The sequence below is a fragment of the Schistocerca cancellata genome, chromosome 2 (genome assembly GCF_023864275.1).
Source record: "Schistocerca cancellata isolate TAMUIC-IGC-003103 chromosome 2, iqSchCanc2.1, whole genome shotgun sequence".
In the NCBI taxonomy this organism is placed as follows: Eukaryota; Metazoa; Arthropoda; class Insecta; order Orthoptera; family Acrididae; genus Schistocerca; species Schistocerca cancellata.
Genome location: NC_064627.1, coordinates 46,399,615 through 46,664,314, shown reverse-complemented (window position 1 = coordinate 46,664,314; position 264,700 = coordinate 46,399,615). Strand labels below are relative to the sequence as shown.

Below are 264,700 nucleotides of genomic sequence, written 5' to 3'. Positions count from 1 at the left end.
TAGTTTCAAAAGTTTCTACTCTTTCTTGTACTGCTCCCACAAGAGTATTGTGTTCACTCTGTCCTGTCTTGCCAGTAATTTTTACCGCTGCCAGTCCCTCTTGAACTTCTCTGATTTGCTCAGTATTTTTGGTAACTGTTGCTCTCAATTCTGAAATTTGCTGAGTAATATAATTTTTCACCTGAGTTAATTGCTGACTCGGCTGACCAATATAATTTTTCACCCCAGTTAACTGCTGACTTTGCCGACCAATATCCTTCCTTATTTGTCCCACCTGCACTTTTGCTTAATTTCCTATGCTGAACCAATAAAATTAACAAGTTATCTCCACTTTTCCCTGTGCAACTGGGGTAATAGTAATAACAGTTTCACTGCAAGCCCTCTAACTGAAACCTTGACCTACTTCTGGATTACTGGTAGTGCTTACCTTTGAAGATTGTTCATTGATACTATAGCCTAGGTTTGCAGTACTTTCTATTTGTTCACTCCCTAAAAGTTTTTGCTCACTCGTTTTTACATTCTCATTATCAACCATGGTAAATTGATAATAGAAAAACTTCCACACAGATGTTTTGTCACTGTCACAAAACACTAAACAAATAAACTGGTACTCATCTGATTGTCAACAGTGCTGTCTGAGAATTTGGTCCTTTTTATCCACACCAGATTATAGTCTATGGTTTATCAACTCCATGTGGCAACATCCATTTGTTCTGTGTGTCCATAGTACAAATTTTCCAAACAAATTATGTTTGGCAGTCATATTACATTCACCTGAAAGTCACTTGTCAACTCTTAAACATAGTTCCACACACACACAAATCTATCCCTACTGTCCTCCACCACATGTAACTCTACCACCTTCTCTACAATAATAAATATCCAAACGTCAAAATGATACAGGAGATGAGTGGAAGCAGCACTAAATTAATACATAACCTGTAGTTTTTGTTGCTGCTTCCACCTTGTCGAATTCTTCTTTTGAAATATGCCTGGATCTGGATTTGCATGTGGAAAGTATGTAAATGAAAGATTCAGGAGTATTTTCAATTTTGTTGTAGTTTAGACTTTAGGACACGTAGAACTATGATACCCACTTAACTATACAGACAGTATCATAATGCTGATGTCAGTACTGCTTCCCAAAATTTATTACAACCATAAAAGCCCAAAGAAGTCAGAGGCAAAACGTCTTTTTCCTTTTCCAGATTGAATAACCTCTTAGAGTGTGTCACTATGTGATACCGTGGCCTGGGTGATCTCCCTGCCACCAGAGTGCAACACCAATGGCTTCCCCACCCTCGCCTCCACAGGCTGACAACAGGAAACTGCCGACACATCTGTAGATCTCAGGGAGGAGGATCCTCCTGCCTCTGTGCCTTGCAGCTGCAAGTCATCAAAGTCGGGCACTTCGCACCCGACAAGGTGACGCCCTTGACTTTTCCTTGTCCTGACTCTCCTCCAACAGAACGCTCGAAGGCTTCAATTTCTCTAAGATTTATGGCTGCTCCTAGAATCAGTGTCCACTTTTTCTCCGCCTTCAGGAAACAAAATTGCATCCTCACGACTGCTTTGAGCTCTTGCATTGCTCCCCAGTCTGTTTCGACCCCCCTCCTGACGTCGACATTCATCCCATGGGGGGTCTTGCTGCTCATATAGGATGATGTTCCTAGGCAATCTACCTCCCTGGTTACCCACCTTCAAGCTGTTGCATTTCTCCTTTTCCTTCCTCACTTGACCTTCTGCCTTTATACCGTTTACATCCCTCTGTCATAAAATATCAGGGCAGACTTACTCCAGCTTATTGAGCAGCTAACTCATCCGTTTTTGCTGGTTAGTGCCTTTAATACACACCATCCTCTATGCGGATCTCCCAGAACCTGTCAAAGACGAGCCCTCTTGGCTGACCTCCTCAATCAATATAACCTCCTCTGACTTAACACAGGATCAGCCACATGCTTTTCAGATTCATCACACACCAATTCGCATTTGGACCTATCATTCTGCACTGCCCAGCTTACCAGTCATCTGAAGTGGTCTGCTCTCTCTGGTACATACTCGAGTGACTGTTTCATGTGTGCTAACCACTTCCTGACTTACCGCATGCGCGTGCACACCCAAATGGCAATGTACTAAGGTCACCTGGAGGCTTTACTCCCCCCTGGCGACCTTATTGAACAACATGTCCCCAGCTTTTTTTATGTGGTTTTAGGGCGCACAACTACAATGCTTATAAATGCCCAGACTAAGTTAGGAATGCACTGTGAGGCACAAGGTTAAAACAGCAACTAAAAGGGACAACACTATAAAAGACATTAACTGGCGTAGGATTAAAAAGACAGCATAATTAAACGTCCTTAGACAGGTTTGTCAAGTGGATAAAATGAAGAACGCGAGCAACTGCTCCTGGGTCATCCGCTAAAGTGGCACCCAGAGTACATGGCAGGCCAAGATCAATGCGCAGTGTATTAAAATTCGTAAAGGACGTTAAAATGTGGCGTAACGTCAGCAATTGCCCAGATGGGCAGAACAGCGTCGTCGCAGCCGTCAGCAGATGGCGATGACTGAACCAGCAGCGTCAAATTCGTAACCGTGCCAAAACGACCTCCTCCCGCCGAGAAGGGCGTGAAGAGGTCGTCCAAGCCGTGGGAAGAGGTTTCAAGGACCGAAGCTTGTTGTCCGTAAGTGTAGCCAATCGGCATGCCACAGCGATAAAATGCGCTGACAAATGACCCTGCTAGAATTAGATGAAGGGACACAACAAGAAGCTGTCCGAGGCCGGAGGACCGCAGCCTTGGCTGCAGCATCTGCAGGTTCGTTCCCAGGGATACCGACATGATCAGGAACCCACATAAAGGTAATCATAGAACCGTCGTCCGCTAGCTGCTGAAGAGAGCGTTGGATCACCGAGGCTCTGGATGGCGCTCAGGGAATCGGAGCAGATGACATAAGCAGAATGTCGGTGGCGGCAGATGTAAAGAACAGCCTGGTAGAGGGCAAAGAGCTCAGCTGTGAGGACCAAACAATGGCCATGGAGCCGGTATTTGAAACTTTGTGCCCCGACAATAAAAGAACACCTGACCCCATCATTGGTCTTAGAGCCATCTGTATAAATGAAGGTCATATTAATGAACTTCGATCGAAGTTCGACAAAACGGGAGTGGTATACCGAAGCTGGGGTAACCTCCTTTGGGATCAAGCTGAGGTCAAGGTGAACGCGAACCTGAGCCTGGAGCCACGGTGGCGTTTGGCTCTCGCCCACTCTAAAGGTTGCAGGGAGTGAAAAATCAAGGTGCTGAAGGAGGCGACGAAAGCGAACTCCAGGGGGTAGCAGGGAAGATACATACAAGCCCTATTGACGATCGAGAGAGTCGTCAAAAAAGGAACGATAAGATGGGTGGTCGGGCATTGATAATAGCTGACAGGCATACCGACAAAGCAATATATCACGCTGGTAGGTTAGTGGCAATTCAGCGGCTTCAGTATGAAGACCCCCGACGGGACTAGTATAGAACGCTCCGATCGCAAGACGTAAACCCCGATGCTGTATAGAGTTGAGGCGGCGTAAGATGGACGGCCGTGCAAAGGAGTATACAAAGCTCCCATAATCCAGCTTTGAGCGGACGATCGACCAATATAGGCGAAGTAGGACAGTGTGATCTGCTCCCCACGACATACCACTGAGAACACGGAGGACATTTAGAGAACGGGTACAACGGGCAAACAAATATGACACATGTGGAGACCAGCTAAGTTTCCTGTCAAATGTAAGACCTAAAAATTTAGTTGTCTCCACGAATGGAAGAGCAACGGGACCGAGTCGTAAGGACGGTGGGAGAAACTCGTTGTAGCGCCAAAAGTTAATAGAGACCGTCTTCTCGGCATAAAAACGGAAGCCATTGGCGACACTCCAGGAGTAAAGATGGTCAAGACAACGCTGAAGACAGTGCTTCAGGAAACATGTACGCTGCGCGCTGCAATAGATGGTAAAATCGTCCACGAAAAGGGAGCCTGATACATTAGATGAGAGGCAATCCATTATTGGACTGATCGCTATGTCGAAGAGAGCGACGCTCAAAACTGAGCCCTGTGGCACCCCATACTCCTGGCGAAAGGCGTTGGACAAGACAGAACCCACACGTACCCTGAACTGTCGATCCATTAAAAAGGGACGAATAAAAAGAGGGAGGCGACCGCGAAGGCCCCATATATGCATGTGTCGTAAGCCTTCTCCAAATCAAAGAAGGCAGCCGCAGTCGGGCGCTTCCGTTAGAAGTTATTCATAATGAAGGTCGACAAGGTAACCAGATGGTCAACAGCAGAGCGGCGCCTACGAAATCCACATTGTACATTCGTAAGTAGGCGTCGAGATTCGAGCAGCCAAACCAAACGAGAGTTAACCATTCGCTCCATCACCTTACAAACACAGCTGGTAAGGGAGATGGGTTGATGACTGGAAGGCAATTGCTTGTCCTTCCCCAGCTTAGGAATCGAGACAACAATAGACTCGCGCCAGCATGTGGGAACATGAACCTCAATCCTGATGCGATTATAAGTACGAATAAGAAAACCATTACCCGCAGGAGAAAGGTTCTTCAGCATCTGAGTATAAATAGAATCAGGCCCTAGAGCGGAGGACCGTGACCGGGCAAGTGCATTTTCGAGTTCCCGCATGGTGAATGGGGCATCATAACTTTCACGATTCGAGGAGCGGAAGTTAGGCGGAAGTCAGGTGGCCTAGCCTCCTCTGCCTGTTTTCGGTGGAGGAAGGCTGGGTGGTAATGAGCAGAGCTCGAAACCTCTGCGAAAAAGCGGCTGAAGGCATTGGAGACATCGTCAGGGGCCACAAGGACGTCATTCGCGACCGTCAAGCCAGAAACTGGTGAGTGGACCTTAGTGCCATGTAGTCGGAGCAGGCTACGTCAGACAACAGAAGGAGTAAAACTGTTGAAGGTGCTTGTGAAAGCAGCCCAGCTTACGTTCTTCCTTTCTTTAATAACACAACGACACTGCGCACGCAATCGTTTATAATTGATACAATTCGCCATCGTAGGGTGGCGGTTAAGGATGCGTAAAGCACGTCGACGAGCATGTAAAGCATCTCTACTTGCTGCGGTCCACCAGGGGACCGGTACGCGACATGGAGAAGAGTTAGTGTGAGGGATGGAATATTCAGCAGCAGTGAGAATGGCTTCCATGAGGTGTGCGACCTGACTATCGCAGCTTGCAAAGGTTCGATCCTGAAAGGTCGCCCTGAAAAAGAAGAGCCCCAGTCTGCTTTGGAGACGTTCCAAGTAGTTGATCACGGAGAGGGGGTATGATGCAGGAGATGGATAACACACGGAAAGTGGTCGCTCCAGTACGTATCAGAAAGTGGGTACCACTCAAACCGGCAAGCAAGCTGGGTAGTACATATAGAGAGGTCTAACTGGGAATAGGTGTGAGTTGTGCCCGAAAGACAAGTAGGGGGTGCCAGTATTGAGGCAGACAAGATTGAGGTGGTTGAAAAGGTCTGCTAACAGGGAGACTCTCGGAAATGGAAAAGAGGGGAGAGTAATTGGGACGGCAAATGCCTCCAGGTCGGTGTGCAATGTGATGGGATCGTAGTAAATGTATCCCGGACCATCAACATAACCCCTCCATGAGCCGGAATACCAGCCACAGGGGGTAGGTCCAAACACACAGAGACAGTGTACCAAGGAAATTTGATCGCATGTGCATAGCTTAGTTTCCTGGAGAGCTACGACGAGCGGACAGTGCAAGCGTAGCAGGAACGTTAAGTCCTCTCGGTTGGAGTGAATGCCGCGAATATTCCAATGAAGAAGTGCCATCGTGAGAAGAAAAAGAAAAAAAGAGGCAAGAAGGGGTCACCTCGAAGGCCGCTGAGGGCCAGGCTTCGAGCGAGCACTGCCGCCGCTATCAAAAGGCGGAGTCTTCGTCCATTGGTTCAATAGGCTCGTCGGCCATCTTGTTAAGATGGCCGGGAGGGGGAGCTTCCTCCGCCGGTGAATCGCCAGATGTTCGGCTATCAGCGCTGCAGCCTGGCGAAACGGATGACGGCCTGGGGCGGCAACCGCTGGGTGGCGCATGAGAAGAAACGTGCCGTGGCGGAGAAGGAGATCTTAGCACTGGCTGTACGGACGACAGTAGTGCTAAAGGTCAGATCGCATGTCTGTGTCGACACCTCCCTGGTAGTCCGAGGAGAGGCGAGGACAGTATTGTATTACCCGCTGGGAGCAGCGTGGGCTTCCTACTAGCAAAGAGCTTGCGAGCAGCCGAGGTGGACCCTTTCTCTTTGACCCGAATTTCCTGTATAGCGTTCATCATTTTAGATGGGACAGTCGCGGGAAGACGCTGCATGGTAACCCTGACAGTTCACGCAACGAGGAGACGGAGGTGGACCGTCACCCTCATGCGTGTCCCTGCCACAAGTGACGCATTTAAGCGCATTAGAACAAGACTGGCGAGTGTGATTAAAACGCTGACACTGGTAGCAGCGCTTGGGTGTCGGGACATAGGGGCAAACAGAAATAGCCTCATAGCCCGCTTTGATGCGAGACGGCAGCTGAACACTATAAAAGGTCAAGAAAAGTGTCTGGGTCGGTACTAGGTCCTTGTTGACCTTTTTCATGACCCTATCGACAGCCGTCACGCCCTGCTCAGCGAGGAAAGACTGAATCTCCTCGTCATTCAATCCGTCGTGTGACCTAGTCTATACCACACCACGCGACGATTTCAAAGTGCGGTGAGCCTCCACCTGGGCAGGGAACGTGTACAGGAGTGTGGCCCGAAGCAATTTTTGTGCCTGAAATTCGCTCTCAGTTTCTAACAACAAGGTACCATTATGCATCCTGGTACATGACAGATCCGGCTATGGCAATTACGCCCTTCTGAATAACGAAAGGGTTGACAGATGAAAAATCCTTTCCGTCCTCAGATCGATAAACTACGAGGAACTTTGGGGCAGGCGGTAGTACTTTTGTCACTGGTGGTTGGTCAAGTTTCCGTTTTTGGGCAAAAGTCTAGAGAGAAGAAGAGAAATACATTGCGGAGGAATTCCTCATGATTGCCAGCGTCTCTGATGGCGCGCTCCTTCCTTGTGGGGACCCTCTCAGAGGGCACTCCCGCCTTAGGTGAATGTTCACATCTCAGGTCACACCTCCCAAGAAACGGATGGAAGGACCAATCGCCATGATCGTAAGGTGTCAGCTCAAGCCATCACCCCTCCCCGGGCCTGGCCTTTACCAGGGGGTACGTGTGTGCCTTGCTTGTCTACCCAGGGCGGGGAATTACGCATTACCCTGTCACCGGCTACGTGTGCGAACGCGTGGGTCGGCCTTGAGGCATGCACAAGAAGGAAAGAAGAAGAGGAGGCAAGAGACAGGAACTGCCGATGGCATGCCTCGCTCACGCACCCCAAGAGCTATTACTGCAGTGAATGACCGCTACCTACGAAGGAACCGTGACAGCAACGCCACTACGTTGAATAATGCTTTTCGTGCAGCCACAGGAATTCGCAGCGCGATGCAGATGGGCCCAACATGATGATGCCGAATGGACCGCTCAGGATTGGCATCACGTTCTCTTCACCAATGAGTGTCGTAATTGCCATTAACCAGACAATCGTTGGAGACATGTTTGGAGGCAACCCGCTCAGGATGAACGCCTTAGACACACTGTCCAGGGAGTGCAGCAAGGTGGAGGTTCCCTGCTGTTTTGAGGTGGCATTATGTGGGGCAGAAGTACGCCGCTGGTGGTAAAGGAATTCGCCGTAACGGCTGTACGATAAGTGATCGCCATCCTCCGACCGATAGTGCAACCACATCGGCAGCATGGAAGACTTTTCGCGCCCCCATCGTTCCCATCTTGTGAATGGCTTCCTTTAGGATAACATCTGGAGTAGCCACCATGTTCTCCAGACACGAACCCTATCGAACATGCCAGGGATACATTGAAAAGGGCTTTTTATGGACCACGTGACCCACTGAGGGATCTACGCCGAATCACCGTTGAGAACCATCTGGACCAACAGTGCCTTTGTGAACTAGTGGCTAGTAGGCCACGATGAATACAAGCATCCATCAATGCAAGAGGTCGTGCAACTGGGTGTTAGAGGTACCGGTGTGTACAGCAATCTGGACGACCATATCTGAAGGTCTCGCTGTATGGTGGTACGACATGCAGTGCGTGGTTTTCATGAGCAATATAAAGGGCGGAAAAGATGTTTAGGTTGATCTGTTCCAATTTCTGTACAGGTTCCGGAACTATCGGAACCGACGTGATGAACTTTCTCTAATGCGTGTATTTCTCTTGTGCGCATAAAACACTTTCGTAGCGTCGTTGTTCATTTTATACTTGCCGTTGAATCCCACTTACATCGAGTTTCTTGTAACATTTGCCGATTTCTGCGAATGAGCACGAAGTTGCGGACGTGTGACTGTCGTGCTGTCGTGATACGTTTTATCAGGATGATCCCTGGGCAGCGTGTGGTATTCAAAGGACGTTTACATGGGCCATGTTTCACGGCAGTATGTCAGAAATCGAGTTTCCTTTAAGAATAAAGCAGTGTGGATGCAACGGGCGGCTGTTTTGCGCTATGGCTCCGCAACATTGCTGCCTGAGAGCGATGATGCAGGCCGTTTCCAAGGTATTACCACTGTCACCCAACAACGGTGGAGAATACGTGCTGCGGCCGGACACGCGGAGACAGCCGTGCTATGCCAAACCAGGTAATTGGAGCGCTGACACTGGTATTATTTCGCGTCAGTTACAAAAAATGGCTCTTGTTCTAGAGGGCAAACTCTCCGATGAATTTAATAAATGTGATAAGTATATTTTTGGGGCGTTTAGGGCGCAAAACACAAAGTCATAAGCGCCCAGTAGAGGACCATAGAATGCTGGGTCCGAGAGTGTGAAAAAGCGGTGCAATGTCCAATACAGGAAGGAAGAAAAAATCTAAAACTTGAAGACGTTACAGAAGAGTATCTGAAAGACATCGACAGGACACCGGAGTCACCAGGTGAAAACCAGATCTCTTTCGTCATATTACTGCTTTTTAAAAATCTTAAAACGAGAGCCACAGCTCGAGTGTCATGCGCTAAAATGCACGGGCAAAGTGGGCCGCAGCCCGACCCTGAGATGTAAGTGGTCAAAATAGGGGCAGAGGATCAGGAACCGTCTGGCTGTTAATGGCTGGCTACAGAAATGACAGCCGGGTGCAGGGTTGCCACTCACTAAGCGGCGGTGAGTGAAGCGGCAGTGCCCTATTCGCAACCGAGCTAACATTACTTCTTCACGGCGAGACGGCCAGGAAGAGAAAAGCCAATGCAGGAAAGTACGAATATCTTGCGAGGGAACAGAGTAAGAGGCGGGCCGAGCGAGATGGACTGTGGCCTTGGCTGCAGCATCGGCAGCGTCATTCCCTAGCACACCAACATGGCACACCAACATGGCCAGGAATCCACACAAACATCACTTGGGCTCTCCCATCCGGGAACAAATGGATGCAGTCCTGTATCCGTCGAACGATGTGGTGGACTGGATCTGGATCATCCAGACTCGGAAGGTCCTACAGATGTAGTGAACAACCTGATAGAGGGCAAAAATCTCTGCTGTTAAAATTGTGCACTGGTCGAGAAGCCAGTAGTGAAACTGAACAGCCCTGACGACGAAAGCACAGGCAACACCGTGGGCGGACTTTGAACCGTAAGTGTACAAAAATAAGCTATCGAAAGTTGTGAGCGAAGTTTGAGAATTTTGCAGCGACAGGTACATCTGCAGCCAGATACATAAAGTATTATACCTGAAGACTTCAATCTGAGAAAGGACAGTCCCACTTATACAACTGCTGCTGATTTGCAGCAGTGAGTCATAAATGTATTTTCAATAGGTTTAGATTTCTCAAATGTCCTGAAGCTTCTTCACATGTTTCCTTCTTCATATGCACCAGCTTGCCAATTGTTCTTTTATTCCAGGGTTTTGATAAATTACATTCCATGTCCCACAAATCTTGTAGACGAATTGCATTTATGAAGTTGTCGTTCGCTCACTCTACTTGTGAACCGCAATTGAGTATTTACATGAAGATTTAATTGGTATTTCAAATTATATTAATGAATTGCACGAGCCCTTGCACATGCGTTTCAAACGTTTCGTACCTAGAGGTATAATTTATCGTTGACTGGAGGTGTGTCAAACTTGTTTACGAATCGTCTGCAGCAAAGACTCGGTGGATGATCAGTAACCCAGTTGTAAGCTGGTACAGTCATGTCTTAGTACTGGTATCGCCAGTCCTTGTACCAGCTGCTTTTACGATATATTCAAGTGTCTTAATTTGAAACTGCTTTTCTGTTCCTGAAGTAAAATATTCGTGTTCCACAGTCTTTAATATAAAAGGCGTCCTCAGTGAATGTTTTCTGGAAGATACAGTCTTCATTTAAAGGAATGTGTATCGGCTTGTAGTAGGTGCGTCTGACGCAACTGGATAGATAAGTGGGACTCAGCTGGTCGCTCTTTGGTTTCCAGACACACTGGTCAGGCTACTCTCGCATTGTATGACAACCTTATATCTGCATTACACCATAAATTTGCCCAAGATCTTTTGTAAAGTTCATGTTGTACGAAGCTGACTGAAATGATATCCTTAGGAGTCCAATAGAATTCCTAAACGTTGGATTTGGCATGAGCTGCCCTTCGTTTAGGAATGACCAGCAGAGTAGTGGAAGTGTTAGGCGTGTGAAAGTGCATTGCCAAATGATTGCACATTGCCTGATCCATGCATGTCGATGCAGCAAGTGTGTGAATAGAGCAGGAAGTATAAGAGGCGTAACTTCATTTCTTTTTTTAATTTGTTGGCTCTTGGAACGTGCACATACAGCCAACCAAACACAGAAAATGATATTACAGTACATGTAAGACATTATTTGATTCCGTGTCCTGGTACGATGTATCACAAGATTAACAAAGATCAGATTAGACATAAAACAAGATTTACTATCAGAGTACACGAAAACGAGTGAACAGGACGAAAATCGAACGAAAGATTCTCAGTGCTAGTATGCTATAAAAATTCTACTGGTAACAGAACAAGAAATAACTCTCCGTTGGTACACATTTGGGGTATTGCCAGGTCAGTCCACATTAATGATTATATCTAAATTAACATTGAAATGTTCTTTGTATTTTCTCTGACAATTGTTTCGAAAGCTTCGGATAGTGAATTTAATGTTTGTACCGGTCTGTAAGTGCCATCTACACATAACAGAAAAGCAGAACAGTTCACAAGAACTAAAGTGTTGTATTACAGCCACACAAAGATACGCCAGTACACAGACAAATACGCACAGAAAGTACACAGCGACATACATTTGGAGACTGAGCATTCCATATCCCGCAGAATAGTAGTCAATTGACCTTTGGTCTTCCTCTGGAATTGTAAGTACATTAAGCATTAATTAGCAACTGGGAGCTATATCCAGATGTTGGCACTTTTGTCGAATTTGTACGGAACGTTATATGTTGCTACAGCGTTCGATGTTAAACTTCGGAGGCTGCTTGGGGACACATGGCAAAGAGTCCGAAGATTACCTGTAGGGACGTTGAGGTGATACGTGCCCCGAGGACATCGTAGAAGTGAGTGGTTGGAGGACACTTTTCTCGAGTCGACACAAGTGTTTGTTGAACTTTCAATGGTTAATTTTCAGCCGTACTGTAATTGTTGTGAAGCTCACTGATGTTTGTTTCTTATGATACCCTGGAGCTTTCCGAACTGTTGGATGAACTAACGTGTAGTGATCGCCTTTGATTTTGGATGTCTGCGACCATTCCTCTTACCAGTCCAAAAACAACCGCTTCGTGAGCGTTGGTATCCTATCTTAGAGGGAGCTTATATATATACTAGCTTTATTAGCTGCATGTGCAGATACTTGCTTTGCACGGCCGTCTACTTACTTAATTCCAGGTATCCAAGAGTGGCCTTTCATCGATACCCTAACGATGTTGCGACAGTTCTTCTGCACGCGAAACAACGTTTGCTACTGCTGCGACTTTGGGGTTGGTACAACTATTATGATAGACTACTGCCCACTGAAATTGCTACACCATGATGACGTGCTACAGACGAGAACTTTAACCGACAGGAAGAAGATGGTGAGAATCGCAAATGATTAGCTTTTCAGAGCATTCACACAATGTTGGCGCCGGTGGCGACGCCTACAACGTGCTGACACGAGGAAAGTTTCCAACCGATTTCTCATACACAAACATCAGTTGACGGCGTTGCCTGGTGAAACGTTGTTGTTATGCCTCATGTAAGGAGGAGAAATGCGTACCATCACGTTTCAGACTTTGATAAAATTCGGATTGTAGCCTATCGCGATTGCGGTTTGTCGTATCGCGACATTGATGCTCGCGTTGGTCGAGGTCCAATGACTGTTAGCAGAATATGGAATCGGTGGGTTCAGGACCGGAATACGGAAAGCCGTGCTGGATCCCAACGGCCTCGTATCACTAGCAGCCGAGGTGACAAGCATCTTATCCGCATGGCTGTAACGGATCGTGCAGCCACGTCTCGATCCCTGAGTCAACAGATGGGGACGTTTGCAAGACGACAACCATCTGCACGAACAGTTGGACGACGTTTGCAGCAACATGGACTATCAGCTCGGAGACCATGGCTGCGGTTACCCTTGACGCTGCATCACAGACAGGAGCGTCTGCGATGGTGTACTCAACGACGAACCTGGGTGCACGAATGGCAAAAAGTAATTTTTTCGGATGAATCCAGGTTCTGTTTACAGCATCATGATGGTCGTATCCGTGTTTGGCGACATCGCCGTGAACGCACATTGGAAGCGTGTATTCGATATCGCCATACTGGCGTATCACCCGTGATGGTATGGGGTGCCATTGGTTACACCTCTCGGTCACCTCTTGTTCGCATTGACGGCGCTTTGAACAGTGTACGTTGCATTTCAGATGTGTTACGACCCGTGGCTCTACCCTTCATTCGATCCCTGCGAAACCCTAATTTTCAGCAGGATAATGGACGACCGCATGTTGTTGGTTCTGTATGGGCCTTTCTGGATACAGAAAATGTTCGACTGCTGCCCTGGCCAGCACATTCTCCAGATCTCTCACCAACTGAAAACGTCTGGTCAATGGTGGCCGAGCAACTGGCTCCTCACAATACTCCAGTCACTACTCTTGATGAACTGTGGTATCGTGTTGAAGCTGCATGGGCCGCTGTATCTGCACACGCTATCCAAGCTCTGTTTGACTCAGTGCCCAGGCGTATCAAGGCCGTTATTACGGCCAGAGGTGGTTGTTCTGGGTACTGATTTCTCAGGATCTATACACCCAAACTGCGTGAAAATGTAATCACATGTCAATCCTAGTATAATATATTTGTCCAATGAATACGCGTTTATCATCTGCATTTCTTCTTGGTGTATCAATTTTAATGGCCAGTACCCCAGCAGTGTAGTTTCAAATCAGGGATGCAGGCTGGCTGCTGTATAGGTCTGTGTGGAAAGAAGGGCTTCCAAAATGTTGGTAAGGAAGCTCTGGTGGGTTTTTTCTTTTTTCACCTAGGGTACAAAAATCAAGGCACTATCTACAGCTACACAATAACTACATCTACAGATGGTGATAACAAAGGTTTCTTTTGTTTCTTCCATACGTTTTTCAACCAGCGTAGAAAATGAAGGTGATGTGTACAGCAACGCATTAACTACTGGGGCTTTAGTAAATCACTATTTGATGACCTTTTGCTAAGCTTCCCATCCTATATTTACCTTGGTGCAGGGATTGGATGTGCTAACCTTGGATGAGTTTCCACACGTTATTGAAGTTCTTTGATTGTTTGTACAGTCTGCATCTTACTAGAATCCGGCAGTAATATCTCATTGCTGCAACACATAATGAATCTTCTTCCTCCTCTGACATTACCTTTTTTTTATAGACGATACCATGTATAATCGCTGATCGCACATAGGTTAAAATTGTATCAGCTGTTTCATTACAAGAATTCATATTATTTTGTACATGACGTATGTCAGGCTAAAACGTATAAAAAAGAAATTGTGTGACAATCTATTGGTAGTAACAGTTAAAATTGCTCTTTTGGAAACTATTTGAAATTACAAAATTTGTGCTATACTTGAATTTCGCATTTATTGCACAATCGAACACCAATTGTTGATGTCTAGATTAATTTATGAAATAATGATATTTTAGCGATGATTCATATTTTGTTTTGCCAACTCTTCTACTCTGTAATGTCTTTGTAATATTGTCAGTAGAGCAGAGAACGTAAGGAGTGGTGTGCATGTATGACGGAAACGCATATATTTTATTTACCTTGTCAACAACAATGTAATTATTGGATTTTTGAACGTGGAAGTATGTGTGATTTAGAAGAATGGGATTAAATAGAAGGATATAATAGCAAAAGGAAACTGTTCAACCGTTATTTCCTTTTCACGAACCTAACAAATCGAAATTTTCAGCTGCAAGAAAGTAGTTGTAGACAAGACTGAGCCATCTACTACGAGATAATCAAGGTAAGTAAAAAATTACTCTTCTGTAATCTTGCTCAGTTTTCCAAGATTTGTGCAAAGAATGAAAAATTTAATGGTGATTTGTGAGAGGATGAGATTAGAACTACCAGTCGTATTGTAGTCATCTTTCACATACGTGTTCTCCCTTGGAGCTCAGGTTACAAGGACATCGTGCTGTCAACGGACAGGTGTTACCCCTGATGGGTTACTGGAAAGTGATGCGTCTACCCAAGATTTTTCGTTGCTAGTTCAAGTATTAGTAACTAGGTATCTTTCAGGCAGTTTGTTATTGGCTGTGTTTGGATTCAGCAAGCGGGCTTAGTTTTAGATAAAGCTGATAAACCATTTTTCTTTAGGTTTTGTACTGAAATTCAGATCATGTTCATGCCAAGTTATGAAAATTTAGAATGTAGCTGTGGAGAGGTCAGAGTTCGGCAAGAGCCATGTATCCAGAGGGGAGTCTGAGGGCCTGTTTAAAGTTCTCACTCAGTTTCCTGACTTTTTGGCCAATTAATCGTGCGTCACCAATAGGATCCTTTATAAGAAACGGCTTATCAATGATGTTCCAGTTAGGTAATCCCCGTACGTGCTTTCACTGCGCAAGACAAGCCTTACGGCAGATAGTGGACCAAGTGTTTGAGGAATGAATAATTAGGCCATCTGCATCTCTTTCTGCCTCGTCCATGTTTCTAGTCCAGAAAGGGTGGTCTGGGTACCGCCTGCGCGTTTTTTATATGCGGTTGAATTAAGGTTATTTTGCAACCTGTTCCGTTACCGACTTACGCCACTGTATTAACATGTTTATGGAGAAAGATTTTTACGCTCTTCAATCTGAACCAGGCACTTTATCAGATTCTTCTCACTGAAAAATCCAAGCCAGTGATGGTCATTTGCACTGACGAAGTTTTTTAGGTTTAACAGAGTTCTATTTGGACTGCACACAAGTGGAGCCGTCGTTTCCCCATAATTGAATAATATCTCGCTGGATCTGAAATTAAGCCTATTTACGATTATCTGGACGATGGCGTCTACAGCGCCCTCTTCCAACACCAATATCTGGAGCAGGTCTTTCTTCGTTTTCGTGCTGGCGGCCTCATAATTAAGCTGTCTAAAGTAAGTCTACCAGATAAGGTAATCTCTTTCCTAGGGAATTTACTGTCAGCTGGAAGGTTCAGATTCGATCAAGGATAGTCTAGATATTTGTATGTGTTTTCTTCGTCTCAGAACAAGAAGGTAATTGCTTGGTTTATAGGAAGGCCCAATTTTTCTTAAGGAAGTTCGTGCCCCATCTTGCTCAATCAGCCGTTCCCTTGAATCACCTACGTAAGACAGATGCGGAGTTCAGGTGGGGAGAATCGCAGCTGTCTGCCTATGGTGCTGTGAAGACCGCTTTGGCTAACCCCATTTCTTGCAGTGTGATTTCCAGAGATCTTTCATTGTGCAGACCAACGCAACTCATTTAGGTGTGACTGCTGTGCTGCTACGAGGAGAGTATGGATTGAGCGTAAATCGAAGAAAGACGAAAGTAATCAGAAGTAATAGAAATGAGAACATCGAGAAACTTAGTATCAGGATAGATGGTCACGAAGTAGATGCTACCTAGGCAGCACAATGACGACTGACGGACGGAGCACGGAGGACATCAAAAGCAGACTAGCAGTGGCAAAAAGGGAATTCCTGGCCAAGATAAATCTACTAATATCAAATATCGGCCTTAATTTGAGGAAGAAATTTCTGAGAATGTACGTCTGGAGTACAGCATTGTATGGTAATGAAACATGGACTGTGGGGAAACCGGAACAGAATAGAATCGAAGCATTTGAGATGTGCTACAGACGAATGTTGAAAATTAGGCTGACATAAGGTAAGGTATGAGGAGGTTCTGTGCAGAATCAGAGAGGAAAGAAATATGTGGAAAACAATGTAAGGAGAAGGGACAGGATGATAGGACATCTGTTAAGAGGCAATGACTTCCATGGTGCTAGAGGGAGCTGTAGATGGCAAGAATTGTAGAGGAAGACAGAGATTGAAATACATACAGCGAATAGAGGACGTGGGTTGCAAGTGCTACTCTAGATGAAGAGGTTAGCACAAGACAGGAAATCATGGCGGGCTCCATCAACCCATTCAGGAGACTGATGAAACACCACCGCCACCGATGTCTCTTCCCTACTACGAAGTCTGCACTGTGTAACAACGCGAGCCGGAGTGATATTCTAGGAGGGACGTATCGCCGCCCCTAAGCTTTGGACGTAGAGTGTGGCCTGCCCAGGTCTTTCCTGGGCAGCGGCTAGTGCGTTCTGCTGGACTGTGTATTGTTACATCGACAGTTGCTAACGGCCTGGTCCTTCACGAAGTAATCGTTAGCGTGTGCGACATGTTTCTGATACATTGCACCACGTTTTAATCCCTTTGCGTTTCGATTCTCTAATGTGACCCCGTTCCACACCTGGCTGTGTCATTTTAAAGATCATCCTATTCATTTCTGTTTGCATTTATATTAGTTTGAGAACATTATCCTGTTCTTACCCAGGAAGTGTCAAAAGCTTACAAACTAACTACTGTAAAACATGGTATTTTTCCCCTGAGAGTAATAGACATTCTGCGTTTAAAGTAATTGTGCAACGTCAGACACCTACAGGCATGCAAAATAATGGTAACTTTTATATCATATACCAAGTAGGCCTAATTGCCCCTAGGACGAATAGAAGTTGGAAGAAATTGAGCTTACGTATTTTCAAAATGTGTCCTTAAGCTATGGGACAAAAGTGACCTCACAAATGACTTAAAAAATTTTAACCCTAAATGCGCAGGGTAATCGCTTTGCAGCTAAATGACTACTTTCGTAGTCCCCGTAACAGACCACGAGTAGCAAAGTTACACATCACAACGCCCAACAACTTTGTACAGTAACCACACCCCTCCGAGCTCGATACAGCAGCTAGAATGGGACACCAGCACAGAAGCTCGGAATTCAGTTAATCAGAAGCTGCAAGATGTGCAGGCAGAACTGAAGTTAACGACCAACCTTCAACTACACCTCAATTCGATTACCAATAATTTTGATGAAATGCTCACTGCATGGCCACAGCCTCAGCGACTGCTGAAGGTGATACATTTATTATTTACTGATAATGGTAACAGTTTCTTGCACTAAGGAAAGGTCAGTTTGATCAACATTACAAACTTTGCACAAAAGCTGTTTTATCATTAACCTCAGGTAGACTTCCACGTATTTTGGTGATGATACACATCAGGGAAAGGAGAATTTGAAGTTTTGTACAGATGATTTGGAAGCTAAATATGGAGAAACATTGAAAGTAAGGAAATACTGGAAATCGGGAAACATCTGAGATGGGGTGCTAGCATGACGAACCCACAGCAGGAAGTTTAAGAACATTTGACGTGTGTTGATTACACAAGATGGCACTGTGGTCTTTTAGTCCGATACACCCCACTGTAGAAAGTGGCTTTACAACCTCTTGCTACGAGAGGTTGCTGCTTAGCTACGTTAACGACATTTGTGCTCAATTACACAGCTGGAGTTTTTTACTAGTGGTGAATGGTAAATCAGAGGATTATTTTAATCCAACTACTGACAGACTTTCCATTCAATGTAAATATTACTACAGTCCGATGACCTGGTCGATTGTGTATGAACAATCAAGCTGCTTCCAGGAGCAACAAAACTGAGTTCCATTACTTCACGTAATTATTGACTTAATATACACAATGCTATCATGATCTGCACATTACGAGGCATAATCTCATTTTTGAAGTTTAGCAACAAAACTAAGTAAGTATTACAGTTACAAACTGTGTGACCTTGGGCAGCGTAACTCACAGCACGGAACTATCTTGAGAATTCATCCAGTGTATGGGGATGCAAACACTGAGTGATTTTCTCGCTTATGTACATGCAGTTCTTTTTGGAAAGTTTATGAAAGATTTGAAATTAAATTTGACATGCAAGTTTTAACTCAGTAGCTAATTTATAAGTAATCAGACGACTGAAGCTGTTTCATACACGAGAGTTCGAGTCTTCAAGACTCAGGGGTTTACTGGTACATTTAGAACGCTTCCATGTACAGGCACAGCATTTTCTCAAATAAATTAGAGATATATGGAAATACCAATGCACTAACATGACTATTCAAAACATCGACGTGATAACAATGCATGCATAACATTAATTTACAACGAACGTCTTTATTGTTGTGAATAGGGAATTTCATGGAAATCACATATCAGTGGATCTCAACTTGCAGTAATGACAGGAAAAATCCTTAGTCACTCAAGTGTTATTTTCTACTATCTGCCCAATGTGCTATAGCTCCATCTCAACGACTGTATGGATACAACGGGCGTTGCATCTGCTCCAGTTTTTTTAGCCTAACGACACATTTCTCTATAAACTACATCCTCAAACGGGATCCTTACAGTACACCACTTCTGTCGTCTTTCTACCATTTTAACTTATTACCTGCGTCTGAAGGCAACTTTCGTCTTCTGCAATGGTGAGGATCATTTGCACTTACGAATTGAAACTATTTGACATGTTAATGACAGTATTATATTACTCACATTTTGCATATTTAACCATATTACAGTAATGTGATGTAATGCATTAACTTTGATTTTCATTTACATAATTGACAAACTGAAGGAAATCTATTATTAGGAGATCAGACAGCTAATTTCAGTTTACATATTTATTCAACTTGAAATTTTACTTGCTATTTTATATAACTAATTTAGATACAGAAGCAGTAAACAACAGTATGAAGTACTTACGATAGGGGAGGTGGGGGGCGGGGAATTCCCCAACTTCGGAGCCACTGGCCTTTAAACTCTCAGGGTCCTTCCACAGCCAACTGTGGAATGTCTCGCTGAAAGGCTCGTAAATCGTCGGGAACGGATTTCCACTTGAGGTGCTGGCCAGCAACTTGCATCTTCCACTGTACGTCTTGTAAGCTGGGTGCTTCCAGGTCAGGCAGTAGTGATAGTGAAATGGCGGTAAGGACTGCATTCAGTGGACGCCACGATCTTCTTCACCAAGTGAAAGACAGCAGGTGAAGTTCTGGCTGGACCTCTTCTCTTATTCTTGCTGACTGATATGCGGAACTATCTTCTTCATTGACAAATGATCACAATTCTTCCAGTTATAGTCACCAACATACAAACGATGAGAATCAGCGCAGACATCCGGAAGGTCTGAGACACAGAACTTCAGCCTTCTCTGTCTCACTTTCATTTGTTCACCAGCCATGAAGGTCACTTCAGCGCTGTGGACCTTTCCAGGATTGTCCCTGTAGTAATTGCAGGAGCTTGGGATTATATGATTCCAAAATGCTCCAATATTTCTACTTGTGATCACACCTCCAAGATCAGCGACAGTTAACATTTGACATGGTTTACATCGTGAGAAGCATCCTTCGATATGTGCAAGGCTTCTTTTTCGATCCTATTTACTTCACTACTGATGCAGAGCAACGTCTCCAACTGCGATTCACCTTTTGTTCACGGACTAGGAATATTGTGAGTGATCATGCCGACACTGCTGTTTACACATCTGGTATGGCTTGTTCTATCTCTTGCTTGGTCTTCATATCCGAAGATTTTCAGGCGTGGGACTGTGAAGACTTTTACATGGATCGTTTACTAACTTGATCGCTTAACACCCAGCCTGGAGGCCCAGGCTTTCTCCGATGGTTTTCCTTCCCAGGAACGTTGGCTTCCCTCTCACCGTGTCTGAGGCCGCCGCCGCCCCCTCCCCCCCATTTGAAGGCAAAATTGAGAATGGAAGACACCCTCTGGCCTCGCAACCTAATACCATTGGGGTCGAAAAGAACAAGAGTTGACCAAGAGAGGCCGACAGAAAAGGACACAGAAGATCATGAAGTAAGTGGAAGTAAAGTCAGACTTCGTTAACAGTTACCAGCAAGACTATCTGCATAAAAGGAACGTTGCTGTACTAAGGTTGTCAATTTATTTTAAAGTAATAATTCTAGTCTATCTGCGCTTCTATAATACTGCTTACAAAGGAATGGTGATTAATAGAATTCAACTTAAAATATGTATCTGCACACTGTATGTTGTAGAAGTTACTTATGTAACAATGCTGCTGATCTATTTGACATTGAAAGTTTATGATTGTTACACAACGAGAGCTAAATTCAGGTTACACCTCACTTAAAAGTAAATTCTAGAGTTACAATTTTTTCTTAATCTCAGTTATTGTTGAAATAACTATGCAAGTTGTTAGATCTGGTCATACAAAGTACAGTATTCGGAACAATTAATCTGTAGTTTATGTGTACCATTTACCAATTCTAGTAAGTGGAGGATTTTTGTAACAGGCTTTATTACAATGCTTATGAGAAACACTAATTTAAAAATCTCTGCAACTTTTCAAGTAATATTACAGTTTCCTTTCAGAGACAGTAATTTCAGTTGACTACGTGTAATACGATGAACTCATTGATTGCAAATATTTCAGAGAGTTCTGTGTACAGAGGAACAAATTTTTGCCAGATGGAGTGCAATACTTCAAGCACCCCACAAACTCCGTTTTTAAAAACTGCTTTGCAAAATCTAGTTCAACACTTTTGCGAGCTATTAAAATGTGAACATGATAAATTATCGAGTGTTACACTAACTGTTTAATATATATCGTGACACACGATAACACGAACACACACAAAAATTCATATAAAAAATAATGGTTAAGAAAACCATGTATTCTGTAACTAGAATTTCGTTCCTCAAGCAGAAGAGGTGGGCTGGGAGAGGCTAAAGAGGAAGAGGAAGTGAGAAACTACAGTGAACGGGACCCACATGTGGTATTGGTGAGGTTACATAAAGATCGAAGGTTAGACAAAATTACTTTTATAGCCACCTATAAGCAGTAACGTGTTTTATCTTCTAACACCGACATTTGGATATATTGGCTATCAGTACGAAATCAATTATTGGCTTCATAAAGTCCATTACAACGCTGTCTTCTAATCATTTATTACAACTAGTTTCATTCACTGATCACTCACAGTATTATACAAACACCGTAAGAGAAGGAAACCCAATGTAACAATAGAAAGAATTAAAGATCCAATGGGATTACATTGTCATCTTCACATTCTTATGAAAAAATATTTATAACATCAGATATTCTATATTTCTACATATACTAACACAATAAATGTATATAAAAGTGAACCTAAGTTTGCAGTTCTCAAGTTATACATTGACTGTCAGGACAAACGGAGAGTGTACATGTGCATAGCAATATGGAAAAATTTCTGACCAGTATTAAGTCGTAAGATCGTATTCATGTATGAAAGTAAATTGATTACGTTCAATAAATGGATTGTGAAATTAAATTTTACTTCACTCCCAAAGTGAACTGAATGTGCAGAGAGCACATTCTTTATGAACGTAGGAATCATGCACAAATCCAGAGGTAAGTAAGGGTACAAAAATAAAATGTTGTAATGGGCTTTATCATTAAATTGAACATACTAAAAGACAATACAATGAAGTCATGTTAAGGAATACAGTAGTATATTATGTATGAAATATTTCTTAAGTATCTAATATTGCTAAGAGATTTCAATAAACGAGTATCAAGAATCTTAAGAATATATATGCCAAGTAATTGCAAGACAACTGAGTAAAGTAACATCAGAGGTTCCAGATGTCATCTTAGACCTACGCGAGTACTGTTCCACTTTAGAAAACGGTTGGTGGGACGTCAATAGCAGTAGGCAACCAGCACTCGAAGTAATGCATGTGATTATTCATTATGCACAATGACTAAACGAACCTATCCGCAACTGAACCAAAACAGAACGCCATACACTGAAGGCCAAAGAAACTGGTACAACTTCCTACTATCGAATAGGGCCCCTGCGAGCACGACGAAGTGCTGCAGCAGGACGTGGCGTGGACTCCACGTGCTGGAGGGAACTGACACCATGAATCCTGCAGGGCTGTCCATAAATCCGCGTTAGTACGAAAGGGCTGGGTTCCCTTCTGAAAAGCACGTTGCAAGGCATCCCAGATATGCTCAATAATGTTCATATCTGGGAAGTCTGATGGCCAGTGGGAGTATGAACTTTGAAGTCTTTCCTTGGATCCACTGTTGCCATTCTGGACGTTTGGGTTGTTTTCGTTTCCTGGTGGAATGGCTGAAGTCTGTCGGAATGCAGGGACGTGAATGGATGCAGGCGATTAATCAGGATGGCTACAAATGTGCTACTTTTCAATCGTATCTGGACGTATCAGAGGTCCCATATCACAACAGCTGCACATGCCCCATACCATCACAGAACCTCCACCAGCTTGAACAGTCAATCCCCTGCTGTCGTGCAGGATCCATGGATTCATGAGGTTGTCTCCACACGTCCATCCGCTCGATGCAATTTGAAACGAGACTCGTCCGACCAGACAACGTGTTTCCAGTCAGCCCTCCAGTGTCGGCTGTTGCGTTGACTGGTTCACACGCTGACACTTTATGGCCCAGCATTGATATCTGCAGCAGTTTGCTGAAGGGCTACATTTCTGTCACGTTGAACCTATCTCTTGCCATTGGTCCCGTTCCTTTAAGATCTTTTTCCGGCCGCATGATGTCCAAGATTTGATGTTTAACCGGAGTGCTGGTATTCAAGGTACAGTCTTGAAACGGCAATACGTGAAAAACCGGGTTTCATCGCTACCTCAGATGCTGTGTCCCATCGCTCGTGCGGCGACTATAACACTACGTTCAGACTTAAATCTTGATAACCTGCCATTGTAGCAGCACTGACCGATGTGACAGCCGCACCAGAAACTGTTATATAGGCGTTGCCGACCGGAGCGCCGTATTCTGCCTGTTTAGATCTCTATTTGAGTACGTACCACTTTCTTGGCGCTTCAGCGTATACAAAGCCAATAAATTTCTGATTAAAATTTTGAAACAGAGTGGCAAATGGGGAGAGTTCAAATGCACGTGACTAGTAACGTGCTTGTTTATCTACACATTTGGTTCAGATTACACCTAGAACATAATTACCGTTATTAATAGCGAACTGCTCACTCTACCTGATGTACTTTAAAACAATTACACACTGACAGTCCTGAGATGAGAGGATTGATTAAATAAGATCTATACAGTACCTAATGAAATTGACAGATAATGGAAGTGCATAAAAACGATAAAGCATGGTATAGTAAATTTGTTGAGTTGGCCCTTATAAATTTCATATCCCTATGATAGAACTGAGAGATAAGCAATATGGTAGCAAAGAGTGCTGCTAATATCTAAAATTTTATATAGTGTGGACATTGCTGAATTGCTTACAGAAGGAAAGTCACTGACTGAACCCTATGAGGCGTTCGTCATCGGACATCTGTTTAATTAAATCAGAACCAGTATCGGCATACAATTGAAGCATTGCATATCTGAAGAGGACATGTGCATTCAACTAGTAGACATAGCAGATACAAGAATAACTGGACGTAGTATTTACATGTTTTACAGACATAAGAAGACTGATAAAATTGCTGATCATTAGATGATACAAATTTTTAATACCAGATAGCGTTACAAGAATGGGTGTTGCGCCTGCAGCACCATAGTATGAAATTACGTACGACTTACAAAAAGCATTAAACCAAGGGAAATACAACGCAATGTGGAAGAATAGTAATAATGTTTATACAAATAAAATGTTAAAATTAGTAAAACAGCATTATTATTATTAATATTGCTGACGGTACAAGTTTGTGACGCCGAATGACGTTGCACATGCAAGTATGACGCTACATAGTGACGATTTTAATTGGTGGTTTGTACAAATATAGCATGTAGAAATCTGACAGCGGTCACAATTAAAATAAGCTTGGTTCTGAACGTTAAGCGCAAAACGTAATTTGAGCAGTACATTTCCTTGAGTGTTGGACATTGTTTCATTTTACTTATGTCGGCACGGAGTGTGTAGTCTACCAGTTCGTAATTACGAACTGCGTACATTAGGCTATACAATGCATGTAGCTATTACAGCGTTAAGTGGTTACAAGGAATTAAATATTTAGTTCTGACTTACTAGCACGAAAGGAAACGGTACAGTACACTGCCTGTATAGTACACTAGCATAGTACACTACCACGAAAAGTGGTAAATAACTTACTATTTGCGCCAAGCAGTGCATGAAGCTATTGCAGCACTGAATATGAACTGCCGACCTATTGGTGCAATTAACAGCAGTTCTCTGCCTGTTAAAAGTGAAGCAGGGTACATAAGCGCTAAAGCAGCTAGATACACTGAATGGCGTAAGTAGTTACAAAGATGTACATATTTAGTAGCGCCGTCACATTAGCACAACGAAACTAAATACAAACCTTTTTACGACAATCAGTACAGCCGTAATGAACAAGTGTTGTTTCTCTATGCGAGATAACGATGTAAACAATTACCGTATAGCGTTTTGTTTCACTTAATGTAGCTCTCATGGGAGAAGTAGTCTTACATCAAGCATATGTTGAAAATAATAATATATATGAGACCAAATATAGAACATGAAATACCTCCGTCATCAGAAGCATTGATAGCTATTAGAAATCTAATAGTAAACCTCTGATCCTTTATGCAATCAAACGTCCATGTTTTGAACTCATTTGTAAAGCAATCTGAATTTTATGCTGCTCCAGTGTGTTAAATATCTGACATTAGGAATGTAAGCAAGAAAAAATTATAAAGCGTTTTTGTAATCATGCTTAGCGACGCCCAACTAACATTGAATATCCTCACTACGTAGCACTGAGTTAGTCTGGCTAATTTGCGCGTCGTGAGCTATGCATCCTGGAGGAACATACATAGGTCGCAGATTTCATACAGTAAAACAAGTATTGTAGACCAAATCGTAAGATTCTCCCTCTTAATGAGCAGATTATGAGTCATTTGGTTTCCAAAATTATTATCTTTTTGAAATTGAATCTAAAATTTTGTTGCTCCTAGAAGCCATTATACGGGCAAAATGCACCTGGCGCTGGGTGTCATGATTTATGCCTATCTACCAGCAGTAGTGAATGGGGCAGAGTGCAAATTTGCCTTGTCTGACAGACGTTCTGTTGTAATATTGGTGTCACCAGTCAACAGTGAGTAAAAACATTTTATCGGAAGGTTATTAATTGGTTTGCTGGTACCTGCCTCCCTGCGCGCCTAAGAAACTAATTTAACACAATTTAGATCACGTCACAGAGCCAAGGAAATTCTCAGTGACAGTAACGAGCACGATATTCCTGGGCATTCACAGACTGAAAACTACACTGGGAACGTCCCAGTCTGAAAACAGATTTGGCTCAGCAGCTTTCGGATCCATCTATGTCTTTGTTTATATCCGATATATACTATTCATGAATGAATTGGTCAAATATTTACTGTGTTTTAGAAAGCACAGAGACATTAGGCTACCGGCCTACTTTTGTTCTATTCCTTTCATATGTGTTTATTTGATTTGTTTATGTATTTCTTTATGTGTGTGAGTGTTTATGGTCGAGCCACAGGAACATTTATTTATTTTTAAGTTATTTAAATGGAAATCCAGTATTTTGTAAGCGTTTCAATATGTTTGAGTGTGCGTTGGCTTGGAGACACAGCGGAAGCGCTCTAGTCAATCACAGCGCTCGTTACTGCAGTAGGCGACTACCGAGGTCAATGGAGAGAGTGTATGGGGGTGGGGCAGGAGCATAGGGCCGCACAGGACACGGAGTGCTGGACAGGGGAGTGATGAGCATTTTGCGAGTGGTCGCGAAAGATACAAATATTTCGTACTGCCAACTTGTGCATTTGCGAGATTTCGGTGGCTTCTGCAGTGAAGACGTAGTATGTGTTTAATAGTGAATATGTCGCGAGCTATGTTCGTAACTGATTACGTGAAGTAGGAATCTATTTTTTCTCAGTTATTCCAGTAATATTTTATTTAATTGCTGGACCATCGACACCAAACGTCGTTTTGCAGTAATAAACGGCAAAGGTACTTCTGCTATCGTACTAATTTGAAGTCGTTAAAATAGTATTGTAGATTTGGTTTAAATGCCACCTTTCACTTATCAATTTCTATGTTACACTCAAAATTAGCGATTGCCGAGTAATAGGAACCATCGGCCATTCCATTCATGTGTATTCATATTGTATATGGTAGACTCATCAGTATTTGGCCTGTAATGCGGCAACTAGCCCCAACACAACAAAACAAGCCGAAACTTAATATTTCAACTGAGTCTGAGGGTACGTAGTTAAGGGTCGAATTTTGTTAATTTTGAAAGACCGTAATGTGGATACACGACTACGAGTTTTTGTTTATGTCTAACAGAGATTCCTTGTCGCTGCTGTTTTTCTAGTGTAGAATAACTCATCACGAGGTAGCCTTAGTAACCTAAACAGATGAAAATAACATCCATTTTACTTTCAAATCTGAAGATTCCGATTCCTTCACTTCAGCAGCTTGGAAAAATGATTTCTAGCATGACTTACGTTTATCATTGCCGATGGAAACCATAGCTTGGCCGCTGCAACTCAAAATGTTTTCAGATTTTCCTCGTAATTTTATCTCACTTCAGGACAAATCAGCAAAAAGTATTTCATTTATTAGGTTGCTGCTTAAGTTTGTAGCATTTTTGTGTAACTTTAATAAACACAACACACACAGTAATTTAGACATTCGTAATATATCGTCGTTGGCTATTTAAATTTATTTGCCAACGCTGGGTGTAACTTTTCGATTCCGCAGCTGTACGAATAACGTAGTTTTGAGGCAAGTAAGTCTCACGAAAGGAAATTTCTTGGAGGCAGTTTGACAGAGCGGAAAATCTGAACGATCTGGGAGTGCAAGATCAAGCGAATAAATTGAGTATAAAGAAATTGTGCTGCCAAGTCACTGAACAGCGCTTATTATCAGTCTGACCATCATGTTGGCGGGCGTTATCGTCGAGTATCAATACTTCAGACAGTCTACGTTATCGTCGTCGTTGGATTGAGTCTGCAAGACGTCTCAGTTTGTGCGAAATGACGGTGATACCTCGGGGAAGCAATTCGTAGCACACCACATCGTCCCTGTTCTACCAGATGAATAAATTATCTTTTGTGGAAGCGCTCATGTCCTTGTAAGCGGAGTTGCTTCTTTGTTTGGGCTCAACCATCCATCTCTTTCTCATGTTAGCATAAAGAGACCATTTCCTGTTACCACTAACGATACAGGGTGGGAATCTTCGGTGTCGTTCACGAGAAAATTTCAGCGTACAGATGCACATATGATCATCCCCCGAATTTGGCTTAGAGCTTGCAGTACCTATACAACCCATTTTTAATCTTTCTCATTGCGTGCTAATGTCTCATGATGGTGGAATGATCACAATTCATTACATTTAAGATTCCTTCAATACACTGACGTGGATCATTTGTGGATTAATGTGTGAAATATTGTAAGTCCCCAAAGGCCTTTCTGAACCTGGAGAGTTTCACTAATGACGAAACGGTCCTCCTTTTAACTAGGAAACAGTTTGTCGTGTTTTGTCCAGTAGCATTGTCTCCACACACAGCGGTCATGTTTCTGGCTGCCTCCGCTGCTGTCACTCCCCTACTGAACTCAAACAGAACAATATGTACCAAATGTCTATTTGTCCATGTGGCACTGCATTTTCTAGTTCCACAGCTCCACTTCCTCCCATGACAAAATACCGGTATGGAAACCCATGGGAACAGTGAACTACAAATAAAAGTAACCTATCAATTCTTTAGCAGCCGAAATACTAACATGCGGAACAAAAACGCCATTAGCTTGTGCACCAACCTAATATAACCGTAATTCCTAAGTCCAGATTGAACCAAAAAAAAGCTGATTGGAACGTCTTTGGTAAATACCTGGACTGGATTCTACTGTCTCCTGGTACCTGCACGACTTTTGTACGAGCAGTTACCACATCGACGAATGAGTACATGTCCTGAGAATATCGGGATAGATATTCTAGGCTGGCAAGAGAAATGTGCGGATCACCACAATGGTTTTCGAAGTGGCGGTTACAATTATCTGATGAACCGACGCACAACGTGGATACTGCATGAAGGGAAAAATTTAAAATCTGTGTAGTCTCCATCCATTTCTAAGTATACAACAGTTGTAAAAAGCCTGCTTCAAAAATTAGGAGCTAGAGCCAGGTATTACATGAGAACATTTTCTAACACTTGACAGAATTGCTTTGCTCGTTGCCAAACATCTGAAGAAGCGTATAACCGAGAGACAGTAACACTTATTAAACGGGACCTCCAAGATAGAAAAGCAGCGGCCATCTACGACACTAAATATTTTGTGGCATCACCCATCTAGAGACTGCAGCGTCAATAATGGAGACGAACCTAGTCAAGCTCCTGGCTGTTTTTCTTTTTTTTGTGGTTTTAGGGCGCACACCTTCAACGGTCATTAGCGCCCAGACTATGTTAGGAATGCACCGCGAGTCACAAGTTTAAAACAGCAACGAAACGGAAAACACGATAAAAGACAGACTGAGGCATAGGATTAAAAAAAAGGAAAACAGCATAATCAAATGTCCTTAGAGAGGGTTGTCAAATTGATAAAAGGAAGAACGTGAGTAGCTGCTCGTGGGTCATCCGCTAAAATGGCTTCCAGAGTACATGGCAGGCCAAGATTAAGACGCAGTGTGTTAAAATCCGGACAGGACGTTAAAATGTGGCGGACCGTCAGCAATTGCCCACATGGACAGAACGGCGCCGGCGCAGCCGTCAGCAGATGGCGATGGCTGAACCGGCAGTGTCCAATTCGTAACCGGGCCAAAACTACCTCCTCCCACCGAGAAGGGCGTGAGGAGGACGTCCAAGCCACGGGAAGAGGTTTCAAGGCCCGAAGCTTGTTGTCTGTAAGTGCAGCCCAATCGGTATGCCACAGCGATAAAATGCGCCGACAAATGACCCTGCTACAATCTGACGAAGGGACGCAACAAGAAGCTGTCCGAGGCAAAAGGACCGCAGCCTTGGCCGCGGCATCTGAAGCTTCGTTCCTAGGGATACCGACATGGCCAGGAACCCACATAAAGCTAACCTGAGAACCGACGTCCACCAGCTTCTGAAGAGAGCGTTGGATGCGGTGCACGAAAGGGTGAACCGGGTACGGATCACTGAGGCTCTGGATGGCGCTCAGGGAATCGGAGGAGATGACATATGCAGAATGTCGGTGGCGGCAGATGTAAAGAACAGCCTGGTAGAGGGCAAAGAGCTCAGCTGTGAAGACCGAACAATGGCCATGGAGCCGGTATTTGAAACTTTGTGCCCCGACAATGAAAGAACACCCGACCCCGTCATTGGTCTTAGAGCCATCTGTATAAATGAAGGTCATATTAATGAACTTCGAACGAAGTTCGACAAAACGGGAGTGGCAGACTGAACCGGGGGTAACCTCCTTCATGAGCGAGAAGAGGTCAAGGTGAATGCGAACCTGAGCCTGGAGCCAAGGTGGCGTGTGGCTCTCGCCCACTCGAAAGGTTGCAGGGAGTGAAAAATTAAGGTGTTGAAGGAGGCGACGAAAGCGAACTCCAGGGGGTAGCAGGGCAGAGACATACAACCCGTATTGACGGTCGAGAGAGTCATCAAAAAAGGAACGATAACACGGGTGGTCGGGCATTGCCAGTAGCCGACAGGCATACGACAAAGCAGTATATCACGACGGTAGGTGAGTGGCAACTCACCAGCGTCAGCATGAAGACTCTCTACGGGACTAGTATAAAACGCTCCGATCGCAAGTCGTAAACCCCGATGTTGTATGGAGTTGAGGCGGCGTAAGATGGATGGCCGTGCAGAGGAGTATACGAAGCTCCCATAATCCAGCTTGGAGCGGACGATCGACCGATATAGGCGAAGTAGGACGGTTCGAGCCGCTCCCCACGACATACCACTGAGAACACGGAGGACATTTAAAGAACGGGTACAACGGGCAGCTAAATATGACACATGTGGAGACCAGCTAAATTTTCTGTCAAATGTAAGACCTAAAAATTTTGTTGTCTTCACGAATGGGAGAGCAACGGGACCGAGTCGTGAGGACGGTGGGAGAAACTCTTTGTGGCGCCGGAAGTTAATACAGACCGTCTTCTCGGCAGAAAAACGGAAGCCATTGGCGACACTCCAGGAGTAAAGACGGTCAAGAGAACGCTGAAGACAGTGCTCCAGGAAACACGTACGCTGCGCGCTGCAATAGATGGTAAAATCGTCCACGAAAAGGGAGCCTGATACATCAGCTGGGAGGCAATCCATTAGTGGATTGATCGCTATGGCGAAGAGAGCGACGCTCAAAACTGAGCCCTGTGGCACCCCATTCTCCTGGTGAAAGGTGTCTGACAGGACAGAACCCACACGTACCCTGAACTGTCTATCCATTAAAAATGAACGAATAAAAAGAGGGAGGCGACCGCGAAGGCCCCATGTATGCATGGTGCGGAGAATGCCCGCCCTCCAACAGGTGTCGTAAGCCTTCTCCAAATCAAAGAACACAGCCGCGGTCGGGCGCTTCCGCAAGAAGTTATTCATAATGAAGGTCGACAAGGTAACCAGATGGTCAACAGCAGAGCGGCGCCTACGAAATCCACATTGTACATTGGTAAGTAGGCGTCGAGACTCGAGCAGCCAAACCAATCGAGAGTTAACCATTCGCTCCATCACTTTACAGACACAGCTGGTAAGCGAGATGGGTCGATAACTGGAAGGCAAGTGCTTGTCCTTCCCCGGCTTAGGAATCGGGACAACAATAGACTCGCGCCAGCATGCGGGAACATGTCCCTCAATCCAGATGCGATTGTAAATACGAAGAAGAAAACCTTTACCCGCAGGAGAAAGGTTCTTCAGCATCTGAATATGAATAGAATCAGGCCCTGGAGCGGAGGACCGTGATCGGCCGAGTGCGTTTTCGAGTTCCCGCATGGTGAATGGGGCATTATAACTTTCACGATTCGAGGAGCGGAAGTTAGGTGGCCTAGCCTCCTCTGTCTGTTTGCGGGGGAGGAAGGCAGGGTGGTAAAGGTCGGAGCTCGAAACCTCTGCGAAAAAGTGGCCGAAGGCATTGGAGACAGCCTCAGGGGCCACAAGGACGTCATTCGCGACCGTCAAGCCAGAAACTGGTGAGTGGACCTTAGTGCCAGATAGCCAGCGCAGGCTACCCCAGACAACAGAAGAAGGAGTAAAACTGTTGAAGGAGCTTGTGAAAGCAGCCCAGCTGGCTTTCTTGCTTTCTTTAATAATACGACGTCACTGTGCATGTAATCGTTTATAACTGATACAATTCGCCACTGTAGGTTGGCGTTTAAAGGTGCGTAAAACACGTCGACGAGCACGTAAAGCGTCTCTACATGCTGCGGTCCACCAGGGGACCGGTACGCGACGTGGAGAAGAAGTAGGGTGAGGGATGGAATATTCAGCAGCAGTGAGAATGACTTCTGTGAGGTGTGCGACCTGACGATCGCAGTTGGTGAAGGTTTGATCCTGAAAGGTCGCCCTGGAAGAGAAGGGCCCCCAGTCTGCTTTGGAGATGGTCCAACTAGATGAGCACGGAGAGGGGGTATGCTGCAGGAGATGGATAACACACGGGAAGTGGTCGCTCGAATATGTATCAGAAAGTGCATACCACTCAAACCGGCGTGCAAGTTGGGTAGTACATATAGAGAGGTCTAGATGGGAATAGGTGTGAGATGTGCCCGAAAGAAAAGTAGGGGCGCCAGTATTGAGGCAGACAAGATTGAGCTGGTTGAAAAGGTCTGCTAACAGGGAGCCCCTCGGGCAGGATGCTGGAGAGCCCCAAAGGGGATGGTGGGCATTGAAGTCTCCAGTTAACAAAAATGGTGCAGGTAGCTGAGCAATGAGTTGCATCATGACTGCCCTGGTAACGGCAGACGACGATGGAGTGTAAACGGTACAAATGGAAAATGTAAAAGTGGGGAGAGTAATGCGGATGACAACTGCCTGCAGGTCGGTGTGCAACGGGATGGGATCGTAGTAAATATCATCCCGGACCAGCAACATAACCCCTCCATGAGCTGGGATACCTACCCCAGGGGGTAGGTCAAAACGCACAGAGGTGTAGTGTGCCAAGGCAATTTGATCGCATGGGCGTAGCTTCGTTTCCTGGAGGGCTACGACGAGCGGACGGTGCAAGCGGAGCAGCAACGTCAAGTCCTCTCGGTTGGAGCGAATGCTGCGAATATTCCAGTGAATAAGTGCCATCGTAAGAAGAAAAGGAAGATGAACAAAGGGGTCACCTCGAAGGCCGCTGAGGGCCTGGCTTCGAGCGAGCACTGCCGCCGCTATCAGTAGGCGGACAGTCATCGTCCATTGGGTCTATAGGTTCATCGGCCATCTTGGGAAGATGGCCGGGAGGGGAAGCTTCCGCCGCCGGTGAACGGCCAGATGTTTGGCTACCAGCGGTGCGGCCAGGCGAAACGGATGACGGCCTGGGGCGGCAACCGCTGGGTGGCGCGGGAGAAGAAATGCGCCGTGGCGGAGAAGAAGAACTGTGCTTCCTATGAGCCTTCTTGGAAGGTCGTTTGGTGGAAGGACCGGTCGAAGGCTGGGAGGTCGAGGTATGTAGGAAGTCTGCACGGGACGGTTCCTTCTTGAAGGCCCGTGCATCTGACTTCGGGGTCTTCGTCTTAGCAGAAGCTGATGAAGGGGCTGGTGTCTGTGGGGTGATGGGAGGAAGAGGAGACGTCGACCTCGCGATCTTAGCACTGGCCGAACGGACGACCGTGGTGCTGAAGGTCAGATCGCATGTCTGGGTTGCCACCTCCCTGGTTGTCCGAGGAGAGGCGAGGACAGTACTGTATTTCCCCGCTGGGAGCAGCGTGGGCTTCCTACTAGCCAATAGCTTGCGAGCAGCCGAGGTGGACACTTTCTCTTTGACCCGAATTTCTTGGATACAGCGTTCTTCCTTATAGACAGGACAGTCGCGGGAGGATGCGGCATGGTCACCCTGACAGTTCACACAACGAGGAGACGGAGGTTGACAGTCACCCTCATGGGCATCCCTGCCACAAGTGACACATTTAGCCGCATTGGAACAAGACTGTCGAGTGTGATTGAAACGCTGACACTGGTAGCAGCGCGTAGGTGTCGGGACATAGGGGCGAACAGAAATAACCTCGTAGCCCGCCTTCATGCGCGATGGCAGCTTAACACTATCAAAGGTCAAGAAAAGTGTCCGGGTCAGTACAAGGTCATTGTTGACCTTTTTCATGACCCTATGGACAGCCGTCACGCCCTGCTCAGCGAGGAAAGATTGAATCTCCTCGTCAGTCAATCCGTCGAGGGATCTGGTATAGACCACACCACGAGACGAATTCAAAGTTCGGTGAGCCTCCATCCGGACAGGGAACGTGTACAGGAGTGTGGCCCAAAGCAGTTTTTGTGCCTGAAAGGCGCTCTCAGTTTCGAGTAATAAGGTACCGTTACGCAACCTTGTACAAGATTTGACAGATCCGGCTATGGCATCTACGCCCTTCTGGATACCGAAAGGGTTGACAGAGGAAAAATCCTTTCCGTCCTCAGATCGAGAAACGACGTGGAACTGTGCGGCAGGCGGTAGTACTTTTGTCACTGGTGGCTGGTCATGTTTCCGTTTTTGGGCAGAAGTCGAGAGAGATGGAGTGAAATCCATTGCGGAGGAATCCCCCATGATTGCCAGCGTCTCCGATGGCGTGCTCCTTCCTTGTGGGGACCCTCTCAGAGGGCACTCCCGCCTTAAGTGAATGTTTACACCTCAGGTCACACATCCCAAGAAACAGATGGAGGGACCAATCGGCATGGTCAGAAGGTATCAGCTCAGGCAATCACCCCTCCCTGGGCCTGGCCTTTACCAGGGGGTACGTGCGTGCCTTACATGTCTACCCAGGGCGGGGAATTACGCGTTACTCCGTCACCGGCTACGCGTGCGAACGCGTGGGTCGGCCTTCAGGCGCGCACAGGGAGGAAGGAAGAAGAGGAAAAAGAAGAGAGAGAGGGAGAGAGGACAGACTGTCTCAAACACCGAGGCGGAGACCAGAGAAGGCAATGAGAAGGCGGCAATGAGAAGGCAAGGAGAAGAAGGCAATGAGAAGGCAAGGAGAAGAAGGCAATGAGAAGGCAAGGAGAAGAAGGCAATGAGAAGGCAAGGAGAAGAAGGCAATGTGAAGGCAAGGAAAAGAAGGCAATGAGAAGGCAAGGAGAAGAAGACAAGGGAAAGAGTAAGGAAGACAGTGAGGTGGAGAAGAGCAAAGAAAGGAACCAACCAAAGGAAGGAAGAAACGAGAAGTGAAAAAGCAAAACGACCGCAAATAGAGGTCGTGGAACCGTCCGTCTCCGGACACAGGCGCTAACTACCCCCTTGAGGGGGAGGGACTCCTTTTAGTCGCCTCTTACGACAGGCAGGAATACCTCGAGCCTATTCTAATCCCCGGACCCGCAGGGGGGATGACAGAGCACTGAAAGACCTGAGTCGAAACAAGGCCCGGGGAGTAGATAACATTCCATTAGAACTACTGACAGCCTTGGGAGAGCAAGTCCTGACAAAACACTACCATCTGGTGAGCAAGATGTATGAGACAGCGAAATTCCCTCAGAGTTCAAGAAGAATACAATAATTCCAATCCCAAAGAAAGCAGGTGTTGACAGATGTGAAAATTACAACTATCACTTTAATAAGTCACGGCTGCAAAATACTAACGCGAATTCTTTACAGACGAATGGAAAAACTAGTAGAAGCCGACCTCGGGGAAGATCAGTTTCGATTCCGTAGAAATATTGGAACACATGAGGCAATACTGACCCTACTACTTATCTTAGAAGCTAGGTTAAGGAAAGGCAAACCTACGTTTGTAGACTTAGAGAAAGCTTTTGACAATGTTGACTGGAATACTCTCTTTCAAATTCTGAAGGTGGCAGGGGTAAAATACATGGAGCAAAAAGCTATTTACAGTTTGTACAGAAACCAGATTGCAGTTATAAAAGTCGAGGGACATGAAAGGGAAGCAGTGGTTTGGAAGGGAGTGAGACAGGGTTGTAGCCTTTCCCCGATGCTATTCAATCTCTATATTGAGCAAGCAGTGAAGGAAACAATATGAAAAATTCGGAGTAGGTATTAAAATCCAGGGGGAAGATATAAAAACTTTAAGGTTCGCCGATGACATTGTAATTCTATCAGAGCCAGCAAAGGACTTGGAAGAGCAGTTGAACGGAATGGACAGTGTCTTGAAAGGAGGATAGAAGATGAACATCAGCAAAAGCAAAACGAGGATAATGGAATGTAGTCGAATTAAGATGGGTGGTGTTGAGGGTATTAGTTTAGGAAATGAGACTTAAAATAGTAAAGGAGTTTTCTATTTGGGGAGCAAAATAACTGATTATGGTTGAAGTAGAGAGGATATAAAATGTAGACTGGCAATGGCAAGAAAATCGTTTGTGAAGAAGAGTAATTTGTTAACATCGAGTATTGATTGAAGTGTCAGGAAGTCGTTTCTGAAAGTGTTTGTATGGAGTGTAGCCATGTATGGAAGTGAAACATGGGCGACAAGTAGTTTAGACAAGAAGAGAATAGAAGCTTTCGAAATGTGGTGCTACAGAAGAATGATGAAGATTAGATGGGTAGATCACATGACTAATGAGGAGGTGTTGAATAGGATTGGGGAGAAGCAAAGTTTGTGGCACAACTTGACTAGAAGAAGGGATCGGTTGGTAGGACATGTTCTGAGGCATCAAGGGATCACCAATTTAGTATTGGAGGGCAGCGTGGAGGGTAAAAATAGTAAGAGGGAGACGAAGAGATGAATACACCAAGCAGATACAGAAGGATGTAGGTTGCAGTAGGTACTGGGAGATGATGAAGCTTGCGCAGGATAGAGTAGCATGGAGAGATGCATCAAACCAGTCTCAGGACTGAAGACCACAACAACAACAACCCCTAGGAAGTGGTGGTGGTGGTGGTACGCCTCGTTTTCAGCAATTTCCTTACGTTATTAGCGAAGATGCTAGTGACGTGTCTCTACTGGCAGATTTCACACTTGGCGCCTGATCCTAGGAGAATGTGGTGATCAGGTGGATGAGTTTAGTACAAGTGTCCTTTCTTTAAGCGCAATTTTCTTAGGTTGGCAAGGAAAGTGCAAGTGACGTTTCTTTACTGACAGAATTCAAACTCGGCGAGGGTTCGTAGGAAGAGGTGGTAGTCTGGTCCTCTAAAAGTAGTTGAAAGTAGGTAGTTGAACACCTTTGATTATGCATATGAAATTGTAAACTGAATTACTTAATATGATTAAAATTGAAATGGAATTAAGTACTTAGGTAATTGATAGGCTAGATGCGCGATGTAGGTGTTAGCATATTTACAGAAGACTACGTCCGTTGCGTGTATGGAGGGGGCGATCAAGGGTGTGTGATGTAAGCGGTCGGAAGTCCGCGGGGCGCGTGTCAGGCTACAATGTGCGCGAGCGAGAGGCAGGGTGAGGGAGATGGAGAGGGAGAGGGAGAGAGAGAGAGAGAGAGTGAGAGGGAGAGTCAGCTAGCTTAGCGAGGGGTCTCGTGCCGACCAAACGTGCTCTTGTACAGTCATGGCTCATTCAACTTTAGCGCCAAAATGTAGCACGGCGATCTCGGTGGCATAATAATAATAATAAATGATAATGAATAACAATAAAGAATAGCTTTTAGCTGGTCACGTGATAGAACTTTGTAGCAAACATCTCAGGCCATTGGGTGACGTCAGGGAAGAATCCAGTGTCCCGAAAAACACTTTGGCGCGAAAGGTGTTCTTTCATCCGCGACTGAGACATGTGGTGTAACGCGGATCAATCGGCTGGTGTCTGACGTGAATATGGACCTGTTCAAACGTGTCCAGAAAATCAACTTTGCCGCTAATAGTTAGAGTGTGCATTCCCTGACCACCGCATGCTGGATCGAACGGCCGACCATTGTGATGTAGCCATGGACAGGTTCCATCCTGTGCAGCGTTAAGTGCTCGCAAAACAAGTTTAGTTAAGGCGAGTGATAAGGCGGGCTCTGGGACGCTGGTAGCCGGGGGCTGGTCGCTGCCTAGCTGGCAAATTCAAATTTATTGTCATTTTTTCTGGAGGCTTAGGTTAGTGGTCATAGCCGAATTGACCTATCTTTCCGCCAAAAGCCGCCATCTTGAATGACGTCACGGCGGTGCTCTCTGGTGGCAGTGGTATGAACTAACATAGTTGGATTGTATACACATGAGCATGACATAAATAATAATAAATGATAATCATTGTTAATGAATGATAATCAATAATAATGAATAATAAGGAAGACAAGTACGGTTTTCCATGCATTATTGTGTTGGAATTTGAATTTCTCACCAATTTTTTCTTGAGGGTTAGGTTAGTGGTCATAGCCCAGTTGACCTACTTTCCCACCAGAATTCAAAATTCCCGCCATTTTTTCTGGGGGTTAGGTTAGTGGACATAGCTCAATTGACCAATCTTCCTGCCAAAGGCAGCCATCTTGGATGACGTCAGCAACGCCATCTTGAATAAATTTGGCAACAATGGAAAGTAGGGTGACACATACCTTGCTCTACTACTAACGTCTTTCTCGTAACATTTGCCAGTGGAGTTTATCATCCCCGTAACGCTCTCTCGCCAGCTGAACGATTCTGTGATGGAACTCCCCACTCTTCTTTTGATCCTCTCTATCTCCTCTATCTGTCTTACCTGATAGGGATGTCAAAGAGATGACCAATACTCAAGAATCGGGCGAACAAGCGGCTTATAAGCCACTTCCTTCGTGAGTAAGTTACGTTTCCTGAAGTCTTCCGATGAACCTTAGTCGTGTGTCTGCTTTATGCACCGACTGTTTTGTATGGTCATTCCACTTACGATCGCTCTGGATAGTTACGCCTAGGTATTTTACAGCAGACGCTGCTTCCAGCTGTTTGTCATCAACAGTGCAGCTGTACAGTAGTGGATTTCTTTTCGTATGTATGCGCAATATGTCACATTATCAGGGCCAACTGGCACTGTCTGCACCATTCATCAATTCTCTGCAGGTCGTTCTGCAAATTCTTACTATCTTCTGGCGTTGCTACTTCGGCATAAAGAACTGCATCATCTGCGAGTAGCCTTAAAGAGCATCCGACGCTCTCCGCTAGAGCATTTATTTACAGGGCTATTACAAATGATTGAAGCGATTTCATAAATTCACTGTAGCTCCATTCATTGACATATAGTCACGACACACTACAGATACGTAGAAAAACTCATAAAGTTTTGTTCGGCTGAAGCCGCACTTCAGGTTTCGGCCCCCAGAGCGCTCGAGAGCGCAGTGAGACAAAATGGCGACAGGAGCCGAGAAAGCGTAATGTCGTGCTTGAAATGCACTCACATCAGTCAGTCATAACAGTGCAACGACCTTCAGGACGAAGTTCAACAAAGATCCACCAACTGCTAACTCCATTCGGCGATGGTATGCGCAGTTTAAAGCTTCTGGATGCCTCTGTAAGGGGAAATCAACGGGTCGACCTGCAGTGAGCGAAGAAACGGTTGAACGCGTGCGGGCAAGTTTCACGCGTAGCCCGCGGAAAATTGGCTCATGCCACAACTGGAGACCGACAGCGCCGACTTCATCTTTCAACAGGATGGTGCTCCACCGCACTTCCATCATCATGATGTTCGGCATTTCTTAAACAGCAGATTGGAAAACCGATGGATCGGTCGTGGTGGAGCCCATGATCAGCAATTCATGTCATGGGCTCCACGCTCTCCCGACTTAACCCCATGCGATTTCTTTCTGTGGGGTTATGTGAAAGATTCAGTGTTTAAACCTCCTCTACCAAGAAACGTGCCAGAACTGCGAGCTCGCATCAACGATGCTTTCGAACTCATTGATGGGGACATGCTGCGCCCAGTGTGGGAGGAACTTGATTATCGGCTTGATGTCTGCCGAATCACTAAAGGGGCACATATCGAACATTTGTGAATGCCTAAAAAAACTTTTTGGGTTTTTGTATGTGTGTGCAAAGCATTGTGAAAATATTTCAAATAATAAAGTAATTGTAGAGCTGTGAAATCGCTTCAATCATTTGTAATAACCCTGTATATTGTGAACAACAAAGGTTGTATCACACTTCCCTGTGGTACTCCAGATTTTATATTTACATCTGTCGATTTAGTTCCATTAGGAGCGACGTGTTGTGTTGTATCTGCAAGAAAGTCTTGAATCCAGTAGCAGGTATGCTCCGATACTCCATAACCTCGTATTTCTTTTCATTTAACGGCAATGCGAGACGGTGTGAAATGCCTTACTGAAATCAAGGAGCACTGCATCAACCTGACCGCCGTTGTCCACTGCCCTGCGGATCTCATGGAGGAACAGAGCGAGCAGAGTTTCATAGCATCTCTGTTTGCGGAATCCATGTTGATTTTTATAGAGGAGCTGTTCATTTCCCAGGATCGTCATAATTCTTAAGCATTTTTGTGATGGTACGCATCACAAATAATCGAGGCTGCGTTACCTTTAATGCGAAATATTTAGGACCGGTGTTTTAAGGTCCACGGCTGCTACTGAGAACAGTAGGCGAGCTCGAAGACGTACAAAACTGGGCAGCTTCTGTGCTACTGAACTCCACGGACTGCTCCAATTAACCGCTGGAAGCAACGGAGGAAGACGGGGCCTCTCCCGTCAGTTTTGTATCGCAACACACTAAGCACCCACCGGCAGAAAGAAGTACCCGTATCCAAACTAACCGCTCGCCTACTGAGAACAGTAGGCGAGCTCGAAGACGTACAAAACTGGGCAGCTTCTGTGCTACTGAACTCCACGGACTGCTCCAATTAACCGCTGGAAGCAACGGAGGAAGACGGGGCCTCTCCCGTCAGTTTTGTATCGCAACACACTAAGCACCCACCGGCAGAAAGAAGTACCCGTATCCAAACTAACCGAAGTGACGCTTAAGATTTGTTCTGGCCTGCATGGGTTCCCTGGAGTGGCAGGCACTCGTCGAAGGGGGAGGGACAGAATGCTGTCCATCTGCCAAGAAGCCGTGGTCTCTAATTGAAAATAACGGCCCGAATAGCCTTTGTGGCTGTTCACCATATTTCAAGTTATTAGGAATATCTCCTCTGGTTAGGCAAGCCTACGATGATATTCGACTGTAGGGGAAAATTAGTTTGATGTGGCTTAATCGAGGATTAATTTCATCGTCGTTGAGTATTAACCCTATCGACCTCTGTAATATATCAAATGATTTGTAAATTTCCGTATAGGTTGCATCAACTGTCAGAAGAGTAAAATGTATTCTGTTATGTTATTCTCTCTCTCCATTAGATGAGCTGGACATGGTGGCAGTCATTCCTTCTGCACAATTTACGGTAGGCTAGAGAAAAGTCTATCTATCTATCTATCTATGGTGTCTACACGTGTACTTCGGCAGGACGAAACTTAGAAGCGAATCTCCATGCTCATGAAACGCTTCTGTATATGAAATTACAAAGGAAATAGATAACAAAAAATAAATATTATTTCTGAAAAGACGGTGAGCTGTAAGTTTATATAAACACAGTCAACAATGTAACATACAAATTCATAGAAATTAACTTTTCAAGGAACTCCTCGATAGAACATGAGTAGTGACCCATTAGGAAGCTCTTAAGTTTAAATTTGAAAGAGCGTGGATTACTGCTACGATTTTGAATTCTTGAGATAGCGTTTTCAAACTGGATGTAGCAGAATATTGTACGCCTTTCTGCTCAAGATCAAGGAGTTGCGATTCAAATGAAGATTGAATTTCTGCTAGTATTACTTGAATGAAAGCTGATAGCTCGTGGGAGTCGGTTGATACTGTTAAAAAGAAACGACATTTAAGAATATAATGAGCAAGCCAAAACATTATGACCACCTGCTTAGTAGCTTGTCTGTCCGACTTTGCAATAAATCACTGATTGTGCGTATCAGAGATCCGACAGTTTGTTGGTAGGTTGGTGGAGGTGTGTGGCATTGGATATCTAAGTACAGGTCATGTAATTCGCGTGAATAACGGGCCACTGATTTGCGTACGCTGTGATGGCGCCCGATAGCGACCCAGATGCGTTCCATAGGAATACATCAGGCGAATTTGATCACCGAGACATCAACGTAAATTCGTTATAATGCTTCTCAAAACACTGTGGCACGGTTCTGCTTCCGAGACGGACTGTTATACACTCCTGGAAATGGAAAAAAGAACACATTGACACCGGTGTGTCAGACCCACCATACTTGCTCCGGACACTGCGAGAGGGCTGTACAAGCAATGATCACACGCACGGCACAGCGGACACACCAGGAACCGCGGTGTTGGCCGTCGAATGGCGCTAGCTGCGCAGCATTTGTGCACCGCCGCCGTCAGTGTCAGCCAGTTTGCCGTGGCATACGGAGCTCCATCGCAGTCTTTAACACTGGTAGCGTGCCGCGACAGCGTGGACGTGAACCGTATGTGCAGTTGACGGACTTTGAGCGAGGGCGTATAGTGGGCATGCGGGAGGCCGGGTGGACGTACCGCCGAATTGCTCAACACGTGGGGCGTGAGGTCTCCACAGTACATCGATGTTGCCGCCAGTGGTCGGCGGAAGGTGCACGTGCCCGTCGACCTGGGACCGGACCGCAGCGACGCACGGATGCACGCCAAGACCGTAGGATCCTACGCAGTGCCGTAGGGGACCGCACCGCCACTTCCCAGCAAATTAGGGACACTGTTGCTCCTGGGGTATCGGCGAGGACCATTCGCAACCGTCTCCATGAAGCTGGGCTACGGTCCCGCACACCATTAGGCCGTCTTCCGCTCACGCCCCAACATCGTGCAGCCCGCCTCCAGTGGTGTCGCGACAGGCGTGAATGGAGGGACGAATGGAGACGTGTCGTCTTCAGCGATGAGAGTCGCTTCTGCCTTGGTGCCAATGATGGTCGTATGCGTGTTTGGCGCCGTGCAGGTGAGCGCCACAATCAGGACTGCATACGACCGAGGCACACAGGACCAACACCCGGCATCATGGTGTGGGGAGCGATCTCCTACACTGGCCGTACACCACTGGTGATCGTCGAGGGGACACTGAATAGTGCACGGTACATCCAAACCGTCATCGAACCCATCGTTCTACCATTCCTAGACCGGCAAGGGAACTTGCTGTTCCAACAGGACAATGCACGTCCGCATGTATCCCGTGCCACCCAACGTGCTCTAGAAGGTGTAAGTCAACTACCCTGGCCAGCAAGATCTCCGGATCTGTCCCCCATTGAGCATGTTTGGGACTGGATGAAGCGTCGTCTCACGCGGTCTGCACGTCCAGCACGAACGCTGGTCCAACTGAGGCGCCAGGTGGAAATGGCATGGCAAGCCGTTCCACAGGACTACATCCAGCATCTCTACGATCGTCTCCATGGGAGAATAGCAGCCTGCATTGCTGCGAAAGGTGGATATACACTGTACTAGTGCCGACATTGTGCATGCTCTGTTGCCTGTGTCTATGTGCCTGTGGTTCTGTCAGTGTGATCATGTGATGTATCTGACCCCAGGAATGTGTCAATAAAGTTTCCCCTTCCTGGGACAATGAATTCACGGTGTTCTTATTTCAATTTCCAGGAGTGTAGATCAGGATTACTTGTGGCAAAGACGTCATGTCGGATACAGCGATTAGAGAGCACAAGGTCATTGTAGCGAGGCTTAAAACCATATCAATCAAAACTACTAAAATTAAACGCAACAATTGTCTATTTAAAAGAGCAGATAAAAATTCGCTTGATGACTTCCTAAGAGAGAGTCTCCATTCCTTCCAAGCTAATTATATAAGTATAGACTAGAAATTCAAAGATACAGTATCGATAGCAAAAGATATATTCACAGCGCATAAGTTAATAAGTGACGGGACTGATCCACCATGGTACACAAAACACGTCGGTACTCTGTTGCCGAAGCAACGAAAAAAGCATGCCAAATTCAGAAGAACGCAAAATCCCCAAGACTGGCTAAGTTTCACGGAAGCTCGAAATTTAGTACGGACGTCAGTGCGAGATGCTTTTAATAGTTTCCGCAATGAAATCGTCTCAAAATATGGTATAAACCCCAAGAGATTCTGGTCGTATGTTAAGTACACCAGTGGCAAAAAACAGTCAATACTGTCACTGCGCGATAGCGATGGAAATGTTACCGATGATGGCGCCACTAAAGCGGAGTTACTAAATACACTTTTCTGTAATTCCTTCACGAACGAAGAAGAAGTAAATATTCCAAAATTCGAAACCAGAACAGCTGCTAGCATGAGTGCCACAAAAGTTGATATCTTAGGTGTTGCGAAACAACTCAAATCGCTTAAGAAAGGCAAGTCTTCCGGTCCAGATGGTATACCAATCAGGTTTCTTTCAGAGTATGCAGACACAGTAGCGTCTTTCTTAGCAATCATATACAACCGCTCACTTGACGAAAGGTCTGTTCCTGAAGACTGGAAAGTAGCACAGCTCACACCAATATTCAAGAAAGGAAATAGGAGTAACCTATGAATTACAGACCCATATCAGTGACCAACTTGCAGTAGAATTTTGGAGCATATATTGTACCGAACATTATGAATCACCTTGAAGAAAATGACTTATTGATAAACAACGAACACTTTTGATACTGTTCCTCACAAGCGACTATTAATCAAATTGCGTGCTTATGAAGTAGCGTCTCAGTTGTGTGAGTGGATTCGTGATTTCCTCTCAGAGAGGTTACAGTTCGTAGTGATGGACAGTATCTCATCGAGTAGAACAGAAGTGATATCTGGCGTTCCGCAAGGTAGTGACATAGGCCCTCTGCTGTTCCTGGTTTATATAAATGATCTAGGTGATAATCTGAGCAGCCCCCTTACATTGTTTGCAGATGACGCTGTAATTTACCGTCTAGTAAAATCATCAGACGATCAATTCCAATTACAAAATTATCTAGAGAGAATTTATGTATGGTGTGAAAAGTGGCAATTAGCACTTAAAGAAAAGTGCGAGTTCATCCACATGGGTACTAAAAGAAACCTGATAAATTTTGGATATACGATAAATCGCACAAATCTAAAGGCTGTCAATGCGACTAAATACCTAGGAATTACAATTACAAGCAGTTTAAATTGGAAAGACCACGTAGATAATATTGTGGGGAAGGCGAAACAAAGACTGCGCTTTGTTGGCAGAACACTTAGAAGATGCGACAAACCCACTAAAGAGAAAGCCTACATTAACCTTGTCCGTCCTCTGCTGGAATATTGCTGCGCGGTATGGGATCCTTACCAGGTAGGATTGACGGAGGAAATCGAGAAAGTGCAAAGAACGGTAGCTCGTTTCGTGATATCGCTCAATAGGCGTGAGAGTATCACTGATATGACACGCGAGTTGGGGTTGGCAGTCACGAAACAAAGGCGGTTGTCTTTGTGGTGAGATCTATTTATGAAATTTCTATCACCAACTTTCTCTTCCGAATACGTAAATATTTTGTTGACACCCACCTACGTAGGAAGAAATTATCATCATAATAAAATAAGAGAAATCAGAGCTCGAACGGAAGGATTTTGGTGTTCCTTTTTCCCCTCGCGCTATTCGAGAGTGGAATGGTAGAGAAATAGTATGAAAATGGTTCGATGAACCCTCTGCCAGGTACTGAAGTGTGAATTGCAGAATAGCCATGTAGATGAAGGGAAAAATTGTATCCGTCCTGTCACTCTTATTCCTTAATGAGATTTAAAATATTCTTCTATCGTCAGATTACTTTTTCTGTGTAGTTTGTAATTATATAAAACATTTGTCTGAGTACAAAAATTTGTGCATAGTGGTCTGAAAGGCCATTCAGCATTTTATTGATAGGCGTTCTATCTAGTAATAAAGAATAAATAAAAATATCTATTGAGAGGCACCCACATGCCTTGCTCATACTGTGGCATCAAGCAGTCAGGCCTGCAAGATGAGTGGTCTGCCAAGCGAGTGGATTTATTTTTATTTATCGAGTAACATCAATGACTGATTATGAGCTCTAGTACCCACAATTAAGCTACAAATTATTTACGCAACGGAAACTGATAACGCACATCTGACTATTAGTAATATACACAACTATGATTGCTCACTACGCTCTGGCAATACCACATTTTCTTTCTTACCCATCGGCTTTGATCAACACGTGGCCATCGCACTGAGTATGAATGGCGCACACATAAATTCTGGATGTCATGACTACACACTATTCGAAGAACCAGGCCACCAATCTTTTTCTTTTCGCTATCTTTTTTATTCCGATAAATTCTATTATGATTCAAAGATAACCTAAACACACCATTACATTTTATACATCAATTACACATGAGAAACTCCGCCCAGTGCTCATGGCTTTACATTGGTGATTCTCTATCTTATGTTCTCGTAATTATCTAACACTACAGTGCACTTTCTGGATAGGATGGTGGATCTTTTGCTATATCTCACACTTCGACTCTCACACCCATCATCACGAAAATTTACTCCAGACCGAGCGGTACAAAAAGGAACATGCATAATCCACTGCCTCTGAACCTATCTTGCTACACTCCCATGCAAACCACACATAAATAAATTACATGAAGTACATCACACTGGCAACATACAATACATCACAAAGAATAGTCACAACGTTAGAATCACTTCACTTTCAGCTTTCCCACTTCAATTAGTATTCATCCCAGTTTCACACGACACTGCCCCACTTCGTATCTTTTCTTTCCTACTACGAACTCTGGAGGATATATGCACGTCTCCCTGAGCAATGCAAGCCAAGTGGCGTTGCTGGATAGACGGCTGACTCACCTTGCTTCTCTCTCAGAGTGTTAGAGTTTGAATCAAGGGTCACACGGAAACGTAACACGCAAAGTAATATTAAGAACATGTGCGTCACACACGCGAGTCCTCAACTGGTACCACGGATGAGTACTTCTCTTTATCCTTTGTCTCATACACAGATTGAGACTCACGCAGTACTCACCACGTGGAAGTACTCGGCTCTAATTTCAAGTCCTGCACACGGCATTTCTTAAATATTTCCAACTTATAGTGCACACGCCAGTAATTCAGCTTAACTTTAGCACTCTGAAGGATTTCAACTTAGTACTAGCACTCGCAAGTATTTCAACTTCAACTTCAACAACAACAACAACACGTGGTTTCATTGTGAGCGTTGGTCACTTCCGAAGATTACTACTCTTAAGTATTTCACATCTATACCATTCTCTCCACTCTTTTGTCTTTACGGAACACACCTAAGACAGGTCTTACCAACACAAGATCCAGCGCCCGAGTCCTGAAACATTGCCGTTCTTCAGGTCAGCTCGCACCTCCGTCCAGGTAGGGGAGCACCATGCTACTGTATTGGCCAGCCACATTTCAGGCGCTCAGAGCTCAGGTAAATTTCATCTCTTTGGTTCCACCAAAGGTGACCAAAGGTGACCAAAGGTGACCAAAGGTGACCAAAGGACCGTCTCAAAGATGATCATATATTGCACATTCACTATCTGCAGTTAGCAGACGACTATACATTCATTCATATCACAGATATCACCAAAATGGATATAGGGATTTATTTTGTGGGAGTGCACGTGTGATCAATCAAATAAATAAATTGTCCTTCTTTCCTACACTGGTATCCGGCTTCGGTGTATTTCACTATGATTGTGCTACTGTTCACCTGCACCCTGGTTGGAAGAAATACAGGTTGCATCAGATCATACGAATGTAGGAGATTCGCAATAACCTTTTTCTTGCACAGTAACACGCAAAACTCATATCGAAGTCACCACATGAACTAATTTCATGGAGGATACTTCTTATAAAGTGGACCATGAAACCTCTGTAGATTGAGCAGAAATATTGTGAAGTCAGAGTTAATGGGGCCTATAAATAACTATAATTAAAAGCTTAGTTTCACTAAATTCAATTACTCCAGCACAACATTCAAATACCCGTTCAGTGTAGTGTTTTGATACATCTATGGACTCAAATGGAATACTGTTTTCTAGGTACATGACCAAGGCCCCACTCCACATAGAAATCCTTGAAAAACAGCTAGCTAATCTGTATCCTGGTAAAGGAAGCCTCTGAATTGTCACACTATTTAAGTGGTGCTCCCATGTACCAATAATTCAGAGTCCACATGTATAAGCAGTTCACTGTATCTATAATACCTCTTATATTTTCATAAAATATGTTAATTCATTCACTACTTGGATGACTGACCTCCTTCGAAGATAGTTTCTTTGTCAGAGAGCCTTCCTTTAAGCAGAGGATACCTATCATTTAACTTCAGTCTAAAACAGGTGCAACTCTAACACCTACTACTGCAGTAGTTTTCTCAAGAGCAATCCCACCACCGCCCACGACACTGTCTCCTGTAAGTTTTCCAACCTCCCCTTCCCAAACCTACTGATGTGCAGAGCGCGCCTAGGGAAGCCCAATCTATCGATAGGGTCTGCAGGCACCTCTACAATCTGAACCGTGCTCTCCACCATCAGTGCCTTCTCGAGCCCCATGTTGACACGCCTAACAACGACATTCTTTTCCAGGTCACCACCTGAATCATACTCCCCCTCCCTATCAAGACTATCCCCAACCCCCTCACACGATTCACTACCTTCTCATCTTTCCCAAAATTCTTCATAACTTCCTAAGTTAACTGTCAGTTCAGACAAGCCTGCACTAGGTTTCGCAATGCTGGTGACCTGGTACTCACTCCCCAACATTTCCTGCTGGTCCATACATCTGCCATGTGAGCTCCCTAGTAGCAGAACCTCCTATTTGAAACTGCAACTGTGTTAGCGACCTTAGCTACTGAGTGTGCTGCGCATTTCCTACACATACAGTTACAAGAGGCTCCTTCCCATTAAACTCCGACGGTTCATAAAATCTATTGGCGATAGGCAAAATACAACTGTCTGAATATCTCCTCCTCCTAGCGGCCTTCTTACCAACTGCCAGCTCCCATACCCCAGCACCAGTCTCCTCCCTAATCCTACCTAGTTCCTCCTTTGCGTTCTGTAACTGCACCTCAAGAGTACCGACCTTAAGTTACTGCTTCCCCATTAATTTATTTCTGCTACAAAGTCTACGTTTCCAGGAGAGCATATCGCTAGAATGCCCACTGTTTCCCCCTCCCCCCCCCCCCCCCCAATTAAAATATTTTAATCAACTCTATTACCGGAACCCACTACTTTCAAACCTAATACAAAGTCCACACTTTTAACGTTTAGTTTTTTTCAGTATCTGTAAAAATTTTACTATGTTACCTAAGATCAGTTACTGCAGTAGAAGGATTTAAAAACTAATACTAGTTACCACGAATTTTGTACTCTGCTAAGAAAGAAAGTACTTATATTATTAATACTAAACCACTACTAATAGCAAAATCAGGAAAAAACAAAAATTCAAATTTACACTTGAACACTCAACGAAACTAAACACAGCGAAGCGGATGTTTCCGAAAGTTTATTCATCCTTTGTTTCTCGAGAAACAGCACGAGACACCGTTAAAAAGTACTATATTTAGTAACATAATACAGTGCACAGACAAGTTTGTCAGTACTTTAGAACCACTACAGCTGCGACTGCACGCCGCGAAGTGTAAACACACTCACTCTACTCTGCAACGCCCCCACAAAGCTATCTCTCAGGTCAGAACCCGTCATGAAGCGTACAGCATCCTCCGAGCTACACGCGTTAGTGATAGTAATAATATTCAAACATCAAAGAAATTTCAAATGCTTTTGCTAACGTACGTCAACACTGAAATTACTTCCAATAAAACAAACAATACCTTAAAGAAATTCAGTCCGCTGGGACTACTTCGATACGACAAGCTATTTGCTTTTACTGTAATAAGAAAGGACATGTTCAGAGTGTTTGCCAGAAAAAGCTCAGATCGGAAACTCAAAACCATTCCAGGCCCTTTGCTTCGCGCCGGAATCGGACTCGAACCAAGGATACTCAGGCTCGCGAAACTTCGCCCATGGAAATTCATGTCGTTCATTCCACTCCGCCCTGTGCCACTCTCTCTAACAGTGACTGTGTTCGTGCCACAAATAGTGTGCGTCGACATCGCCGGAACTCCCGTCAAGTCGCAAGTGATTTTGTACCAGTGTCAGTTCACGTTCCACGAGACGGCCGCTCTTGTCGTCAGCAGGACAATAAACTTTTTGTAGACTTGGACATTAACGGCAAAGTGGTACCATTCCAGCTCGATACCGGAGCTGCAGTTTCACTGAACAATCAAGACACTTACAATCTGCTGGGCACACCTCCGTTGCGTGCCGCACATGTTACGTTAACTAGCTGTTCAGGTCAAGAAATTCCTGTGTTAGGACAGTGCAGCATTCTTGCAACATACAAAGGACAAACAAAACTTGTGTCATTTTACGTCCTTCGTTCTTCTTCTGCAGCGAACTTGTTTTGTTTCGATTCATTTCAGTTGTTTAACTTGTCTATAGTAAATCAGGTCCTATCAGTGAACCAGACTGTGCCTTCAGACAGTGTTTCTCGTCTATGTGAAGAATTTGCAGACATTTTTTGTACCGGGCCTCGGTTGCGCTAAGAAATATAAAGCACATTTGGAACTGAAAGTAAACGTGCAACCGAAATTTTTCAGAGCGCGCAATGTTCCCCACGCATTGCGTGATGAGGTTGCAAAAACATTACAGGATTTGGAATCACAAGGAGTAATTGAACGTGTGCAGGCTTCTCTTGGGCATCACCCTTAGTAATTTTGCCAAAACCTTCGTGAAAATTGAGACTTTGTGTGGTATTCAAGGCAACAGTGAATCCACAACTAGTGATTGCAGCTTTTCCTTTACCCCTCCCGGAAGATCTTTTCGACAAACTGTGACCGGGCAAATATTTTTCGAAGATGGACCTAACAGATGCGTACTTGTAAATACCGGTGGACGAAGAATCCCAGCGCGTTTTGGTGGTTAACACGCATCTTGGTTTGTATCAATTCAAACGACTGCCATTCGGGTGTGCATCAGCGCCTGCATTGTTTCAGCAATATCTACAAACTGGTTGTGCGTCGGTCCCTACTGCAGCAAACTATCTGGACGATATTGTGATCTCCGGAAAGACGGAAGAAGAACATTTAGCCACTCTCAGAACATTATTACAGGTCTTGCGACATAATGGTCTTCGCTTACGGAAGGACAAATGTGTGTTTTTTGCTCGTGACTTGCCATACCTGGGCTATGTACTCAATGCCCAAGGCATACATCCCAGTCCCACGCACCTCCGTGCCATACAAGACTTGCCTTTGCCGCAGAATTTGAAGCACCTAAAGAGTGTGCTGGGAAAAATCAACAATTATCACAGATACGTGCCGCATGCCTCTTCCATTTCAGCTCCGCTTCATCGCTTACGCCGTAAAGGTGTTCCATTCGTCTGGACGACAGAATACGAACGCGCCTTTCGCCGGTTGAAATCAGCGTTGCTTTCCAATACTTCCCTTAGGCCATTCGATACCCGGAAGCCACTTTTGTTGATGGTGGATGCATCGGATTTCGGGATCGGTACTGTGCTTGCGCACAACGATGGCTCGCACGATCGCCCTATTGCCTTAGCGTCCAAATTGTTATCGTCTGCGCAGAGAAATTATTCACAGATCGAGAAAGAAGCATTGACTCTCGTATTTGGTGTTACAAAGTTTCATGACTTCTTGTATGGTCGTCACTTTACCATAATCACAGACCACAAACCTTTGACTTCAAGTTTTCATCCGAACAAGCCTGTATCTCCACGTACAGCGCAGAAATTCATTCGCTGGTCTATTTTCCTCTCGCAGTACCGCTACGATATCTTGCATCGGTCCACTGCTAAGCACGGAAACGCCGATGCGTTGTCCCGTTTGCCTGTTGCTGAGGATAGGGCATTCAATTCCTCCGAACTTGCTTGCATGTTCATTGATTCGGAAACCGATGACGTGGTCGAATCGTTTCCGATTGATTTTCATCGTGTAGCTACAACCACAACTGCCGACCGTGTCCTTGCTACCGTTCTGCGTTATGCTGCTACGCAATGGCCCTTGTCAAAGTCACGGATCGGGAACCCGTTTGTTCGCCGATTTTTTGCTTACAAGGAGAGACTTTTTGTTCGCCTTGGTGTTTTGCTGTTGCGTTCTGATAGTGATCAGTCCAGGGTCGTGGTACCACGTTCGTTACAGACCTCTGCCTTAAAGTTTCTCCACCAAGGGCATTGGGGTATAGTGAGAACGAAACCACTTGCTCGTCAGCACTGTACTTGGTTCGGAATCGATGCCGCGATTACGAATATGTGTTCTTCTTGTGTTGTGTGTGCCGAACAATAATCAGCACCACCGCGGAAATTCTTTGAATGGCCAAAAGCCACTTTCCCTTGGCAACGCTTACACGTCGATTTTGGTGGTCCATTCTGGAATGCTCGATGGTTGGTTGTGATAGATTCATTCAGTAATTTTCCTTTTGTTGTCCACATGTCTTCCACGACATCACTGCCACCATCAAAGCGTTATCTGGTATCTTTAGCATTGAAGGTCATCCACAGACTATTGTTTCCGACAATGGCCCACAATTCATGTCCACAGAATTTCAGTCATTCTACAAGGCCAATGGTATTCAACATCTGACGTCCGCGCCGTTTTCGCCACAGTCCAACGGTGCCGCTGAACGATTGGTCAGGACTTTCAAGTCACAGATGTTGAAGTTGAAAGAGTCGCATTCTCGGGAGGAGACGTTATTGCTCTTTGTGTCCTCGTATGGCTCTCAGCCCCGAGATGGTCGCTCGCCGGCTGAGTTGCTCCACGGTCGCCATCATCGGATCTTGATGTCTTTGCTACATCCGCCGCATCTGGTTCCTGTGCAGCGGCAGACACCTGCTTTTGCCCCAAGCGACGTTGTCTACTACCGCCACTATCGAGGTTCACGGCGTTGGCTCGAAGCGCGCATTCTTCGCTGCCTCGGACGCACTATGTATCTGGTTTTGGGGGCCTCTGGTGAGGTGCGCCGGCATCTCAACCAGCTGCGCCTCTGTCGTCGCACGGGATCTGCCGCTCGCCGTCTGCTTTCAGCGACGGTGCCGTCCGGTCAGCGCCCTGGGGACCCATCTGCTGGCTCGCCTCAGCCCCAGGTGTTACCGACGCTGCCTTCCATTTTGCCCCATAGCGACGCCGCCGCCGCCGCCGCCGCCGCAGTGGACGCGACGCTGCAGCAGTCTGGCGCCTCCCTGGGTCAGGCGCCGCCGATCGCTCCCCGAGACCAGTTGTCCTGCGACATGGAACTCTTGCCCGCTCCGGACCACATGACGTCTTTACCCGACGGGTGCCCCGGCCCGATGGAGGTCGACCCTTCGGCCTCTCCTGCCTCTCTACGGGTGCATACACCGCATGTTTGCGTGCACCCTGGAGTAGGTTTTCAGGCGTTCCCTAGATCCCCGCAGTATGAATCGCAGGATGCGGGTGGCACAACCTCGCCTGTTGTTAGGCTCCCCACCTCGTCGCATACGTCAACATGGGGTCCTCCCCACGGCGGGCGGAAGCCTTATACCACAACCGTACGCCGATTTGCAGGGGAGGAATGTGGTGTCACCGCCAGACACCACACTTGCTAGGTGGTAGCCTTTAAATCGGCCGCGGTCCGTTAGTATAGGTCGGACCCGCGTGTCGCCACTATCAGTGATTGCACACCGAGCACAGCAGGTCTAGTCTAGAGAGACTCCCTAGCACTCGCCCCAGTTGTACAGCCGACTTTGCTAGCGATGGTTCACTGTCTATATACGCTCTCATTTACAGAGACGACAGTTTAGCATAGGCTTTAGCTACGTCATTTGCTACGATCTAGCAAGGCGCCATATTCAGTAATTAGAATGAATTCTGAACAGACAATATTGTGAATCATGTACCGTCAAGAGCAACGTTCATCATTAATGGATTAGAATTCAGAAAGCGGACATAACTAGTTTGATACTTAACTTTAATTCCTTGTCATGTTCCAGACCTCACGTCAGTATAGTTCTTTCCTCCTCACGCCAGCCTGCGTGAGCTAAAACGCGTGCATTTCGGCCTCCTGTAGTAACACGGTGTTGGCTCTTCTGCCAACACAACAAGTACCTTCTTGGTACTGACGCTAGACACTAGAACGATCTACAGTTGATAGAGTCGTTGATTTAGATAGAATGCTTCAAACTCTGTACGTCTAGAGTTTCATCGTGCGTAAAAACCACAAGTTTTTTGTCCTTCTTATCTATTACATCACAACGCTCTCAGATCTACTACTATACACCAATAAGGGGTGCTAACGTCCTCGACATGGGTGCATCTGGAAGAATCTTGTGCACTTTTGTCAGCACCGTAAGCAAGATTGGTGCGGAACAATAGTTATGGGCCCGGGCCTCTCTATTCCTTCACAGCACGCGGAATGTAGCGGTCTACTTCTGGTCAGCTGCATGTTAAATCAGTGACAGTGCTGCAGGGAGGGTCTGTTAAAGACAATGTGAGGAGATCTTTCAGTCTCTAACTTTATCCTACGAATGTGGGAATGCTCTGTGACCTACATCTGTATAGGGGAAGATCGTAAATTGCGCACTATGAACGAAGTGCTAGAAATATGTAGATCGCTGTCTGGTATACTTCGGTGTAAATGTTTGAGAACTAACAACGAATATATTTACCTACATTTGGAATCAAGTATATGGTCCTTGCAAAGTAGTGGAGGGGCAGTTTAGTCATGATACAGAAATTGCGAAGCATGCTGCCGCGTCATTGGTCAATGTTGAAATTACAATAAAATTGCAACATCTTGTCGACGTCTCTGGCGCTCATACTGAACACATTGTGTAGGTGTCGGTTAGTAATAAAATGGAGATTGTGCCTCTCCACTTGTTTGACCTTTATGCCCATGTCCAATTTCTAATCCGTTACGTACAGAAACAATTCCATACGTCTTTCTTGCATTCACTGCCGCAGATTTGCACCTGGTGGCCAAACCTAGAACTGATTTTTTCCAGCGTTATCCGGTTCCGTATTATCTCAGTAGAATATATTTCAAGTTTCGCTGCCCTACGATAATTACAGCCCGCACTGGACCGCTGCGACTGACTTCACTTTGATTCGCTCCCAGTACTTCGTTTCGTTATGAGACACAATACACCAACTACACAAAAATGACTACGTCAATTGTTGCATGTTGTACCTGAACTGCTTCCACACATTCCTCACACATTTTCATTTGTGTCAAACATATTGGGATAACGGAAACAACAAAAAGAATCTAGCAATTTCATGGTTGGGATCCCTTGTTCCTCTTATTAAGAAATACATATCTGCCAAAATTCATCAGCTACACTAGTTAATTACGAGTATTTTTTCCTCGTATCGTGATGAAACATAACATGTAACTGCAGTAATTCAGCTACCACACAATCATTTCTTTGACGCTGCATTTTGTAAAACCAAAGGAGAACTAACTGGATTGTAGGTTTTTTTTGCCTTCTAATTCATATGTACCCCCTTCAGGAAATCTACAGTTCTTCGAACCATGAGCAGAAGCCACTTTTCTTCAAATGTCCTAAGTGCTGTTACACAATGAGCACCACAGAGAAGGCTTTCGCGATTTCCCTCCGTCCTTCATAGTACGTATTTACTCCGGTCAGCTTAACGTCCAGGAATTCAGTTATAAATTCAGGGTTTCTACGACCCGGGACAACCGGGAGATCCGGGAATAACCCGGGAATTTTTTCATCCGGGAGGAAACCGAGAAAAACCCGGGAATCTTTTAGAATTCCGAGAATTTTTCGTTGTTTAAGTTTTCAGTTAATTTTTTGTAACTCTGACTGGTAAGAACCGATACTCTAACAAAGGATATTACTCTATCCCGCTAGTGCAGAATAATACTGCAGCATTAAAACATGAACGAGAGAAAAAAACGAAAATAAAGCTTAAATTGGAAAGGAAATGCGTTCGTCCTCTGTTAGAATATTGCTGCGCGGTGTGGGATCCTTACCAGGTGTGATTGACGGAGGACATCGAAAGTGTGCAAAAAAGGGCAGCTCGTTTTGTATTGTCACGTAGTAGGGGAAAGGGTGTGGCAGATATGATACGCGAATTGGGATGGAAGTCATTACAGCAAAGACGTTTTTCGTCGCGGCGAGATCTACACTCCTGGAAATGGAAAAAAGTACACATTGACACCGGTGTGTCAGACCCACCATACTTGCTCCGGACACTGCGAGAGGGCTGTACAAGCAATGATCACACGCACGGCACAGCGGACACACCAGGAACCGCGGTGTTGGCCGTCGAATGGCGCTAGCTGCGCAGCATTTGTGCACCGCCGCCGTCAGTGTCAGCCAGTTTGCCGTGGCATACGGAGCTCCATTGCAGTCTTTAACACTGGTAGCATGCCGCGACAGCATGGACGTGAACCGTATGTGCAGTTGACGGACTTTGAGCGAGGGCGTATAGTGGGCATGCGGGAGGCCGGGTGGACGTACCGCCGAATTGCTCAACACGTGGGGCGTGAGGTCTCCACAGTACATCGATGTTGTCGCCAGTGGTCGGCGGAAGGTGCACGTGCCCGTCGACCTGGGACCGGACCGCAGCGGCGCACGGATGCACGCCAAGACCGTAGGATCCTACGCAGTGCCGTAGGGGACCGCACCGCCACTTCCCAGCAAATTAGGGACACTGTTGCTCCTGGGGTATCGGCGAGGACCATTCGCAACCGTCTCCATGAAGCTGGGCTACGGTCCCGCACACCGTTAGGCCGTCTTCCGCTCACGCCCCAACATCGTGCAGCCCGCCTCCAGTGGTGTCGCGACAGGCGTGAATGGAGGGACGAATGGAGACGCGTCGTCTTCAGCGATGAGAGTCGCTTTTGCCTTGGTGCCAATGATGGTCGTATGCGTGTTTGGCGCCGTGCAGGTGAGCGCCACAATCAGGACTGCATACGACCGAGGCACACAGGGCCAACACTCGGCATCATGATGTGGGGAGCGATCTCCTACACTGGCCGTACACCACTGGTGATCGTCGAGGGGACACTGAATAGTGCACGGTACATCCAAACCGTCATCGAACCCATCGTTCTACCATCCCTAGACCGGCAAGGGAACTTGCTGTTCCAACAGGACAATGCACGTCCGCATGTATCCTGTGCCACCCAACGTGCTCTAGAAGGTGTAAGTCAACTACCCTGGCCAGCAAGATCTCCGGATCTGTCCCCCATTGAGCATGTTTGGGACTGGATGAAGCGTCGTCTCACGCGGTCTGCACGTCCAGCACGAACGCTGGTCCAACCGAGGCGCCAGGTGGAAATGGCATGGCAAGCCGTTCCACAGGACTACATCCAGCATCTCTACGATCGTCTCCATGGGAGAATAGCAGCCTGCATTGCTGCGAAAGGTGGATATACACTGTACTAGTGCCGACATTGTGCATGCTCTGTTGCCTGTGGTTCTGTCAGTGTGATCATGTGATGTATCTGTGTCAATAAAGTTTCCCCTTCCTGGGACAATGAATTCACGGTGTTCTTATTTCAATTTCCAGGAGTGTATTTACGAAATTTCAGTCACCAACTTTCTCTTCCGAATGCGAAAATATTTTGTTGAGCCCAACCTACATAGGTAGGAATGATCATCAAAATAAAATAAGAGAAATCAGAGCTCGAACAGAAAGGTTTAGGTGTTCGTTTTTCCCGCGCGCTGTTCGGGAGTGGAATGGTAGAGAGATAGTACGATTGTGGTTCGACGAACCCTCTGCCAAGCACTTAAATGTGAATTGCAGAGTAGTAATGTAGATGTAGATGTAGATATAAAATAACAGTGCTCGTACAAGCGTCTGCCAACAGCAGATTGTGTCAAAGGCTTTTTAGTAGCTTCTCCCGCTTCTGGCTAAAGAAATGAGGCTGTTGGCTGTGTAAGTAGCAGTAGCAGCAACCAGCCACATGGTACCCGGAAAAATGTTACTGGCGCGTCCAATCTGTCAGACTCACGCGTGCGCAGCAGGCCCGTATCTAGTGGGGGGTGAGGGCAAACCGGGGTATCTGAACCGGGTGGAAATTTCGGGGGGAGGGGGGCAAATTCATATTCTGGAGGGGAAAATCCTTGTTTCACAAAGCACCTAGCATCCAGCGCACGTCGGTCTATCTGTTACTCGTATGATTTTGAAACACACACCTGCTGGTATGGCGGCGGTGGTGGAAAGTGAGTTTGTGAATTCCGTAAATAGATGCTCGGTAAACGAAGAAAAGTGTTCGTCTTGCAATAATTTCGGTTTGTATTGCGATCAGCTATGTGTGGCGTGCTATATTGTCGCAAAAGTAGTAGAAAGAAGCACTTTTAAAGCAGAAAAATGTGATAGAAAAATTGCGTGTGCGACTAGCTCGTCAATTCATGAAGTTCCGCCGGTTTCGAACGTATGCCATTGTCAGAAGCGTGCTGTAAAAGGTATATTGTGCGTGAATTGCAAAACTTGTACCATTTTAACTGTGTAAACATCAATCCCAATCTAAAGACATGGCTTTGCTCGCAATGTATCAATGCAAATCTTTCTCTCAGTATACACAAAAGTGACAGTAAAGACGACATGAAAAGCGAGCGCACATTTCACTTAAAACCACTGCAATTATAACAGATGTGAGGAAGTAGAGAAGGAAAACAGCCAACGTAAGAAACGCTTATACAATGATGAGCCTCTAAAACTCGATCTCCAGACTATTTAAGTTGTACTGTCTGTGAGAACTTACATTCAGATGCAAACACCGCAGCTGTAGAAAAATCTGAAGTGAACAATTTAGCACAAGAAAAGTGTAAGAAGTCGCACATGTTTGGTAAAAGTGAAGAAATAGTTATTTACTCTGACAGTCATGGACGAAATCTCTCAGAAATATTTCGTTATGAACTCAATGTGAAAGCATGTGGTTTTGTTAAACCTGGGGCACCCATGAAGGAAGTTATCAAAAGTATCGACCAGGAATATTTAGAAAACAAAAACAGAAGTATTGTGTTGATTGGGGGAGCCAATGATGTTTATAGAAATGAACTAGCATCTGCTATCGGTAAACTGAAGCAAGTTTTACATTCAGCAAGAGAGTGCATCGTAATTGTAACTGGAATACCTCACACACACGATCTGATGACTACTTCCAGCGTAAATTTCTAAATTGAAAAGGCAAACAGGCAGTTCCACAAGATCTGCAAAATGTACACAAATGCACATTTTCTTAGTGTGGACTTTTTTCAAAGGTGCAACTACACAAAACATGGAATGCATCTGAAAAAAAGTGGCCAAAGGTTACTCAGTGAAAAAATTATATGTACACTAGAAAGACTCAGTTTGCAAGATAACAGTCTTCACAATACAGCCATCCCAATGATGTATTCAAAAACAGTCGAGCAGCTATCAGTATCAGTTGATTACCACTTCAAAAGCAATGGTACTGTAAATACAACTCCTGCTAACATGCCAAAAGAGAGAACAATAACAGAAGCAGTAGGTCTACCTGAAAAGATGAAGTCAACAAAAGCTACATTAACAGGAGCTTCAGTCCCAGCGATGACAGAATCACCCAGGCAGCCAATAGTATCACCAGCAACCATAAATGAGAAAACAACGACAACAGATAGAATGGTGTCTAGTAGAAGAAATGTCGTGCCGCCTTCCCGTTTCAATGATATTTATGCGCAGGCCTGAAGAAGAAAAAGCCAATACCCTAAACAGTGTCAAATGTTTACTACCACATGACTTTAGGCAGACTCCTCTGGAATTTCAGTCACGAATTAACAGCAATGACAAAAATGTGAGGAGCCTCCCTAACAAAATAGACCAATTGCTTATCAACATTAATGAGAAAGACTGTATAAATAATGCCCAGATATTGTGCTTCAATGAGCACCATGTTACTAGCAACTGCATCATGCCCTTTTTACCAAGTTACAACTTAGCAACCCAATACTGTAGAGTAAATAAAGAAATGGGGGGAGTGGCAATATATGTTGTTGTTGTTGTGGTCTTCAGTCCTGAGACTGGTTTGATGCAGCTCTCCATGCTACTCTATCCTGTGCTAGCTTCTTCATCTCTCAGTATCTACTGCAACCTACATCCTTCTGAATCTGCTTAGTGTATTCATCTCTTGGTCTCCCTCTACGATTTTTACCCTCCACACTGCCCTCCAATGCTAAATTTGTGATCCCTTGATGCCTCAAAACATGTCCTACCAATCGATCCCTTCTTCTAGTCAAGTTGTGCCACAAACTTCTCTTCTCCCCAATCCTATTCAATACCTCCTCATTAGTTACGTGTTCTACCCACCTTATCTTCAGCATTCTTCTGTAGCACCACATTTCGAAAGCTTCTATTCTCTTCTTGTCCAAACTAGTTATCGTCCATGTTTCACTTCCATACATGGCTACACTCCATACAAATACTTTCAGAAACGACTTCCTGACACTTAAATCTATACTCGATGTTAACAAATTCCTCTTCTTGAGAAACGCTTTCCTTGCCATTGCCAGTCTACATTTTATATCCTCTCTACTTCGACCATCATCGGTTATTTTACTCCCTAAATAGCAAAACTCCTTTACTACTTTAAGTGTCTCATTTCCTAATCTAATTCCCTCAGCATCACCCGACTTAATTTGACTACATTCCATTATCCTCGTTTTGCTTTTGTTGATGCTCATCTTATATCCTCCTTTCAAGACACTGTCCATTCCGTTCAACTGCTGTTCCAAGTCCTTTGCTGTCTCTGACAGAATTACAATGTCATCGGCGAACCTCAAAGTTTTTATTTCTTCTCCATGAATTTTAATACCTACTCCGAATTTTTCTTTTGTTTCCTTTACTGCTTGCTCAATATACAGATTGAATAACATCGGGGAGAGGCTACAACCCTGTCTTACTCCTTTCCCAACCACTGCTTCCCTTTCATGCCCCTCGACTCTTATAACTGCCATCTGGTTTCTGTACAAACTGTAAATAGCCTTTCGCTCCCTGTATTTTACACCTGCCACCTTCAGAATTTGAAAGAGAGTATTCCAGTTAACATTGTCAAAAGCTTTCTCTAAGTCTACAAATGCTAGAAACGTAAATTTGCCTTTTCTTAATCTTTCTTCTAAGATAAGTCGTAAGGTCAGTATTGCCTCACGGGTTCCAACATTTCTACGGAATCCAAACTGATCTTCCCCGAGGTCGGCTTCTACCAGTTTTTCCATTCGTCTGTAAAGAATTCGCGTTAGTATTTTGCAGCTGTGAGTTATTAAACTGATAGTTCGGTAATTTTCACATTTGTCAACACCTGCTTTCTTTGGGATTGGAATTATTATATTCTTCTTGAAGTCTGAGGCTATTTCGCCTGTCTCATACATCGTGCTCACCAGATGGTAGAGTTTTGTCATGACTGGCTCTCCCGAGGCCATCAGTAGTTCAAATGGAATGTTGTCTACTCCCGGGGCCTTGTTTCGACTCAGGTCTTTCAGTGCTCTGTCAAACTCTTCACGCAGTATCTTATCTCCCATTTCGTCTTCATCTACATCCTCTTCCATTTCCATAATACTGTCCTCAAGTACATCGCCCTTGTATAAACCCTCTATATACTCCTTCCACCTTTCTGCCTTCCCTTCTTTGCTTAGAACTGGGTTGCCATCTGAGCTCTTGATATTCATACAAGTGGTTCTCTTCTCTCCAAAGGTCTCTTTAATTTTCCTGTAGGCAGTATCTATCTTACCCCTAGTGAGACAAGCCTCTACATCCTTACATTTGTCCTCTAGCCATCCCTGCTTAGCCATTTTGCACTTCCTGTCGATATCATTTTTGAGACGTCTGTATTCCTTTTTGCCTGCTTCATTTACTGCATTTTTGTATTTTCTCCTTTCATCAATTAAATTCAATATTTCTTCTGTTACCCAAGGATTTCTATTAGCCCTCGTCTTTTTACCTACTTGATCCTCTGCTGCCTTCACTACTTCATCCCTCAGAGCTACCCATTCTTCTTCTACTGTATTTCTTTCCCCCATTCCTGTCAATTGTTCCCTTATGCTCTCCCTGAAACTCTCTACAACCTCTGGTTCTTTCAGTTTATCCAGGTCCCATCTCCTTAAATTCCCACCTTTTTGCAGTTTCTTCAGTTTCAATCTGCAGTTCATAACCAATAGATTGTGGTCAGAATCCACATCTGCCCCAGGAAATGTCTTACAATTTAAAACCTGGTTCCTAAATCTCTGTCTTACCATTATATAATCTATCTGATACCTACTAGTATCTCCAGGATTCTTCCAGGTATACAACCTTCTTTTATGATTCTTGAACCAAGTGTTGGCTATGATTAAGTTATGCTCTGTGCAAAATTCTACAAGGCGGATTCCTCTTTCATTCCTTCCCCCCAATCCATATTCACCTACTATGTTTCCTTCTCTCCCTTTTCCTACTGACGAATTCCAGTCACCCATGACTATTAAATTTTCGTCTCCTTTCACTACCTGAATAATTTCTTTTATCTCGTCATACATTTCAGCTATTTCTTCATCATCTGCAGAGGTAGTTGGCATATAAACTTGTACTACTGTAGTAGGCATGGGCTTTGTGTCTATCTTGGCTACAATAATGCGTTCACTATGCTGTTTGTAGTAGCTAACCCGCAATCTTATTTTTTTATTCATTATTAAACCTACTCCTGCATTACCCCTATTTGATTTTGTATTTATAACTCTGTAATCACCTGACCAAAAGTCTTGTTCCTCCTGCCACCGAACTTCACTAATTCCCACTATATCTAACTTTAACCTATCCATTTCCCTTTTTAAATTTTCTAACCTACCTGCCTGATTAAGGGATCTGACATTCCACGCTCCGATCCGTAGGACGCCAGTTTTCTTTCTCCTGATAACGACGTCCTCCTGAGTAGTCCCCGCCCGGAGATCCGAATGGGGGACTATTTTACCTCCGGAATATTTTACCCAAGAGGACACCATCATCATTTAATCATACAGTAGAGCTGCATGTCCTCGGGAAAAATTACGGCTGTAGTTTCCCCTTGCTTTCAGCCGTTCGCAGTACCAGCACAGCAAGGCCGTTTTGGTTAATGTTACAAGGCCAGATCAGTCAATCATCCAGACTGTTGCCCCTGCAACTACTGAAAAGGCTGCTGCCCCTCTTCAGGAACCACATGTTTGTCTGGCCTCTCAACAGATACCCCTCCGTTGTGGTTGCACCTATGGTACGGCCATCTGTATCGCTGAGGCACACAAGCCTCCCCACCAGCGGCAAGGTCCATGGTTCATGGGGGGGAGGTGGCAATATATGTCAAGGAAAATTTTGACTACAAAGTAAATGACAATACAAAATACTGTATGGACCAATATTTTGAAGCATGTGCTACTGAAATAAAAACTAATCTCAATTCATTAATAGTCCTGGCTGTTTACAGGGCACCATCAGGAAATATAAAAATGTTTTTTAGTCCCATGGACCTGGTATTGTCAGTTTTATTTTCAAAAACAAAGGATATTGTAGCCTTAGGTGATTTTAATGTAGACTGTCTGACTGATAATAACAATAGAAGTAACTTCCAGAATGTGATGTCCACTTATAATGTGAATTCAGTAATCAATTTTCCCACTAGAATCACACCAGATTCCCAAACTATGAAAGACAATGTATTTTTAAATGTAAGTAGATACCAGAACGTTAATGTAAACCACGTTATAAATGGTCTCACAGACCATGATGGTCAATTAATCACTCTTTACAGTGTTAACCCTCTTGTTAAACTATCTCCCCAGAGGAAATGTATAAGAATAATGAACAAAGAGGCAAAAGAATCCTTCAACTGTAAGTTGCAGCTAATGGACTGGTCCTTTATTTACAACACTGATAATGCTAATGACAAATTTAACTATTTTATAAATGATTTTTCTGCCCTTTTCGAAGAACCCTTTCCAAAGAAATGGGTCAAAAATATTAATCCAAATTCCGTAAGTAAGCCTTGGATCACAGAAGGTATTAAACAGTCATGCAGAACTAAGAGAGGAATTTATGCTAAAATCAGGACAACTAATGATGCACAAAAATGGAATCATTATAGATTGAACTGCAAAATTTTAAAGAAAGTAATACAGAAGTCAAAAGCTCTTTTCTATAAGGAGAAAATAGATAAATCTAAGAATAAAATGAAAACAATTTGGAGCTTTATAAAAAGTGAGACAAAGACAAAAACAAGCGACACAGATGACCTAAAAATCAGGCATGGGGGTAACTTCATAGAAAATCAAAATATTGTGGCTGACATTTTTAACAAGCATTTCCTGTCAGTAACCCAACAAATTGGTTGTAGGCCCTCTGTTGAGGAAGCTATGACTTTATGTCAGGATGCATACTCCAACATCATACCAGAAATGTACATTAATCCTATCACTGTAGGGGAAATTCAAACAGTCATCTGGCCTTTAAAGTGTAAGAACTCTGCAGGAGTAGATAATGAATCCAATAATTTATTGAAATTTTCATGTGAATGGATTAGTGATATTCTGTGCCATATTTTTGATGCTTCAACAAGGCATTTTTCCTGAAAGACTCAAGTATGCCATTGTGAAGCCCCTACACAAGAAGGGTGATAGAGCTGAGCTCACTACCTACCGCCCTATTTCACTGTTAACAGCCTTCTCTAAAATTATAGAAAAATTAATACAAAATAAAATTACTGAACACCTCATAATGAACAGACTTATCAACAAGAGTCAGTTTGGCTTTCAAAGGGGCTGTTCAACTGAGGATGCAGTGTATGCACTTCCAAATGAAGTACTTGAATGTCTAAATCAAAAAATGATAGGAATTGGTGTTTTCTGCAACTTATCAAAGGCATTTGATTGTGTAGATCACCACATTCTCATGCAGAAAGCCAAACTACTTGGAATGAGGGGGTGTCGCAGGTAACTGGCTGCAATCTTATCTTCAGGAAAGAAAACAGAAAGTAATTTTAAACAGTTCAGATGAGTCAGGGGATACCTCCGCTCAGTCTGAATGGACTTTTATTAGTTGTGGTGTGCCTCAAGGCTCAATTCAGGGGCCACTGCTGTTTTTGATGTTTATAAATGACTTACCATTGTGTGCAAGCCTCCCTTGCAAATTTACTCTTTTTGCTGACGATACCACCATCTTCATGAGTGGAAATTCAGATGTTAATTTCGAGGAGTCAGTTAACAACATACTCTCTGAAGTGATTAACTGGTTCAGTGTTAATGGTCTCTCTCTAAACTCAAGTAAGACAAATTTTATCCAGTTCCATACAAAAACAAAAAAAAAGTGAGAGAAATAAATGTAACATGTGGAAATCAACCAATAGAAAAAATGGATGTGTCTAAATTTCTTGGAGTACATACTGACAGCAAAATGAACTGGTCCTTCCATATACAACAGACCCTAAAAAAATTGAGCTCGGCTATGTATGCTATCAGAATGATGTCTTCCATTGGAGATTTAACCACTATGAAGTCCGCATACTATGGGTATTTTCACTCCGTTATGTGTTACGGAATTATCTTCTGGGGAAATTTAGCTTTGGCAAAGAAAATTTTTGTGGCCCAGAAAAGGGCTATTAGAATTATGTGCAGAGTACCCCCTAGGACATCATGCCGTAACCTTTTCAAAAAGCTGAAAATAATGACCACTGTATCGCAGTACATACATTCGCTGATGTGTTTTGTAATTAAGAATCTTGCATAATTTCCATCAAATAAGAACTATCACAAATATAATACAAGAGGGAAAGAAAATCCTCATTGTGAACTTAAGAACCTGACAGTTGCTCAGAGAGGTGTCAAATGGTCAGGAACAAAAATTTTTAACCATCTCCCCGACCAGATAAAATATTTAAGAGAAAAAGAATCTCTTTTTAAAGCAAAACTAAAGGAATAATTGTTAAATATGTATGTTTATACATTAGAAGAGTTTTATGATGCAAAAAGGGAAATAGCATTTAGATAGAATTATCCATCTTGTTAACAAAGAAATGTGCTTGTAATTTTTCTCCAAATTAAAGCATGAAATTTTGTATTAACACTCAAAGAAATCTGCTGTTATATGTACAATATCTGTTTTTCCTGTAAACTTTGTATTAACTATATGCAGTTATGTAGAATTTTTTTTATACGTATATTTAATGAAGACTGTTTTGTATCTTTTTGTATGTTTGTTGTTTTGTATGTTTGACTCGTTCCACATCTCATGTGATGTGCTCACAATACGAGATCTACGGAACATTAAATAAATAAAAGAACACATTCTAATTGATTTCTGAATGAATTAGCTGATTTTTGAATGTGTGCATGTTGTACATGATGTCTCTACGAACTGCAGACAAAACGGGACGGGGCTATACGAGCTTAGCGGAATAAAACCAAACCGGAGAATGCCAACTGCTGCTTGTTTATGTGGTTGATTCGGTTTGCCAATGTTCAGCATTGTTATAATCACTAGCGAAATCCATAGATTCAGACTACCAGAGTGGAAATAAACGACTAACAGGAATAACAGGTAAGAAAGATTACGTATTATCTTCTCGGTGTATCTAAGAAAGTGAAATTTTGACAAAATTTTTGGCCAGATCGTTAGACTAGACAGGGCCAGTTGCAGTTCCCGGCTAGCAGCCGCTTAATTTCCATTCTGGAAGTAGCTCGGGAAACGCATTGTACGAAGTCGTAATAACGCCTAACCGGTGAATAATCGCTGGATAACTAAACCGGTGATTGTGGCAGGGTTAGTAAAGTTAATTGGAGAATGAGTTTTGACAGTGGTGAGAATAGTTACAGAATTAGCGATGACAAGACTGTTTGTTAGAACGAGGAAGGAGAAGAAACAGGGACATCACACAAATTGTGGAAGAATATGACGATTCCAAATTTATATAAAAATTTCGTCCTACTACTTTTCGGTCTCGTGCATGAGAAACTGGAGAGCGTGAATGAAATGTCAAACTATTTCCTAACGTAAAGCTTTTTGCTTGTAGTAGGCCAAATAGGTATTTCGTATTGGTACTTCGTTAATTTATTGTCGTATTATAAAAATGGTCATTATTGCCAAAACAGTGTCGCTTATTGGTGTGTGTTACAATTGCTGCAATATTAGAAAGGCCTATTTTGTTTTATCCGGAACACAGTGACAAAATAGACGTAATCAGATCGAGAAACCACACCAGACTTGGGTACTAATTGTATTAAATGCATTTTCAGTATTAGACAACGACGTTTACATTTTTGATGTAGTAGAAAGTTCGACGAACTTTGATAAGGTAGGGGAAGGTGGGGGAATTACACACATGTGGGTAATCCCACGCAGGCTGATTTATGCAGTTTGAATGGCGCAAGCTGTTCCCAGTTGGCGCTACACCCTGCCGGCAGGAGTTACAACTACTATGCAGCTTACGCCAGCCATTTTCCAGTGACATTGTTGGAGTATGAAGTAGTGTTTATTTTCGGCGTGTCTCATGTAATTTTGGTGAGCTGTAATTTGCAAGGTAAGTGCTACTATAAGTTGCTCTAATGTATTTCTTGCATATCAACTATTAATCCTAGATGAAACCTTTCATTGTAGATTAACAGAATACAGGCATTTAATGAAGAAGAGGTTAATGCATATTTTAAAAACTTAGAGTTACAAGCTGTCCTTGTTTCTTAAGTCAGTACCAAGCGTTATTTTCAAAGTAAGTTTCCTATTACGGAAGATGAACTATGTGCGAGAATGTACTGTGGATTTCCTATATAACAGAGCGTTTGCTCTCTTTTAAAAATCAACTCTTTGATGACGAGCCATTTAGAAGAATTTCTAGACCAGAAGAGCAAAGATTGCATTTGAGTATGCAGAGGCTAACAACATTGCAAACAATTTTGATAAGTCATGTAGGTTAGCTGGAAAGGATTGGCTAGCTCTATTTTAAAAAAGAAACCCAATTATTAGCATGAGAAAACCTGAAGCAATTAGCATGCTATTTGAATTAGGTGCCATAGATTCAGACTACCAGAGTGGAAATAAACGACTAACAGGAATAACAGGTAAGAAAGATTACGTATTATCTTCTCGGTGTATCTAAGAAAGTGAAATTTTGACAAAATTTTTGGCCAGATCGTTAGACTAGACAGGGCCAGTTGCAGTTCCCGGCTAGCAGCCGCTTAATTTCCATTCTGGAAGTAGCTCGGGAAACGCATTGTACGAAGTCGTAATAACGTTCTGAAGGTTTGGGATAGGGATTGCTAAACTTCTACTGCCCTTAATAGCTTGAGAATGGATGGAAAAACCACTATCAACCTTTGTGGAAAATATGTTATCACTTTATGCAGATTGGAATGTCCACAGTGGGTTCACTCTTGATTTTATCTTACAGTGACAGAACACTCCTCACACTGGCTCATACATTGACAAGTTATTCTATTGTGGCTGACCCGAGGAGAGAGACCACAATAGGTCCTTGTGGGTTCTCTGTCTGGAACTTCCCTACACAGCAGACACCCAGCAACAGTATCCCAGTTTCACAAAAAAATTAACTTTTGTTTGAGGAAACATAAATCAAGAGAGCATGTTAAATATCAGGATATTTGTACCTACTTGATATTAGTCAATTAATGAATTACAGTAATTTTATTGTGCATGTTGCTACCTGAAGCAAATCTGAACAAGTCTCATGTAGGGATTTTGTACTGTTCGATGTTCAATGGTAAATTTGACCACTGTTTTCTTCCAAGATCTCAATTTCAGCTGTCCTCAGGCAGAGAGTCAGTCAACCTGTTACCCACTCTCTATGGACCATGATTTCTCTGTCTGCATGTGAGCCCCATAGCCTTTGATTTGGGCACCACTTGAAACAGTATCCTCAACAACAGGGCTCTTCAAATAATCATTATTTTCTTCTGTTGTAAGAAGAAAGGAACCCTGGCAATGTTTTCCAGTTTTGTGATAATTCTTCCTCTCTATTCTTTATTAATATAGAATGCCAAAGGAAAATATTACACCTCAGAAGATATCAAATCCAGCAGTGGAAACCCATAAAAATGTTGTTATTGCCAAGTTACTACTGTTTGTAATATTCCACAGATGCTGCCCATGCTCAGTTGTTTTAAATTGCTTTTTCACTGTATTTACTCTTACTTCCATCAATGAAATCTGTGTATACACACTCAGCAATACCTCCATGAATAGCACTATCTACTAAAAGAAGTCCTTTGTTCAGTATTTATCACATTTGAAACTTTTATCTCAGATGGACATTATCTTTTACACTTGAAAATACTTGAAAATTACTTTTTAACTAATTAACCATGTACTGGTAACTAAGTTTTCACTCACCTGCATTGTCCAGTCCCCAAAACTGTTTCACCTTAACTTCAGATATTCTTTCATATTAAATGTTTTTTGAACACTGAAATTCTGATACTAATACTGCTGATTTTGAGGTGACAGGGAAATGCACAGTAAGAGAGAAAAAATGCAACAGTAATGGCAGGTTGCCCAGTTATGTTCAGAAATTTCTTTTAAATCACTGATTTTGTTTGTTGTGACCTAACTGCCTCTCACATAACTAACAAAACTTTGAGGACTCTCACTACTCTCCCTGTCACTTCAATGGACATTGGGCTGAGTCTTGCTGCACTATGGTGATTTTTCTCATCCAAATTTGTAATATCTTAAGTTTAGGGTCAGTTGTAAAGTGAAAGTTCTAAAGGAGATATGTGTCATAACACTAGTTTCTCTTTATTTAGGGAGAACATAACAGCTTTTCCTGTGTTTTCCTAATGGTAGTATATTTCTTAAGTTTTGTGCATGTTCTTCTATTTAAGAGGTTTAATCTCACGTTTTTAACTGTCAATACTAATTCAGACAGTCTTTAGTGCAGTTTTCATCTCTTCTGAAAAGCCAGCTACACAGCTCAGTAAGCCATGTGTCCATTGGTGAAATGTTGGTTGGAGTGGGGGGGAGGTAGCAAGTTACATTTTTAGATTTTTTCAGTTTTTTCCGTTAACATTTTCAGTTAGTCTTGCTAGTAGGATGGGTAGGATGTGTGCATACTGTGTGTGGATGTAGGTGGAGCTGGCCACAGTTAGCAAACAGCCGAATGCATGTATGTCTATGGTCAGCCACCTTCAGACTGCTGCCACAGGTTGTAGCAGTAGCAGGCAATCTGGTGTATCACATGGGACACCTTGGGTGTCACTTAATTCACTCTGCTCTTGATGCACCTCATTGCCTAACAAAAGGGAATCTGCCCATGTAGCAGTGTGTAAAACAGTCAAGAAGGCCAGTGGAGAAATGGCAGGTAAGCAGCTGTTAGTATATCACTTGGCAATGAATTCACATCACATATTTCCCTTCTGATGATTGTAGAGGTATTACAGGCAAAGTTTAAACAGATTGATAGTTGTGTTCTGGAGAAATAGGTGCCTATTAAGTGAATTAAGGTTGGGAAAGACCTACTGGGGTTTAATAAAGAAATCAGGAAAATAGTGAAGCAAAGATTAGTAGAAAGACTCATGCATCTATGAAAAGATGTGTGGTTGTGTGAAGTGTAAAACTACTACTGCTGTTACACTGTAGCAAAAAAGATGTCAGGGGATCTAAGAAACTACTGGTTCTATGTAAAATCAGTGTCTAGGGTTAAAGCTTCTTTGCAGTCATTCATTGACCAGTTTGGTGTGGCAGTTTAAGATAGCAAAATAAAAGCTGAAATTTTGAATTTTGTGTTGGAGAAAGCATTCATGCAGGAGAATTGTACAAACACACCATTGCTTGATCATCACACAATGTCACATATGGATAACATAGTAGTAAGCATCCCAAGTGTAGAGAAACAACTGAAAGGGTTGAAAACAAAGAAGTCATCAGGTCAAGGTTGAATCCCAATTTGGTTTTACAGAGAGTATATTGTGGAATTGGCACTTTGCTTAGCTTAGCTTAGCTTTGATTTGTCGTGAATTTTTCGCTTAGTTAAAAGTCCCAAGTGACTGGTAAACAGCACAGGTGACTCTGATATATATACAGGGTGAAAGAATGGATCCACAAAATTACAGACCAATATCCTTATCAGTTTGATGCAGAATTCATGAACATGTTCTCAATTCAAATATCATGATCTTTCTTGAGACTGAGAAGCTTACGTCGACAAATCAGCAGGATATTTAGAAAGCATTGCTCATTTGAAATTTCACAGTATATTGTGTGAGAAAAGGGCACATGAACTGTGGATGGTGAAGGCCAGCAAACAGATTCCATATTTCGATATTTCCAGAAAGCATTTGACACAGTGCCCCAATACAGACTCTGAATGAAGATACATTGACAGAATTTCTAGTTGTTGTGATGAATGGCAACTGGCTGTAGAAAAAATGTAAGTTAGTGCAGATGAGTAGTAGAAACACACAATATTTGGATACAACCATAGTTGTGTCCTGTTTGACTTAGTCACATCCTTTAAATATCTAGGTTTAACACTGCAAAGTGATATGAAGTGGAATGAGGATGGTCAGATTGTATTAGGGAAGCAAAAAGGTCAACTTTATTGGGTAAAAATGGGGGAAAGTGATTCACCCATAAAGGAGACTGTGTTTAGGACGCTATTGTGATCTGTTCTTCAGTACTGCTTGAGTATTTTGAATCTACGTGAGGTGTGATTAAAGGAAGATATTTGTTACTATTAGGTCTGAACAATGCACAAGTATTAGAGATGCTTTGGAATCTCAAATGGGAATCCTTGGAGGGAAGGTGATGCTCTGAGGAATACCACTGGGAAAAATTTAAGGAACCTGAATCTGAAGCAGACTGCATAATGATTCTACTGCAACCAAGATAAGTTTTCATAAGGATCAGGAAGATAAGAGAAATTATTGCTTATATGGAGGCATATAGCCATCACTCCTCCCTGACTCTCTTTGCAAGTGGTAAAGTAAATGAAGTGATTAGTAGTGATACAGGGTACCCTCCACAATATGGTGGCAAGTGGAGTATACATGTAAATGGTGATGTAGGTGTAGAACATGATCTGTTTCTTCAAAATTCTTTAGTGAGCTACTACTTAAGTGCTTTATTATATAGCGAATAAGTGGAAATAATTTTTATTTTGCAAAATTGTCCTACAAAATAGAAAAGGGCTATGTACCATAATACTAACATTGTAGTTGCATAATAAAAACTTAACCTGGAAAACTCTGCAAGGCGATCTTGAAAAATACTGTACTTATATTATCAAACACTGAGATATGTGACAACTTGTGATATGTTGTGATACTTAAAAGAATGTGACACTTATTTTTCACTTAAAGATAAAATAGCTTTGCCCTTCATCAACACAACCGTTGCAAATTCTCATCTTTGGATAGGAAACAAATTAAACAATATTAATTGCATGCCTGTAGACCTAAATCATTATAAAAGACAGAAATCACATGATGAGTATAATAGCTATGATGTAAACAAAATTTTTAAAGCTGTTATTCCTTGCTCATCTAACTCAGTGGGCAGTATATCATACACACTATGTTCTGACTTTAAAACCTTCCAATGTGATCATATTTCCAGTTCATTGAATGCTTTCTCACTTTTCAGGACTGTCAGTAGTTTTCAGAGTCATCAACACTTGCAAATGGTTTATTGAAGTCAAAAACTTTCCTTTCATTTCTAAAATGTTAAACAGGCACTTGGGCCTTGCATTTATGATAATTTGCACAATACCAGTTGGAACTTCACACTTAGATTTCTTGCAGTGCCTCTCAGAGCAAAATTCTGGTTGGAAGAAGAGAAACTGTGCCTGACCACTAAAAACTTTCAAGTGATTCTTTTAAAACTGCTGTGCTGCCCAGAGTCATGTAGAGGGATAACATCATGTGGTTTCTTATTTTTTCCACTAAGTTATCATGTCAAACACATCCTTTTTTGTGTGTTTCAAAGGGCTGTCAGGGTCATTAACAACTTTAAGAAAAGGATACCATCTGGTTTCCACATAAAGAGGACTCTCACTCATGAGAAACACACAATCCCATCTTCACAAATGTGAATACCAAAATTGAATACATGAAGCTGCCAAGAGTAGTACATGTTTGAATGTGAGAGTTTAGGTAGCTGGAACACTTTCTGTTAAGTTCATAATTGTAGTGCACATGTCACTGTTGGGTAATATTGAGGCAATACTGTCACTTTTCATGGAGTTGAAACCGAATTAAACTGCTCTAAATTGGTGCTCAAATTTTAATTTTGCTCAAGCAGCTTTAGCTCTCTCCCTACGTTTTGTAGCTACCTTGCAGGGCAGCAGTCACAGTCTTTGGAAGTGTGTGCCCAAGGTTCCTGGAAAGGAGGGTGATGAATGCCATCATAGAAAACCTGTCAATAAAACCTGTCATCTTACTACTAGGGTATTTCATCAGAAATTCCTTCCACAGGTTATGGATATTTAAATCACAACTATCATGTGATTTCAGTCTGTTATGATTTAGGTCCATAGGCATGCAATTAAAGTTATTCAGTTTGTTTCCTATCAGAACAGAAGGTGAGAATTTGCAATGGGTTCTCCCCCCACCCCCCCACCCTTGCCACCTTAATACCTTTATATGCAGTTTCTCCTTCTTTTTTTCACTCCACCAGGGTTTCACTTTGTCTTGAAGTAATTCAAAAAATGTCCAGAGGTCTTCTTGAATACCTTGAGATGATGTTTCCCATTCCTTTCTGGAACAGTGAAGCTTACTGAGCATTATCATTGACTTCCGATAGGATCAGTGTATGAGCCATGTTGATGGCTCACAACTACCAATACTTCTAATAAGACAAGTACATAGCTACCCTGACTGTTAACATTTCACTTGCTAAATGCTTGGAAGAGTGTCTTCTGCATATCAGAAGTGATGCCTTATATTCATACTATAAGCTGCATATAGCCCAAAAGTTGAAAAGTTAACAAATAATTTGTTCAGCTAAATTTCTAAGGAGTGACAAAACAATGTTTTGATGTAGCTTGTGTTGGTTGATATGGAATATAAATAAATAAATAAATATAATAGAACCATTGTTCCAAGGATTCAGGTATGAAATAATATTACCCTAAATGTCTATTTACTTCAGGTAATGGTAATTTCTTTTGTGGCTTCTCAACATCTCTGTAGGTATAATACATTTTACCATTAATTCTTGAATTCTGTTGTTTCCTCCAACTCACAGTCTCCTGTTCAGATTTAGATATTGTATCAATATTGCAAGTACAAACTACATTGATTGTAGATATATTTAGTGGAAATCGGAGAGAGTGCAGAACTTCTCAAGATTGGTGGAAGGCACCACACGAAGAGCCATCTATGACTAGCCATATGAACTACTTGCAGCAGAAAGATGTCACAGCATTTTTGGCAGCTGGCATTGTCACGTAGCTCAATAATATGGCAATAACTAATTTTCAATGAAATTTGGCACTTAGTGCATCCAGACTTTCACTCTATAATTAAATCAGGCTAAGTCTCCTTGGCAACCTTTGTGCACATTTTACTTGATATATTGAGGCAGGAAACATAGAGCCTCAATTATGCATATTCACACCTACAGTTACCACCATGCGAGAATGTAAATTTTTGCACTGCTTATTTGAATTAGAGCACCTTATACGTGTGAACATTGTTCTCAGATACACACACATGAATATAAGCACTTTCTTTTTCCCATTCAGTCACACTGCAAACCCCATATCAGTTTCTACTTAAGTCAGACATAATCTTTCTCTGCACACACTTGTCATAACTGAGGGAAAGTCTTCTAGCTAGCTGCGTGACTTCTGCTCACATCTTTGAACGCTTTTAAATTAATCTGCAATCACTATATTGATACTGACTTTTCCTATATGTTGACTGCACCACATATTTTAAAATACTTTTATTTGTGACATGTCTTTCGATTTTTTAATTATTTTCATTTCTGTGGTGTCACCGCCAGACACCACACTTGCTAGGTGGTAGCTTTTAAATCGGCCGTGGTCCGCTAGTATACGACGGACCCGCGTGTCGCCACTGTCAGTGATGGCAGACCGAGCGCCGCCACACGGCAGGTCTAGAGACACTGACTAGCACTCGCCCCAGTTGTACAGCCGACGTTGCTAGCCATGGTTCACTGAGAATTACGCTCTCATTTGCCGAGACGATAGTTAACATAGCCATCAGCTACATTTGCTACGACCTAGTAAGGCGCCATATTCAATTTATATTGAGATTCTATTAATGTATCATCAAGAGTGATGTTCTACAAATGTGGATTAAAGTTAAGTATTCCAGAAGCTACATACTTTTCTTTACAGCATTCATTACATATCCTGTTTCAGACCTCACGCCAGCCTGCGTGAGTTTAAGCGCATGCCTTTCGGCTTCCTCTCATTGTGTCTAGGCTGTCTTGCCTAGACACAACAATTTCCCTCCATATGTTCAACTCACTTGAAGTACAGAAGCTGAGACAGGGTTCAATTCTCTCACCCATCCCACACTTCTCCAATGTACCATATGGGAATGGATCAGGAAGAAACCCTACGATGTATAGCTATGGAAATCAGATTCTGTCATGCATTACACAGTGTCTGGCAGAGTATAGACATAGATGTAGCCAGATTAGGCAATGAAATTAGTCTTTGTTTATCCTAGGCAGGATGTAGTGATTGTTTTCTTTCCACTAAAATCATCTGTGATCATACACCACTGTTAATGCTAGTGATTTTCACTTCAGAATGTACATATTTCTATATATTAAAACAAATTGACTAGCAGTAGACAAATTAATATTGTTCTTCTGAGAATTTTATGCTTTTAATTTCAACTCTCATTATTTACAGATGTAGCCCATGGCAGATACTTAAAGCATTTTTGTGTCAAACTAAGCAAATGAATTGTGTTCATTGTTATATTGTGTGTTAACAATGGAAACAGTTTGACTCTGTAATTCAGTGTTGTAACATTATGACTGATCTTGATATCCACATAAAATCCAGATTGTGGCACTGCACTACTGACAGTGCCTGTATCATCAAACTCTTTTTATCATTAAAGAATTAATATCATCTTCAATGATACTAAGATCAAGTACCACTGATCCAGTCACAAGAGTGTTTCCTCCCTCACTGCACAAACTTATCTCTGATGCTTGAAAGTCGAAATGTGTAACATTACAACTGTTGGATGAGATGGTGTCCTGACTATACTTGTTTATTAGGACTAACAGGTTGTCTGGATGCATCTGTTTTGTGTTGTATTATCAGTTATGAACACATTATGTGGAATTTCTAGATTGCTTTATTCAGCCTTTGGGTGCTGCCTACAGTCTGTTTCCTCAGTATGTATAATCATTTCCTCATCTCATGTAGGGGGAAGGAACTTGATAATTTTATTATACAGCTGGATCTGGATTTTGAATGTAAACTTATTACATTATCATGGAAAGCCTCAGCGGCACTGACACACTGCTCATTGCTGTGTGTATTCTCTGCTCTCTCCCACACCTCCCACACACCTCCCAGACACCTCCCTCCCTCATGAGACATGGAAAAGTAATTGTGAAAATATATGAAAATGAGAATCCCTATCTCAAAAGCAGTAATGGATTTGTAAAATGAAAACTGGCAAAGTGAAGACCAGTTTTCTGAACCTTTAAGATCCACTGTTTGTGAATAAATATAAAGTGAAAACATACATTCAAAAAAATGAATGTCACTATCACAATGCTATATAAAAAAATCATCATAGTACTGAAAAGGGCAACTGACAAATTCCTCATTGTAGGTGACAAACTGTGAAAAAAATGTTGCTATGACAAAGTTTTCGAAGGCAACTTCAGTTTTTTACATAATCTCACGTGTGGTGAAAGGAACAAGTACTGCTACAAACATTAGTAACAGACTGTTAACGAAGGTCTGAGCATGCGCAATAGGTTCCTAGGTATGAGAGTGGCACAAAGGCTTCATAAGTAAAAGAGCCCAGTAGATTGTTCTCAACAGCGAGTGTTCATCAGAGACAACGTTAATGTCAGCAGTGCCCCAGGAAAGTAAGATAGGGCCGCTGTTGTTGTCTGTACACACAAATGATACGGCGGACAGTGAGCAGCAAGCTGCTGTTTGCTGCTGATGCTTTGGAGTATGGGAGGGTGTTGAGGATGACAGTATGATGATAGATGATGAATTGGCCAAAATTTCTAGTTGTTATGATGTACGGCAGCTGGTTCTAAAGTAGAGAAGTGTACATTAATGCAGATGAGTATGAAACAAAAAACTCGTAATGTTAACATACAGTGGGAGTAGTGCTCTGCTTCACACAGTCACGTCATTTAAATATCTCTGCATAACGTCGCAAAGTTACATGAAATGGAATGAGCACATGAGGATTCTGGCAGGGAAAGCAAATGGTCAATTTCAGTTTATTGGGGAAAGTGTCCGCCCCGGTAGCTGAATGGTCAGCGTGACAGACTGTCAATCCTAAGGGCCCGGGTTCGATTCCCGGCTGGGTCGGAAATTTTCTCCCCTCAGGGACTGGGTGTTGTGTTGTCCTAATCATCATCATTCCATCTCCATCGACGCGCAGGTCGCCGAAGTGGCGTCAAATTGAAAGACCTGCACCAGGCGAACGGTCTACCCGACGGGAGGCCCTAGCCACACGACATTTCCATTGAGGAAAGTTTCGGGAAAGTGTGGTTCAAGGGCACTGAGGCAACCTGCTCTTGAATACTGTTAGTGTCTGCGATCTATGCCAGATCAGATTAAAGGAAGATATCAAAGCAATTCAAAAGCAGTTTACTCGTTCGTAGCTGGTAGGTTCGAACAACACAAGAATTTTAGAGATTCTTTGGGAACTCAAACAGGAATCACTGCAGAGAAGGCGACGTTCTTTTCAAGAAAATCGTGAGGAAATGTAGGGAACTTGAATCTGAAGCTGACTGCAGAATGATTCTAGTCCCACCAAATATACATGTTGCATAAGAATCACATAGTTAAGACAGATGAAATTCGGGCTCATATGCAAGGAAATTGTCATTTTCATCTCCCTCTGTTTGCAAGTGAAACGGCAAAGGAAATGACAAGAAGTGATACAGGATACCCTCTGCCATGCACTATACAGTGGCTTCAGTGTATGTGTGTGTGTGTGTGTGTGTGTATTCCCCAAGCCCAGCTGAAAGATTTCCAAACCTATCCTTGGTGGGAATAACAATGTTGTTGTACTAAAGGACAACAGCCAGGGGATGCAATTGTCTCGAGCTACCGTAGTGGTGGTGGTGGTGGTGGTGGTGGTGACGCGGTTCCTTAGATGTTGGAATAGGTGGTTGTCAGTGTGTACCAAATCTATTTCCAACTGCCACAACAGCTTCATGTGCAGGTACATTTTCCTGATAAGATGACTTCTTTCTGTTTGCAATCCAATCTTCTTCTCGCATGTTTGTCACCACTCAGTTGGCAACCAAAACTTGCATAGTATTTTTTCCCCATTGCAGTTTTAACTGTAAATAAGAAATATAATTTTTTTTATTCCAGAGAAGAAAAATTGCAATGCTCTTGACATAAACCTTTCAATCTCTGGTGCGTGGCACCTGTGTGCCACTTACTATGATGCTACTGATTTCCTCGCATGAAGCAATGTAGCAAATTATCAAACAACAACTCAGTTCACAAAATTTTGGAGCATATCAAAAAAATCAACTACTTTTTGCACTTCATTTTAATACTAAACGAACATCATGTTCACCTTGCATAAGACTTACTCTTCATGGCCAAAGTATGACGCCTCTTTGTGATCAATGAAAGACGTCTCTTGAAAAAATTACGGAACTTTGTTCACAAAAGTTTCTACGCTTACCTTTTACTAATTGTGCGTGGTCTCCTTCGAAATACTCTCTTGCACAATTGATACACCACTCCAAATGCCGTTTCTACTTCCAGAAGCAGTCTTGGTATGCCTTTTGCTGGTTCGCGTGAAGTGTCGTCTGCGAATTTTCTTGTCTTGCCTATCGTTGCAAATCTTTGTTATTTTAACGTCTCAATATCATAACCGTAGACCCACATCTCATCAGTCAAGATTATCTTAACGAACATCTGGTTCCCATTTGCGCCATACAACAAGTCTTCACAGATTCAGAGGTGAAGGGCTTCCTGGTTTTGACTCCATAGCCGTGTGACCAACCTGGCGGCAACTCGATGCAGTGTTAGGGTTTTGTGACATGATCCAACTGAAATATTACATTCTTCTGCAGTCTCTCGGACAGATCAACGTAGAATTTCCGTATCGTCTTGTGTGTGCCTGTAAATGTTTTCTAAAGTTTCACGCAAAATGTAACGCAACGTGTTGCTCCTCTATCTCTGCCATCTCGAAATTCGCAAACTGTGCGACAAAAAATTCTACTCAGTAGAGATCTGAGCAATAACTAACGGATGTACAGCAATGAAACTTTAGACAGTTACACATTAAACACAGGTGAGTACAAGCATGACTACACCATTTCGTTCCAACACACCTCTAGCGCAATGACGAATGTTTAGGGAATTTTGAAAAGACAATATTCGTTTTTATGATTTTCCTATGGCATCTCCTATTCCCAACACCTTGAATTGTATAGTAGATCACTCTCCACCTTGTCGATATGTTAATGTGTGATTGCAACTTCTGAATCCCCTTCAGTCGACCATTTCTGAACTGCCGTTATTGTGGCAGTGGACATTTCGTAATCTTGCACCAGTTTCGGACGAATTTTCGTCAGTGTTAAACCGTTATAACTTTCTGGTGGTGTGATATTCTGAGTTATTGTTTGAGTGGAATGTATATGACATGCCTGCGTAAAAAGAAGTGGTTAGATCTGATGTGTGGTACTACTGAAACCTATTTCGTTGTGGAGCATTACAACACCTACCTCCATTCAGATCATTCATTGCCAGTTCTCTGCAGGCTAGGAAATTTTCTTCCTGTAACGATAATGGGATCACTTACGACTCACAGTTTTTATTTAGACAGGACTATTCTTGGTTTTCGTTCAGATGTGTTGCTGGTTCATTTAACGCAATGGGTAGCTAAATTGTTGTCTGATGACTTAGTTAAGTAACAGTTTGTTCCACAAAAATCAGTTAAATACAGCAGCATACTCGGTTGGCAAGGTACTGTGAAGAAGAACTGGTGATCTGACCCTCCAGGGGGTTCACAGCACTACTGTATAAGTGCTTGGCTGACATGGGTCCCCAGCCTTTGCAGCATTACTTCCTTTCCATGCTACAAGCTTGTACTTCCACTATCCCCCACCTCTCCTGCCTACCCATCAGATGGTTTTCTTGGTGCACACCTTGCTGGGACATAGTTTATGGTCGGGAATCGAGTTTTCACTTCAGACATTTTCTGTAACTTCTCATTAAATAAAAACATAGTCCCCATTCTTGGGTTTGACTTTCCACCTATTTCCATTCTCCAGAAGTGCAGATCATGCAGGGAAGTCACCCAATGCAGTGTATGCTCCCATTTTGTGTCTTTCCATCTTTTCACACTTCGCAATGCATTACTGGCCAGGTAGCCATTGGTGAGGCTGGGTGGTGCGCATGGGAAGAGTTTCAGTTCAGATTGGTGTCACTACAGCAGATGAGCTGCAGATGTAGTAGATGAAGTTATCTTCCACTGGCGGTCATACAGCCCAGCAGTCTCTGGCGAAGGAAAGGCCTGTCCTAATGCATAGGCATATGACCCTAAAATGTTCCCTTCCTTGGCTACGCCAAGGGGAGAACCGTAAGGGTAATTAACAAACAGAGAGAGATTCTCTCCAACATATGGGTTCTGTAAGGACTGATGGGGATTCCTTGTTGGCCACAAAAGGAACTTACAAGACAAGTTTGTGGAAGTGACAGTCATCTCTATAATGAAAAGTGGGTCAGTTTTGATCAAAAAAGCATCCCCTGCCCAGTCACAGGTGCTGCTTGCTTGCAACAGCCTGGGTGTCATACAGGTGACTGTCACTCCTTCCTAACAGTCTAAATATAATTCAGGGCATCATTATCTGCCAAGACCTGCTCTTGCAGTCTGATGAGCTATGCACCAGTTTGGAGTTAGGGGTGTACACTTCGTTCATCATGAACATAGGGGACCAAAGGACAATGGGTTGCTATAGGTGCCTTCATCTTGGCTTGTGAGGGCAATTAATTGCCTGAAAAGGTCAAGTTGATTATATACCGATATGTGATGTGAAACTGTATGCCCCCCCCTTCCACCATGCAGTGGTGTCAACTGTGGAATGCACCATTCCCCCCTGCTCACCAGAATGCACCATTTTCCAGAGAGAACAAAGACAAGAATACGAGACCCTGGATGAACTAACTTGTCAAGAGGCAAAGTATGAGTGGTTGCACCCAGCACATATAAATGTCATATGCTGCAGCTGTCATGACCGTGCCTGCTTTGCCAACAGTACTCTCACCAGCTAAGTCTCCTACAGTGGGGCTTCAGGGCTGCTTGACCAAGCCTACCCCCCCCCCCCCACCCATAGTTGGCAACTATCCTCCTGCTACTTCCACCTCACCTACTTGAAAATCATGGACTTCCCAACCTCTAAGAAGAAGAAATTCTGGTAGCCCCCACACCACCAAATCCCACCTCTTCCATTCCTGTGACCAAGGAAGAGATTCTGGTGGCCCATGAGGCCCATTTTGTACCATATAGTGGAACCCAGAACCTGTGTATATTGATGCTATAGCCCCTCAACCTATGGCAGCACATGACCCTAAGGCATAAGCCACCTCCTTGGTCGCTTTATGGCCCCACAGTACTTCAACATTATTATTCTCCTGGGGATCTATAGCAGTTTTTTCCACCTCCAGGCTGAGCTATGACATCTTTCGAACACTTCCCTTGCCTTCCATATTGCCCTTCAGGAGACTCGGTTTCCACCAACGCAGACCCTGGCCCTTCATTCATAGCGGGGTATTATAAGATTCGTGCTACCTATGACAGGGTGTCAGGCAGAGTTTGCACATATGTTCAGGACACTCTTTGTAGTGAACTTATACCTCTTAATACACCTTTAGAGTTTCTGGTTGTTTGAGTAAGGGCATTTCAGAATATTACCTACTGCAGTGTTAACCTTCCCCACACCCAACGGTAAAGTGTGTCAGAATATACTGTAATCATTAGTTTCTCAGCTCCCCCCATCTTTTTGGGGATCTCAATGCCCATAACTCTTTTTGGGGTGGAACTAAAATAATTGGCCATGGCAAAGACCATGAAAGTGTACAGCCACAACCTGATATATTCCTATTGATTTCTGGTTCCCCCACAAACTTCAGCTTGGTACATGCAACTTTCTTGGCTGTTGACCTTCCTATCTGCATTCCTTGTCTTCTCCCATCTATCCATCAATCCATCCATCCACAAGAGAGTCCACGTTGATGTGTGGGGACCACTTCCTGATGTCCTTCTCTGCCGAGATGGGCTCTCAACAGTGTTGACCAGGGTACTTCCACATCTCCTGTCACCCTTGGCTCCCTGCTGCATGGAGATATTGATGAGGCAGCTGAGAATATGACTGCACTCAATCTTTTGGCAGCTGAATTGGTGATCCCCTGTCCATGGACCTGCCCCAAAAGAAGACAGTTCCTTGGTGGTCATAAAAGCCACAGAGGCCATTACAGATTGTATTTGGGATCTCCAATGCTCTAAGCAGCACTCGCCAACAAAGCACCTTATCGCCTGTAAGCAGCTCCATGTTCGGGCCTGCCACCTAATAAAACAATGGAAATAAGTATGCAGGAAATTATATCTTTAAACCATCAGACCATGTACCTCTCCTTTCAGGTTTGTGCTAAGATTAGAGATCTCTGCGGATACCATACACCTACAGATGTGTCACCTATTACCTTAAATGGCACTGTCTGCACCGACCCAGATGCCATTGCTGAACATTCTGCTCTTCTTTATGCCTGGGCATCTGCATCTGAGAATTATCAACCTGCCATTTGTGCCCTAAAAGAGTGAATGGAGCAAAAGCAATTACCTTTCACTACACACCACTGGAGCCATGTAATGCTCCATTCAGCAAGTGGGAATTTGTCAGTGTCATAGTCTGCTGTCCTGATACAGCCCTAACGCCAGATCACATCCACATCCAAGTGATCAAACATCTATCCGTGTACTGTTGGCGTCATAGCTTTACTGTCTTTAACAGCATCAGGAGTGAGGGCAAGTTCGTATCACAATGGCAAGAAAGTATAATTGTCCCAGTACTGAAACCGGGTAAGCACCTTATAGAGATGGGTCATTATAGCCCAGTTAGTATCACCAATGCTATCTGTAATTTTCATGAATGCAGGGTGAGCCAGCAGCAGTGTTGGCTCTTTGGGTCTCGGGATTTTCTTGCTCCATCCCAGAGTGGACCAAATTTTATGTGGAGGTTGATGAATTCTTATGCCAGATAGGTACCATTGCAGCAAAACGAGGGAGATAAAGCACTGAAGTGGATCAAAAATCCGAGCAAAGAGCAGCAGAGTACAAACAGATCTTGTGCCACCAAAGGATATATAGGACAGGACCATGTATGTCACTTGGAAGTAAGGCAGAGATGCAACTTTCCTGAATATAATGAATTTATATGGGTTTATTGTGAAAAGTATGTAAACCCATTGTGCAGTAACAAAAATGAAGTGCTTTAAGGCATTTCATATACAATAGGACGAAATGGTTAGTCCCAACATAAGCTGAAAAATTTAGTATTAATTGTGTCTTGTATTTAAATAATTATTTTTTTATATAATCTCCTGAGACTTAAGTACTTTCTTTTATTCTTCCTCTTTTTTAATATCACTTAAGAATTTTGTGTGTGTGTGTGTGTGTGTGTGTGTGTGTGTGTGTATACAACGTTCACTTTAGCACTGGAGCTTAATTACCTAGAACCAATTGAGGCAAGGTTGTCACTGTAGAGTGTTAGTTAAAATAAATGTGTAACATAGCCCATCAGCTACAAACCATTAACTTGTAACTCACCGACTCAAATTTTGAAGTACTCATTTGCTTCTTTTCTTGCTTTTAAGACAACCATGGTAATTTTTCAAAAAAATAAAAAAAAATCATACCTTAATGGTTAAAATACAGAAACTGTCTGACCGTAGTTGGTACTTACCTTATATAGAGTACTATGGCATTATTCTTGTGAATGAAATGGAGTAAAGTATTGAGAATTGAAGATGTATGAATCTACGTTTGCATAAATATTCCTCAAACTACTCTGAAGTGTGTTGCAGAGGGTATTTTGGAAGGCACTATGTGTTAGGATTTCTCCTCATTGCAATTGCATATGGACTGAGCGAGTAATGGATGATTAACTGCCTTTATGTGTACAGTCAATAGCCTAATTTGATCTTCAGAGTTTCTAAGGGAGCTACATGTATGAGGCTGAAGAATTTCTAGATTCTTCACTAATACTGGTTCTTGTATTCTCAAAAGGTGACTTCTGTGGGATAATTTGTATCTGTTTTCTCAGGATTATTGCTCTCATCAGTCAAGCAAACCTGTGACCATCTGTGACATCCTTCTTTGTATACATTGTCAGTTGAACAAATGGTCTCATCCCTCACACTTTTAGCAATTATCTAAGTTTGGCCACACAGATGAACTGGAGTCATCCACATGTTATGAACCCTGTAAAACTGTTCAATTTTAAATTCATGAAAATTATTATTGTCTTAGTTTACTGTTGATAATTTTGAATCATTGATAACATAGAAACAGTATATGACATTTTTTTTTCATTTTGTGAAATCCAGAGTTTTACCTTTCTATACATCAAATCAAGTTACCAATCTTTGCCTCACTTTGAATTTTTTTCATATCTGATTGATTATTTCTGCAAATCTTTCCCAACAATAATTCATTATTGATAAGTATCATTTGTGAAACATCTGAGATTGCTATTAGGACTTTGGTCAGCTCATTAACATAAAATAAGAATGACTAGAGTTCCAACACGCTCCTCTGGTGCAAGTCAGAAGTTATTCTTTCTTGGGTTGATGAGTCTACATCCAAAATTTGATAAAGTGATGCACCAATTAAATTAAGTATGAAACGATTGAATGCTCATACAGTTTTTTTTTCTTTTTATTAAACTCATCTTCCTGAGTTCAGCAAACATTATTGTGGAAGTGCCTACTGTTCAACAGGCAGGTAATAAATTTCTTGGTTTCCCTTTTAGTGCTTGACCCAGGTTTGCTTGAACCAACAGTGCTGACGTATGGAATGTGGTGACAGACACTTACTATTTCCACATGTGTCAAAGGGTCTTAACTATCTCTCCCAAACAGTGTGAGTGGTGTTGACAAAATGGAAATGGGGTGAGAGGATAGAGACAAATGAAAGAAGAGACTTCGTATATTGTCCAAACATTGTCTTTGCTTGCTCCAGCACTAGTAAAGGATGTAGTTTTTAAACATCTGCATATTGTTTGACACTTTATCTGCATGGTAAAACTTCTTCTCCCATAACCCTAACAAATAGTATAAAAAAGAGGGGCCCTCTTCTATTCACATTACAGTGGTTTGCAGAGTATAGATGTACATATTTTGCAGTCTTTGTGATAGTGATTTACACTCAAATTTTGTTCATTTATTTAAGTGCTGGACTTTATTTTCTTTCAGGAAAGAAAATCTGATGGTGATGGTGATTCATCAGAGTCACATAGAAAGCGAAGAAGAAGTGATAATGCAGGTAAGCTGTTTACATGCTGCTGCAATGTCTCTGTTGTGAGAATTCTGTGAAACGTGATCTTCCATACTCAGCAGATGGGAAGTGATTCTCCACTAGATATGTGGCACTTGTCACCCACTTGATAATTCATATTCCTGTCTCAGGAAAAAGCAAACAAAAATGTTGTTCAATGTTCACATTGGGAATTTCTTTTATAGCTGTCTGCCTTCCTGAAATCAGAAGTCTCTAAAAAAGAAAATAAATATCTGAATTTTCTAGAATGTAACAATTCACTTTCACGTTTGGCATTTATTAATTACTTCATTCACTTTAAGCCACCTGTGTTAGACTATATATTTGCTGGTGGTTACTTGACACCATTTGTGTATGGATCTGCCCATCTAATAACATTATCTACACACTACATCTACACTCTTCAGACAACTATAAAGTTCATAAAAGGGGGTATGCCCCACTGCCAGTTATTAAGGTTTCTTTCCCTGTTCCATTCATGTATGAGGTGCAAGAAGAATAATTGTTTTAACGTCTCCACACAAGCTGTAATTAATCTAACCACCTCCTCACAATTCCTGTGGAAGTGGTACATACGGGGTTGTAATACGTTCTGAGTGGCATAATTTGAATCCAGTTCCTAATACTTTGTAAGCAGGCTTTCTTGGAATAATTCATGTCCATCTTAAGAGTGTGCTAGTTTGGTTTTTTAGCATCTCTGTGATACTCTCCCATGGATCAAACATACCTGTGATCATTTGTGCCACCCTTCTCTGCATGTGTTCAGTATCACCTGTGGGGTCCTATTTGATATGGGTCCCATACACTTCAGCAGTATTTTGGGATGGGTGATTTACAAGCAATCTCCTTTGTAGACTGACTGGATTTCCCTATTATACTACCAATAAATTAAAGTCTGCTGTGAGCTTTACCCATGACAGAACTTCAACATACTGATATGGTAATATTGTATGACTAAGTTTTTCGTTTCGTGAAGTGCACAGTTTTCAATTTCTCAACATTTAAAACAAGGTGCCATTCTTTGCACCACTTTTAAATCTTATCAAGCTGTAACTGAACATTGATGTCACTTCTGTCATACTGTACTTCTTTACACTGAGGTGACAAAAGATGTGTGGTAGTGATATGCACATATAAAAATGGCAGTAGTATTGCATATGCAAGGCGTAAAGGGCCAGTACATTGGCGGAGCTGTCATTTGTACTAAGGTGATTTGTGTAAAATGGTGTCAAGCATGATTCTGACCACATGATGCGAATTAACAGACTTTAAACACAGATGGGTAGTTAGAATCAGATGTATAGGGCATTCCATTTCTGAAATTGTTAAGGAATTCAATATTAAAATTCCAACAGTGTTGGAACATCTGTTGATGATTCTTACCATGTCCTCCCTTCAAAAAAGTAGTCAATCCAGTCAAAGTTTCTGCTTGATACTCTCTAACAATTGTACTTTTGATTAAAAGCATAAAAGTGGTATTAACTGAAATTCATTTTGAAAATAAAAAAATACTGCCGTTACTTTATTGCCTCTATCAAAAGCTTCCAGCGTGTCATGTGAAAAACGTGAGTTGATCTTCAAATGAGCATTGCTATCAGAATACATGTGGCTGGCATGGAGATTATTCTGCTAGGGCTATCTCATTATGTCTGAGCTGAGAATATGTTTCAATGTTCTACAACAAACCAGTGTCATGGATGTAGGATGGTAGTTCTGTGGATCAGTTCCTCTACCCTTCTTCTTGACAGGTGTGACCTACACTTGGACTAGTCAGTACTGTTTCCTCTTCCTGGTATTGATGATATTGTTATAGTTAAAAGAGGGGCTAACTCAGCTGCAAATTCAGTATAGGACCGGCAATGGATACATTGGGTCTGGAGCTTGGTTAAATTTTTATAGCTTCAACCATTTATGAACACCACTGAAATGAATAAGAGGGCGACTCCAATGAAAACCTTAAATTTGTAATAACAAATCGAAATTTTGTGACGTTATCTTGTAATTTGGTAAATGTGCTACAACCAGTGTGCAGAATGGCCTGTAGGTGGCAGCATAGTGCAGATGCACACATACTGTCGCAGTATCAGTATAAAGATAGCTGCCCCACTTGTGACTTGCACTAGGGAAGAACAGCATTCTTTTATTCAGTTTTTGCATAGTGAAGGTGTGAAACCTATTGAAATTCATAGACTAATGAAGATTCAGTAAGAGGATGCATGTTCGTCACAGCAGCAAGCCTTCGAATGGAGTAGGAAGTTCGCAGATGGTGTGACTTCAGTGGAAGATGCTCCTAGTCCAGGTTGTTACTCCACAGATCATTGCAGCATTGAGGCAATAGTGAAGTGACACTGAATGACAATGCAGAATGTTTACAGATTAATCATGGGTCAGCACACCACATTATGCATGATGTGCTCCAGTTTCACGAAGTGTCTGCAAGATGGGTCCCATGGCAGCTGACTCCTGAAATGAGAGAATGATATGTTGGTGCTTTAGAACAACTTCTTCAGCCCTTTGAATGAGAAGGTGATGGCTTGCTTGCAAGAATCGTTACTGGGGACGAAACCTGGGTTCACTTCCACCAACCAGAAACAAAGAAAGCCAGCAAGGAATGGCACCATCCCTCATCACCAAGTGATTTCCATATGTTTGGACCACTAAGACGCAATGGGAGGAAAGAAGATCCGTTCTGATGAAGATACACAAAGCAGTGCATGATTAGTTGCACGGACTACCAAAGAATTTACCAAGGAATTTATGCACTTTGTAAGTGCTGGAGGACTTGCGTTGAGTGTGGGAGAGATTGTATTGAAAAGCGATACAGCTTTGTACCACTTCTGCACAGTAAATAATATTTTTAAAAAATATTTAAAGTTCTCATTTGATGCACCCTCGTACTTATTTCACTCATCTTCTCAGTGGTAAGCAGGCAGTTATTCTTTCCAGATCAGATTTTTGTTTTGATTGTAGTCTTGACACTTGTATTACGTGTAAATTTCTAACAATAACTCATTGCACCAGTGACTCAAATCACCGTCTTCACTTATATTTACTACAGAGGCTCAGTTCAGAAGCAGCAGCAGCTTTGATTAATGTGGAAGAAGTCAGAGGGCTCATTAACTTGTCAAACAAAATTATTCGAAATAGGAATTTTGCAGCCAAGTGCAAGACATTGCGAAAGGAGATCCACCATATCTACTGTAGTCTGGACAGACAAAAAAGCTTTCCATTGGCAAACTTCTGCAGTTCAGCAGGCAGTCTTTTTGCTGCTCTCTGTCCCCAAAATTGGGCTGGCAGCTCTTGTCAAACTCAAACTGATCTAACAACCAGTGATCAGTTTCCTGTGTCAGCACGACACTGCTAAGCTTTCAGTAAGGATGAATACGTGAGAGTGACTGGTGATCCAAGTGGACAATTTGAATGTGTGTCAAAACTACAGTTGTGAAAATTGTCTCTAATTCCTGAGCAGAGGTACTCTGACCCAAATCTGCCTGTTGTATACTAGGCACACCCCTTGGCTTCCTTGACACCTCCCCTCCCCCCTCCACCTGAACACATTTCCACTTACATTTCATATTTGACAAATTATCAAAATTAGTACTATATTATGAATATAATAGAGGGAAACATTCCACGTGGGAAAAATATATTTAACAAGAAAGATGATGAGACTTACCAAACAAAAGCGCTGGCAGGTCGATAGGCACACAAACAAACACAAACATACAGACATGTTTGTGTTTGTTTGTGTGTCTATCGACCTGCCAGCACTTTTGTTTGGTAAGTCTCATCATCTTTCTTGTTAAATATATTAGTACTGTATTATAATTATTGCCTCTGCTTTTGTGACTGTATCATGCTTTTTCTGTGATAACTGTCAGTACTTTTCTGTATAATCATATGGTGCTCTTCTCTGCTGATTTATTACACAGGATGTTTTGTGCAGTTTATACTTCTGAAAATTTGTACACCATTAAGATTCTTAGTGTGGCTTACTAGACTGCTCAAGGTTAATTTTTAATTGCAGCAATGGTGGTGAATTATAGATTACTTGTGTTGACTGTACCATCAGTTAGGTAGCTGCCACCCTTCATATACATTATGGCTATTCTGCCATCATATGTGGAAAGACATGCAATTCTTCTCTCAGTATGCTTAAGATCTCTACTTCCAAACATTTCAGGAGCCATTTGTGACACTAATCATTGTGTCAGCTGTTAAGCAATGCTGCCAGTACTACCACAGTTTGCACACCTTAACCACAGTTCTAGCCTGGTATCTGGCTCCTTCACTCTCTCTCTGTCTTTCTCTCTCTCTCTCTCTCTCTCTCTCTCTCTCTCTCTCTCTCTCTCTCTCTCTTGCAGGACCTGCTGTATGCAGCAATATGACGGATCATATTGCAGTTCCTTTAGAGGAATTTACCACAGCTTCAGAGTCATATTCTACACTACCAGAGGCAGGGGCATTAATAAAAATCAGTCATATTGTATACCAGCTCTGCTGTAACTTCCATAACATGTTTTACCTGAACTTCACCACAAACAGCTGTTCAGTGACCATCTCAAATTGCATCAAAGAGCAAAATTGACTACCCAGTGGCAGTATGTGCTGCCAAGAAAGAGACACTCAGCTATTACCTCCTTTCATAATCCATGTCATCTGAGTTCCCAAGCATTTCCACCTCATCACCACCCTCATCTCCTCTATCAGATTTCCTGGTCTAAGTAGAGGGTTTAGCCTTGTCACTCCTTTCAGTCCCAGAATCCTCCATGTGTCAGTCTTCACTAGCTCCTGTCCCAGACATACGTCCACCTCTGCACCTGCCTGTGCCTTGTATTTCTCTCTCTTCACTTTAACTTCCTCTCCAACTCAAACCTTTTCTGTCCTGCACTTACTGCCACCACACTAAATTGCACACTAAATGCAACTTCTTTTTCTCTGCCAATGGCTGGGCCATGAACAGGCTAGTCCATTTCAATTCAGACTGCAGGAAACATTGTTCTTTCTGTTGGAGCTCAATTTTCTGTTGCCTAATGTGGACATGCATTAATATCTTTTACAAATGCACAACTGTGATATGAAAGGACTTCGTTTCTTTAAGAGTCACAGTGACTATAATTAAAAAAAATGCCTGATTCTAAGACTTATCTCAGAATCTATTCAAAGTAAAATTCTCAAACACAGCTCAAAAAGAAGGTAATGTCATATAGTTTTTTGTGGTAGTTGTGTGCTATTTTAAGGACTTACATATATCATAATTTTCACTATGATTAACATTTTTTCCAAAAACACAATTTTAAATGAAATAAAAAGTACTAATGTTTTTAAATCAATGCTGGATTATATAAAGCAAGCTTTCTATGGTACCTTCAATGAAGGGTTATAGAGAACATAAAAAGAAATCGAAATAGTTGCAAATGCTGCTGATTGCACTATGCTGTATTACACAACATCCATGAATCATGATGAGACCATTATTGATAGACTGCTGTTTGTTTCACTGTGGGAGGATGCTGAGAAGTGGCACCCTGAAGAAACAACCTTCTTTTTGTTCCCATCATCAATGAGTAGATAGGATGAGAAGGAAAGAGGCTTTCCTTTTCATTCTGTCTGGTAAGTCTTCCCTGACCTGGGGTTCAGGCTGGCTTTTCTGAACTCTCCATCTTTTCCTAAATATCTCTAGTCCTTATCTTTCACACCACATCATTCCCCTTGAACACTTCTGCCAGAGGGAGGAGCCACTGGCTCCACAAACTAACAAAAATAATACCTTTCTTGAAACTTCCTGGCAAATTAAAACTGTGCGCCCGACCAAGACTCAAACTCGGGACCTTTGCCTTTTGCGGGAAAGTGCTCTATCATCTGAGCTACCCAAGCATGACTGACGCCCTGTTCTCACGGCTTTACTTCTGCCAGTATCTTGTCTCCAGTAAAGCTGCGAGGATGAGGTGTGAGTCATGCTTGGGTAGCTCAGATGGTAGAGCACTTGTTCGTGAAAGGCAAATGTCCTGAGTTCAAGTCATGGTCCGGCACACAGTTTTAATCTGCCACAACATTTCATATCGGTGCACACTCCACTGCAGAGTGAAAATCTCATACTGAATACCTTTCTTATATGTGTGCTGTCCTCCCGCCACTTAGTGCACTATCTAATTATATTAGAAACTTATTTTTAAGTGTATAATAGTTTTCAGTTAATTTCATATGAAGATTAACTAATTTAATCTAAGAAAAGCTCTATGCAACTGTCAAATATGATACTAGATGGAAGTTTAAGTACTATAATAAATAATGTCTCCCCTCAATACTGCTTTGTACACCTACCTCCTGTTTTTCACGACCCCCCTGGGGTGCATGGGGTGGGGGGGATGGGAGGCTGATTTACAACTTGATATCAGATTCGTGTTTGCTCAGTTGTGGGGTGGCTCTTGCAGTGCCACAGCCATCCTAATGAATTTCGTGTGGTCAAGGGGCATTCTCCTTCCACCTCTCCCAGCAAGAACCTACTGTCCTCTGCCATCTTTATATTGGTCATACCAGGTTGACACATGTTGGTGTGTATATATATAGCTAACCCTCAATTAGCATTGCTTTTGGAGTTCTTGGGCCTTGCTTTATCCTGGTTAGGTTCCTGCCCTCCCCTGTCCTCTGCATATTGTCTGGTTCTTTGTGCCGTTTTGGTTCACCTTTCCATGTGTCTTCTTCCACTGGTGTTGTCACAATCATTCTATGGTGTGGGGACTGGGATGGGTTGGCAGCAGGGCTGGTGCCTCATCATGTCTAGCACCTTAGAGATTCCACCTGCTGTCACCTTCTGCAACATCTCTCATGTTCTTCAATTTCCCTACCATCTCAGCATTTGTTTTGTCTCTTTCTTTGCATGTTTTCCTTTACCATTTACTGCCCTGTGCCATTTGTGTTGTTTTCTGTAACCCAAGCAGACCTTGGCTGAAGGTGGAGTCTACCAGCTTCTCAATTCTTCTGCTAAGAATTTGTGTTCGTATTTTGCAGCCATGAAATACTCACACCTGTCAATACCTGCTTTCTTTAAAAATGGAATCATTACACTCTTCTTGTAGTCTCAGGGTATTTCACGTGTCTCATACACCTTGGTCATCAGATGGAATAGTTTTATTTTTTCAAGGCTGCTCTCTGAAGGCTATCAGTAGTTCTGATTGGATGTTGTCTACTCCAGGGACCTTGTTTTGACTTGGGTCCTTCATTGCTCTGTCAAATTCCTCCTGCTGCATCATATCACTCATCCCATCTTCATCTATATAGTCTTCTGTTCCCATAACATTGCTTACAGCTTCACCTCCTATGTATAGACCCTCTATTATACTCCTTTCAGTATTACCTTCTTTATTTAGCCTTTCCTGCTTAGCAATTTTGTACTTCCTGTCACTCATTTGTAGATGTTTGTGTTCACTTTTACTTCATTTGCTGCATTTTTATATTTCCTTTCTTTCATCAATTAAATTCTGTTCTCTTCCATTATCCAAGGATTTCTACTAAGCCTTGTCTTGTTACATAACTGATCTTCTGCTGCCTTCACCATTTCATCTCCCAAAGCTACCCATTGGTCTGCTGCTGCAGGGATGGGCAATATCTTTGGCTTGGGGCCATTCGTATGTAGGCAGAGGTTAGCAGAAGGTCACACCTTTTAAAATGATGGTGTGCGGTAGTTCACCTTGCATTTCAGAAAAGTTATAAATTGTTGCAAAAATTCTGTCTTGGCAGGGCAGACAAAAACCACTAGTGGGCCACTGTTTGCCCACACCTGTTCTGTGTTCCTTTCCCTGTTCTATTGTGTTACTTTCCCCTGACCTAGTCAGTAATTGCCCAATGCTCCCTCCATAACTTACAATGACCTCTGGCTCTTTCAGCTTATTCAGATACCATCTCCATACATTCCTACCTTTTTGCCATTTCTTCAGTTACAATCTGCAGTATATAATCAATATATTGTAGTCAGTATGCATGTGCACCTTGATATATCTTAAAATTTGGACCCATATTTCAATCTCTCTCTCAAAATTATATAATCAGTCTGAAACATGCTGGTGTCTGCAACTCTTCAGTGTGTGTAACCTTCCTTCATGATTCTTAAACCAAGTGTTAGTGATGATTAAATTGTGCTCTGTGCAACAATCTACCAGGCAGCTTCCTCTTTAATTTCTTTTCCTAGTCCACATTTTCCTTCTATTTTTCCTTCTTTCTTTTCCTACTATTGTATTCCCATCCACCATCACAATTAAATTAATGTATCACTTAACTGTCCAAATAATTTCTTTTGTTTCTCCACACATTTCTTCATTGCTCCATCTGCGGAGCTAGTGGGATTGTAAACTTGGGCTACAGCAATGGGTTTTGGCTTCATGTATCTTGGCTACAATAATCTATTAACAATGTTGTTCATAGTGGCTTGCTTGAATTGTTGTTTCCTAATTCATTATTACATCTACTCCTGCATTACTTAATTTGATTTATATTTCCAGCGCTGTATTAATCTGGCCAGAAGTCCTGTTCCTCTCGCCACTGAACTTCAATAATTCCCATTATATTCTAACTTGAAGCTATACATTTCCTTTTTAAAATTTTCTGGCATCCCTCTCAGGTTAAAGGACACAATTTACCATCCTCCAACATGTAGAATACCAGTTGTGTTTCTCCTGACAACATTCCACAGAGCAGTCCCTACTTAGAAATCCACATGGGGGATCATGTCTGGGATGCCATCATTTAACTGTACTGTAGAGTTGCATGGCCTCAGGACAAATTACGGCTGTAGTTTCCTATTGCATGAAGCTGTTTGCTGTACCAGCACTGCAAGGCCATGTAAGTTGGTGTCACAAGGCCAGATCAGTCACTTGTCCAGACTATAGCACCTTCAACTACCGAAAAGGGTGCTGCACTCCTCTTCAGGAAGCACACATTTGTCTGATCCCTGAACAAATACTCCTTTGTGGTTGCATCTATAGTACGGCTAGCTGTTATCACTGAGGCATGCAAAATCCCAAAGAAAATGCATGTGGTGACTCTTAGAATGGATCATGTTTGTCACGCCGCCCCCCCCTCCCCCCACCCACAACCGCACGCGCCACACACACACACACACACACACACACACACACAGCTTCATTCAGCCGGACACAAGAAAGTCTTCATTGCACCTTTCTGAAGCTCAACATGTCATCTTTAGGGTGGGTAGCAAACTATCTTCTTCAGAATATTGTTAATACTCCAACTTGGGTTTTATACTGTTCAGTTAGTGCCATTTTATTCCATGATGAGACATCCTTAGTTGTCTTTTACTTGTCATATATTTGCGCCTAAATTTTGACAGTAACTCAGTATTGATCATTTTTTCCCCTGACAAACAAGAACCCAACAACCAGCCAGAGAGGAGACCGTTGGTGAGAGAGTAGGGGAAGAAAAAGAAGAAGAAGAAGAATTGGGAGAAAAAGAAGCAGTAATGGTGAGTTTTGTCAGTAGCATATGGTTACCCCCACAATCATTCCTGTTCTCCTTTCAGGGCACTCGCAGTTTTCGTGTGCATGGAGCTCCAAGCGAATACAATAGGCCTTCCTTTTGTGTGCTGATATCCCTTTCTCCAACCATTTTTTCATCTGAGACTAAATGCCCCTTGCAGAAGTGCATTATTTCTGGTAACAGTCACAATTTATTTCATCAATTAATTTCCTTTCTACATATCCCACCCACCTACTAAACTAATAGTGGAGTTCAGTATGTGTTTTTTTACACTGCTAACTACAAACAGTCCCTGCTAAATGTATGCAGCACATTTACTGTGAAGCCAACAGAACCAATGGCAATTAGAAGTTCCTGTCTTGGTGTGGCTCATTGTGCTATCTTCAAGTTATTAGCCAGCACTACCCCACTGTGACATTTGCCTGCTTTATTTCTTCTTTGATAGTTCTTGGAGTCAAAGTATTGTGTTGTTACACTGGCTGAAAAATTGGGGGTGGATGTTCAACACTGATTACTGTAAATGACGTAGCTGACAGTTGCACAGTTGCGTTTCACAGTTCACAGTTCACAACCCCCCAATATTACACAGTTAATATGGCCAGTTTGCTATTGGTTAACTTTTGATAAGCCTCATTAATAGTTTGCAAGCAAACATCAGCATGCTGCTACAATAGTTTACCACTGAATGTCTATGAGCAGTAAAAACCTAACCACACAGTTCTTGCAGAACAATATGGTATGTGTGACACTATTGAACACACTCTGTCATTATATTAACACATGCCTATTTGTGTTGCACTAATTTCATGGTTAAGTTGATGCACTGTTGTTGATCTAATCAATATAGGTGTCTTGTTTGTTTCGTGACTTAAATTCTATTGTTCTCTTATGAAGTAATATAAATTCTATAATAATTATAAACAATTACTGATGTCACCCTATAATAAATGATATGAAGTGGGAATAGTTAAAATAAATTAGGAAATTCATGGCATTAGGTCTGGTGCTTTATTTCTTGAGACTGAGGGACAACCTTTCTCTTTTATGAGAGTGCAGATCATACTCATGTATGTTAATGGCAATTAGTATAAAATGAATTTGAGAAGGCAGATTGCAAAACAAGAGAGGAAGTAAAAAGATCCCAGACTGAGATTTTCACTCTGCAATGGAGTGTGTGCTGATATGAAACTTCTTGGCAGATTAAAACTATGTGCACTTGCTCACTATAGGCAAGGGTCCCGAGTTAGAGTCTCAGTCTGGCACACAGTTTTAATCTGCCACGAAGTTCGAAAAGATCCCATCTTGCTTCATCACACCATGGAACAAATTCATTGAACTTTGGCAGTTTAGTGTTACCATGATGTTTGTATGAAGACTGAGGCACATCAGTATACCAGGAATGAGTTCACTGACCAACTTACTGAGGAAATTGGTAAGAGTGAATTACTAGATGTCAGAATAGTTGGTACTGACTTAAGTGTCTACAGTTAACATCTTCAGTTAGCCTTGCTAGTGGGATGGGTAGGATCTGTGCATACTGCGTGTGGATGCAGGTGGAGCTGGCCACAGTTAGCAAACAGCTGAATGCATGTATGTCTATGGTCAGACCCCTTCAGACTGCTGCCTCAGGTTGTAGCAGTAGCAGGCAATCTGGTGTATCGCATGGGACACCTTGGGTGTCACTTGTTTCACCAAGTGACTCTGCTTTTGTTGCGCCTCATTGCCCAACAAAAGGGAATCTGCCCATGTAGCAGTGCGGTAAAGTGCCGGTATGACTTGAGCTGGAAGACCAATGTGGAGGCTGACCATCTGGCTTTGCCTATTTGCCATAAGAGCAAAGAGGTGACCATTGCTGCAGAAGGATTTGAGCAGGCACATTTGGGCTGGGGTTTGCTAGATATTAGGAGTTCAAATGTTATGCATATTGTGCAGCACCTTAGGGAAATAGCGATGCCGTAAGATGAGGAATGTTCACTGCAATTGACAAAAATATTGTCTTTATTGTGGTCAAAGTTCATTGTGACAGTGAAGTTATCTAATTGCATATAACGGGAGATTTAGCTGAAACAAAGTAAAGTTGGATATTTTTTCCAGCCACCTGATTCTGCTGTTCCAGAGTCATTCAAAGAACCTTTACAGTCATAGTGCATAAATATCCAGATTGTGCAATAGTACTTAAAGATGACTTTAACCTACTGAGTACAGGTTGAGCCATCTATGGATTCATTGGAGGGTGTACAGTGAGTCTTGCAAATTACTTTCAAACAGTTTTCCAAAAACTCTCTTCAGTAGCCCACAAACCATGGCAATATCTTAGATCTTGTAGCTACAAACAGACCAACGTAATTGACGACATCTATATAGAGTTGGGGATTCGTGATTGTGATATTATCATGATGACTGAAAAGGTAATAAAACAGTCAAGAAGGCCACTCGAGAAATGGCAGGTAAGCAGATGTTAGTATATCACTTGGAAATGAATTGTTGTTGTTGTGGTCTTCAGTCCTGAGACTGGTTTGATGCAGCTCTCCATGCTACTCTATCCTGTACAAGCCTCTTCATCTCCCAGTACCTACCGCAACCTAAATTCTTCTGAATCTGCTTAGTGTATTCATCTCCTGGTCTCCCTCTACGATTTTTACCCTCCACGCTAACCTCCAACACTACATTGGTGACCTTATGATGACTCAGAACATGTCCTACCAACCGATCCCTTCTTCTAGTCAAATCGTGCTACAAACTTCTCTTCACCCCAATCCTATTCAATACTTTCTCATTAGTTATGTGATCTACCCATCTAATCTTCAGCATTCATCTGTAGCACCACATTTCAAAAGCTTCTATTCTCTTCTTGTCCAAACTATTTATCATCCATGTTTCACTTCCATACATGGCTACGCTCCATACAAATACTTTCAGAAACGACTTCCTGACACTTAAATCTATACTCGATGTTAACAAATATCTCTTCTTCAGAAATGCGTTCCTTGCCATTGCCAGTCTACATTTTATATCCTCTCTACTTCAACCATCATCAGTTATTTTGCTCCACAAATAGCAAAACTACTTTACTACTTTAAGTGTCTCATTTCCTAATCTAATTCCCTCAGCATCACCTAACTTAATTCGACTACATTCCATTATCCTCATTTTGCTTTTGTTGATGTTCATCTTATATCCTCCTTTCAAGACATCATCCATTCCGTTCAACTGCTCTTCCAAGTCATTTGCTGTCTCTGACGGAATTACAATTTCATCAGCGAACCTCAGTTTTTATTTCTCCTCCATGGATTTTAATACCTACTCCGAATTTTTCTTTTGTTTCCTTCACTGCTTGCTCAATATACAGATTGAATAACATCGGGGATAGGCTACAACCCTGTCTCACTCCCTTCCCAACTGCTGCTTCCCTTTCATGTCCCTTGACTCTTATAACTGCCATCTGGTTTCTGTACAAATTGTAAATAGCCTTTCGCTCCCTGTATTTTACCCCTGCCACCTTCAGAATTTGAAAGAGAGTATTCCAGTCAACATTGTCAAAAGCTTTCTCTAAGTCTACAAATGCTAGAAACGTAGGTTTGCCCTTTCTTAATCTAGCTTCTAAGATGAGTTGTATGGTCAGTATTGCCTCACGTGTTGCAACATTTCTACGGAATTCAAACTGATCTTCCCTGAGGTCGGCTTCTACTAGTTTTTCCATTCTTCTGTAAAGAATTTGCGTTAATATTTTGCAGCTGTGGCTTATTAAACTGACAGTTCGGTAATTTTCACATCTGTCAACACCTGCTTTCTTTGGGATTGGAATTATTATATTCTTCTTGAGGTCTGAGGGTATTTCGCCTGTTTCATACATCTTGCTCACCAGATGGTAGAGTTTTGTCAGGACTGGCTCTCCCAAGGCCATTAGGAGTTCCAATAGAATGTTGTCTACTCCGGGGGCCTTGTTTAGACTCAGGTCTTTCAGTGCTCTGTCAAACTCTTCACGCAGTATCGTATCTCCCACTTCATCTTCATATACATCCTCTTCCATTTCCATAATATTGTCCTCAAGTTCATTGCCCTTGTATAGACCTATATACTCCTTCCACCTTTCTGCTTTCCCTTCTCTGCCTAGAACTGGGTTTGCATCTGAGCTCTTGATGTTCATGCAAGTGGTTCTCTTATCTCCAAAGGTCTCTTTAATTTTCCTGTAGGCAGTATCTATCTTACCCCTAGTGAGATAAGCCTCTACATCCTTACATTAGTCCTCTAGCCATCCCTGCTTAGCCATTTTGCACTTCCTGTCGATCTCATTTTTGAGACGTTTGTATTCCTTTTTGCCTGCTTCATTTACTGCATTTTTATATTTTCTCCTTTCATAAATTAAATTCAATATTTCTTCTGTTACCCAAGGATTTCTACTAGGCCTCATCTTTTTACCTACTTGATCCTCTGCTGTCTTCACTACTTCATCCCTCAAAGCCACTCATTTTACTTCTACTGTATTTCTTTCCCCCATTCCTGTCAATTGCTCCCTTATGCTCTCCCTGAAACTCTGTACAACCTCTGGTTCTTTCAGTTTATCCAGGTCCCATCTCCTTAAATTCCCACCTTTTTGCAGTTTCTTCAGTTTTAATCTACAGGTCATAACCAATAGGTTGTGGTCAGAGTCCACATCTGCCCCTGGAAATGTCTTACAATTTAAAACCTGGTTCCTAAATCTCTGTCTTACCATTATACAATCTATCTGATACCTTTTAGTATCTCCAGGGTTCTTCCATGTATACAACCTTCTTTCATGATTCTTGAACCAAGTGTTAGCTATGATTAATTTATGCTCTGTGCAAAATTCTACCAGGCTGCTTCCTCTTTCATTCCTTAGCCCCAATCCATATTCACCTACTACGTTTCCTTCTCTCCCTTTTCCTCCTACCAAATTCCAGTCATTGACATTGCTTATTTCCCTTATGATGGTTGTAGAGGTATTACAGGCAAAGTTTAAACAGATTTCTAGTTGTGATCTGGAGAAATAGGTGCCTATTAAGTGAATTAAGGTTAGGAAAGACCTACTGGAATTTAATAATGAAATCAGTAAAATACTGAAGCAAAGATTAGTAGAAAGATTCATGTGTCTATGAAAAGATGTGAAGTGCACACCTACTACCGCTGTTACACTGTAGCAAAAAAGATGTCAGGGGACCTAAGAAAATTCTGCTTCTATGTAAAATCAGTGTCTCGGGTTAAAGCTTCTTTGCAGTTATTCATTGACCAGTTTGGTGTGGCAGTTTAAGATAGCAAAATAAAAGCTGAAATTTTGAATTTTGTGTTCAAGAAAGCATTCATGCAGGAGAATTGTACAAACACACCATTGCTTTATCATCACACAATGTCCCATATGGATAACATAGTAGTAATAATCCCAAATGTAGAGAAACAGGGTGTATACAACCCAGGACAACCGGGAAATCCGGGAAAAACCCAGGATATTTTAAGAATTCTGGCAATATTTCATTGTTTTAGTTTTCTGTTAAATTTATGTACTTCTGACTGGTAAGAACTGATACTCTAACAAAGGATATTACTGTATCCCGCTACTTCAGAATATTACTTCAACAATGAAACATAAACGAGAGAATAAAACAAAAATAACTTAAATTGCAAAGGAAAGGTGCCATATACAACAATGACACACAGTGCTCATGCAAGTGTCTGCCAACTGAAAATGTGTCAAGGGCTTTAGGAAGACTATGCAGTGCTTCATAACAACAAATTGCCTCCAATGAGTGTGAAGTCACAACTGTTTACATTCGATTTTAGCAATTACGAGCGGGCTCATGTGCATGCACAGTTGAGTTACGTTTGAGTAGTAGCAGAGTCTAACTGGACTGTGGTAGCAGATTCTCCTGCTTCGGAAAACAGGAATGTGGTTGTTGGCTGTGCATGCAGTCGCAGCAAGCAGCTAGATGCTACTGGGAAAAGGGGGTGCCAGATTCATATTCTTGAGGAAAACAACTTGTTTCACAAAGCACCCAGCATCCAGCGCACATTTGCCTATCGATTATTCATATCATTTTGAAACGCTTCCCTGTTGGTTTTTGAACATATTTGAAGACATTTTAAGTTGACTTCTGAATGAATCATAAGTTGACTTTTGAGTGCATGCATAGTGTATGTGATGTCTCTGTCAGGAGAATCCTCATCGCATCTAGAAATAAACTTTCCACAGACAATAGGGGACGGGGCTATACCAGCTGAGCGAGTAAAGCTGAATGGATGAATGCCAATCACTGTCTGATTATGTGGTTGATTGGGTATGTGAATGATCAGTGTTGTTATAATTACTAGCGAAATCCATAGATTGACTACCAGAGTGGAAATAAATGACTGACAGGAATAACAGGTGAGAAAGATTATTTATTTATTTAGTCCTTCAAATCCTATATGTATAGAATATATACAAGGATATTGGACATGGTTAGGTATTTACAAGATACAATACAGTTTGTATTGCAATCCTAAGGACTAGATATTGAAGTAATTTAGCACAGATTCATAAATACAACAACCATTACAGACAACATACAAGGTAGAATATTAATATGCATCTTGATTTTTGTTGTTTGGCTTTTATATATTCTGTCAGACTGTAAAAGCAATGATCAATTAAATATGCCTTTACTTCAGCCTTAAAACTACAGTTTACCTATTAATATAATATGTTTAGGTAGATTATTGAAAATATGTTCTCACCTGTTTCACATGAAGGTCAGATTTTTGCCTTGTATTGTGTGCATGTATATCTTCATTTTTTAATAAGATATCTGGGTGTCTATCGATATATTGTTTGATGAAAACTGATGTTTCATAGATAAAAATGCAAGGAAGAGGAAGAACTGACTGTGCAGACCCATATTCAAAAAACTATTTCGTATTGTTTACCCCTTCAATAATTCTTAGTATTCTCTTTTGCATCCTGAAAAGTTTAATATTTGTTGTTGTATTGCCCCAGAAGATTATGCCATATTTAATTACAGAATGCACATAGGAGTAGTATACACTTAACAAGCTGGCTTTGCTGCAACAAGTTTTCAAGATCCGTATCATGTAACAGGTTTTGCTTAGTTTTCTTTGCAAATATTCAATATGTACCGCCCATTTTGTGTTGTTCCGGAGCCAGAGTCCCAGAAATTTAGTTCTGTCAAAACTTTCAAGAACTCTTCCCTAAGTTCTATTTCTATGTTTGGGTGGTGTCTTCCTTTTACATTATAGAAATTCAGTGCTCCTGTCTTTTCTTTGTTTATAATTAGCTTGTTATAGCTGAACCACTGTTCTACACTGTTCATTGTTTGGATAGCGGAGTCTTTTAGTTTTTCTTCTGTTTTACCACTAATAAGGAAGCTTGTATTATCTGCAAATTGGAGGGTAGTTTGGCAATACTTGTTGTACATAAGATCATTGACATAGAGGAGAAACAGAATGGGTCCTAATACTGATCCTTGAGGGACACCATATTTCACATTTTCATATCCTGAATAGTAGTAGCTGATTTTGTTATGGTCAGTATATTGCACTTCAACCACCAGTTTGCGACCACATAGGTATGTCTTGAGCCACTCATTGGATATACCTCTAATTCCTAACTGGTCAAGCTTCTGCAGTACGGCACTATGGTCAATGACGTCAAAAGCTTTAGATAAATTAAAACATATGCCTGTCACAAACTTACCTGCATCCAGTTTAGTATAGATTTCATTAAGAAATTCAAATATTGCACTTTCAGTTGAATAGCCTTTCCTGAAGCCATGCTGTGAAGGAGAGAGAATTTTATTTTTATTTAGGAAATCAGACAATCTCTTATAAAAACGTTTTTCTAAAATTTTAGAAAATACAGGCAGTAGGGCTATTGGTCTATAATTTGAAACACATTCTGGATTTTCTTTTTTGAACAGTGGTTTCAGCGTTGCTGTTTTTAAGCATGAAGGGAAGGTTCCTGATGCCAGTGAGCTGTTGCATAAATGTGTCAAGGGTTCAGCTAAGGCAAGACAGTATTTTTTAATAATTGCATCTGGTATTCCATCAATTCCACATGAGTACCCTGTTTTCAAGGTTTTTATAACTGATAAAATTTCTTCAGAATTTGTGGGTGAAAGGAACAAAGATGTAGACACATTTCTCACACTATTACATGTTGTAGGTGATATTTTGTTGTGTTCTTCCAGTCCACTCACCAACTCTTCACTTACGTTTGCAAAATATTTGTTGAAGGTCCCTGCAATTTCTGTTGGGCAAGAAATAATTTGTCCTTCATAACGTAAGTTCACATTTTTATATTATTTAGTTTCACTTGTTGTTTGATTTTTTATAACTTCCCATATAGCTTTAGATTTGTTTTTTGAGTTTTCAATGTATTTGTCATTTGCCATTGTTTTAGCTTTCCTTACAACATTTTTGAGGATCCTCTTGTAATTCTTCAGGTACAAATGAAATTCATGAGGCATGTTTTGTGTCTTTGCTATATAGTGTAATCTTCTTTTCTCTGCAGAAGATATTCTAATACCTGGTGTAATCCATTTGTTCTTTTTGAAGTTAGGTTGACATTTTTGCTTTTTTAATGGAAATGCAGCTTCAAAGTATGACATGAAGATTTCCATGAATTTTTCAAACTTTTTGTTAGTATTTTCACAGGTATACACTTCATACCAAGTTTCTTCACTTAGTCTCTGTACAAAAAGGTTTATTTGTTTGTTAGTGATTTTCCTTGCTTCTTTTACAAGTTCCTCTTTCTCAGTTGTTTCACTTGGGGTGTGCAAAGCAATAAACTGTGCATAGTGATCACTGAAGCCAGTATTAAGATTTCCGGCACAGAAATTGTGATTTAAATTTGTGTTTATTAATATCTGTTCAATTGTTGGTGTAACTCTTTTAGGAGAGTCTATGGTGGCTTTTATGTTACATGTTTCCAGTAGGGTCATCAAGCTTTGCTGGTCTTTTGAGATTTCTTGAAAATCAATATTAAAATCTCCACATATGATCACTGTTTTGTTGAAGTTTTTTTATAGTATTTAAAGCTGCTTCTAGTTGGTGACAGAAATCATTTAAGTTCCCATCAGGGCTCCTATATACACAGATGATTATTAATTTTAATTCAGAGAGTTCAACTGCGGATACTTCAAAAATTTTCTCTTCAGCTAACAGTTCAATGGGTTTTACGTTACAATAATCAACACCACTCTTAACAAATGTACATGACCCTCCATGACTGGATGTAATTCTAGAAAATGATGAAGAAAGATTGAAGTCTGCAAGTTTTGTGACTGACATTGCATCTTTACACAGCCAGTGTTCAGTTATACACACTACAGAAACGTTTTTTGGCTCATCAGTACATAAAATTTCAACTTCACTTAATTTGTTTAGCAATTATTGGACATTTTGATGAATCAGCATGAAATGAAAGTGTTTGTTAGGGTTTGGCATATTGTTAGACTTTGGCATATTTAATTGATCACTTACCTTTACCTTGTCAATAAAAAATCATTCAGGTGTGCTGGAAGTACTGCTTTTCTTTTCCTGACTGCACCTATTCTTCTATTATCATCTGCAGCAGAATTTTCTTCTGTGTCTGGCTCCCCTGGTAGTTGTTCAGCTGCTGCACCTGCTGTTGATAATATTGCTGCTGGTGTTAGAGCTGGGTCTGCAATTGGTAGAGATGTTACTGCGTTCATTGTGCCTGAATATTGGAGGCACCTAGTTCCTTCTTTTGTTGATGATGTTGGTGAGTGAGGTCTTGCTGGCATTGTTTCCTTCGAATATTTGGGGGGGCCAATCCAGTATGATTTTGCTTTTGAGTGTTTGATGCCTCTTGGTGATAATTTCTTCATTTTTCCGACGAGCAGTTTTTTCCCCATGTTGTTAATGTGCAGTCCATGTAATGTGTGGAATCTGCGCCCAATATTATTAACATTTACGAGTTCTACATTTCTGAAATGTTTGCAAAGTAATGAAATTTGTTGGTTGGCATTGATTATTTCTTTATTTACGCATGACCAAAACGGTAAGTCATGCCGATGTGGAATGTTCAGCACTAAAACATTTGTGTGTGTCAACTGTCCTAAGCACTATTTTAGTTCTTTTTTTGCTTTGTGGGTTTCGTTTTTATATACGTCATTTGACCCACCAATTAGCACAACAAAGTCTTCAGAGGATAAGTCAGCAACGTCTGTGGATCGTACATGATTGCAAACTTCTGACATAGAAGCACCAAGCTTTATGTAAGCGATTGTTTGTAAACTGGACTGACCGTTCAGAATGCGAGCAAATCCACGACCATGACTGTCTGCCATCAAAATTACTTTGCTTCGTTTAGGTTTATCTGCCTGTTTAGAAAGTCCATCGTCGTTATGGCCAAACAATTTAGTATCAGCGCTGGACATATACTTGATATTTGGGTCACGCAAGTGTTCAGGTCTTTCAGTTTCATTTCCTTTCATAACAGTAGTTGAGTTGTTAGGCATTCTTTTGGATGTATCACTCCGCGTATTTGTAGTTTCATATTCAGCTCGGAAGTTAGTTTTTACGTATTATCTTCTTGGTGTATCCAAGAACGCAATTTTGATAGAAAATTTTTGGCCAGATTGCTACACTAGTAAGGACCAGTAGTATGTTCCCCAGCTAGCAGTCGCATAAGTTCTATTCTGGAAGTAGCGCGTAAAACGTGTTGTTCGAACATGTAATAATGCCTAACCGGAAAATAATTGCGGGATAACTAAACCCATTATTCTCGCAGGGTTAGTGAAGTTAATCGGCGAACAAATTTTGACAGTGGCAGCAATAGCTACAGAGTTGGTGATGACAAGATTGTTTGTTAGAATGAGGAAGGAGAAGAAACGGAGATATCACACAAATTATGGAAGAATAAGGTGATTCCAAATTTATATAATAATTTTGTGATACTACTTTTCAATCTCATGCTTGAGAAGCTGGTGTGTATGAATGAAATGTGAAACTCTTTCCTAACATAAAGCTTTTAGCTCGTAGCAGGCCTAATAAGCATTAGATATTGGTACTTATTGGATTATATTCTGTCGTGTTATAAAAATGGCCATTTGTGCCAAAACAGTGTTTATTTGGTGTGTCACAAAATTGCTGCCATATTAGAAAGGCCTATTTTGTTTTATCTAGCAGACAGTGACAAAATAGACGTAATCAGATTGAGAAACCACAACAGTCTTGGGTAGTATTTGTATTAAAAGGTTTTTCAATATTTGATAACGACCTTTTGATTTTTCATGTAGCAAAACGTTTGACGAACTGTGATAAGGTAATAGATTCTTTCGCAGAAAGGAAAGCACGCCCTGTAAAGCTGTAGTAGCAAGATTAGAGAGAAAAAAATGCTAGAAGCTAAGGTTTGAAGAAATGTGTAATTTCTTGCTTACCTCTTGTCAGTATTGGTTTTATATATCCTATATTTAATTTTATGTCACGCAAAACAGCAAATTATTAGCTATTAGGCAATAAAGAGTTCAGATTTTCTGAAGAGTTCATGTTCTCTGGATTACAAATAATCCCCTCCGCTATTAATTGTGAGACTTTTTTAATGAGGGGCAGGCTGTCAAACTGGCCGATTGGGAGCAGGAGAGGCACCAAGGACATTTCAATTTCCACTCTTCTGAATATAGTTTAGACGTGCGGTAGAAAAATGCTTCATGAAGAGGCGTGGCACTGCACGTTGGCATACTTAAGACCAAATAATATGTCTTCCGTTTTCTCAAATACATATGTTTCATGTTTCAGACTTTTCAGGAAGATGTGCACTACAAGATGAACATATTTTGAAAATTCGATTTTTTTTTTAAGTAATGACCCTGTTCGCAAATGTCGTAGATCCAGGGCTGATGTGCAGAGCAGTCTGAGCTATAGTGCGTTGTCTCCACATGGCCCGTGTTTACATTGAGCGGTAGTGATTTTGCTGTTTCCCCTTCGTTTACTCTTACGTCAAATGAAAACAAAATGGATATCTGTGGCCGGGAGCTATCAAGTGAATTAAAACACATTAACATAACTATGGAAGGCTGAAATATGTCATTAGTTTCAGATTTTATTTTATTTCCATATTTCAGTCAAGCATTAATCGCCTTGTGGAACAATGAAGTTATTTTTGCCTGTTTGCTAAAGAAATTAGGCTTTTGTTAACCTTTTCCGCAGAGGCAGTCAATGTATTTGAAATGAAATGTTTAATTACACAGTATGGGCTAGTTTCATATGAATGTGGGCATACGAATGTGCACTTTAAGTATGCACTTTAAATGTGCACATTTTAATATGGTTCATGAAATTCCAATGCGCTTGCAGTATCCTTTGATGTCTTGTTTCTTTTATGACATAATGTATGATCTTTTAATGTTTTACACATACGTGCATACGGACTTCCTATGTCATGACAGCTACCCAAGCACGGTCTCGCCTGTTACCTGCACTCTCTGGCAACTGCTGAAACGAACCTATTTCTAAGAGGCCGCGGGAAAATATTGCGAATGGTGGTTTGAAAAGCGTTAATTTCAAAGTAAATATCCTTTTACGTAAGTTGAGCTATGTGCAAGAATGTACCATGAATTCATTAAATCAGAGAGCGTTTGACTCTCATTTAAAAATCTACTCTTTGATGACGAGCCATTTAGAATAATTTAGAACCCTGAAGACCGTCTTTTTTGAAACCCATGCTGATTCCAACAGAGTAGATTTCTAGTCCCCAGAAAAGTCATTATACTCTAACATAATACGTGTGCCAAAATTCTACAACTGATCGACGTTAGAGATATAGGTCTATAGTTCTGCACATCTGTTCGACATCGCTTCTTGAAAATGGGGATGACCTGTGCCCTTTTCCAATCCTTTGGAATTCTACACTCTTCTAGAGACCTACGGTACACCGCTGCAAGAAAGGGGGAAAGTTCCTTCGCGTACTCTGTGTAAAATCGAACTGGTATCCCATCAGGTCCAGTGGCCTTTCTTCTTTTGAGCGATTTTAATTGTTTCTCTATCCCTCTGTTGTCTATTTTGATATCTACCAATTTGTCATCTGTGCGACAATCTAGAGAAGGAACCACAGTGCAGTCTCCCTCTGTGAAACAGCTTTGGAAAAAGACATTTAGTATTTCGGGCTTTAGTCTGTCATCCTCTGTTTCAGTACCATTTTGGTCACAGAGTGTCTGGACATTTTGTTTTGATCCACCTACCGCTTTGACATAAGACAAAGTATTTTCTGCCAAGTCAGTACGTAGAACTTTACTTTCGAATTCATTGAACGCCTCTCGCATAGCCCCCCCCTCACACTACCTTTCGCTTCACATAATTTTTGTTTGTTTGCAAGGCTTTGGCAATATTTATGTTTGCTGTGAAGTTCCCTTTGCTTCGGCAGCAGTTTTCTAACTCGATTGTTGTACCAAGGTGGCTCTTTTCCATCTCTTACAATCTTGTTTTGCACATACTCATCTAATGCATATTGTACGATGGTTTTGAACTTAGTATATAGGAATGTGTTTAAAATTGATCTGTGATGATTTTCAGTTGCTTTGTTTCGATTATTTACATACAGAAAATGTAATTTTAATGACAGCAGCAAACACAAAAGAAACACTTCTTAAATCCCTCATACCTGAAACAGTCTAAAATTGGAAATAAACAAGCAAGCAGTGAGCTCATGAGTCATGGAAAAGTAACTGTGAAAATATGTGAAAATGAAAACTGGGAAAGTGAAGTCCAGTTTTCTGAACCTTTAAGATCCACTGTTTGTGAATAAATATAAAGTGAAAACATATATTCAAAAAATGAATGTCATTATCACACTGTTACATACAAAAGGAATCATCATAGTACTGAAAAGGGCAACTGACAAATTTCTCATTGTAGGTGACAAACTGTGAAAAAAATGTTGCCATGACAAATTTGGGAATTGAAATTTGTTCTGGGATCAGCACCCTTCACTTAAATAATTGAACATTATTTGAAATTCAAATTGGGGACATGTAGACAAAGCCACCAGAATCTACAAAGGTATTTACATTCATATTGGAACAAATTTACTGTGTAGTACCAGTGAGGAAGAAATTTTCAGTGAAACTCAAAACATAATCCAAACTGCAAGAATCCTGTACAGATCCTAGACTTTCAGTATTATGACGACTGATATGTGTAACATTTTAAAATATTAGTAGAAACTAATAACTAGAAGAGGGCATGAATATGCACAAAATGTATCTGTAGAAAGGAATCATTCTTTTGTGCATTACTATGTAGAGGGACTGAGTAATAACAGATGCTAATAATGTACACTTGTTTAAAATCCAGAATTACTCCTTATCTACACTCCTGGAAATTGAAATAAGAACACCGTGAATTCATTGTCCCAGGAAGGGGAAACTTTATTGACACATTCCTGGGGTCAGATACATCACATGATCACACTGACAGAACCACAGGCACATAGACACAGGCAACAGAGCATGCACAATATCGGCACTAGTACAGTGTATATCCACCTTTCGCAGCAATGCAGGCTGCTATTCTCCCATGGAGACGATCGTAGAGATGCTGGATGTAGTCCTGTGGAACGGCTTGTCATGCCATTTCCACCTGGTGCCTCAGTTGGACCAGCGTTCGTGCTGGACGTGCAGACCGCGTGAGACGACGCTTCATCCAGTCCCAAACATGCTCAATGGGGGACAGATCCGGAGATCTTGCTGGCCAGGGTAGTTGACTTACACCTTCTAGAGCACGTTGGGTGGCACGGGATACATGCGGACGTGCATTGTCCTGTTGGAACAGCAAGTTCCCTTGCCGGTCTAGGAATGGTAGAACGATGGGTTCGATGACGGTTTGGATGTACCGTGCACTATTCAGTGTCCCCTCGACGATCACCAGTGGTGTACGGCCAGTGTAGGAGATCGCTCCCCACACCATGATGCCGGGTGTTGGCCCTGTGTGCCTCGGTCGTATGCAGTCCTGATTGTGGCGCTCACCTGCACGGCGCCAAACACGCATACAACCATCATTGGCACCAAGGCAGAAGCGACTCTCATCGCTGAAGACGACACGTCTCCATTCGTCCCTCCATTCACGCCTGTCGCGACACCACTGGAGGCGGGCTGCACGATGTTGGGGCGTGAGCGGAAGACGGCCTAACGGTGTGCGGGACCGTAGCCCAGCTTCATGGAGACGGTTGCGAATGGTCCTCGCCGATACCCCAGGAGCAACAGTGTCCCTAATTTGCTGGGAAGTGGCGGTGCGGTCCCCTACGGCACTGCATAGGATCCTACGGTCTTGGCGTGCATCCGTGCGTCACTGCGGTCCGGTCCCAGGTCGACGGGCACGTGCACCTTCCGCCGACCACTGGCGACAACATCGATGTACTGTGGAGACCTCACGCCCCACGTGTTGAGCAATTCGGCGGTACGTCCACCCGGCCTCCCGCATGCCCACTATACGTCCTCGCTCAAAGTCCGTCAACTGCACATACGGTTCACGTCCACGCTGTCACGGCATGCTACCAGTGTTAAAGACTGTGATGGAGCTCCGTATGCCACGGCAAACTGGCTGACACTGACGGCGGCAGTGCACAAATGCTGCGCAGCTAGCGCCATTCGATGGTCAACACCGCGGTTCCTGGTGTGTCCCCTGTGCCGTGCGTGTGATCATTGCTTGTACAGCCCTCTCGCAGTGTCCGGAGCAAGTATGGTGGGTCTGACACACCGGTGTCAATGTGTTCTTTTTTCCATTTCCAGGAGTGTAGTTTTTACAGTTGCATTTAATTTATTTATGCTGGCTGCACAATCTGTAACCAGTCTTTGGCTCCTCTCAGTTCAGCCTTCCACATGTTCCTGTCAGCTGTATCTTCATCTCCCACACCCAGCATCTTCAAGTCTCTCATAGTACTATCCTTTCATCTTGTTCTCAGTCATCCTAGTGGTCTCATTCCTTCAGTCTCCCCATCCAATACAGCCTTTGTTACCATGTTCTCCCCTCTCCTCCTCACACCTGTGTCTTCATTTTCACACTCGCTATGATGTCAGGTACTGCATGTAGTGCGTATAATTGTCAGAGTTCAAACTTTTCTCAGCATTTTACTTTTGAAAGTGGTGCTCTCTCTCTCTCTCTCTCTCTCTCTCTCTCTCTCTCTCTCTCTCTCTCTCTCTCTCTCTCTCTCTCAACTTTTTCCATCTGTGCCATCTATACAATGCTAAGACAAGGTATACAGAAGACAAGAATATTATCTTAATAGCAAGAATTTCACAGTGCAGTTTATATTGACACTCTTTTTATGCAGGATGTATTTTCAGGAGATTCTATTAAGTTCTTTGATCTCAGGTAGATAGCCACTCTTAAACTTCCAGTTCCCATTTTATTCAGGTCTTGCATTCTCTTTCCTATCACCACAATGTCATTGGCAAATGCCAAAACATTTATCTTTTTCCATATGGTGACTCCCGCACATTCTTCTGTTACTCTCCTCAGTGGGTTTTTGAGTGCCAAATTGAATAGGATTGTTGATATAAGTATCATCTGCCTGTCTGACTCTTGTGTTTACCTTCGGAGTTTCTGAGAACTGTCCCTGTAGTTTCACTCTACTCTTTGATTCCATCACACACATTTTAGCTAGCTTTATCGGCTTGTCTGGTATCCCACACTTTGCCATTATCCTCCACATCTCCTCTCACTGTGCTGTCACATCCTTCTTCAAAGTCTGTAAACTCACACAAGGTATCCTGATGGTGCTCTCAGTTCTTGTCCAGTATTAATGTGAATATTTGGTCAATTGTTCACTTATCCTTCTGAGCTCCACTTGGGCTATGTCTAAAAATTCTTTAGTGTATGGGTTGAGCATGTTCACTATAATTCCAGGTGTTATTTTATAGCACATGCATAGTAAAATATCCCTCTATAGTTTTGTGTCAACGTTTTGTCTTCCTTCGTGTACATGGGACATACAGCAGCAGTTTTCAATTCCTCTTGCGTTACTTCTTTCCTTTGCACCTCTTTTATCAATTTTGCTAGCCATTTATGTGTGTTGTCTCCTCACTTATTGATGAGCTGTTCTGGTATCGTGTAGCAAGCACGCACAGGCCTACCTTAGTGACTTCCGTTCCACGGCCTGTCTTTCTCATGGGCCTCGACTGAGGTCAACTAAAAACCTGATCAACTCCCTGAACTTGAGGACACATTGCAGCTCATCACAGAATGTAAAAACATAAAATCCGCTGGCTAGGATGGAATTTCTCCATTTTTACTTACACAGTACCAATATAATCTAGCATATCATTTGATGGCCCTAGTATACAGCATCTTAAAAGGAGGAGTGGTCTGTGATTAACTAAAATTACCCACCATTAAACCTCTCTACCATAAAGGTGATGAACAGTTAATAGAAAATTACAGACCACTCACTTCAACTTCTGTTTTTAGTAAGTCAATCAACAAAATCATTCTGAAATGTGTTAGAGTAGTATAATATGCACAAACTCCTGAGAGATTTTTAGCATGGCTTTGCAAGTGGTCACAGGACCATGACAGCAGCACTACAATTTATACTGAAAGTTCTTGAGAAAATCAATGAAGGCATGCAAGGAGTTTGGGTTTTCCTAGATCTATCACAGACTTCTGATAGAGTTGATAAAGAGGTACTCTGGTCAAAACTGGCCAGAGATGGCATCAGTGGAAAGCTTTTGCATCTTAATACATCATATTAGAAAACAGAAGAGAGTGTACCAAAATCACACACAATAATGGAGAAACATCAAAAAGCTACACAACAAGGGTCAGGAGCATTAAATTCTGTGATCATCAGGGATTGATAATTGATGCCCTCCTTTGTGTATGCTATGCCAGTGAGTTCCCAAATAAATTTAAAACTGGTACCTTCATTACAATGTATGCAGATGACAGTTCAGAATTTGTTGGGGAAATGGTATGTTTAATCTTGGCATGAAGGTAAAACATTTTATAGATACTGCAAAGTCAAAGTTTGAAAATAACATTTTAAGTCAACTTTCAAAAAAGAAGTATAATTTCCTTCAATGTTGGGGACTTGTAAAATTGTACTAATTGTCAAGATATAATGTGTTAGGGAAAATCTGCAGTGAGTGTAAGTTTGTAGGTATATGAATATAATAGAGGGAAACATTCCACGTGGGAAAAATATATATAAAAACAAAGATGATGTGACTTACCAAACGAAAGCATTGGCAGGTTAATAGATACACAAACAAACACAAACATACACACAAAATTCCATCCACACTGTGTGTGTGTGTGTGTGTGTGTGTGTGTGTGTGTGTGCGCACGCGAGTGTATACCTGCCCTTTTTCCCCCTAAGGTAAATATTTCCGCTCCCGGGATTGGAATGACTTCTTACCCTCTCCCTTAAAACCCACATCCTTTCGTCTTTCCCTCTCCTTCCCTCTTTCCTGATGAAGCAACCGTTGGTTGTGAAAGCTTGAATTTTGTGTGAATGTTTGTGTATCTGTCAACCTGCCAGCACTTTCATTTGGTAAGTCACATCATCTTTGTTTTTAGATATATTTGTAGGTATATGTGTAGACAGAAAACTATTATGGACCCAAGAAGTTGGCAATGTGTGTTTGTAAGACTAATATCCAGCTTGCATGTTTCAAGAAGAATAGCTCTATATGTCAACACCCAACAATGAGGGTACGCCTAATGCATTTCAGTTTAATACATCCCTTTCTTCCATATGCTGCAGTATTATTTGGTGGGGCTTCAATACCTTAGTTGGGCAGAGTTTTCAAGCTGCAGAAATGAGCTTTGAGAATATTAGGTAAAAAAGATGCAAGAATATCTTTCAGTGAATTAATAGATTTTAAAATAATGACTGTCTGTTCTTTGTATGTATTTGAAACAACAGTTCTGGCTGTAGAAGACACAAGATATGCATGTCATAAAACAGAAATTCATGAATATAACTCTGTAGAAGTAGAAAATTACCATATGGCAGACAGAGGTTGATAAAGAATTGCAAATGATCCATACACTAAAGGAGCAAAATATTTCAATGTACAGCTGTTTAAGTACTCAAAAATTCTAAATGCATCGAAAATCATAGTTCACCTAGCAATGCTGCTATAGCCTGCCATAGACACTAAAATCTAATATATTAATATGTAAAATAATTTAGTGTATGCTTCAGTACCTTTTATTGCATAGATTGTATACTGCTGTGTTTGTTCTACTACCAAATGCAATGCATGTAATCAGATGTTTCACACAAATTACAAAATTTCCAGCAATGGAACATCAGCTGTATTAAAATGTACTACATTTTTTCCCAGGCATATCAGTTTTGTTTTCAACATCCACTGGTGCATCATCAAAGTTTTCAAAACTGCATCTCTTATCTTGCTACTGTGTCATTACTGAAATTATTTTCTACTGAGACATGATGATGAACTGATATACCTCATCTTATTTCATTTGGGAAAGTCAGAAAGATATTTGATGTCCCTTGTCCAACACTACTCTAGCTCTGCCATTCATAAATGATACCTTTATCTTTAGTTTCACTTACTGTGATACACAACAGTTCTCACATTATGAATCACTTTGTCTCAAGAGAATTTAAACTTCTCCAAAGTTACAGTTTTAATTGTGTTGACAATGTCTGTGGTATGTAATTCTTCACTGTGTCCACATAATATTTGACTTTGAATGAAGATTGAACTTCAGATGTTTCAGTATGGTGAATGATTTTTTTTTTTTTTTTTTTTTTTTTTTTAGTAGTTTCTCCAAATTGCACGCAGAAACTCAATACCATCAGATTTTTCAGCAGCTCTACCTGGAGCCCCAACTGCACATCTCTCCTGCAATTTTGCAGAGCTTTGATTTTATCCCACCTGATGTATGGATGTGTTGCTTGTGAGTCAATACCACCATCAATACTGAGCTTGTTAGACCCTATCCGCCTCAATGGCGTGCAGTTGGCAGCTGGCACTTTCTGTTAAGAGTCCCATACACAACATACTGCTGGAATTGGTATCCCACTATTGAGGGTCAAGTGCCAGCAGCTCTTGGTGAAGAATTCAATCTAAATTTGCCACATGCCTAAACATCTATGTTAGTCAACTCTGTTTCACAACTAACAGTTCATACTCATTCTGAATCATCCAAAAATGATTAGAACAGTTGAGATAAGATTGGAAGCTGTACGCGAGGACCGGGCCCCTCTTGTCTATATACATAATTCCTTCTCAGCATCTCCTGCGATATGCCTCCAGCCTTATGATTCAAATGGGTCTCTTCTGTGGCCATAGGAAAAATGCATATCCACCACCCTCAGGTAACTAGTGTTCAGCTCCCCACAACTACCCTAATTCGACGAGCATGTACATGGACAGACTGAAAGTTAATGGCAGGTTTGGTTGTGCTTTCTCACATGCAGAATGTATTTTCTGCCTCATGCATACAGTGTACACACTGGAGAGTTGGTCATCATGGCCAGGCTCTGCAGTTTATTGAAACAATGACCACAAAGGACGTCTGGTTTGTAGGGACTACGTGAGCTACTTACAAAGGACATATCACCTCATATACATTTCAGAAGTGAACATCCATTGCTTAGTACTCTGGAGCTGTGTATGTCATCTACTAACATTCATCTAGACACAGAGCAATGTGGGTTTTCTATGAAATGAACTCTGACAAATCAGCTAAAGAGGCAACCACAAGAGGCAAGCTTGAATATGTGTACTGGAGAGGGAGAGTGACCTAAGATCTCAGCTGCAACATAACATTTTGAAAGCCTAGGATATGAATGGCAGGCTACAACAGACCTCAGCAAGCTGAGAGTAACTGGTGTGACCGTTGAGGTAGGGGATATGTCACTCCTGGTCACTCAGAAAGGTGCAATTTTACTCTGTTGGCTGCATAGTGGCCACTACAGTGTTTCCCACAGGGTCTTTTTTAATAAAGGACACCTCTTGATGCAGCTGTGCTTGTCATCTTATACCAACTCATATTTCGGTAGATTGTGCCCTGCTAGTTGATGTGAGATGAGCCATCAACTTGCCTACCACACTATCCCAAATACATGGGATGCTGAGTTAGTAGCTAAGAAAGCCATACATTTCCTGAAGGAAGGTGGATTTTACAGTACACACTTTACATATGATATGCGTATATGATATGCGCGCATGTGATATGCGCGCGTATGTGATATGCGCGCGTATGTGATATGCGCGCGTATGTGATATGCGCGCGTATGTGATATGCGCGCGTATGTGATATGCGCGCGTATGTGATATGCGCGCGTATGTGATATGCGCGCGTATGTGATATGCGCGCGTATGTGATATGCGCGCGTATGTGATATGCGCGCGTATGTGATATGCGCGCGTATGTGATATGCGCGCGTATGTGATATGCGCGCGTATGTGATATGCGCGCGTATGTGATATGCGCGCGTATGTGATATACGCGCGTATGTGATATACGCGCGTATGTGATATACGCGCGTATGTGATATACGCGCGTATGTGATATACGCGCGTATGTGATATACGCGCGTATGTGATATACGCGCGTATGTGATATACGCGCGTATGTGATATACGCGCGTATGTGATACGCGCGCATGTGATACGCGCGCATATGCGATACACGTATATTCCAGATGCATTTCAATTATTCATTATTTAATAATTTCCTTCTTGCGGGTGCCAATGTACCCCTAGTTCTCTGGTTGCCTCAGTCCAGTTATACCCTGCTCACCATAGTGATTTGCATGGACAAAATGTGAAGAAGCTTTAAAATTTTACAGAGCAACTGTTCTAATAGCTTCCGTATTACATGCTTGAATGAACCAACAATAGAGAATTCATCCATTGATGGTAGCTCTGCTGAGCTGCACTCTTACACATTAACTTTAAGCCCTCAGTTTTGATGTCATGTTTCCTTTTCTATATTCTGCAAACCACTGTGAGCTGCAAGGCAGAGGGTACATCCCATTTTACCCATTATTAAGGTATCTTCCTGTTCCATCCATGTATGGAATGTGAGAAGAAAGATTGTGTGGAAGCCTCTGAGCATTTGATAATTATCATCATCATATTCTCACGATCCCTGTTTGAACAGTACATAGATGTTTGTAGTATATCCCTAGAGTAACCTTTTAAAGTTGGTTCTTGAAACTTTAATAGTCTATCCCAGGATAGTTTATGTCTGTCTTCAAAAGTCTGCCATTTCAGTTCCTTCAGTATCTCTGTGACACTCCCTCGCGGAACAAACAAACCTGTGACCATTTGTGCTGCCATTCTTTGTATACATTCAATATCCCCTGTTAGTCCCATCTGGTATAGGTCAAATACACTTGAACAACTGCATATCATGCAAAAAGCTGGGTTTTACTATTAATATTGCCTGTGAGGTCATTAATATACAGCAAGAACAGCCAGGGTCCCAACACACAACTCTGGGGCACACCCCAAGTTACTTCTGTATCTGATGAGTCTCCATCCCAGGTAACATGCTGTGCCATTCCTACCAAAAAGTCCTCAATACAGTCACAAATTTCACTTTGTACCCCATATGATCATACTTTTGACAATAAGCATAGGTGAGTCAAATGCTTCTCGGAAATCAAGAAACATTTCATCTAAATGATTGCTCACATGACATACTGAAAGCTGTGGATCAAGTCAAAGTGTGAGTTGGTTTACACATGATCGGTGTTTTCAAAAACCGAGCTGGTTGGCAGTGAGGAGGTCATTCTGTTCAAGGTACATTATCATGTTTGAGGTCAGAGTATGTTCTAAGAGTCTACATCAAATTAACATCAACGATTTTGGATGGTAGTTTTGTGGGTCACATCTACTACCCTTCTCATAGACAGGTGTGACCTGTGCCATTTTCCAATTAGTGGGGATGGTTTTTTGCTCGGGGCAGATATGATAGATTGTAGTGAGAATAGGGGCTAACTCATCTGCAAATTCAGTATAGAATATGATGGGGATTCCATCAGGCTTGAAGTACTCTTAATTTAATTCAACTTTTCAATGGTACAAGGATTAAATTCGGGCAACTCTCCTGGGTTTTGAAAATGGAGTTAATCATTTCAGCTTTCGCTTTGCTACCCTCAGTTTCAGTTCCTGTCTCATTCTCTAGGGAATGGATTTGAACTTCAGTGCCACTTACAGCCTTTACATATGAGCAGAATTTCCTTGGATTTTTTAAATGTCATTTGACAATATTATGCTACGGTACTCATTGAAGGCAATATGCATTGCTCTTTTGACAGCCGAATGTGTGTCATTCAGCATCTCTGTGTCTGTACTCAAGTGTTTTATTTTACAGCTATTATGCAGCAGTCCCTGTTTCTTTAGAAGTTTCTTTACAGTGGCTGCATACCATGGAGAGTCCTCCCACTATGAACTGTTCTACTAGGTAAATATCTATACAGTGCATGGTCAACTATTCTTTTGAACTTGTGCCATAGTTCCTCTATATGCTCCCGACCTGTGCTGAAAGCTTAAAGTTCCTCTTGAGATATGACATTGCTGATGTTTTTTATCTAGTTTACTCAACATATCTTTCTGCTTGTTGTAGTTGTCCTTTGTACTTTGGTAATCATTGTTGCTACAATCACATCAGTTCACTGACCCAAGTTTCTTTGTCAGCATCATCAAAGAGATCAGGTCCTTCTGTTGTCAGCAGATCCAATGTATTTCCAACATGAGTAGGGTTCCTAACTATCTGTTCTAGGTAGTTTTCAGAGAAGGCATTTAGTGAAGTTTCACATTATGTCTTATCATTCCCATCATTAACAAAATTGTAATTTTCCCAGTTAATAGTTGGGTCATTAAAGTCTCCACCAAAGATTACAGTGTGATTAGGGAACTTGCATACAAGTGAATTGAGGTATTCTGTGGAGTTTTCAGTTGCAGCAGCAGATAAGTCTGATGGGAGATAAAAGGATCCAACTATCATTTTATGCCCATCCCTGATACTGAGCATTGCCCAAACAATCACACATGCAGCTTCAGTGTTTGTCTTGGTGGATTTGAATTTGTTTTTATTTTATTTTATTTTATTTTTTTTTTGTCTGTTGTGACAAATACTACTACTCCTCCTCCTCCTCCTCCTCCAGGGGCTCAACATTTAATTGCTGGGAACAAGCTTGACAATCCTGAGTTCCTGAGCTGGGGACTGGTGAGTGCCATCAGTCCTCTGTTACTGTAAGTTCTGGGCATGCTCCAGTAACAACCCTGCATTGCAGCCCTGGAATGTTGAGTGTTTTGGAGAATGGGGGCCTTGGCTTCACCACCTGGACTGCCAGGAAGGTACACACCTCATATATATATATATATATATATATATATATATATATATATATATATATATATATATATATATATATATATATATATATATAAACTTAACCTCATGGTGTGCTATGTGCTGGTGAGGTGAACGACTGTTGAGGAACACAGTCTCAATTGAGCAACCTCTGGGGCACCTGCTGCCCTGCAGTTGTATGCCTTTCTGAGGCATGCAGAGCTCTGCCTGGGTTGATGGTTGTTTCTCTAGCATCTGCTGGGATCCCTGTGGAACAGGGGCACCATCAGATAGTACCTACACCCACTCATCAAAGAGAGCTTGATTGGCCAGTCCTCTAAAAAAGAAGTCTCAGAATCATAGTAACAGGGCATTAGTGTGCCCTAACACTTCCATTGTAATCAAGGGAACAGGAGGAACCTTTGAGAAGGCCTTCCCTTTCTATAATCTCAAGGCATTGAAAGTTATTGCTTGGTCCTGAAAATGAGTAAAATAACTTTGTAAAGGAACACTTCTAGTTGAAACTGCTAATTCAAACCAGGTATGTAAGCTTCCGGGATGCAAGGCCATAGATGAATACCCACTAGAGGCTGAGATGCATAACACCCTTAACTTTAGTATAGGTGTTGTTACCTGTTCCAATATAATGGAGGCAGAGCCCACAGAGTTGCACAAAGAACAGAAAATTATGGGCATTACGGAAGTGCAGAACCATGTGAGCTGAGTCAATGGCAAGTTGGAAAAATCTGCAAAATTTATCCTAACATTTAGTACTCCAGAATTAACTGAACATAGCCATGCAGGCTATATCTGTCTCAAGATTTGCCCATTTGTTCATAACCCAGAGCGATGCTAAAAATGGGATGAATTTAGCTGTACCTCTATGGGATGTAATGGGAGGGACATTGCAGAGGCTCAGCTCATGAATCAGGCAATTCTTGTATACTTCTTGCAAAATATGTAAACTGTTCCAAGGATCACCCAGTGTGGAGCAAGAAGTGTGAGGTTTACAACAAGGAACAGAAAATTCAGGAGCTGAAAGTCAAGGGATGCATACCCTATGGTGAAGCTATAAAAGCTTTCAAAGCTATGCAACCTCAGGTTCTTGCTACTTCTCTTACACGAGACCTTAAGATGCCAATCACTGAGTGTGATGCCTCTACACAATCTAAGACCACAAATTAAAATATGAGCACATGCACTTGTTGGAGTACCTGTGAGGGAAACGCTCCACTTGAAACTGTAGTCTTCGAAAGGCATCAGCAGTGGGCTTCACCACCTACGCCACATACTGCTACCCACTATCAGAAGCAAACTAAGCCATACCTCTAGCCCATCTGTAAAGGAAAACGTCATTCAAAAAGTAATTCAAAGTCCAAGAAAGTGGTAGCTAAATCTTAGAATTCGTGAGCTCTCTCCCTCTCTGATAGGGACTATGCTTTGGAAGATAAGGCCTTCCAGTCTCGGAAACCGGAGAGCTGAGAACTGGCTAACATTCCCCCTAATCCCCCCAGGGGGTCCACAACTCTTTTGTGGATACGTGCGTAGCAAGCACGGGACCCCGAGCTAATGTGGCCCTCCTTTCTTTCTGGGCTGCATACCTTCCTTTTCCGCTTCCTTCCCTATCCCCTATCTTCGCCCCCCCCCTCCCCTCACCTCTGGCTCTCACCTTCTCCTTCTCCCCCTCTGGGAGTATGGTTTGTGCCTACGTCCGGAGATGGACGCTCTTATACAAGCAGAGAAGGCGAAGAATGCGTTACATTTGTCTTCATCCTTCCTTTGTCCTTCTCTTTCTCTTACCTCTTCTCTTTACCCTTTTCTCCGCTGCGGCATTTGAGACCTCTCTTCTTTCCTTTCCCTTTCTTTGTTTTTCCCTTTCTCTTTCTTCCTCCCTGTGCATGTCTGAACGCCGACCCACGCATTTTCGTGCGTAACCGGTTACAGGGGAACGAGTAATTCCCTGTCCCGGGTAGACAGGTAAGACACGTACGTACCCCCTGGTAATGGCCAGGCCCAGGGAGGGGTGATTACCCGAGCTGATACCTTCCGAAAGTGCCAATTGGTCCCTCCATCCGTTTCTCAGGAGGTGTGACCTGAGGTGTGAACAATCACCTAAGGCGGGAGTGCGCTCGGAGAGGGTCCCCACAAGGGAGGAGCGCGCCATCGGAGACGCTGGTAATCATGGGGGATTCTTCCGCAATGGTTTCCTCATCTTCCACTATGTCTTCTCACAAGCGTAAGTTCACTGAGTCTCAGCCACAGACATTTCTTCCATCGTTGCTACAGTTCCTTGTTGTTTCTTGGTATGACGAAGGTCATGACTTCTTCATGGTCAACCCTTTCATTATTCAGAAAGGTGTCAACGCAATTGCAGGTCCTGTAAAGTCTTGTTCCAGATTATGGAATGGCACCCTGTTATTAGAAACAAACAGTGCCCTCCAGGCACAAAAATTGCTGCGTACTTCACTGCTCCACACCTTCCTTGTCTGGGTTGAAGTGCACTGCACTTTAAATTCATCACTTGGTGTCGTTTATACACGCTCCCTTGACGGATTGTCTGACGAGGAAATTCAGCACTACCTGTCTGACCAGGGCGTAACAGCCGTTCATAGAGTTATGAAACGGGTTGACACGAACATCATTCCAACCCGCACTGTCTTCTTGACATTTGACACAGTTCAACTCCCATCAAAAATAAAAGCGGGCTATGAGATAATTTCCGTTCGCCCCTACGTCCCAAACCCTACGCGTTGCTATCGGTGCCAGCGGTTCAATCACACCAGCAAGTCCTGTTCCAACCTGGCCAAATGTGACACATGTAGCAAGGATGCCGATGAGGGTGCTTGTCCACCTCCATCCCCTCGTTGCATCAACTGTATGGGTGACCTCGCTGCTTCCTCTCAAGATTGATTTCCTGAATGAGCTTTTTGTCTTTAAAAATGGGGCAGAGTGAGGAAAAGGTGTCGACCTTTGCTGCTCGAAAATTATTCACAAGTCGAAAGCCCACTGTGCCTCAGACAGGTAAATACAGCACTGTCCTTGCCTCTCCTCGGCCAACAAAGGAGGGGGCCACGAAGACATGTGATCTCACCTTTAGTGACACGGTCGTCAGATTGGCCAGCGCAAAGATAGCCCGTTCAACCTCCCCACTTTCGCCTGCTCAATCTATGGCTCACCCTTCATTGGGTTCTGCTAAATCTCTATCCCAAAAGCCAGACACCCGGACTTCCAAAAAGAGCATACTCGTGAAGATTTTTTTACATACCCCAACTTCACAATCATCTGTTCCTCCTCCATCTAAACATCATGTTTCCAAGAAAGCTAATAAGAAACCCAGTTCCTCTCCTTCTCCGCCACGGCGTGTCTCATCTACAGCACCACCTGGCAGTAACCGCCCTGGCCGATCGTTGGTGGCAGGAGCTGGTCCTGAACAACCTATGGATTAGGATCTTTTGCCTTCGGCTGAGTGCCGTTCCACGCTGTCAGTCACAAGCTCTGAGCAGTCTTGAGTTGACGGCAACCTTGGTCACATTCCTGCAATTTCTATCCACCTTATGTCCATTACCCATTGGAATATACGTGGCATTCGAGCCAATCGGGATGAATTGATGATCCTCCTACGATCCTAGTCGCCGGTCATCCTCTGTCTTCAGCAAACAAAGCTGCATCCCCACGACCGCTTTGTCGTGCCCCATTTTCAGTCAGTCTGATTTGATCTCCCCTGTGTTGAAGGCACTCCAGCACATGGAGGACTCATGATTCTTCTCCATAATATTCTCCATTATCACCCAATCCCCTTAAACACTTCCTTCCAAGCAGTTGCTGTCCATCTTTCCCTTTCTGGATACACCTTCTCTCTTTGTACTGTATACATTCCATCGTCCACATCAATGGCATGAGCTGATCTCCTTCATCTTCTTCGTCAGCTTCCACCCCCCTATTTGCTGGTTGGGGACTTCAACGCCCACTACCCACTTTGGGGATCTCCACATCCTTGTCCACGTGGCTCTCTATTGCTAGACGTCTTCCACCAAGCAGATCTTGTTTGGCTCAACACTGGGGATCCTACATTTGTCTGCCTCCACGACAAATTTGGACCTTTCGATCGGTACTGTTCCACTAGCTCGGCGCTTCGAATGGTTCGCCCTTGCTGATACACACTCGAGTGACCACTTTCCATGTGTCCTTTGATTGCAGCCACAACTGCCATATATGTTCCCGAGACGCTGGAAGTTTGCCCTAGCCGATTGGACACTTTTTTCGTCTCTAGCGACATTCGATGACCGTCACTTTCCTAGCGACGACGATGAGGTCATTCATATTACAGATGTTATTCTTACAGCTGCGGAACGTTCAATACCACGCACCTCCGAATTGCCCCGGCGCCCCCCTCAGTTTCTTGGTGGAATGAAGCATGCCGTGACGCAATACGTGAGCGGCGACGTGCTCTTCGCGTTTACCGGCACCATCCTACTTTCGTGGTCGTGTGGTAGCGTTCTCGCTTCCCGCGCCCGGGTTCGATTCCCGGCGGGGTCAGGGATTTTCTCTGCCTCGTGATGACTGGGTGTTGTGTGTTGTCCTTACGTTAGTTAGGTTTAAGTAGTTCTAAGTTCTAGGGGACTGATGACCATAGATGTTAAGTCCCATAGCGCTCAGAGCCACCCTACTTTGGCCAACTGTATCCGCTATAAGCAGTCCCGTGCGCGATGCCGTCGCGTCATCCGCGATAGCAGGAAGGCAAGCTGGAAATTCTTTACTAGCTCGTTTAACACCTTCACTCCCTCCTTGGAAGTTTGCAGTCGGATTTGACGGTTATCTGGAGCGCCTAGTTTCTCCCCGGTCTCTGGGCTCACTGTCGCGCATGATACCTTAGTGGACCCCGTCGCAATTTCTAACTCACTGGGTCAACACTGCTGAGATTTCGATCTCTTCAAATTACCCGCCAGCCTTTCTCCCAAAGAAACGTGCAGCGGAAGTGCAACTTCTTGCTTTCTCCTCTCAAAATCGCGAAAGCTATAATATTGTTTTCTCCATGCAGGAACTCCAACATCCACTCTCTTCTTCTCGCTCCTCTGCCCCAGGACCGGATGGTATCCACATCCAAATGTTGCTGCATTTATCAACCCATAATCTGTGTTACCTCCTTCGCCTTTATAATCGAATTTTGACCGACAGTACCTTTCCCAGACGATGGCGGGAAGCTATCGTCGTTCCTGTTCCGAAACCTGGAAAGGACAAACATCTCCCCTCTAGCTATCGCCCCATTACTCTCACGAGTAGTGTATGTAAGGTTTTGGAGCGTATGGTGAATTGCCGTTTAGCTTGGTGGCTCGAATCCCGTAGTCTTTTAACACCTGCCCAATGCGGATTCCGAAAGTATCGTTCTGCAGTTGACCATCTTGTTGCTCTCTCCACTTATATCATGAACAATTTTCTCCGGAAACGACAAACAGTAGAAATATTTTTAATCTGGAGAGAGCATACGATAACTGTTGGAGGACAGGCATCCTCCGCACACTGTTCTTTTGGGGCTCTCGAGGTCGGCTGCCCTTTTTCTTCGCGAATTTGTGGCAGAGCGCACATTTAGAGTGCGGGTGAACACTACACTCTCCCGTAATTTCTCCCAAGAAAGCGGGGTACCCCAGGGTTCCATGCTAAGTGTTGTACTGTTTGCCATTGCCATAAATCCAATTATGGACTGTCTCCTTCCCGATGTCTCAGGCTCCCTCTTTGTGGACGATTTTGCGATCTACTACAGCTCTCAACGGACCAGCCTTCTTGAACGATGTCTTCAAGGATGTCTCGATCGCCACCACTCTTGGATCATCGAAACAGGCATCCGCTTTTCTCCCAGTAAGACCATTTGTGTTATTTTTGGCGTCGTATGGAGTTTCTTCCACCCTCCTTACATCTAGGACTTGTCAACCTTCCATTTTCGGACGTCGCTAAATTCTTGGGTCTTATGTTTGACAGAAAACTGTGCTGGTCCTCCCACGTTTCCTATCTTTCGGCTCGCTGTCTGCGATCCCTCAACACCCTCTGTGTCCTGCATGGTACCTCCTGGGGAGCGGACTGTAACACCTCCGATTTATTTTATTTTAGCCGATCTGATCGAATAGCAGCCCAAATAATTATTATTAATGTGACCGTGTACCTAATGGGGCTGGCAATCGGAATTGACTGCTATGGAGTTGTTACTTTCCAGTTTGTCCTTCTTAAATGCTGTAATAATGAAATGTCTGATAACAAGAAGAACACCAACACAGTTTCACTAATCAAGAACCAATATTCGTCTCAAAAACACAAAAAGAAGGAGACAGCCACTGCCTTCGTCATACATATCTAATTACGGCTAATCTCAGCACAGGCTTCTTCGTTATTCATTGTCGTCACACGCTAATCCAATCACTGCAGTCCAACACTGCAATTCAAAATGATGCCGGCGCAGTAGACGCGAAACCAAAATATCGGCACTAGAAATGTCACTGATCACTCTCGTAATTATACTTCTTCACTTTCTCAGTATTATTCTAGCTCAAAGGGGTTAAACCGCGGCGATGGCCACTCCCTTTGTCGTTTAGGCCTTGCATTACAACAACAGGCCTCCACACAGCTCGGCCCGCAACATGGGACTGACTACTCCACACTCGCTCTCGCAACACGACACAATCGATTGTTCACCCTATCGACCTGTGCCGAGTGCAAACTTATAGTAAGGGCCTACGGACCCCTTACAGGACCGAGTGGTCCTTCTCTGCCTCTATCGCACCTTAGTGCGCTCGAAATTGGTCTATGGAAGCATAGTTTACTCCTCTGCTCGGCCGTCTATTCTTCGGCGTCTCGACTCTATCCACCACCGTGGATTACGTTTAGTGTCTGGAGCTTTTTACACCAGCTCTGTGGAAAGCCTTTATGCTGAGACTGCTGAACCTCCGCTGTCCAATCGGCGAGCAGTCCTTCCGAGTCGTTATGCTAGCCATCTGTCTTCCATGCCTGCTAATCCGGCCCATGACATTTTTTAATGCCTCCTTGGAGGTAGGGTATGCAGGCCGCCCTTCCTCCCTACTACCACCGGGAGCCCGCTTCCGTTGACTGCTCCATTCTATCTCCTTCTGCTTTCCTAAAACCTTCTTGACAACTTGGGGTACAGCACCGCCTTGGCTCCATCCCCAGATCTGCCTGCTCCGTGACCTTTATCAATCTCCCAAGGATGGTACCCCTTCACTTATTTATCGTTGGACATTTGCTTCTCTATGTGCACAAATGGAGGAAGCCACATTTATTTACACTGATGGCTCGAAAACATCGTTAGGTGTAGGGAGTGCCTATATTGTTGACGACACCCCAAATCAATTTCGGCTTCCCAACCAGTGTTCGGTTTATACTGCCGAGCTTTACGCTGTTCTCCAGGCTGTCCAATACATCTGCCGCCATCAGCGGATACAGTATGTTATCTGTTCAGATCCTCTCAGCTCTCTCCTCAGCCTTCAAGCTCTCTACCCTGTCCACCCTCTGGTCTACCGGATTCAGGACTACCTGCACTTGCTCCACTTGGGGGGCGTCTCGGTGGCGTTCCTCTGGCTCCCAGGACACGTTGGTATCTGTGTAAATGAGGCGGCCAATATAGCGGCCAAGGCTGCAGTCTCTCTTCTTCGGCCAGCTATTCGATCGATTCCCTTCGCCGATCTACGGAGTGTTTTATGTCGTCGTGTTGTTCTTTTATGACACGCACATTGGTCGACACTTCCCCATAATAAATTGCGGAATGTGAAAGCTCTTCCCTGTGCTTGGACCTCTTCCTCCCGAACGCGTCGTCGGGAGGAGGTAATTTTAACTAGGCTCCGGATAGGGCACTGTCTTTTTAGCCATTGACACCTTCTAAGTGCCGATCCTCCCCCACTCTGTCCCCACTGCTCTCAGCTGTGGACGGTAAGACACCTTTTAATTGAGTGCCCCTATTTTACTCCGTTACGTGCCCATCTACAGCTGTCGCTTGAGATATCGTCCATTTTAGGAGATGACACGCGCTTGGCCGATCGCGTTCTTGAGTTTATTAGTGCCAGTGAGATGATGTCAGTCATTTGAAGCTCTTTTTGGGTACAACCAACCCCTTTCTGTAGTGTATTTTTAAGCTTTCCTTCTGCTTTTAGTTTCTCCAATTTTTTGAGTTTCGTTCCTATTGCTGCTGGTTTCCATTTTCGTTTTTTACCGTTTCCTAAGTCACAGACCAGGCGCTAAGGACCATAGCAGTTTTGCGCCCCAAAACCAAAACAAAAAACAAAAAATTCCCCCTGATCTCACCGGCAAATCACCACCTCCAAGGGAGAAAGAAAAGACCAACCATCACTAAACAATGGCTCCCACAGGGACTTTTGCATTGCAGTTGTATTTAAATGGATACCGCTCACATTTGGAAGAGTGACAGCTCCTGGTCCAGGAGAAACCCTTCTGCATCTGCTTACAAGATACTCATCTTAAAGTCACAGACACATCAGTATTATGAGGTTACCACCCCTACAGGAAAGATAATGATACTGGAGGCAGGGCTAAAGGTGGAGTGACTGTTTTCATTGATGACGGATACCTCTCCTCTCCTCTCCAGTCCCTCTTACCATGACCATGCTAGCAATTGCTGAGAAAGTTCTCACACCCTTTAATATCAGAGCGTGTTCTTTGTGCCCTCCACCTAATGATGATTTGGTTGCAAACATACTGACAACTCTTCAGGCACTCCCACACCCATTCCTCATGGGGGATTTAAGTGCACACATTGTGTTGTAGGGCTCGCCTACCACTTGCTCCAGGGGTCAGATGATCTAGCGATTCATCCATTCTGAGAATATCTGCCTTCTGAACTTGGGTCAGACGATGCACTTTTCCACAGCTCCAATGTCTCTTTCAGCCATTAACCTTTGTTATTGTTCCCCAGCTGTTGCAGACTGAGTCAGTGGGAAGTGGCTACAGATTCACATTCCAGTGACCTCTTCTGAGTGTGGATCTGTCTGCCAACAGTGGCTGATAGGAGACCACGCAGATGGATGATAGAAAGGGCAAATTGGTTGCAGTATAGTCGATAGGCTATTTTTGAACAAAAGGATTGTGCTTAGGACAAAATGGGCCATATCAGTTGTGAGATCCAATTGGCTGCTGCAGAGTCAATTCCCCAGTCACCTCCGATGATGGCCTGAGCCTTGGTGGAATTAAGACTAGATTGACAACCAGGGCCAAATGAACAGCTCTGCAGAGCTTCAAACACCATCCAAGTACAGGAATCCTTCACGCCTACAGATCTGCAAGAGCACATGCGAGGTAACTGATAAAAGAACAGGTCTTCCTGGAAGGAATTATCGACTTCCATTAATTGGTCCACTTCTGCTGCCCTAGTTTGGGACTCAGTAAAGTGGATTTCAGGCAAGTGCAGTACATGTCTCATGACGGGGTTGTCAATGAATTTAGTGTTGATAGATATGACAAGCCATGGCTCAGGTTTTAGCTGAACACATTTCTACTGTCACCAAGTAATCCAGACAAGCTCCTGCTTTTCAGGTGTTCCATCGGATTGCACAGATGAGGAAATTAAATTTCTTCTCATGTAATGAGGAAGTTCACAACCTTCTGTTCTCCATGTGGCAACTGGAATTAGCTTTGTCTGCAGCCAGATCCACTATGCCAGGCTTTGTCATCTGTGCTCTGAACTGAAAGGATGGCTCCTTTGTTGTTTTAGTCAGATCTGGTTTCGTGGACACTACCTCATGAATTCGAAGGAGGCAATATTAATTCCATTCTGGAAACCAGGCAAAGACCTTAGTGCCCCTAACAGTTACTGGGGTGTAGCCCTTACGAGTGGAATGGGTTAGACTCTTGAACGCATGGTCAACTACTGCCTCCTCAGGTTGCTCGTGTCGTGAGGTCACCTGAGCCCCTACCGGTGCGATTTCAGGCACTACAATTCCACTCTTGACAATCCAAATTTACTGGAGACAGCGATACAGGGATCCTCCTTATGCTGAAACCATTTGGTTTGGGATGTTTTAGACCTCCAGAAAGTATGAAACTTTTTGCTTGTACAACATCCTTTGCCAACTTCATGAATGGGGACTACATGGACATCTGCCACTTCTTATCCAGTTCTTTCTTGAGGACTGGCATTTTTGATACCACATTGGAAATTCCTTGGCTGACTGATATGTTAAAGAGAATTGTCATGCTAGGCAGTGTACTCAGTGAAACTTCCTGACAGATTAAAACTGTGTGCCGGACCAAGACTCGATCTCAAGACCTTTGCCTTTTGCGCGCAAGTGCTCTACCATCTGAGCTACCCAAGCATGACTTATGCACACTCTGCTGCAGAGTAAAAATCTCATACAGTGTACTCAGTGTCACACCGTTTGCCATCACTGTCAATGGCATTTCCTCCACAGTCAGGAGAACTGTCAAATACTCCTTGTTTGTGGATAACTTTGTAGTCTTCTACTCTTCCTCCAATCTTACAACAGTGACGATGTAGCTGATAACCTGGACCAGGACTACTGGTTTTTGGTTATCACCAGAGAAGACCACGCATGCCAATTTTAACTGTCCTTGTCAAAGTTTTAACCAACCAGTATCTGCAATGAGGGACAATATTTTACATTTTCAAGAGACTGAGCACTTTTTGGGTTTATTATTTGTTTATATGTCTTTCAAGTTAATTTTGAGTCAAAGGGCTTCCAGTCATTGAATACTTGGAAATGCCTTAGCATACAAATATGGGAGGCTTGACAGGTCCTCCCTACTGCAGTTTTATAGGGCATTTGTTCAATCACTTTTAGTTTACAGCAGTGTGGTCTATAATCAATCCTTATTTCCTATCTCAAGGTGTTAGATGCTGTCCACCACGAGGAAATTCTGATATTGACTGGAGCCTTTTGGACCAGTCCATTTCAGTCTGTCTCTGGATTTGGCTGGACACATGCTGAAAATATCAGTGTAACCTCAGTCATTGGCATTTAGAGCAATGCTCCCAACTTTGGTTTCCTCCATTTTAAGCATATACCACAGTTTTATCATTGTTTATACAGATGGATCACAGCAAAAGAACGTCTTCGGTTGTTTTGCTGTTTTCCCTCAATAGGTTTACAAAGTGTGTCTTCCAGAATAATTCACAAATTATGGTGCAGAGTTAAATGGCACTCTGATGGCACTGAAGAGGATACAGACATCACCGTACAAGGTTTCTTGTCTGTTTCGACTTGCTTAGTTTACTACAAGCACTTCACCAAATGTATCCAGAAATCTGGAAGACCAGTTGATTCAACACATCCACGACTCACTATAGTGATGCCAACACTGTGGCAACGAAGTGATCATTTGCTGGGTACCTGGTCACGTCATGATACAAGGAAACTATATGGCCAACAAAGCCACTGAGGATTCATGTTAGAATGGTGCTCTTCATCAGTGTCCCATTTTGTTGCATGCCATCATCTCATTTTCTGACAAATGCATCATGTGTCAGGAGGAGACTAAATGGTTGCATGCGACACACAACAAACTATTTTTGTCATCTGTCTTCTGACTGGTTCTATGTGGTCCATTGCAAATTACTTCTTTTTGCCTACCCCTTCATCTCAAAGTAGCACTTGCAAGCTATGTCTTCAATTATTTGTTGGATGTATTCCAATCTCCATCTTCCTCTACAGGTTTGCCATCTACAGCTTCCTCTAGTACCATGGAAATCATGCCCTGATGTCTTAACAGATGTCTTGTTATCCTGTCCCTTCTCCTTTTAGTGTTTCCTGTGTATTCCTTTCCTCTCCATTTCTAAGCATAACCTCTTCATTCCTTACCTTATCACTCCACATAATTTTCAACATTTGCCTGCAGCACCATATCTCAAATGCTTTGATTCCCTTCTGTTCTGGTTTTCCCACAGTCAGTGTTTCACTGACATACAATACTGTGGTCCAGACGTACATTCTGAGAAATTTCCTCCTCACATCAAGGCCTATGTTTGATACCAGTAGACTTCTGTTACCCAGAAATGCCCTTTCTGACAGGGCTAGTCTGCTTTTGATGTCCTCCTTGCTCCACTGGTCATCGGTTATTTTGCTGTCCAGGTAGCAGAATTCCTTAACTTCATCTACTTCATGCCCATCAGTCCTGATTTTAAGTTTCTCACTCTCATTTCTGCTACTTTTCATTACTTTCATCTTTCTTTGATTTACTTTCAATCCATATTATGTACTCATTACATTGTTCATTCCATTCAGCTTATGTAATTCTTCTTCACTTTCACTCAGGATAGCAATGTCATAAGTGAATTGTATCATTGATATCCTTTTGCCTTGAATTTTAATTCCATTCCTGAAGCATTCTTTTATTTATATCATTGCTTCTTTGATGTACAGATTGAACAGTAGGGAGGAAAGACTGCATCCTGTCTTTCACCCTTTTTAATCTGAAAACTTAATTTTTGTTTGTCCTCTCTTATTATTCCTTCTTCGCTCTTGTATATATTGTATGTTAGCGTCTGTCCCTATAGCTTACCCCTATTTTTCTCAGATTTGGAACATCTTGACCAGTTTACATTGTCAAATGCTTTTTCCAGGTCAACAAATCGTATGAATGTGTCTTGATTTTTCTTTAGTCTACTTTCCATTATCAACTGCAATGTCAAGATTGCCTCTCTGGTGCCTTTACCTTTTGTAAAACCAAACTGATCGTCATCTAGCACATCCCCAATTTTCTTTTCCACTCTTCTGTGTATAATTCTTGTCAGAAACTGCCTCATTGAATGTTCCATGCTTTCCCAGTCTAATGTTGTCATCCTCCAGTGGAGGCAGAGCTATGGCAACTGTTACACTTTACACTTGCTGCCTCTATTGCTCTCCAGGAAACCTGGTTCCCAGCAATGCGGACCCCTGCCTTCCGCAGCTTAAGGGATGTTACAGGAACCAAAGTGACTACAGTCCAGTGTCAGGTGGAGTTTGCATTTATGTCCTAGACACAATCTGTAGCTGAAGCTGTGGCTATCAGAATAAGGACGATGTGGGAAATAACTGTCTGCAATGTATACTTTCCTCTAGGTGGTGCAGTACCCCTGAAAGTATTAGTTGCACTGATAGATCAGCTCCCTAAACTTCTACTACGTCTGGGAGATGTTAATGCCCATAACCCCTTGTGGGTTGGTACTATGCTCACTGACTGAGTTGGAGATGTCAAAACTTTACTTTTGCAATTTGACCTCCACCTCTTAAATACTGGGGCCACCACACATTTCAGTGTGGCTCATGGTAGTTACTCGGCCATCGATTTATCAATTTGCAGCCCAGGACTTCTCCCATCTATCCACTGGAGAGCACATGATGACCTGTGTTGAGTGACCAATTCCCCATCTTCCTGTCACTGCCCCAGCATCAGGCACATGGACGCCTGCCCAGATGGGCTTTGAACAAGGCAGACTGGGGAACTTCACCTCTGCTGTTACCGCTGAATCTCCCCCATACGGTAACATATATGTAATGGTTGAGCAGGTGACTAGCACAATTGTTTCTGTGGCAGAACACGTGATCCCTCACTCTTAAGGTGCCTGAGGTGTAAGGCAGTCCCTTGGTGGTCGCCAGAAGTCACTGAAGCACTTAAGGAGTGTTGGTGAGCTCTGCAGCAGTATAAGTGGCACACTTCCCTGGAGCACCTCATATACTTGAAATGGTTCTGTGCCCGTGTTCACTACCTTATAAAACAATGGGAGAAGGAGTGTTAGTAGCAATACGTCTCCATCATTGGGTGCCACATGTCACATTCCAAAGTCTGGGGAAAGATCAAACGTCTTTTCCGGTAGCAGGCCCCAACAGCTGTCCCCGTGGTTACCAAAAATTTCGAGTTATGTACCGACGCAAACGCGATTTCCGAGCGCTTCGCCTGAGCCTCTGTGTCAGAGAATTACCCCCCCAGCCTTTCACATACTCAAGCGGCTGCTGGGAGTGAATGTTTTCTCGTTCACTACACGCTTCAGTAAATCCTACACCGCCCATTTGACATAGTCGGAACTCCTCAGTGCCCTTGCACATTGCCCCGACACAACTCCTATGCCTGACTGCATCCACAGCCAGATGATTAAACATCTCTCATCTGACTACAAGCGGCATGTGCATGTTATCTTCAAATGGCTCTGGTGCGATGGCACCCTTCCATTGCAATGGTGGGAGAGCACCATCATTCCGGTGCTCAAATGTGGTAAAAACCCTCTTGATGTGGGTAACTATGAGACCATCAGCCTCACCAACGTTCTTTGTAAGCTGCTGGAATGTATGGTATGTCGGCGGTTGGGTTGGGTCCTGGAGTCACGTGGCATGCTGGCTCCATGTCAGGGTGGCTTCCACCAGGGTCGCTCTACCACTGATTATCTTTTGTCCATCGAATCTGCCATCCGAACAGCCTTTTCCAGACGGCAACACCCGACTGCCATCTTTTTTTGACTTGCATAAAGCATACGACATGAATCGGCGACATCATATCCTTGCCACATTGTATGAGTGGGGTCACCAGGAACCACTCTGGATTTTTATCCAAAACTTCTTGTCGCACCACACTTCCCATGTCCAAGTTGGTGACTCCCATAGTCCCATCCATATCCAGGAGAATGGAGTCCTGCAGGGCTCTGTATTAAGAGTCTATTTTTAGTGGCCATTAACATTCTAGCAGCAGCTCTCAGGCACTCCGTCTCACTTACTCTGTATGCAGACGACTTCGGCATTTCATACTGCTGCTGCAGCACTGTTGTTGCTGAGCGTCTCCTCCAGGGAGCCATCCACAAGGTGCAGTCATGGGCTCTATCATGGCTTCCAGTTTTCTGCCACAAAGTCATGTGTCATGCACTTCTTTTTGCATCGTACCGTTCATCTGGAACCCTCACTTTGCCTTAACGGCAATCCACTCACTGTAGTGGAGACATCAGTTCCTAGGACTGGTTGTCGATGATTGGTCACTTGGCTGCCTCAGCTTAAGCAGAACTGCTGGCAGCACCTCAATGCCCTCTGTTGCCTGAGCAACACCAATTTGGGTGCAGATCACTGTATGCTGCTGCAGCTCTACAGAGTCCTTGTCCAATCCCGAATTGACTATGGGAGAGTGGTTTATGGTTCGGTAACGCCTTCAGCATACTCGACCCTGTGCACCACTGTGTCGTTCGATTAGTGGCATGAGCTTTTAGGATGAGTCTAGTGATCAGCGTACTGGTGGAGGCTGGTGTCCCTCCACTGCAGATCAGACATGTGCAACTGCCCAACAGTTTCACATCACACATTCATAGTTCACCTGAGCATCTGGATTAACATCTCCTTTTCCCACCTGTGGCAGTCCAACTCCCACATCGACAGCCCAGATTGGGCCTAACGATAGTAGTTCACGTGTGGTCCCTTCTCTCCAAACTGGAGTCCTTCCCTTTACCACCTCTACTTGAGGTCCGTTCACATGCACGTCCATGGTGTACACCTTGGCCACAGCTTCGTCTGGACCTTTTACATGGTGCTAAGGACTCCGTTAACCCCGCCACTCTCCGCTGTCACTTCCTCTCGATTCTTGACGTGTTCCGGGACTCTGAAGTGGTTTACACTGACAACTCAATGGCTGATGGTCACGTAGGCTTCGCATATGTTCATGGAGGTCAAGTCGAGCACCACTACTTGACAGTTAGCTGCAGTGTTTTCACTGCAGAGCTGGTGGCCATAGCTCGTGCTCTTGATTACATCCACTCATGCCCTGGCGAATAATTTCTCCTGTGTGCTGACTCATTGAGCAGCCTACAAGCTATCGACCAGTGCTACCCACACCACTCTCTGGTAGCGTCCATCTATTCCCTGGAACAGTCTCGCCATTCTGTGTTGTTTGTGTGGACCACCAGGACACGTCGGATTCTCCGGCAACGAACTTGCAGACAGGCTGGCCAAACAGGTGACACAGAAACTGCATCTCCGAAGCTGACCTGCAGGTTTTTACAGTTTTGGGAGATGGAATGGCATAACAGCATGCACAACAAACTGTGCGACATTAAGGAGACTATGGATATGTGGAAGTCTTCCATGCAGGCCTCTTGCAGGGATTCAGTTGTCACCTGCCGGCTCCGCATTGGCCATATGTGGCTAACACATGGTTACCTACTCTGGCACGAGTACCCACCTCTGTGTCACTGTGGCTCCCAAATGACAGTCGTCCACCTCTTGCTAGACTACCCACTTTTAGCCACTCTGCAGCAGACTTTTAACTTTCCCAGCACCCTGCCTTCAGTGTTGGGCAACAATGCCTGCAAAGCATCTTTAGTCTTACATTTTATTTCTGAGAGCAGGTTTTATACTTCTATGTAGGTTTTAGCACAAGTCCTTTGTCCCTCTGTGTACTTCACCGTAGTGCTTTTAGGTTGGAGGTTTTCAATGTGTTGCAGAGTGGGTAGCTTTCCATTTTTATTCTTGTGGTTTCCCAGCCATTCTAATCTGATTTTATGTTTTACTCTTTTCTGTGTCTAGTGTCTCCCTGTTGTTTTCTTGTCCTCTTCTGTTCCTTTTTAAGTGTTTGTTGCCTTCCCTTCATTCTTGTGGCTTTTCCTTTCTTTCCGTTTTGTGTTACATGTTTCGTCCATTTTATTCTCACACTTCTGCCATTGTTTTATTAGGAACAAGGGACCGATGACCTGATAGTTGGGTCCCTTATCCTTTCTTTAAATGAACTGAGCAATCAACCAGACCTGCGATTGGATTCAAGACTTTCTTGCAGATAGAACTCAACATGTCACTCGTAATGGAACTAAATTGACAGAGGTAAAGGTAATATCTGGAGTACCACAGGGAGGTGTTATAGGGCCATTGCTATGCACAGTATATGTAAATGATCTAGTAGGAAGTGTTGGATGCTCTTTAAGGCTATTTGCAGATGATGCAGTTGTTTATACAAAGCAGCTACGCCAGAAGATAGTAAGAATTTGCAGACTGACCTGCAGTGAATTGATCAACGGTGCAGACTCTGGCAGTTGACTCTGAATGCAAATAAATGTAACATATTGTGCATATATAGGAAAAGAAATCCACTACTGTACAGCTACACTAGTGGCGGGTTTTGAGCCCTGAACTGATGAAATTTTTTTTTACTGATCAAACACACTACCCCTAGACCACTGGCTTAGAAGCCAGTGCAGCAGCTCAAATCAACCACACAGGCATGTCAGCCTCACCACCGTATCAAGATCCTGCTTAGCAGGCTCTGCATCAGACACAGCACTTTAACAGGTGGTTTCCTCCTCAGCATATTTTGGCAATGTGTGTCCTATATACTGATATTAGGGTAGCTCTCTCTCAATGAAGATTTGCCCACCATCCATACCGGTACTGCTTCCAATGTTACAACAGTGGGAAATTATGAGAACTTTCAGGCAGACTTATATACCTCATAACCTGCTGCACATGTGGGGACAGCCTTTGTCCCCACCCGTAAGACTTCTCGTCAGGGCACTGATGACCATGATGCTGAGAGCCTCTTGCCTCAATCAATCATCATTACGGTCATCGTAATATCCTTCTGATATACACTTAATTTTCACCATAAAATCTCACTGCTGTCAATTTCAAGTTTCTACTGGCTTTCTCTATCTAGTATTATGAGCATTTCAATGCTTTTCATGAGCTCTTCTAACTCTTGCACTTCTTTGAAAATATTCGGCAGTTAATTATTATTAGGATTTTAATACTCTCACCTGTGGGGAGGTATCTCTTTTGATCTCTCACTGATACAGCTGTCATTATCTGGATTGGAGGGAGAGTTGCCTAATCAAAGAAACAGTTGTGTGCTACCCACTCTCAGTCAGTTACCTGAGTAGCAGCCTCTGATGTGTAGCACACACAACCTATTTCGGGGGACCGTTCAGTTCTCAACCTTATGGCGCAAGTCCAGGAAGTCGCAGTGTAGCTTACCGTAAAACTTTCTAAGTCTCTGGTTCAGTCCTTCCTAGATTTGATCGTGGCCCTCTGATTCTGAGTAGAGTGGGACAATGCTGCAAATTTGGAGCTTCGTGGAAACTCCACGCACAAAGCTGGTATTCTCAACCTTTTCTGCCAGTCACTGGAATGATCCAAGAATGTCTTCAGAGCCCTTCTGACAGTCTCTTCACATTCAATGTGCACCACTCTGCAATTGGTTGCACCCTGTTCCCTCAATGGCTGCTGCAAGGGAATTCAACATGTCGAATGAGGCCCCAGGCATGCCCACTGAGTGCACCTGGTGTCCTTTGCTGTCCCTTACTGCCATTTCCCTGAGGCATTTTCCATATGTTTGAACTGCTGACAATTAATAGAACCCTACCTTTTTGTGTTTGCCTCCTCCTGACATCAGACAGGTTTCCATGTGACCGGTGACATTATTCTCAATGGGCCAGTTTCAGTTTAACTGAAAGACAGCGTCTCAAACGTGTTCGTTTAGGGGATCAGCCCAACACTCTGAATTGTCCATGGTCTCTGTACAGGATGCCTATATGTGCCATTAACATGACACTCACAGTTAAGTGGATGGGTAATAACAGATCCTGTACTTTCTGCAGAGGAGACAGGGTCCACAGAGAGCATAGTACTTGAAGTACCTGTGGTAGACGTATCACAGGTACACGGCTCTTTAGAGCTCTCCCAGCACACCAATTTGCAGCAACTGTCAATGGTTTGTCAGTAGTCGGAGCAATTTCTAGCTGCTTACAAATGTAAACCAACTTGTCCCATGTTTGAGAATTGCATTTACAGTGGTGCTGCATTTTGGATGGTGCAATGTATTAAAAAGCAGTGGATAAAAAGCTCTAAATTAAACCTGCTGATTATCTTTGAATCTGTTGAGCTAAAAAGTTGTTCCATTCCTTCACTTCTAGGGGTTGGTTCTTGAAGCTAAAATTTTTGATATTGTAGGTTCTCATGGTTCCAAGTGATGTAATACCTCCTGAAGAATTGCCTGAATAGTTAGTGTGATATAGAAAAATGTGAGAGAATAAAATTGTCTTTACAATTTCCACTTCAAAATCGAAAACTACATTGTTACTGCCAGAAATAAAAACACGTCTGATCACTCCAGAGGCATGCCCACTACAACTCCATTCTGTGGTACTAACAATATTCCGAATAATTTATAATTTTCTTGACAAATGAATCTTTACCTTTTTTTTTAGAAATATTTGAAATTATGAAATATCTGGTGTACTTAAAATTCCTATTAATAATTGTACAATCTGATGATATGTATGAAATTTACTTCTGGATTCATTTATAAAATAATGACATAAATTGGTAATTTTAGCTGTACATTGTAACAACCAAAATAATTTATTTTTATACATTTTTGCCTGAAATATAATGTATCATGTACAAAATCAGATGCAAATCTTTTTCTTTTTTAAAAAAAAAGTGAGGTAATATTAACCTTCTTACGAATTCGTAAATATTTTTTGGTATCACCTACTTCTCTCGAGGAAAAGTAATGATAGAGGAGGGTGTCCCTTTATACTGTCCATGACATGTATCTGTAGCAAACTGAAAGAGTGGCAATTTGGAGCCCTCTAAGTCAAGCTAAAATTTTCAACAGCAGACACTGCAATGAGCCAATAAAAGTCCTTTGAAGTGGTATCAGTATGTGGATGACACTTTTGTGTTATGATGATGATGATGATTATTGGTTTGTGTGGCACTCAGCTGCATGGTAATCAGTGCCCAAAGAAAGTCCCAATCTTTATGGAGCCTGATCTAGCCACTGTTGATGATGATAGATGATACACACCCAGCCCCCTTTTGTGTTATGTAGTCAGGGTGAAGTGAATTGTTTCTTGGTGCATTTAAATAGTATTAATCCAAAGATACAATTTACTGTGGAGACAGAAAGTAATGGACAGCTTAATTTTTGGGTTGCTTTAATGACTAAATAGGCAAATAGGACTTCAGGTCATACGGTATAAAGGAAAGATACACGTACCGATCGTTAGTTCCATATGGATTCGGACCATCATCCCAGGCCAAAGAGAGGTGCCATTAAATCATTGGGCAAACAGGGGTGACAAAATCAGTGAGCCAGTTTATTTGTGAGAGGAACTAAATCACTTGTGAACAGCTTTTAAGAAAAACAAATACACTGATAAGAGAGAGATCGAGCACTCTCTCATAGAAGAGACAACCATCACCATTGGGTGGTAAAGTTTTTCTTTCATTTATTTACAATATTATGGAGCATATTGGGAAAGTTCTGGCTACTCTTCAGACCCACCAAGCAGATTAGTGGATGTTTAACGTTTGTGGAAGATGCACGACATCTTTTTGCAACACCTGTGGTGTATAAACTAGTGTGTAATTGTAGAAGGTTTATATTGGACCAACAAAAGGAAGTGTTAATTCGCACTACACAGAACACAAACTGGCAAATCCGCTTTAACAGAACATGGTTTTTCAAAAGATGGCGATCACAAAATAAAATTTAGTGAAATGAGCATGCTAGCTAAGATATCACATTATTATGCATGTATGTACAGAAAAAGCCATCGAGATTTATAAACACCACAATAATTTTAGCAAAAATGAAGGCTTAAATTTGGATAAGATATGGTGTTGGCTTTGTACCAATGATGTGACAATAGGTTACCTTTGATTGAGAGTAATGATGTTAGAGTGAGTTTAACTGCAAAAGCACACGATGAGTAGTGGTGTCCTCTATTTATAAACTCGACCTCCAAACCCTAGCAGCCAGTCATGGCTCGACTCAGATGTTACCTGCAATTGGCAATGAAACATCAGGAGGAAGAATTTCTACTGTTCAACCATGGGCTCTTAGCCTGGAAGTTTAATTAATGTCCCATAACACTTTTCCATTATATCATATAACATCCCATCCTCCACTCCGCTTACATCTTCACTATTGAATGTGTAAATCTGACTTAGGTTTTTGCACAGCACCTGAACAACATTCACAGGATTAACCCTCAACTCACAAGGTGTGGTCTCTCAGAGTGAATGAAAATTCTCAAACTCGCTCTCCAAGGCCAGTTGTGGTGGAATGCTTCTATACTCCACCTAACCTCCTTAAATTGCCAAGCCTATGACGTTTTGTTGTCGATTACATTATCACCTTCTGTGTTTATTTTTGACATGTGTTACTGATTGGCATTGGAATCTCCTGGACCATGCCTCGTGAACTACATACCTGTTTTCTTCAGTATGGTACTGTATAGTTCAAAATGTGTTGGTGCAATTGTGTCATTTTTAACTTTCCCGAATTTGATGAAATTGTTAGTTGGTCTATGCAGGAAGGTGTCACTGATATAGATCAAGAAATAGATGAAGAAGATGAAGAAGACAATGATTTTACATTAGCCAGTGACCACAGTTCTGCTGTTGAACTAGAGTATCATTCAGAGGAAGAACTTCAGGAAAGCTGTGATGAGGATTTGTCTGTTTCTTCAAGGAAATACTTAGTCTGTTAAAATCAATTGTGTTAAGAGTGGTGATAAGAAAAATTTGTTCCTGGCAATGAATTTCAATTTGACAAAGTTTCTTTTTGTCCCTATTAGGTGGACTTTTTATGTGCAGTTTTAAACCCTAGACGTAATTTTATTTGTAAATTTATTTGCTACAGAGGTTGTATAATTTTACAGGATGTAAAACTCAGTACTCTAATAGTCTTTTTATGTGTACTATTTAAAAGAACCACACAAAATTGTGCGTTAGTGTGATAACTAGTAAAATGCTGCAGGCTTTGTTTAGTGCAGTAAAATAAACTAGAAGCATTTAGACAACACTTAAATAATTGTAAAAATAAATGTTATATAGCATAAATTAAAAATTTCAAATCATTTTTGCCTTGATCCCAGTTTAAACATTGGGCTCCCAAAAACCCCTCCTTGTGGTATGAAATGGAAATCAATTCCCATGCTTCATGACAGGGCATATGGGAACAATGCGGGAGACCTGCACTGCCATACTAGGCAAGGTGCTAATGGAGATGGTTTGCCATTACCTTCCTCCAACTGTAGTGGGGATGGATGGATGGATGGATGGATGATGATGACGACACAACACCCAGTCATCTCGAGGCAGGTGAAAAATCCCTGACCCCGCCGGGAATCTAACTCTGGACCTAATGCTCGGGAAGTGAGAACGCTACCACGAGACCATGAGCTGTGGAGCTCATGGTATACGTTACAAAATAGTTGTCTCTTGAGTTAAGGGTTAAATGACTTCCGTCTGTTGATTCACTACCAAATACAGCAGCGGCCTCATCTGTACTATGTGAAAAGTTACAATGCAGTGAGACCAGTACACTGATGTTAGCAGTCACATATGTGTTGTTATGGGTGAATACCATTGATAGCCACTTTGAGGGGTACATCACCATGTTTTAAGTATGTTTGCAGTTGGTTGTAGGTGTTTGAACTTGCAGTAGTTCCCTTGTCAGTAGTGAGATGTTGGCTGCCATCACTATACTCTGATGACTGTTTATGCCCACTGGGCAGCTCTTCATGCCTGTATTACACTGTAAAAATATCATTGACACACATCTTTGTCGCATTACTTTGACAAAATTACTTCACTACAGTCTTTACACTATCATATAATGTTTCATTGTAGTTTCTTTGGAAAGATGCTGAATAGGTAACTGTCTACTCAGCAGAATTTAATGTAATGCTGGTGGTGAGCATTGCTTGAAAACAGAGAAACAAAAATGAAGGAGTGTTAAGCTCAGTGCACTGACCAGAATTTTCTTAGTGAGCTACAGTGTGAGAACAGAAAGTTTAGGGAATGGTTCAAGAATGGACAGACCAACGTTTCAATTTGTCTTTGTGACAGTAATTTTTGTGGCGGCATTCGTAGCGACAAACACTTCGCTGTAGAAACGGCTTACGAAGTCACCGCCACACTTTTAATAGCGGGCCGACCGGTCCGCTGGAACAGTGAACAGAAAGATGAAAACCCAAACACTCTGATTAAATAAAAGTCGGTACTTATCTTTATTAACGAAGATACAGAAACACAGTAGTGAACTCCGTGTCTATAGAAATCTGTCTAGTTCGAGTCGGAGCGGCTAGGTCAGCGTCGGCTGACGACAAACAACTACTCTGCTGCGATGAACACACAACTGACTAGCAAGTACACAAATCGGTGGCGAGTATACAACTGAGCGGTGAATACAGAACTGTCCTAGCGCTCGCGACTCCAGCGCTTAAGAAGCCAGAAGCCAGCGGTGGCGCGTGCAGACTTGCGGCAATTTCCTGTATCGCTGGCACTGCTTATGCGGACGGTGTCCAGACTTTGATGCTGCCAACCTTTTGGCAGCGGGCTCGGTTGGCATTACTTGCTAGGATATAACAGTAATCACTCTCACTCACACACACACACACACACACTTGAATCTCCCACTGAAACCTGGTCAAATGTGTTACTTATGGTAGGGATGCTCAAAAGTGATACTGCCTGCTGCCTCCTTTCCACTGCATCAACTGCAATTTCACCCGTGCTGTCTCCTCCAGAGATTGTCCCATGTATCTTAATGAGTGGACCATCCATGAGATCAGGATCAAGGAAAAAGTGCCTTACCCTGTTGCTCACATGTTCTTGGCTAGTCGACAGGCCTGCATTTTACCAACTGGAACTTACAATACCATTCTTGGTGTACCTCGCTCCACAAAGGACATGCACATGCAGACTTGCAACATCAAGTTCATCATCACCACGGTATATCCCCACCGCTTTCTCATCTGCAAAAAGCCATTAAATTTTCACCTCCAACAACAAAATCACCTGCTACACAACCAGCAAGCCAGAGAGGATAGAAGGAATACTCATACGAAGACTTTTTATGATGTCCCTCCAGCCATCAAACATCTGACTCCTCATCAGTCAGCTGCAAAGGATCCAAGAAACCAACCAAAGGCAAATGGTCACCGCCAACTATTTTTCTACCCTGGAATCTGCAGGCAGAGTAAGGGAGAATGCTGACACCTTTGTGGAGCTCATGAAGCAAAATCCTTCAGCCCCTGCACCATGTAGCAGTGATTCTTCAAAGTTTGGCACTCTGCAGCCATCTGGGTGACGCCCCCTCCCCCCTTCATTTTTCATTCCAGCCCTTTCCCTGTCATGACTTTCCTCCAATGGAATGTTCAGTGTTAGATCCAATGAGGAGGAATTACGGCTGCTCTTTAATTGCACTGCCAACTTGTTCTCTGCCTCTAGGAAACAAAATTGCGTTGCTTTGGCCACTCACATGTTTTTTTTTCAGTCCTCTTTGATCTTCCCGCCCAAGGATGGCTTTCTACCTCATGGGGGAGTCATGCTACTCATCCAGGGTGATGTTCATAGTCACATCATCTCTCTGAACACCCGGGTGCAAGCTGTTGCAGTCAGCATTTTCCTTCCTTGCTTCACCTTTTCTCTTTGTACCATTTACATCTCTCCATCACTTAGTGTCACCTTGGCAGCCTTCCTCCAGATTATTGGCCAACTCTCCCATCCCTTTTTGTGCTCAGTGACATTAATGTCACCATCCCATTTGAAGCTCTCACAGAACCTATCAGACAGGTGCCCTTTCAGCTGATCACCTCAATCTACTCAACCTCATCTACCTTAACACTGGGGCACTCACATTCCTTTCAGAATCCACACACACCTTCCCACTTGGATTTCTCGTTTGGCACTGTCCAGCTTGCCAGTCACCTCGAGTGCTGTGTTCTCTCTGACATACTCAAGTTACCATTTCTGTTTGCGGACACCTACCTCACCTGCATGTAAACCCAAATGGCAGCTTTTTAAGGCTTTCAGGAGGCTTTACTCCTCACCCGTGCCCTTTGACAAACATGATTTCCTCAGTTGTCCTGACCAGGTAGAATACCTTATCCACATTATTCTTACTGCTGCAGAACATTGCCGTCCTCACACTCACCTCTACCATGCTGTGTCCTGGTCCTTCGGTGGACTGAGGCATGCTGTGATGCAATTCGCCCTTGGAGATGTGCTCTCCACATTTTTAACAATCATCCTGTGATGGCAAGCTGTGCTCTTTATAAACAGCTGCATACACAGTGTCATTGAATTTTTCGGGAAGCAGAAAAGCTAGATGCATTTGCCTTACTAGTCCTTTTAACAGTTCCAGTTCATCTTCCACTGTGTGGGCCACTCTCCAGTGGCTCTTTGGGAGCAAGATCCATTCCCAAATTTGCTGCCTGACTATAGCAGATGATATCATGATGGACCCTATTGCTGTCTCCAACACCTTAGGCCACTATTTTGCAGAGATTTCGAGCTCCACACACTTTTCACCCTGCCTTCTCCATTGGCGTGGAGGAGGCTTGGGTGATACCACTCTTTTCTCAGAATTGTGAATGATAACATGACACTTTTTCTATGGGGGAGCTAGATCATGCTCTTACTTCCTCCTGACAGCTGCCCCAAGACCAGACAATGTTAGCGTTCTGATGGTGCAGCACACTTCTCCTGTGGGCAAGCACATTCTCCGTCATGTATACAGACGCATCTGGGCAGATGGCACATTTCCCAGACATTTGTGTAAAGCCACTGTCATACCCTTCCTTACCTATGCCCTTGTAAGGACAAACACCTTCCTTCTAGTTCTAGTCCCATTTCTCACCATCCGTCTTTGCAAGGTATTGGGACATTTGATTCAGGTCTGGCTGGTGTGGCGGCTAGAGTCTTGCAATCTATTAAGCACTGCACAATGTGGATTTCCAACACACCATTCTGCAGTTGACCATCTCATAACTTTGTCAACCCATGACATTTCTGCGGAAATAACACTGTACCTGCATTTTATGACTTGGAGAAAGTGTAAAACACATTCTGGAGGACTGGTATACTCTGTACTCTCTACACATGGGGCTTCTGAGGAGGCCTGCACCATTCCCTTCAGGAATTTTTAAAAGACAACTTTCAAGGTACCTAAGGGTTTTGGCTCGTCAAACCCATTTATCCTGGAAAACACTGTGCCTCAGGGATCTGCCCTGAGTGTTATCCTCCTTGCTGTCACCATTGATACTGTTACGGCCTGTCTCTCGCAGGGCATCTCTGGCTTCCTTTTCATTGATGATTTTTCGGTCTATTGCACTTTCCCACAGACTAGTCTTGTTGAGCAGCATCTTCAGTGATGTCTTGATCATCTTCACTCATGGAGCATTGACAAAGACTTTTCCTTTTCCACTGACAAAACTGTTTGTAAGAATTTCTGGCGGTGCAATGGGTTTCTTCCACTGTCTCTACATCTTGAGCCTGTTGCTCTTATGTCTGCTGAAACTGCAAAATTCCTGGGTTCTCATGCTTGATAGGAAATTTTCTTAGTCCTCCCATGTCTTACTCTGCCGTCTGCTATACCCTGTCCCTCAATGTCCCCTCAACAGCACTTCCTGGGGAGTGGATTGGACTTCTCTCCTCCAGTCCTACGGATCCCTTGCCCATTCAAAACTAGGCTATTGGTGTTCTTTTTATGCGTCCATCTTACAGAATCATGGCATCTGTCTGGCTACTGAAGCCTTTTATGCTAGCCCAGTTGAGAGTATGAATGCAGAAGCTGCTGAACTACCACAGTCATACTTTTTTTTTTTTTTGTGGTTTTAGGGCGCACAACTTCAATGGTCATTAGCGCCCTGACTACTCTAAAAATGCACCGCGAGCCACAAGTTGACAACAACAACTAAAAGGAAAAACAAAATAAAAGACAGACTGACAGGCATAGGATTAAAAAAACTTCATCAAATGTCCTTAGCGAGGTGTGTCAAATTGATAAAACAAAGAACACGAGCAGCTGCTCGTGGGTCATCCGCTAAAATGTCATCGAAAGTATTAGGCAGGTTAAGATCGAGGCGCAGTTGGTTAAGATCGGGACAGGACATTAAAATGTGTCTAACCGTCAGCAAGTGCCCACATGGGCAGAACGGCGCCGGCGCAGCCGTCAGCAGATGGCGATGGCTGAACCGGCAGTGTACAATCCTTAACCTTGCTAAAACGACCTCCTCCCGCCGAGAAGGGCGTGAGGAGGACGTCCAAGCCACGGGAAGAGGTTTTAAGGCCCGAAGCTTGTTGTCGGTAAGTGCAGCCCAATCGGCATGCCACAGCGACACAACGCGCCGACAAATGACCCTGCTAAAATCGGACGAAGGGACACAACAAGAAGCTGTCCGAGGCTGGAGGACCGCAGCCTTGGCCGCGGCATCTGCAGCTTCGTTCCCAGGGATACCGACATGGCCAGGAACCCACATAAAGCTAACCGGCGGACCGACGTCCACCAGCCGCTGAAGAGAGCGTTGGATCCGGTGTACGAAAGGGTGAACCGGGTACGGATCACTGAGGCTCTGGATGGCGCTCAGGGAATCTGAGCAGATGACATAAGCAGAATGTCGGTGGCGGCAGATGTAAAGAACAGCCTGGTAGAGGGCAAAGAGCTCAGCTGTGAAGACCGAACAATGGTCATGGAGCCGGTATTGGAAACTTTGTGCCCCGACTATAAAGGAACACCCGACCCCGTCTTTGGTCTTAGAGCCATCTGTATAAATGAAAGTCATGGTGATGAACTTCGAACGAAGTTCCAAAAAACGGGAGTGGTAGACCGAACTGGGGGTGACCTCTTTTGGGAGCGAGCTGAGGTCAAGGTGAACGCGGACCTGAGCCTGGAGCCAAGGTGGCGTGTGGCTCTCGCCCACTCGAAAGGTTGCAGGGAGTGAAAAATTAAGGTGTTGAAGGAGGCGACGAAAGCGAACTCCAGGGGGTAGCAGGGCAGAGACATACAACCTATATTGACGGTCAAGAGAGTCGTCAAAAAAGGAACGATAAGACGGATGGTCGGGCATTGACAGTAGCCGACAGGCATACCGACAAAGCAGTATATCGCGCCGGTAAGTGAGTGGCAATTCGCCAGCGTCAGCATGAAGACTCTCTACGGGACTGGTATAAAATGCTCCGATCGCAAGTCGTAAACCCCGATGTTGTATGGAGTTGAGGCGGCGTAAGATGGATGGCCGTGCAGAGGAGTATACGAAGCTCCCATAATCCAGCTTGGAGCGGACGATCGACCGATATAGACGAAGTAGGACGGTTCGATCCGCTCCCCACGACATACCACTGAGAACACGGAGGACATTTAAAGAACGGGTACAACGGGCGGCCAAATATGACACATGTGGAGACCAGCTAAGTTTCCTGTCAAAGGTAAGGCCTAAAAATTTGGTTGTCTCCACGATTGGGAGAGCAACGGGACCAAGTCGTAAGGACGGTGGGAGAAACTCTTTGTAGCGCCAGAAGTTAATACAGACCGTCTTCTCGGCAGAAAAACGGAAGCCATTGGCGACACTCCAGGAGTAAAGACGGTCAAGAGAACGCTGAAGACAGCGCTCCAGGACACGTGTACGCTGCGCGCTGCAATAGATGGTAAAATCGTCCACAAAAAGAGAGCCTGATACATCAGCTGGGAGGCAATCCATTATTGGATTGATCGCGATGGCGAACAGAGCGACGCTCAAAACTGAGCCCTGTGGCACCCCATTCTCCTGGCGAAAGGTGTCGGACAGGACAGAACGCACACGTACCCTGAACTGTCGATCCAGTAAAAAGGAACGAATAAAAAGAGGGAGGCGACCGCGAAGGCCCCATGTATGCATGGTGCGGAGAATGCCCGCCCTCCAACAGGTGTCGTAAGCCTTCTCTAAATCAAAGAACACAGCCGCGGTCGGGCGCTTCCGCAAGAAGTTATTCATAATGAAGGTCGACAAGGTAACCAGATGGTCAACAGCAGAGCGGCGCCTACGAAATCCACATTGGACATTGGTAAGTAGGCGTCGAGACTCAAGCAGCCAAACCAATCGAGAGTTAACCATTCGCTCCATCACTTTACAGACACAGCTGGTAAGTGAGATAGGTCGATAACTGGAAGGCAAGTGCTTGTCCTTCCCCGGCTTAGGAATCGGGACAACAATAGACTCGCGCCAGCATGCGGGAACATGTCCCTCAATCCAGATGCGATTGTATGTACGAAGAAGAAAACCTTTACCCGCAGGAGAAAGGTTCTTCAGCATCTGAATATGAATAGAATCAGGCCCTGGAGCGGAGGACCGTGATCGGCCAAGTGCGGTTTCGAGTTCCCGCATGGTGAATGGGGCATTATAACTTTCACAATTCGAGGAGCAAAGGTCAGGTGGCCTAGCCTCCACTGCCTGTTTGCGGGGGAGGAAGGCAGGGTGGTAATGAGCGGAGCTCGAAACCTCGGCGAAAAAGCGGCCGAAGGCATTGGAGACAGCCTCAGGGGCCACAAGGACCTCATTCGCGACCTTCAAGCCAGAAACTGGGGAGTGGACCTTAGTGCCAGATAGCCGGCGCAGGCTACCCCAGACAACAGAAGAAGGAGGAAAACTGTTGAAGGTGCTTGTGAAAGCAGCCCAGCTGGCTTTCTTGCTTTCGTTAATAATACGACGACACTGAGCACGTAATCGTTTATAATTAATACAATTCGCCACTGTAGGGTGGCGTTTAAAGGTGCGTAAAGCACGTCGACGAGCACGTAAAGCGTCTCTACATGCTGCGGTCCACCAGGGGACCGGTACGCGACGTGGAGAAGAAGTAGGGTGAGGGATGGAATATTCAGCAGCAGCGAGAATGACTTCCGTGAGGTGTGCGACCTGACGATCGCAACTTGTGAAGGTTTGATCCTGAAAGGTCGCCCTGGAAGAAAAGAGCCCCCAGTCTGCCTTGGAGATGGTCCAACTAGAGGAGCACGGAGAGGGGGTATGCTGCAGGAGATGGATAACACACGGGAAGTGGTCGCTCGAATAAGTATCAGCAAGTGCATACCACTCAAACCGGCGTGCAAGTTGGGGAGTAGAGAGGTCTAAATGGGAATAGGTATGAGATGTGTCCGAAAGAAAAGTAGGGGCGCCAGTATTAAGGCAGACAAGATTGAGCTGGTTGAAAAGGTCTGCTAACAAGGAGCCCCTCGGGCAGGAGGCTGGATAACCCCAAAGGGGATGGTGGGCATTGAAGTCTCCAGTTAACAAAAACGGTGCAGGTAGCTGAGCAATAAGTTGCATCATGTCTGCCCTGGTAACGGCAGATGACGAGGGAGTGTAAACGGTACAAAAGGAAAACGTAAAAGTGGGGAGAGTAATGCGGATGGCGACTGCCTGCAGGCCGGTGTGCAACGTGATGGGATCGTAGTAAATATCATCCCGGACCAGCAACATAACCCCTCCATGAGCTGGGATTCCTACCATAGGGGGTAGGTCAAAACGCACAGAGGTGTAGTGTGCCAAGGCAATGTGATCGCATGGGCGTAGCTTCGTTTCCTGGAGGGCTACGACGAGCGGACGATGCAAGCGGAGCAGCAACTTCAAGTCCTCTCGGTTGGAGCGAATGCTGCGAATATTCCAGTGAATAAGTGCCATCGTAAGAAAAGGAAGATGAGAGAAGGGGTCACCTCGAAGGCCGCTTAGGGCCTGGCTTCGAGCGAGCACTGCCGCCGCTATCAGTAGGCGGACAGTCATCGTCCATTGGGTCTATAGGGTCATCGGCCATCTCGGGAGGATGGCCGGGAGGGGGAGCTTCCTCCGCCGGTGAACGGCCAGATGTACGGCTACCGGCGATGCGGCCAGGCGAAACGGATGACGGCCTGGGGCGGCAACCGCTGGGTGGCGCAGGAGAAGAGATGCGCCGTGGCGGAGAAGGAGAACTGTGCTTCCTATGCGCCTTTTTGGAAGGACGTTTGGTGGAAGTACCGGTCGAAGGCTGGGAGGTCGAGGGACGGAGGAAGTCTGCACGGGATGGTTCCTTCTTGAAGGACCGTGCATCTGACTTCGGGGTCTTCGACTTAGCAGAAGCTGAGGAAGTGGCTGGTGTCTGTGGTGTGATGGGAGGAAGAGGAGACGTCGACCGCGCGATCTTAGCACTGGCCGAACGGACGACCGTGGTGCTGAAGGTCAGATCGCATGTCTGGGTTGCGACCTCCCGGGTAGTCCGAGGAGAGGCGAGGACAGTACTATATTTCCCCGCTGGGAGCAGCGTGGGCTTCCTACTAGCCAATAGCTTGCGAGCAGCCGAGGTGGACACTTTCTCTTTGACACGAATTTCTTGGATGCAACGTTCGTCCTTATAGACAGGACAGTCGCGGGAGGATGCGGCATGGTCACCCTGACAGTTCACACAATGAGGAGACGGAGGTGGACAGTCACCCTCATGGGCATCCCTGCCACAAGTGACACACTTAGCCGCATTGGAACAAGACTGTCGAGTGTGACTGAAACGCTGACACTGGTAGCAGCGCGTAGGTGTCGGGACATAGGGGCGAACAGAAATAACCTCGTAGCCTGCCTTGATGCGCGATGGCAGCTTAACACTATCGAAGGTCAAGAAAAGTGTCCGGGTCGGTACAAGGTCATTGTTGACCTTTTTCATGACCCGATGGACAGCTGTCACGCCCTGCTCAGCGAGGAAAGATTGAAGCTCCTCGTCAGTCAATCCGTCGAGGGAGCTAGTATAGACTACACCACGAGACGAATTCAAAGTTCGGTGGGCCTCCACCCGGACAGGGAACGTGTACAGGAGGGTGGCCCGAAGCAGTTTTTGTGCCTGAAAGGCACTCTCAGTTTCTAGTAATAAGGTGCCGTTACGCAACCTGGTACAAGATCCGGCTATGGCATCTACGCCCTTCTGAATAACGAAAGGGTTGACAGAGGAAAAATCCTTTCCGTCCTCAGTGCGAGAAACTACGAGGAACTGTGGGGCAGGCGGTAGTACTTTTGTCACTGTTGGCTGGTCACGTTTCCGTTTTTGGGTCGAAGTCGAAAGCGATGGAGTAGAATCCATTGCGGAGGAATCCCCCATGATTGCCAGCGTCTCCGATGGCGCGCTCCTTCCTTGTGGGGACCCTCTCAGAGGGCACTCCCGCCTTAGGTGAATGTTTACACCTCAGGTCACACCTCCCGAGAAACAGACGGAGGGACCAATCGGCATGGTCAGAAGGTATCAGCTCAGGCAATCACCCCTCCCCGGGCCTGGCCTTTACCAGGGGGTACGCGCGTGCCTTACATGTCTACCCAGGGCGGGGACTTACGCGTTACCCCGTCACCGGCTACGCGTGCGAACGCGTGGGTCGGCCTTCAGACACGCACAGGGAGGAAGGAAGAAGAGGAAAAAGAAGAGAGAGAGGGAGAAAGAGGACAGACTGTCTCAAACGCCGAGGCGGAGACCAGAGAAGGCAAGGAGAAGAAGGCAATGAGAAGGCAAGGAGAAAAAGGCAATGAGAAGGCAAGGAGAAAAAGGCAATGAGAAGGCAAGGAGAAAAAGGCAATGAGAAGGCAAGGTGAAAAAGGCAATGAGAAGGCAAGGAGAAAAAGGCAATGAGAAGGCAAGGAGAAAAAGGCAATGAGAAGGCAAGGAGAAAAAGGGAATGAGAAGGCAAGGAGAAGTCAAGGGAAAGAGTAAGGAAGACAGTGAGGTGGAGAAGAGCAAAGAAAGGGACCAACAAAAGGAAGGAAGAAACGAGAAGTGAAAAACCAAAAAGACCACGATTATAGGTCGTGAAACCGTCCGTCTCCGGACGCAGGCGCTAACTACCCCCGTGAGGGGGATGGACTCCTTTTAGTCGCCTCTTACGACAGGCAGGAATACCTCGGGCCTATTCTAATCCCCGGACCCGCAGGGGGGACAGTCATACTGGTGCGATGTTCTCCTAAACAGGTGCACATGGCGTTTGTTTGCCATGCCTGGCCACCCATCCTCTGCCCTCTTTTTTGATGATTCTTTTCACCACCAGTGTGAGGTGCATCCTTCTTCCGTTACTTCCCTTTTGGCTATTGCTCCAGCTGCTTAAATACATGCTACCTGCCACTTTGTTGTGAAGACAGGCTGCTGCATGAAGCCGAGGTTGGCAGACTTCGTAAGAACACTAATCCAGATTTGATCTATTGCATAAGTTTCTCAACCTTCACACAGAATGTAGCAATAGTACATTTGTGTACACTAATGGCAGTCTGACTGTGGTGTCTCGTGTGCCTTTGTCATTTTGCATTGACAAATTTCGGTACCAGCTTCCAGAACACAGCTAAGTATTTACAGCAGAGCTCTTTGTTCTGTATCAAGCCACACATTACATTTGGTGACACAGGCTTTTCAATTGTCATCTGCTCCAGTTCTCTCATATCCCTTCAGATCCTCTGAGTGCTGCACAAGGTCCATCCCTCAGTGCAACTGGTTGAAGAAAGCTTCCACTTGCTCACTCTTTATGGAGCTACTGTGATGTTGTGGGTACCTGGTCATGTCGGTCTGATATGAAATGCAGCTTCTGTTGTTGCTGTCAAGGCAACAGACTACCTCAGCCTGCTAGTTCTTCCATATCATCTAATGATCTCTGTGTTGCCATCGGTCAGCAGGTGGTACCCTTGGGCATCGCAACTGGTCCCCCCTTCACGGGAACAAGCTCCACGAAAGTCCAGCTGCTTGTCATCAGCCTTTGACAATCCCCCATTTCCTGACTGAATTTCCTTTTTTGAATTACTTATGTTCTCATTTATGTTTGTTGCCTGAGTTATTACCCATTTTAGCGAAAACTGCACAGTTTGGTTGACCCTGTTTTACCTTTCATCTATCGTAGCAGTATGGCAAATGACATTTAATCTTTAGTTCACGACCTCTGTTGTCTATGCGAAAATTTATGCAACTTTCTCCACAAGGAATTTTTTGGTTTTAACTGTCTCTCTTCTGTAGATTCAACTTAATGTGCACTTACTTTTAACTTCTTTTTTGTCTTAGTTTTCAGATGCTCTGACATGGGCACATATGACCTTAGTTGTTCTTGTGCTCTAGAATAAAACAATTAAAGTGTTAAGAACATGTGGAACCCTTTTGCAGCTTTGACTGGACTCCCTGGAAATGCACAATTGGGTTCTTTAGAAGTGAAGCAATGTTTCTTCATATATAAGGAACTATTGAACTCTAAGTGTCAATGACTTAGTGTGAAAAACTGAAGTGATGTGTGTAATCTGATACAACAGAACCCTGGAAATGGGGTAAAAATAGTTAATGTAGCTGATGTAAATCAAATAAAGTAATTCCATTGGCACCTTTTGATCTGTATTTTCAGAACCACCTTGCCCCTTTGTGGCCATAATTTATGGCTTACAATCCTTTTACTATAACCATTCTTTAGGGGAAGAGTAAAGGAAAAATATGTGAAAGATGTACCTGGCTAAATGACATACTTAGAAAATTTAAAAGTAAAATAGAATAAATATCTTATCGAAATTTATGAACTATTACATTTTACTGGTAAAATTGAGCAAATTGGAATATATTTTGCAATAAATATTTAATTATCAGTCCTTTGTTCAGCAATGCTGTCATTGTTAAAAGACAGCCTTGAATTCTAGTTCCTCTTGACACATGCACTGACGATTAAGAGTTTATTATAAACCAGCATTGTACTGTAAGTGACAGTTGCATGGCATTAGATTGTTAGCCGTCTGCCACCTGGCCACCCCTCTTACAGACTTTCAGGAAAACCAAGCAGATCTATGCTTATCTATCTTACTTCTTCATCACAGTTGGACTTGTAGAAATATAACTGATTTTAATTCTGAATATTGTCTTTTTAATGAATAATATAATATGATTTGAATTACTAGCACTTTATTAAATCCACAAACCATTAATTCTTACTGCAAAAATGCTTTTAGTTTGTATAAGTTGTTAAGCTTGGATATATTCATTCAATGGTGTCGTGTTGCTCTAACTAAGACTTAAGAAATTTAAATGCCTTTTTCAAAATTAGTGAAGAGGCGGGACAGTGAAAGACAGCAAGTACCATCATATAAAATTTGTGTCATTGACAGGGTTTAGATCTTGTTTCCCTGGCAGATCTCTCACACTACCAGTTTCTTGTTTCACTCCTCCATTTGGCCTCCTGTCTCTCTTCTACATTCTGATTCTCATCTGAGATCATGAAAACTTTGTACTGCCTGTCCCAATTTGTCACTGGCATTGACTGAATTTTTAAAGATGTCTATATTTAATTTATATTTACTGATTTAGCTTGCAGGGTTGTCCTGTTGTCTTACTGACCCCTAAAGTGGGAGAAAGTGCCACTTTCTTCCAAGGTTGTCCTCAGTGTGGCTATTGTGTGAGGATAAACACTGTGAGCAGCAGCAGGTCAAACATGTTCTTTTATTGCAATTCATATTGATGCTCAAGCTAACTCACTGTGTTAGATTGCCATGTGAAATGTATATCTAAGAGATGAGCTCAATATAGTTGAATTTTGTTGCAAAAAGAATGAAATTGTCACCTACTGCTCCAGTGTAAACTTAGAGGTGGGCTGTGTTGTGTCTTCCGAAATGTGGTGTTTCAATGGAGTAATGAAAACACAGTAGGATAGAAGGGCTCACGTCAAAGAATTGGATAAGTAGTTCACGGTGGCTTTTCATATTAGAGCACAGCATCGCACATACACCTAAAATTAAGTAGCTTGTCCCCAAGTTGCCCTGGAAAGGAAAGTTGCTACTCACCATATAGCAGAGATGTTTAGTTGCAGATAAGCACAACAAAAATACTGTCACAAATATAACTGGTTGTAGTGGTTACAGGTACTCCTTTTAGGGTATGCAGTACTGTAGTCCAATGTAACATAAATGAATATTGACAAATACTTAACACAGATTTGTGTTTGCTTGTACTTCCAGTTCCAAGAACATCTACCAGGCAGGACAAGTAGCTGTTTTTTGTGCTGTGAACCGGTGGGAATTACAGGGACTCCCATGACTGCCCTCACCAGCACCACCAGAATCAGCCTCAGCCAGAGGCTGGCTGAAATAATATACTTGTGGAACGTAGAAATTGACAAAAAAGGAATCTTCTGTGAAGCATGCTGTACACAAATCAATGAGGTAGATGAAAAGGAAATGTGGGTCAAGCAGCTCCAGAAATTAATTATACTCCGTGTGCTCCCCAGGGACCCTGATTATGGTAAGCACAGCAGATGTTCCACAAATGACTCACATCATCTGATTTTTAGTGTTTATGATAATTTTGTCTTGAAACAAATTATTGTGATTTCATCACAACATGGTGAAGGGGGTGGGGGTGGAGGGAGATTGGTGTGATCATTCTAGTTGAGAGTGGTTTATGGAACACTGAGAACCCTGCTATGTCGGTGTAACACCTTGCTTATTTTGAAGGTTAATAAATGTAAAAGACTGAGAATCCTGTTTTATTCAGTGATTAATTTAATTTTAAATTATATCTTACAACACAGAGATCAGAACAAAACAAGAAATCCTTTTGTGGTTTTCCGAAAGTTTTATTATTCTGGTACCCTAGTTGGAGACAATAAGAAAATTATGAAACATGTCCAGTGAAATGTTCTAAACAGCATTACTCTCCTCTGATTTTCATAACATTTACTCATGTCCTAAATCCAGAAATTTAGGTGTAAAGAAAACCAAGTTCACAAGAGATGGCATCTGAACTACTGAATTCTTTATACTGTGCACCTAAATGTGTTAATCACTGGCCTAGTTCTTTGCAACCTTCATCAGAAACAGCTTTATGAGGACTCCTGTCTCTGGCACACATTGCAACACACTTCCATGTTATACTATTGTTTATTACTTCCAGTATCTCTGAAGGAGCTGTCTCAGTGTGGGTTTTATCACAAATGTGTTGCTTTAAATGAGTGGTTCCTGACTGTAAACACAATAATGCAAGGCTGTATATGTGCAATATGTACCTACTAGACTTGATCTTTCCATTCATAACCAATCAAAATGTACTCTATACTTCACTGGCTAGATCCCCCTATTTACTTCCTCAATGTGTACACATTGACTCCAGTCTTACTCCTCACTGCATTGGCTGTCTCATGTTGCAAGATTATTTACACATAAATGAGAAGACATTGCTGGATGTAGCCAAACACTATAGACATGTTGAATGTCTTTGGAGTGAAACATTGAGGCATGATGAAAGAAATTTGACTTCTATTGCAATAGGGCATTCAAACAACTGATTGGTGACAGACTGTTACCAAGAGTGCAAAAGAAATTTTCATCTGTTTCCTTCCTAACCCAAATCTCCACAGTAGTGTACCCTGTGTATTAGCCTTCTTTGCTTGCAGGTCTACTGTATTCCTGTGGGATATCTGACATTGCAGTGCACTTGAACTGAAAGGCCAATATTGCATCAGGCATGAATATTTATAAAAGTGTGGTGCCTGTTCCTTTCGATGTTTATTTATTTATCATCCAATAGATAGCACATGCGATATAGGATTTGTCATTTGATTACACATAACTCATAACAACACATACACAAAATAAATGGACAAACATATACAAACAGCAAAACAAATTACATACACATAGAACATAAGTAGTGTACAAGAACTTACTACACAAAAACAAAAGTACATGCTCAGGATAAACAATTACAGATCATGAAATATGCCTTGTACACAAAACGTATTACAAATATTTAACAGAATTTTCATAAGTACTGTAATTATGAAGTTGAAAAGACAATTAAATTAGTTTAAATTTAAAAAAAATAAGTACAGGTTTCAATCCACAGCCTGAGACAGGTATTCACTTACACTCTAGTAGCATTTTTTCATCAAGTATTTTTTTACTTAATGCTTGAAATTATTTTTGCCTTTCAATTCTTTAATTTGAGATGGAAGTGCATTTAAAAGCTTTATTCCTAAGGGGCTAACATGTTTCTGACTTCTAGTTTGTGCTACATAGGGAACATGGAAGTCTTTACAATATCTTATATTGTGATCATGGTAGCTTGAGTTGGTTTGGAGATCACAGTTATTTTTACTGATCATTTCCAGGCATTTCAAGATATATATCAATGGTATTGTCAGATCTTCAGTTGTCTGAATAAGGGTCTACAGTGACTTTGTGGTGGGCTGTGTATCATGATACAAATAGCTCTTTTTTGCATAATAAAAATGTCATTTAGTCTTGACATGGTTTTTCCCCAAAAGCTTATGCCACAGCTTGCAACTGATAGGAAATAACTAAAGTACACCGCTCTAATACATGCCTTGCTACATACCTTGGATATTATACTTAAGGCAAAACATGCTGGGCTAAGTTTCTGAGAAAGATGCACACTGTTTTCATTCCAGTTTAAATCTTGATCAATTCGCATTCCCAGAAACTTTGTGGTGCACATTTTTTCTATTTGTTTGCTATCCAGCATAAGGCACATATTTTCCCCTTGTCACCTGCTCCCTTACCGTATAAAATTCATTTTCTTTCCATTTAATGTCAGCTTATTTGAATAAAACCATGACTGTATGTATGAGAGCATTTTTTTTGCTGTAGTACACAGTGATTCTTTTTTATCACTAATTATGATACTTGTGTCATCTGCGAATAGTAGAATTTTGGCTGAGCTGTCTGGAGCCTGTATATCATTGATATAAATTAGAAATAACAATGGGCCCAGAGTGCTGCCCTGAGGAACACCTATTTAAATTTGTTTTGGTTCAGATATGGGTTTAAAATTGTGAAGATTGTTGGGTGACCTCAGCTCAACAACTTGTGACCTGTTTTTCAAATAGGATTCAAACCATTTTTTAACAGTACCCCTGATGCATATTGCTTCAAGTTTCCCTATTAATATTACATGGTTCACAGTATCGAAGGCTTTGGCTACATCTAGATTAATTCCAACAACCTGTTTATTTGACTCCAAATTTCTTACTATTTCTGTCCAATATGGCTGTTTCTGTACTGTGCTCTGCTCGAAAACCGTGTTGACTTATTTATTAGTTTATGTTTTCCTAGATATTTTGTAACCCTGATTTTCATTAATTCCTCAAGTATTTTGGAGAAGGATGGGAGGAGAGATATAGGTTGGTAATTTTCTATTTTATGTGTGTCACCATTTTTGTATAGAGGTATCACTTTAGAGATTTTAAGTTTATCATCACTTACTCAATCAAATGTGGTGTAGTATACAACTCCAGTTGCTGCAACACCAGGCAGCTCGGCAACTCCTCGGACTGTACGGAGCAAGAAGTCACCTCAACAGCTACCTTGACAACTAGACAGGCAGAAGCCAGGTTGGGTAGTAGATCGAGAAATGCAAGATCGCCAAAGAACAGGAACACTTTTAGTGCCTGGATCCAGAACTTATGTAAGTGAACCAACTCAGTGCATTTTAAAGGAATATAATCAGAGTGACCAGTTAAAAATACCACTAAGGCTCATGCACCTAAACCTACAGTACCTTAGAAATAAGCTTAATATATTACAGGTTTTTGTAAGTGAGCAGTCACCTCATATAGTAGTGTTAACTGAGCATGGATTAAAATCTGATGAAATTATTTACTGTACACTAGAGGGCTACTCCTTAGCAAATAGTTATTGTAGACAGCAACATAAGTGTGGTGGTGTGGCAGTTTACATTAGTGAGAATCTCGAGTACAAGAAAATAAACTATCTAGACCAGTACAGCAAAGAAGGCTTGATTGAAGTGACAGCCATTGAAGTCCACACCAAAGAGTGTAGAGAGGTTATGAGAAAACAAAGTTATTGGGATTTACCATCCACCAAAGGCTGATGTAGTTAGCTTTATAGACATATTTAGTAGAGTAGTGGGACGTTGTGGTCCCAGTGACCTAACTATACTTGGTGATCTGAATATTGAGGCAAAATCTTCCAGTTTGTGTAATATGAGGTTAATAGATACTCTTAACTCATATAATCTCATAAATGTAGTAAATAGTGATACCAGGGTAACAAAGTCCATATCTAGCAAAATTAATTACGTTATACTATGTAAACATATTAAAGACAGTGTTAGGTGCTGGAATATGGATTGTCACTACTCTTACCACAAATGCCAGCTTGTAGAGTATGTAAACATAAGCATCCCAAAAATAACAAAAGTTATCGAAAATAAAAGAATCCTAAAAGAGGGTAACATCCTTGCCCTAAGAAATAAATTAGCTATAGAAGACTGGGATCTGGTTTACCAGACTGAAGGATCTGAAAACAAATGGGCCAAATTCTATGATACTATGCTAAGACACTTTGACAGATGCTGCCCTGTCAAGAAAATACAAAGAGTGTTCACCCATAACCAAAGTGCAAAAACCAACAGACTGATACTTCCAGTAAATATGGTAAAACTCAGGCAAAACATCCAGGACCTGGACGTGTTACACAAGTCAACAAACCTGCAGGTTTTTAAGGCCAAGTACAACAAAGCCAAGAAAATCTTTAAGAAAGAGCTTTCAAATCTAAGAAAACAGATATACAGCAGTGAAATAGCTCAATCAGACAATATAGCCAAGACCTCATGGAGAATTATAAATCAATTTCACAAAGCCACACCAAACCCAGAAACTGTGTTTCCTTCATGTCTTATAGTTAAAATTTCAAAGATCCTAATAAAGTCTGCAATATTTTCAATAAATACTTTATATCTGCAGCTGTTAGTCCAATTAATAACACAGTTGTGAGTAGTGAGGTAAAGCTCTGCCCTTTTGAAGAGCCACCTTTTGAATTCAAACAAGTAAGTGAAAAAGGAATAGGCAGGATAATAAATAACCTAAAGAATATGTTCTCATCCGGATGGGATGGTTTGAGTAGTATTGTGATTAAAAAATGTAATAAGGAATTAGTTAAAATAATCACTCACCTGGTAAACTGCAGTATTAGAGAACATACATTTCCAAATGTATTGAAATGGAGCACAGTTAAACGAGTGCATAAAAAAGGATCTAAGGAAGAGGTTTCAAATTTCAGGCCCATATCATTAATACCTGTCTTCAGCAAAGTATTTGAAGTTGTGCTGCTGACACAACTTAGTGACACTTTCTTGAAAAATAAGTTCCTAACAGAGAGACAACACGGATTCCGAAAAGATCATAGCACTATCACAGCAATTACGGAATTTCTTCACAAAATGTATGGTGCCCTTGATCAAGGAATGCAAACAGCTGGCATATTTCTAGACCTTACTAAAGCCTTTGACTCGGTAAACCATGAGTTACTTTTAAGTAAACTTGAGTCATACAATGTCAATGTGCTGCATCCATGCAATTGCTGGCTACATATTTATTTAACCGCATGCAGTGTACAAAGCTGACTTACAAAATCAATAATCAGATCATTAATTTCCAGTCCAAATATGAGACAGTCTCACAAGGTGTACCCCAGGGCTCAATTTTGGGCCCTTTCCTTTTCCTGGTGTACATAAATGATATAGAGCAACCTTTCAACTCCCAATTGGTAACCTATGCAGACAATACCTCACTGTTATTTCTTGGTAAACAAAATGATGAGTTAACGTTGGTAGCAACTGAGGGACTACAGCAAATAACTACTTATTTTCAAGATCAAGGTTTGAAAGTTAATATCAGTAAATCTCAGTTATTGCCTTTTAAACTTTCAAACTCACACCAAACCTCTATCAGTAACATAGGTGGAATTGAAGTAGTGGACACAGAAGGCTGCAGATTTCTAGGTATTCACCTAGATGAAAATCTAAGATGGGTAAACCATATCAAATTTTTACACAATAAAATCAGCAGTTCTTTACATCTAATCAGCCAGTTATCAAAAGTAGTTCCACATCAGACATTAAAAACAATTTATTATGGAACCATTTTTGCACAGATTAATTACGGGATAGAGATATGGGGTTGTGCTGCCAACATACATATGAACAGAATATTAACCCTACAGAAAAGAGCAATCAGAATTATCTATGGATTAGGGTATAGGGATTCATGCAGGGAAATATTTGTTCATCATAAATACCTCACAGTCTACTCACTGTATCATTACAAATTGTTTCTTTGTTTTGATGTGTCACAAAAAATATAATTAAAGTGTTCTGATATGCATGCCTATAATACAAAAAATAAAGACTGCTACTACAGACAAAGAACAAAATTAAAAACAACAGACCATAGTCCATGCAATAGTGGTCAAATATGGTACAACAGATTACCGAGCTCTATAAGGTGCCACAAAGGGAACTTATTCAAAGTGAAACTGAAACATTTCTTGATTGACAAGTGTTTATACTCTTTAAGTGAACATTAATATTAAACTAAAATAAATTATTGTGTATATATATGTATGTATGTATGTATATATTGTACTAAACTTGTAAAAAAATGCTATGACGTTTGCAAAAGACACCAGTTGGTGTCTCCATGCAAAAAAATACAATAAATCTCTTCACTAAAGGACAAAATTGCTATGTGCACTATAGGTTTGACTACACATGGAGCAATTTTCTTAATTATTGATACAGGTACAGCATCCAAACCAGAGAACAATTTCGATTTCAAGCATTTAATGACTTTTAGAACTTCATGCTCGTCTGTTGGGACTGCCATCATGCTGGTATATACCATTGGAGTCATAAATGTTGGTAGTTACTTAAATTTACTACTTAAAGTAAGGGGAATATTCACAAAATAATTGTTTACATAGTTTGCCATGGCATCTTTTTCTATGGGGATATTTTCATTATTTTTAAGATTGATTTTCTGTTCTTTAGTTTGACTCCAGTTTTTTCTTTCTTTCTTTTTTTTTTTACCATTTTCCACATCATTCTGGACTTGTTACTAGCCTGCCTTATTAATCTATCATCACTTAATAATTTTGCTTTTGATATTTCTTTGCGGTAAGTCTGTTTGTATGTCCTCAGATACTCAACAAACTGCTGATCATGACATGTTTTTAACTTTAAACTTAGTAATTTCATGGTTTCACTTGACTTTGTAATTCCGGGTGTAATCCAGGTCCCTTTGGATCCAGATGATCTGTAACTCAAAAGCTTTTTTGGGAAACACATTTCAAAGTATGCCATAAAAGTGGAAGCATCATTTGTGTTTGTTTGCAGTTTGGCCAGAGCTCTTGGCACATTTTTAAAATTATTTTTGAACTGATTACAATTTTCAGTAGAGAAAAATCGTTTGTACTCCTTTTTATTTTCCTCCTCCTTGGGAGCTGCAGTGAGATTAAAGGTTAGTGCATTATGATCCGATAATCCTATATTCACATTAGTAACTGCAACTTCATGTGTGACCACATTGGAGATGATGTTATTTATTAAGCTTTCACTAGAATCTGTAGTTCTAGTGGGAGCTGATATGTGGGGGAACATGTTGAAGCTTTTAGTATGTCTAAAAACTTGTTTTTTACTGAACTCTGGACCAATAGATTTATATAAAAGTCACCACAAAGAATTATGGTAGAGTTCTCATTTGAGAAAATGTTGAGCATTTCTTCCGAATTCTTAAGAGAGACTTCAGTATCTCCAGATGGTGATCTGTAAATTGCTGCAACAATTATTTTCTTTTCTATGATTAATGGTTTAGCCTCATATCTTAACTTAAATTTAAGCTTGGGATTTAGATAAATGCATACACCACCACCTTTGGCATTTTGCCTATAGTACTGACTGGCAAGTTTATAATATGTGTGACCAAAAGGACTTAAACTGTATCTGTACATTGTATAAGGCTCAGTCACAACTTCCGTGCATGAATATGACGGGTAGTGTGGGCAGCCTATCAAGTTAGGCTGTGGTCTCCTGATATCACATTTTGTGCTCGCTTACTCAGTTGTGCAGGACTCTGACACTTGTCTCACTCCTCTGTCAACACAACTTCCCTTTCATTTCGTTTGTCTCCTAACACCGCAGTCAGGTGTCATGCGGTGTAACTATTTAATACAATGATGTATTATATTCTGTACCTAATCTTCTATACTTCTTCTCAAACTCTGTTATAATTACTTTAAAATTCAAAATTGATGCCTTTGATGCTTCACATTTTTATAAAGAACTTACTATGTCACTTTTGACTTAACAAATTATTTATTCCCTTCATCATCACACTCGTGAACTACACTAAAAGATCACTTCATTCAGTATAAAAGAGACACTCACAATAATTTTGAAGGTTCCTCTTCTGTGTCTCACAACATACATCAGTTGTTGAAATAACTCTCCTTTGGCAGCCTATGCCTTTACAGGACAGTGTGGTGACCCCACGGAATACTAATTTTCACACATATAGTTTCTCACCCAAAGCTGCTGTGATAGGTGTACAGTGCTGAAGGTGCATATTGTCCCCTGATGTAAGTCACCACACACAAAATAGAAATAACACTAATGAACAATATCTGTACGTTTAGGTTTGACATGATTTCTATCACTCTTTTCATGATGTCTACATACCACTTCTTTCAAAATGGCATTCATTGATAAGAAGTCATTGATATGTGCATCTCTCCCCTGGAGTAGTACATACAAGCAGAGTCTGTGAACATGGTGCCCAGTGGACACAGTCCAAAGTTCTTCAAATTTATTTTCCCCATATGCCATGAATGTGGATTTCTTTTCATAACTATGGCTTCTGTACATCATTATCCATGATAAAATACGCAAATTTACCCTTAATTGCAGCCATAATTTAAGAGCATGTCACTAAAGTGAACATAAAGTACTTGAAAGATGTTTTCCTCTCTGTGTGTACAATAGTAGCCAGTGCACAACCACAGCGGCTACGGACACCTGAGGCTGGACCCAGTACTGAGGACATACGTGCAGCGAAGTCACCTGGTGAGTAAGAGTAAATGTACCCCTAACTAAAGCAGTACATAAAGTAATTGAAAGACGTTTTACTCTCTGTGTAATAGCCAGTGCACAACCACAGCAGCTACGGACACCGGAGGCTGGACCCAGTACTCAAGACATACGTGCAGCAAAGACACCTGGTGAGTAAGAGTAAATGTACCCCTAATTGCAGCCCTAACTAAAGCAGTACATAAAGTACTTGAAAGACGTTTTACTCTCTGTGTGTACAATAATAGCCAGTGCACAACCACAGCAGCTACGGACACCGGAGCCTGGACCCAGTACTGAAGACATACGTGCAGCGAAGTCACCTGGTGAGTAAGAGTAAATGTACCCCTAACTAAAGCAGTACATAAAGTAATTGAAAGGCGTTTTACTCTCTGTGTGTACAATAATAGCCAGTGCACGACCACAGCAGGTACGGACACCGGAGGCTGGACCCAGTACTGAAGACATACGTGCAGCGAAGTCACCTGGTGAGTAAGAGTAAATCTACCCCTAACTAAAGCAGTACATAAAGTACTTGAAAGACGATTTACTCTATGTGTACAATAATAGCCAGTGCACAACCACAGCAGCTGCGGACACCGGAGGCTGGACCCAGTACTGAAGACATACGTGCAGCGAAGTCACCTGGTGAGTAAGAGTAAATCTACCCCTAACTAAAGCAGTACATAAAGTACTTGAAAGACGTTTTACTCTCTGTGTGTACAATAATAGCCAGTGCACAACCACAGCAGCTACGGACACCAGAGGCTGGACCCAGTACTGAAGACATACGTGCAGCGAAGTCACCTGGTGAGTAAGAGTAAATCTACCCCTAACTAAAGCCGTACATAAAGTACTTGAAAGACGTTTTACTCTGTGTGTACAATAATAGCTAGTACACAACCACAGCAGCTACGGACACCGGAGGCTGGACCCAGTACTGAAGACACACGTGCAGCGAAGACACGTGGTGAGTAAGAGTAAATGTACCCCTAACTAAAGCAGTACATAAAGTAATTGAAAGACGTTTTACTCTCTGTGTAATAGCCAGTGCACAACCACAGCAGCTACGGACACCGGAGGCTGGACCCAGTACTGAAGACATACGTGCAGCGAAGTCACCTGGTGAGTAAGAGTAAATCTACCCCTAACTAAAGCAGTACATAAAGTACTTGAAAGACGTTTTACTCTGTGTGTACAATAATAGCTAGTGCACAACCACAGCAGCTACGGACACCGGAGGCTGGAGCCAGTACTGAAGACATACGTGCAGCGAAGTCACCTGGTGAGTAAGAGTAAATGTACCCCTAATTGCAGCCCTAACTAAAGCAGTACATAAAGTACTTGAAAGACGTTTTACTCTCTGTGTGTACAATAATAGCCAGTGCACAACCACAGCAGCTACGGACACCGGAGCCTGGACCCAGTACTGAAGACATACGTGCAGCGAAGTCACCTGGTGAGTAAGAGTAAATCTACCCCTAACTATAGCAGTACATAAAGTACTTGAAAGACGATTTACTCTCTGTGTGTACAATAATAGCCAGTGCACAACCACAGCAGCTACGGACACCGGAGGCTGGACCCAGTACTGAAGACATACGTGCAGCGAAGTCACCTGGTGAGTAAGAGTAAATCTACCCCTAACTAAAGCAGTACATAAAGTACTTGAAAGACGTTTTACTCTGTGTGTACAATAATAGCTAGTGCACAACCACAGCAGCTACGGACACCGGAGGCTGGAGCCAGTACTGAAGACATACGTGCAGCGAAGTCACCTGGTGAGTAAGAGTAAATGTACCCCTAACTAAAGCAGTACATAAAGTAATTGAAAGACGTTTTACTCTCTGTGTGTACAATAATAGCCAGTGCACAACCACAGCAGGTACGGACACCGGAGGCTGGACCCAGTACTGAAGACATAGGTGCAGCGAAGTCACCTGGTGAGTAAGAGTAAATGTACCCCTAACTAAAGCAGTACATAAAGTAATTGAAAGACGTTTTACTCTGTGTGTACAATAATAGCCAGTGCACAACCACAGCAGCTACGGACACCGGAGGCTGGACCCAGTACTGAAGACATACGTGCAGCGAAGTCACCTGGTGAGTAAGAGTAAATGTACCCCTAACTAAAGCAGTACATAAAGTACTTGAATGACGTTTTACTCTCTGTGTGTACAATAACAGCCAGTGCACAACCACAGCAGGTACGGACACCGGAGGCTGGACCCAGTACTGAAGACATACGTGCAGCGAAGTCACCTGGTGAGTAAGAGTAAATCTACCCCTAACTAAAGCAGTACATAAAGTACTTGAAAGACGTTTTACTCTCTGTGTGTACAATAATAGCCAGTGCACAACCACAGCAGCTACGGACACCGGAGGCTGGACCCAGTACTGAAGACATACGTGCAGCGAAGTCACCTGGTGAGTAAGAGTAAATGTACCCCTAACTAAAGCAGTACATAAAGTAATTGAAAGACGTTTTACTCTCTGTGTGTACAATAATAGCCAGTGCACAACCACAGCAGGTACGGACACCGGAGGCTGGACCCAGTACTGAAGACATAGGTGCAGCGAAGTCACCTGGTGAGTAAGAGTAAATGTACCCCTAACTAAAGCAGTACATAAAGTAATTGAAAGACGTTTTACTCTGTGTGTACAATAATAGCCAGTGCACAACCACAGCAGCTACGGACACCGGAGGCTGGACCCAGTACTGAAGACATACGTGCAGCGAAGTCACCTGGTGAGTAAGAGTAAATCTACCCCTAACTAAAGCAGTACATGAAGTACTTGAAAGACGTTTTACTCTCTGTGTGTACAATAATAGCCAGTGCACAACCACAGCAGGTACGGACACCGGAGGCTGGACCCAGTACTGAAGACATACGTGCAGCGAAGTCACCTGGTGAGTAAGAGTAAATCTACCCCTAACTAAAGCAGTACATAAAGTACTTGAAATACGTTTTACTCTCTGTGTGTACAATAATAGCCAGTGCACAACCACAGCAGCTACGGACACCGGAGGCGGGACCCAGTACTGAAGACATACGTGCAGCGAAGTCACCTGGTGAGTAAGAGTAAATCTACCCCTAACTAAAGCAGTACATAAAGTACTTGAAAGACGTTTTACTCTCTGTGTGTACAATAATAGCCAGTGCACAACCACAGCAGGTACGGACACCGGAGGCTGGACCCAGTACTGAAGACATACGTGCAGCGAAGTCACCTGGTGAGTAAGAGTAAATCTACCCCTAACTATAGCAGTACTTAAAGTACTTGAAAGACGTTTTACTCTCTGTGTGTACAATAATAGCCAGTGCACAACCACAGCAGCTACGGACACCGGAGGCTGGACCCAGTACTGAAGACATACGTGCAGCGAAGTCACCTGGTGAGTAAGAGTAAATCTACCCCTAACTAAAGCAGTACATAAAGTACTTGAAAGACGTTTTACTCTCTGTGTAATAGCCAGTGCACAACCACAGCAGGTACGGACACCGGAGGCTGGACCCAGTACTGAAGACATACGTGCAGCGAAGTCACCTGGTGAGTAATAGTAAATGTACCCCTAACTAAAGCAGTACATAAAGTAATTGAAAGACGTTTTACTCTCTGTGTGTACAATAATAGCCAGTGCACAACCACAGCAGGTACGGACACCGGAGGCTGGACCCAGTACTGAAGACATACGTGCAGCGAAGTCACCTGGTGAGTAAGAGTAAATGTACCCCTAACTAAAGCAGTACATAAAGTACTTGAAAGACGTTTTACTCTCTGTGTGTACAATAATAGCCAGTGCACAACCACAGCAGCTACGGACACCGGAGGCTGGACCCAGTACTGAAGACATATGTGCAGCGAAGTCACCTGGTGAGTAAGAGTAAATCTACCCCTAACTAAAGCAGTACATAAATTACTTGAAAGACGTTTTACTCTCTGTGTGTACAATAATAGCCAGTGCACAACCACAGCAGGTACGGACACCGGAGGCTGGACCCAGTACTGAAGACATACGTGCAGCGAAGTCACCTGGTGAGTAAGAGTAAATCTACCCCTAACTAAAGCAGTACATAAAGTACTTGAAAGACGTTTTACTCTCTGTGTAATAGCCAGTGCACAACCACAGCAGCTACGGACACCGGAGGCTGGACCCAGTACTGAAGACATACGTGCAGCGAAGTCACCTGGTGAGTAAGAGTAAATCTACCCCTAACTAAAGCAGTACATAAAGTACTTGAAAGACGTTTTACTCTCTGTGTGTACAATAATAGCCAGTGCACAACCACAGCAGGTATGGACACCGGAGGCTGGACCCAGTACTGAAGACATACATGCAGCGAAGTCACCTGGTGAGTAAGAGTAAATGTACCCCTAACTAAAGCAGTACATAAAGTACTTGAAAGACGTTTTACTCTCTGTGTAATAGCCAGTGCACAACCACAGCAGCTACGGACACCGGAGGCTGGACCCAGTACTGAAGACATACGTGCAGCGAAGTCACCTGGTGGGTAAGAGTAAATGTACCCCTAACTAAAGCAGTACATAAAGTAATTGAAAGACGTTTTACTCTCTGTGTGTACAATAATAGCCAGTGCACAACCACAGCAGGTACGGACACCGGAGGCTGGACCCAGTACTGAAGACATACGTGCAGCGAAGTCACCTGGTGAGTAAGAGTAAATCTACCCCTAACTAAAGCAGTACTTAAATTACTTGAAAGACGTTTTACTCTCTGTGTGTACAATAATAGCCAGTGCACAACCACAGCAGCTATGGACACCGGAGGCTGGACCCAGTACTGAAGACATACGTGCAGCGAAGTCACCTGGTGAGTAAGAGTAAATCTACCCCTAACTAAAGCAGTACTTAAAGTACTTGAAAGACGTTTTACTCTCTGAGTGTACAATAATAGCCAGTGCACAACCACAGCAGCTACGGACACCAGAGGCTGGACCCAGTACTGAAGACATACGTGCAGCGAAGTCACCTGGTGAGTAAGAGTAAATCTACCCCTAACTAAAGCAGTACTTAAAGTACTTGAAAGACGTTTTACTCTCTGTGTGTACAATAATAGCCAGTGCACAACCACAGCAGCTACGGACACCGGAGGCTGGACCCAGTACTGAAGACATACGTGCAGCGAAGTCACCTGGTGAGTAAGAGTAAATCTACCCCTAACTAAAGCAGTACATAAAGTACTTGAAAGACGTTTTACTCTCTGTGTGTACAATAATAGCCAGTGCACAACCACAGCAGCTACGGACACCGGAGGCTGGACCCAGTACTGAAGACATACGTGCAGCGAAGTCACCTGGTGAGTAAGAGTAAATCTACCCCTAACTAAAGCAGTACATAAAGTACTTGAAAGACGTTTTACTCTCTGTGTGTACAATAATAGCCAGTGCACAACCACAGCAGGTACGGACACCGGAGGCTGGACCCAGTACTGAAGACATACGTGCAGCGAAGTCACCTGGTGAGTAAGAGTAAATCTACCCCTAACTAAAGCAGTACTTAAAGTACTTGAAAGACGTTTTACTCTCTGTGTGTACAATAATAGCCAGTGCACAACCACAGCAGCTACGGACACCAGAGGCTGGACCCAGTACTGAAGACATACGTGCAGCGAAGTCACCTGGTGAGTAAGAGTAAATCTACCCCTAACTAAAGCAGTACATAAAGTACTTGAAAGACGTTTTACTCTCTGTGTAATAGCCAGTGCACAACCACAGCAGCTACGGACACCGGAGGCTGGACCCAGTACTGAAGACATACGTGCAGCGAAGTCACCTGGTGAGTAAGAGTAAATCTACCCCTAACTAAAGCAGTACATAAAGTACTTGAAAGACGTTTTACTTTCCGTGTGTACAATAATAGCCAGTGCACAACCACAGCAGCTACGGACACCGGAGGCTGGACCCAGTACTGAAGACATACGTGCAGCGAAGTAACCTGGTGAGTAAGAGTAAATATACCCCTAACTAAAGCAGTACATAAAGTACTTGAAAGACGTTTTACTCTCTGTGTGTACAATAATAGCCAGTGCACAACCACAGCAGGTACGGACACCGGAGGCTGGACCCAGTACTGAAGACATACGTGCAGCGAAGTCACCTGGTGAGTAAGAGTAAATCTACCCCTAACTAAAGCAGTACATAAAGTACTTGAAAGACGTTTTACTCTCTGTGTGTACAATAATAGCCAGTGCACAACCACAGCAGCTACGGACACCGGAGGCTGGACCCAGTACTGAAGACATACGTGCAGCGAAGTCACCTGGTGAGTAAGAGTAAATCTACCCCTAACTAAAGCAGTACTTAAAGTACTTGAAAGACGTTTTACTCTCTGTGTGTACAATAATAGCCAGTGCACAACCACAGCAGCTACGGACACCGGAGGCTGGACCCAGTACTGAAGACATACGTGCAGCGAAGTCACCTGGTGAGTAAGAGTAAATCTACCCCTAACTAAAGCAGTACATAAAGTACTTGAAAGACGTTTTACTCTCTGTGTGTACAATAATAGCCAGTGCACAACCACAGCAGGTACGGACACCGGAGGCTGGACCCAGTACTGAAGACATACGTGCAGCGAAGTCACCTGGTGAGTAAGAGTAAATCTACCCCTAACTAAAGCAGTACATAAAGTACTTGAAAGACGTTTTACTCTCTGTGTGTACAATAATAGCCAGTGCACAACCACAGCAGCTACGGACACCGGAGGCTGGACCCAGTACTGAAGACATACGTGCAGCGAAGTCACCTGGTGAGTAAGAGTAAATCTACCCCTAACTAAAGCAGTACTTAAAGTACTTGAAAGACGTTTTACTCTCTGTGTGTACAATAATAGCCAGTGCACAACCACAGGAGCTACGGACACCGGAGGCTGGACCCAGTACTGAAGACATACGTGCAGCGAAGTCACCTGGTGAGTAAGAGTAAATCTACCCCTAACTAAAGCAGTACATAAAGTACTTGAAAGACGTTTTACTCTCTGTGTGTACAATAATAGCCAGTGCACAACCACAGCAGGTACGGACACCGGAGGCTGGACCCAGTACTGAAGACATACGTGCAGCGAAGTCACCTGGTGAGTAAGAGTAAATCTACCCCTAACTAAAGCAGTACATAAAGTACTTGAAAGACGTTTTACTCTCTGTGTGTACAATAATAGCCAGTGCACAACCACAGCAGCTACGGACACCGGAGGCTGGACCCAGTACTGAAGACATACGTGCAGCGAAGTCACCTGGTGAGTAAGAGTAAATCTACCCCTAACTAAAGCAGTACATAAAGTACTTGAAAGACGTTTTACTCTCTGTGTGTACAATAATAGCCAGTGCACAACCACAGCAGGTACGGACACCGGAGGCTGGACCCAGTACTGAAGACATACGTGCAGCGAAGTCACCTGGTGAGTAAGAGTAAATCTACCCCTAACTAAAGCAGTACTTAAAGTACTTGAAAGACGTTTTACTCTCTGTGTGTACAATAATAGCCAGTACACAACCACAGCAGCTACGGGCACCGGAGGCTGGACCCAGTACTGAAGACATACGTGCAGCGAAGTCACCTGGTGAGTAAGAGTAAATCTACCCCTAACTAAAGCAGTACATAAAGTACTTGAAAGACGTTTTACTCTCTGTGTAATAGCCAGTGCACAACCACAGCAGGTACGGACACCGGAGGCTGGACCCAGTACTGAAGACATACGTGCAGCGAAGTCACCTGGTGAGTAAGAGTAAATCTACCCCTAACTAAAGCAGTACTTAAAGTACTTGAAAGACGTTTTACTCTCTGTGTGTACAATAATAGCCAGTGCACAACCACAGCAGCTACGGACACCGGAGGCTGGACCCAGTACTGAAGACATACGTGCAGCGAAGTCACCTGGTGAGTAAGAGTAAATCTACCCCTAACTAAAGCAGTACATAAAGTACTTGAAAGACGTTTTACTCTCTGTGTGTACAATAATAGCCAGTGCACAACCACAGCAGGTACGGACACCGGAGGCTGGACCCAGTACTGAAGACATACGTGCAGCGAAGTCACCTGGTGAGTAAGAGTAAATCTACCCCTAACTAAAGCAGTACTTAAAGTACTTGAAAGACGTTTTACTCTCTGTGTGTACAATAATAGCCAGTGCACAACCACAGGAGCTACGGACACCGGAGGCTGGACCCAGTACTGAAGACATACGTGCAGCGAAGTCACCTGGTGAGTAAGAGTAAATCTACCCCTAACTAAAGCAGTACATAAAGTACTTGAAAGACGTTTTACTCTCTGTGTGTACAATAATAGCCAGTGCACAACCACAGCAGGTACGGACACCGGAGGCTGGACCCAGTACTGAAGACATACGTGCAGCGAAGTCACCTGGTGAGTAAGAGTAATTCCACCCCTAACTAAAGCAGTACATAAAGTACTTGAAAGACGTTTTACTCTCTGTGTGTACAATAATAGCCAGTGCACAACCACAGCAGCTACGGACACCGGAGGCTGGACCCAGTACTGAAGACATACGTGCAGCGAAGTCACCTGGTGAGTAAGAGTAAATCTACCCCTAACTAAAGCAGTACATAAAGTACTTGAAAGACGTTTTACTCTCTGTGTGTACAATAATAGCCAGTGCACAACCACAGCAGCTACGGACACCGGAGGCTGGACCCAGTACTGAAGACATACGTGCAGCGAAGTCACCTGGTGAGTAAGAGTAAATCTACCCCTAACTAAAGCAGTACTTAAAGTACTTGAAAGACGTTTTACTCTCTGTGTGTACAATAATAGCCAGTACACAACCACAGCAGCTACGGACACCGGAGGCTGGACCCAGTACTGAAGACATACGTGCAGCGAAGTCACCTGGTGAGTAAGAGTAAATCTACCCCTAACTAAAGCAGTACATAAAGTACTTGAAAGACGTTTTACTCTCTGTGTAATAGCCAGTGCACAACCACAGCAGGTACGGACACCGGAGGCTGGACCCAGTACTGAAGACATACGTGCAGCGAAGTCACCTGGTGAGTAAGAGTAAATCTACCCCTAACTAAAGCAGTACTTAAAGTACTTGAAAGACGTTTTACTCTCTGTGTGTACAATAATAGCCAGTGCACAACCACAGCAGCTACGGACACCGGAGGCTGGACCCAGTACTGAAGACATACGTGCAGCGAAGTCACCTGGTGAGTAAGAGTAAATCTACCCCTAACTAAAGCAGTACATAAAGTACTTGAAAGACGTTTTACTCTCTGTGTGTACAATAATAGCCAGTGCACAACCACAGCAGCTACGGACACCGGAGGCTGGACCCAGTACTGAAGACATACGTGCAGCGAAGTCACCTGGTGAGTAAGAGTAAATCTACCCCTAACTAAAGCAGTACATAAAGTACTTGAAAGACGTTTTACTCTCTGTGTAATAGCCAGTGCACAACCACAGCAGCTACGGACACCGGAGGCTGGACCCAGTACTGAAGACATACGTGCAGCGAAGTCACCTGGTGAGTAAGAGTAAATCTACCCCTAACTAAAGCAGTACTTAAAGTACTTGAAAGACGTTTTACTCTCTGTGTGTACAATAATAGCCAGTGCACAACCACAGCAGCTACGGACACCGGAGCCTGGACCCAGTACTGAAGACATACGTGCAGCGAAGTCACCTGGTGAGTAAGAGTAAATCTACCCCTAACTAAAGCAGTACTTAAAGTACTTGAAAGACGTTTTACTCTCTGTGTGTACAATAATAGCCAGTGCACAACCACAGCAGCTACGGACACCGGAGGCTGGACCCAGTACTGAAGACATACGTGCAGCGAAGTCACCTGGTGAGTAAGAGTAAATCTACCCCTAACTAAAGCAGTACATAAAGTACTTGAAAGACGTTTTACTCTCTGTGTGTACAATAATAGCCAGTGCACAACCACAGCAGCTACGGACACCGGAGGCTGGACCCAGTACTGAAGACATACGTGCAGCGAAGTCACCTGGTGAGTAAGAGTAAATCTACCCCTAACTAAAGCAGTACATACAGTACTTGAAAGACGTTTTACTTTCCGTGTGTACAATAATAGCCAGTGCACAAACACAGCAGGTACGGACACCGGAGGCTGGACCCAGTACTGAAGACATACGTGCAGCGAAGTCACCTGGTGAGTAAGAGTAAATCTACCCCTAACTAAAGCAGTACTTAAAGTACTTGAAAGACGTTTTACTCTCTGTGTGTACAATAATAGCCAGTGCACAACCACAGCAGGTACGGACACCGGAGCCTGGACCCAGTACTGAAGACATACGTGCAGCGAAGTCACCTGGTGAGTAAGAGTAAATCTACCCCTAACTAAAGCAGTACTTAAAGTACTTGAAAGACGTTTTACTCTCTGTGTGTACAATAATAGCCAGTGCACAACCACAGCAGCTACGGACACCGGAGGCTGGACCCAGTACTGAAGACATACGTGCAGCGAAGTCACCTGGTGAGTAAGAGTAAATCTACCCCTAACTAAAGCAGTACTTAAAGTACTTGAAAGACGTTTTACTCTCTGTATGTACAATAATAGCCAGTGCACAACCACAGCAGCTACGGACACCGGAGGCTGGACCCAGTACTGAAGACATACGTGCAGCGAAGTCACCTGGTGAGTAAGAGTAAATCTACCCCTAACTAAAGCAGTACATAAAGTACTTGAAAGACGTTTTACTCTCTGTGTGTACAATAATAGCCAGTGCACAACCACAGCAGGTACGGACACCGGAGGCTGGACCCAGTACTGAAGACATACGTGCAGCGAAGTCACCTGGTGAGTAAGAGTAAATCTACCCCTAACTAAAGCAGTACATAAAGTACTTGAAAGACGTTTTACTCTCTGTGTGTACAATAATAGCCAGTGCACAACCACAGCAGCTACGGACACCGGAGGCTGGACCCAGTACTGAAGACATACGTGCAGCGAAGTCACCTGGTGAGTAAGAGTAAATGTACCCCTAACTAAAGCAGTACATAAAGTACTTGAAAGACGTTTTACTCTCTGTGTGTACAATAATAGCCAGTGCACAACCACAGCAGCTACGGACACCGGAGGCTGGACCCAGTACTGAAGACATACGTGCAGCGAAGTCACCTGGTGAGTAAGAGTAAATCTACCCCTAACTAAAGCAGTACATAAAGTACTTGAAAGACGTTTTACTCTCTGTGTGTACAATAATAGCCAGTGCACAACCACAGCAGCTACGGACACCGGAGGCTGGACCCAGTACTGAAGACATACGTGCAGCGAAGTCACCTGGTGAGTAAGAGTAAATCTACCCCTAACTAAAGCAGTACTTAAAGTACTTGAAAGACGTTTTACTCTCTGTGTGTACAATAATAGCCAGTGCACAACCACAGCAGCTACGGACACCGGAGGCTGGACCCAGTACTGAAGACATACGTGCAGCGAAGTCACCTGGTGAGTAAGAGTAAATCTACCCCTAACTAAAGCAGTACATAAAGTACTTGAAAGACGTTTTACTCTCTGTGTGTACAATAATAGCCAGTGCACAACCACAGCAGGTACGGACACCGGAGGCTGGACCCAGTACTGAAGACATACGTGCAGCGAAGTCACCTGGTGAGTAAGAGTAAATCTACCCCTAACTAAAGCAGTACATAAAGTACTTGAAAGACGTTTTACTCTCTGTGTGTACAATAATAGCCAGTGCACAACCACAGCAGCTACGGACACCGGAGGCTGGACCCAGTACTGAAGACATATGTGCAGCGAAGTCACCTGGTGAGTAAGAGTAAATCTACCCCTAACTAAAGCAGTACATAAAGTACTTGAAAGACGTTTTACTCTCTGTGTGTACAATAATAGCCAGTGCACAACCACAGCAGGTACGGACACCGGAGGCTGGACCCAGTACTGAAGACATACGTGCAGCGAAGTCACCTGGTGAGTAAGAGTAAATCTACCCCTAACTAAAGCAGTACATAAAGTACTTGAAAGACGTTTTACTCTCTGTGTGTACAATAATAGCCAGTGCACAACCACAGCAGGTACGGACACTGGAGGCTGGACCCAGTACTGAAGACATACGTGCAGCGAAGTCACCTGGTGAGTAAGAGTAAATCTACCCCTAACTATAGCAGTACTTAAAGTACTTGAAAGACGTTTTACTCTCTGTGTGTGCAATAATAGCCAGTACACAACCACAGCAGCTACGGACACCGGAGGCTGGACCCAGTACTGAAGACATACGTGCAGCGAAGTCACCTGGTGAGTAAGAGTAAATCTACCCCTAACTAAAGCAGTACATAAAGTACTTGAAAGACGTTTTACTCTCTGTGTAATAGCCAGTGCACAACCACAGCAGGTACGGACACCGGAGGCTGGACCCAGTACTGAAGACATACGTGCAGCGAAGTCACCTGGTGACTAAGAGTAAATGTACCCCTAACTAAAGCAGTACATAAAGTAATTGAAAGACGTTTTACTCTCTGTGTGTACAATAATAGCCAGTGCACAACCACAGCAGGTACGGACACCGGAGGCTGGACCCAGTACTGAAGACATACGTGCAGCGAAGTCACCTGGTGAGTAAGAGTAAATGTACCCCTAACTAAAGCAGTACATAAAGCAATTGAAAGACGTTTTACTCTCTGTGTGTACAATAATAGCCAGTGCACAACCACAGCAGCTACGGACACCGGAGGCTGGACCCAGTACTGAAGACATACGTGCAGCGAAGTCACCTGGTGAGTAAGAGTAAATCTACCCCTAACTAAAGCAGTACATAAAGTACTTGAAAGACGTTTTACTCTCTGTGTGTACAATAATAGCCAGTGCACAACCACAGCAGCTACGGACACCGGAGGCTGGACCCAGTACTGAAGACATACGTGCAGCGAAGTCACCTGGTGAGTAAGAGTAAATCTACCCCTAACTAAAGCAGTACTTAAAGTACTTGAAAGACGTTTTACTCTCTGTGTGTACAATAATAGCCAGTGCACAACCACAGCAGCTACGGACACCGGAGCCTGGACCCAGTACTGAAGACATACGTGCAGCGAAGTCACCTGGTGAGTAAGAGTAAATCTACCCCTAACTAAAGCAGTACATAAAGTACTTGAAAGACGTTTTACTCTCTGTGTGTACAATAATAGCCAGTGCACAACCACAGCAGCTACGGACACCGGAGGCTGGACCCAGTACTGAAGACATACGTGCAGCGAAGTCACCTGGTGAGTAAGAGTAAATCTACCCCTAACTAAAGCAGTACTTAAAGTACTTGAAAGACGTTTTACTCTCTGTGTGTACAATAATAGCCAGTGCACAACCACAGTAGCTATGGACACCGGAGGCTGGACCCAGTACTGAAGACATACGTGCTGCGAAGTCACCTGGTGAGTAAGAGTAAATCTACCCCTAACTAAAGCAGTACATAAAGTACTTGAAAGACGTTTTACTCTCTGTGTGTACAATAATAGCCAGTGCACAACCACAGCAGGTACGGACACCGGAGGCTGGACCCAGTACTGAAGACATACGTGCAGCGAAGTCACCTGGTGAGTAAGAGTAAATCTACCCCTAACTAAAGCCGTACTTAAAGTACTTGAAAGACGTTTTACTCTCTGTGTAATAGCCAGTGCACAACCACAGCAGGTACGGACACCGGAGGCTGGACCCAGTACTGAAGACATACGTGCAGCGAAGTCACCTGGTGACTAAGAGTAAATGTACCCCTAACTAAAGCAGTACATAAAGTACTTGAAAGACGTTTTACTCTCTGTGTGTACAATAATAGCCAGTGCACAACCACAGCAGCTACGGACACCGGAGGCTGGACCCAGTACTGAAGACATACGTGCAGCGAAGTCACCTGGTGAGTAAGAGTAAATCTACCCCTAACTAAAGCAGTACTTAAAGTACTTGAAAGACGTTTTACTCTCTGTGTGTACAATAATAGCCAGTGCACAACCACAGCAGGTACGGACACCGGAGGCTGGACCCAGTACTGAAGACATACGTGCAGCGAAGTCACCTGGTGAGTAAGAGTAAATCTACCCCTAACTAAAGCAGTACTTAAAGTACTTGAAAGACGTTTTACTCTCTGTGTGTACAATAATAGCCAGTGCACAACCACAGCAGCTACGGACACCGGAGGCTGGACCCAGTACTGAAGACATACGTGCAGCGAAGTCACCTGGTGAGTAAGAGTAAATCTACCCCTAACTAAAGCAGTACATAAAGTAATTGAAAGACGTTTTACTCTCTGTTTGTACAATAATAGCCAGTGCACAACCACAGCAGCTACGGACACCGGAGGCTGGACCCAGTACTGAAGACATACGTGCAGCGAAGTCACCTGGTGAGTAAGAGTAAATCTACCCCTAACTAAAGTAGTACATAAAGTACTTGAAAGACGTTTTACTCTCTGTGTAATAGCCAGTGCACAACCACAGCAGCTACGGACACCGGAGGCTGGACCCAGTACTGCAGACATACGTGCAGCGAAGTCACCTGGTGAGTAAGAGTAAATGTACCCCTAACTAAAGCAGTACATAAAGTACTTGAAAGACGTTTTACTCTCTGTGTGTACAATAATAGCCAGTGCACAACCACAGCAGGTACGGACACCGGAGGCTGGACCCAGTACTGAAGACATACGTGCAGCGAACTCACCTGGTGAGTAAGAGTAAATCTACCCCTAACTAAAGCAGTACTTAAAGTACTTGAAAGACGTTTTACTCTCTGTGTGTACAATAATAGCCAGTGCACAACCACAGCAGCTACGGACACCGGAGGCTGGACCCAGTACTGAAGACATACGTGCAGCGAAGTCACCTGGTGAGTAAGAGTAAATCTACCCCTAACTAAAGCAGTACTTAAAGTACTTGAAAGACGTTTTACTCTCTGTGTGTACAATAATAGCCAGTGCACAAACACAGCAGCTACGGACACCGGAGGCTGGACCCAGTACTGAAGACATACGTGCAGCGAAGTCACCTGGTGAGTAAGAGTAAATGTACCCCTAACTAAAGCAGTACTTAAAGTACTTGAAAGACGTTTTACTCTCTGTGTGTACAATAATAGCCAGTGCACAACCACAGCAGCTACGGACACCGGAGGCTGGACCCAGTACTGAAGACATACGTGCAGCGAAGTCACCTGGTGAGTAAGAGTAAATCTACCCCTAACTAAAGCAGTACATAAAGTACTTGAAAGACGTTTTACTCTCTGTGTGTACAATAATAGCCAGTGTACAACCACAGCAGCTACGGACACCGGAGGCTGGACCCAGTACTGAAGACATACGTGCAGCGAAGTCACCTGGTGAGTAAGAGTAAATCTACCCCTAACTAAAGCAGTACTTAAAGTACTTGAAAGACGTTTTACTCTCTGTGTGTACAATAATAGCCAGTGCACAACCACAGCAGCTACGGACACCGGAGGCTGGACCCAGTACTGAAGACATACGTGCAGCGAAGTCACCTGGTGAGTAAGAGTAAATGTACCCCTAACTAAAGCAGTACATAAAGTACTTGAAAGACGTTTTACTCTCTGTGTGTACAATAATAGCCAGTGCACAACCACAGCAGGTACGGACACCGGAGGCTGGACCCAGTACTGAAGACATACGTGCAGCGAAGTCACCTGGTGAGTAAGAGTAAATCTACCCGTAACTAAAGCAGTACATAAAGTAATTGAAAGACGTTTTACTCTCTGTTTGTACAATAATAGCCAGTGCACAACCACAGCAGCTACGGACACCGGAGGCTGGACCCAGTACTGAAGACATACGTGCAGCGAAGTCACCTGGTGAGTAAGAGTAAATCTACCCCTAACTAAAGCAGTACTTAAAGTACTTGAAAGACGTTTTACTCTCTGTGTGTACAATAATAGCCAGTGCACAACCACAGCAGCTACGGACACCGGAGGCTGGACCCAGTACTGAAGACATACGTGCAGCGAAGTCACCTGGTGAGTAAGAGTAAATCTACCCCTAACTAAAGCAGTACTTAAAGTACTTGAAAGACGTTTTACTCTCTGAGTGTACAATAATAGCCAGTGCACAACCACAGCAGCTACGGACACCGGAGGCTGGACCCAGTACTGAAGACATACGTGCAGCGAAGTCACCTGGTGAGTAAGAGTAAATCTACCCCTAACTAAAGCAGTACATAAAGTACTTGAAAGACGTTTTACTCTCTGTGTGTACAATAATAGCCAGTGCACAACCACAGCAGCTACGGACACCGGAGGCTGGACCCAGTACTGAAGACATACGTGCAGCGAAGTCACCTGGTGAGTAAGAGTAAATCTACCCCTAACTAAAGCAGTACATAAAGTACTTGAAAGACGTTTTACTCTCTGTGTGTACAATAATAGCCAGTGCACAACCACAGCAGCTACGGACACCGGAGGCTGGACCCAGTACTGAAGACATACGTGCAGCGAAGTCACCTGGTGAGTAAGAGTAAATCTACCCCTAACTAAAGCAGTACATAAAGTACTTGAAAGACGTTTTACTCTCTGTGTGTACAATAATAGCCAGTGCACAACCACAGCAGGTACGGACACCGGAGGCTGGACCCAGTACTGAAGACATACGTGCAGCGAAGTCACCTGGTGAGTAAGAGTAAATCTACCCCTAACTAAAGCAGTACATAAAGTACTTGAAAGACGTTTTACTCTCTGTGTGTACAATAATAGCCAGTGCACAACCACAGCAGCTACGGACACCGGAGGCTGGACCCAGTACTGAAGACATATGTGCAGCGAAGTCACCTGGTGAGTAAGAGTAAATCTACCCCTAACTAAAGCAGTACATAAAGTACTTGAAAGACGTTTTACTCTCTGTGTGTACAATAATAGCCAGTGCACAACCACAGCAGGTACGGACACCGGAGGCTGGACCCAGTACTGAAGACATACGTGCAGCGAAGTCACCTGGTGAGTAAGAGTAAATCTACCCCTAACTAAAGCAGTACATAAAGTACTTGAAAGACGTTTTACTCTCTGTGTGTACAATAATAGCCAGTGCACAACCACAGCAGCTACGGACACCGGAGGCTGGACCCAGTACTGAAGACATACGTGCAGCGAAGTCACCTGGTGAGTAAGAGTAAATCTACCCCTAACTAAAGCAGTACATAAAGTAATTGAAAGACGTTTTACTCTCTGTTTGTACAATAATAGCCAGTGCACAACCACAGCAGCTACGGACACCGGAGGCTGGACCCAGTACTGAAGACATACGTGCAGCGAAGTCACCTGGTGAGTAAGAGTAAATCTACCCCTAACTAAAGCAGTACATAAAGTACTTGAAAGACGTTTTACTCTCTGTGTAATAGCCAGTGCACAACCACAGCAGCTACGGACACCGGAGGCTGGACCCAGTACTGAAGACATACGTGCAGCGAAGTCACCTGGTGAGTAAGAGTAAATCTACCCCTAACTAAAGCAGTACTTAAAGTACTTGAAAGACGTTTTACTCTCTGTGTGTACAATAATAGCCAGTGCACAACCACAGCAGGTACGGACACCGGAGGCTGGACCCAGTACTGAAGACATACGTGCAGCGAAGTCACCTGGTGAGTAAGAGTAAATCTACCCCTAACTAAAGCAGTACATAAAGTAATTGAAAGACGTTTTACTCTCTGTGTGTACAATAATAGCCAGTGCACAAACACAGCAGCTACGGACACCGGAGGCTGGACCCAGTACTGAAGACATACGTGCAGCGAAGTCACCTGGTGAGTAAGAGTAAATCTACCCCTAACTAAAGCAGTACTTAAAGTACTTGAAAGACGTTTTACTCTCTGTGTGTACAATAATAGCCAGTGCACAAACACAGCAGCTACGGACACCGAAGGCTGGACCCAGTACTGAAGACATACGTGCAGCGAAGTCACCTGGTGAGTAAGAGTAAATGTACCCCTAACTAAAGCAGTACATAAAGTACTTGAAAGACGTTTTACTCTCTGTGTGTACAATAATAGCCAGTGCACAACCACAGCAGGTACGGACACCGGAGGCTGGACCCAGTACTGAAGACATACGTGCAGCGAAGTCACCTGGTGAGTAAGAGTAAATCTACCCCTAACTAAAGCAGTACATAAAGTAATTGAAAGACGTTTTACTCTCTGTGTGTACAATAATAGCCAGTGCACAAACACAGCAGCTACGGACACCGGAGGCTGGACCCAGTACTGAAGACATACGTGCAGCGAAGTCACCTGGTGAGTAAGAGTAAATCTACCCCTAACTAAAGCAGTACATAAAGTACTTGAAAGATGTTTTACTCTCTGTGTAATAGCCAGTGCACAACCACAGCAGCTACGGACACCGGAGGCTGGACCCAGTACTGCAGACATACGTGCAGCGAAGTCACCTGGTGAGTAAGAGTAAATGTACCCCTAACTAAAGCAGTACATAAAGTACTTGAAAGACGTTTTACTCTCTGTGTGTACAATAATAGCCAGTGCACAACCACAGCAGGTACGGACACCGGAGGCTGGACCCAGTACTGAAGACATACGTGCAGCGAACTCACCTGGTGAGTAAGAGTAAATCTACCCCTAACTAAAGCAGTACTTAAAGTACTTGAAAGACGTTTTACTCTCTGTGTGTACAATAATAGCCAGTGCACAACCACAGCAGCTACGGACACCGGAGGCTGGACCCAGTACTGAAGACATACGTGCAGCGAAGTCACCTGGTGAGTAAGAGTAAATCTACCCCTAACTAAAGCAGTACTTAAAGTACTTGAAAGACGTTTTACTCTCTGTGTGTACAATAATAGCCAGTGCACAAACACAGCAGCTACGGACACCGGAGGCTGGACCCAGTACTGAAGACATACGTGCAGCGAAGTCACCTGGTGAGTAAGAGTAAATCTACCCCTAACTAAAGCAGTACTTAAAGTACTTGAAAGACGTTTTACTCTCTGTGTGTACAATAATAGCCAGTGCACAACCACAGCAGCTACGGACACCGGAGGCTGGACCCAGTACTGAAGACATACGTGCAGCGAAGTCACCTGGTGAGTAAGAGTAAATCTACCCCTAACTAAAGCAGTACTTAAAGTACTTGAAAGACGTTTTACTCTCTGTGTGTACAATAATAGCCAGTGCACAACCACAGCAGCTACGGACACCGGAGGCTGGACCCAGTACTGAAGACATACGTGCAGCGAAGTCACCTGGTGAGTAAGAGTAAATGTACCCCTAACTAAAGCAGTACATAAAGTACTTGAAAGACGTTTTACTCTCTGTGTGTACAATAATAGCCAGTGCACAACCACAGCAGGTACGGACACCGGAGGCTGGACCCAGTACTGAAGACATACGTGCAGCGAAGTCACCTGGTGAGTAAGAGTAAATCTACCCCTAACTAAAGCAGTACATAAAGTAATTGAAAGACGTTTTACTCTCTGTTTGTACAATAATAGCCAGTGCACAACCACAGCAGCTACGGACACCGGAGGCTGGACCCAGTACTGAAGACATACGTGCAGCGAAGTCACCTGGTGAGTAAGAGTAAATCTACCCCTAACTAAAGCAGTACTTAAAGTACTTGAAAGACGTTTTACTCTCTGTGTGTACAATAATAGCCAGTGCACAACCACAGCAGCTACGGACACCGGAGGCTGGACCCAGTACTGAAGACATACGTGCAGCGAAGTCACCTGGTGAGTAAGAGTAAATCTACCCCTAACTAAAGCAGTACTTAAAGTACTTGAAAGACGTTTTACTCTCTGAGTGTACAATAATAGCCAGTGCACAACCACAGCAGCTACGGACACCGGAGGCTGGACCCAGTACTGAAGACATACGTGCAGCGAAGTCACCTGGTGAGTAAGAGTAAATCTACCCCTAACTAAAGCAGTACATAAAGTACTTGAAAGACGTTTTACTCTCTGTGTGTACAATAATAGCCAGTGCACAACCACAGCAGCTACGGACACCGGAGGCTGGACCCAGTACTGAAGACATACGTGCAGCGAAGTCACCTGGTGAGTAAGAGTAAATCTACCCCTAACTAAAGCAGTACATAAAGTACTTGAAAGACGTTTTACTCTCTGTGTGTACAATAATAGCCAGTGCACAACCACAGCAGCTACGGACACCGGAGGCTGGACCCAGTACTGAAGACATACGTGCAGCGAAGTCACCTGGTGAGTAAGAGTAAATGTACCCCTAACTAAAGCAGTACATAAAGTACTTGAAAGACGTTTTACTCTCTGTGTGTACAATAATAGCCAGTGCACAACCACAGCAGGTACAGACACCGGAGGCTGGACCCAGTACTGAAGACATACGTGCAGCGAAGTCACCTGGTGAGTAAGAGTAAATGTACCCCTAACTAAAGCAGTACATAAAGTACTTGAAAGACGTTTTACTCTCTGTGTGTACAATAATAGCCAGTGCACAACCACAGCAGGTACAGACACCGGAGGCTGGACCCAGTACTGAAGACATACGTGCAGCGAAGTCACCTGGTGAGTAAGAGTAAATCTACCCCTAACTAAAGCAGTACTTAAAGTACTTGAAAGACGTTTTACTCTCTGTGTGTACAATAATAGCCAGTGCACAACCACAGCTGCTACGGACACCGGAGGCTGGACCCAGTACTGAAGACATACGTGCAGCGAAGTCACCTGGTGAGTAAGAGTAAATCTACCCCTAACTAAAGCAGTACTTAAAGTACTTGAAAGACGTTTTACTCTCTGTGTGTACAATAATAGCCAGTGCACAACCACAGCAGCTACGGACACCGGAGGCTGGACCCAGTACTGAAGACATACGTGCAGCGAAGTCACCTGGTGAGTAAGAGTAAATCTACCCCTAACTAAAGCAGTACATAAAGTAATTGAAAGACGTTTTACTCTCTGTTTGTACAATAATAGCCAGTGCACAACCACAGCAGCTACGGACACCGGAGGCTGGACCCAGTACTGAAGACATACGTGCAGCGAAGTCACCTGGTGAGTAAGAGTAAATCTACCCCTAACTAAAGCAGTACATAAAGTACTTGAAAGACGTTTTACTCTCTGTTTAATAGCCAGTGCACAACCACAGCAGCTACGGACACCGGAGGCTGGACCCAGTACTGAAGACATACGTGCAGCGAAGTCACCTGGTGAGTAAGAGTAAATCTACCCCTAACTAAAGCAGTACTTAAAGTACTTGAAAGACGTTTTACTCTCTGTGTGTACAATAATAGCCAGTGCACAACCACAGCAGCTACGGACACCGGAGGCTGGACCCAGTACTGAAGACATACGTGCAGCGAAGTCACCTGGTGAGTAAGAGTAAATCTACCCCTAACTGAAGCAGTACTTAAAGTACTTGAAAGACGTTTTACTCTCTGTGTGTACAATAATAGCCAGTGCACAACCACAGCAGCTACGGACACCGGAGGCTGGACCCAGTACTGAAGACATACGTGCAGCGAAGTCACCTGGTGAGTAAGAGTAAATCTACCCCTAACTAAAGCAGTACATAAAGTACTTGAAAGACGTTTTACTCTCTGTGTAATAGCCAGTGCACAACCACAGCAGGTACGGACACCGGAGGCTGGACCCAGTACTGAAGACATACGTGCAGCGAAGTCACCTGGTGACTAAGAGTAAATGTACCCCTAACTAAAGCAGTACATAAAGTAATTGAAAGACGTTTTACTCTCTGTGTGTACAATAATAGCCAGTGCACAACCACAGCAGGTACGGACACCGGAGGCTGGACCCAGTACTGAAGACATACGTGCAGCGAAGTCACCTGGTGAGTAAGAGTAAATGTACCCCTAACTAAAGCAGTACATAAAGTAATTGAAAGACGTTTTACTCTCTGTGTGTACAATAACAGCCAGTGCACAACCACAGCAGCTACGGACACCGGAGGCTGGACCCAGTACTGAAGACATACGTGCAGCGAAGTCACCTGGTGAGTAAGAGTAAATCTACCCCTAACTAAAGCAGTACATAAAGTACTTGAAAGACGTTTTACTCTCTGTGTGTACAATAATAGCCAGTGCACAACCACAGCAGCTACGGACACCGGAGGCTGGACCCAGTACTGAAGACATACGTGCAGCGAAGTCACCTGGTGAGTAAGAGTAAATCTACCCCTAACTAAAGCAGTACATAAAGTACTTGAAAGACGTTTTACTCTCTGTGTAATAGCCAGTGCACAACCACAGCAGCTACGGACACCGGAGGCTGGACCCAGTACTGAAGACATACGTGCAGCGAAGTCACCTGGTGAGTAAGAGTAAATGTACCCCTAACTAAAGCAGTACATAAAGTACTTGAAAGACGTTTTACTCTCTGTGTGTACAATAATAGCCAGTGCACAACCACAGCAGGTACAGACACCGGAGGCTGGACCCAGTACTGAAGACATACGTGCAGCGAAGTCACCTGGTGAGTAAGAGTAAATGTACCCCTAACTAAAGCAGTACATAAAGTACTTGAAAGACGTTTTACTCTCTGTGTGTACAATAATAGCCAGTGCACAACCACAGCAGGTACAGACACCGGAGGCTGGACCCAGTACTGAAGACATACGTGCAGCGAAGTCACCTGGTGAGTAAGAGTAAATGTACCCCTAACTAAAGCAGTACATAAAGTACTTGAAAGACGTTTTACTCTCTGTGTGTACAATAATAGCCAGTGCACAACCACAGCAGGTACAGACACCGGAGGCTGGACCCAGTACTGAAGACATACGTGCAGCGAAGTCACCTGGTGAGTAAGAGTAAATGTACCCCTAACTAAAGCAGTACATAAAGTACTTGAAAGACGTTTTACTCTCTGTGTGTACAATAATAGCCAGTGCACAACCACAGCAGGTACAGACACCGGAGGCTGGACCCAGTACTGAAGACATACGTGCAGCGAAGTCACCTGGTGAGTAAGAGTAAATCTACCCCTAACTAAAGCAGTACTTAAAGTACTTGAAAGACGTTTTACTCTCTGTGTGTACAATAATAGCCAGTGCACAACCACAGCTGCTACGGACACCGGAGGCTGGACCCAGTACTGAAGACATACGTGCAGCGAAGTCACCTGGTGAGTAAGAGTAAATCTACCCCTAACTAAAGCAGTACTTAAAGTACTTGAAAGACGTTTTACTCTCTGTGTGTACAATAATAGCCAGTGCACAACCACAGCAGCTACGGACACCGGAGGCTGGACCCAGTACTGAAGACATACGTGCAGCGAAGTCACCTGGTGAGTAAGAGTAAATCTACCCCTAACTAAAGCAGTACATAAAGTAATTGAAAGACGTTTTACTCTCTGTTTGTACAATAATAGCCAGTGCACAACCACAGCAGCTACAGACACCGGAGGCTGGACCCAGTACTGAAGACATACGTGCAGCGAAGTCACCTGGTGAGTAAGAGTAAATGTACCCCTAACTAAAGCAGTACATAAAGTACTTGAAAGACGTTTTACTCTCTGTGTAATAGCCAGTGCACAACCACAGCAGCTACGGACACCGGAGGCTGGACCCAGTACTGAAGACATACGTGCAGCGAAGTCACCTGGTGAGTAAGAGTAAATGTACCCCTAACTAAAGCAGTACATAAAGTACTTGAAAGACGTTTTACTCTCTGTGTGTACAATAATAGCCATTGCACAACCACAGCAGGTACGGACACCGGAGGCTGGACCCAGTACTGAAGACATACGTGCAGCGAACTCACCTGGTGAGTAAGAGTAAATCTACCCCTAACTAAAGCAGTACATAAAGTACTTGAAAGACGTTTTACTCTCTGTGTGTACAATAATAGCCAGTGCACAACCACAGCAGCTACGGACACCGGAGGCTGGACCCAGTACTGAAGACATACGTGCAGCGAAGTCACCTGGTGAGTAAGAGTAAATCTACCCCTAACTAAAGCAGTACTTAAAGTACTTGAAAGACGTTTTACTCTCTGTGTGTACAATAATAGCCAGTGCACAACCACAGCAGCTACGGACACCGGAGGCTGGACCCAGTACTGAAGACATACGTGCAGCGAAGTCACCTGGTGAGTAAGAGTAAATGTACCCCTAACTAAAGCAGTACTTAAAGTACTTGAAAGACGTTTTACTCTCTGTGTGTACAATAATAGCCAGTGCACAACCACAGCAGCTACGGACACCGGAGGCTGGACCCAGTACTGAAGACATACGTGCAGCGAAGTCACCTGGTGAGTAAGAGTAAATGTACCCCTAACTAAAGCAGTACTTAAAGTACTTGAAAGACGTTTTACTCTCTGTGTGTACAATAATAGCCAGTGCACAACCACAACAGCTACGGACACCGGAGGCTGGACCCAGTACTGAAGACATACGTGCAGCGAAGTCACCTGGTGAGTAAGAGTAAATGTACCCCTAACTAAAGCAGTACATAAAGTACTTTAAAGACGTTTTACTCTCTGTGTGTACAATAATAGCCAGTGCACAACCACAGCAGGTACAGACACCGGAGGCTGGACCCAGTACTGAAGACATACGTGCAGCGAAGTCACCTGGTGAGTAAGAGTAAATGTACCCCTAACTAAAGCAGTACATAAAGTACTTGAAAGACGTTTTACTCTCTGTGTGTACAATAATAGCCAGTGCACAACCACAGCAGGTACAGACACCGGAGGCTGGACCCAGTACTGAAGACATACGTGCAGCGAAGTCACCTGGTGAGTAAGAGTAAATCTACCCCTAACTAAAGCAGTACTTAAAGTACTTGAAAGACGTTTTACTCTCTGTGTGTACAATAATAGCCAGTGCACAACCACAGCTGCTACGGACACCGGAGGCTGGACCCAGTACTGAAGACATACGTGCAGCGAAGTCACCTGGTGAGTAAGAGTAAATCTACCCCTAACTAAAGCAGTACTTAAAGTACTTGAAAGACGTTTTACTCTCTGTGTGTACAATAATAGCCAGTGCACAACCACAACAGCTACGGACACCGGAGGCTGGACCCAGTACTGAAGACATACGTGCAGCGAAGTCACCTGGTGAGTAAGAGTAAATGTACCCCTAACTAAAGCAGTACATAAAGTACTTGAAAGACGTTTTACTCTTTTTTTTTTTTTTTTTTTTTTTTTTTTTTTTTAGTTGTAGGACGCACGACTTCAATGGTCATTAGCGCCCTGACGACGTTAAGAATGCACCGCGAGGCACAAGTTTAAAACAACAACTAAAAGGTAAAACACGATAATAGACTGACAGGTGTAGAATTAAAAACAGCATCATCAAATGTCCTTAGTGATGTTTGTCAAATGGATAAAACGAAGAAAACGAGCAGCTGCTCGTGGGTCATCCGCTAAAACGGCATCGAAAGTACTTGGCAGGTTAAGATCTAGACGCTGTGTGTTAAAATCTGGACCGGACATTAAAATGTGCCGAACCTTCAGCAAGTGCCCACATGGACAGAACGGCGCCGGCGCAGCCGTCAGCAGATGGCGATGGCTGAACCGGCAGCGTCCAATTCTTAACCGGGCCAAAACTACCTCCTCTCGCCGGAAAGGGCGTGAGGAGGACGTCCAAGCCACGGGAAGAGGTTGTAAGGCCCGAAGCTTGTTGTCGGTAAGTGCAGCCCAATCGGCATGCCACAGCGATGAAATGCGCCGACAAATGACCCTGCTAAAATCGGACGAAGGGACATAACAAGAAGCTGTCCGAGGCTGGAGGACCGCAGCCTTGGCCGCGGCATCTGCAGCTTCGTTCCCAGGGATATACCGACATGGCCAGGAACCCACATAAAGCTAACCGGAGAACCGACGTCCACCAACTGCTGAAGAGAGCGTTGGATCCGGTGTACGAAAGGGTGAACCGGGTACGGATCACTGAGGCTCTGGATGGCGCTCAGGGAATCTGAGCAAATGACATAAGCAGAATGTCGGTGGCGGCAGATGTAAAGATTAGCCTGGTAGAGGGCAAAGAGCTCAGCTGTGAAGGCCGTACAATGGCCATGGAGCCGGTATTTGAAACTTTGTGCCCCGACAATAAAGGAACACCCGACCCCTTCATTGGTCTTAGAGCCATCTGTATAAATGAAAGTCATGTTGATGAACTTCGAACGAAGTTCCAAAAAACGGGAGTGGTAGACCGAACCGGGGGTAACCTCTTTTTGGAGCGAGCTGAGGTCAAGGTGAACGCGGACCTGAGCCTGGAGCCAAGGTGGCGTGCGGCTCTCGCCCACTCGAAAGGTTGCAGGGAGTGAAAAATTAAGGTGTTGAAGGAGGCGACGAAAGCGAACTCCAGGGGGTAGCAGGGCAGAGACATACAACCCGTATTGACGGTTGAGAGAGTCGTCAAAAAAGGAACGATAAGACGTATGGTCGGGCATTGACAGTAGCCGACAGGCATACCGACAAAGCAGTATATCGCGCCGGTAGGTGAGTGGCAATTCGCCAGCGTCAGCATGGCCGTGCAGAGGAGTATACGAAGCTCCCATAATCCAGCTTGGAGCGGACGATCGACCGATATAGACGAAGTAAGACGGTTCGATCTGCTCCCCACGACATACCACTGAGAACACGGAGGACATTTAAAGAACGGGTACAACGGGCGGCCAAATATGACATGTGGAAACCAGCTAAGTTTCCTGTCAAATGTAAGGCCTAAAAATTTGGTTGTCTCCACGATTGGGAGAGCAACGGGACCGAGTCGTAAGGACGGTGGGAGAAACTCTTTGTAGCGCCAGAAGTTAATACAGACCGTCTTCTCGGCAGAAAAACGGAAGCCATTGGCGACGCTCCAGGAGGAAAGACTGTCAAGAGAACGCTGAAGACAGCGCTCCAGGACACGTGTACACTGCGCGCTGCAATAGATGGTAAAATCGTCCACGAAAAGGGAGCCTGATACATCAGCTGGGAGGCATACCATTATTGGATTGATCGCTATGGCGAAGAGAGCGACGCTCAAAACTGAGCCCTGTGGCACCCCAATCTCCTGGCGAAAGGTGTCGGACAGGACAGAACCCACACGTACCCTGAACTGTCGATCCATTAAAAAGGAACGAATAAAAAGAGGGAGGCGACCGCGAAGGCCCCATGTATGCATGGTGCGGAGAATGCCCGCCCTCCAACAGGTGTCGTAAGCTTTCTCCAAATCAAAGAACACAGCCGCGGTCGGGCGCTTCCGCAAGAAGTTATTCATAATGAAGGTCGACAAGGTAACCAGATGGTCAACAGCAGAGCGGCGCCTACGAAATCCACATTGTACATTGGTAAGTAGGCGTCGAGACTCGAGCAGCCAAACCAATCGAGAGTTAACCATTCGCTCCATCACTTTACAGACACAGCTGGTAAGCGAGATAGGTCGATAACTGGAAGGCTAGTGCTTGTCCTTCCCCGGCTTAGGAATCGGGACAACAATAGACTCGCGCCAGCATGCGGGAACATGTCCCTCAATCCAGATGCGATTGTATGTACGAAGAAGAAAACCTTTACCCGCAGGAGAAAGGTTCTTCAACATCTGAATATGAATAGAATCAGGCCCTGGAGCGGAGGACCGTGATCGGCCAAGTGCGGTTTCGAGTTCCCGCATGGTGAATGGGGCATTATAACTTTCACAATTCGAGGAGCGGAAGTCAGGTGGCCTAGCCTCGTCTGCCTGTTTGCGGGGGAGAAAGGCAGGGTGGTAATGAGCGGAGCTCGAAACCTCTGCGAAAAAGCGGCCGAAGGCATTGGAGACAGCCTCGGGGGCCACAAGGACTGCATTCGCGACCGTCAAGCCAGAAACTGGTGCGTGGACCTTAGTGCCAGATAGCCGGCGCAGGCCACCCCAGACAACAGAAGGAGTAAAACTGTTGAAGGTGCTTGTGAAAGCAGCCCAGCTGGCTTTCTTGCTTTCTTTAATAATACGACGACACTGAGCACGTAATCGTTTATAATTAATACAATTCGCCACTGTAGGGTGGCGTTTAAAGGTGCGTAAAGCACGTCGACGAGCACGTAAAGCGTCTCTACATGCTGCGGTCCACCAGGGGACCGGTACGCGACGTGGAGAAGAAGTAGGGTGAGGGATGGAATATTCAGCAGCAGCCAGAATGACTTCCGTGAGGTGTGCGACCTGACGATCGCAGCTTATGAAGGTTTGATCCTGAAAGGTCGCCCTGGAAGAGAAGAGCCCCCAGTCTGCCTTGGAGATGGTCCAACTAGAGGAGCACGGAGAGGGAGTATGCTGCAGGAGATGGATAACACACGGGAAGTGGTCGCTCGAATATGTATCAGCAAGTGCATACCACTCAAACCGGCGTGCAAGTTGGGGAGTACATATAGAGAGGTCTAAATGGGAATAGGTGTGAGATGTGTCCGAAAGAGAAGTAGGGGCGCCAGTATTGAGGCAGACAAGATTGAGCTGGTTGAAAAGGTCTGCTAACAAGGAGCCCCTCGGGCAGGATGCTGGAGAGCCCCAAAGGGGATGGTGGGCATTGAAGTCTCCAGTTAACAAAAATGGTGCAGGTAGCTGAGCAATAAGTTGCATCATGTCTGCCCTGGTAACGGCAGATGACGATGGAGTGTAAATGGTACAAAAGGAAAACGTAAAAGTGGGGAGAGTAATGCGGATGGCAACTGCCTGCAGGCCGGTGTGCAACGTGATGGGATCACAGTAAATATCATCACGGACCAGCAACATAACCCCTCCATGAGCTGGGATACCTACCACAGGGGGTAGGTCAAAACGCACAGAGGTGTAGTGTGCCAAGGCAATTTGATCGCATGGGCGTAGCTTCGTTTCCTGGAGGGCTACGACGAGCGGACGGTGCAAGCGGAGCAGCAACTTCAAGTCCTCTCGGTTGGAGCGAATGCTGCGAATATTCCAGTTAATAAGTGCCATCGTAAGAAAAGGAAGATGAGAGAAGGGGTCACCTCGAAGGCCGCTTAGGGCCTGGCTTCGAGCGAGCACTGCCGCCGCTATCAGTAGGCGGACAGTCATCGTCCATGGGGTCTATAGGGTCATCGGCCATCTCGGGAGGATGGCCGGGAGGGGGAGCTTCCTCCGCCGGTGAACGGCCAGATGTACGGCTACCAGAGGTGCGGCCAGGTGAAACGGATGACGGCCTGGGGCGGCAACCGCTCGGTGGCGCAGGAGAAGAAATGCGCCGTGGCGGAGAAGGAGAACTGTGCTTCCTATGCGCCTTTTTGGAAGGACGTTTGGTGGAAGTACCGGTCGAAGGCTGGGAGGTCGAGGGACGGAGGAAGTCTGCACGGGATGGTTCCTTCTTGAAGGCCCGTGCATCTGACTTCGGGGTCTTCGACTTAGCAGAAGCTGAGGAAGGGGCTGGTGTCTGTGGGGTGATGGGAGGAAGAGGAGACGTCGACCGCGCGATCTTAGCACTGGCCGAACGGACGACCGTGGTGCTGAAGGTCAGATCGCATGTCTGGGTTGCTACCTCCCGGGTAGTCCGAGGAGAGGCGAGGACAGTACTGTATTTCCCCGCTGGGAGCAGCGTGGGCTTCCTACTACCCAATAGCTTGCGAGCAGCCGAGGTGGACACTTTCTCTTTGACCCGAATTTCTTGGATACAGCGTTCTTCCTTATAGACAGGACAGTCGCGGGAGGAGGCGGCATGGTCACCCTGACAGTTCACACAACGAGGAGACGGAGGTGGACAGTCACCCTCATGGGCATCCCTGCCACAAGTGACACACTTAGCCGCATTGGAACAAGACTGTCGAGTGTGACTGAAACGCTGACACTGGTAGCAGCGCGTAGGTGTCGGGACATAGGGGCGAACAGAAATAACCTCGTAGCCCGCCTTGATGCGCGATGGCATCTTAACACTATCGAAGGTCAAGAAAAGTGTCCGGGTCGGTACAAGGTCATTGTTGACCTTTTTCATGACCCGATGGACAGCCGTCACGCCCTGCTCAGCGAGGAAAGATTGAAGCTCCTCGTCAGTCAATCCGTCGAGGGAGCTAGTATAGACTACACCACGAGACGAATTCAAAGTTCGGTGGGCCTCCACCCGGACAGGGAACGTGTACAGGAGGGTGGCCCGAAGCAGTTTTTGTGCCTGAAAGGCACTCTCAGTTTCTAGTAATAAAGTGCCGTTACGCAACCTGGTACAAGATTTGACAGATCCGGCTATGGCATCTACGCCCTTCTGAATAACGAAAGGGTTGACAGAGGAAAAATCCTTTCCGTCCTCAGATCGAGAAACTACGAGGAACTGTGGGGCAGGCGGTAGTACTTTTGTCACTGTTGGCTGGTCACGTTTCCGTTTTTGGGTCGAAGTCGAGAGAGATGGAGTAGAATCCATTACAGAGGAATCCCCCATGATTGCCAGCGTCTCCGATGGCGCGCTCCTTCCTTGTGGGGACCCTCTCAGAGGGCACTCCCGCCTTAGGTGAATGTTTACACCTCCCAAGAAACAGACGGAGGGACCAATCGGCATGGTCAGAAGGTATCAGCTCAGGCAATCACCCCTCCCCAGGCCTGGCCTTTACCAGGGGGTACGCGCGTGCCTGACATGTCTACCCAGGGCGGGGACTTACGCGTTACCCCGTCACCGGCTACGCGTGCGAACGCGTGGGTCGGCCTTCAGGCACGCACAGGGAGGAAGGAAGAAGAGGAAAAAGAAGAGAGAGAGGGAGAAAGAGGACAGACTGTCTCAAACGCCGAGGCGGAGACCAGAGAAGGCAAGGAGAAAAAGGCAATGAGAAGGCAAGGAGAAAAAGGCAATGAGAAGGCATGGAGAAAAAGGCAATGAGAAGGCATGGAGAAAAAGGCAATGAGAAGGCAAGGAGAAAAAGGCAATGAGAAGACAAGGAGAAGTCAAGGGAAAGAGTAAGGAAGACAGTGAGGTGGAGAAGAGCAAAGAAAGGAACCAACAAAAGGAAGGAAGAAACGAGAAGTGAAAAACCAAAAAGACCACGATTATAGGTCGTGGAACCGTCCGTCTCCGGACGCAGGCGCTAACTACCCCCGTGAGGGGGATGGACTCCTTTTAGCCGCCTCTTACGACAGGCAGGAATACCTCTGGCCTATTCTAATCCCCGGACCCGCAGGGGGGGAAAAGAGATAGCAAGTCTTCATGGGGTATTTATTGTCCTTTCCAGCACGTCGGTTGTGTATCTGGTGACTTATCCCATTGTGGCGAGGGTTTGATTGCTTGTTGCACAGCTGGACAAGGGGATGGTGATACTACCATGACAATGAGAGATTTCACAATCTCTGAGATGTATTTGAGGTCACATGTCTGCATGGCCACGTCCTTCATGGAGCAAGATGAAGCAAGAACAACATTATAAGTGTCTGACAGTTGGACACAGGTTTTTAACTATCCAGTAACTTGCGAGTGGCCAGGTAAAGAACTTTTTCCTTTACCCAGATCTCCTAAACAGATAATTACGACAGGAGGTGGCATGATAACCATTGTAGTAGATGCAGCGGCAAGGACTTGGCATACAATAGGTCTGGTTAGCTTCCCTACCTCAAGTTACACAGTTGGCCGCTTGTCAACAAGACTATAAAGTGTGGTTGAAATGATGACACGGGGACCAGCACTTCAGGTTCATAATGTACAGTCAGACTGTGATAACTTCATAGCCTGCTTTGATCCTGACAGATTCTCCCACTGTAACAAAGATGAGAAAAATAGTGCTTGTGGGCACTAAGGAGCCATCTACCTGTTTTTGTCACCTGATTGACTGCAATGCCACCCTGATCAGACATACATTTGGATTTCAGCCTCTGTTAGACTGTCAAGCAGCACTGTGATGCAGCTGGGAGGGTCTTTGAACTGGAACCTTCATTCAATTGTTTGGTAGACGTGGGCTGCAAAGATGATAATTGGCTCACTTCGAGGAAATCACCCATGACTGTCAGCGTGCCTGATGACTTGCTCCTTCCAACTGGGTGCCCCTTTCAAATGGGGGCACTGCAGCCTTAGGTGATTGGTCCCTGTGCCAGGTATTTGGGAGATGTGGCTTAGGAGTGAACAATCAGCAATTTAGGAAGGTAGCAGTTCAGGCCATCACCCCTCTCTGGGCCTGGCCTGCACCAAGTGGTACATGCAAACATTACCAGTTGGCCCAAGGCTGGGAATTACACGTTACCCAGTCACCTACAACATTTTAGATGCATTGACTGGCCTTCGCGTGCACAAAGGGAGGAAGAAGGAAAAAGAGGAGCCTCAAATATTGAAGAGGAGGAAGGATAGGAGAAGGTGAATGAAGGAAGGAAAATAGGCATGAAAACCAGTGGTGAGACTGTTTGTATGTCAGCTATGGACAGTTTGCAACATTCCCAAAAAAAAAAAAAAAAAAAAAAAAAAAAAAAAACACCAGACATGTTCTCCAAGGGAAGGGAAAAATGATACTAACATGATAGACATGCAGCACGAAAGGGAAAAGATGCTGCAAAGGCTGGGAGTCTGTGGTAACCAAGCACGAACCCACCAAAGAGCGGCCAGTCCCCTGGAGGAATCACTCCAATTCTTTGTTGTAGACAATTCCCACACAGTATACATCAGAGGCAATACTACTAACTGAAAAAGTGAAATCGATGGATGGATGGATGGATCAGTGAATAACTTACTTTCTTGCATCTCATCAGCAGAGTGGCAGCAGCTCTAACAGATGCAAGACCTGGGAGACCCTGATGCTGTACATTGGCCACTCTTCCTTTCGCTGCCCCATTCTGCCACTGATTGATACAGGTGCGGTATAGTACATGTGCGTGTTTGCGGGCTCAACCACAGCTGCTCAACCACAGCTGCTCAACCACAGCTGCTCACAACACGGAAAAAATTTGAAAGTCTGGAGATGTTTAAAAACTGTCAAAACACAACTGACAAGAGGAAAACTAGGAGACACAGGGGTGTATGTGGCTGGCCGACCACTTACAAAAAAAAACACTGAAAAAGTATAGGTAAGAGCTCCTTGAGGAGCAGGAGTTGGTCGGATAGTAATTTAATAAAGCAAGTCCATTTTGTAACTCGCCATTAAGGCTCTACAAGTTATTCATCCAAAGAATGAGGAAGTCAGATTTTATTTGAGGGGGATTATGTAACAGTCTGGCTTCCAAGTATTCCGTAACCCCCTTGATGTTCACATAGATGTTTAAATCTTAATTCTTGTGTTGAAAGCGGTTTCTACCTGTTACAGTAAATATAGTCTGGGTATTATTGAGCTAATGAAAAACATGGGGATTCTAGAAGCAGTCACAAGAAATTTGTGTCACAGGACCAACAACAAGAAAAGAAACTGGATTCTGATCAAATGGCAAAAGCTGTTAACTTAGTGGGGAAAAGAAAATGCAATATTTTAAAGCTGCCACAATGTACCTTGGATGACACTTTTGGTTGGCTAAGTCAGAGGAGGAGGCAGCAACAATGAAATTAGCATTACCAGCCAATCTCCACCTAAGCATGGAGGCTCTTATCTGCAAGTAGGATTCATCATGTTCACTTAGTTAGACTCCCTTCTCACTGCACCTGTATGATCCAGCCACTGGATAAAATGTTTACGGGACTGTTGAAGACATATTACAGTGAAGAAATCTGGCAATGACTGAGGATGGAATAGAATACTAGGACTGGACTAACTAATGTTGCAGAACTCTGTGGTCAAGCCTATATGAAAGTCCAGGAGTACTTATTCCTGATTCCAGTTTAAAACAGTGCAGAGCAAAAACAGGATGAAGGTAGTTTTAGATGCAGTTATTATTGTAGCTGTAAATTATTGTAGCTGTAAATTATTGTAGCTGTAAATTATTGTAGCTGTAAATTATTGTAGCTGTAAATTATTGTAGCTGTAAATTATTGTAGCTGTAAATTATTGTAGCTGTAAATTATTGTAGCTGTAAATTATTGTAGCTGTAAATTATTGTAGCTGTAAATTATTGTAGCTGTAAATTATTGTAGCTGTAAATTATTGTAGCTGTAAATTATTGTAGCTGTGTTGGGAAAGATCCAGAACTCCAATAGCTGATAGAAAGCACTGAAGCTTACATGCCTTGTTTTACCAACCACCTGAATGAGTTGCTGAACAGCTCAAAGAAGAGCTTAGCCATTCCAAAAAGGTACCCCAGTCATACAAATACAGTTGGTGATGACTTCAATCTACCCTCCACATGTTGGCTAAAATACATGTCGCAAGTTGATTTTAGGTATGCCATCTGACATCATACCAAAAGCTTTCTCAGAGAAGTATTCACAACAATAATTATTAGTGCAGGTGCCCATATTAATTGCAAATTATTGCAAAAGCATTGCTGACTACTTAGCAACAAATAATGAGCAAATAGGGAGCATTATGATGGATACACGGGTTAGTGTCCACATGCTTATTGTAGCGAGACTACATTTATTTTTGTGTGTTTGGATCTTACAACATTTAAAGTATACATATAGAAACGCAGTTAAAAATTCACTTGACACCTTTCTAAGAGGCAGCCTGAACATCTGATCTGACTATGTAGGCCTAGACCAGAGATCATGGATACAAATAAATGGAATCAACGGCAGTTGAGAGCTATATACAAAATAAATTAATAAGAGGTCCCACCTAGTACACAAAACAGATCAGAACACTATTACAGAAGCTATGAAGAAATGCATGCCAAATGTAAAACAATGTAAAATCACAGGGAGAGAGACTTTTAGTAGGTTTCACAATGAAACTGCCCTTAAAACTGGCAGAATTGAGAGAGTTTCTGGTCGTATGTAAAGTACAACAACAACAACAACATGGAATCAATACCTTCACTGTGCAATAACAATAGTGATGTTACTGGTGAAGTAAGACTAAAGCTGAGTTGCAGAAGGCATAGTTTTCTTTGCTGAAAGAATTTCAAAAACCAAGAATATATTCCAGTATTCACATCAAGAACGAATGCGAACATGAAGTAAAATGAAAGTAATATCTGGTGATCTCCACCAGAGTGTTATAGGCCCTCTGCTGTTCCTGGTCTACACAAATGATTTAGGAAACAATCTGAGCAGTCCTCTTAGATTGTTAGCAGATGATGCTGTCATTTACCATCAAGCACAGTCGTCAGATGATGAATACGAATTGCAAAATGATTTATACAAGATATTTGTATGGTGTGAAGAGTGGCGATTGTCTGTCAAAAAGGAGAAATGAGAAAATCCACAAGAGTACGAGGGGATACCTGCTAAATTTCGGTTTCAAAATATATCAATCTAAAGGCTATCAATTAAGCTTAATACCTAGAAATTACAATTTCAGACTAATTAAATTGGAATGACCATATAGGCAATGTTGTGAGGAAACCTAACCAACAACTGCAATTTATTGGCAGTACACTTGGACAGTGCCACAGGTCTGCAAGAGAGAGTGCATATAATCAAGCTTGTCCACAGTCTTCTGAAGTATTGCTGTGCTTTGTGAGATCTGCATCAGTTATTATTGACAGACTAAAACAATCAGTTCATAGAAGGGCCACTCAATTAGTATTATCGTGAAATAGGGGGAGACAGTGTCAGGGATATAATAAGTGAATTTGTGTGGCGATCATTAAAATCAAGGCCTTCTTCATTGCAGTGAGATCTTCTGATGAAACTTCAATCACAAGTTTTCTCCTAGTGTGAAAATATTTTGTTGGCACCAACCTACATAGGTTGAAATGATTACCACCACCACCACCACCACCACCACCACCACCACCACTTAAAGTAGAGTTCACATGGTGTGGCCAAAGTGTTCATTTTCGCCATGCTGTCCATGAGTGGAACAGAAAAGGTAGCTTGAAGGTTGGTCAACGAACCCTCTGCCACGCACTTTATTCTGAATTGCAGATCAGTCATATGGATGTAGATTGTGTCAAGCATCACAGTACCAATACTGTATTTTAACGTTAATGGCTTGTTTCTCCTACTCATCCACATACTCTTACATTTTTTACATGTAGAACAAGCTGCCGTTCATCATACTAAATAGAATTTCAGTCCAAGTCAACATGTATCCTCCAAGAGTTCCTAAATGATGATACGTTTCTGTGTATTACAGCGTCATTAGCAGATGGTACTCTAGGTAAAGTGACCAAAAGGCGAAGCAGCTGAACATAATGCATGTAAGTGTAGAAGAACATAAAGTTATCTTATTCGATGAGGGTTTGATAGCTCTAACAAAAGTTAGAAACAGCGAGAAGCTGCAGCAGGTTGTTAACTGCTCCACGAGTCAAATCAGCAGTCTGGCAGACCACATCCACCAATAAGACTGCGGTTTATGTGGGTTCTTCTGTTTTTGTGTACAAACATTTACTGCAACTGTGTTTTCCTTAAGGGTGATAAAGTGGAGAGTAGGCCTGTTACAAAATGCAGTGGTGTTTGACTGTGAGAGGCTATGAAAGAGCTTCCCACTGGTACACATACTACATTTAATACACCACAGAAAATCTTGTTCCTAGAGACGGGATCCTTGGTGACAGAACTCAGCAATTCACATGTGTGGCACTAAACAAAAGAATTATGTGCAGTGTCACTGCTGCAGAGAGATGCTATGTATGCTGCTGTAACAATTTTCAGCCTCCTTCCCATTGAGCTGTAAACCTTATGTAGTTTTCTCATATAGTTCAGTTTTGAATAGTTATTTGCTATTCCATAACTGTACCTTTAATGACTGTTGTACAATATGTTTATAACCTACTTATCCAACATAAGAGATACCTAATTTTGTAACTGACAAAAGGTTAGTAATACTGAGAGCAATGCAGCTTCACATGTATACATGTCAACTTTAAAGGACCCTACACATAATCTCTGGGTGTTACTAAAAAACCAACACAATTAGCTAACCTCCTGACTACATGAGAAGTACATACCAGTCAGGGAAGGAATGACTCATCACATCAAAAGCTCTTTACCAGGGCCTAACATCTACAGAAGTGAGACCAAGTATTAAAACATGTCAACTCAACAATGAAGGCATTAGTTGAACCAAGTGCCAAATTCTAGGAAAGATACCATTTAAGCATGTTATCAACATGGTTGTCCAACAGCAAAGTCATACTAATAATGGAGATCAGGTTCATACAAGAGGAAAGTGTCTAGCAAGCATCAATGGGCAGTAGCACGTGTGACAAGAAAGGTCTGTAAAGCTTTTGGATGGCGGTTGTGCATACTGGATAAGACCAAATCCACCTGAAATCCACAGACTGTGACAAAGGGTGAAAAGGAATAAAGACCTACTGCACAAAATTAATGCAGCATTAGACATAAGAGAGAAACATTGACAATGCACCTCAAATAACTGTAGATAATGGAACTTTCAGGACAATCAAAAAAGGGCACAGGGTGTTCACCTTGGTTGGATTCAAACAGTTAAAACATTTCATTTCAAACATTTATTTTAGAAACATTAAACCAAACGGGGCAAAGTAGACATGTGCATTAACCACATGTAATGTTAAGCACATATCTGGGTCATTTATTTAACCAAAATTTATTCCAGTTGTGAGGAATTTAAACCACCTTCTTAAATTTTGGTTTTGTGAAGAAAAAAAAAAGCAGGATTGAAAATAAAATACTTCCAACATATGCCAGAGACAGAGTGCAAAACCAATGGCCAGATATTCCAAAGGTGAAGTCATAATATGTGAAGTTATGATACAGTAAACTAAATGAATTTTGGAAGCGGGCCACTCAGAAACTGAAATTGTCAGAAATGAGTCAGAACACAACCTAGTGGAAACTAGTCACTGAAGTGAATAAGGATTTATAGAGGAAGGAAAAAATGGAAACATGAATACATTTTAAAGCCTTTCATGTGAGGAAGACCGGAGATATTACAGAAAATCTCCATCCTTGCATTTTGAATATTTCCTGTTTATCATTTCCATATTGCCATTGCTGTAAACAATCAATGCAATCTCACCAAAGGCCAGGCACTGTTAAATTTCAGAATTCAGGAGAGTATGTACAAGCAGAGTGTATTCATTTTTGGATAACTTGATATCAGTTTAGTTCTCAGTGTTGGCTGATTCTGAATAGCTTTGTAAATGCATTCTCTCAGTTCCTTCCACTAGTCAGACAGAAATGAACAGAAGAGGAGATAGTTTCAGGATTCATCAAGGGTGACAATTAGGGTGTTCCATTCATAAATACAAGCTTTGGAACTGCATCTTCACGTAAGTCTGAGGAAATGCTGGTCTGCAGGAGAATAATGATGATTAAGATGCTCTGACTAGTACTCAAAGTGTGATTCAATCATTAGTGGACATGCCTGAAGCTAAACGGGAGAAACAGGTAAAAATATAAGGGTGTTATGTTGATCTGTTTGAAAAACACCTGGTCCGATCAGATGATTTGCTTGAGAAACTCAAGTTAAGAATCATGAGTCATTCCATATCAAATTATACCCAGTACACTTGCCCTAGAAAGCAGTAGTTAATAAAGCAATTAAGAATATGTAGGAGAATCAGATAATTTATAACTCAGGTAGGGAATGTTCTATTCCAATCCACACTGTAACAAAAGAAGATGGCAGTGTGCATTTAGTAACTGATGCTCATGGAGAAATGATGCAGTTTACTTTACAATGTGACCAACTGGAAGACGAAGGTATAGCAGGCAGAACACAGCCTTTCTGTGGAGTGGAAGTTGTTACCAGTTTAAAAGAATGGCCTTCGGTCTGTCAGTATCATCAGTTGCCTTTATGACAGCACTTAATGAAGTTCAAAGAGAAGAATTATTGACACACTTAACATTATGTAGGTGGTATACTAATTAGTACTGCCTTTAGGGAGCACATTTAGACATTCTATGCCATGTAATTGAAGTGTTTAGTGGAGCAAGAGTCACATTAAGGATGGATAAATAAGAATTTGCCAAATCGCAAAACAATTTCCCTGGGCATGTAATTTCTTTGGGTGGAATCAAATCTCATCTGATGAAAATGAAACCAGTGAGAAATTTTCCTGCACAACTAAGCTGTAGACAACTGAAAATCTCTCATTTCATGCCATTTCTATCACAGTATTCATCCTCGATTTCTTTTATCTTCACAAGTCCATCTCCATCTGGAAATGAAGTAAGGAATATCATGAAGCATTTGAGTTAATTAAAAACCAGCTGCATGAGGTACCAGTACATCATCATCCTGATTTACGAAGAAATTTCTACATTGGTACTGATTACATTTATTCCTACTGACTGCTTAGTACATTTAATCCACCACAGGAAATGAATGAGTATAGCAATCTCTCTAAATAGGCACATTAAAAGTATTTAGAAACATTCTAGAGAAATACTCCAGCTCTTTGCCTTCTATCCAATCATAAAGTTACTGAACCACACTAATAGAGAGGAACAGTGGAAGGATGGGAGTGCGCCAACATGTCTAACTTCCCCTACATTGCAAGGCAACCAGTCAATGGGAGTAAACTGTTAAATCAAACCTACTGCAGCCCACTATCTTGGTAATGACCCAATCAGATCCACAAGCATAATTACAAGTAAATCACAGAGGAACAACTTATGGAAACAGCTGTCTCATGCTTTTGATGGTATTTGTGGGTCTTTGGATTGTGGTAGTCCACAGTCACATGCTCCGAGTCCTGTATCCACTAACAGAAGTTTGTATTCAAACAACAGTTGACAGACACTTTGTATACTTGGTCCCCTGTATTGCAGTGATCAGTATCACAAGAAGAATGAAACGTGTTGAAGTAAAGATATGACATAGGAGAATGAAGAACCTTCCACACCTGGGTACTGCTTCTAACATTAGCCATAAACTAATGGATTGAGTTAATGATTTATGATCACCCAACAACCATGTAGATGAATATGATCTACCCTAACCACTGTTCATATACCCAAAATTCTGAAACATTAAGTAAGAAATGTGCATAGAGTGGACATGCATGAACACATCCATCTGATGGAGAAAAATCTTTAGCCAATGGCTAGTGTAATAAAAACAGACAAGAGCCCCAATGAAGATGCACTATATTAATAACTGAAGGCTTTTTTGACATAATAAGTCACTTCACAATCAGACAGTATTGTGAAACCAACTTTGTATGCACAGAAGTCACTTACGTAACAACGAATGACATCATCACTTATTGAACTAATGTTATTCCAGTAACTGACCTAGTTAACTCTTACACCGTGGTACTGGAGATTCAGTTGTATATCCAGGAACCCAGTACCAGTTGCAAGTTGCCTAATTAATGCCTTCCAGGAACTACAAACATTTTGCTTAATTATTGATGGACTAACACAACAAGACATTTTTAACATAAGATTGTGTGTCTTAGCAAGTAGATATTGGCCAGTAGTACAGTGGGAAACTGTGTGCTTGTCAAGGCAGTTTAACATTATTTGTTGAATATTTCAGGATGAGTGCACTTACAGACTTCTGATGACTTCAATTATGTAAGGAAGGAAAAGTTAAGCAAATGTTTGCAATTATGCTTTAAGCGAAACATTGAGCTCATTAACTTATTTGCAAACCAGTCAGAAGATTAACTCTTGTGTATAAAAGGGCATCAGAGTCTGAACAATTTGCAATTTGTTGATACCTTTACAAAATCTGGATGGTAAGGTACTAAATTTACACATATGAACAACAGGAACATGCAAATATCACTATAATTAGTGTACATATGATTATCGCAACAGGGATAATATTATGAATACAAAGACATTATTGCAGTAACTTGTGAATCACAAAAAAGTTTGTTGTAACAGAGTAAGTGTGACATATATACATTCTTGCTGACAACACATGCACTCAGAATATATTTATGAACGAACTATCGTAATATTACCTGTTGTGTTTCAGTCACATTCATCATCACTGTAACACTGAATTTAAAAGGGAAACATAGAAGTCGATAACTGACAACTCCAAACTGGAGCAATATTACTACAAAAATATCTAAACTGAGAATCATATGGACTTCACCAAATAATGATGTTTTTGTATTATTGCATATTTATATCGATTAGGTAAGACTAAATCAAAGCTTCTTAAATGCAAGATTTTTGTGACTATTGAGCCTCAGTAAGTCTATACTCAACACATGCCATCTATCTGGTCAATAAAAATCCAGAGTGTTTCACAATTCCTATTACAGAGGGGTTCTAGAGCAAACTTTATCCACCAGGTTTCATTAATGAACCCATGTCTGGAAACATACAAAGTCCCTTCTATAACTCGTACACACCTGTAATAGGAATTCTGACATGCCCTGGGTACAGAAAGAGAAATCTGTGGCAGTTTTACAACAGATTGCATATTTTACATTAAATGTACATAACACCAATAAAAATATCCCAAGATCATATGTTATTTAAGACTAAATAAATAAATGACCAAAATAGCGACTTTACCATTTCTAGTATTCATTTAATTCTGAAGTTATGGGATCCTACCTAACCACACAAGGTCTCACTGGGTGTGTTTTAAAACATGTGGAAGAGAATTCCACATCTGAAGTGCTGGGTTAACACTGGCAACTTGCACAATATTTATTTTAAGCTGGCTCCTTCCACACCAGACAATAGTGATATCCAAAACCACTTAACATTGCTTTCAGACCAATATGAAGTGCTGTGAGTAACTACAATGTCAATGCGTGATGGAGAATCCACAACTTTTAGTTGAAGACACTCTAACTACCCTTCATACATTTGTGCTCTGGCTTTTATAATGCTGATGCACATTTTTGGGAAGGTGAGACGTGTAAATGGCTGGAAAAAGTGTGATGCTCAGCAAGTAGGGCTTCTGATGTGAGACTCTTTGGTGCCTTCCCCAAGTGATAAGCTGCAGGTAAAGGTACTTCAGGCATCTAGCAATGCTAGCTGGACCTCATGTCATCTACCTGTTAGCAGCCTTTGAGAACATTCACCCATGATAATTATCTTTCTCCCAGTAGTGGACACCAAAATACAAATGATAGGAGCAGGTCAAACATCCACGAGGTCTGGGATGAGAGACATTACTCTGAACACAGTAGCATCTGGGAAACTGTTTAGCAAGAAGATACTCTTGTGAGGAGATACAGAAGTACCTCATATACTTTTAACACTGCTCCACCATAAAGTCCTGTCCTCATTTTTATTTCAGTCTTCTCCAAACATCTGGCACCTCCATCAGCGATGTCCAGCCTTTTGCACAACTTCACGGAAATTTGAAAATGCTCCACCACAGCATGGTCATCACTCTGTTCTGATACAAGCACTGCTAAAGGTTTCTCCAGACACTTTGAGGAGATACAAAATAGTATCACAACTACTTCCTCTTCATCTTGCTCTTGTTCTTTTTCTTCAATAGATGAGCATGTCCTCCATCCATCAGAGAGAAGATTAAATATAGAAAATGAAAGACACCCTCTGGCCTCGCAACCTAATACCATTGGGGTCGAAAAGATCAAGAGTTGGTCAAGAGAGACCGAGAGGAAAGAAAACAGAATATGTCTGACAAGTAAGTGGAAGTTATGTCAGATATTTCTAGAAAGGTGAGAGTGACACACACATGACTTCTGTTTATGGCAAGTGGTATTTGACCATATTTAAAACCAAAGATGATGTCAAATTTAATACTGTGAAATTTACATGTTTATGCTGAGCCAACAAGTTGACACAATACCATGTTCTCTAACATCGCAAGTACATTGTTTGGTCATGATACAATTAACAATGGGTAAATATACAGAAGTGCAACATTAAATTATTCAAAAAGATAACAGCACTTTATGCACTGATGTATGCTGTTAGATATTCCTTCCAAGTAACTGATACCTTGCTGATATTAAATTTTTTTGAAAATTTATTTTTACAACACAGACACAATAATGAAATATAACATCTAACAGGCTTCTGTAGTCACTACAGGCTACACGTCAGCTGACATTAAATAAGTGTTAAAAGAAATTTCTTGACACCTATTACAATTGAAATAACTATGCAGCTTGTTTGAGCTGATCATAATACACAAAATAGTATGTCCTACATTACTAAATTGTAACACCAGATTGTCTAAAATGCTTAATTATATGAGGGATATTCAGTAAGGAATGCAACAATTTTTCAGAAAGCAGGTTGGTTCTATTCAGGATTCCATAACACCATATAATTTCCTATGGTCTTTGAGACAAAACCTGAGTTTTCAACATTTCTGTTCAATTTGATGGCCTTATGCCACCTTATTGGGAGGCCTTGTATGCCTGTGTGACTCCATTCTACTGATTGACGTTGGTGCCATCTTGTTGCTTCTACAACTACCCTATCATCCAGACACTGCTTTCTGTAGAGAGCGTCCTTCAATGGATAGTTCTTACTTGTCCACACAACAGTCTGGATATCACACCTTCTGGCTTTTGTTTCTTTGTATCTTCTGGCTTTTGTTTCTTTGTCCCAATGTAGTATGTGTGCTCCTCTCAAGTGTGCAGACTTGGCGTAGTCTTGCAATGCCATGGAGAAGGAAAAGTTCATTTCCATTTTTGTGGTGATGTACATGTTGAAGTCTTTTTTCAACTTCCTGACGATAGTGCAAAACACTACATTATGATGGAGGTAAGCACAAAGAATAACAACTTCAAAATTTCAGAAGACCACCACCATGACTTCATTGGTTGAGGATGCAGCTTTGAACTTTTTCTTCAGAGAGGTGATGTGGCGCTACTCTGTGGAGTGGTGTTTTGTTTCTCAGTTCAAAGTGCTGCACCATCCGACAAGATTCAACAAAAATTATCACTATAACCCTCCTAATGCACAGTCAGTTTGGCACAGATGGTCGTTCATTGGTCTTTACCATCTCCAGTTTGGCGGAACAGAGCAGGGCACATCTTTGAGTACCCTAACTGGTAGACACTGTGTCTGCACTAACAACAGGGTTGTCCAGCTGAGCAGCAAGGTGTTCCATCCATTGTGATTGCCAGATCACAATCAGAGTGTTTGCATGTTCCAACATTGCAGAGTCACGACTGTGTGTGAATGGAACACTTTTTTCCACTACCAGGTCACTGTAAATATTCTGCAAGTGCCTATGAATAACTGTGATGGTCTGGTTTTGCACTGCAAACTCAACAGGGCCCAGCTTGGAACACACCTCTGTTACAGACAATTTTTAAGGCACCAATAGTGCTGTCACTTATTGGAACTTTGTGGAATATTCCTACTTCAGCCCCTATAGTTTCATCATATCAGAAGATGTTTCATGCACATTTTTTCGAACTCACACTGGCCAGGAATAGAAATATGTTGCATTACTTAGTGAATGGCCCTTCTACATTGGGTTACAAATGCAGATTGTCATTATATAGAAAAGCATCATACAAAAATATCAAAGTTGAGAGACACTAGAATTTTAGGAAAACATACTGCTATTGTGGTAATGGTATGAACATGCACAGAAAACAATTTAACTAACACAAAATACGGTAATTGCCTGTATACACAGGTTACCTAACACAGAGGAATTTATGGGATGTTATATTTACTGAGTTTCTAAGTTATGCTAAAGTAAGTTTTCTATGAATAAATAAAATTTAAAAACTAATGACAATCACATATTTACAATGTCATTAACGAATTCCCATGTCTTCTTGACCAGCAGTTATTGTAGCTACATTTAACAAGTTTGACTATATGCACGTCCACAGCCTCCAAATATGATCATCATTTTGTAAAAGAAAACATCGTCCATTGTAAACTGTACTGAGAAATATGCACCATGTTCCATGACATGTGATATACAGATAATGAACAGCCCACACACAAAGGCACACATGAACAACAGTATGTTCTGTATCAAATACAAAGGAAGGAGCAGTACAGTATGTGAAAATATCCATACCTAGTATAACTCAAGAATGAAGATCCTGTCCTTTCACCTCAGAACCATACTGGATCATGTGTAAACCACAACTAATCAAATCTACTAGTAACATCAACACACAGAATGAGAGATTAATCAGCTCTTCCAATTTCCACCACAGGCACATTAAAAAAATATATACTAGTCTTCTGATACTGTATGCCAATGCACATACATAGTTTTCTGTTGTGCCAATTAGTGTCTGTTGAATCTTACATTCTAAAATAGACCAAAATGGTATAAACCCTGTTACTGGAATGTTAGCAACACCTTTATGCAGTCAGAAGACTTAATATCCAGTCACTCACAATTGCCATCTCATACTTGACTATACTAATTTGATGCATATTTTATAATACTGAAGAGCTGTGTCAATCTTGAAAGATTGCTGCTTAGTAGAAATGTATGTAGATCATGAACTGCTTTTTCAAGTTTTACTGCATGTAACCTTGTAACAGACTACTAACATTCAGATTATTAGGACAATGGGACAATACATTTCAGCAAACACATGTATCTGTTACTTATCTGTGAAGTACAGTTAGAAGAGAAACCTATAACTGAAATTTCTAATAATACTTAGTAATCATTTAGGATGTATATTATTGTTACATCTGCATAAGAGAATTTCAGGCATGAGTGACGAGCCCCATTATTGTAAAAATATGCTCTAATTATGATGCATAACAAGTATCTTCCACATAAATCATACTCAGTATGATAAAATACTCAGACTACAATGTATAAAACAACTTCATACTTCTGACTGCTTTGCAAATGCACAACTATGTTCTGACATTGAGCATTTAGGAGAGGTTTGAAATTGTGTTTGAAATTTTTGGAAATCACAAAGTGCTCTCATTATGAAACATTGGATATATACAGTGTGTATAAATTGTGCAACTTGAGCTACACTGCTGCAAGACGTGTATGCCCAGTTTCTGACTGTAATACTCATACTAAGTTATGGCAGGGATTTAAATTCACTCTACATTTGTATGAAATACTGAGAACCAAAGAAAGCACTTATATAGGCTACATGCAACTGGTACTGTGTGTAATGAACCTGATTAGTCATTTAGTAATACTGTCAGAACTGTGTTTGGGTAAAGAAACAACTTCTGTCCTTCTGAGTCCTTCAGCGTCTCTGATTTATGCTAAGATCTACCTGCTGAAGTGAATGGTATATAGTGGAAATGTACCATGTTTACAGATGACACCACCATTGTAAAAGAATATCTGTCGAACACAGTCTCCAATGACATTTCACGGAACTTCTGTAACATGTTCGTTAACTCCCTTCCTGCCACTCTAAACATAACTTTTATGCAATTTACATGAAGTCACAAAAAGCCAGACAAACACTCAGTGACACTGAATAACCAGCACATAATCAGTTGATACCATCAAGTTATTGGGCATTGACATCCACTGCAAATCATGCAAGTTACGTCACATTTATCAGACTGAGCAGAGAGTCAGCTCATCAGCTTTTGCTCTCTCACATTCTGGATGATGAAGGGGTCAGACAGGTAGCTTATTCTGCTTCTGTGCACTCTATAGTGTCACATAGAAATATTTCCTGGGGGAACTCTTCCTTAAACTATAATCTCCCTACTGAGCAGCGAAAATAGTCATATATAGAATGAGTCCATGAAACTCCCATTGCAAATAATTTAGCCAGCTGAGAATATTTACTACTGCTTCTCAACACTTATTTTCTCTAATGTATCATGTTCCTGGAGACTGGATGCTTTGTGACAGAACTCAGCAATTCACAGGTGTGGCACTAAACAAAGAATTATGTACAGTGTCCCTGCTGCAGAGAGATGCTACGTATGCTGCTGTAAAAATTCTTGACCTCCTTCCCACTAAGCTGAAAATCTTATGGAATAGTAAATATCTATTAAAAACTAAACTACATAGCTTTCTCTTGAATCACTATGTTGTAATATATGTTTATAAACTACTTATCCTACATAAGATATACTTTTATTAACCTTCCGTCAGTTGTGAAGCTGCATTGACCCCTGAAATAGCTAACAAGCTTCATAAGTGCACGTGTCAACCTCAAAGGACTCTCCATGTGATCCCTGGGTGGTACTACAAATAGAACACAACTGGTTAATCTCCCAACTACATGAGAAGTACATACATCAGGGAAGGAATGACTCATCATAACATCAAGAGCTCTTTACCAGGGCCAAACATCTACAGAAGTGAGACCAAGTATTAAAACATGTCAACTCAACATTGAAGCATTAGTCAAACCAAAGGCCTAATTCTAGGAAAGATACTGCTTATGCATGTTATCAACATGGTTGTCCAACAATGAAGTCATAAAAATACTGAAGAACAGCTATGTGCAAGAAGAAAGTGGCTAGTAGGTGATGTCATAGTTACAAAGTACCACTGTAACTAATGAAACGATCAGTACCCATACATCTTTGAATCTAATATCCCTGACAGCATTAATGTGCAATAGCACACATGGCAAAAAATGTCAATAGAGGTTGTGGGTGAGCGGTAGTGTGTACTGGAGAAGATGAAATCCACCAGCAATCCATGGACTATGAGGAAGTGTCGATGGAATAAATAGAGAGCTTCTACTGCACAACATTAATGCAGCATTAAGCAAAGTAGAGACTAACATTGATAATGCAACTCAAATAATTGTAGAATAGTCACCAATCAAAAAGGGCACAATATATGCCTTGGTTGTGTTTAAATACTTCAAACATTTATTTCAGAGAGAAAAATCATTCCATAGGTGAAGAATTTTAAGCCACATTCTTACACAAATTTTGGTTTTGTGAAAAGCAACAGGATTAAAAAAAAAAATTCCAACATATGCCAGAGAGAGTGCAAAACCAATGGCCAGAATTTCCACAAGCCCAAGTCATAATATGAGAAGTCGTAATTCAGCAAACTAAATGAAGTTTTGGAAATAGGTCACTCCGAAACTGAAGTTGACAGAAATGGGTCAGAATTCACAATGAACAGCAAAAAGTGCAAACCTTTATTTATAGAGGGAGGAAACATAGCATCATAAATACATTTTAATGCCTTTTGTGGAAGTCCAAATATGCTGAATTATGTATGTAACAGCCATTTCGTTGAGGAGGATGGGAACTATTATGGAAAATCTACCTCCTTGCATTTTCTTTATTTCCTGTTAATAATTTGCTTATTGCCATTGCTGTAAACAAAGTAAACCTATTAAGTATACTGGGTACTTATAATTGGTGGAAAAATCGAAATTTTATGACTATTAAATTCTATAGTCTTTCCCGATTACATTGATATACGTACATTATAGGGTTTCAAACAAAAAATGACCAACGTATAGCAAATTTTACAGTTATGGACATGGATACCACCACACTCCCTTTATTTCTGTTGCAAAAACCAGTATTATTTTGGAAAGAACTGTGAACTTTCTGTTTCCAGTGATTATTCGTATGATACATTGTATATGTTAGTAACAGTGCAGGTTTGTGGTGTCTGTAAATGATTACCTTTGTTAGTATTTACCTCTGTTTTGGTTCAAATGGCTCTGAGCACTATGGGACTTAACATCTATGGTCATCAGTCCCCTAGAACTTAGAACTACTTAAACCTAACTAACCTAAGTACATCACACACATCCATGCCCGAGGCAGGATTCGAACCTGCGACCGTAGCAGTCGCGCGGCTCCGGACTGAGCGCCTAGAACCGCTAGACCACCGCGGTTGGCTTACCTCTGTTTTGCTGAAACAGTTTACCCATGTGTTACTGAATGTTTGTTGCCCAAGTGCTACATATACGGCAAAGCAAGCCACACTTTTGAAAGTAACTTATGTATCATTTCTTTGGGGAAGAAACTCCCACCACGCCTCCCAGTGATTCAAACTTTTGTGTTAACAATGATGCTGTTTATAGTGGATTTGATGATGTTGATGAGGGCATTATATCTTCTTTGATAAAGGAAGTGGGGAAATTTAAGCACTGATTGTGTAGGCTTTCTGGAAGTAACTGAACAACAAGGTAGCAGGAAGGGTTTAGCATCAAAAGTAGTTTTTCTGTGTACATCCTCCAATAAATAACCTCAAAAATGACTTTGAACATTGTGTATAATACATATGGTGTGAATCTAAAGTTAGTGCCTGCATGTGTGCAATACGAAAAGGGAAATGGCTACTCAAATATTTTGTGGTTTGATGGACCATCCTCTTTCTCAAACTAGGTTCAACAAGTACATAAAAATACTTTTAGGTGCCTTGACTGTTGTGTCTAAAACATCTATGAAATGTGCGGTAGAAGAAACTAAATATTAGTGGAATCAGGGACATTGCTGTTGCACTTGATGGGACATGGCAACGTCAAGGACATTGTTTCTTGAATGGTGTTTTAAGTGGTACTTCTCTGGAGAATTGAAAAGTTGATGTTGAGTGCTTATCTAAGTACTGCCACACCTGTGACAATAACATTGTGTTCTAACAATTATGGTGGCTACAGTGGAGGTATGGAGTGTGATGGAGCTCTAAAAATATTTCAGAGGTCAGTGCCCATTTATAATGTTACATATGTGAAGTACCTGGGCGATGGGGACTCTAAAGCTTTCAACAAAATTAATGAGTTCAATGTCTATGGTAATAGCTTGGTAACAAAACTGGAGTGTTGTGGACGTATGCAAAAGAGGATGGGTACTAGATTGAAGAAGCTATCAAGAGAAATGGAAGGAAAGTTGTTTTGAATGGCCAGTGTCGGTTGGTCACAGCCAGTGTGCTCCCTGCTGCCGTTAGATGAGCAGCTGCCAGCAGAAAGTCGTATACTCCTAGCTCAGTTATTTGTTACATAGTTTAATTCTTAATTTCTTTGCGTGTTTTTGGTACTTGCATTGTTTAATTAATAAATTTCGGGTGCATTATAGTATTTGAGAGTTGTAGCATCGCATTTTAGTACCTGAATAGTGTAAAATCGCGTAGTCTCCTTCCACGGCCAAGCAGTGTGTCAGCAGTGCGCAAGTAGCAGCATTACTGCATATACTAGGCAATCTTGTATTTTAATAACCGTTTAAATTGTGTGTCGATTTGTTTGTGCTCTCTGTACATTAGTTCAGACGTTCTTTGCACAACAGTTTTTAGCATGGATAGGGACTGCGACTGCTGTGTTCGGATGCAGGCTGTGTTGGCATCCCTTCGCTCCCAGCTTCAGGCAGTGTTGGCTTCGCTCACACAGCTTGAGGCTGTTGCCAATGTGCATCACTGTGGGGGTCCGGATGGGGGTTTGTCGGGGATGGCCAGTTCGTCCCACGCATCCCCCGATCGGACTACGGCTGTGGCTGCCCGTGAAACTGCCCACATTGAGGCTGATCCCTCACCCGCACTAGAGTGGGAGGTCGTCTCGATGTGTGGCAGGGGGCGAAAGACATTCTGGAGGGCTGAACGGAAGGCCTCTCCAGTTTGTCTGACGAACCGGTTTCAGGCGCTGTCTCAGGCTGATACTGATCTTCAGACAGACATGGTTGCTTGTCCTGTTCCAGAGGTTGCCCCTCAGTCTGCAAGATCTGGGCGGTCGCAGAGGGTGGGTTTACTGGTAGTTGGGAGCTCCAACATCAGGCGCGTAATGGGGACTCCTTAGGGATATGGCAGCAAGAGAGGGGAAGAAAACCAATGTGCACTCCATGTGCATACCGGGGGTGTCATTCCAGATGTGGGAAGGGTCCTTCTGGATGCCATGAAGGGTACAGGGTGCACCCATCTGCAGGTGGTCGCTCATGTCGGCACAAATGATGTGTGTCACTATGGATCAGAGGAAATCCTCTCTGGCTTCCGACGGTTATCTGATTTGGTGAAGTCTGCCAGTCTCGCTAGCATGATTAAAGCAGAGCTCACCATCTGCAGCATCGTCGACAGGACTGACTGAACCTTTGGTACAGAGCCGAGTGGAGGGTCTGAATCAGAGACAGACGGTTCTGCGACCGTGCGGGCTGCAGATTCCTCGACTTGCGCCATAGGGTGGTGGGGTTTCGGGTTCCTCTGGATAGGTCAGGAGTCCACTACATGCAGCAAGTGGCTACACAGGTAGCACGGGTTGTGTGGCGTGGACTGGGTGGTTTTTTAGGTTAGATGGCCTCGGGCAAGTACAGAAAGGGAAACAGCCTCAAAGGGTGCGGGGAAAAGTCAGGAAATGCGGGGACCAAGCAGTAATCGGTATTGTAATTGTAAACTGTCGAAGCTGCATTGGTAAAGTACCGGAACTTCAAGTGCTGATAGAAAGCACCAAAGCTGAAATCCTTATAGGTACAGAAAGCTGGCTGAAGCCAGAGATAAATTCTGCCAAAATTTTTACAAAGGCACAGGCAATGTTTAGAAAGGATAGATTGCATGCGACCGGTGATGGCGTGTTTGTCGCTGTTAGTAGTAGTTTATCCTGTAGTGAAGTAGAAGTGGATAGTTCCTGTGAATTATTATGGGTGGAGGTTACACTCAACAACTGAGCTAGGTTAATAATTGGCTCCTTATACCGACCTCCCGACTCAGCAGCACTAGTGGCAGAACAAATGAGAGGAAATTTGGAATATATTTCACATAAATTTTCTCAGCATGTTATAGTCTTAGGTGAAGATTTCAATTTACCAGATATAGACTGGGACACTCAGATGTTTAGGATGGGTGGTAGGGACAGAGCACCGAGTGACATTATACTGAGCACACTATCCGAAAATTACCTCGAGCAATTAAACAGAGAACTGACTCGTGGAGATAACATCTTGGACCTATTGATAACAAACAGACCCGAACTTTTTGACTCTGTAAGTGCAGAACAGGGAATCAGTGATCATAAGGCCGTTGCAGCATCCCTGAATATGGAAGTTAATAGGAATATAAAAAAAGGGAGGAAGGTTTATCTGTTTAGCAAGAGTAATAGAAGGCAGATTTCAGACTACCTAACACATCAAAACGAAAATTTCTGTTCTGACACTGATAATGTTGAGTGTTTATGGAAAAAGTTCAAGGCAATCGTAAAATGCGTTTTAGACAGGTACGTGCCGAGTAAAACTGCGAGGGACAGGAAAAACCCACCGTGGTTCAACAACAAAGTTGGGAAACTACTGCGAAAGCAAAGAGAGCTTCACTCCAAGTTTAAACGCAGCCAAAACCTCTGAGATAAACAGAAGCTAAATGATGTCAAAGTTAGCGTAAGGAGGGCTATGCGTGAAGCGTTCAGTGAATTCGAAAGTAAAATTCTATGTACCGACTTTACAGAAAATCCTAAGAAGTTCTGGTCTTACGTTAAATCAGTAAGTGGCTCAAAACAGCATATCCAGACACTCCGGGATGATGATGGCATTGAAACAGAGGATGACACGCGTAAAGATGAAATACTAAACACCTTTTTCCAAAGCTGTTTCACAGAGGAAGACCGCACTGCAGTTCCTTCTCTAAATCCTCACACAAACGAAAAAATGGCTGACATCGAAATAAGTGTCCAAGGAATAGAAAAGCAACTGGAATCACTCAACAGAGGAAAGTCCACTGGACCTGACAGGATACCAGTTCGATTCACACAGAGAACGCAAAAGAACTTGCCCCCCTTCTAACAGCCATGTACCGCAAGTCTCTAGAGGAACGGAAGGTTCCAAATGATTGGGAAAGAGCACAGGTAGTCCCAGTCTTCAAGAACCGTCGTCGAGCAGATGCGCAAAACTATAGACCTATATCTGACCTCGATCTGTAGTAGAATTTTGGAACATGTTTCTTGCTCGAGTATCATGTCGTTTTTGGAAACCCAGAATCTACTCTGTAGGAATCAACATGGATTCCGGAAACAGCGATCGTGTGAGACCCAATTCACTTTATTTGTTCATGAGACCCAGAAAATATTAGATACAGGCTCCCAGGTAGATGCTATTTTCCTTGGCTTCCGGAAGGCATTCGATACAGTTCCGCACTGTCGCCTGATAAAGCAAGAGCCTACGGAATATCAGACCCGCTGTGTGGCTGTATTGAAGAATTTTTAGCAAACAGAACACAGCATGTTTTTCTCAATGGAGAGACGTCTACAGACGTTAAAGTAACCTTTGGCGCGCCACAGGGGAGTGTTATGGGACCATTACTTTTACACACAAACACACACACACACACACACACACACACACACATATATACACAGACACAAGCAGACATTTGGCCTTTACAAATGTCTGTGTCTGTGTATATGCGGATGGGTGTGTGTGTGTGTGTGTGTGTGTGTGTGTGTGTGTGTGTGTGCGCGCGCGCGCGAGCGCGCGCGAGTGTATACCTGTCCTTTTTTCCCCCTAAGGTAAGTCTTTCCGCTCCCGGGATTGGAATGACTCCTTACCCTCTCCCTTAAAACCCAAATCCTTTCGTCTTTCCCTCTCCTTCCCTCTTTCCTGATGAGGCAATCGTTGGTTGCGAAAGCCTGAATTGTGTGTGTATCGACCTGCCAGCGCTTTTGTTTGGTAAGTCTCATCATCTTTCTTTTTAGATATATTTTTCCCACGTGGAATGTTTCCCTCTATTTTATATATATATATATATATATATATATATATATATATATATATATATATATATATATAAGAAAGAAATGTATTGCGAATACATAAAAAAAGGATCCTTTATTGTATGATTACATGATAGTCGAACAAACAGTGGTAGCAGTTACTTCTGTAAAATATCTGGGAGTATGCGTGCAGAACGATTTGAAGTGGAATGATCATATAAAATTAATTGTTGGTAAGGCGGGTACCAGGTTGAGACTCATCAGGAGAGTCCTTAGAAAATTTTGTCCATCAACAAAGGAGGTGGCTTACAAAACACTCGTTCGACCTATACTTGAGTATTGCTCATCAGTGTGGGATCTGTACCAGATCAGGTTGATGGAAGAGAGAGAGAAGATCCAAAGAAGAGTGGCGCGTTTCGTCACAGGGTTATTTGGTAACCGTGATAGCGTTACGGAGATGTTTAGCAAACTCAAGTGGCAGACTCTGCAAGAGAGGCGCTCTGCATCGCGGTGTAGCTTGCTCGCCAGGTTTCGAGAGGGTGCGTTTCTGGATGAGGTATCGAATATATTGCTTCCCCCTACTTATACCTCCCGAGGAGATCACGAATGTAAAATTAGAGAGATTCGAGTGCGCATGGAGGCTTTCAGACAGTTGTTCTTCCCGCGAACCATACGCGGCTGGAACAGAAAAGGGAGGTAATGACAGTGGCACATAAAGTGCCCTCCGCCACACACTGTTGGGTGGCTTGCGGAGTATAAATGTAGATGTAGATGCAGATCGGATGGAAAATCTCTGCTGGGCAAAGCAGATTGACATAAACTGAAATAGACCTTCATTCAGAGGTGCAGGTCATCTAATGGCCAGTCCATAACGACTCTGAAGACGTGTCAGCAACGAGAAAAGCTGTATGGGCCACCTACTTTCATGAGTTGCCCACAGATGATCGCCCTGTTCACAGAATTTGCCCTAGAGGAACAGATTCTTGGTGTGGTTACAATAAAGCAAAAGAAAGTGGTCAAATATACAGGGTTATTACAAATGATTGAAGCTATTTCATAAATTCACTGTAGCTCCATTCATTGACATATGGTCACGACACACTACAGATACTTAGAAAAACTCAAAGTTTTGTTCGGCTGAAGCCGCACTTCAAGTTTCTGCTGCCAGAGCGCTCGAGAGCACAGTGAGACAAAACGGCGACAGGAGCCGAGAAAGCGTATGTCGTGCTTGAAATGCACTCACGTCAGTCAGTCATAACAGTGCAACGACACTTCAGGATGAAGTTCAACAAAGATCCACCAACTGCTAACTCCATTTGGCTATGGTATGCGCAGTTTAAAGCTTCTGGATGCCTCTGTAAGGGGAAATCAGCGGGTTGGCCTGCAGTGAGCGAAGAAACGGTTTAACGCGAGCGGGCAAGTTTCACGCGTAGCCCGCGGAAGTTGACGAATAAAGCAAGCAGGGAGCTAAACGTACCACAGCCGATGGTTTGGAAAATCTTACGGAAAAGGCTAAAGCAGAAGCCTTACCGTTTACAATTGCTACAAGCCCTGACACCCGATGACAAAGTCAAACGCTTTGAATTTTCGGCGCGGTTACAACAGCTCATGGAAGAGGATGCGTTCAGTGCAAAACTTGTTTTCAGTGATGAAGCAACATTTTTTCTTAATGGTGAAGTGAACAGACACAATGTGCGAATCTGGGCGGTAGAGAATCCTCACGCATTCGTGCAGCAAATTCGCAATTCAACAAAAGTTAACGTGTTTTTGTGCTATCTCACGGTTTAAAGTTTACGGCCCCTTTTTCTTCTGCGAAAAAAACGTTACAGGACACACATATCTGGACATGCTGGAAAATTGGCTCATGCCACAACTGGAGACCGACAGCGCCGACTTCATCTTTCAACAGGATGGTGCTCCACCGCACTTCCATCATGATGTTCGGCATTTCTTAAACAAGAGATTGGAAAACCGATGGATCGGTCGTGGTGGAGATCATGATCAGCAATTCATGTCGTGGCCTCCACGCTCTCCTGACTTAACCCCATGCGATTTCTTTCTGTGGGGTTATGTGAAAGATTCAGTGTTTGAACCTCCTCTACCAAGAAACGTGCCAGAACTGCGAGCTGGCATCAACGATGCTTTCGAACTCATTGATGGGGACATGCTGCACCGAGTATGGGAGGAACTTGATTATCGGCTTGATGTCTGCTGAATCACTAAAGGGGCACATATCGAACATTTGTGAATGCCTAAAAAAACTTTGTGAGTTTTTGTATGTGCGTGCAAAGCATTGTGAAAATATCTCAAATAATAAAGTTATTGTAGAGCTGTGAAATCGCTTCAATCATTTGCAATACCCCTGTACTGTTATAAGCATTCTCTTCCTGAGCCTGTTATGAATAAAATAAAATGAAACCAATTTTTAGAGATTTGAGTGACCTTGTTTTGCTTAGTAAATGTCTTCATGGGGGCACGTGGAATAAAAATGAAAGTTTCAACCACTGCATACGGGAAATATTACGCAAGAATGTTTTTGTAAGACTAAATACATTAAAAAATGGTGTACTAGATGCAGTGATAGGTTTCAATGATGGAGTGATTGGAAGGTTGGAGCTATGAGAAATTTAGGCATAAAACGTGGATCTAATATGGAAGATCAATTGCTTGTGTGTGACAGACAATGGGTGAATGAAGCTGAAAGATTCAGCTCTTTAAGTTACCGAAGAAGCAAGGAGTGCTAAAAGGAGAGCCAAGAAGGAGCTAGATGATTAAGAAATTCTGCAGGATGAAGAATATGCTTCAGGAATGTTCTGAGGCACAATTTAATTGGACTCATATCTTCATTCACAATTTCCCACAACCTGTATTTTTCAGATACAAATATTTACTTAAGTTATATAGCATTGCTCTAATTTTTTTCTTTAGCTTGCAATAGTCCATAGTTAGGTAGTAGACATAAGCTATATTGCAGAATCAACTTAATTATAGAAAATGTATCATTTTTATTAGGATAAAAATTGTAAAAGTTAAAATGTAAGACAATGTTTTAATCCTTGTAATATACATAATAGGTGGAATTAAATAGGTGTAGCACCTCAGCCATCATATCATGCATATCTGGTAAAAATTTGGTCTCCTTCAAATGCGTAACATTGGATTAAATGGCACCTCAATTTGAGGAAGCATTTGGGAAAAAAGTTGCATCAAATATGTAATCCTTTTGAATAGCCCTAAGCAGGTTCAAAAATATTCAAAATACTTCTAATTTGTTTAGAAATTGTGCAGGATACCTGATATCAACAAAAAAATCTATGAAACATATACAATATAAACAGTGCCTGAAAAAAATAGGTGTTGATTTTCACGTAATATGGAGACGGAAAAGTAGCATGTGTAATTGAAGGCCAGGCACTGTTAAAATTCAGAATTCAGGAAAGTATGTGTGATCATAAGGTATTCATTTTTAGATCACTTAATTCTGAGAAATAAACAGATATTGACTGGTTCTGAATAGCTTTGTAAATGCATTCCCCTACACTTCGTTTCTGTCTGACTAGTGGAGGGAACAGAAGAGGAGAGTGTTTCAGGATTCAACAAGGGAGACAATTAGGGAGCTGCAATCTTAAATATGAGCTTATTCATTTTCAACAAATGGGGGAACTGCAACTAAGTAAGTCTGAGGAAGACACTGAGCTCCAGGAGAATAATATTGATGAAGATGCTCTGACTAATACTCACAGCATGATTCAAACGTGAGTGGACGTGCCTGTAGCTAAATGGAAGAAACAGGTGGAAATATTAAGGTGTTGTGTTTATCTGTTTTAAAAACACCTTGTCTGATCAGATGTTGCACTTGTAAAACTATAGTTAAGAATCATGAGTCATTCCATAGCGTATTTTATCCAGTACCCTTGCCCTAGAAAGCAGTAGTTAATAAAGTAATTAAGGGTAAGTTGGAGAATCAGGTAATTTAACACTCAGATAGTGAATGTTCTAATCCAATTCACACTGTAGCAAAAAAGGGATGGCAGTGTGCATTTACTAACTGATGCTTATGGTGCAGTGATGTGGTTTACTGTAAAACGAGACCAACTGGAAAATGAAAGTATAGCTGGAAAAATACAGGCTTTCTGTTGAATGGAAGATGTTACCTGTTTAAATTAATACCCTTTGGTCTGTCAGGATCATCAGCAGCCTTTATAATAGAACTTACAGAAGTTCCAAGAGAAGAACTTTTAACACACTCACCATTATGTAGGTGATATTCTAATTAGTGCTGCCTTTAAGGAGAACATTTAGACATTCTATGCTATGTAATTTAAGCATTTAGTGGAGCAGGAGTCACATTAAAGATGGATAAAGAAGAATTCATCAAGTCACAAAACAATTTCCTGGGCACGTTTCTTTGTGCAGAATCAAATCTGATCTGACAAAAATAGAACCATAGAAAAATTTTCCTGCACCAAAATACTGTAGACAACTGAAAGTCACACAGTACATGCAATTTCTATCACAGTTTTCAACCTCAAACTTGTTTATCTTCACAAGTCTATCTCCATTTGGAAATGGAATAAGGAGTATCAAGAAGCATTTAAGTTAATTAAAAACCAGCTGCGTGAGGCACTGATACTTCATCGTCCTGATTTAAGCAAAATTTCTACATTGGTTCCGATTTCGTTTATTTTTCCCTTGGTGCAGAGATGTATGAGGGTAACTGAGTCATTGAAAATTTTACTGTAGCATTCACAATTAGTGTACTCACTCACAGAGGTAGTACATAGGTACTGCAAGAGATGCACTTTCCACGGCAAAGTTCTGCTGTTACTGGGATGTCATATTGTTACACACAATAAAACAATTTGATTCTTACTAAATTGGTAACTACTAACCAGCAGACCGAACCCATTGAGAGTTAGCATTTGAATGGTGTGATTTTTAAATTCAGTGCATACCAGTACAACAAAAGTAATATCTCAGCAAAACCAAGTGATAATTCATGTTGAGAGAGATTTAGGAGGTGAGCATCTTACAGAAATTTTTTTATGTAATATCAGATGGGAGCAGGTGGTGGTTGAAATTCTTAAGAGGAATAATAAAAATATGGTGATCCTGATGCAGACAATGCTTATAATGCAAGCATTATTTTTGTGTTGTACAAAAAAAAAAAAGAAAAAAATTGTGCTCAATGATAGTAGAAGAATAGGAGCTTTCAAAAAGTGGCTGAACAATTTACGTCAATTGCATTCACAATCACAACCCCCCCCCTCCCCAAACAATGAAGTGTGGGAGCCTAATTAACAAATGTAAAACAAAAAGTTTAGCTCTCACCTCCTCTCATTTTGAAACCTGGAAGAAGTAGCAGCATTTATTTCCCATCTCTATGGTGTTGAACTGTGTCACTACCGTGTGCAGGTCACTGGCAGTACCTCCATTATTTACCAAATTTAAAATGTTTTTGCTTTTGTATTCATTCAATCAGAAATTTGTGGATTAACATTTACAAGAAAGATAAACGAATAAAACAAGAGAAGAGTAAAAATGATCTATAGAGCAGCTATCACATTTTCAGTTCATGCAGAATATAAAATGTAACAATATGTACCTACAAAGAAATGGTGTTCAGTTACTACCACATGAACAACTGTGTTCTTCACATTTGCAATATTTGAAAATCCATATGAAATTTGGAATGGTGGTCAGGCATGCACTAACTGTGGTTGAAGGATATCATTGACAAGATAGTTGAGGAGGGAGCAGGTCGAGGACGTATTGTCGCCGTCTTTTGGTCACTGTTCTTGCCTGGGTAATGTATTAACAGCTTCAGCGTATGATGTGTCATCTGTGTGCTGAAGCGTTCAGTACATCGGTTTGGAACTTGGTAATGTGTATTCATTCTGAATACTGATTTTTGGTACTGAATAGCAATTCAGCAGTAATTATTACAAGTTAATTTTTCCTGTCAATGTTGTGGCACACAGCACAAAGACATTGGTGCATGTTCAATGCTGCCTGTGCATGCTCTGCTTCTTCTGACTGCACTGCTATTTCAAATTACATTTATTACACTATCTATAATATTAGTCTCTGTAGTTGTCAGTACATCCCAGTCCTAATAGCCTGATACCATATCATCCGGTTTAATATTTGACATTTATTGGTGTTTTGCAATTTAATCATTGACTTTCCCTTGCGGTTCTAATATTTCTTTAGAGCACAATGCCAGGTTACACAACCAGACACCTACATTAGTAGTGGAAACACTAAAGCAACATAATTTACTTGAGTGGAACCATGTAGTTCCAGAGGCCTCAAACACCAATTACATATACATAGAGACTGAAAAGAATGAAAAATATAAAAGGCAGGATTTGAACCCAGGCCTCCTGCTTATTAGGCAGATGTGCTAACCACTATAGTTAATAAGATGGCAAAGTGGTTTTGCATAACCTCACCAATTATCTTGCATGCTTCACTCCTCAATCTGAACTCCCATTCATGCCACAGCCCACTTGGTATTGCCCATAAACTAACAGCATTTCATAGACACTCAGTATGTAGTTTGTTACTATAAAACCACTGGAGAACACAGAAACTACTGTAGTTTCATTTGCTTATTTTCACTTTACAATTTTGTTCCTATGAACAAAAGCATTAGGTTGCACAGTAACCTGACAAATGCCAATAGACAAATGAGATATGGACAACAGGTCCCACAGCTGCTGGCTCCTTGTCAGATCCTATTGCCACAGCAGGTAATACCTCTAGTGCTCCAGTACTTTAAAGTAATTAAAGAGAAATAAAACAAGTGACCTCAGGAGAATGCTACCCCATGACGACGCCAGGGGTGCCAGATCCCCCATGCCATCAGACTCACAACCCAATTTCATCAATGTTCTTGTATTTCAAATGAAGGAGGTGGAACAAGAAATCAGTCATAAACAGAGGATACTACAACAGTAGCAAGCAATGATGGGTGCCATAATGAACAACATGACTCCCAACATTACGACAAGCTCCCACGAGTACGATCTTTTTCAGATTCAATATATTCATCACACAATTTGAGAGATCACAAAAATCTTGCATGTAAAAGACTTAAAATGTTTTCAGTTCAAACTCTTTTCTTTTTTTTTGTAGCTGTGACAAAATATGTGTGTAAAAAATATTCAGGTTTGTGTTGATACAAATACACCATTCTCTTAACCATGACCAGAGGCTTTTTCTTCAATGTCACATCTGTGAAAGTTGTTGTGGAGTCATTTCACAGATAGCGGTTTTGTGCTATGCAATGGACTGAAATGAAGAAATTTCTGTACCATTTTCTTCATAAATAATCAAAAGAGTTACCTCAGTATTGCAGTTTATTAATGTTAGGTCAAACTTTAGTCTAACTGGTTGAGCAAGGCAGGATGTAAGAATGACATAATGCCTATTTTCATGATGAACAGTTCAGTCCTTGAAGTGTGTTTTATGCAAAGTCACTAATGGTTACTCTACTGAAGTCATTAATGACATTTTATGTACTGAATGACAGAATCCCAAAAGATAAAGGTTCACCTCTATGTGACAGATTTGGAATAGATATCACAATTCAGGAGAATACCATAAAAATTATTGTATGTCACATATTGACAGGTACATTGTTAAGCTGAAGGCTATTGGAAGTCAGCTTTGGAACTAGAGGATAGGAAATCAGGCACACAAAGCAGATAGCAGGCAGAGTGACAGTATTTAGAATAACAGAGGTAAATAGTATTCCTAGAGTTCTCCAAATAGCAGGCACTCTCTCTAACTGTCCCAGGGTAGAATGTTCACTTCAGGAAATTAAATGGCAAATCCATCCACTGCCTAGATGCTGCTGAATGGTGTCACTTTAGAAGATGTCCGCCCACACACCCACCCACTTACCTGCCCACAAACACACAAAGTATCTTATCGTGGGCAAGTATCAAGCCTGCTGCCTATGCTAACTGCAATTTAGTTTGTTTACACAGGTTAGAATCTGATGAGAAAGGAGTAACAGTGCTGCGACATCACTGCCCACTCACGAGATGCCTCAGGGTAGTGCCAAGTGACACAGAGCATGGTTGCTGCTAGTAGCAATAGGAAGGGCAGTGACCTTCAGCTTTCGTTGCTACATAACTTGGAGTTAATTTAATGGCCAGATCCCCACCACCTACACAGTAGGAGAAGAGAAAGGATACAAACTTGTTAGCCAGAGACACCAGGGAAGTACAAATCCACAACGCACAATGCATGTGGTATCAGTGGATTGGTTGGCCAACTAAAGGTAAGGAGAAATAGTGTGCTACCACTATCCCTTAAAAACTTGCATTTTTTTATTCAGGGCAAGTTCTCAATCTGACCATTGGGGCCCCAACTCCTTGTCATTCATAGCCAGCCTCTACTTCTACATCTAAAACCAAATCTGTACTCTGCAAACTACCATGATGCACATGGCAGAGGGTCAGAGGGTTTGTCACATTCTACTGGTTAGTGTTTCTTCCTTTTCCATTCGTGTATGCAGCATGGGAAGAATAACTGAATGAATGCCTCTGTGCATGCAGTAATTATTCTAATCTTATTCTCACAATCCGTATGTGTGTGATATGTAAGTGGTTGTAGCATATCACTGCAGTAATCATTTAAAGCTTGTTGTTAAAAATTTGTTAACAGTTGTTCTAGGGATTGTTTACGTCCACCTTCAAGAATCTTCCAGTTCGTTTCCTTCAGTATCTCTGTGAAACTCTCACACAGATTAAACAAATTGGTGACAGCTCATGCTGCCGTTCTCTGTATATGATGAATATTCCCTGTTAGTTTTATCTGGTACCAGACCCACACGCTTGAGTAATATTCTTGGATGGGTCACATGAGTGATTTGTAAGCAATCATTTTTGTAGATTGATTGCACTTCTCCAGTATTCTACCAATAAAGTGAAGTCTACCATTTGCTTTACCCATGACTGAACCTATGTTCTCATTCAGTTCCCAGCGACTCACTGATATAATAGTCTAAGGAAATTCGATTCTTTCATTTTGTGGAGTGCAAAACTTTCCATTTCGGAACATTAAGAGCGAGTGGCCAGTCTCTGCAATACGTAGGAATCTTATCGAGGTCTGACTGAGTATTTATTGAGCTTCTCTCATGTAGTACTTCATTATATGTAACTGCATCATTTGAAAGAAGTCATTAATACACAACATGAAAAGCAGGATTCCCAACACACTTTCCTGAGGCAGACCCAACATTACTTCTATATCTGAAGATAACTCTCCATCTCATGTAACATGCTGTGTGCTCCCTACCAAAATCTTCAGATAAGCTTCAAATAATACATTTTCTCATTTGGAGTGGTGCCCTTGTTGAAGTTTGCACTTTACAGTGCTGTAAGTGTGATACAGTCATTCACTGTAACCCTGCAGGCAGGAACACTGTCTTCTGTCATACAGCCAGTTGCATCCTTCCCTTTTTTTAAGGTTTACAATTACTCTTCAGTGTAATAATAAGTCTGAATGCAAATTGTGTTATTCAGGTAGATGAGCTCCTAGAATTTCCTGCAGCTAGTAGCCTTCAGAATTCCAAAACCTGTGCTCTCATATATGCCCTGTGACCATTTGGTGCTGATCAAAGCAATCAACCCTGCTGTCACTCAAAGTTTGTCTTTCTGCATTTGCTTCCAATCGCTTGGGAAGTGCAGACTGACCTATGATGCATGTCTTCCCTGTATCTGATGTTACGACAACAAACTATGGTGGTCGGTGATGACAAAGTGTTGCATTTTCAAAAATGTTTCATTACGTCAACAAAACTTTTCTTTGATGTTCAAAACCCTTAAAATTATATACAGCAACTAAATATTAAATTGTAAACTAAATCAAGATAGCTTTTTTTTGTTCTTGCATGTGGGAATGGTGTAATTTTGACAAAAATTTAAGGAATAGGGTGGTGTCTACGCTAGTTCCACAGACTGGTAAGGTTACCCCATGATCTTATTTGATACCTCAATATTGCCAACATATCTCCTGTTCATTTATTACTCTGCTCCATCATTTGATCACCTGACACACACAAATGCTATGGACAACAGATTTCATTAAAATTTTAAGCTTCAACTTCCGGCCTATTCAGATAATTTGGTCATCACTGTTTATGAGAATCATTCAATTAATGCTGCCAAGAACACATCAGTATGGACATATATCAATGAAACAACTAAGGGCAAATTTCTATCCAGGGCTTGCACATCTAAATAACATAGTTCAATCCAGAAACTTCCACACAATGTGAGTTTATGAGAAGTTACCTGAGCTCATTATCTGCATACATAGGTGTGTAAAGTCTGCTGTGTCATTTTGATTTCATTGGTGGACTGACTCATCTCTATTTTGGTGAAAAAATTAGAAGATTTGAGTTAGGTGAGACAACAGCATTGCTCCAGCAGATTGCCATAACTTTGGATCTCTTCTTATTATATTGGCCACAGTAGTGGAGAGGAGATTGTCCACTTCACATACAAGTTGTGGAAACTGGGATCTCCATACCTGTACTGAGGGATTGCCAATCAATGCTTAAGTTTTCTGGAATAATTTTTCTCTTGTTTTTCAAGCACGTGAATTGTCTCAATTATGAACCTTGCATGAATGCCAGTTTTATTGGCTTATCCAAGCACACACTATCAAGTACTGATACTGCCTGGTCTCTAGCATGACCCCTCTTTCCAGACATTGGGAACCTTGCACACTAACATCCAGTGGAAATTACAATGGGTTTATTACTCAAGTTTAATGAGAAGCAATCATAACAAACTAATTTCCACTAGAAAAAAATCATATGCTGCCAGCTGACCCAATCTAACACTTCTACAAGCATATTTGATAATGCACTGCCAGTAAGTCTTATTTTTTCATCCTATGCAGTATCAGTTCATTCAGCACAAGATGGTATGTGCAAACTTGCAACCAATGACATCTGAACTTATGCATATTTGACAGAGTTGTGAAGTCCTAATGGTCTGTCATATCTATGATGTGTATCTTAGGTGGCTTTCCGTACCTTCACTTCTGCAAGATACCAAACGGCAACCCTCCAGAATTATGGAGGGGTAGAAAGTTTAACATAAATTATCGTTGTTCAGTTGCAAAAATATGTGTCTCCTTGACTGAAGTAATCCCTTGTTGTTAATCCATATCCCCAATCAAACTGAAGAGCTAATAACTCCATTGACACTATGACCTCAAATAATAAGGAGAACAATGTTATTTTATCACATCTCCTACACGCAGATCAGCCAAACAGTACACGTACAAGGCTGTAGACATTTTAAATACTAAAGATGAATGACAGTTGCATTACCCCGTATTTGGTTCTTAATAACTAATACCTGGAACAGATACTTGTCTGAAAAATGCAACTGTTCTGATGAGAGAAGTTTTTTTTCTACCCAGTTTCACAAGCTATTAAAAAGATTTCTCTAATGAAATTTGTGTGTTTTTAAAGCTTTTTGGCACTAATATTGCAGACATGATAGTATCCCTTACGACCAAATATACTGACAACCTTGAAACAAACTAAAAATGTACAAGAGATTGTATAGTCATGGATAGGCATGAAATTATGGCACTATTTGGCATTTTGCGTTTGACAGGTATAGAGAAAGGTCAGCATGTAAATATAAAAGAATTTCGGGAGTCAGGCAGTACACGTATGAATATCCTTAATGCCATAATGAGCTACAATAGATTTCTGCTTGTAATACATTGTATGAGATTTGCTGACATTTCCACTCCAAATGAAAGGAAAAAACTTGAGAGCATAAGTGATGTCAGAAAGTGTCCACATTCCTTTGCAGTCAACCTGAAGTGATTCTATATTCCTACTGATTATGTGACAATTGATGAAATGTTGACTCTGTTTAGAGGCCGCTACTCCTGGACCCTACGTATACCACACAAACCAACAAAATATTCAATTAAGATATGTGCCATGAGTGACTGAAAAAAGCTTTATACCAGTAATATTGAAGTATATGTAGGAAAGCAGCTAGATGGACCATTTCTAGTAACAAACAGCCCAGCAACAATTGTAGAAAGGCTTGTCAGTGACATCAAAGGTACACACAGAAATGTCATCATTGACAATTGGTACACAAGCTGGCAGTAGTGGAAGACATTTTGGAGAGAAAAGTGACCATTGTAGGGACTCCTCACAAGAAAGAAAGGGAGATACCTCCTGAATTTTGCATCTAAGAGACCAACCTGTGGAGTTTCAAAATTTTGCTTCCAAGCTAATAAATTTCTTATTTGTACCCAACGAAAAGTAATTGTTTGCTGATACTCCCGTCCCCAAAACATGGAAGCCAATTATCATTATTGATTACATTCACACTGAAGGAGTAGTGTATACTGTAGATAAAATGATTACAGGTTATTCTGTTTCCAAAATCAGAAAGAGTTGGCCTATGGTGTTATTTTATAGTATGCTAAAATATCTGGGATAAATTGGCAAATTTTATATTCACTTTCAAAACCAAAAGGAACCGTAAAAATTTGATGTGATTTTCTGAATAATTTAGCATTTGCATTGACAAATGAACACTTTGCAAAATAAACAGAAAATCATATCACCGAGGACAGATGTCCTAATTTTTTAGAAAGGAAACTCCATTCAGAAGCTGTCATTGAGACACCAGTGAAGCTGAAGAATGGGCATTATTGTGTGTGTGGAAGGAAAATCAAGGTAACTCCATGATGAAGGTTTCTACGAAGTGCAGTAAGTTTACTTGTCAAGCACATCTGACTACAGAGCCTTCGTGTGTTGCATTTCATGAAAAGGAGACTGCCTGGATGAGTTGTGTCAGTTATGCAACATACAACTGTCAGTGGTCATGTGAATATTGTCACACTCATTGCATGGTTGGTTGTTTGATTGGTTTGGGGGAAGGTACCAAACAACGAGGTCATCGGTCCCACTGGATTACGCAATGATGGGGAAGAAAATCAGCCATACCCAACATTTGCCTGAAGTGTTTTAGGGCAATCACAGAAAACCTAAATCAGGATGGCTGGATGCAGATTTGAACCATCATCTCCTGAATGTGAGTCCAGTACACTAACCATTGCACCACTCACTCTGTCACTCACATGAAAGAGATCCTGGACTTGCACACAGCACAGACATCTGTCTAGACAGACACATGGTAAGGGCAACAGTGGCAGGTCGTACAGCTACCACACCACAGATAAGACTGCTTGCGAGCCAACACATGTCAACATGAACTGTTGCAAACTGGTTATTAGTAGTGGGGCTAGCCTATCTTCCACCCACAGCACAGCGTCCACTTGCACTATTCATGCTATCAGAGGATCATTTGGAAGACAGAATGGTGCGTCATAGACTTCAACAATGAAAGCAGATTCTGCCTGTGAGCAAGTGATGCTCATTTGCGTGTATGACATGTACTGGTGAGTGATGTCTCTAAGTCATTTTATTCAAGGCACACTGGTTTCACCACCGGTCTTATGGTCGGGGTTGCTATAGGCTACAACTATCATTTATCTTTGCATTTATGAAAGGGACATGAGCCATTGCTCTGTCTGGGCAGAATGTTGTTAGCCCAGTTTTTTACCATTCTTGCAGCAGGAAATTAATGTGTCATCACAATAGGATAACACAAGCCCACACAGTGCTCGTGGAACTCAACATGTTCTGAAAGACATGCAGATTCTTCTCTGGCCAGCACTTTCTCCACACTTGTCCCCAATGGAGCTGAGCAGGAGATGATTGTTGACAAATATCAAGAGTCATTTCCTGTCCCAACAGCTCTTACATAACTACAAGAACAGGTCTGGCAGGTGTAGCATAGTGTATCTCAGTACAATATTTGCCATCTGTACAATGGACTGGATGCCAGAGTCAGTATCCGCATTGCCACATGTCTAGACCACAGCTGATACTAAAATGGACATTTTGGCATGGGCCGGTGTCTGATACCTCAGTACCACTTCTGCTACCAACCCATAAATTTAGTCATTTCATGTACTCCATATGCATTGTTGCAACAATAAATCTTGAGTGAATTGGAAACCTCTGAAAGGGTGTACAAATTTTTTATTCCAAGAGTATATTTTTACACATATCACTGTTCACTTTAATTATGAAAAAATCTGTATAAATTTGAAGTAAAAATGTGGATCATGACAAATGTATGGAAGAAACTGTAATGCTATTGTAAATATAATACAGCAATTAATCTGTATATTTTAAATTTTTTTTTGTCCCATAGTAATTCTGAAAAATTAAGAAAATACTATAATGAGAGTAAGCTTTTGTTAAGTGTAGTTTATCTATTTAAAATAACCTCTTTGACATAGGTGGAATGAATGTACTAAAACATATTTTGTAAATAATTATGTAATATTTCAAGTTCAACTGTAATTAATTAGGTCAATTATGTATGTATATGTTGTCATTCTATTGTAGGTGGTTCATACTTAGGGTTTTTGTAAGCAGAAGTGTAAATTGAAATGGTGTAGGGATCATAGGTAGAACGGAACTCCATTCTGTGGTGGAATGGAAAAGGTGGTGGGGCACGTGAGTGAGATTTTGGTGCAGCCTGCCTGCCTTTGGTGGATTTCAGCCCTTCCTGGTTAGAGGAAGACTGGGGTGGTGGTTGGCTGGAGGGATGGAGGAAGTCTTCATGGGAGTACTACTCCTGTCCTTTCCTGCCTACTGGTTGTGCAGCTGGTGGCTTCACCCCTTGAGGCGAGAGTGTGACAGGTGGTTGCAGTGTGGGACGAAGAGATGGCAATGCTACCTTGACACTGTGCGATTTCACAACCTCAGTGCTGAACTTGAGGTCACATGTCTGCATGGCCATATCCTTCATTGAGCGAGGGGTAACAAGAACAGAACTTTAGGTGCCAGACACATGGTTTCTGACTAACCAGTAATTTGTGAGCTTGACAGCCCGCTCATCAAGATACATGGGACAATCCCAAGACGAGGTGTCATGGCCACCATTGCAATTGCTACAGTGAGGAGAAGGAGGTGGCGGACAATCGCCCTTGTGTGCATCTCTGCTACAAGTTATACATTTGGCTGGGTGGTGACGAGACTTTCCAGTGTGGCTGAAATGATGACACTTGTAGCAGCGCGTTGGTTTCGGAATGTGTGGCTGGACTGTGGTAATTTCATAGCCTGCTTCGATCTTTGACAGACGCACCATTCTATCAAAGGTGAGAAAGAGAGAGTGGGTGGGACTTAAGGAGTGATCTACCTTTTTCATTATATGATGGATGGCAATGACACCCTGACCAGAGATTTAAGATTGGATTTCAGCCTCGGTTATACCTTCGAGCAGCTTGGTGTAAGTTACACCACAGGAAGAATTCAAAGTTCTATGGGCCTGGGCAATAACGGGGTAGCTGTGGAGAAGCGAGGCAGCAAGCAGTTTTACTGGAGGATAAATCTTGTTTCAGGTGTGCTAAGTTCGAGCTAATGGAACCTCAAAGATAATTCGATTCACTTCTGAGTCATCAGTAAGAACAAACTCTTGTAGAAACAATTTCGCCAAACAACTTGTGGCTTTTCCAAGTTAAGAACAGACCACACACTACAGCGTCTCTCCACTACACTGGCCACACGCCTCACATGCCCGCCCGGTGGTAGTAGAGAGGAAGGGTGGCCTGCATACCTTAAATCCAAGGAGGAGTCAAAACGGCTTGGGTCAGATGAGCAGACATGGAAGACATGACTAGTGTAATGACTCAGAAGGACAGCTCTCCAAATGGACAGCAGTCTCAGCATAAAAGCTCCCCATGGGGCTGATGTAAAAATCTCCAAACGCTAAATGCAGTCCACAGTGGTGGACAGAGTCTACTCACTGAAGAATAGACGGCTATGCAGAGGAGTAAACTATACTTCCATAGGCCAATTTCGAGCGCACTAAGGCGCGATATAGGTGGAGGAGGACCACTCAGTCCACTCCCCAGGAGGCACCACTCAGAACATGGAGGTTGGGTTGTTTTTTTTTTTTTTTTTTTTTTTTTTTTTTTTTTTTTTTGTGGTTTTAGGGCGCACAACTTCAATGGTCATTAGCGCCCTGACTACTCTAAGAATGCACCGCGAGGCACAAGTTGACAACAACAACTAAATGGGAAACACGATAAAAGACAGACTGACAGGCATAGGATTAAAAAACAACATCATCAAATGTCCTTAGCGAGGTTTGTCAAATTGATAAAACAAAGAACACGAGCAGCTGCTCGTGGGTCATCCGCTAAAATGGCATCGAAAGTACTTGGCAGGTTAAGATCTACACGCAGTGTGTTAAAATATGGACAGGACATTAAAATGTGTCTAACCGTCAGCAAGTGCCCACATGGGCAGAACGGCGCCGGCGCAGCCGTCAGCAGATGGCGATGGCTGAACCGGCAGTGTCCAATTCTTAACCGGGCTAAAACGACCTCCTCCCGCCGAGAAGGGCGTGAGGACGACGTCCAAGCCACGGGAAGAGGTTTTAAGGCCCGAAGCTTGTTGTCGGTAAGTGCAGCCCAATCGGCATGCCACAGCGATAAGATGCGCCGACAAATGACCCCGCTAAAATCGGACGAAGGGACACAACAAGAAGCTGTCCGAGGCTGGAGGACCGCAGCCTTGGCCGCGGCATCTGCAGCTTCGTTCCCAGGGATACCGACATGGCCAGGAACCCACATAAAGCTAACCGGAGAACCGACGTCCACCAGCTGCTGAAGAGAGCGTTGGATCCGGTGTACGAAAGGGTGAACCGGGCACGGATCACTGAGGCTCTGGATGGCGCTCAGGGAATCTGAGCAGATGACATAAGCAGAATGTCGGTGGCGGCAGATGTAAAGAACAGCCTGGTAGAGGGCAAAGAGCTCAGCTTTGAAGACCGAACAATGGCCATGGAGCCGGTATTTGAAACTTTGTGCCCCGACAATAAAGGAACACCCGACCCCGTCATTAGTCTTAGAGCCATCTGTATAAATGAAAGTCACGTCGATGAACTTCGAACGAAGTTCCAAAAAACGGGAGTGGTAGACCGAACCGGGGGTGACCTCTTTTGGGAGCGAGCTGAGGTCAAGGTGAACGCGGACCTGAGCCTGGAGCCAAGGTGGCGTGCGGCTCTCGCCCACTCGAAAGGTTGCAGGGAGTGAAAAATTAAGGTGTTGAAGGAGGCGACGAAAGCGAACTCCAGGGGGTAGCAGGGCAGAGACATACAACCCGTATTGACGGTCAAGAGAGTCGTCAAAAAAAGGGACGATAAGACGGATGGTCGGGCATTGACAGTAGCCGACAGGCATACCGACAAAGCAGTATATCGCGCCGGTAGGTGAGTGGCAATTCGCCAGCGTCAGCATGAAGACTCTCTACGGGACTGGTATAAAATGCTCCGATCGCAAGTCGTAAACCCGATGTTGTATGGAGTTGAGGCGGCGTAAGATGGATGGCCGTGCAGAGGAGTATACGAAGCTCCCATAATCCAGCTTGGAGCGGACGATCGACCGATATAGACGAAGTAGGACGGTTCGATCCGCTCCCCACGACATACCACTGAGAACACGGAGGACATTTAAAGAACGGGTACAACGGGCGGCCACATATGACATGTGGAGACCAGCTAAGTTTCCTGTCAAAGGTAAGGCCTAAAAATTTGGTTGTCTCCACAATTGGGAGAGCAACGGGACCGAGTCGTAAGGACGGTGGGAGAAACTCTTTGTAGCGCAAGAATTTAATACAGACCGTCTTCTCGGCAGAAAAACGGAAGCCATTGGCGACACTCCAGGAGTAAAGACGGTCAAGAGAACGCTGAAGACAGCGCTCCAGGACACGTGTACACTGCGCGCTGCAATAGATGGTAAAATCGTCCACGAAAAGGGAGCCTGATACATCAGCTGGGAGGCAATCCATTATTGGATTGATCGCTATGGCGAAGAGAGCGACGCTCAAAACTGAGCCCTGTGGCACCCCAATCTCCTGGCGAAAGGTGTCGGACAGGACAGAACCCACACGTACCCTGAACTGTCGATCCATTAAAAAGGAACGAATAAAAAGAGGAAGGCGACCGCGAAGGCCCCATGTATGCATGGTGCTGAGAATGCCCGCCCTCCAACAGGTGTCGTAAGCCTTCTCCAAATCAAAGAACACAGCCGCGGTCGGGCGCTTCCGCAAGAAGTTATTCATAATGAAGGTCGACAAGGTAACCAGATGGTCAACAGCAGAGCGGCGCCTACGAAATCCACATTGTACATTGGTAAGTAGGCGTCGAGACTCGAGCAGCCAAACCAATCGAGAGTTAACCATTCGCTCCATCACTTTACAGACACAGCTGGTAAGCGAGATAGGTCGATAACTGGAAGGCTAGTGCTTGTCCTTCCCCGGCTTAGGAATCGGGACAACAATAGACTCGCGCCAGCATGCGGGAACATGTCCCTTAATCCAGATGCGATTGTATGTACGAAGAAGAAAACCTTGACCCGCAGGAGAAAGGTTCTTCAGCATCTGAATAGGAATAGAATCAGGCCCTGGAGCGGAGGACCGTGATCGGCCAAGTGCGGTTTCGAGTTCCCGCATGGTGAATGGGGTATTATAACTTTCACAATTCGAGGAGCGGAAGTCAGGTGGCCTAGCCTCCTCTGCCTGTTTGCGGGGGAGGAAGGCAGGGTGGTAATGAGCGGAGCTCGAAACCTCTGCGAAAAAGCGGCCGAAGGCATTGGAGACAGCCTCAGGGGCCACAAGGACTTCATTCGCGACCTTCAAGCCAGAAACTGGGGAGTGGACCTTAGTGCCAGATAGCCGGCGCAGGCTACCCCAGACAACAGAAGGAATAAAACTGTTTAAGGTGCTTGTGAAAGCAGCCCAGCTGGCTTTCTTACTTTCGTTAATAATACGACGACACTGAGCACGTAATCGTTTATAATTAATACAATTCGCCACTGTAGGGTGGCGTTTAAAGGTGCGTAAAGCACGTCGACGAGCACGTAAAGCGTCTCTACATGCTGCGGTCCACCAGGGGACCGGTACGCGACGTAGGGTGAGGGATGGAATATTCAGCAGCAGCGAGAATGACTTCCGTGAGGTGTGCGACCTGACGATCGCAGCTTGTGAAGGTTTGATCCTGAAAGGTCGCCCTGGAAGAAAAGAGCCCCCAGTCTGCCTTGGAGATGGTCCAACTAGAGGAGCACGGAGAGGGAGTATGCTGCAGGAGATGGATAACACACGGGAAGTGGTCGCTCGAATATGTATCAGCAAGTGCATACCACTCAAACCGGCGTGCAAGTTGGGGAGTACATATAGAGAGGTCTAAATGGGAATAGGTATGAGATGTGTCCGAAAGAAAAGTAGGGGCGCCAGTATTAAGGCAGACAAGATTGAGCTGGTTGAAAAGGTCTGCTAACAAGGAGCCCCTCGGGCAGGAGGCTGGAGAACCCCAAAGGGGATGGTGGGCATTGAAGTCTCCAGTTAACAAAAACGGTGCAGGTAGCTGAGCAATAAGTTGCATCATGTCTGCCCTGGTAACGGCAGATGACGAGGGAGTGGAAACAGTACAAAAGGAAAACGTAAAAGTGGGGAGAGTAATGCGGATGGCGACTGCCTGCAGGCCGGTGTGCAATGTGATGGGATCGTAGTAAATATCATCCCGGACCAGCAACATAACCCCTCCATGAGCTGGGATTCCTACCATAGGGGGTAGGTCAAAACGCACAGAGGTGTAGTGTGCCAAGGCAATGTGATCGCATGGGCGTAGCTTCGTTTCCTGGAGGGCTACGACGAGCGGACGATGCAAGCGGAGCAGCAACTTCAAGTCCTCTCGGTTGGAGCGAATGCTGCGAATATTCCAGTGAATAAGTGCCATCGTAAGAAAAGGAAGATGAGCGAAGGGGTCACCTCGAAGGCCGCTTAGGGCCTGGCTTCGAGCGAGCACTGCCGCCGCTATCAGTAGGCGGACAGTCATCGTCCATGGGGTCTATAGGGTCATCGGCCATCTCGGGAGGATGGCCGGGAGGGGGAGCTTCCTCCGCCGGTGAACGGCCAGATGCACGGCTACCGGCGGTGCGGCCAGGCGAAACGGATGACGGCCTGGGGCGGCAACCGCTGGGTGGCGCAGGAGAAGAGATGCGCCGTGGCGGAGAAGGAGAACTGTGCTTCCTATGCGCCTTTTTGGAAGGACGTTTGGTGGAAGTACCGGTCGAAGGCTGGGAGGTCGAGGGACGGAGGAAGTCTGCACGGGATGGTTCCTTCTTGAAGGACCGTGCATCTGACTTCGGGGTCTTCGACTTAGCAGAAGCTGAGGAAGTGGCTGGTGTCTGTGGTGTGATGGGAGGAAGAGGCGACGTCGACCGCGCGATCTTAGCACTGGCCGAACGGACGACCGTGGTGCTGAAGGTCAGATCGCATGTCTGGGTTGCGACCTCCCGGGTAGTCCGAGGAGAGGCGAGGACAGTACTATATTTCCCCGCTGGGAGCAGCGTGGGCTTCCTACTAGCCAATAGCTTGCGAGCAGCCGAGGTGGACACTTTCTCTTTGACCCGAATTTCTTGGATACAGCGTTCTTCCTTATAGACAGGACAGTCGCGGGAAGATGCGGCATGGTCACCCTGACAGTTCACACAACGAGGAGACGGAGGTGGACAGTCACCCTCATGGGCATCCCTGCCCCAAGTGACACATTTAGCCGCATTGGAACAAGACTGTCGAGTGTGATTGAAACGCTGACACTGGTAGCAGCGCGTAGGTGTCGGGACATAGGGGCGAACAGAAATAACCTCGTAGCCCGCCTTGATGCGCGATGGCAGCTTAACACTATCGAAGGTCAAGCAAAGTGTCCGGGTCGGTACAAGGTCATTGTTAACCTTTTTCATGACCCGATGGACAGCCGTCACGCCCTGCTCAGCGAGGAAAGATTGAAGCTCCTCGTCAGTCAATCCGCCGAGGGAGCTAGTATAGACTACACCACGAGACGAATTCAAAGTTCGGTGGGCCTCCACCCGGACAGGGAACGTGTACAGGAGGGTGGCCCGAAGCAGTTTTTGTGCCTGAAAGGCACTCTCAGTTTCTAGTAATAAGGTGCCGTTACGCAACCTGGTACAAGATTTGACAGATCCGGCTATGGCATCTACGCCCTTCTGAATAACGAAAGGGTTGACAGAGGAAAAATCCTTTCCGTCCTCAGATCGAGAAACTACGAGGAACTGTGGGGCAGGCGGTAGTACTTTTGTCACTGTTGGCTGGTCACGTTTCCGTTTTTGGGTCGAAGTCGAGAGAGATGGAGTAGAATCCATTGCGGAGGAATCCCCCATGATTGCCAGCGTCTCCGATGGCGCTCTCCTTCCTTGTGGGGACCCTCTCAGAGGGCACTCCCGCCTTAGGTGAATGTTTACACCTCAGGTCACACCTCCCGAGAAACAGACGGAGGGACCAATCGGCATGGTCAGAAGGTATCAGCTCAGGCAATCACCCCTCCCCGGGCCTGGCCTTTACCAGGGGGTACGCGCGTGCCTTACATGTCTACCCAGGGCGGGGACTTACGCGTTACCCCGTCACCGGCTACGCGTGCGAACGCGTGGGTCGGCCTTCAGGCACACACAGGGAGGAAGGAAGAAGAGGAAAAAGAAGAGAGAGAGGGAGAAAGAGGACAGACTGTCTCAAACGCCAAGGCGGAGACCAGAGAAGGCAAGGAGAAGAAGGCAAGGAGAAGAAGGCAATGAGAAGGCAAGGAGAAAAAGGCAATGAGAAGGCAAGGAGAAAAAGGCAATGAGAAGGCAAGGAGAAAAAGGCAATGAGAAGGCAAGGAGAAAAAGGCAATGAGAAGGCAAGGAGAAAAAGGCAATGAGAAGGCAAGGAGAAAAAGGCAATGAGAAGGCAAGGAGAAAAAGGCAATGAGAAGGCAAGGAGAAAAAGGCAATGAGAAGGCAAGGAGAAAAAGGCAATGAGAAGGCAAGGAGAAAAAGGCAATGAGAAGGCAAGGAGAAAAAGGCAATGAGAAGGCAAGGAGAAAAAGGCAATGAGAAGGCAAGGAGAAAAAGGCAATGAGAAGGCAAGGAGAAAAAGGCAATGAGAAGGCAAGGAGAAAAAGGCAATGAGAAGGCAAGGAGAAAAAGGCAATGAGAAGGCAAGGAGAAAAAGGCAATGAGAAGGCAAGGAGAAAAAGGCAATGAGAAGGCAAGGAGAAAAAGGCAATGAGAAGGCAAGGAGAAAAAGGCAATGAGAAGGCAAGGAGAAAAAGGCAATGAGAAGGCAAGGAGAAAAAGGCAATGAGAAGGCAAGGAGAAAAAGGCAATGAGAAGGCAAGGAGAAAAAGGCAATGAGAAGGCAAGGAGAAAAAGGCAATGAGAAGGCAAGGAGAAAAAGGCAATGAGAAGGCAAGGAGAAAAAGGCAATGAGAAGGCAAGGAGAAAAAGGCAATGAGAAGGCAAGGAGAAAAAGGCAATGAGAAGGCAAGGAGAAAAAGGCAATGAGAAGGCAAGGAGAAAAAGGCAATGAGAAGGCAAGGAGAAAAAGGCAATGAGAAGGCAAGGAGAAAAAGGCAATGAGAAGGCAAGGAGAAGTCAAGGGAAAGAGTAAGGAAGACAGTGAGGTGGAGAAGAGCAAAGAAAGGAACCAACAAAAGGAAGGAAGAAACGAGAAGTGAAAGACCAAAAGGACCACAATCATAGGTCGTGAAACCGTCCGTCTCCGGACGCAGACACTAACTACCCCCGTGAGGGGGATGGACTCCTTTTAGTCGCCTCTTACGACAGGCAGGAATACCTTGGGCCTATTCTAATCCCCGGACCCGAAGGGGGGGGGGGGGGAGGTTGTGTTGGTTGGTTGGTTGGTTGGTTTGTTTTGGGGTTTGATGGGGGCTGAACATAGGTCATCAGTCCCCAGTTCCAAACAGACATACTTGTAAAAGGCCTATACAGTAAAAACGTAACCTCTGCACCCAGAGGGTGTGAACACCAAGGGGTACAGAGCTAAAATGAACACCGCAGTAACAACGAAATAGAGGACACTTAAAAGGAGCAGAGCAAATAGTTGCCTAAAGTAAAACAGACTACAGTGGTTGATGGATCAGGTAAAAGGTCAATCACTCAACTACAAACGAAGAACCTCCAGCTGGAAATCGTTGATAGAGGTATCAACACAACTTGTTACCATAAAAGACACTGTTTTGGTATCCATGTCACAAAAGTCGCTGGAGTGGGTGTAGCCTGAGAAATCATGCGAGAGCGTACCCACACTAGAGCGAGTGATAAAACCCAGCTGCAAGGATAAAACGTAAAACTGAGTCAGCTATAGAGTCATCGTCACCAAAAATTAAAGGAATTGCAGCTGGTAAATTAAAGGACTGCTGCAAGGGGGCTAAAAGGGGGCAGTCCATCAGAAGATGGACCACTGTCAGCCCTGCATCACAGGGACACTTGGGCGGGTTCTCACGACAAAGGAGGTAGCTAGGGGTCAACCGCGTATGTCCAGTTCGGAGACAGCAGAGAACAACTGAGTCCCTACACGTGTCCCTCAAGGATGAGTTCAATACGGCCTGGACGACTTGACCATGTGGAGCTTATTTGGAGTGTTCAAGACAGACCATTCAGAGCTCTGTAATTGCTTCAGCGACTTCCAGCGGCCACCAAGGGACTGCCTTTCGCTGGGAGCTCCCTAAGGAGCGAGGGATCGTGTTTTCTGTCACACAAACGATTGTTGCTCAACCACCACATCGATATTACCATGTGGAGGAGATTCAACGATGACAGCAGAGGTGAAAGTTTCCCAGTCCGCCTTGTTTAAAGTCCATCTGGGCAGGCGTCCGTGGGCCTGACGCTGGGGCAGTGACAGGAAGATTGGAAAGTGGTCAATACCACACAGGTCGTCATGTGCTCTCCAGTGGATAGATGGGAGGTGTCCTGGGCTGCAAATTGATAATCAATGTCCGAGTAACTACCATGAGCCACACTGAAATGTGTAGCGGCGCAGTATTTAAGAAGCAGAGGTCGAGTTGTGACAGTAAGCATAGTGCCACCCCACAAGGGGTTATGAGCGCTAAAATCTCCCGAAAGTAGGAAAGATGTAGGGAATTTATCAATCAGCTCAGTTAGTACATTCAAGGATACTGCACCATCTGAAGGAAGATATACAGTGCAGACAGTTATTTCCTGCATCGTCATTCTGACAGCCACAGCTTGAAGAGGGATTTGAAGGGGCACAGTTTCACTACAGATGGAGTTTATGACATAAAAGCGAACTTCACCTGACACTATTACACTCACTACAGTTCCTGTAGTATCCCTTATTGCCACAGAGGGCAGGTGTCCGCATTGCCGGTAACCAGGTCTCCTGGAGGGCAATGCAGATAGCAGGTGTAAAGCTGGACAGTTGCCGTAACTCAGCCAGGTGGTGGAAAAAACCGCCGCAATTCCACTGGAGGGTGGCATTGTGAGATTGGGAAGGCATGGAACACTGAATGAGGCAGGTTACACCTCAGGGTCACCTGCTGCCACCGACGTTTTGCCTGAGCAGCCTATATCTATTGTGTCTGAGGGTCTGGCGAGATAGAGGTCCTCAGGGTGCCACTTCAATTCCCTTGGTCTTGGGGACCTTTTTGGAGGAGGGAGGAGGAGGAGATTAGTGTTTAACGTCCCGTCGACAACAAAGTCATTAGAGATGAAGCGCAAGCTCGGGTGAGGGAAGGATAGGGAAGCAAATCGGCCATGCCCTTCCAAAGGAACCATCCCGGCATTTGCCTGAAGCGATTTCGGGAAATCACGGAAAACCTTAATCAGGATATCCGGAGATGGGATTGAACCGTCGTCCTCCCGAATGCGAGACCTTCTTTTTGGATTTCTCTCGCTGCTTCTTGGGTTTCCCTGCTTGGGAGGTCTTTACTGATTCAGTCTCCAGGACTGAGGATGGTCGTGAAGCCCTATGAGCAGCTGTTTTTGGGCTCTTCAGCCACTGGTGGGTGTCATCTTTCCTCCTAGCAGAAACCTGGGAAAGTAGTGACTCGAAGGACCCCTACCTAGTGAGAGGAGCCGAAGAAGACTTATGCTTCTCTGGCTTGGAAGTGGGTACTGATATCCCTGATGATGGGGGAGGGGGGGGGGGGTGTTGCTCCTGAACTAGGTTGGTTGGTTGGTTGCTTGAGGTTTAAGGGACCAAACAGCAAGGTCATCAGTCCCTTGTATCAAATAGGCTCCATTCCGCTAATGGGACTTCGCAGTAAAGTCAGAAAAATAAAACGGAAAAAGGTAAAAACGTAAAAGGGCAGTCATGTTGTCATTGGTAAAAAACAAAATTTGGGAAGTCAGCAAGAGAACGAACCCAACACTATGCTGAAGCAGCATAGGCAAGACCACCTGTGACGTAAAAGGTACAACTGCTAGAATGTAGAAAGTACGTATGGGAATAGAAAGACTCACCAAACCTTTAAAAAAAGGGTAAAAACAGAGTAAAAGGGGAAGAAAAGAGGATTTCGGTATGGGAGGGGAATCGGGAATCTCCGAACACTGATTACAGTAGGAGACACCCAAACACTCACCGCCCTGCCCCAACACCAGAGAGATTAAAAACCTTTAAACTGAGAATAAAAACCACTTTCCCGGAGGAAACCGAGAACCAGAGAGACCATCCGGAAATCGTCAGCCAACATCAAAGGTAAAGTGTTGGGGAGCCTATACTTAGCACGCAGAGCCAAAAGAATGGGGCATTCAACCAAAATGTGGGCTACTGACTGGAAGGCTCCACAACCACATAGTGGGGGTGGCTCATCACGCAAAGAAAACCATGGGTCAGCCTGGTATGGCCAATGCGGAGACGACACAGTGTTGTCGAGTCCTTTTGGGAGAGGTGAAAGGAAGAACGCCACGGGCCTGGTGTCACCTTAATTGCACGAAGTTTATTAGACAGGGGAGTTACCTCCCAAGAAGTGGCCCATGACTGTGCGAAGTGGGATTTGATGTGAAGCCGTAAATCCGCTGCAGGAGGGGTTACAGAAAACGGGGGGTAAGTGACTGCTCCCCCAGCCAAACGATCAGCGAGCTCATTACCTGGGATACCCACATGGTCAGGGACCCAAAGGAAGTCAATGGAACAAGCAACACGGTGAAGAACAGCGAGATGGTCATGGATGGCAGAGACCAAGGGATGGCGCGAAAAACACCGGTCAATGGTAAGAAGGCCACTCATCGAGTCCATACATAACAAAACGCGGTTGTGTTGGGACTGTGTAATAAAGGTAAGGGCCTGGGAAATTGCCATCAATTCCGCAGTAAACACCCCACATGTAGGTGGCAGCAGATGATTTTCCGTTCCGACAGAGGACGTGAAGGCATACCCCACATGATCAGCAGATTTAGAGCCATCAGTGTAGAAAACAACATCATCCCGAAACTCCCATAAAATTTGGCGGAAAAAGGAACGGAACAACACCGGGGGGATGGAATCTTTCGGACCTCGCCGGAGATCTATCCGAATTCGAGGCCGAGGAACTAACCAAGGAGGGATAGAGGGGAGGGAGCGAGGAAGACAGGACAAAGAAGGAAGCTGAAAATCACGGAAAAGAGACGCAAGGCGCAGCCCAACTGGTAAACCCGCCCGAGGGTGGGAGTCGGGTGGGCAACGTCCATGGTCTGGGAACAGGATAGAATAGGAAGGATGAGTGGGAGAGGAACGGATAGTGAGTGCATAAGACACCAGAAGCTGGGACCGCCGAACAGAGAGGGGGGATTCCAGCTTCAACCAGGAGACTATCAACAGGGCTAGTAGGGAAGCCACCGGTGGCCAAACGGATACCACAATGGTGGACTGGATCCAGCACGGGGCAGTGTGGAAGGAGCAGCTGAACCATAAACTTGACAACCATAGTCCAAGCGAGACAGAACTAGTCCTGAACTAGGTGGTGCGGGAACGAGAGGGTAATGCCAGTCATCTGAGAGGCGACAGGAAATGCGAGGAACTGATGGAGCAACAACTGTTCTCGTACCGGCGGAATAAGAGAAGGTCATAGCCACAGGATGTAGGCCCTCAAATTTCCTCTTGGCCTCAGTGTACATTAGTCGGTACAAGGTATTATATTTATGATTTTCCTCTCTTTCTGTAAAATCCTGTAGTCTGGCGAGCAAAGTGAATGATGCTCTCTGCAGTTAACACCAATGGGAGGCAGGACACGTGGAGTATTGGGATGTGATGGACATCCACAATCTAGACATGTGACGGTGGAAGTACAGCAGAACATATGGCCACCTTCCAGCACTTAAAGCACTGCATCGGAGGAGGTATATATGGCTTGACATCACAGCGGTAGACCATCGCCTCGACCTTCTTGGGCAATGTCACCCTCGCAGGTCAAGATGAAGGCACCAGTGGCAACCTGATTATCCCTCAGACCCTGATGGACGCGCCAGACGAAATGATTACCTCGCCGCTCTGAACTGGCGCCTAGCTCGTCGTCAACGGCTAAAGAAGGTCTCTGTGGAATGTAATACCTTGGACCATATTTAAGCTCTTGTGGGGCGTGATGGTAACAGAAACATCCACCAAATTGTTGCAACTGGCTAATGCCCATGAATGGGCAAAGGATACTGTTTCTAACTAGACAGACCCAGAGCACATTTTGGGCAAACCCTCCACCTCCCCAAACTTGTCCTCCAAATGCTCCACAAAAAACTGAGGCTTCACGGACATGAAAGATTCCTCACGAACTCTCGTACATACGAGGTAGCGGGATGAATAATCTTCACTGCCATCCTTAACCTGGCGTTCTTCCCATGGTATGGCCAGGGAAGGGAACTATTTCAGGTCGTATTTCTTAGCACTGAAGTTAGACTTTGCCCTGGCAGCGGACCTCCAGCAAAAGAGGATGTACTATGCTTCATGGTGTGTCATCCGCCCTGATGCCACTCACCCCAACCAGGGTCCCTCCCCATGGGCGCCACCTAGCCTCAGCAAGCGCCACCTGGCAGGATGGCCGCTGTCGGGTGTCCCGATGCCCCAGGGAGATGGGCATCTACCCCATGGCATACATGGGGAGTTAATGGCGCAGGCATCAGCAGAGCGATCCCTGTGTTGTCAGGGGGCGACAACCAACAGGATACACGATGTAGTTTTGAAAGTGATCCTTCACACTATTGTTCTTATAGCCTTTAACTTTTACCATTCTCACTCGTTATTGGCAAGTCCAGAAAATACCATTCTGGATGAAAATTCGCTTCAAACCTGGTGTGACAACGTCGTTAATTGAGATCCTGTAGAATTCTACGTGTGTGAAACCCGTTAATACCTGAGTATAGTCACACTGTTCCAGGTAATTATCTCACATTTGAAAGGGAACACCTGTCGATCTGCTAAGTCTAACATATAAAGCCAGTGTCTCATTCCCACGAGATGGGTCGTTCGTGAACTGACGGGTCCAAAGGAACGGTTCATCAAGATGAACGGAACGAGCGAGGAACGAGCGAGGAACGAATTCTAAGGAACAGTCTTTCATAGTTCACTTCGGTCGCGGCTTTCTACTTATAGTTCCCCGGAAAAGGAGGCGGTCGGTGTCGCTCCCGCAACGGCACGTCGGCCGGTCTCGTTCGAGGCTCGGTCCCGCTCCCGCTCCCGCCTGTGTCTCGCTCGGCCGGACTCGTCCTTCGCGTGGCCACTCGTCACAGTTCAACTGCCGACTGACTGCTCATAGATAGGTTAGTATCGAGTTGTTGCTCGTTTCGTTCGCTGCGCACGCCAATTCTACATCTGTTTCAAACCTTTTTTAAACTTCTGGTTCTTTTCGTATTCTATTCAGCGTCTACGATCGGTAATTGAAGTGTATTTTGTAATGACGTAAAATACAGGGTGATTCAAAAAGAATACCACAACTTTAGGAATTTAAAACTCTGCAACGACAAAAGGCAGAGCTAAGCACTATCTGTCGGCGAATTAAGGGAGCTATAAAGTTTCATTAAGTTGTACATTTGTTCGCTTGAGGCGCTGTTGACTAGGCGTCAGCGTCAGTTGATGCTAAGATGGCGACCGCTCAACAGAAAGCATTGTGTTATTGAGTACGGCAGAAGTGAATCGACGACAGTTGTTCAGCGTGCATTTCGAACGAAGTATGGTGTTAAACCTCCTGATAGGTGGTGTATTAAACGTTGGTATAAACAGTTTACAGAGAATGGGTGTTTGTGCAAAGGGAAAAGTTCTGGACGGCCGAGAACGAGTGTTGAAAATGTAGCACGCATCCAGCAAGCATCCAGCAAGCATTTGTTCGCAGCCCAGGAAAATCGACTCGCAGAGCTAGCAGAGAGCTGCAAATTCCACAATCAACTGTATGGAGAGTCCTACGAAAAAGGTTAGTTATGAAACCTTATCGTCTGCGGCAAGGCAGCCCGTGACAGAGCACTTCATCACTGGCCTCCAAGAAGCCCTGATCTTACCCCACTGCGATTTTTTCTTATGGGGATATGTTAAGGATATGGTGTTTCGGCCACCTCTCCCAGCCACCATTGATGATTTGAAACGAGAAATAACAGCAGCTATCTAAACTGTTACGCCTGATATGCTACAGAGAGTGTGGAACGAGTTGGAGTGTCGGGTTGATATTGCTCGAGTGTCTGGAGGGGGCCATATTGAACATCTCTGAACTTGTTTTTGAGTGAAAAAACGTTTTTAAATACTCTTTGTAATGATGTATAACAGAAGGTTATATTATGTTTCTTTCATTAAATACACATTTTTAAAGTTGTGGTATTCTTTTTGAATCACCCTGTATATAATTACGTGGTATGTAATACATATATCTTTTCAGGTAACAAAGCTTACTTCACTATTTCGATGAACAGCAGAAGTATTTGTAAAAAGGCACGATTTTTTTGTTTTTACACATGCAAAGGAAGTCGGCACGGCACACACGAGGGCCTTTTTCCGCCATTTTTTGATCCAAGGTTGAAGAGAATGTTCATTGTTTTGGAAGGCAGACTAACTTACAACCAAATGAAGCCCTCGCTCCATCATCGAGTATGGTGTCACATTTTGTAAACAGAATATGATAACTTGTACAATATTATTTCAGTGGTACAGGGTGGCGCAAGAAAACACGAAAGTTCTATTGTTTGGAAGTTGTTTCGATTAGCTTACTTGTTATTTCTTCACTGCCTAATTATTACATGTTTACCTATTCTGCTCGTAGCGGTCAACAAATCGTGCGTAATTGGCGAGCAGTCTGTACTCTGGGCCGGTTATTCGTGCGCCACCGTAATTATTTCACTGCAGTCCGAAACACAACGCTACAGCTGGCTAAACGAGAGGTTTTCCAGAATCACTAATGTTAGAAGTGTGTGGGAATTCTGTTATGAATTAAAACTCTGCACTCCAGGGGGGGGGGGGGGGAGTCAAGTGCCCCCTCTTGGCCATCTTCAGTCACCTATGCCATTAATTTTCAATTTTTGGTAAGAGCCATATACCAAGCGCTAATGAACGGTGAAAGATTAAAAATGAACGGTTCCGAAAAAAGAGCGATCACCAGTGAACTAGTTCCAAAGAATGAACGAGTTTGCCTATCTCTGATTACCAGCAAGCAGACACACAGTTCATCCTCTTGTAATTACATTAATTCTGCAGATAATTCTTTGACAACTACTACTGCCCAACATGCAACTGAAATGACAGTCACTACACATGTTTTATATGTTATAGTTAGTACTAAGCTCACTGCAATCCTACTTCCACTATTCTGAAAGATATTGACTATATATGCACTACACTGATACAAATGTAATTGAGATGTTTGAAAATCACTAATATTGACTCAAAAATCAATTACATATGAAATGTCCTTCAGAAAATGTTTAACGACTGAGTGATGGACAATAGACTTCCGAGACTGCAGCTTCAGTGTCCGATGTTCGTTAGATATTTAGTGTAATTGTGAAACGTTTTCGACTGAAAGCTTATGAGTAAATTACAATGTCGTGTCACTTATGTCGTGGGAAAGCTGTTTCTCTTTACCTTTGCCTCTACTACATCAAAAAGACTTCATATTCCTGATGCCTCACTAGCAATGATCGGTTTAATTTTCAATGGCTTTCTGAACCCCTATTTTCGAGCCTTTGCATGTGTTTTCCCGCACTGCAGTCTTTCTCGATTGCACTGATTCGTAGCTTACGAGGTCTTGCTGTGGATGTTCACATATTTCAATCATCACTGTGTTGTAACTTCATCTTCCTGTTTTTGGGATAATTTCAGTGATTGCCAACAAGAGAAATATTTTGTAAGTCTGTAATTTTAGAGACGTGTTACCTACTCAGTGTTGACAGCATTAACACTGGAGATGCTACACAAAGGTAAATGATGACTGATGACGAGCTTTTTCATTTCCAGTGTGTGCGAAGACTACTTTATTAATAGAACCTAGTAGGTTGTCCTCGACAGGAAGTGGTCATCGGGAACAGGGGTAACTTTTTTTTGTGGTTTTTTAGGGCGCAAAACGTCTATGGTCATTAGCGCCCAGCCCGTGACTTAAGACAGTAAAAAACCGAAATTGAAAACCAGCAGCAATGGGAACAAAGTCAGAAAATTGGAGAAACTAAAAATAGAAGAATGCTTAAAAATCCACTACAGAAAGGGGGTGGTTGTCCCCAAAAAAAGCTTCAAATGACTGACGTCATTTCACTGTCACTAATAAACTGGAGAACGCGGTCGGCTGAGCGCGTGTCATCTGCTAAAATCGACGATAGATCAGGCGATAGCTGTAGACGGGAGCGTAACGGATTAAAATAGGGGCATTCAATTAAAAGGTGTCTTACCGTCCACAGCTGAGAGCAGTGGAGACAGAGTGGGGGAGGATCGCCGCTTAAAAGATGTCGATGGCTAAAACGACAGTGCCCTATCCGGAGTCTAGCTAAAATTACCTCCTCCCGACGACGCGTTCGGGAGGAAGAGGTCCAAGCGCAAGGAAGGGCTTTCACTTCCCGCAATTTATTACGGGGAAGTGCCGACCAATGCGCATGCCATAAATGAGCAACTTGGCGACATAAACCGCTCCGTATATCGGTGAAGGGAAGCGACTGAATAGCTGGCCGAGGAAGAGAGACTGCAGCCTTGGCCGCTATATCGGCCGCCTCATTCCCACAGATACCAGCGTCTCCCGGGAGCCAGAGGAACGCCACCGAGACGTCCCCCAGGTGGAGCAAGCGCAGACAGTCCTGAATCCGGTGGACCAGAGGGTGCACAGGGTAAAGAGCTTGGAGACTGAGGAGAGAGCTGAGAGAATCGGAGCAGATAACGTACTGTATCCGCTGATGGCGGCGGATGTAGTGGACAGCCTGGAGAACAGCGTAAAGCTCCGCAGTATAAACCGAACACTGGTCGGGAAGCCGAAAGCGATTTGGGGTGTCGCCAACAATATAGGCACTCCCTACACCTAACGATGTTTTCGAGCCGTCGGTGTAAACAAATGTGGCGTCCGTCATTTCTGCACATAGAGCAGCAAATGCCCGACGATAAACAAGTGTAGGGGTACCATCCTTGGGAAATTGACAAAGGTCACGGAGCAGGCAGATCCGGGGACGGAGCCAAGGCGGTGCTGTACCCCAAGTTGTCAAGAAGGTTTTAGGAAAGCGGAAGGAAAGAGAATGGAGCAGTTGACGGAAGCGGACTCCCGGGGGTAGTAGGGAGGAGGAGCGGCCTGCATACCCTACATCAAAGGAGGCGTCTAAAAAAAGGTCGTGGGCTGGATTAGCAGGCAGGGAAGACAGATGGCTAGCATAACGACTCAGGAGGACTGCTCGCCGATTGGACAGCGGAGGTTCAGCAGTCTCAGCATAAAGGCTTTCCACAGGGCTAGTGTAAAAAGCTCCAGACACTAAACGTAATCCACGGTGGTGGATAGAGTCGAGACGCCGAAGAATAGACGGCCGAGCAGAGGCGTAGACTATGCTTCCGTAATCCAATTTTGAGCGCACTAAGGCGCGATAGAGGCGGAGAAGGACCACTCGGTCCGCTCCCCAGGAGGTACCATTCAGGACACGGAGGGTGTTAAGCGATAGCAGACAGCGAGCCGAAAGATAGGAAACGTGGGAGGACCAGCATAGTTTTCTGTCAAACATAAGATCCAAGAATTTAGCGACGTCTGAAAACGGAAGGTTGACAGGACCTAGATGTAAGGAGGGCGGAAGAAACTCCTTACGTCGCCAAAACTTGACACAAACGGTCTTACTGGGTGAGAAACGGAAGCCAGTTTCGATGCTCCACAAGGGGAGGCGATCGAGACATCCTTGAAGACGTCGTTCAAGAAGGCTGGTCCGTTGAGAGCTGTAGTAGATCGCAAAATCGTCCACAAAGAGGGAGCCCGAGACATCAGGAGGGAGACAATCCATAATTGGATTTATGGCGATGGCAAACAGTACAACACTCAGCACGGACCCTGGTTTTTTTTTTTTTTTTTTTTTTTTTGTTTTAGGGCGCACAACTTCAATGGTCATTAGCGCCCTGACTACTCTAAGAATGCACCGCGAGGCACAAGTTGACAACAACAACTAAAAGGGAAAACACGATAAAAGACAGACCGACAGGCATAGGATTAAAAAACAACATCATCAAATGTCCTTAGCGAGGTTCGTCAAATTGATAAAACAAAGAACACGAGCAGCTGCTCGTGGGTCATCCGCTAAAATGGCATCGAAAGTATTAGGCAGGTTAAGATCGAGGCGCAGTGTGTTAAGATCTGGACAGGACATTAAAATGTGTCTAACCGTCAGCAAGTGCCCACATGGGCAGAACGGCGCCGGCGCAGCCGTCAGCAGATGGCGATGGCTGAACCGGCAGTGTCCAATTCTTAACCGGGCTAAAACGACCTCCTCCCGCCGAGAAGGGCGTGAGGACGACGTCCAAGCCACGGGAAGAGGTTTTAAGGCCCGAAGCTTGTTGTCGGTAAGTGCAGCCCAATCGGCATGCCACAGCGATAAGATGCGCCGACAAATGACCCCGCTAAAATCGGACGAAGGGACACAACAAGAAGCTGTCCGAGGCTGGAGGACCGCAGCCTTGGCCGCGGCATCTGCAGCTTCGTTCCGAGGGATACCGACATGGCCAGGAACCCACATAAAGCTAACCGGAGAACCGACGTCCACCAGCTGCTGAAGAGAGCGTTGGATCCGGTGTACGAAAGGGTTAACCGGGTACGGATCACTGAGGCTCTGGATGGCGCTCAGGGAATCGGAGCAGATGACATAAGCAGAATGTCGGTGGCGGCAGATGTAAAGAACAGCCTGGTAGAGGGCTAAGAGCTCAGCTGTGAAGACCGAACAATAGCCATGGAGCCGGTATTTGAAACTTTGTGCCCCGACAATAAAGGAACACCCGACCCCGTCATTGGTCTTAGAGCCATCTGTATAAATGAAAGTCATGTTGATGAACTTCGAACGTAGTTCCAAAAAACGGGAGTGGTAGACCGAACCGGGGGTGACCTCTTTTGGGAGCGAGCTGAGGTCAAGGTGAACGCGGACCTGAGCCTGGAGCCAAGGTGGCGTGCGGCTCTCGCCCACTCGAAAGGTTGCAGGGAGTGAAAAATTAAGGTGTTGAAGGAGGCGACGAAAGCGAACTCCAGGGGGTAGCAGGGCAGAGACATACAACCCGTATTGACGGTCAAGAGAGTCGTCAAAAAAGGAACGATAAGACGGATGGTCGGGCATTGACAGTAGCCGACAGGCATACCGACGAAGCAGTATATCGCGCCGGTAGGTGAGTGGCAATTCGCCAGCGTCAGCATGAAGACTCTCTACGGGACTGGTATAAAATGCTCCGATCGCAAGTCGTAAACCCCAATGTTGTATGGAGTTGAGGCGGCGTAAGATGGATGGCCGTGCAGAGAAGTATACGAAGCTCCCATAATCCAGCTTGGAGCGGACGATCGACCGATATAGACGAAGTAGGACGGTTCGATCCGCTCCCCACGACATACCACTGAGAACACGGAGGACATTTAAAGAACGGGTACAACGGGCGGCCAAATATGACACATGTGGAGACCAGCTAAGTTTTCTGTCAAAGGTAAGGCCTAAAAATTTGGTTGTCTCCACGATTGGGAGAGCAACGGGACCGAGTCGTAAGGACGGTGGGAGAAACTCTTTGTAGCGCCAGAAGTTAATACAGACCGTCTTCTCGGCAGAAAAACGGAAGCCATTGGCGACACTCCAGGAGTAAAGACGGTCAAGAGAACGCTGAAGACAGCGCTCCAGGACACGTGTACACTGCGCGCTGCAATAGATGGTAAAATCGTCCACGAAAAGGGAACCTGATACATCAGCTGGGAGGCAATCCATTATTGGATTGATCGCGATGGCGAAGAGAGCGACGCTCAAAACTGAGCCCTGTGGCACCCCATTCTCCTGGCGAAAGGTGTCTGACAGGACAGAACCCACACGTACCCTGAACTGTCGATCCATTAAAAAGGAACGAATAAAATGAGGGAGGCGACCGCGAAGGCCCCATGTATCCATGATGCGGAGAATGCCCGCCCTCCAACAGGTGTCGTTAGCCTTCTCCAAATCAAAGAACACAGCCGCGGTCGGGCGCTTCCGCAAGAAGTTATTCATAATGAAGGTCGACAAGGTAACCAGATGGTCAACAGCAGAGCGGCGCCTACGAAATCCACATTGTACATTGGCAAGTAGGCGTCGAGACTCGAGCAGCCAAACCAATCGAGAGTTAACCATTCGCTCCATCACTTTACAGACACAGCTGGTAAGCGAGATAGGTCGATAACTGGAAGGCAAGTGCTTGTCCTTCCCCGGCTTAGGAATCGGGACAACAATAGACTCGCGCCAGCATGCGGGAACATGTCCCTCAATCCAGATGCGATTGTATGTACGAAGAAGAAAACCTTTACCCGCAGGAGAAAGGTTCTTCAGCATCTGAATATGAATAGAATCAGGCCCTGGAGCGGAGGACCGTGATCGGCCAAGTGCGGTTTCGAGTTCCCGCATGGAGAATGGGGCATTATAACTTTCACAATTCGAGGAGCGGAAGTCAGGTGGCCTAGCCTCCTCTGCCTGTTTGCGGGGGAGGAAGGCAGGGTGGTAATGAGCGGAGCTCGAAACCTCTGCGAAAAAACGGCCGAAGGCATTGGAGACATCCTCAGGGGCCACAAGGACTTCATTCGCGACCTTCAAGCCAGAAACTGGGGAGTGGACCTTAGTGCCAGATAGCCGGGGCAGGCTACCCCAGACAACAGAAGGAGTAAAACTGTTGAATGCTTGTGAAAGCAGCCCAGCTGGCTTTCTTGCTTTCGTTAATAATACGACGACACTGAGCACGTAATCGTTTATAATTAATACAATTCGCCACTGTAGGGTGGCGTTTAAGGGTGCGTAAAGCACGTCGACGAGCACGTAAAGCATCTCTACATGCTGCGGTCCACCAGGGGACCGGTACGCGACGTGGAGAAGAAGTAGGGTGAGGGATGGAATATTCAGCAGCAGCGAGAATGACTTCCGTGAGGTGTGCGACCTGACGATCGCAGCTTGTGAAGGTTTGATCCTGAAAGGTCGCCCTGGAAGAGACGAGCTCTCAGTCTGCCTTGGAGATGGTCCAACTAGAGGAGCGCGGAGAGGGAGTATGCTGCAGGAGATGGATAACACACGGGAAGTGGTCGCTCGAATATGTATCAGCAAGTGCATACCACTCAAACCGGCGTGCAAGTTGGGGAGTACATATAGAGGGGTCTAAATGGGAATAGGTGTGAGATGTGTCCGAAAGAAAAGTAGGGGCGCCAGTATTGAGGCAGACAAGATTGAGCTGGTTGAAAAGGTCTGCTAACAAGGAGCCCCTCGGGCAGGATGCTGGAGAGCCCCAAAGGGGATGGTGGGCATTGAAGTCTCCAGTTAACAAAAATGGTGCAGGTAGCTGAGCAACAAGTTGCATCATGTCTGCCCTGGTAACGGCAGATGACGATGGAGTGTAAATGGTACAAAAGGAAAACGTAAAAGTGGGGAGAGTAATGCGGAAGGCAACTGCCTGCAGGCCGGTGTGCAACGTGATGGGATCGTAGTAAACATCATCCCGGACCAGCAACATAACCCCTCCATGAGCTGGGATACCTACCACAGGGGTAGGTCGAAACGCACAGAGGTGTAGTGTGCCAAGGCAATTTGATCGCATGGGCGTAGCTTCGTTTCCTGGAGGGCTACGACGAGCGGACGATGCAAGCGGAGCAGCAACTTCAAGTCCTCTCGGTTGGAGCGAATGCTGCGAATATTCCAGTGAGTAAGTGCCATCGTAAGAAAAGGAAGATGAGAGAAGGGGTCACCTCGAAGGCCGCTTAGGGCCTGGCTTCGAGCGAGCACTGCCGCCGCTATCAGTAGGCGGACCGTCATCGTCCATGGTGTCTATAGGGTCATCGGCCATCTCGGGAGGATGGCCGGGAGGGGGAGCTTCCTCCGCCGGTGAACGGCCAGATGGACGGCTACCAGCGGTGCGGCCAGGCGAAACGGATGACGGCCTGGGGCGGCAACCGCCGGGTGGCGCAGGAGAAGAAATGCGCCATGGCGGAGAAGGAGAACTGTGCTTCCTATGCGCCTTTTTGGAAGGACGTTTGGTTGAAGTACCGGTCGAAGGCTGGGAGGTCGAGGGATGGAGGAAGTTGCACGGGATGGTTCCTTCTTGAAGGCCCGTGCATCTGACTTCGGGGTCTTCGACTTAGCAGAAGCTGAGGAAGGGGCTGGTGTCTGTGGGGTGATGGGAGGAAGAGGAGACGTCGACCGCGCGATCTTAGCACTGGCCGAACGGACGACCGTGGTGCTGAAGGTCAGATCGCATGTCTGGGTTGCTACCTCCCGGGTAGTCCGAGGAAAGGCGAGGACAGTACTGTATTTCCCCGCTGGGAGCAGCGTGGGCTTCCTACTACCCAATAGCTTGCGAGCAGCCGAGGTGGACACTTTCTCTTTGACCCGAATTTCTTGGATACAGCGTTCTTCCTTATAGACAGGACAGTCGCGGGAGGAGGCGGCATGGTCACCCTGACAGTTCACACAACGAGGAGACGGAGGTGTACAGTCACCCTCATGGGCATCCCTGCCACAAGTGACACATTTAGCCGCATTGGAAGAAGACTGTCGAGTGTGATTGAAACGCTGACACTGGTAGCAGCGCGTAGGTGTCGGGACATAGGGGCGAACAGAAATAACCTCGTAGCCCGCCTTGATGCGCGATGGCATCTTAACACTATCGAAGGTCAAGAAAAGTGTCCGAGTCGGTACAAGGTCATTGTTGACCTTTTTCATGACCCGATGGACAGCCGTCACGCCCTGCTCAGCGAGGAAAGATTGAAGCTCCTCGTCAGTCAATCCGTCGAGGGAGCTAGTATAGACTACACCACGAGACGAATTCAAAGTTCGGTGGGCCTCCACCCGGACAGGGAACGTGTACAGGAGGGTGGCCCGAAGCAGTTTTTGTGCCTGAAAGGCACTCTCAGTTTCTAGTAATAAAGTGCCGTTACGCAACCTGGTACAAGATTTGACAGATCCGGCTATGGCATCTACGCCCTTCTGAATAACGAAAGGGTTGACAGAGGAAAAATCCTTTCCGTCCTCAGATCGAGAAACTACGAGGAACTGTGGGGCAGGCGGTAGTACTTTTGTCACTGTTGGCTGGTCACGTTTCCGTTTTTGGGTCGAAGTCGAGAGAGATGGAGTAGAATCCATTGCGGAGGAATCCCCCATGATTGCCAGCGTCTCAGATGGCGCGCTCCTTCCTTGTGGGGACCCTCTCAGAGGGCACTCCCGCCTTAGGTGAATGTTTACACCTCAGGTCACACCTCCCGAGAAACAGATGGAGGGACCAATCGGCATGGTCAGAAGGTATCAGCTCAGGTAATCACCCCTCCCCGGGCCTGGCCTTTACCAGGGGGTACGCACGTGCCTTACATGTCTACCCAGGGCGGGGACTTACGCGTTACCCCGTCACCGGCTACGCGTGCGAACGCGTGGGTCGGCCTTCAGGCACGCACAGGGAGGAAGGAAGAAGAGGAAAAAGAAGAGAGAGAGGGAGAAAGAGGACAGACTGTCTCAAACGCCAAGGCGGAGACCAGAGAAGGCAAGGAGAAGGAGGCAAGGAGAAGGAGGCAAGGAGAAGGAGGCAAGGAGAAGGAGGCAAGGAGAAGGAGGCAAGGAGAAGGAGGCAAGGAGAAGGAGGCAAGGAGAAGGAGGCAAGGAGAAGGAGGCAAGGAGAAGGAGGCAAGGAGAAGGAGGCAAGGAGAAGGAGGCAAGGAGAAGGAGGCAAGGAGAAGGAGGCAAGGAGAAGGAGGCAAGGAGAAGGAGGCAAGGAGAAGGAGGCAAGGAGAAGGAGGCAAGGAGAAGGAGGCAAGGAGAAGGAGGCAAGGAGAAGGAGGCAAGGAGAAGGAGGCAAGGAGAAGGAGGCAAGGAGAAGGAGGCAAGGAGAAGGAGGCAAGGAGAAGGAGGCAAGGAGAAGGAGGCAAGGAGAAGGAGGCAAGGAGAAGGAGGCAAGGAGAAGGAGGCAAGGAGAAGGAGGCAAGGAGAAGGAGGCAAGGAGAAGGAGGCAAGGAGAAGGAGGCAAGGAGAAGGAGGCAAGGAGAAGGAGGCAAGGAGAAGGAGGCAAGGAGAAGGAGGCAAGGAGAAGGAGGCAAGGAGAAGGAGGCAAGGAGAAGGAGGCAAGGAGAAGGAGGCAAGGAGAAGGAGGCAAGGAGAAGGAGGCAAGGAGAAGGAGGCAAGGAGAAGGAGGCAAGGAGAAGGAGGCAAGGAGAAGGAGGCAAGGAGAAGGAGGCAAGGAGAAGGAGGCAAGGAGAAGGAGGCAAGGAGAAGGAGGCAAGGAGAAGGAGGCAAGGAGAAGGAGGCAAGGAGAAGGAGGCAAGGAGAAGGAGGCAAGGAGAAGGAGGCAAGGAGAAGGAGGCAAGGAGAAGGAGGCAAGGAGAAGGAGGCAAGGAGAAGGAGGCAAGGAGAAGGAGGCAAGGAGAAGGAGGCAAGGAGAAGGAGGCAAGGAGAAGGAGGCAAGGAGAAGGAGGCAAGGAGAAGGAGGCAAGGAGAAGGAGGCAAGGGAAAGAGTAAGAAAGACAGTGAGGTGGAGAAGAGCAAAGAAAGGAACCAACAAAAGGAAGGAAGAAACGAGAAGTGAAAAACCAAAAAGACCACGATTATAGGTCGTGGAACCGTCCGTCTCCGGACGCAGGCGCTAACTACCCCCGTGAGGGGGATGGACTCCTTTTAGTCGCTTCTTACGACAGGCAGGAATACCTCGGGCCTATTCTAATCCCCGGACCCGCAGGGGGGGGATCCCTGGGGTACCCCGTTTTCTTGGGAGAAAGTACGGGAGAGAGTAGTGTCCACCCGCACCCTAAAAGTGCGCTCTGCCATAAATTCGCGAAGAAAAAGGGGCAGCCGGCCTCGAAAGCCCCAAGAGAACAGTGTGCGGAGGATGCCTGTCCTCCAACAGGTATCGTATGCTCTCTCCAGATCAAAAAATATTGCTACCGTTTGGCGTTTCCGGAGAAAATTATTCATGATATAAGTGGAGAGAGCAACAAGATGGTCAACTGCAGAACGATGCTTCCGAAATCCGCATTGGGCAGGTGTTAAAAGACTGCGGGATTCCAGCCACCAAGCTAAACGCTAATTCACCATACGCTCCAAAACCTTACAGACACTACTCGTGAGAGAAATGGGGCGATAGCTAGAGGGGAGATGTTTGTCCTTTCCAGGTTTCGGAACGGGAACGACAATAGCTTCCCGCCACCGTCTGGGAAAGGTACTGTCGGTCCAAATTCGATTATAAAGGCGAAGGAGGGAACGCAGACTACGGGTTGATAAATGCAGCAACATTTGGATATGGATACCATCCAGTCCTGGGGCGGAGGAGCGAGAAGAAGAGAGTGGATGTTGGAGTTCCCGCATGGAGAAAACAGTATTGTAGCTTTCGTGATTTTGGGAGGAGAAAGCAAGATGTCGCACTTCTGCTGCACGTTTCTTCGGGAGGAACGCTGGCGGGTAATTTGAAGAGCTCGAAATCTCAGCAAAGTGCTGACCCAACGAGTTAGAAATTGCGATGGGGTCCACTAAGGTATCATGCGCGACAGTGAGCCCAGAGACCGGGGAGAAACTAGGCGCGCCTGAGAACCGTCGAAGCCGACTCCAAACTTCCGAGGAGGGAGTGAAGGTGTTAAATGAGCTAATAAAGAATTTCTAGCTTGCCTTCTTGCTATCGCGGATGACGCGACGGCATCGCGCACGGAGCTGCTTATAGCGGATACAGTTGGTCAAAGTAGGATGGTGACGGAAAATGCGAAGAGCACGTCGCCGCTCACGTGTTGCGTCACGGCATGCCTCGTTCCACCAAGGAACTGGGGGGCGCCGGGGCAATTCGGAGGTGCGTGGTATTGAACGTTCCACAGCTGTAAGAATAACGTCGGTAATGTGTGTGACCTCAGCGTCGACGCTGGGAAAGCGACGGTCATCGAATGTCGCTAGAGACGAAAAACGTGTCCAATCGGCTTGGGCAAATTTCCAGCGTCGCGAGCGCATATATGGCAGTGGAGGCTGCAGTCTAACGACACATGGAAAGTGGTCACTCAAGTGTGTATCATCAAGGGCGAACCATTCGAAGCGCCGAACTAGCGGAACAGTACCGACCGCAAGGTCCAAATGAGATAAATTTGTTGTGGAGGCAGACAAAAATGTGGGGACCCTAGTGTTGAGGCAAACTAGATCCGCTTGGTGGAAGACGTCTAGCAATAGAGAGCCACGTGGACAAGGATGTGGAGATCCCCAAAGCGGGTGGTGGGCATTGAAGTCCCCAACCAGCAAATAGGGGGGTGGAAGCTGACCAAGAAGATGAAGGAGATCAGCTCGTGCCATTGGTGTGGATGATGGAATGTATACAGTACAAAGAGAGAACGTGTATCCAGAAAGGGAAAGACGGACGGCGACAGCTTGGAAGGAACTGTTAAAGGGGATTGGGTGATAATGGAGAGTATCATGGAGAAGGATCATGAGTCCTCCATGGGCTGGAGTGCCTTCAACAGAGGGGAGATCATATCGGACGGACTGAAAATGAGGGAGAACAAAGCGGTCATGGGGACGCAGCTTCGTTTCCTGAAGACAGAAGATGACTGGCGAGTAGGATCTTAAAAGGACCGACAATTCATCCCGATTGGCTCGAATGCCGCGGATATTCCAGTGGATAATGGACATGGGGTGAACAGAAAATGGAGGAATGTGACCAAAGTTGCTGCCAACTCAAAGACTGCTCGAAGCTAGCAACCGACATCATGGAATGGCATTCAGCCGAAGGCAGAAGATCCTGATCCATAGGTTGGTCAGGAGCAGCCCCTGCCACCAGCGATCGGCCTGTTGACCGGCCACCAGCAGTGCGCCTCGGCGACACAGAAGACGGCCGAGGGCGATTTCCGCCAGGTGGTGCTCTAGATGGGACACGCCTTGGCGGAGAAGGAGAGCAACTGGGTTTCTTTGTAGCCTTCTTGGAAGAATGATGTTTAGATGAAGGAGGAACCGATGGTTGTGAAGTTGCGGTACGTAAAAACTCTTCACGAGTATGCTCTTTTTTCGAAGACTTGGCGTCCGACTTTTGGGCTCGAGATTTAGCAGAACCCGACGAAGTGTGAGCATAGAGTGGGCAGGCGAAAGTGGTGAGGTTGAACGAGCGATCTTTGCGCTGGCCGATCTGACGACCGTGGCACTAAAGATGAGGTCGCAAGTCTGCGTGGCCGCCTCCTTTGTTGGCCGAGGAGAAGCAAGGACAGTGCTGTATTTTCCTGTCTGAGGCACGGTGGGCTTGCGACTGGCGAATAATTTTCGAGCAGCAAAGGTCGACACCTTTTCCTTCACTCTTATTTCCTGGATGAGCTTTTCGTCCTTAAAAACGGGGCAATCTCGAGAGGAAGCAGCGTGGTCACCCCTACAGTTGATGCAGCGAGGGGATGGAGGTGGACAAGCACCCTCATGGGCATCCTTGCCACACGTAACACATTTGGCCGGATTGGAACAGGACTGGCTGGTGTGATTGAACCGCTGACATCGATAGCAACGCGTAGGGTTTGGGACGTAAGGGCGAACGGATATTATCTCATAGCCTGCTTTGATGTTCGATGGGAGTTGAACTTCGTCAAATGTCAAGAAGACAGTGCGGGTTGGAATGATGTTCGTGTCAACCCGTTTCGTAACTCTATGAACTGCCGTTACGCCCTGGTCAGACAGATAGTGCTGAATTTCTTCGTCAGACAATCCATCGAGGGAGCGTGTATAAACGACTCCATGCGAGGAATTTAAGGTTCGGTGCGGTTCCACCCGGACAGGAAAGGTGTGGAGCAGAGAAGTACGCAGCAATTTTTGTGCCTGGAGGGCACTGTGTGTTTCTAACAACAGGGTGCCATTCCGTAATCTGGAACAAGACTTTACAGGACCTGCAATTGCGTCGACACCTTTCTGAATAATGAAAGGGTTGACCGTGGAGAAGTCGTGATCTTCGTCAGTCCGAGAAACAACAAGGAACTGTGGCAACGATGGAAGAATCGTCTGTGGCTGAGACTCAGTATACTTACGTTTGTGAGCAGACATAGGGGAAGGTGAGGAAACCATTGCGGAAGAATCCCCCATGATTACCGGCGTCTCCGATGGCGCGCTCCTCCCTTGTGGGGGCCCTCTCTGAGGGCACTCCCGGCTTAGGTGATTGTTCACACCTCAGGTCACACCTCCCGACAAACGGACGGAGGGACCAATCGGCATTTTCGGAAGGTATCAGCTCGGGTAATCACCCCTCCCTGGGCCTGGCCGTTACCAGGGGGTACGTACGTGTCCTACCTGTCTACCCGGGGCAGGGAATTACGCGTTACCCCGTCACCGGCTACACACGAAAGGCGTGGGTCGGCCTTCAGACACGCACAGGGAGGAAGAAGGAGAAAGGGAAAGGAAAGAAGAGAGGTCTCAAACGCCGCAGCGGAGAAAAGGGAAAGAAGAGGTAAGGAAAAGAGAAGGACAAAGGAAGGAAGAAGACAGAAAAGCAAGGAAGGCGAAGAATGCAGTACATTTACGAGCGTCCGTCTCCGGACGTAGGCACAAACCATACTCCCAGATGGGGAGAAAGGGAAGGAAAGAGCCAGAGGTGAGGGGAGGAGGGGCGAAGATAGGGATGGTGAAGGATGCGGAAAGGGAAGGTATGCAGCCCGGAAAGGAAGGAAGGCCACACTAGCTCGGGGTCCCGTGCTCGCTATGCACGTATCCACAAAAGAGTTGTGGACCCCCTGGGGGGGAAACAGGGGTAACGAATGACGGGACCATTGCTATTTTCTACATACATAAATGACCTGGCAGACAGTGTGGGCAGCAATCTGCTGCTCTTCGCTGATGATGCTGTAGGGTACAGGAGGGTGTCTACGATAAGTGACTGTAGATTGATACAAGATGACCTAGACGAAATTTTTAGTTGGTGTGATGAATGGCAGCTGGTTCTTAATGGAGAAAAATGTAAGTTAATTCAGATGAGTTGGAAAAACAAACCCTTCATGTTCAGATACATCATTAATAGTGTCCTGCTTGACAGTCAAGTCATTTAAGTATTTGGGTGTAACACTGCGAAGCATGTGAGGATTCTGGTAGGGAAGGTGATTAGTTGACTTTAGCTTATTGGGAAAATTTTAGGGAAATTTAATTCATCTGCAAAGGAGACTACATACAGGAGGCTTGTGCGGCCTATTCTTAGGTACTGCTCGAGTGTTTGGGATCCGCACCAGGTCAGCTTGATAAAAGACATTGAAGAAATTCAGAGGCTAGCTGCTAGGTTAGTTACTGGGAGATTCAATCAGTGTGGAAGTGTTATGAACATCATACAGGAGTTCAAGTTGGACTCCCTGGAGGGAAGAAGACTTTCATTTCGGAGAACACTATTGAGAAAATTTAGAGAACTGGCACTTGAAGCTGACTACAGAACGATCCTACTGCCACAAACAAACGTTTTCCGTCGGGGGCACAAAGATACGACACGAGAAATTATGGCTCATGTGGAGGATTATAGAGAATTTTTTTTCCCTCGCTCCATCTGTTCGTGGAACAGGGAAGGAAACGAAACGACTAGTTGTGGTACAGGGTGCCCCCCACCTGCAGAGTATGTACGCAGAGATGTAGATGTAGTTCATCCCAGAGAGTTCCATGCTGCTGGCCACATTCCACCCACCACAAAATGCCAGGTGCTGTCCGTCCACCAGAACACAGCATGGTCCTTGAGTGTATTATGAACTATCATTTTCTTACTTGCAGTTTTTGTATTTATCTTGCCGATACATTGGATTTTGGATGCTTGAAAATTGCTAAAATCTTGTAAAACAGGCGCTAGAGGAAAACCGTCTACATTTGAGACAGACTGTTTGCTGCGGTTTTAATTGAGGGGTGAAGGCAACAAGAGAGTTCAGAACGTTTGTACTTGTGTGGGGCGAGTGCTTTTGGCAAAACACGTTGAAAAGAGGTTTCCTTCTGAAACTTCCTGGCAGATTAAAACTGTGTGCTGGACCGAGACTCGAACTCTGAACCTTTGCCTTTCACAGGCAAGTGATACCATATCCTCTCCTGCAGGAGTGCCAGTTCTGCCAGGTTCGCAGGAGAGCTTATGTGGAGTTTGGAAGGTAGAAGACGAGGTACTGGCAGAACTGAAGCTGAGGGGACAGATCTTGAGTCATGCTTGGGTAGCACAGATGGTAGAGCACTTGCAAGCAAAAGGAAAAGGTTCCGAGTTCGAGTCTCGGTCTGGCACACAGTTTTAATCCGCCAGGAAATGAATAATGTTCTGCACACAGGAAGTCTCAATAACAGACATTTCTGGTGAACTGTGACCAATTATATGTCGCGTGACATTTACGTTCAACAGACAAGGTTCCGAAGTTTGGAGTAATACTGGGTGCTTTTACTCAAAGCAGCATAGGTCAACAGGATGACTCGATGCTGCATTTTTGCTTTAACATAGTTTGCTCAGTAATATTTCCTATTAAGTGTTGTTAACAAAATATATGCCTGAGCGAAGGGCAGTCTCATCACTTTTTGCACGCAGTGGCTCAAATGGAGTGTTGTGCACTACAAATCCCTCCCCAAGAGCATGCATATCACAGCTGACATTTGTTGCAAGCAAATAACAAGCTTTTCGGTTGCAGTGTAAGAAAAACAACATACAAAACTGCATCATGTGTTGCTACTCTAAGGTAATGCACTCTGCTTATTTCATAAACAAAACCATCCAGGAGTTTGTCATCCCTCTTGCACTTGTTATGATCACTCAAATGTCAACAGGATGACTAATCCTTACTTAAATTCTGTCTAGAAAATATCTTCGCGGACGAAAATGCACTTCAAATCTGGTTTGACAACGTCTTTAACTCTGATACTGTAAAATACTACAAACATCGAATCAGTGAACTAGTGGAATATTGTTAAGACTGCTTTGGATAATGTGACAATGATCTGTTCATGATTAATTTCTGTCTAACGTAAAATAAAGGAAAACGCTATTAGATTATGCACCTTACCAACACAAATGAAATGCTGCTTGCCATAAAAACCATACACCAAAAGACTGCTGTAATGATGTAAGCCACCTGTAATATGAACGAGTCTATATCAGCATGGATTAGCAAGATATTACTCGTATGGGACTTCAAGACGGTATACATATACTTGCTGTCCTGTGTCACAAGTAGTATAGAAATGTCACATTTCATAAATAAGTGATTTCCTTGTTGATTTAAATTTCGCTGCCTGCAGCTCTGTCACAAAATTGATAAAACCACAGCCTTCAGTGTGACTGGAAACAAGAGCGAAAGCGGCCTTCGCTTCACAGGTGACCACGTTACCTCAGAGCTACAGTCGTAGTCTCTCTCTTATTGCTGAAGTTGTGTCTAGTACAAATGATTTGCAATCTAAAAGAAATTAGTTACAGTTTCCATGTGAAATGACTTTCCTGGACTCAAAACCATCAACTGATAACATTATTTCTGTTCTAAAGTGCAAATCACTCAAGTTATTCAATGGACATGACACAAATAGATCAGGTAAACTGAGCATGATAATTCTGTGCCATCCAGGAAGTCAACTGTCCTTCAGAGTTAGTAAACATATCCAACGTCGTTACCAAGACTGTTACATCACTAGCAGGAAGAAAACCAACTAGATGTTTTCCTTGAGTCAGCTGTGATATGAGTACAGACCGTCTCAGATGCAGTTGCTGTGAGTCACAGCCTTATTTGCGTCTGTCGTTGTAACTAGGTTTAGGGACTGGAGTGTAGTTATTTATAGAGCTGAGATCAGCCATCAGCAAACTAAACATCCTACGTCAGCGAAAGTCACGTATCTGTAGGCCTATTACGCATCCATGTGTGGTCTGCAGTGGGGTACTGTGCGTAACATTTTTTGGATATCTAGAAATACGGAATCTGCATGAAAATCCTTAGTTCACAGTACATCATGTGAGAAAAAAACAATCTGGGTTTTGCAAGAGTGATGCTTTCTGAAGCCGTGCTACTTCATTGACATGAACTTTTCGTCTTTAGGAAATTTATTATATTCAAACTCAGAATATGCTCTAGAATTCTTCAGCAAACCGATGTTAAGGATATTGGTCCGCAATTTTTCGGGTCCGTTCTGTTACCCTTCTTAAATACAGGGTTCACTTATGCTGTTTTCCAGTCAC

At 43.7% G+C, this 264,700-nt stretch overlaps 1 protein-coding gene across 1 annotated transcript; it reads left to right on the top strand.

Moving 5' to 3' along the window:
• Positions 1-57,782: 57,782 nt before the first annotated feature.
• Positions 57,783-188,737, top strand: LOC126150672 (serine/arginine repetitive matrix protein 2-like). Its single transcript, XM_049915891.1, has 152 exons — positions 57,783-57,818; positions 85,224-85,293; positions 104,381-104,551; positions 154,881-155,096; positions 163,811-163,888; positions 163,985-164,062; positions 164,147-164,224; positions 164,307-164,384; positions 164,469-164,546; positions 164,784-164,861; positions 164,944-165,021; positions 165,118-165,195; positions 165,280-165,357; positions 165,440-165,517; positions 165,602-165,679; positions 165,762-165,839; positions 165,924-166,001; positions 166,086-166,163; positions 166,248-166,325; positions 166,408-166,485; positions 166,570-166,647; positions 166,732-166,809; positions 166,894-166,971; positions 167,056-167,133; positions 167,211-167,288; positions 167,373-167,450; positions 167,535-167,612; positions 167,697-167,774; positions 167,852-167,929; positions 168,014-168,091; positions 168,169-168,246; positions 168,331-168,408; positions 168,493-168,570; positions 168,655-168,732; positions 168,817-168,894; positions 168,979-169,056; positions 169,141-169,218; positions 169,303-169,380; positions 169,458-169,535; positions 169,782-169,859; positions 169,944-170,021; positions 170,106-170,183; positions 170,268-170,345; positions 170,430-170,507; positions 170,592-170,669; positions 170,754-170,831; positions 170,916-170,993; positions 171,078-171,155; positions 171,240-171,317; positions 171,395-171,472; positions 171,557-171,634; positions 171,719-171,796; positions 171,881-171,958; positions 172,043-172,120; positions 172,205-172,282; positions 172,367-172,444; positions 172,529-172,606; positions 172,684-172,761; positions 172,846-172,923; positions 173,008-173,085; positions 173,163-173,240; positions 173,325-173,402; positions 173,487-173,564; positions 173,649-173,726; positions 173,811-173,888; positions 173,973-174,050; positions 174,135-174,212; positions 174,297-174,374; positions 174,459-174,536; positions 174,621-174,698; positions 174,783-174,860; positions 174,945-175,022; positions 175,107-175,184; positions 175,269-175,346; positions 175,431-175,508; positions 175,593-175,670; positions 175,755-175,832; positions 175,917-175,994; positions 176,234-176,311; positions 176,396-176,473; positions 176,558-176,635; positions 176,720-176,797; positions 176,882-176,959; positions 177,523-177,600; positions 177,685-177,762; positions 177,847-177,924; positions 178,009-178,086; positions 178,164-178,241; positions 178,326-178,403; positions 178,488-178,565; positions 178,650-178,727; positions 178,812-178,889; positions 178,974-179,051; positions 179,136-179,213; positions 179,298-179,375; positions 179,460-179,537; positions 179,622-179,699; positions 179,784-179,861; positions 179,946-180,023; positions 180,108-180,185; positions 180,270-180,347; positions 180,432-180,509; positions 180,594-180,671; positions 180,756-180,833; positions 180,918-180,995; positions 181,073-181,150; positions 181,235-181,312; positions 181,397-181,474; positions 181,559-181,636; positions 181,721-181,798; positions 181,883-181,960; positions 182,038-182,115; positions 182,200-182,277; positions 182,362-182,439; positions 182,524-182,601; positions 182,686-182,763; positions 182,848-182,925; positions 183,010-183,087; positions 183,172-183,249; positions 183,334-183,411; positions 183,496-183,573; positions 183,658-183,735; positions 183,820-183,897; positions 183,982-184,059; positions 184,144-184,221; positions 184,306-184,383; positions 184,468-184,545; positions 184,630-184,707; positions 184,785-184,862; positions 184,947-185,024; positions 185,109-185,186; positions 185,426-185,503; positions 185,588-185,665; positions 185,750-185,827; positions 185,905-185,982; positions 186,067-186,144; positions 186,229-186,306; positions 186,391-186,468; positions 186,553-186,630; positions 186,715-186,792; positions 186,877-186,954; positions 187,039-187,116; positions 187,194-187,271; positions 187,356-187,433; positions 187,518-187,595; positions 187,680-187,757; positions 187,842-187,919; positions 188,004-188,081; positions 188,166-188,243; positions 188,328-188,405; positions 188,490-188,567; positions 188,652-188,737. Exons 1-152 carry the CDS (start codon positions 57,783-57,785, stop codon positions 188,735-188,737), a joined length of 12,045 nt encoding a protein of 4,014 aa, XP_049771848.1.
• The last annotated feature ends 75,963 nt before the right edge of the window (positions 188,738-264,700 follow it).

Coding starts and splice junctions, on each gene's coding strand:
- LOC126150672 (XM_049915891.1), top strand. CDS start 57,783: ATGGCGGCGGTGGTGGAAAGTGAGTTTGTGAATTCC. Junction 171,318..171,394: donor ACGTGCAGCGAAGTCACCTG/GTGAGTAAGAGT, acceptor TCTGTGTAATAG/CCAGTGCACAACCACAGCAG. Junction 183,574..183,657: donor ACGTGCAGCGAAGTCACCTG/GTGAGTAAGAGT, acceptor GTACAATAATAG/CCAGTGCACAACCACAGCAG.